Raw genomic sequence first — 281,531 nt, forward strand, 5'->3', positions numbered from 1 at the left:
TTTGTGTGTATAAGGAGTTCCTGTAAATCACGTGTCAAACTCCAGTCCTGGAGGGCCGCTGTCCTGCAACGTTTAGATGTGCCTCTGCTGCACCACCTGAATAGAATAATTAGGTCATTAGCAAGACTGGGAGAACTGATCTACACAAGGAGGAGGTAATTAAGCCATTTCCTTCCAGCGTTTCGTACCTGTGGCACATCTAAAAACTGCAGGACAGCGGCCCTTGAGGACTGGAGTTCGACACCCCTGCTGTAAATGGTGGCTCAAAATGTGCCTTTATAAAAACAGTCGTATAGAATTTTGTTTTACTTAAGAAGCCCACTGCAGACTTTGTAAAGCTACCACTGCTAGATACAGTCTTTGTTTTGAGTCAACAATAGGGGGGAAAGATGGACCGGCTTGACCAGTCAAAAATAAGCTCCCAGCCTTTCTAACTGTACTGGACGATGCTGACCTGCAGGGCCGTGCAAAGACCTTTGGGGGGGTAAGGGCTCAAAGTTAAAAATGGGCACATTGAACAGCACAAAGGGGTTAAATCTATATAATAGTTTGATTTTAGCACCTCTGAGATCTAGAATAATAAGACTGGGATATCAAGGCAAAGAAAACTCAGTAGCTGCTGGTAGGGGCCACTCAGGGACCCCTAGAAATGGTTTAATTGTAACACAGACCATAGATCTAAACCTGTAGCATCATTTATAGAGAATAACAATGTTATTACACTTTATTTAATGCATTCAGCTGAGAAAAATAAATAGTACATTTAGGATTTAATTAGGACGTTTACTTTGTAAAAGTTTAAAGAATCATCTTGATAGTTTGATTGTTGTGTTACCATGGCTACAATATGGTGTAATCTTTGTGTTTGAATTGGGTTTGTTCACAAATACATCACAGCAAATAACCAATAATCAGTGATTGATTTTAAACTCGGCCAATAAACCTGGTCTCCTTCTCACAGATTCACCTGATCTATATTTAAACATGTTATTAATGCTGAGGTTCTTAGTAGGACGGGTTCCAGAGGGAGGGGGGTTCTGTCTAAGGCCCCATATTACCTTGGGCCGGCCCTGGAGGAACAGCTGCTGCGATGCGCATCTCTAGAATCTACCTGGATTCACCTGGAATCTACCTGGAATCCCCCGGTGGTCCCCATCAGTCCCCCGATGCTTTGGAGACATTTTGATTCATTTCATTGTGGCATGTTTGGCTTTTTGCTGCGGTTCTAATTATTGCTGCAATATTTTCTCTGATGTTTATTTTGTGACTCTAATTGGGCCGAATCTTCCTTTAACACTTGAGGTTCTGCAATAACTTCTATTTACAGCCCAGAACAATTATGAAAATATAAATAGAAACAGTTTTTCTAACTTCAACCTCAGACCTACGTTTTTATTCACAAACCAGTGTGTGAAAAAATATTCTTGCCCATAATTTGATAGTTAAAGGACACAGATCCGCCTCCTCCTCACCATGGACCCGGAGTCTGAACAACATGGAGGCTCTGAGAGTCATTATTAGACTGAGGGCAGCCAGACTAGTTTATTCTGCTAAATTATTAGATTTAGCTAAATATTATTGCTGAGGGGCAAAAGCAGGCCTTCTGACATACAGATTAAAAATAAAAAATTGAAAAAAGAATTTTTGGAAAAAAGAAAAAACTCCAAAAGGGCACTAGGGGCATCAAGGGAGCTACAGCCTGCCTCCTCAATCAGCTGGCTGCCGTCCTTCCATTGGTGAAGTCTTTGTCATCCTCGTCACAGAAGTTATCCGGCAGGTTGGTCCAGTCGAATCTGTTCTTGCAGTTGCTGCATCTCTGGTCGACCACGACCTTCAGTCCGTAAACGCGTTTCGTGACCGTACAGTTGCGGCTGCACCGCCGGCAGCACCTGAAGAGCTCCAGCAAGGACCACTCGTCCACCACGAACTCAGACGAGCTGCGGGGTTTCAGAAAACACACACAGGTGAAATAAAGACGCGAGTAAATAAATACTAAGTAGAAGGACGCTGAAAGCTTTCAGTCTGAATCAACATCTACAGCAGCAAACCTTCCCAGATCCACCAGGTAGTGTCCGTCACCCACACTCAGCGAGGTGGAAACTTCCTCGTCGTCTTCAGCTGTACATGAACATATTTGTAATAATTGCAACTTCCCAGCATACATCAACGTCATTACTTAACTAAAAAAACAGATTAACGTTAACTCACCATTATTTTCTGACTCATCTTGACAAGATGCTGCCTCTGCTTTCGGCTCCTTGACATAACAGAAGGTTTAAGAGAAAAAAGGAGCGGATTTTGGAAATAAAGCAAATTCTAAATATGTTTTTAGGTCTAATTTGATGTAATAAAAAAAAAGAAAGAAAACAGCCATTATACTAAATATACTTAAAGTTGCAAAATTATAAAAACTGTTAAAAAAAAACCATTTGGTAACTCTTTATTTGAAGGGTGTTCATAAGACTGACATGACACTCATAAAGCGACATAACACCTGTCATGAACATGAAGGACTTTTTATGAATGTCTATGACTGTCGTGTCATTTGGTAAATAATGACACTTTTAATGCAAAGTTGGCACTTTTAAATGGCTTTCAATGCAACTTTTAGAGCAACTCATCGCATTGAAGTGTCATTATTTACCAAATGACACGACAGTCATAGACATTCATAAAAACTCCTTCATGTTCATGACAGTGTTATGTCACTTTATGAGTGTCATGTCAGTCTTATGCAAACCCCGTCATATAAAGTGTTACCATACAGGGTAAATCAGAAATAATATATTAAAATCTGTCCCACGTGAGAGAAACTCGCTGATCACAGATACAAGGAACAGATAATTAAATTATGGGATGCATAAACTGAACAGAATATCACCGTGTATGTATAGGAGGGTTCAGACAACAGAGTGATGTTTCAGAAGTAATGATCAGATTTACCTGTTCATGTTTTGAAGAAGATGCACTGATGTCCTGCTTGGCCTCATTTGAAGAACTCATCATGGATTCTTCTCCAGAACTCCCTGGAAAACAAACAAAAAAAGAATGAGTCAGTCTAATTCTGCTCGCTTTCTTAAATTTGGCATGATTAGTGAATTTATTACTAACCAGTACTGTTCTCCCACCGAGACTTAAGTTGAAGAAGTCATTTCTGCTTTGGCCTGAGGATACACATGAGGTAAGAGACTTAAGACATCAGTGGAATCCATCTTAACAGGTTTAAATTCAAAAGTGTCACAACTAGAGGAGTGGCTTTATTAAATGAACAGATTCTCATTAATTCCACAAATTATCAACATTTGTGTTACTAAAAGTATTTGCTCATCCGTCCAAATCATTCATTTTAGGTATTCCAGTAACATTCATGACCACATGTGTGTAAAAACAAACAAACAAAAAAAAAAACTAGGGCTCTACAAACATTTGTGAGCTAATGGGTAAAATAGAGGAATATCAACAACTTTCTGCAGTCTCCATAGCAACAGGATGAGCCTCAGACCAGCTAATGGCGGAATCCCGAGGTTCAACGACTATCTGCAACTTTTAGATGCGCTGCTGCTCTAAAACAGGACACATGTTGTTTCGGTCGACGGTCCTGATGATTCAACACCTTAAGCACACTGACTGAGGGGGGTTGGTGTTTTAAAATGATATAAAAACATGGACGTCATAAAGCCGCGTCTTTAGCTGGCGCACGTGTCGACAATAACAACAAAGATGGCGGGGTTTCTATCAACACTGCTGTGTTGCTCCGCATCCAGCGAACCTACAGCCTCATAAAACTTTTTTTTTTAAGTTTTATTTACCTGAAACGCTCCTACTCGGCAATGAAACAGAATCCCTCAGTTATTAGCTACCGGAAGATGAAACGCAGCAGACGCTAGGTTCTTGTTCCTCACTTCCGGCTCCATGTAGTAAAGGGTTACTTCTCTTTTTTTCTACTGTTTTAAAGAATACTCTGTGCTTGGCTAAGGCTTCTTTTTCTTAACTTTCTGAATCTGTGGAGCTTTATTTTTTTACCATTACGTTAAAAACAACTGTTTACTTACCTCCTCCTTCCTATGTATGTCAAAACAAACGCTGGAGCAACACCGCCATCTACTGAACGGAGAGTGAACTGAAACGTGACATTTAAAAGGGGGTTGGAAATTATTCTATATCTTTCAGAATAAACTGTTATTAAATAGTTACAAAAATTGGGAACCGTTGAGTTTTCTCTGTTGTACCTTTTTTTTTTTAACAGGGAAAAGGAAATTGAAAATCTCGACAAGTAAAAATTAAACTTGAGCATTTTTTGCTAGCTAACATGACATTTCAAATTCCAACATCTGAAGGTAAATGAAATGCACTGTATTGGCGAATTATGTAAATTCATAACGTTTTTGTTTCCTATGAAATATAAACATCCAGCTGTGCTACACACATAAGAAAAGGATTATTTTGAGTCAAATAAAAGGTTGGTTTATATTTATCTGCACCATCAGATTGGTTATTAACTTAAGGTGTCAGAGCTTTAACCTATATTCTATACTTTAGAACGATTCACCTTTCATATCTTAACTAGAATTTCATGATATAATACCTAGATAATTCAAACGAATCGCTTATGTTTCAGAGTGGAATGCTCGACTTGATTTCTAACTTTAGATTCAAAACAGTGAACGAAATCATCTATTTTTTTAGCTTCAGCACAAAAAAAGACAATAATGCACATTGTTCTATAAAACATACTGCTGTCGGGTTCAAACAGCATATTTTTTTTATTGCTCAGTGTTCTGCAAGGGTATAAGAAGTTTCTTACTTTGCGTCTTTATTGTCCTTATGTACAAGTGTAAGTTACAAACTCACAGAGCAGCTAATGTGGAAACTATGCACACATGTATACCGTTAAAATAAATATAAAAATCAAAGGAAATAAGCCGTAAAAATGTCTTAAAAAACAGTTTTGTTTTCTTTCTTTTTTTTTTTTTTTTTTGCTGAAATAAATCAAAATTCCTAAAACTCACACCAAGAAATAAAAAATAAAAATTTACACATACACTTTGATTAATCAATCCAGCCCTACTGGGCCCACACAGACATGCAGGTACACTATGTTGCATCCAGGTTTTATTCGTTTCCAACCACGGGGCGATGTGTGTCCTAAACATTCAACGACTTGCTGTGGTCTGGAACAGGTAAACTATCAATAAAAAAATTGAAAAAGTCTTAAAACAAAGGCTGCGTTTTAGTTGAGTTCTTGTATCAGGATGTACGGGTTTGTTGCTTTAAATGCTGCAAAATTCTGCACCGAGGGGGGAAAAAAAACAGACAAAACAATATTAAAAGGGCAGAAGTAGACAAACATACAACTGTGTGTGTGCAAATATGATTAGAATCCATTAAAAACAAAAAAACAGTCCAGTAACTATTCGGTAAATAGAAAGAAGTTTTAGATATTACATTTGAGCCTGCATATGGATACAAACAAACAAGAAGAAAAAAAGAAATTCTCTCAAACTGCACAAGAACGTTCTGAACTCATCTGATATGAAACCGTTTCATGGCTGCAAATAAATGTCTGCATATGAAATCCAAATTGGATGAGAGTATGTAAAAATCAGTAATCTGTAAAACATTAACTCAGACGTCCATCCGGTTAACAACTCAAGACTTGAACCAAGCTTGACGCATAAGAAAAAGAAAACGACCTACGCTGTTCAGATCTTTAGTTTGTGACCTACAGGTTAATATTTGGATCATGGCCGCCGACGAGGGAGAGAAGGGGCTCCTCAATTTTAGGTTCTTCACATATTAGTCTAATGTAATAATAATAATAATAATAACAATTTTAAAAAAGCTAACTTCACCTGAGAATGCAAAGAGGTCTGTGAAAGACATTAACATGCGTGCAATTAAAACCGAAAAAGAAAACAAGCAACAATATACAAAATAGCTATATCTTTGTACATTTATACTTAAAAATTACAGGTCTCTAGATACTTTCTAAATCTGCCTTTTAGCTAACGTGGCTGCACACACACACACACACACACACACACACACACACACACACATAAAAGGAAACATGATATACTTTAATCCAGACATGAAAGTGGCACTCCGGCCATCGCTGCGCATTTTGTAAAGTGCTCTGAAGTGTAAAGAGAGAGAGAGAATCCACAGTTATGTCATGGAGAAACAACAAAAAAAAAAAAGGATCGTTTTTAACTCGTGTCCCCGGCATGCACACTGCTGCAGAGAGACGGGGCGGGTTGTTTCATCAGCTCTGTGGTGAGATTCAACAAACTTAACACATCTGCCTGCACACCGACACACCGACACACACACACACACACACACACACACACACACACACACACACACACACACACACACATGCATGCAGGGCCTTGCAAAAGATGCCATAATGTCGTAACCTTTGAACTTTTCCCACATCTTGGCTTGGTTTAACTAGGGCTGGGTGATATTTCTTCAAAATAAAATCCCACTTTTCTTTTTTCTTTGTCATAACTGATCAATTTTTTTCCTGCGTTTTTTTTTTTCCTTAAAAAAAAAAAAAGGGGATGGAATATTTTCAAAAAGTGGCTTTTATTTCAGTCATGCCTTCTGAAAGTCGTACGGCGGCGCGTCAAGGCGATACGGGAATGTTTGTTTAATTTGAAGACTGCAGTCACTATATTAGAAGGATAAAGAGGCAATTTTACCAGAAGAATGTCTTAAAATTAATTTTTAAAAAAAGAAATGGATCATCACCCAGCACTTTATGCACTTCTTCACGTTTTATTGGGAATTTTGTGATCAACCAGAATAAATAAAATGGTACTAAATTGGAAAGTGAAAGCAAAATGGCTTTGCGAAGACAAAAATCTGGCATGCATGTGTGTTCACTGCAAGCCTCTCTAAACACGGCTGCCACTTTGACCGACAGCCGGGAGGCCTGTGGTGACTCTGGAGGAGATGCAGAGACCAGCAGGTCGGGTGGAACAATCCGTCGCCGGGGCAACCTGTATTTCTGAGCTAGACGAACTGAACGTTTCGGGCTACAGGCAAAACCCAGAACCCCTCTCAGCTACATGGTGAGACATGGTGGTGGCAGCCTCATGCTGCGGGGAGTCTTGGGCAGAAGAATTTTTGATGAATGAGATTATTTGAAATTATGAACAGGCAGGAATTTAAGCTGTGTGACCCAAAAACACATGCAGGTGTAACTTGATGTGAAATGGGGGATCGGTAAGGTTTTAGAGACGGACGAGGAGTGAATGTAAATGCACACCACATTTTACCGAGTTTTATCTAGAATAAGATAGGAATCATGTTTGACTTTACATGTTTATGTCTGTAAATCAACAAAACTGGAGAAAACCTAAGGGCTTTAGCAACGCAACGTCTATGCTTTACGAAAAAATGCGGCCGCCGGAACGTCTCAGAATTAAATCTGTTTTAATTTACAAAGCGACTGCTGGTGTGAAGAAACGAATCGCTGTCTTGAATTTAAAGATGGCATTTCAGTAACTTCAAATATGAACACTTTCCACTGAGGTAGGATGAATGGACGGTGCTCCAGCACCATCTCTGCAGCCATGAGGAAGGGGAGGGTTAGGAGGAACCACTCGGAAATACTTGATCTTTGTTCTTGTGTGTTTAAGGGAAAAAAAAATAATTAAAGCAATTTCCCGGTAACAAAGTTTCCTAATTGAATTTGATCTATGTTCTTTTTTTTTTTTTTTGTCTGAATGCAAAAACAAGAAGTCCAACCACGGCAACAACGACTGTGCTGCCTGAACAGATGATGATGATGATGATGGAAGAGAGAAGAGGAAGACTGTAGGCTGGATCCTCAGAGAGGGGCGACCCAGCCGGCACGTTGCAGCGCCGATGACGCTTCATCAGAGTCCTGTAGGTGCGAACCGACGCGGGCGCTCACTCCACCGCGAAGCCGCACGTCTCCTCGATCGCCGTCAGTAGCTTGTCGTACAGTTTGTCGTAGCTCTCGTAGGGAGGAATGTCGATCCGGTTGAAGCTGGAGAAGAACGGAGGGGAGAAGGCAGTCAGTGCGGCATGTTGCTGTCAAACTCTTCGAGGTCGAGAGTTTTCCATGTTTCCTGTTAGCGAGTTCAGTTTCAGGATGACGGATATTTTTCAAGACGGCCACCGTTTTTTGAGTCTTTTGGATCAATTGTTGCCGCAAAATGTTACCCACGTTCATGTGGTGGTGGGCGGCCTTTATGTCACTTCATGACTTTTTGACTTTGGTCATTCTCTTCATACAACGTTAAAGTATTAATATGTTCCAAAGTCAGATGCCAAAACTGAAACTGAGGACTTTGCAAAACTCAAACCAGTCGTCAAGAAGATGTGAGACGTAGGTTGAGATAGGCGAGTGTTAGCTTTCAAGAATTGGTGCTTAGCATTAGCTTCTACTAATTCTTTGGATGTTTAGTGGTTTAGTGTTACCTTATGCTATTTTTTTCAATATTTTAAGCAGGCTAGCATTAGCGTCCACTAATTCTTTGTGATTAGCAGTTTAGGATTAGCTTCCACTGGGTTTTTTTTTTTAGTGTGCTCAATTAGTGTTAGCATCTGGAAACATTTTACAATGTGTTGAGTGGTTTAGTGTTAGCATCTGCTAATTTTTAAAATGGTTTTGGCAGTGTACCGTTAGATACTTAAAGTTTTTTATGTGCTTAGTAGCATAGCGTTAGCTTATGCCATTACTTTTTATTTGTTTAATGGTTAATATTCTTGGTCAGTAAATTAGTGGTCAGTGAACTTAACCAAACATATTCTCCATTACCACCATGGTGGCCATTTTGAAAAATGTCCACCAGAAAAAAAGAAAGAAAACATAAAAGATTTCTATAGTTCAAATTATGTAGGCTGTGTTTTCACGCCAAACACATTCATTTAATTGCCAGTCTTAATTTTAATCACGGTGGCCATCTTGAACAAAATCAAAAAATTATCAGTAAATATGATTTCAAATTATGCATGATTGTACACAAAAGTGATCCGTTATTAAAAAAAAATTTAAATGAGGAAATTTTGCACATAAAATAAATTTTCCTTGATGACCATGGCGGCCATCTTGAACCTCTCAGTGGCTAGCATATTGTTTTCAAAACAGCAGGCCTCTGGGAACATCTGTGCCACATTAGGTTCTTGTATCCGCATGTGAAAGATTTTGTTAAAATATTCGATTATCTGCTCCACTAATTGGCATAAATACCTGAGCGACTAAACCCGACTAGAACATTTTTACTTCAATCATTTGAACAAGTCTCCTCTGTAATCATTTTTGATGCCTCTCACGTTTGAAGAAACAAAGTCGCTACTGATTGTACATGTTCAGTCATGACCAACTGTAAGAAAACTAACAGAGATATATTTTGGAATCATGAAACATAACCCCTGCGCCTCACCAGGTGTGCGCTTTGGGCAGGTTATTGGCGTTGGCATCAATCTGATGAATGGTGAAGAGTCTGGGTCCTGCTGCACCTGCAACGGAAACATACAGTAGGATCGATGAGTTGCAGTGCAGACTGCAACATGCACTATGTTCTGCACATATTGTTAAAAAAAATTTTTTTAAATAAATTTCTGTCTACACAAGGGATTGCTGCACAAATCAGTGCTCTACATCGATCAGATGGGCATCTTGAGATACTTACATCTAACCAGCTTTCAGTTACAGTTTTGGCTCAACCATATTAAAATTGCTCTGTGTGTAATCAGACCTGAATGTGACGTTATGCCTGGACTGATCTGAATTTAATTTGGATTCATTGCACATGTTTGTAAAGTTCCTCCAGATGGAATTTCTTGCAATTTGGCCGATAGTACAACAAACCCTACAATGGCTGTGTCTGGCCAGTAAGAGCTTGCGTTTTTCTCAACGCCTTTCAGTTTTTCTCATTTACCTTTTCAGTAAGTTATTAAAACATTTACTGAATTAATGTAGAAATCTCTTAAGGAGAAGCGGAACAAAAGCTAGCCAGGCGCTACGTGCGGCTCCTGGCTTTCTGAAGCGATCTGCTGAAGAGCGGTGAGTGACGTTACGCACCCTGTAAAGCCTTGAAGCCCTGCAGCGGGACTCTGGACGAGCCAGTAACGAACTGCAGCAGCCGGGCCCTCCTCTCCTCGTCGAACGACTCCACGGCTTTCCAGAACCACTTGACGATGTTGCTGTCTGGGGTGCAGTGCTTCAGCCGAGTGTTGGACTTCCAGTCGGCGATGTCGATCTTCCCCAGGCCGCACACGATCAGCTGAAAGCACAGACGTTTTGGTCACCGTGAAACGGAGCACGTTTAGACAAACTAAAACGATAAATAAGGAATGAGATGCTCTTGTGGATGCTGGTGTACCTCTAATTCCTTCTCGTCGAAGGACTTGAGCAGGTGCTGCGGGATGACCTCGTTGAAACCTTTCTGGAGAGCCAGAAACTGAGCCTCGATGCCATGGAGGAAACGCCAGTTCACGTAGAGCCTGCAGACGGGTCCGGAGGAAAACAGCGTTCACCACATTTCTCACACTGACACGGGGAAACTGAAGATGTGGAGCTTTGCGTGGCTGTTCTCTCCGCCAGTTGTTCTGTACCTGACATACTCCTTCTTGGTGTCCTCCGTCACCGGGATGCTCTTCCCGTTGGGCTTCAGCTCGTGTGGGATGATTTCTCCGTAAGCGTTGTGCTCCACGCAGAAGGTGTGGTCCAGGACCCCTGTGATGTCATTGTCCCTGAGGAGCAGAGAAAAACCAATGAAATTATAATCCCATTAAATTGGTGAGTCATCAATTCGACCGACAAACACTTTGTTGATCCCAAAGGGAAATTAAATGTAACTCAATTATTCATGTTTCTTCAGAGTTGCTGTAGATACTGAAAGCAGAGGGAAGGAATTATCTCCAGTAGCAGTCTGTATTACAGTGAATCTGAAGAAGCCTCTGACTGAAGACACTGTACAGTTGTATGCCAGGTTGTTGATTTTATGAAGAGTCATTCTTTGCACCATCGTCTCCAGTTGTTCTACAGCAGTACCCAGAACATAAAATAAGATATTTCATTATTTTACTATAATAATAAAATAATAGTAAAATAATAAAATATCTTAAACCCATTAAAACACATATTTAATAGGTCTAAAAATGGTTTTATTTATTTTAACCTCCTGAGACCCTGCATCCTCATATGAGGACATTACATTTTTGTAAACACAGATGTAAATAATAACATTGATTGAATGGTCTTATCGTCACACAGATAGACCCAATGTCCTCGTCTGAGGACATTGAGTTTTGAGATAACCACTTATTGTAGAAAGCTAAAATTTCATTTTTAGGCTAATTGGGTCCTTATGATCCCAAATGACAAGGAGAAAATGTATATGCAAAAACAGACGCATTGTCCTCATATGAGGGCATTGGTTTTGACATAGTTCAAGAGCACATAGAAAGCTAAAATTTAATTTAAACTAAAATTAGGTCATACTAATCCCAAATAGTAAGGAGACATAAAAAATGCACATCAAACAAAAGCCCGGGTCTCAAGAGGTTAAAGAAAAGAAAACAGATCTTACAAGATCAAACAAGATCTTATTCCCATTTGTAATATTTTGTTTTTATTATCTACTACTTTTATTTCATATCTTCAGGTAACTTGATACAATCATTACAAATATTGTTTAAACAATGTTTTCTTCAACTAGATACTTTTGGTGCCGTGTTGTTAACATTTTGTGTAGATGAGTCTAGATGAACAAAGTGTCGAATCCTGACATAGAGCATCCATCCTTAGCTTAAACTAGTCTGAGTTATTGTAAGAGTTAAGCTGCTGCATGTTTAAACTGACGGGCGATATTAAATGCTTTGCTCATCATATTTACTCTCTAAATGTCCATGTTTAGAGATGCTAATTACACCATAATCTCTCTGCTGTCCCTCAACCTCAACTAGATCCGGGATGATGGGAAACGACAGAAACATTTAACTTGGCTGCACTAAGCAGGTTTTAATTGGCTTTTTCAGTCTAAAAAAGTAACGTTTAAGTGAATTGGAATCCTTAGCTTAATTCAATTTGTATTTAAAATGGCTTTTTATTTGATCCAGATTAGATCTGAGTGGATAATTGTTGCGTTACATTAACAGCAATTTTCCCACCTGTTTGTCAGCCTATTTGTTTAATTGAAAACAATCTGCTGACATCGAGATCACCAGTTTGAATAATGGCACCAAATACATCAGTATTTACATAATAAAATAAATATTCATCTCGTGTCAAAATGTGACTAATGTGTCAAAAAGCTTTGCCTTTTTTTCCACTGCTGCCTTTCTCAGTGGAGAGGTTTCACTGACTCGGCACCAGAGGGCGCTACAGTTTCTTAACTGTAACAAAAAACACTGTTGATGTGTTTTTTTTGTTAACCATTTCTATTTTTTTCATTTAGATTTTTTTTTTAACAACAATGTTAGAGGATGTGGACATTGACAAACTAAAGCAGCAGGAAATCTAAATTAATAGAATTAAAATAAAACAAAACAAAACAAATGCTTTTAAAAGTAATGTCTGATCCTGGCAACAACATTAGGGTAGAAGTGACCACACTCTTGTGTCCAAGTACTTCATAAAGACTTTTCTTCTTCTACTTCTCTTCATGAAAGCTGAGTAATGAGACTTAAACATAAGAATTGAAAAGCTTCAAACGTCCACATGTCTAGCAGTTACGTTTTGACTATTGACGGATTAAGAAATACGTCTCTACTTACAAGATCCAAACGAGGCTGTTGTGGAGGTCGGGGTCGACAGACTCCATGTCGTCCAGCGTGATTGGTTTCCCAAGCAGCTGTTTGTAAAACGGCAACGTGAAGCCTCCGTCGATGTAGTGGCCGTGAAACACCGCCATGCCCATGATGCGGCCCACAAAGTGGAAGTACGACAGGTGTTCCTGCAGGTTACGAACAGCGTTTACCTGGATTCTGATCGCATTTGCTCAAATAATATCACAAACGATGACGAAATCGAACTCAAAAGTCTTGCAGTTTTGTATATTCAAATAAGCCAATACGTCGAGATTATCCTTACTGGGTTGACAGCAGAGTCTGGGTTAATCTGTAGAGTGTAGATGTCGTCTCTGGAGTACTGGAACAAGCCGTAATATGGGTTCAACATCTCGTGCGACAGCAGGTACAACCATTCCCTGAAACACCGTTTGAGTCAGCTCAAAGTCTTTACGTCAAATCTGTTAATCGTCAACATGCGTGGTCTCAAAGACGACTTACCGAGCAACTCCTCCATAGTCCAGTCCCTCTTCTCCTCTGAATTTTATCATCAGTCTTTTCCAGAGATCCTTCGGACGCATCTTCATCACTTGTCGATACGACTCCTGAGGGTCAAGACAGACAGCAGAACTGTACAGTCGACTTAGCAAAACTTGTGTTACAATCGAACAAGCTGAGTGAGACACAGGCTGACGTTGTAAAATCGCGCCATCGTCTGACCTGGTTAAATAAAAGGCTAAATGAAAGATTGTTATGGAAAAGATTGGCACAAATTAAAAAAATTAAAAAATAGGGCAAAAGTAACTCTTGGCCTATTTAAGGTCGCTACGTATTTTTGTACTTTTACAAACTTCATTGGCTAAGTTTGTGTGCATCATCAAGCAATTTGGCTCACATTGTATAAGCATTAAATGCATATGTAAAAACTTTAGAGGACATAAATCTTTCACAGTCCCAAAGCTTTCAGCTCCTTTTTTTAGCCCTTTGTGGCCAATTATGTTGAATTCTTAATGATAATAAGTTCTTTCAGTTTATTTTTTTTCTTCACGCATTTGGAATAAACTTAAGCTAGTTTGTAAAGCTAAATCTTAATTATCACAGTTGAAAATGTTGTGATCACTTTGGTAACTTTTAGACCGTCCCATTGATTAAGAAATAAAGATGACACCGGGTGGCGTGGTGGAGACGCTTTTTGTTTTGTTTTTCAAATGTCCGATGTGACGACAGGAGGGTTTTGAACTTGTAGGAATAGATTAAGTTAACTTTCATTTACGTCTACGTCTTAAGACATTATTAGTTATTATTTTGTCTGAATTGTGCTAGAAACATTTTTTAAACAATCAAGTCGGAAGTGTGTTTAACAAAAACTCCATGTTGTTGCTTTTTCTTGGAATAATTTTGGTTTTAGAAATTAAAAAGGCAGCGGCGGGGCCTTTTTAAGAAAAAATACAAATTTGAATGACTACATGTATGGACTGAAGTACCAAGAATGATAAAGGAAAGATGGACAAACATACCGAGAGATGAATAGACATGTGGATAGAAAACCAGATGGACCAGTACACGTGCAATGAACAAACCTTCAGACAGAGAAAGTCTGGAAATGCAAATATTTTTCATCATTCTTATTTAAAAAAAAAAAGAGAAAGAAAACACCTAATTTCCAGACCCTCATTAATAGAAAGTCACAAAGGCTGTAAGAAGCATCAATAGTGCTTATGACACCAGCATTTCATCCATGCTGGTGGAAACCTGCACCACTGGTTCCCGCTTGGAAACATCAGAAGAATCCGCAGAGCAGGTTCAGGAACTTCCTCCTTCCACGTCAAAACGGGATGAAGTCATCGTTTTCAGAGATCAGCTTGTAGTTAAGAACTTATGTTTGGCCATGAACGCTCGCCACTGCTGTCTTCACTCCGCCGCTCGCCCGGCGCCCCCTCCCCTCCGCCTCGCCCCCGTTACTTTAGCTGCTGAAATCACGCAGAAGGAATGCCTTTGCCTCAGCTGAACAAATGATTGGAAGAGCAAGAAAGAAAGCAGAGTTATGGCTGCGCAGTGTTGTGAGAATCGAGAGTTTTCTGCTCGGTTTTGGAAATCAAGAGGCAGGTCCTCACAAAAAGAAAATCTTAAAAATGCACAACACGGGAGTTTGTGCGATTTTCCCACGGTAAAATTTTACGTTTTCAAAGCAAGTTTACCTTGGAGATAAAAACAATACAAATGAACTAAAGAGGACAGTTTAAATTCACTACTATATATAATTTATTACTGTTATTAATAAGATATTGTGATAGTATTCTACACTCTGCAGCGCGGACAAGATAAACTAAAATGTAGCAACATTTTATGCTTTGAAGTGTCTCTCTCAGACAGCCTCTTCAACTGGTCTGGAAAAGTTACAAAAATTATTCCCGTTAAGTTTTCTGACATTAAGTAAATAGAAATAATTTTAGTAATTCTAACCGACTTAAAACAAATACAGTTTGATCTGATTTAACTTCAAACAGTAAGAGAAATAATGTACTTATTTGTAAAAATGTCTTTTAGGTCGGATCTTGTGATTGTGGAATTATGTTATTTATATGAATAATTTTCATTTTGGTCTTTCCACATAATTATTTTGGTCGGTCTGATTATGTAATCTTTGAATATTAACTCTCCTGTGGTCTTAAGATACAGGGTCATTTGGCCTTCTTCAGTTTTTTTACTCTGTAAAAACTGACCCCACGTCCGCTTTTATGCGTTTTGTTGTGGGTGGTTTCGGGAACTGACGGTCTGACAGGACTTCCCCACTTTCCCGCTGTCTGACCGTGACATTTGCTGCACTCTTCCTCAGTTAAATGACTGATATTTTGCTACTTGAGTAGCCTTTTTAACATTTTACTCCAAAGTAAAAAGTAATTTCTTGGATGGCTACTTTTCACTTTTACTCAAGTAAAGATATGTTGAAGTAGTGCTGCTCTCACTTGAGCACAACTTTTGGCTCCTCTACGCACCTAGGGGGACATGGAACCATTTTCAAGAATTTCAAGCACCCGTACGGTGATGCATAATGTAAAAATGCAGGTTGAATCACTTCTCCCTGGATATATTTATGTGTTTATTAAACAAATTTAGTTTTAAAGACCACTATTAAAGGTCAGACAAAGGCTGTAGCTGAAAATCAGCATTCCTAGGTGCTTAGTGTTTAAAAGACGTCCGTTTAGTCTTCTTTTTGTTGTTCTTCTTTTTACCTCGAAGATCTCCTCCCGGCTGACCTCGATGCGGCAGTGGCCGGCTTGCGGCTGCTGCTGCGAGAGCTCCTGCCGGAGAATCTTCAGCTTCTGCACCAGGTCTCTCTTGTACTTGGGCACCGTCAGACACTCCGCCTCTTCCGGCAGCTGAGCGGGAGACAGAGCCTGCGGAGGGACTCCGGGACCACCCTGGTCCTTTAGCTGTGGTGGATGACTGCAGGAGGAAATGAAGACAAATGAGGAAAGATAAGATTGTTTTTACTCTACAAGAAAAAAAAAATAAAAAGTTGAAACCAAAGCCATTTCTTCCAGTTGTGACATCAAAAGGTGAATGTAATTAGGAGGGCCCCGTTTTTTTCCTGTTTATCGCTCTAAATCCGGTGGATGTGATGGATTTGCGTGGACATGAAGAGAGGAGGGATGTGTAGTGCAGGGAATTCCCAGACCTCTTCCTCTCATGTGTGCTTCCAACCACAGACCGGTGGAGTTTTGTCAAAAATTCCCTCTCTACCCTCAAACTCATCGCCGGTGTTAAAACAACAGCCCTTTAAGCCCTGCAGAGAATCTGATCCCGGGTCTGTGTGAGCAGGCGAGGCGCGCTACCAGACGTTCGGTAAATAGAGCCACCAGAAAAGACGCAGAAAGGGAAATAAACCGAATAAGCAGAAACACACAAGCTCCCTCACAGCGGCCTGGCGCTCCTCGCCAACGCTACTTATAGGGTTGTGTTTTCTCAGCTCATCAGGATCCCGTATTTTTCTTCAAATTCAGCAACTGTTTTCCTTCTTATGTATAAAAAAGCCCTTTAAATCATTCTTCCAGCTGTTTCTGTCTCAACTCTATGTCAAATATTTCCCGTCTACTAGAAACTTTAAGGAAGAAAAAAAAAAAAGGGTTTTGGTCACAGCCGAATCCTTGAAGGTGATTTCAATGTCTTTGTTTTGCTTTAAGTAACAGAAAAAAGTGGTTTCAACAAAATATTTTGGATTCTTCAATTGGTTGGTGTTCCTTTTTCATGAATTTGTCAATTCAGAGTCACAAATGGCTCTTTGGACCTTTGCACAATTAAAATAAACATATTAAGAAAAAATAATAACAGTGCAGGACGAAGTAAAAGTACAATGGGCCTATATAAAGTCTCCCCACAGTCTGTATGACCTTCATAAATCTTAACAAAAAGACAAATTTGAAAAATGTTAATGTCATAAAAAGTATGAATCTGCAAATTCTTTAACAGAGTAAAGAACCAACTAATGTTTTTAAATATACCTGTAATAATAAGGCAGGTTTTAGCAGTATTTTCCAGAAATAATTGCACTGACTTTCCGCTACAGAATGATACTAAAAATTAGCAGCAATACTTTCTAAAACTAGTCTTCTTTTCATTAGGTGGGTACTTTCTTGAACATAATTTTTCAGAAATGTTAACGTCCTGTAAAAGACAATGCCAAAGTGTTTTTTCTTTATTTAAAAACCCAAAATATATAAATAAAATGGGGTTCCTTTAAAAATAACAAATTCAAAAATAATAAGTTGTCTTTTCTTTCCCCAAAAGGTAATTTGTGGCTCTGAAGGAGTTTTTCTTAGCTGGACCGAAGGTAAAAATGGCTCTTTGGACTGTAAAGGTTGCAGACCAGCTGGAAGTTAAACTAATTTTATACTTCAAACTTGTTCAGTTGTGTTTATTTGTTCAGTAACTCTTAACAACTAAAAGTACCCGTTTTGCTCATTTACTTGCAGACGGTGCAGTTTTAAAGTCCATTAAAATGGCAATAAAAATAATTGCGAGAAACCGGTCCAGGGAATCATACCATCAATATAACTGGCTGTAAAGTATTTATGCTGACATTCCTTAGTTAGTGATATCATCCATTTATCGATATCCAGGCAAACTGATCAATGTGTTATTGATTTTGGGCCGCATCGTCCAGCAACTATACTATTTTCAACTAAACCCTTAGCTGTTCTGAGGAGGGAGAGAAAAGGACAAAAGCATGTTGGACAAAAATAAATCATAATCCAGTTTGGGGATTTACAAAACTCAACGGGTTCAATTTCTTCTTCTTCTGTTGAGAGAGAATCAGATCAAGTCTGGACAAAGGTGAGCTCTCTAGTGTTGGCCTGCTCCAGCCCACACTGTGGTGTCTGTGGTGAAACGCCTGGGTGGGCTTCAGAAAAACATATTCTTTCCTCCAGCAGGACAGCAGCCCTCCTTCTCCTTTGAGAAGACGCTGAGCCAGCAGAGGACCTCTTCAGAAAAGGCTACTGTCCTCCGCCGGGAGGGGAGAATCAGAGCTGCAGTCGGCCAGACAACAGCCAGTGAACTAAGTTAGATCGATGATGGAGGAGAGGCCCGGTGAGGCGGGAGAAGACAGTCCTCCACCATCGCCAGCACTGGTGCACTTTGGGTCTCCAGCTCAGTGAGTTTAAAAGTAGCCTATGTATCTATTTGGGCTCCCTGGGCTATATGGCTGCAGTGTTTTCACTAGTGTATCCCCTGTATAATCAAGTCCACTGCTATTTATTTCTTTGGCAGGCGCCGGGGCTTCTCGCATGTTAAAGAAAGGGTAAGACTTCAGCGCAGCAGTCTTGAAAACCACTTTAGCAAAGCAAGGAAAGATGCCTTAAAACAAAGTAAAAGGACCTTGTGTTGATTATAAGACTCGGGAACCGTGTAATAAAACAAAACTTTAATGAATAGCTTATTTTGAGGGAATAGCATCAAAGTTCATCCTGTGTTACTTTCCAAATATGATGGTAAATGCAGAAAACACAAACCCAAAAAGCCAAGTCATGCTGCAAAAGTTACTTGAAACTGGGACTGCAACTAATGATTATTTTAGTAATCAATTATTCTGTCAGTTATTCTGATGATTAACTGGTTATTGTGACGATTAATCAGTTATTCTGATGATTAATCGGTTAAAAATTGGCACATTCTGCTGATTTTTATTTAGCCACTTATTTGTACAATATTAGATATACATTAAAAGATGTAAATAAGTATTTCAATATCTTGTTTAAATTAGAAAATAAGCAAAAAAAATAGGAGGAATAATTCATTGGATAGCAAAAGATGCCTAAATATAGATTTCATTATTTTTTATTTTTAAACAGAATTTGAATCAGATGAAACTAAAATTACAACTTGAGGAGTTCTGGGTAAGGCATATTTATTGACAAGCTTTTTTATTTGATCTTAAATGCAAATAAATACATTTTTTGTAAAGTTTTGGCTTAATTACTGTTCTGACCGTGTTGTTCTTTCATCAAATGGTACATTTTAGAATCTGTATACTCCAATTAGCGATTAATCAAATACTGAATTAGCTGATGATAATTTCAACAATTAATTAACAATGTCCTACCTGAAACATAAGAACACTGTTTTGAATTCAAAATGTTCCTGATTGACAGTTTTCAGCAACTGCTGGTTGAGACAGATGGAACAGGAAAAGAAGGAAAACATTGTGAAGATTCGCCTGAACTGAATGGCCTGCAGCTGAACCTGCAGAGTCGTGATATGCCTTGATCCTCTTAATTTATCTGCACTGCGTCTTTACTGCATGATAACGAGCGCTCATCTGCATGTGGCTCCTTTCACACATTCGTTGAAAAGTGCCATGATGACTGACTAACTATAGCGGTGTGAAAGCCACAGCAGCTGCACTCTAGAGACCAGAGAGTCAACGGGAGCCTTTAGGAGAACCTTCAGACTCTCACTTTTCTATCGTACAACAGAAAATACCCAGGAAATGCCTAAAACATGCCAATGAAAGACTGACCTCTAACATTCTTTCCAAACAGCAAATTTTTTCTGGCGTCAGAAATAAAAACAAGAGAAACTGCAGGACAGGAGAAGCAGACTTACGGTGATGAACAAAGTGTCTACTGAGTTCAACAGGTCTGCTGTGAGAACAGTGAGAAATGAAAAAAGGCTTGCAAATCAGTCAGTCATAGATACGACAGCACCTGCTGTAGGTCAACAGAAATCCAGTGGATATCATACTTTAAGCAACAAGAGCATGAGGAAACATTCAACGTCCAAGTGCTATAACTTCACATATGCAGCACTTTGCACTTTGTTTCAGTTATTTTATTGGATTTTTATGTAAAAGGTATGACTGTGAGGCTGATTTTTTTTTTCTCTACATGGTTTGTGAATTTATTTTTAGATACAAAGGGTGGTGTGCATCTATATTCACTCTTCCTGATTCAATCGTCTTTTCTTTACCAGCTTCACTCATCTATAGAGTGAAACTTTTGCCCATTCTTTTGTGGAAAACAGCTAAAGCCGATTTATTGTCTGGACTTTGACTGGGTTGCTCTAAAACATGACTTGATCAAAACTAGAGCTGCAACGATTCACAAATTTGGGCTGATATCGATATCCAATAATATTGTTGTTATGGCCAATAAATGATATTTACTGATATTGTGTATATATTTCACTTTTGACAAAAACGACCACACCGCTGACTTCCTGTTCTCTGCTTCAGTTAAACTCCCCACAATCCTGCGCTGCATGATTGTCACTGTGACATCACCAATCTCCTCCAGAAACCAATGGCAACAAGGTGGAAATAAATATCGGTCGTCAAAATCGGCCTAGTTTTATTTATCAGACCTATGTTGATTTGTTAAAAAATAATCAATATCGGCCAGTACCAATGTTTCATATCCCTAATCAAAACCAACCCATAGTAGCGCAGGCTTTGTCTGTATGTTTCTGTGAGCCTCGAGAACTCCACACACACTGTCTGCAGACGGATGAGATTTCATAGTCATCAACATTTCTTGTGACAAAGTCCTTAATTTCCCACAATCCAAATGGACGCTAGCAAGTTTGGTGAGCTTGTTGGCAACTAGCCTCGTTTGTTCTCCACCAGGGCAGCCACCGCACACCTGTTCGCCGCTGTGCGTCTTTACGATTGGTTGTAAAGCTTGGTGCTTGGTGTCCCAGCTTGGTGTCATTTACAAAGCAGTTTTATGTAAACACCGTCTCCCGTCGAGCACTTTAAGTGAGTACTACGAGTACGCGGTCGTAAAAACGTACTTAAGAGCGGGCGTTTCCAGCAGACGTCCGCCATGAGCCTCAAGCACGCGCGGACCTTTGTGGGTTCTGCCGTTTTTAGCATATTCTGTCCATTTTTGGATAAATGAGGGTTTGTGACATGTACAAAGATTGAGATAACAAAGGAGGCTAAATACAATGTGACAAAATGTGAGAAATGTAAAGATGTGTAGAGGGGCACTGTAAAAGTAGAATCCCTTTGTCACAGCAACAAAAAACCTGAATTTATCCGACTTTGTAGAGCTAATTTCCTGGTGTTTTCAGTCACAAGTCTTAGTTTTGTCAACCCAACAGTTGGTGTTTGCACTCGTCCTCCACAGGTTAAATCCACCACACACACACATTTTATAATATATATACTGAAACATACTCAACACTTCTTAAAACATCAGTGCAAATATTGATGTACATGTCACGAAGATTTACAGCTTGGTTGGGAAAACACCGAGCCACTGATGCCCATCTAAAAATACCCTCTCCAAACACTGATGTAATCTCCCAAGCAGACTTTTTCTGCCGGTGCAAAAGAAGGAAGCAGAGTATGTGAGAGACAGTGTGGTACACCACAGCCATGCAGATGTGTCTGACTGTCTGACAATTCAAGGCCTTCATCATCCCAGGTAAAAGGCAACAGTCGTAGTCAGATCTAGAGCAGCGGAGAGCCGAGGTGCAAAATGTGCAAAACGTCAGATCAGTTCGTAAATGCACAATCTGTTCATCTTGCAGACAAAACAAAAGCTTTCTGTTTGGAGGGGTGTATTAAAAAAAAAATAAAGGAAACTGTTACAAAACAAAAGCCAAGCAAAAATGTGTGGTATTTCAGCAATGGAAGGACATTTGATAGACTGAACTTCTGCGCAGTTTTTATGTCAAAGTGGAATAAAAAATATTTGAAAAACACAATAAAGTTATTTTCTCAGCTGCCATTTTATGAGTCTAGATTAAATAAATGGTCGTGAGAGAATCCAAAAATTATGGAAAGTGAAGTTATGAGAAAATTGAAAAGTTTTATTATTCTAAACAGGAAAATATTACATGTCTTCACACACACACAAAAAACATTTTTCAAAATGAGAGCTTGAGAATAGACAACAGCAACGGTGTTTAGGTATTTAAATAGGATTTAATTTTTTTTTGTTTGTTTAGCCAAAGCAACCCATATTCCTGTTATAGTACAATGTTAAAAGAATCTAAGTTTCCTTTTCAAACTACCACAGGATGACATTTTTATATAACCCTGTTAAAATTCAAGTATATTTCTCCAAAACTATTTAGTAAATTGTGCATGAAAACAAAACAAAAAAGCTTTAAGAAAAGAGTTTGTCTATAAAATAAAAACACTCAAAAGTAGCATTTGATGCAAAACTCAAACACATCTCTTCTGTTTGTGTGGGTCCTGTGTTTAGTGCCATGGCCTTTGTCTCTTAATCTGTAAATAATTTAACTGCATGGTGAACAGAAAGTCCAGGTGTAATGCATTTTGGAAAAGGAGAAAAAAAAGAGAAATACTGAATGTTTGAGTGATTGGGATCAGATTCTGTCCATTCAGAGGAAACAAACCCTCATTCACAGTTTAATCATTTGATCACAGCCTCTGAAAGGTGAAGTTGAATGAATGTCGACTGAAAGCTGTGAAGCAGAAACCAATGATGTAGTAACGACCAATAACTAATACCTGTCAATAATGTAGTACTTTAAAACTTTCACGTAACTTGTGTATGGGTATATGGATGTGTGTGCAATATATTTTGCATACACTCCCAGCTAAAGGAATAGCAAAAATAAGCAAAACCAAAAGAAAAATTGACTTTTACAATGTCAGTGATTTTTTATGCAAATGTTTTTGAAAAAAGCCCATTTAAAAGTAGGGCTTAAACGATTAATCGTTATGAATCAATTACTGAAATAATCATCGACTAGTTAATAAATTGTTATCTAGAGTACACAGACTAAAGAAAGACCATTTGCTAGACGAGTACCACCCTCAGAGCAGGAATTAAGTAAAAACTGTACAATGTTTTGCATTAAAAACATTTGTAAATATGTTCTATCCAGAACACCTAGTGTGTCCAGCTTCACCTAAAGGAATGACATGTTATTGCAGGCGATAAAATGTTTATTATTTTATTTAAAAAATGAATTGATTTGTTTACTAACATCTTTTAATGTATTTTCAATATTGTATAAAAAAGGTTAAATGAAAAATCTGCAGAATGTGCCAGTTTTTTTTTGTTCGATTAATCGTTTAATCATCAAAATAAACAACAGAATAATCGATTCCTAAATTATCGTTAGTCGCAGGCCTAGCAAAAAGTGACATTACAAATCCACATCGATTAATCCTGACCTGTCCAAACTTTTAAAAGTTTCATCTGGACTGAATCTGTCCTCTACCAGTAAGGAGTCAGACAAGCAACTAATTGTGGCGACAGGCAGCGAGGCCGAGCTCCAGCTCACAACTAGAGTCTTTTCAGACACATATGGATGTGATTTGACCAAATGACCAGATGCTGATTTCCCAAACATGTTTATCCTGCCAGACACAAAGCTCCAACAGAGATTCTGCACCAAAAGAGCAAAACTGGAAAAACCTCTGAGTCACAAAAGGCACAAGGGCCTCTCAGACAGCCAAAACACTTCCTCTAATTTAGTTTATCAGACATGGAAACCAAATATCCTTTTTCACATTTAACTCCACTGGAAGCTGTTGTGCTGACGAGCGTATTGCATTGGTCTGAGTGGATACTTGCTGAAGATATAAACTGACAGTTCTGGAAAACAATCATGTAGCCTTCGAGGCCATGTTGACCTTTGTACAGGTATATAATTTATTATCTACTTTAAGTAGCAAGAAGTCACATTTTTCAGAGTACAAATATGTGCCCATGTGTGCTTTAGTATTTCTCACCGTTTAAGGGACAAAAAAAACACTACAATGTGAGGACCGGCTGCTCCTCATGAGACCCAAAACCCCATAAGAAGAAGTGCTGCATTAGGGCTAAGACTAAAGATATTACTAAAAAATGAATGGAAGTCAATGCAAAGCCTTTGTAAAGATAGAAAGATGTAAAATGAGTGTATGCAGGTTACCTGAGGTTAGTGTTTTGGCTGTCCGGGGCCACGCGGGAACCATTTGAACTCGGGCTGCTGAAGAAAACAGGAGGACAGAAAGGGGGGGAAAAAAAGAAGAAAAACGAAGGAGGAGAGAAAGTTAAAAGGCACCAAAACACACGCAGGCGAACGACACGAGTGAAGAATAAGGATGGGTTTAAAAAGAACAAACAGAAAAACAGATGTGGCAAAGAGGAAAATGAATAAGGAGGGCAGGTTTAAAAAAAATAAACCAGAAAAAATATACAAGGAAGAAAAGAGACAAATGGGAAGATGAAAGCGGGTCAGAAGAAAACATGGACACGATGACATGGATAAAAAGATGGAAAGACAATCAGCAGGGAGATTTAAAGTTGGAGGAAAACAAAAACAATGAAATTAGATAAGAGCGAGGGAGCAATCAGTGCTAAAATCACATTATTTATGGCCGCTTGGTACGCCACATGATTCAAACTGGAAATTATTGTTTAAAAAAACTTTACAATCGGATTATATAAAATGTAACCAGGTCTCTTAAAGTGGCAATAAGACTTCCCTAAGAAAGGGAAATCATTGGTGTCAACAGTTGTTTACTGTGAATGCAAAAACAGACCAGATTGCTGAATAGACTCAGAAAGACTCGAATCAAAAACAGTCGGTTCAAATAATAAATGAAGAACTGAAAGTAGTTTGAGAAAAATCTGTTTTCAAATGCATCGAGACGCAGACATCAATGATTTTGACTAGATTAACATTTGTCACAACTCTATAGTAGTAATGCTAATTTACGACCTCATTCTGATTATTGCTGAAAAAGCAAAACCACTGGTCTAAAACCCAGGCCATTTGGAAGATGGGTGACACTGAGAGGAAATCTTTTAAAACAACAAACAAGAGGAACTATATTGGAGGTTTCGGCCAAAGTAAAACCGCTTGCCTTTCCTGCTGCCAAAACCAGAAGCCTAAGCTAACAAGCTTTAGCATTACTGGCTTGTTAAGTATTACTAACAAGCTAGTTGTTAATAATGCTAACAACTATCACTGCAAGTTGTGAGCAGCTAGTAATATTAACAACTAGTAATGCTAGTTAGCTAGTAGCGCTAACTAGCTTGTTAGTAATGCTAACAACTAGCATTACTTACAAGCTGGCAATGCTAAAGGCTTCTCCTAACTCTGAAAAGGGGGAAATAGCAAAACTAATTACGTCCAACTATTTCTGCAAAGGCAGTAAAGAATCATTGATAAGTTGTTCTTTAGTGCTATAGATGTACAGATTTTAACAATTGTCTAGGGTAAATGCAATATGCAGGGTTTCTGCATGTTTCACCACCTCAAATTTAAGACTTTTTAAGATCATTATGAATGAAATTTAAGATTTGTATAACAACAGAAATGTACTAAAGAAAATTTAATATTCTATATAGTAATGCCATGTTTTTTTTTAGAATAAATATAGTATCATACAGGTTGGGGAAAGAAGTGACCCAGTTTCAAAGTCAAATGCCGTCCAATGATGGATGCCAAAAAGCAAGCTAGCTGGAAAGGGCTTTGAAGGGGCTAGTTAGCAGTAGCCTCAACCGCCTAGAGTCACGGAACGCCCCAAAGATGTCTGCGCGCGACTCAAGGTTTAAACTACATAGAGTATACAAGATTAAATAGTCCCACCATGACAAAAGTTTAGAACCTGTGATTAACGCATTTAATGCCAACTTCCATATTTTCCAATAAATGTAAAATATTTTAAGGCTTTATTTCTACATGCATGAATTAAAGACTTTTTAAGGATGTGGAGACACCTTGATATAGGCAGGTCTCAAACTCTGAGCTGGGACTCTTGCACCAACCTCAAATGTTCTGTCATCTGAGCCTGACAAAGCTATGGCCGCACTCACTTGAGCACTAGATGCAGGTTGGCAGACAATCGTGGATCTGTGAACTGTGTTGTTCGATTGTTGTGGTCAACAAAGTAGACGCGGCCGGTGGCGGTGTTCCTGATCTCCCAGCCTGGAGGCAGTGGTCCCAGCTCCTCACAGTTCACATTGCTTAAGTCCCTAACAGAAAAAAACAGAAAGAAAGCATACAGGCTGACTTCTTGAAACCGCAAGGCAAATGTAAAAAGTATAAACTTCGTAAGACATATAAATAAGGTGCAATTGTCTTAAGTCTTTCTTCCTAATTCTTCCCACTCTCGTTCTGCTATTCATCCCTGAAACGCCAATCTGGGATAATAATGTAGATGTTGCCTTTGTGTGTGAAGTGAGGACACATTAGTCAGGAATGAAACACAGGTTTTCTTTCCCTCATCACAAATACCAAATCTTTTCAGCAGCTCCGTCTAAAATGACTGAACCCAGATGTTGTTGCTGTGGATTGGACGTCGTCCGCCTGCTCAGAAGCGGCCAAAAATGCAGAGAAACAGCCCGGCGTGTAATGTTTAGGGAATTGGGTAACGAACTCTAAAGTGTTAGCGAAACAGCATGACAGAATCCGCCGTCGAGTTCCACACCGATCCAAAAAAAAACCAACACGCTGATCCAACTTTAAACAATTGGCCTGGCTGACCGGGATTTGAGCCTAAAGTTTGACTAAAAGTCTGTTTCTGAAAGCAAAACAGCAAGAAGAGGCAAAAGTACACCTGCTCAAGCCAAAGAGTCTTACATTTTAAAGCCACAGAGGTCGGCTCTTTAGTCAAACATGTTTTTCAAAGTATCACAAGTTTGGCTGAATTTGACTGTATGATTGGACTCAATTGGAATGATCTGAATTAAGTTTGAATTTCTACTAGACTGGGTTTCATTCAGGTGGAGATGTATTGGCTCTGTTTGTTTTGTGTCGTCAGACGGTCCCTGGTGTTGGTGCAACACAAACAAAATGCTCTAAATTACACAAACAGAAATAAACGAGGCTGAAGGAGGTACCTGGGTACTCGGGGGTCGTGCCAGGTGCTGACTCCGGTCTGTGTGTGGAGGAAATACACCTGGCCCTGCTGGGTGGTTCTTTGTTCTGAAACAGAAATCAATTTGATTAGAATCTTAAAAAAAAAAGCCAAGAAACCCAAACAATAAGCAGAGCTTCAAGCAGCTACTATTTGGCCAAGGTTCTAATGGCCAAACATGGAAAAGGAAATTTGACTACTAACTAATATTATGACTTTATTCTCCTATTATTTAGACTTCATTCACATATGATTATGTACTCGTAATATTATGACTTTATTATCTCAATTTCACTATTATTTTTCATTTCCTTGGCCATAATGCTCCGTCATATTTTCTGTCATTAAAGTTTTACAACCTTTTCTCTGAGTTTTAACAGCACACAGAATATAAATGGCACTTTGAGTATGTCTTGCAACTAAATATGGCATTGCAGACAATCTTGAAATGATAACTGCGACTCAGTTTATTATGCAGCTCAGACCATTTTTATTTCTTCTCCTTTCGCAATTTAAGATAGAATCTTAAATGTTCAGATTTTCACTCAACATATTTTAAAGCATTTTGACAGTCTGTGATTAAAGAGAGCAATCAATTTAACTTAAATTTAAACTTACTAGGAATTGGTTGTCAATATGTTTGTGCGAATAATTTGCATAAAACATCTAAAAACTTAGAAATGATTAACAGGAAATCAGCATTAAACAGGTCAAAACTCCAGACAGATTCCTCCTTCTGTTCACTGGACAAAGCGAAGGAGTTTTGGCAGAAATGGTACCTGCTACCACCGCTGTACCCATACTCAAAAGCTAATCCATCACAACAAACCCCCAGCCCAGCTTCCTGCTGGCACTTCTCCTTTTCTTGCTGCCTCTCTCCTTTTCCCCTTCAACGCCTCTGTTTCTGTCTCGCCACTCCCAGCGAGCGGTTCAGAGAGTTCAGCCGAGGAAGAACCGCTCTGAAGCTGCCGGGCATCAGTGACTCACTTTGCCCAACCTCGACCAGCCTCGCTGGACACACGGGGACCTTTCAAAGGAGACACAGTGCCCAACAGTGTCATTCTGAGTCACTGACATGTAGAACGCAGGGGCTTTTTAAACAGTCTCTGAGGGCTTTGTGGTTTGGACTGTGGATGAATCCTAAATTTACTCTTTTTCTGACGACAAAAAACAAAAAAAAACTTTCAATGTTGCCAACTAAGTACACTTCACAGTATGGTAATTTTTCCAATGTACTTGCACTCTATCAGAAACGTATTGCTAAACAATGGGAAGCTTTGAATTTTTCCGCAGAGAAAGGAGAAACAGCCCAAGTTTAAACGTTGGTGAAAACGTCAAACTACTTTCTTTTACAGTATCGTTGAAATATCAGACCTTTCATGGCATTTCAGTCTGTATCTTCCTAGAACAGCTGTCTAAAAAGGCTAATGAGTCTTCTTGAACTTGAGTGGGCGTTTGGTGACTTTGTGTCAAATGAAGAACTTCCTTGCATTTATATTTATTTTAGGAGCCGGTGAAATCTGAGCTGGTACCTGGTCAGATTAAGAATGGATATATCATCAGATATCTCTGATGAAAGACTACACAAAATAAAAACCTAAAAAAAGGAAGCAAGAATTTATGATCTCCAAAATAAATGTTCCTGAACTCTGGTTTAAAGATTAAGTTAAGGTCTGTTGTCCTCTGTCAACCCACGCACCCGTCTGCCATGAATGTCATCACAAAACAAGGTTTGTGAAGATTTAATTTAAGCCCAGCGTAATGCTGGTAAGCAAAGTAACAAATCTTGATCTTAAGAAAAAGCAAATATTCCACTTAATCTCAGTGTACAGTGCAATAGCAGGAAGCCTTGTAGCGGTAAGGGAGGTGTTTGGATAAGTCCTAAATGAGTTTTGTAACAAGTTAGGAGCAATGTCGCAATGATTAAATATAGTTGGATTTAGTATTTAATCCTAAACCATCACAATGCAGACTTTACTTGTTTGTCATAGAAAGTAGGTCAGACACAGGATAGAATAAGAGACCATATGAAGCAGTCCACACCAACTTGCACAAAGGACAATAATTAGCAGACCCAGGTAATTGTCTCTATTCAGCTCCTACTCCACCAAAGGAGTAGGAGCTGTGAAATATGCCAATGTTCACGAAACAGAATACTTACGTATGACTTTTATATGTTTATTGTATTTCTTCAATATCGTGTGTTAATCTTCAAGTCCTATACCTGCAGCTTTACTAACTTATCAAAACAAAAAAGGATTTCAAACTGATCCAAAGCCTTCCAATTCTAATTAGGAATGTGGACGTACTTCAGCAAATCTACCAGTAATTCTGATTCGGCTGAAACCTAACCCAGTGGCGAACAGCGGACAGGTGTTCAGTGGAACGAGTCTGCTTCTCACCGTAGCCCTCAGGCAGATCGGGCGGCGTATGCAGGTGTGTTCGACTCATGTAGTTCCGATGCCGCTGCGATCGAACCCGTCGCTCCTGGACACGCTGTTCGCCCGGAGGTCCGCTGGCCACGGCCCCGTTAACAGGAGTCATCACCGGCGTGTTTTCGTCTACCACGCAGCTCAGCGGACGCCCGGATGGGCTGGAGTACTCCGACGCCGGCCTGGAAAACGAGCAGAGAGCGTGAGTGTTTCTGGACAGGGGGAAACAAGCGCGTGCTTAACATACTTCCTGAAACTTGTGAAGCCATTTTAGCAAATGCAGACAACACAAAGGTTTTAAAAGTATGGAGGGATTATCAGCGGACGTCACGCTGCGTCAGCAACCACTGTTCTGCGCATGTCGTCTGCAGACAGAAAGCAGGATTAGCCCAACTATTTAAACTATTTATAATTAGTCTAATAAAATAATTTACAACTCACACTGTTGCTACATGCCTATTTTCAATGTGCTACATGGTTTCCACGGAGGATTTTTGCTCATCATTGATCCACTCACCTGCATGAAACTTATGAGTCACTAAGACAAATCCCATTAAATAACGCCAATTTGGTAGCATAATTTATTTTTATGACGCTGTGATAAATGGTTGTTGACTGAATACTAACTAATGTTAAAAACTAATGTTACCACAGCAATACAATGGTGGGTAACCATGGCAACCGGTGACAGTTTAAAGGCAGGTTGGCACTTTCTGCAGACAGGTTGTGTGAGCCATCCATCGTGTTTACAAACAAATGATCCTTCCATAAATTACAGTCATAAGTGGCAGACTGATTTCTTTTATATTTTTAAAATACACATAAATCATAGTGAATTTATTAAACAACTTGGCTTTTTACTTTTCAATAAAAGTCACTTATATTTGATTTTTATTGCTCATAATTAACAAAAAGGAAATTTTATGTTCAGTTGAGACCTTTAAAAACTCTCAAAGTGGAACCCCTTTCTTTTAAAGTTCTTGGTCGACAATTTACACAATCTTTTCAACAATAACAAAAAAAAAAAATATTTTACTCGTTAAATTAAAGTATTGCAACTTGGTTTATAGTTGAGAAGGTTAAAAATAAGTCAGTATTTTGCTCTTTTTTGTTGATGTTTTTGGCTTTTGTGAAAATAGTTGTTTTAATTGTGGATTTTATTCTATTTGATCTATATAAACTAGATAAAATCCCCAAAAATATGATGGGTGTGTCTTTCTGGTATCATTTGTGGTCTTATTGTTGTCAAAGATGATAGATGTTAGGGGAAAAAAATCAACAACAAAAAGCCTTTGTGATCCAACAGCCTGCGCCAACATGTGTGTTACTTAAGAAAAGATATATGATAAGCAGACACAAACACAGTCCGACTTGCTGACAGTTTTTTTATGCGTCTGTGTGTGTGGGTGTGTGTGTGTGTAGCAGTGTCTAACCACCGTCTGGCCAGAGTTGCTGACGCCTTGGCTATCTAAAGCCTCGGACCCAGAAGTCTTTCACACACACTTTTCTCCCACCCATTTCCTCCCTTCACGGTTCTCGTTTCTCCCCACCTTTGCCTCCACTTTTCTTTATCCCATCTTCATTCGCCTGATTGTTGCAGTATCTTAGCAAATCTCTCCATCAAATATTTTAAAGTTCCAATAACGAACGTTTTTTTCACCCCCCGCCTGCTCACCACCTGTAATTTCCCTCACTTCACCCTTTGACCCCATTTCTCACCATTTCCTCTCTTTCTCTCAGAACTCGCGTTGCCGCTCAGAGCCGACTACAGATGTGTGGTAAAACTGGGTGAGAAGGTGCAGAGCTTTATTTGTTTACTCCCCTAATGGCTCCGCTGATATGCGCCAAGGAGGAAGGCGACAGTCGTTCTCGCAGCAAGTGAAGCCAGGCTGCCGGACTGACTGGCTAAGTTTATTTAGCTGTGCACATACACGGCTGCTTTGTCTTTGTGTGAGTGTGTGCGTGCATGAAACCCTGCTGGAGGAAACTGACAGCACTCATTACCAACAGACTGTTATTGTTGTGAGTTTAAGTGGAAGTGTTGTGTTCCCCCCACCCACCACCTTTCTAAGAAGGGAAGTGGGAGAAAGTACAACTAGCATCTCTGTACCACATTAACTAAGCCGTTATTATACTATGCACTGCATCATTTTGGTCGTTTCTGTTTTGTGCTGTCCCGCTCGGCGTACTGGTACCTGGTGGGTCTCTCCCATTGTGTGGTGCGGGTGATGTGGTTCAGGTACTGTATCCTCCCCGATGCTGTCCTCCTCTCTTCCCAGCTGTTGAATTAAAAGAAACCGGTAAATTTATTGGCGTCGCACAACACAAACTCACAATTCTGACTGCATAAATGCTCAGATTTCAACTTAAAAGTTTTATTTTTACCAACACACAAAGGTACTGACATTTAAAAACTCAGACTATAGTTAAATGCTCATTTTAAAAAAATGAAATGCTGACCCGTCGGGCAAATCGTTGTCAAACAGGCGGCTGCAGTCTACCACTGGTCCCCCGGATCCGATGCGATCTCTGGACTGAAGACTCACTGTTTTGTTGTTGTTTTTTTATTTTTTTTGTACAAAATATAAGAGGACAGTTAATTAGTGATATTTACAGACCACAAGGCTGAAGCAACGATATTAATACCATTATGTGTGAACTCTTCTTAGCATGATGATCTGCGACTGAGCAGTTATCAGCTGGTGAAATATTGGAAAAAACTGAATACATCCTTAGTTCTACAAATTTAAAAATTTCTTTTATTTTTGTCATTTAAGCTGTAACTGAATTTGTTTCAGAAAAATAAATGGTGAATTTAGGTAGAAAAGCAGTCTGACTGCCCTACCTTTTATTACATGCATCAAAACTAAAAAAAGTTTTTAAAATCTTTAATTTTAGTCACCAAACAAAACAAGTTCATTCATGCACTTTATTTTGAATTTCATAAAAGTCTGAAAAAAAGTTAGAGATGTGCAGAAATAAGGATACGTTTATAATTTATGATTTTCCAACATCAATTTAAAATGTTTCTTTATACAAAGTTAAAAAGAAAATAGGAGGAAAAAAGTGCTGCACAAAGAACGAAAAATATCGAATCAGCTAAATATGAGCAACAAAACAAAAACACATAACATAAAATAATTTTAAATAACAAAATTAGACATAACTTTGCACAAAAAAGAAAGCGTTCTCCTCAACTTGAACTAGAAGCCAATGAATAAAATTTTAGTTATAAAAGTGATCTATAATGATCTACAACAGCTCTTATGTGCAAAAACAAGTTTTTCCAGAAGTCAGATGGAATTTCTGAAAAGGTTATGTATAAGAGTTCTGTTGGATCCATTAAGGCCCTATAATACCTTTTTAACTGATGATAGTTACTAAAATAAAATCAACAAATAAAAGCAAAAATCAGAATAAGAAAATGAAAGTCTGGCTGGTGAATCTCTACCAGACAGCCATGCTGTTCAACCACAAAGGACTGTCATCACTGCAGATTTGCTCTAAGACACACAAACTGACCTTGAGATATGAGGCGACTTCAAGCACATGCCACTGAATCGGTGCGGTTCTTACCTACTATCTGTCCTCTTACGGTGTCGTTATCGTTGGGGCCCAGCCTATTCAGGTCCAGTCTCTGATCTGCAGAAACCAGACGGACACTAACTCAGACCCTCTATTTATAAATTTTATGTTTATTGCTTTTTACAAAGAGTTTTCAACGGACACTGAAAAAACAACAAATATCGATTTTATTTGTGTGCGACATTTTGAACAAACTTCCAGAGAACTGCAAAACCGTTTTGAACTTCTTTAAATCGAGGCTAAAAACCCGCCTGTTTAAAGTTCGATTCCTAACTGGAACATTGACCAGAATATTTGATGGTTGTTTCTTTAGTTTGCTTTGATGATGGCATTTGACAAAATTGAATGTTTATTGCTTGTTTCATAATTGGTTAATGTATTATTTTTTCTTGGTGTGAGGCACTTTGAACGGCATTTTTGTGTTTATTGACTGTAATAAAACGGGGTTGCTCCTGCAGCTGGCTGACATTTGTCCCTGCAGCACATGAAAGCAATCTGGAACTAAAACATTTAGTTTTATTGTCATGAAGAAATCTCCAAGACCAAAAGTCCATTTATCCAAGATTTTTGACAGCAAAACTTGAATTGATGATAAAATAAGATTATTTCCACTCACTGATTTTATATTATTTGAAACGTATAATTTCATGAAACATAACCTCCTCTCTGAGTATAAAAGTTATTCTTACTCTGCGTTCAAACTGCTTTAAGTACCAACATTTTACTTTGAGTATATGCTTATATAGTGAACCCTTCTCCTTTAGAAAGGTTGTAATGTCAAAATCCAAAAGTGCATAAAACCACGAGCCATAATATCACAAGAGCCCACTTAAAATATAATGGGTTTCCTTACTGTCACCAAATGAGAAGGACAAAAGTGGACACAAGACGGCGTGTGAGTGGGGTCAGTGTGGAAAGTAAGAGTGAGGGAAAGAAAAATAAAATGTTCTATAAAATCCAATAGTAAAACGAAAGTGATCGGACTTATTATGTAGTCGGTTCGCCACAAAAATGTAATATGCTTGGAAAAGGCTGTTTTTATCTATATCGAAATCCCAAACATTCCTATAGTTTCTGTGTGTGTGTGTGTATTTGTGTTGGGGTGTATGTTAGTGTGTTTATGTGTGCACAAATACATCTGCTCCGGATATGTGTCTAGACTAAACAGGGATGGTCTGAGCCCTACATGGCAGGAGCGGTAATGAGATTTTTTTCTGAAATTAGAGAGGAGGGAAAATAGAGAAAATGTACAGACCTTTAACCACAAGCATTCCCTGAACCGATTCGCCGTTGCTCCGAAAACTTTCTGCCGCTGCAGACTAAACTGAGCAACTGGAAATGTGGACCCCTGTGTAGATGAGCCAAATGAGCCATGTGCCTTATTTTTTTTTTTTTTTTTTTTGACAGTAGCTTTATTTAGCATATGTACATCACCTCACAAGATGAACGTTTTGGTACAGAACAACATTTGTAAGTTGGTGAATTTGCAGGCTTATAACTGAGAAAGCAAAAAAAAAAAAAAAAAGGAGCTGAACTAATTTTTTACCAACTGTGCAAAGTTCTTACACTTTGGTAAGAAAAAAAAGAAAAAGGGGAGGTATTGTGTGAGTTTGCATCAGATGACAATGCATAACGTGTGAATAATGGGTTTTGACAACCAAAGCAATTCCAGTAATGTCTTATTATATGTTTTTTTGTGTGTGTTGAGGCCACAGATTCATCTGTCTGCAGCACACAGGACAAGGACAAAGGGATAAATGCGCGGGCCGAGTCCCATCATCGAGCACGTCTCCTTGTCCACTTCCTGTGGTTGAGATAAAGTATAACTTCTGCTATGATGGCTTGTCTGGAGCCTGAACTGTCTGAGAGGAAAAACCTTGGGCAACAGCTTTGCTGCTGAGTTTCCTTTCTTTTCTGTTATAAGGGATGGTACAATTAATAAGCTGAAAACTAAACTTGAACAGGATCAGAAAAACTTTAACTGTCAACACCGTCTTCAGTGGAACAATCCAGGTGGGAGTTCAGATTAAAAGGACAATAATTATAATCATTTTAATTCATAATTAGATGTAATTACACTTAATCAGCCTTTATTATTATTATTATTATTATTATTTCAGTTTAAGTTATTAAAATGAGTAAAACATGCGACATGACATTGTCTCACTCATCTTAGGGCTGGCTTATGATAAATCAGGATCATGGTTTACATAAAAACATTACATTTCATAGAAGAGATAGTAACTTTACACCATTAACAAGCATAAATGTTTGCTTCAGCATTTAATAGCAACTCCTCCAGGCCAGTTGCCCCCTCTGACAATTCCTACTTCCATTTTGTACCCCTAAACAAGCCATAAATTGCACATGTATTGTATTGCACCATTTCATTACTGTTTAGTGCTCTTATTGTTGATGTGTTTTGATGGATACTGGAGAAAAATAATCACAAAAGTACTCAAAACTGCCATAGGATATGTATATTATTTTCTCTCTTTTGGAAGAAAGAGAAAATAATATACATTATTTTGAACATTGAAGCTTTATTGGTAAATACTTACACAATTATAGTTAAACTATTTGTTTTTGGATGTTATAATAGCTTATTTAGCAAATAAGCTATTATACAATTTGTTTACATTTTCTGCCATGCAAAAAACACACATTTTAAAATAAACAAATAAATGAAAAGCACTTGATTAAGGAAAATTTGTCATTTAAGTTCATAGTTTAAATGAAGAATTGTTTAAAAGATAGAGTGAACAAGAAAAGCAGTTAGCTGTTACAAAAAAGGCTCCTTTTTGTACTCTCAAACAGATGCACACTGGGAAGATTTTACTAGGAGTGGCCAAACCAGGCCAGTAAAAATTTTAGGGTGTCACAGTTTAAAAAGCAATTCATATTATTTTTAAATAAATTTAAAATTTTATATAAATTTATTTATTTTTACATTTATGTCTTGACTGAAGACTCTGAATTCCTATCTATGACCTCAACACTTTTTGCTGGGTAGGGCATTGGCCCCCCTGGGCCACCCATTGGGGGCGCCACTTCTCACAAACAAAACAAAACTGCAAAAGTGTGAAATAACCAGCACTCTATTTGACTGGCTGGTTGATTTAATCACAGCGCATTGCTTTGAAATTACTTGTATGGAACATCTGATGCAGAAAACGCAGCTTGAAGAAGTTCTGTGAGTTTATTATTGTAGCTAAAAATCACTAAATAACGTTGTCTGTTTTGTTGGAGACACTTGGTCTGACCAACAGGTCCGCCTTCTTGCGATGAGTAAAAGGTGGGATTTAGGAACAATGTTTAAAATAGCTCACCTAACCACATGATTGCTGCTTAATCATTTATTTGCTTTTACTCCAAGGAGCCTCCAACCAACTTTCCAACAGGTCTGACAAGTCTTTTAGAATAGAGGCCATGCCAAGCATGCAGAAAGGATACAAAGAGAGCAGACACCATTGACCTTATTTCAGCGAATGCTCAGTGACACAAAACGCAGACCGAAATACAAACAGGTACTTACAGCCCGTGTCTTTGAGTCTGTTGATGGCATTGGACAGGAGCCGGACGCAGCCGAGGAATCCCGCGCCCTGCTTTTTGTGGATCTTCTTGTGGTTCCAGACACTGATCGTAATGGAGTCCGACTTTCCGATGTAGCTATGAGACAGAAAAGGCGTTAAAACAAAACAAAAAAACTTAGATTTGATTCCTACTTTGCATATAGAAACTACAAAAGCGGTATTTATACTTATCTGAATACAAACCAAGACAAATTTGTGCAGTTCACGTCAAATTTAAACCATGCATTTGGATTTTTTTGTTTTATAAACCACTGACGAAAACAAAGCCTTAAATCCGTCTTGTACCTCTTCCTGCTTCGTTTAAAGATTTTACTAATTTGCGCGCGGAGCTTGCAAAGCCGAGGCCTGTCTGTCTCGTCGCGGTTGAAGAACAGAGGAAGTCCCTGCGATGTGCTCTACCACTGTCTGAGGCCTAGACAGCTCTCGCAGTAAACACACACTTCACACTACAGTCAGATGCACATTCACACTCTTGCTGACATGGATGTAATTACAGTCTAGCAGGATGCGAACTCTAGATTACCCTGAAAGTCAGTCTGAGGGAGAGGGGCTTTCCACGTAACACAGAAAAACATGCACATTAAAATACATGTACTGTATATGTATGTGTATGCATGATTGGATCTAAGTTGAAATTATCTTTCAAAATTGGGAGTATGCTAGGAAACATTTTTCAATCAATCAAGTCTATTTGTATCCCACATTTCAGCAACAAGGCAGTTTAAAGTGCTTTATATCACAACAACACAAAAACACAAAGTCATAAAATACTCCACACATTCAACAACTAACAATTTTTGTTCTATATACTTTTATAACATAACGTGACATTTTCTGCAGAAATGTGTCAGCCTATTTGTAAAAAAAATAACTTAAACTGAAGCCTACATGAAGAGCCAGCATGTTTCTCTTAGATTTATTATTCCTCCCCTGGTCTTGAGAGATTGGGTCACTTGGACCCCACAAGTTTTTAACTCTGTGCACGGTACGGCGGGGTCGCACTGACCCCACGAGTGCCTCTACGAGTCTCTGTGTGGTTTCAGGAACCGACGATCTGACATTACACACACACACACTCACACACACACACACTCATACACACACACGTTAAGCAACAAAAATTCCTGTAGGCATAACAATTCCAGATCACACAGCCAAAACTATTCCCTATTCCAAACATTGAGCTCACTGTTTGCTTTGTGTTGACATTCTCCCTCATGTCAAACTGCATGACAAGTAGCAAACAGGTTTGTCAATTCCAAGTAACACTTGGAGGTCGATCCAGAGGAAGTGCCGTCCACTGCTACTTCTGTAAACAGTGAGCTGTTGTGCAAAGTCTGACTGAGGTCGCATTTAATTTGTAGTATGAGTGGATGAGGAAAAAAAAAATTATTTAATCAAAAAATAAGTTAAAACACTGGAGCTGAACATCAACACCCACTATATGAACATAGACTAAACTGTCCTCCAAATGTCACAGACTTGTGAAACTTATCTTATTAAATTCCTTTTTGGCTAAACATTAAGTAAAAAGAGAGGAATAATTAGTTTCTATGCATCATAAATCTGAAACAAACTTCAAGAAAACTGCAAAAATGTGGAAACACTGACTTCTTTTCAATCAAGGCTAAACCCAACCCGTTTAGAGTTGCCTTTGACTAATAATAACTGCAACATTGATCAATATATTTGATGTGTATTTGCTTGATCATGGCATTTGATAAAATGTAATGTTTGTTTCATAATTGGTCACTGTATTATGTTTTCATGTTGTAAAGCACTTTGAACTGCCTTAATACTGAAACGTGCTATACAAATAAACTTCACCTGACTTTGAATAATGTTTTACTCATGATATTACTTCACAGAGCTTCAGTGGGTTTTTTTGTTTGTTACTTTTTAAAAGGCACTAAAGAAAACAAGAGATACTGTAAATACTTTTTTTTTTTTTTTGCAGAGTATTTATAATACAGCAAAGACCTCCATTCGATAACATTCGATAGACCTCCAGTATCCGTCGAATGCTGAAAAAGATTCCACCCCCAAAAGTTGGAGGTTGCTGATGGGGGTGTGGCGAGAAGGCAATCTGCCAAGCCCACACTTCCATCTGCTTTCTGTGGCATGTTAGCCATTTCCTGAACCAGAGGAAGAGGCCAAGGGTCGCTGTGTGGGGAAAACGAGAGGGTGAGGAGCCAAGAGGGGTGGACTGGGGGTCGGCAAGGGAGTGGGGGGGGGGGGGTAATTATGTAAAGAGGGTGGAGATCAGAGGCTGACTGAAGAATCTTTAAATTAAAGTGTGTGCTTTAAAGAAGAAAAAAAAACTTTTAAAACAAGCGAGCAACATCTTCAACAAATTAATGTAAGGTCATTAGCATGTGGCTATTTTGCATATTCACACATAACATTTTCTCCGGCACAGCAACAGTACTATCTCATCATATTCTCTTTTTTTTTTTTTTTCAAGGTGTAATTTCACGCATATTTTTAGCATTACATTCAATACTTCAGATGTCTACATTTCTTTCTGCAGTTTTTACAACATTCTTGTCATTTAAGTACAAAATATTAACCTTAAACAGGCTTACATAGTCAATGGGTCTTATCTTTGGGTTCCACAGTAATGAAAAAACACATTGCTAATATAGATTTTTAACTTTAGCAGTGTGGAAAGGGTCAATTTCAACGTTAAAAAAGAATAAGAAATAGAGTACACTAGACTAAACTACATTTTCTATGCTAGTTTGTGAACTGTGATGCCTGTATTTCTTTTGCAAAACTTTAAACCAGCAGATTTAAGTAAAATAATGCTGGTTTAACATAAACAAATGTGAATATTTCTACATTTATTAAGTATTATGAGGCTTTTGACCTTGTGAGACTATGAGTCCATGTTCCACTCCCATGGGTTTCCATATTTATCAATACTGGAATATGATAAAAGCAAATTCTTACTTTTACAAACTTTTCAAGATTGCACAGGAACACCGTTTGGTGGTCTTTCATTTGTAATGTCCTATCAACAGAAAAGTTGCCGTTTGTAAGACCAATAGCACAATGAAAATGTCTACAGCCAAATAATTTCTCAATCTAATCTCCATCAAAAGCGGGTGGAATCTGTTTTTGATTTTTTTTAAAAACCATACATACATGTTCAAGTTAGTTTCTCCTTTGAGAATACAATATGCCAGATCAGAGGTGTGGAATGTCTGAAATGTTCCTCTCCAAGATGTTCTTTTGTCACGTAAAACCGTTTATAGAAGGGTGTTTCTTTAACAGAGAGAGAAGGCATCTGACTCTTCATTCTTAGGACGTTGGTCACAGGAAGGGGAAAACAACGAGGATAAACCAGTGAACCAAATTTATTCGGAGACAAACCATCTGATACCACTTGTTTGTTGGCCGACACATGACCTCTTATACGGTATGAAAGTATTTTAAGTTTTGGATTAAATATTTCCTATCATCCAAATGCCTGCACAACACTACTTTATAAAAACCGATGTTCATCCGAGCAGCTTCTTTTAGTCAGGGGGGTAAAGTCTTTAGCAAATTACAGGAAGACTGAACGTACTGCAGCAACATAACCGTTTTTATTTCTTTGATACATTGGCTTTTAGAAATCTTACACTCAAATACTTTCCTTCAAGGCAATGCATGCAGAAATTCCTGTTTATTAATGCTAGCTGCAATAATCACCAATATAAGATGCTGAAGACAGTTTAAAACATCCTTCCCCTGATAATTTTGACTTTGTTTTGAAATTAAAGTGAACTATTTCATTTCCCAGCGGTGTAACGGAGACTGCTGTTGCTCTCTCTTCTTCTTCTTGCTTAGTTAGAATGAATGAATGATTTCCTAATTTATAAAAACACAGCTCTAAGTCAGATCTATAAAACAAAAAAAAACTATTGTTTAGTACATATATATCCATATACAGTCTGCTTTATAAAGATATTAACAACTTAATTGGACTCTATTTACAGAGAAAACACTGCTTCATAACCTGGACCGTTTCACTGTATTCACTGTTTTTTGTGTTGCAGTGTGAAAAATCCCAACTGCAGCCATTTTTCTCTAAACATTTTTCAGTCAGAACAAATGTGTGCCGGGTGCAGCATTAGGTTTTTAAACTCTGACAATGCTTAATATTACGGCCATGCTGATGAGCAACGAAGTGAACGAAAAAAATCAACAACAAAAAAACAAAGAATGAGATAAATTCAGAAAATTTGTATCCATAGTAGCCAAACTGTAACGCCTCATGGTACTTACAGATCATAATGTTGATTCCACTTTGGATCAAGAGTATTTCTCACAGTATCTGTTGAGTGGCATTGTCCAGAACCGTCCACTACCACTTTAGCAAAAGGATCCGGCAACCCTGCAAAGGTCAACAAAGCAGAATGAAATTGTTTTGATTAGCAAGCGAAAAACCCTGGTTGGATCACCTTTGAAGAAGGAAACAAACATGATCTGTAGTAAAACACTCAGATATATCACTGAGTCTGTCTGGTTCATACATAAAAACAATAAACATCTAAAGGATAAACATTGATATGGTTCATTATCTGTTTAGTTTTTGGTGGTAAAAGAAGTTGTATGCTTGTACGGCCTAGTTTCTAATTGCTCCAATTGTTTTAAATGTCATTGATCTGATGGTAGATATGGGCATGTTTAAGGCATGTTTATTTTCTTGGTGTTCTTTCCTTTCCTATAAAGACCAACACACACCTGCAGTATTTTTGCCGTAAAAGGTTTCTAGTTTCAGTTTTGACCAAGCCAGAGAACTGAAATATTCAAGAAGATGATTCAAACACTCTGGTTTTAGAAGAGCGTGTTCTCACATGCATTTTTTTTTTCTTTTTTTGGATGTGTAAAACATTTCCACAGCAAACACGGGTACTGAAAATACTACCATGTGTGGAAACGAATAACCTGTTTAGCTTGAAATATGATAGGACAGTCTCTTGGATTGTTTGATGATCCATGAGTGCTTAAGTAGCTTAGGGGGGGGAAGAAAGGCTCGATGCGCCTTTGTGCACAAGTACGTTTTGCATTTTAGATACTAAAAAATATGTACATATTCGGTTCTATGTGTATGGTTTTAGTTTTCAGGCAAATTCCTGATCTGGGTGACTCTTAATAAAATAAAAATTGGTTCAGCAATGAAAAAACCCTTTAATCCACATTAATCATAGTGAATACAACAATCATTTATACAAAATGTATTTCTGAACATTTCCAATAATCAAAATGCAATTGTTGACAATACCCAGGAGACTATGTATTTTTCTTACATCTTATTTTGATGCGCTCCTTCGATCAGAGTTCAAATCTTCATTCATATTTGCCTCCATCTTTAGTTTTTCCACCTCATTAAAGTCTTTAACAAGTCTCCTCTGAAGAATGAGCAAAAGAATGGGATTTTTTTTTAAAAAGCAACACAAAGTCTTTACTTACGAAAGAAGTCTTTCTTTGCCAGGTTTTTTGCACAGAGGACTAGAAAAAGAAAACAGAAAAACAAAGCAATGTAAATGTTAGAGGTAATAAAATAAAACCTCAAAGCAAAGCTTTAATTGAAAAAATTCATTTCTTTATACATTCCCGGGTATCATGTTAGAGTTCTTTTCCTTTTTTTTTGTTTTACAATGATTGACATCAGAGTTTCAGGTGAAACTTGTTGCCTAAAAGCATTTTGCCATCTGTTTGCCATCTAACACCTAGACTCTCTGATTTGGGGGATCAGTTAATACTTCTGGAAATATTGTGACACTTTAATTATTCTCTTTTTATACAGAAAAGTTTAGTGTCCACCAGCTGTTAATGTCACATTTTCTGAAATCACCTCAAAATAAGTACATTTTGAAGGGATGCACCGATTGCAGTTTTCTGACAAATCTGCTGATTCCAATACAAATGGCCAATGCAATTTTTTTTTCCCTGAAAAGTTGCTAAACATAGCAACAAAGACACCAAGCCGGCAACAGAGGAGTGACTATTGTTAACTGCGCACGTGGAGACGTGACCTGTTGGACTTGCCTGTGGCTCAGCGTTCTCTCACAGTAGATCAGATCGATGGATAAGATCGGTTTCTCAAGCAAGCATCGGCCAATCACCAATCTATCCAGATTAAGGAAATCGGTGCAGATTTATCGGTGCATTCCTACATTTTTTTCTTTCAGACAGCATTTTGATAGATGAGAAATAAAAAGGAAGTTCAGTTATCTGCCATGTTTTGCTTGTTTTTTTTTTTCCTCACTGGGAAACACAAAATGGATTTCGCTGAATAGTTCCTGCTGTGGCCTCCTAGTTGTAAGGTTTGGAAACCAGATAAGAGTTTCTTTGTTTTAAATTATTGATTGGACAAGTACTCTTTCCTGTATGAAGCAAGTCCACAGGGGTTTACAACACCGACAACATACAATAGCTTTTAACTAAGAGGGACAAATGGAGAGCAAAGCTGAGAGCAAGAGCCTGTTTTCTCACGTCTCCTTCAGACTATTGCAGTCTTTTTTTATTTTATTTCCTCCTTTAAATGCCCTCCGGTGTGTTATAAGGACTTGGCAACACTGGTGCTTTGATGGATGCTTGCTACAAAACTCAAACTTAAAGGAAGACAAATTAGGACAAGCATGGTGATTAAAAGAATCCAGTCCAGGTCCGACTTTCTCAAGTACTGCGGTTTTCGAGCAGGGACTCCATCCAAGGTGGCGCTGATGCCAAAAGAAAGAGCACTGTGTGTTCAGAAACAGAGCGAAGGCATCACGGATCAGAAACTGGGCGCTATTAAATCTTTGTTCACAGCAAGACTGTGCAGTGCAAGTCTGATAAGACTCAGTTATTTTGGAGACAATATCTGCTTACATGAGATTATTATGCTGTGTGGACTGAAATCTTAGCAGATTATTTGTGGAGAAAAATTCAGACAAGTTAATGAGCCAAGTTTTTAACTGGGTCAGCATCAAATCTTTCATACAGAGAAGTGAAAGAAAGCATAATATAATATAATATAATATAATATAATATAATATAATATAATATAATATAATATAATATAATATACACCAAAATGAAACTATGGTTTGATATTTCCAATATTAATATTGCCGTTATGGTCAAAAACTGATATTTACCGACATTATTATGCTGCATTAATATCACATGACCAAACAAATACTACATGATTAACCGTCTACAGAAACATAAACCTCAACAAAATGGAAATGAACATTAATATCGGCCCAGTTTTAGTTGTCGGACCGATGACCAAAACCGATGTTGATGCCAACATATTGTGCATCCCTAAATAACATACAATCCAAATCAACATAAATCTGGTAAAGACCTAATTTATTATTATTATTGGTTAGAATTCTGATCTATATATGATGTACTTTCTTTTTAACATAACTGCATCGTGTGTGCTAGTTGAAATATTTAAAGTTTTCCAAGTAAATTCAGTCAATATTCATTGAATAAAATTATGTTTAGGACAAAATAATGTGATTGGGAAAAAGCTTTGAATATTTTAGCAAGGAATGAGTGTGCCAAAGAATACGTTTAATTTCAAAACAAGAATATTTAAATATCAGCTCACTGAAGCCATGTAAAAAATAAATTATTGTCACATTATTTTTTTTCCAATAATCTGAGCCAAAACAATAAACTAACACTGTTATTAATTACCAAAGTAATGTTGGCTTGGAGGATTAATTCATCATAAAATATTAAAAAGGAACCCAATGAAGGCTTGAGAAAAAGTACAGCCCTGATATATTTCTCTATTTTTGACAGAATATTGATTTGCGGCGCATCTTTGCAAGAATCAAGCTCAGTTTGGCAGCGACCGGGTTGCACTGGTTGTACTTGGCTCTCTAGTTACCAAACTGTGCTAAGAAGAAGATTAAGGGATTAACTTCCACACTGCTCCTCTGTCTCGGCCACAGATACCACAGAAAGAAAACCCTCCTTCATTGTTAACAATGGACTTTCGCCAACTGAGCCCGCCAGGAGCGGCAAGCTACTGTTACTGATAATGATAAATAACTTCTTGAAGCATAATCAAACAATTAGGCAATAACGGAGCACAGCCGAAGGCTTAAAATGGCTTTTGGAGATACAAACAAAATCTGTGGAAATGAAGAAAGGTAATCTAATACTCTGTTTGGTTTAATTTTTTTATTTTTTTAAGTTAGTAAGTAAGTTTTAAATATAGCATTTGCACCAAGAGTAGAGTGAAAGTCGATGCAATTGCCAAGCAGTAAGTGTACAATCAATATTTCCACTTAAACAGCCAAAGCATAAATGCAGATAGATCCAATTCATTCTGCTTTTCTTTTTCTAGGATAAGCATAAAATTTAGAGCCATTCTTTCATCATTTGTAAACAAGTGACGCTTTCATCCCTTCCTCCATATTTTAGCAGAATTTCACCGCAGTGGCACCTGGGCTGGGATAATTAAACCCCAGGAAATGACTAATCTTGTCTGAGCTTCTTCAGAGTACCGCTGCGGCCTCTAGAACAAATCTGATATCGCTGTCGTGTAAAAGAAAAAAAGAAAAAACATCTTGCAGCAGCCTATTGACTGGATGCCACGTGAGCAGGCGAGCCGCTGTGATCCGGGGCTGGCAGAAAACCAGATGCACTGGGATTCTAGTGAGGAAAGCTGGGTCAACTGACAGTTCCCCACCGGAGAGCCCCGGGTGGTCTGGGTCACTGTTCCCACCGTCAACTCGCTCTGGACCAACAATACAGGGATTAGACTTACTCAACTCAATGAGAGCTGTTTTAATAGATATTTGTTCTGTCAATCAATTAGAAAACTGTAATCAGATCAAGCACACTCTATACCTGTGATCAATCCTGATTCATCGCTGTACTTAACTTTATAAGCTTGAAATGTAAATATGTGTGTTCTCAAAAAATGTTGAAGAAAATGTCTTATTGTCTCAAGCAAAGCATCCCTGAAGATTCTCAGTTTTTCAGGGTTTCATTTCAGGAAGGTTAAAAAGAAATAATTTTGTTTCAAACATTAACTTTATGATTTCAACTACGAACCGGTTATGCTTTGCTGGAAGGATAATTCATCATTGCAGTATGTACAGACAACCTTGATTTAATCCAAACTTTGTGTTTTTTAAAGTGAAATTTGCTGATTAACACACCAGTTTGACAATCCTCGTTCGTCTTTTCACTCACATTTGCGTCTCTGCATTGCTGACCGGAGTACAAGACCGTGTTATCGCGCTGCTATGGACTAGGTGTCCCTACGTGGGAGGGAGGCTTTTAGGTCAAAATGGGAAATGTGATTACCGTATTTTCCAGACTATAGAGCGCACCTCACTATAAGCCGCATCTACAACGTTTTTTTTTTTTAAATACTGGAAACGTACATACATGAGCTACATCGGGCTACAAGCCGCTGGTATCTCTGTCGCTCTCGGTTTTTCGCAGCCCTGCGTCTCCGACACCAAACCATGGCTTACATGCAGCACCTCCATTTCCCTCCTGTACTGCCAGATCGATAGCCTTCAACTTAAAAGCTGCATCTCTTTCCTCGTTTCCATGATGAGGGATATGAGTTTGAAGAAATTTCTCCGTCGTGCCTGCTGTTAGCATGTGCTTGTTTTAAATAAAAATTAGCGCTTTCTTCTTTGATTTCCAATTTTGACTTCCAATGACTCACTTCCTGCTAAAGCGCCCCCTGGTGGTTGAAGAAAAATCCACAGAAAAGCTGCACCGGGCTCTAAGCCGCATGGTTCAAACCGTGGAGAAAAAGTACCGGCTTATAGTCCAAAAAATACGGTAATGTGATTTTACATTAATCACATGTGTAACGGTTGGCAGCTCTAGTAGATGTGCATTACTATTCAAGTCAATAAATGGAAGGAAAAATGGTTAAGATTGAGTCATTCATTCTCTGGGGCGTTTAGTAATTAGCGTGGGGCTATGACATATTGCCCATAAAAACAACGTGATAAAGTGCCACATCACAACATCAACATGATGGTATCACAACACAAGTAGGTCAAACCTAGCATGAACACAACTCCGGTCCACAGCTCAGTGACCTTTATTTTTCCATTTTCCAGCCACCATTAAAACTCAGATTAACCCCAACAACGTCATCTTACCATTTACACATTAACTCGCATACCAGGACATTAAGCGAAAGCAACGTTTGCTCCTTAATGGGAACAGCTTGTCAAATATTACCCACACTGCAGATACTCCTAGCTAGAATCCAGCAACACCTACTGGAGGACAGACTGCCAACAAAGCACAGTATTGAGGAAAAGGCGCATGCCAAACAAACTGGTTTCACCACTTTGTGGAGAGAAAAAACAACACAGCAGAGTACAATGGGGAAATAAAGGCGTACAAAGACAAGAAGGGAGCAGCTGCACATGTGAAGTCTGAAGGTAGACTTGTGACGACAGTGTGTTGTATGTTTTCATTTAGGCTTTTAGTGTCCATCTGTTTTTAGATTTTACTATAAAGGTCCCAATTAGTGAAAAAAGCTGGCTGCCGACTATTACTTCAATACCAATCAGACATTTTTTTCAGGCAATTGGGGTCAAGGTCAAAAGAAAGTACACCCACTGTCCAGGGATTAATGTATTAACAATCTGGTATTTACCTCGCTCTACGATTATTGAAAGCAGTCTACAAAGTTATTTATTAATACAAAATAAAGACAAAAATTTAACAGCTTGTCAAAAAAATACTCCACAAAGACCAAAAGTAAACAGAACATTTGCTAAACCTTAAGATTTAAATTCGTCACCATGACTATCCTAATGTTTAATGACAGTGCATTCAACTTAAAACACTTTTTCTGATATTGCAATAACATGATATACAGAGTCAGTGTTTGCCTATTTATAAGTTGTTGTTTTTTTTGTCACACTTACAGTAAATGTTTCATGTCAAGCAATGTTATATCAGATGAAGATAACCTTTAAACCTTTAATCTCAATTTAGCTGAAAGAAAATGTATATTATTCCACCAATAATTACTGGTTTGCTAATCCAATCACAGGCCGACACTCTTGAGGCCAGAGAGTTTCTCCTCTACAACAGAGAAAGTCTATTTCTAAAGAAATCAATAATAATTACTGAAGCACACATTTGAAATTTCTGTGCACTTATAAAGTTATTTGGAAATATAATTAGCAGTGAAAATAAACATTAAAAAATTATAAAATTCGCCAGTCTCTCAGGGGGAATGAAACCATTTCATGGATGTGGAGAAACATCCAAAACAAAAAGTCTAACACAGGAAACAAAATCTTGAAGAAATAGGATTATTGTGTGGATAAATCCTGTGGAATCCATTTTTATTCATTACAAAGCCGAGACGGCGCGTGTTTCTGATAACAAAGAGGGGCCGTTACAACAGTTGGACCTTTCGGTGTCTCCATCTGTCTGAACACAGATCTGGCATAAGGTTGGTATTTGTTCTGGTCAATGGGTGAAAGGTCATGAACCGATCCTGGCCGAGGGACTTGACGGGGCATTCACACTTGTTTTCTCTAGGGAGACTCCTCCGGGTTAACATTTGCATTTATTGCCTCATATATTAAAGAAGCAGGATGAATTCAATTCTACAGGGCCAACCAGAAAGCCACAGTAGAAGAATATTAAATGTTAAAAGGACGCTTGACGATTCACTCTGTTGCTAATGCAACTTTTCCTACCACACTTTTGCCTTCCACTCACTTTTCTTAGAAAATGTCACAATCGTCTAATTTTCTGTTACACTAATTTCTGGGTTAGCTGTATACACCATCTAAATTGTAAGAACCAAATAGTTGAAATGTTTCACTATGTGTAAAGAATATATGTTTTAATTTTCTGAAATGAGTGACAGAAAATATTGAAATTATTCAAAACGTAAGTCGTAACATTAGGAGGACGAAGTAGTAATTTTATAACTCCAATCCAAAAATGTAAAAAACAAATAAATATAAATTATCCAGCTTTATTCTCTTAAATTTTATTTTTCTCGTAATTTTGAGACTTTCACCTGGTAAAATTTCATCTTTATCCTACTGATATAACTATATTCTGATAATTAAACAAAAATTGTCTTAGCCTGGCCTTGATACTCCATTGTACAACTCAAATAAGGGTTGATTGAAAACCTTATTTTATTTCATTTAATTTTTTTTAGAAAAGAAAGCCAAAAAAAAAGTGATTAAAATTGGATCTGGTATGAAAAAACTTCAGAGACATGTCACTACGCCCTATTTTTCTTTTTTTTTATCTTTATCAGTGAACAAACCAGAACGTATTGGTAGAAGTTTGCTCACACAAGTTTTGATGTTCGCTGTGGTCCTAAATATAAACAATTTGCAAGAATTGTTTATATCAGGTGCGATTTTTACATCTGCATCAACAAGTGGGAAAACCACTTGTTGATGCAGATCGGCCACAAAACTCAACTTGACGCACGCAACCTCTGTTGTGTTTCATAGTGGGCATTAAAGGTCAAAACTTTTTATCAGGTTCGAAGAAGAAAAAAAAAAAAGAGACAAACTGCGTCCCAAAAGATTTGTTAAAGACATTCGGATTATAAAGAGGGACCCACAACTTCCTCTAACGTCGCTCGGTGTCACTCCAGCAGCTCAGCAGACGACTTCCCCCTCTGCAACGCTGTTCACACTCTGTGTGGGGAAATATTGCAAACAACTTCTCTTTTATGTGCGTGACTAATTTTAGGTTTCTGTAGCAACCGTTCATTACAACAAAATAACGGCGCAGCAAGAAGCAGTTGTTTTTTTTTTTATCAAAGAAATGAGAAAAAAAATAAAGGAGTCTGATCTACATTATATTTCCTCTGTAAAGCAATTACTCAACTTCCCAGTCTGAGTCTCTCTCTCTCTCGCCAGTCAAGTGAATGTTCAGGATGCCAATTATGTCATTCAGCTGAGAGGCCAAACTCCACAGCTGACTCTCCCCCGCCCTCTCTGCTCCCCGAGGAGAAGCCAATAATCTAAGGATAGGAATCTGGAGTGAGCACAGAGTCTACGGGGAGAGAGCGGGGTGAGGGAGGTAAAAGACCAAATGTTTATCTGGAGAGAGGAATTTACAATGGGAGGATGAGGCCGAGGATCTCTGGCAGGGAGAATTCAAGAAATGAAATATCGCATTTGGCTCAATGACGTATAAGGATTTCCACCAGGCTAAAATAAAAATTTTAAAAATATGTATACCCATTGCAATTGCTAGAACATTTGAAATGTTGAGCACATATAAATCATAATTTCACTTTAAAATTATGCCTTTTCAGAGGTTTTTTATCAATATGATTTGGCTTTGGTCTTAAAAGTGTCATGTGGTGCGACCGTGATTTATCTTAAAATAAGATATATTCCATGCTGTATTAAACATTTGTTTTATAAGTTTCCATTTATTTAAGGTGTTTAGAAATAAAGTTTATAAATTTCTTTACTTTTTTCTGGAAATTATGACATTTTTTCCCCCCAAAAAACTGTAAAATTCCATTTATAACAGACTTGACCACTATTTTTCTTCACCATTTCATCAAACTGTGATAAAATATATATATATATATATATACCATTCACTTGAGAATACTGTCTTAGTGATTCATATTTCTGCTCCAGAAACTAGATATTATTTTTTAAATTTAATAGAGTTGCTTCGTTAAGTGGTCGCACCACATGATGTATGGTCGCACCAAATGACTCATATAATAAATGTAGACCAATAAACAGGTCAAAATCTTTTTATTGCATACAAATATAATAACATCCAGTAACAGTTACAAAAACAAGTTTTTTGTGTTCTTTTGTGTCTAAAATTGGTGTCTAAATTAAACACACCAATTTAATTTACATAAAAATACAGGCAGTAATAAACAACTTTGTAACATTTCAAACATTGCAAACATGCTTCTTTCAAATCTAAAAGATTTCAATGAACTTCAGACTATCATGTTACTGCTGGAGACTATAAAGTCTATTTGAACAAAGAGAAATGCTTATTTTCAAGCATTTGTAAACCTTTCCCAGTCTTGGATGTTCAACCTGGAACTCCGTGATGTTGCTGGCTCAGGTTCTGAAATGACAGCGTGTACATCTTTCTTGTAGTAAAAGATTACATCTGGAGTTCGTGGCCAGGTGAACATGTTCTTGCCATCAGACTGCTGCATGGTGCTCACTTGGACCTCTTCTCCTACATCTTGAAGTACCTGGCCCACATATGGTACCTCATCATAGCTCACAATCACAAACTTGCCACTTAAGTCTTGAAGACTGGCTTGTTCCTTTGATGGTTCAGGACTGCTTGGTGCAGGTTCAATGAAACACATAGTTTCTCTCAGGTTGACTTTTACTGGCTGGTAACAGAGGCATGTTTTCATTACTGCATGCTTGCAGAAGCATGACACTTCTCTGTGACTGATCTGGGCTGCGCATGAAGACAAAACCTGGTGTATCTTCAAGGTTCCTTTCACAGCAGTTAAATTTTCTGGGATCAGCTCATCATACTTCTGTATGCTTTCATCGTTAATCCAGTGGTAAGTAATATTTGACCCAGATTTTTTGGCTAGCATCCCATACAAGTCCAGGGGTGTCTGCAGCTCACCACCACGTCTAACGTAGAGATCAGCATCCCTCTTTACAGCGCCACCAATGCCATCTGGGGCACCCTTTCCATGACACTTTTCTGAGTAGTTCCATGTCACGTGCTTGAACCCAGTCAGGAAAGGCACAGTACTAAGGAGGTAAAAGTTTGATTTGTTTCTATACTGTGTAACAGGTCCATCACTGATAATATGAAGAACTGTAATTTGTGGACTGGTTTCGCGAAGCTCTTTCAGTATGGGCTCCAAATGTGCCCACACTGCTCGCTCATCATGACGGAGGCTGTTTGACACTGTAGCATAAGATCTGGTGCTGTGGGCTTTGTAGAGGACAGCGGTGTGAATTGTGGCCTGTTTTCGGCTGCCTCCAAAATGATAAGACTGTATTTCTGTGCTCATCTTGCATGAGTAATTTTCAGAAAAGTCAATATGTAGAACAGCTTCTGATTCAGTCAGATTTTGTTTTAGGTCACGGAACTGCTCCGTTTGGTGGACCCAGTTAAACTGATGAATGGCAAGTGCTTCAAGCTTTTTCTGAAATAGTTCTTTTAAGTCCTGGATTGTTCCTGTATAGGTTTTTTTTAAAACATTTGCAAAGGTTTTCTCACCAGTTGTTGACGTAACCCTCTCCCACTGTTCCCAAGAAATCTCAGTGCAGTCTGTGTCAGGGAATTCAATTTCATCAAAGCAGCACTTTACACATACACGATCCATGCATGCTTTGCTTTTGGGGTCACATACGATCATTTTCAATAACTCTGAAACACTGCTGGTCTTCAGCAGTCCTCTTTTAAATAGTTTGCTTACTAAAAGATTAATATTTTCATGTTCCATACAAGCGCAGGTATCTCTATCCCTGGTCTTTGGTTCAGTGATAAAGAATGGACGTTTTCTTAAAAATTGCCTGTATGACAGGGAAAGATGTGGCTCCACCTCTGTTTGATACTGTGCATGGAGTTCAATGAGTGGTTTTGTTAAAACTCTTCTCTGCATTTTTTGTTTATTTTTGGTGATGGTGTCTCTCTTCCCTGATAGAAGACGACTATTTTCATCTCTGGTCAGAAAGTTGACAACTGCTTGCTTTCTCTGTGTTGACAGTTTTTTGGATCCCCTTGGCTTGAATTTTTCACTTACATTTGCTTTTTGTTTTGCCATAATTCTCTTTACATTTTTTCTAAATTTATCATTTAGTTGTTTCATCTTAATCATTTGTTTCTTTAGATGGGTGAGCTGTTTTTTCAGTTCATGTTTCTGTTTCTGCAGTGTTGCACAATATTTTTTTTTGTGCTTTCTTTCTCTTTTTTGGAGTGGAGGACGTTGGTGGATTAAAACCTTGCTTAGTAAGGATGGGGTCTGTCACAGCTTGGTTGGCATTTTTGAGCTCTTGTGTTCTCTCAAAATCACCTAAGACAGGTGGAATATCCTCCATGGATGGCAGGGTTATATCTAAAACAGCATTTGCCATTTTCTTTCTTTTTCTGTACGTCTGGGATGCAGCCCTCCATTTCTCTCTTTGTTTCTTTCTCTCTGTTTGATGCATATCATCTGACTTTACATATATGATCTTTCCTTGTTGCTTTCTTCTTTGATAACTCTCTCTTCTCCTAGCTAGGTATTCCTCCCTTGCCACAGGGTCAGCATTAACACGCTGCCTATGACGAGCAGTTTTTGCTTGACTTGAGAGTGGCATCTAGTAAAATAGATGAAAACAAATGACAAAATACATGCTGTAAGTACCCCTGTCAAGTTATATGTTCCATTGTATTTTCATGATATTGTTCAAAATGATTAAAACCTATTCTGGAAATAATATTAAAAAAATAAAAGCACAAAAACTACCCTACAAAAGCATAAAAGTGTCATTACAAACACAATACAACGGTCGCACCACATGACACTACTTGGTCGCACCAAATGATATTTTCATGTTCAGTCAACATTAACAAGCAAATAATTAGCCTCCTTAAAAAACAAGCTAGCTTCCAACACAAGGCTAATATGAAATTAATATTTAAAATAGATATTTGTAGGAATATTTACTTATTAATAGTATTTTTGAGGTTACACTACATGATATCCAAATATGGACACTACATACCTACTGCTAAAACTGATACTTTTTATCAAATTTGAAAAAAGTAACAAACCTCTTTGCTGGCTCAGGGGGTTCTTGGCAGAATGTTGGCTGATGCAACTTCCTGTTTGTGGCTGGAATTCAAAATATAAGTCCAAAAATTGGAATTTCTTGACGGTCGCACCACATGACATTTTGCTAAATGGAGATTTTCGGACAAAGTTTGTTTAAATGTTATAATTGAATTATAACTAAAAATGCTCTGAAAATTTGTATAGGATGAAGAAAACACTTTGAAAATCATGCCAAATAGGAAAGAAAATATATTTGAACAGATTTAATGTTTTTTTAAGACATTTTTGAAACAGTAATGGAGTTCGGACAGTCGCACCATATGACATTTTGACACTTTAAAGACCAAAAAAATGGCCAAAAAGAATAGTTTTTGGAAGGTTAAAGTAGGTGTATATGCAGGAGGTATATTAAATATCTGTGGTTTATTTTTATGCGCTTAAACCTATTTTTAAGTGTTAAAAGTAGAACTGGACAAAATAAATGGGCGTCTTGTCATTGAGCCATTTGCAAACAAATAAATGCTGGCCGGTAATGTGTGTAGTCTGCTTGACTGGAGTTCCACGAAGAAATGGCCAAGAGACACCCCGAAAAATCCCAAGTAAGATTATTCAGGACAGGGAGCGTTAAACGAGTCATGTTTTTTATTTTTTTTATTTTAACACCCAGTTTAGAAAGAGGTAACCTTACATTTTTGTTCAAACTAGGGCTGAAACGATGAATCAGTCTAGTCGTGATTAATCGGCTTAATAGCGATTAATCTGCCTAATTGTGATTAATCGATTATTGAAATAACAGTTTAGTGATTGATTAATTGTTATACAGACAAAAAAAAAAGCATATTTGGTGAAAGAACATCAAAGTCACAGCAGTAATTAAGCCAAAACAATACAAAAAATGTAAATACATTACACTTAAGTAGGCCTGTCATGATAACAAATTTTGCTGAGCGATTAATTGTCTCAAAAATTATTGCGATAAACGACAATATTGTTTGAAGACCTTTGTACACTTATTTAATGGAAATGACGTAATAATGCATGTGATTTCTTGCCAAAAATAGATACACATTATTTTCAAAAGAACACTTAACACTGGAACTGATAAACACATCTTTTTATCCAATTAATTTTCAGAAATAATCCTTAGTTGCCCTGGTTCAAACTGATGGATGTTATACAAAAAATAACACTACATCAAGGTTGTTCAAAGCGCGGCCCGAGGGCCGTTTGCAGCCTCCGGACTGATTTTGTGTGGCAGTGATGACCTCAATTCAAGAACAAATTCAATAAATTAGAACAAAGTTACAACTTTTAAATTAAAATCTACTTGCAATAAATGCTAGGCGCAACACAAAGTGATAATCTTTCACAGGATTTCTGGGTTTCCTTCTCTTGTCATGGTAAATAGGACCACATCTATTCCTCGACTCATACTCTAACATACATCAAATCTGCTTTTAACTGCTGTATTAAAAGTTTTAATACAAAAGGAGACGGTGGCTAATTGTCAGACCTTTGTGATGTAAATAAGAACAGTTTCTCATGTAAATATTGTTCAATCTAAAAAAAATTAAGGACAACTCCACCAGTTATTGCGATAATCAACAAGAGTGTTGGAGTGAAGACCAGTTTAAGTAATATAAGGCTTCTAACAAACATTTAACACTGGAAGACATTTTAAATAACCAAAATAAATAAACAAAACACCAGAAACAACAAATCAAATTGATATTGAAGTCTGTAAAATAATGAGCTAGTTGATACCAATACTCCCAATACTCCAGACTGAAGCCCTTTGTCATCCAATCTTTGGTGGAAAGAGAGATACAAGAAAAAAAACAATCACTCAAATGTAAATATCAAGCTCGTTTCAATTTATCAAGCAATTAATTGCGACAAGCTTAGAAATCAGAGCTGATTTATTGGTGCACCCCTCGTTGGTCTGTATTGCCCCGTGGCGACCTGTCCAGGGTGCACCCCACCTCTTGACCTGTGACCTCTGGAGATACGCCCCAAAAAACTGCAGTGGTAGCCCTACAAAGCTTTGCCTTGTGGGTTTAAATTCAAATGTGAACCATGCTTTTTAGGTTTATGGGGGGGAGGAGAAACGTGAAAATCATGTATCATTTCCCATCCACTTCACATTACACACCATACAAGAATGCATACTTTTGGCAAGCACTGTAGATTAATGCTACCTCTAACCAAAAGGTGTGAACATAAGCTATGCTGCTTCTGAGAGAGCATAGCCACAGATTACCAACGTACCCAGGCTGACCCTTGCAAGGCAACAAAAGGCACCTACAATGGGACACAAGAGGATAAAAACCAGACCCCATAGCAATGGAAAGAGTGACTTAGTCTGATGAATCATGATGCTGAATTCTTGGTTAAAAGGAGAAAAAAAAAAAGAGGCAGGTCCCCATGTTTCACGGACCTGGTCCGGTGGCTTTTACATGAAGTTGTTAAAAGTTGTTGCTAGGCATATTTTGGGGGGACAGAAACACACAGACAAAAACAGAAATCAGACCATATTCTGGAGACTTTAAGGGATTTTCTGCTGGGTCAGACATGGAGTTGTGGTTGTTGCAGACCGCAGTACAGATAACAGTGTTGTTGTCGAACTGCATGCTTAACTTGAAAGAAGACAAAAAAAAACATCGACAAATTAAGATGTTTGGGATGCTGCTCCGTTATTATGAAAAATAGCTTAGTACCAAAGAGATGTACTGATTAATTGTGTTCAATCAGAGCTGTTTTTGGTTCCCGCATGGTAAAAAGTCATAATTAACTTTTGACGTTCTTTAATGGATGCAAAAAGTACCGTTGGCGGGAAGGGACCATTTCTTTCCTTTACGATCATCGTATTCAGTGACCACACTGTCGTTATTAGTCGAATAAGTTAACCATGTCGATGGCGAAGGGGGAAAAATAAGTGACTGCACCTTCTCTGTTTTTCCAGCTTAACTGAAATCACAGATCGTGAGGAGGATGCAATAAGAGAAGCAGTAAATGCGAGTGTGTGCATATGTGCCTTCATAGAGTGAACATGCTGAGTGGTCTACCAGACACACACACACACACACACAAGAAGGTGGGCAGTCTGACCTCAGAAACAGTAGCAGAAGACAGTGAGGGGGAGGAAAGTTGAATCCATAACGTCTAATCTTCTGTCTTACTCCAGTTACAATGAAAACACACACAAGCGCCTTTTGTTCACTTAGCAAAGCAGGGCTGGCTTGTTGGCTTTGAAATACATCCATGCAAATGACAATATAAGAGTTAAACAACAAATTTCACAACTTCCATGGATGTGTGCACCGGTTTTACTACTTAAAAGCGGGGATTTATCACGTTCCTGAAATCCTCTCAGAGAGACGACGCGAAGGTAAACAAACTGGAAGAGCGGCGGTGAAGGATCGCAACAGGAAATGTGTGCAAGTATGTGTGGCGCACATATCACCAGTTGAAAACAGATAAAGATTGAAAAAAAAGAGAGAGAGAGAGAAAAAAAAGAAAAAAAGATCGGCACACTGGAGCCGCACCGGCAGAGTCGTCTGACAGCTGTCTGGACTAGATCCGGGGGGTGAGCGGGGGAGAGGAAGGAAGAGAGAGAAATGACAGAGAGATGAGGGACATCCTGTTAGATGAAGAAAAAAAAAACAGAGTGAAACAACTCAAGAGAGAGAGAGAGAGAAGAAAAGTCAGCATCCAGAGTAACGATTCAACGGCCCCCAGTGCCACCGCAGTGGTTAAATGAAAATAAAACAAATAACAGTTTCAAAACTAAATGTGAAGTAGCTTCATTCCACTTAAATGGCAAAAACTTGAATTTGCTTTTGATTAAACAAAAATGGGGAATAGTTGCGCATTTTCAGGTGACATTAAGTGCCTGCATATTTTTCACAGACTCTTAAGTTTTAAATCAATAGGGCTGCAACTAATGATTATTTTATTTCGATTATTCTGATGATTAATCTGATTTTTTATTTTTTTTTCAATTGGCACATTTAACAGATTTTCCATTTAACACATCAGAAATACATTAATAAGAAAACATTTTACGGGGTGTGCTGTGGTGGCGCAGGGGTTAAGCTCAACCCATGTATAGAGGCCTCGACGTGGCCGTCGCAGGTTCGATCCCCGGCCTGGCGACCTTTGCTGCATGTCTTTCCCTCTCTCTCATAACCAATTAGCAATCAAATAAAGGCCACTAGAGCCAATAAAACATTTGAAAAGGAGACATTTTAGTACTTAAAATGCAACAAATATAGCATTCATTTAGTGAATTTTAACGAGGTAAAGCTAAAACTACGCTACTAGAGGAGCTTTGGGTAAAACGCATTTTCAGACATAGATGAAAAATGTATATTTAATTTGCTTAAAAACGGCTCTGAATAAGGTGTTTCTTTCAGCAAACAGCTGAAAGAAAAGTCTGTATACTCCAGCTAACAATTAATCAATAACTAAAGTAGTTGACGACTGTTTCAATAATCGATTAATCATGATAAATCCAATTTATCATGACTGTTTCAGCCCTATGAATCATAAAAATATAATAATTTGTCTACTTTTTTCCTCACCTACATTTCATACCAGGTCTCTATAAATTATCGAGCTAATAAGAGGATGTTGTCATCACGAAGTTGGGATATGTTGATTCATTTTACAAGATTTACAGCTGATGTGTTAAGACAGTAAACAGACCATCAGTCAGTTAACTGTAATATTCCAGAAAGTCGTACTAAAAACTAAATATTTTGGGTCAAATCCAGCTAAATAAGTGATCGTCTCGTTATCATCAGAAAAAAAAATCTAGAAAAATATCACAGAAGTATGAAACTTGTCAAGTTTAGGCTTAAATATTAGTGAAGACCAGCTTTTTCACATGCTCCAAATAGAAATTTGTAAAGACTCTTGGAAATACCACGCGCCATTCATGATGTGCCGGAAAATCCTCCTGAAGCACTTGGAAAGTTTAATGTATTCTGCATATTTAAAGCCACCCCCCCTCTCGGGTCTGAGGCTGTTATGCAAGTCCAAGGTGTTCAGTCTTTCCACTTCTCTGTTCAGAAGTACAATGATGCCACAGAGTTCAAAAGTAGCTGGAAAAAAAATTGGATCTGAGACGCAGCAGCAGAGGGTTTATGTTGGATCCTTCAGAGAGCGAGATCAGTGACAAATTGGTGAAAGTGTGACAGACGAAGGAGAGATTAGCACGTTTTTCTGCCGCTATCGGGCGTGCCACAAAGAAGACTCAATTTAATGAAAACAATTTTGTCGAGAACAAGGAAAAATGTGATTCCACACACTGGGAAAATGTAAATAACATGAAATTATGATGTAATTCATCATAACATTTAGCACGAGTTTGATTCACTGCTGCATAAGAGAAAAACAAAAAAACACAAAAATTATTGCACACAGCTGTGAGCTTCCAAAAAAGCACAGTAGGCAGCGCCGGCGGCCACGAGGTGTCATGCGCCAATCAATGTCAACGAGCCATAAAAAATGTTGCCTTGTTTTGTTGACAGAGTTGACTAATAAAAAGTTTATGGCCAGCCCAAAAATATCCAGATTAAAATAAAAAAAGACTATAGAAGCCCTGCCATCAGCGTTAAAACATCTGTGGGACAAACAGGACACGTTTTATAAGCACTGTGAGAACAGTGTGTCTAACTGCGAGCCACCGCTGACCCCAAAGTTGGAGCTCATCTACTTTCTTTAACAAGTGTGGATTTTTATTTGATTCGTCTCTGAGATTTAGACTAACATTCTGCACATAACTTTTCATCTTAGGTGAATGGAAGTTAAGTACGTCCAAATTTTCAACCGCATTCAATTGAATAGCTCACTCTAGTTTTTAAAACCCACTGTCTGTAAAGGCAATATTGATTTGAAAATGGCCAATTTGCTTTTTTTTTTTTTTACCCCTCCAGGGGGTCTTTTTGTGGGCTCTAGTGTCCCTTATGTGATAGTAGGCTGACAGGAAACGGGGAAGGAGAGGAGGAAGACATGCGGCAAATGTCGTCGGGTCCGGGAGTCGAACCCGCGACGGCCGCGTCGAGGACTCAAGGCCTCCAAATACGGGTCGCGCTAACCGCTACGCCACCACGGCGCGCCTGAATTTGCTTTTTTTTTTGAAGCAGAGTTGTACAAGACAGATGACATACTACAAACTGATTGAAGCGCTTCAATAAGTTAAAATTAAATGGATTGATTTTTCTTTAGTTTGGAAATTCATCATTGACCAGTAAGGCTGTAACAACGATATGATAACATCCCAATATTTCTCACTGGGCTATCTCGCTACGGTCAGCATGGCTCCGCCTGATGAAGCTGTCATAGCAGATGAAATCACATGTTTGGCAGCATTTAGGAACTATAAACAATGAAAGTAGCATCAGACAAGACTTGATCAATATGCAAGCAACTCCAAGTTGTTCGGACGTTGACAGAACTGCTATGACAACCAGCGTCTGGACGTCTAGGGTTACGTTCAGCTTCATCTCAGTCATTAGCAACTGGGAAATGTTTTACTGCAGACCATGCTAGTGGGAGAACTGTCCGAACACTTAAAGAGATAAAAAATAAATAAATTTAAATCAGAAAGACATGAGTTTGTGTGAAAATATCGTGTCCCGTCTTGTAGGTTGTAGATACCTTTGCACCGCTACTGAATAGATATTCTGTTAAACAATTGAAGTTTAGCAAATCTTTCTCCAAAAGAAGAAACACATTTTCCGGTGCTCATTTTTCAGCATTAAGACCATTTTACATGGATTATAACATCTTTAAAACTGCGATGGAAGAGACTTTTACACCTCGTTAAGAAGATCAGTTGTTAAAATGTCGTCCATGACGGCGCCAAATGCTCACTCAAATGTGAGACATGGTTTCTTTCTACGCTCTAGAAGCAGCGCTTCTAGTTTGTATGCGGTCCAACTTTGCAACAACTTTGCAACAATTCTGCCAGTTCCTCGTTGGGTAACGCAGAGATGAATATTGCACGTCTGTCACATCATAACTGTTATCACAGCAGTGGCATCTGAGCTAGTATTTGCATTTTGATTTTAGGGTTACATTATAATCTGACTACCTTTTCTCTGGAAAGCCAAGCAGCCAACAAAGAAAAACTGAGTAAAATAAACTGCAGAGGTTCAGTGGATATGGAGAACAAAGCATTAGTTCACTGTAAAAGACCATAAGCAAAGATATGTTTGTTACAAAGACTGCCAGACATAAATAACTGTGTGAAATGTTGTTTAACGTGAAGCAGACGAGATGAGATTAGACAATAATGTTATCTGTGATCACAGAGTGGAAAAACCTCTGGATACGTGTGAACTCTTTTTTTCCTCCATACTTTTAAGAACTTGCATTGACAGAAAAAAGAAATTACTTTTGAAAAATGTGGAAAATGTCATGAGAAAGAATAATAAGTTGGGTTATGTTTTTTTTTTTTTTTACTTTTTGGTAGTTTATCATGGAAGCAGATGAGTAAGGTGCCATTTGAGATTTGAAGAGGCTTCCTGTCTGTGTTATTTTTTTTTAAGTTTCTTCCAGAGTGACCGATAAAAGAACACAGATAAGAACGAACGTGAAATAAAGATCAACTCCGGCAAGAATATTTGCGCCCTAAACTGCATGCAAACGTTTTCCACACCAATACAAAAGCCATGTGAGCGCTAAACGGGTATAAGAAAACCTGCGGGGCACGTGTGGTCAATTCAAGTATACTGTAGTGATGCAGACTAAACAGAGCTGGAGGAAGTTTGGGTACAGACCTTGGTAGTGCGCTACAAAAATTTAACCACAACACAATGACCCCAAACGCTGCAGGCAAGATCAAGAGAGCACGGCTGAACACATAAAAGCTCTGAATTTTGTTTCTGGGAACCGGCAGCGCATGGAGCCCAATCTATAGCGCTAATTAAATTACTTATAGCACTCCTGAACATAAACAGATGGCTCAACCGAGACATTAGCTGAAAACGAGACTAAATCGGTTATTCTTTCCTAAAACCCAAGTTTAGCTCATTTCCACTGCACTGAAGAGAAAAGAAATATGAAAAGCTTTAATAAATCCTGCTTCGACCGAATGTTTCCCTGATCAGACTCATTGTTTAATGAACAGCGAGATTAAAAATGCATATATCCATCTAAGAACCATCAAAGGAGTTAATGGATTACCTGTGGGATTGACGGACAATATCAGCAGAAATTACACAGTGGCCCCTGTCTCTCCTGCTCTCCTGTCTTTAAAGCTCAGGGGAAAAGTTACAGAAAAATCAGGAAGGTAAACATACAAACAAACACAGACTCTCACACGTTCCTAATGCTCAAAAAAGAGAAGAAGAAAAAAAGGCGAGGTTCCCTGAGTCCGCAAAATGGGATCTTTCATTTGATGGATTCTGGTCAGACCAGACAGCAATAAAGTTGATAAACACATCGGTGTCTTAAAGGCAATTTGCTCAAGAATCAGCGAAGTTAATCGGTGGCCATTATTCGCCTAATTACTGGGATAAAGCGGACTTTTCTGCTAGAGCACTGCATGCTCCAGAAATATATATAATAGGTCAATGAATGAGTCATTAATAGTGCACCGATGAGTCAGAGGAACCAAATCTAGTCAAAGGCTAACCTGGTAAAGTATTTTTAAAGAGGGTAAAGGTCGCGTGGAAACTACTGCAACTTTTAGTGTCCTGATACGACGGAGTAAGAAAAACAAAAATGAGTAAAGTCAAACTATTTGGAAGAAAAGAATCATATGATAATAGACTCATGACACTGTGAGAAGAAAGTCATAGTGTTCTGAGAATAAACTCATTATGAGAATAAGGTTATAAGACATCAAGTCTAAATAATACGAGAATAAAGTCATTATGAGAGTAAAGTAGTAATCTTGGAATAATACAAGAACAAAGCCATATTATCAAAATAAAGTCATAACATTACGAGAATAAGGTAATACGACAGTAAGTTGAAATAATACAACAAAAAGCTGTAATAATGCAATCATGAATAAAAATCATAAATAGTACCTGAATAAATGTGGCAAAAAATTATTATAAGAATTTGTAACCAGAAGAGAAAAAGCTTGTAATGATATGAGAATAAAACTCGTTACCAGAATAAAGTCATAATGTTAGTATAATGAAGTAGTAATTGTATGATAACCCTCATTTATTTGTTATAATAAAAATAAATAAAATGAGGAATGTTGAGCATCTTGTGAAGTTATATTTTGGCAACAGTTTTACAAATAGGATCTACTTGATATTTTAAAACATTAGAATCAAATTATTATCGGAAGCAGAACTCTGAATCAATTGTGTTTCGAAGAAACGATGGCAGACCAGAGGCCTACGTCACATCAGATCTCGATAACCATCGCAGCTTTGGTTATCGACGTTTTGAATCATTTTAAGGTTTTCCTTTGGCAATATTGTCTTTATTCTGCTACTATGACTGTATTCTTCTTATTACTTTATCCTCGTAATTAAAAAAAATAATAATAATCTCTTCGTCCGGCCCTAATACTCCATCGTACTTAATGTGCGATTAAACCAGATATTTTTACAGGCTGAAAAGCAAAACAAACATCTTCCAAACAATCAGCAACAAAGGATTAAAACTTCATAAAAGATGGCATATTGACTGAAGAGAGGCTCTTTAATTTTTGGCTGCTGGAAACAAAATCGCTCATCGTAAAAACTTGGACTCGGTGTGTTGTTGTCAAGGCTGCCAGGTTTCAGGTTTACTTCAGAGCACAGCTAGCTATGAAGCATCTTTTGTGAAGATAGAAACATTAGCCCCACCTCCAGCATGACCTATAACCCAAAACGTGTTATAAAAAAACAACAAGAATGGCGGATTACATGTTGATGGTGGTGCCACCTCATTAAAGTTTCTGCAAAATCCTCCACTCATGTTCTCTTGTTGCGCTAACCGCTAACCTCGGGAGGAGGCTTTATCTACATGTCCCTCACGCCACGTTGAGCGCCACTTGCAGGCCTGGAGGAGTTAAAACATTTTTTTTTTCATTCTCCGCATTTCCGTGTGAATGAAAACATCCCGGTGGACGAGCCCTAGTAGCTCCTGGAACTCCTTTGCCAAAGTTTTGACCTTAACCGCTGAAAATCAGTGAATTATGACAAAAAAATGTCAAAAGTTGGATGGAGATTAATTCGATGCTTGTAAACCAATATGGCAAACATTTCAGCTACTGCGTGTAAGATTTACTTTGAATTTGAGTGCAACACTCTGCCTTTGCCGTCCATTTATTGACGAGAAAAACTTGACGCAAACCATTGAGTTCCACAAGCGGTCGATGTGGTCGTTTCTGATGCGTTTCTGCCCCGAAACTAAGGAAGGACTTTCATCTCAGTCATCAACTTCCTGCCTTTTCTCCTTTAACGCAGAAACTCTCATGAATCAGCAAGTCCACGTGTAACAGTAGAAGGAAAAACACAAGACACACAATGACACGGAGTGACAGTGGATGAAAAATGCACGTGAATTTCCTTGCCTGCGAGAGTGCAACACGCACAGAGAGCAGGAAGAACGGCGGCATGACTCTTTCAGTCGCATCACGCCAACAGGGGTCTGATGGGGAGAATGGATCGCACGTTTATCCTCATAGCTTTGTGTTGCCGAGCAGACAAAATGGAAGATACAATTCATCTAAATATTCTTCTCACGTATTTCAACTTTAAAAAAGAAAAAAAAGAAATCTTCCTCATTTGAAGAAACCCCAGTTTCTGTGCGAATCGTGCCAACTTACGCAGCAGACGAGGAGGGAGTGGAGGGAAAACATGATGCAGTGCAAGGATAATTAAATTCAATTCAATTCTAAAGTACTTTATTGATCCCAAAGGGAAGTTAAATAGAAAATAGACAGCACTCATGAAGCCACGGATTTCTCTTTTTTTTTTTTTAATTCAGCACATAAAGTCCACCACTAACATCACACAAGGAATGCTGTTCTTCATTTTCCTTTCTTTTTTAAATGACTAATATAATTTGAGCATAAAAAATGTTAATTGTCTGGGGGAAAGAATAGGAATTATTATGACGTTATTATCATTAATTTAGGCCCTTTAAAAGACATCTTTACTCTCTAGGTCTTGATTTCAGTGGAGATTCAATAATATTTATCGTTCCAGAAATTGGAAATAAAAATCTAGACTGGGTATCAGTGACAATGTGCCCAATCCATAAGGGCAGGTCTATTCAGTCTAATTCTGTGCTTTGTGCTCTGAGCATTATTTTTTATTTTACATTATATTTAAAAGTCCTAATTGCACTTTCGGACCCATTTGACAGAAGGTCTATTGTAGTTTATGTTTGCATGTTTGACCAAAGTAGTCAAAGTATTGTTTTCGTCAGTTTCAGTTTCTTTACTATCTATTTTACATTGACTGTTGTACTGCTAATTAAACACACACTTTTTTTTGTTTCATTTTAAAGCTTCCCCTTGATTCATTTGGCTACATTTGGAATAGATTAGACGCATCTAATTTAGAAATACGTTTTTGTCATACTTCAAACTTGAGACTAAACATGATTTTTGAATCGTATTAAATTTTGAAGAAATAAATTTTTTTTTTTTTTTTAAAAAGGCAACTGAATTGCTTCGTACTTACTTCGCCTTTCCTATATTCATTTTTCTACCTAGAGCCAGAAGACTGAACTTCTGGCTTTCAGCTTCTATGCACCACAAATCTGGAGCAAACTTCCAGAAAACTGCAAAGACGCTGAAACACTTAGTGTTTTTTTAATAAAGACTAAAGACTGCATAGAGTTGCCTTTGACTTCTAGTTACTGGAACATTGGTCAATATATTGAATTTATATCTGCTTGATAAAATGCACTGTTCATTGATTGTTAAATAATTGGTTACTGGTTTCTGGTCATTTCAACAAATTTTCTTTCCTCCGAGGGCGACACAGTTTTGGTCAGCTGGTTGATAACTGGACACGGTCGACACGGTGTTTTCACGAGAAACTCATCAAAACGTCTTTTGAAATGGAAAAAAGAGAATCGCCATTTAGGTTCTGGAACGGCACGCGGTTCCTCTGTTGTAACTTGCTGTCGGACGTTTATTCAAAAATTAAGGGATGTGTGCATGCAAACAGATTCCAAGGTTTGCGGCAAATTTTTTGTTTTTAGAAATCAATCAAGTTGTTTGTTGTACAATTATTAAAAGATTATGTCTTTGAAGGTCCAAAGTTCGTATGACATTCATTGTCTATTAACTTCTTCTCATCTATATCTGATAGAAAGCCACCACTTTATTGCAAACTGATTGGCTGAAGCTTTCACAACAGACACATCTGAGAAATTATTTTTAAAGGTTCATCACTAAAACCCAAAGTTTATTCAACATAATGACCAAAACTTAAAACAGCTGGAAGAATACTTACCACGCAACATAAACCATAATCTTTTCATTTTCTTTTGTCCAGACAAACCATTCTTTCAGACGTAGGAGGATGAGGGGAAACAACACATTGCAATTAAAGGACCACCACCGCATCGGCTGTGCATTTAGAACCAACACTGCATTCCAATCTGAAATCGCATTCGGCCACAACTGAATCCAAACGCAACGTCTGAGACGCAAACAACAAGCCCAATGAAGAACTCAAGTCACTGGAAATTGGGTCATCATTCTAAATGATGCGAGTAGCACTTTGAATGGGTTTCTGACCAGGAAAGGCTCTCTGAGGTTTCACATTCTTGGCATTCCGTTGAAGACCACTGCGGCACATTTAAAACTATCGTCCATATGGAGAGGAAGAGAGAGAGACCCCAGGCGGACCGGACCGGACCAGAACTGGATGTGTTTGAGTAACAATTTCTCTTCACGACACTACTTAGTCCTCAATAAGCCACAGTTCAGTCTACTGGAGTTAGAACCGGTATGGCTAGCTGCAGCATAGAAATGAAGCTCAGAAACTTAAGCAGGAAAATTTAAGGTACTCTACTACTGGTTACAACTTTTTAACATAAGCACTACTGCACTGAACTTAGACATGAAGATTTTAATGTTGGAAATGAAGTTTAAACCACGGAGGCTGAAGAAACGGCATATTACGATTAGAGGATCTGAGGCTGCCATTTTTGCTCCAAATACTTCGTTATACAACTTAGTCATTCATGTTTTGCTATGACAAAGCCATGGTTAATTTACCAGAAGGTGAAGACTTAAAAAAAGAAGAACCTGTCTGTAATTGTTTTCACCATTTACATAAACATAAATCTACTAATTTGGTATGTGAGCACTTTTTCTGGCCTAAGCAAGGATCAGATTCCATCAAAACCAGAAATAACTTACAGCAATATAAATTTACTGTGACGTTCACTTTTAAAAAGAGTCTAAACAGAATGTCTCTTTATTTCAAGATGGATATCATTTCTCAGTTTGATCGTGTCCTGAGAATCTATAAAAATATGATCCTTTTGTGTGGAAAGATCTTGAGAACACATTCAACTTGATTCAAATGAAAGCTGTTTTAGCAGAAGTTTAACTGTTTTTAATTAGGTTCTTAATTATACATTGATTATAATATATAATTATACGACGTCTTCAGTATTTTATATGTGATTATTGCATTTTTTAAGGCTTGTGTTTTCCATTCAGGGTATGTAGGACATTTTGTCCCTCGTCTTGACCATGATTCCATGCCAAAACAAGATAATATATCGGTTAAATACAATAAAAGATCATTTCCAGGACGTTTCATTGCAACATTTTAAAAGCGTCTTGAAAGAAAGCTATTTTCATATACTTTAAGCCTCAATGCAAACACTGATAAAGTACAGTGTTTTGAAATATTCTGCAAATTGAAAAAATATGCCTAGAAATATTATCCATAACCGCATTACACAGCACAGTGGTCGGTGCATAATTTAAAAGCAACTTCTGTGAAAAGTCAAGGTTACTGAAAGTAAACTGAGATGTGTTATTAATTTATGTATCGTTATCCCCCAAACTACTGCAGGTAGTTCAAGGAAAGACATAGATGCAACGTTTAGCAGCGAAGCTAACCAAACATAAACAGTGAAGTCAGCTAATGTTTGCTAACAAGGTAGGCTTATAAGCTGCACTTGTATATCTTTCAGTACATTTTTAAGTGTTATTCGCTTAAATGTGACGTTACTAATTCTCTCCAACTAGTCAGAATACCATGTATGTGTTTGACACAACAATTTCCCACAATACATGAGTTATTACACCCAGCAGACCTAGTAAAAACCGCTAGCATGCAGGCTAACAGTGTGCTAGCATAACTAAGTGGCGTAAGAAGGGGGGTTTAAATTTTGCTTACCTGTCAACCGCAGCTTTACTGGGCCATTTCTCCTTACTCCTTGGTTCGACATTCCCTTTTGATATTCCACTTTAATGAATATTAACAAGAAGTGTCTAATTCACACGTTAGCATGTAGCTTTGTCCAATAAAATGTATCTCCCAAAAACGATCCCTGGGCTAGCTCGGGGTTAGCTTCTTGTAGTATCACCATAGCAGATCACGCTGACTGTGCATGCAACGAAACGCTCTCACAATTAGATCCCTTCCAATACACTCCCTTCCACCGGAGCCCATTTTTTAACAGAAAAACACAGACGTAGAGGAAATACGCGTAGCTACATGCCCGACTGCGGGTCGTGTCAAGAGGAGCGACACGGATTAGGTGAGCGGTTTGTCCCCCATCCGGACAGGCGTCTCCACTGCCCGAGCTGCTAGAACTCAAGTTGGGGGAAATAGTTGTAAAGACTGCGCTGCTGCAGGCAAGCAGACGTACATCCGGTGTGGAGTCGAGGCGGCTCCCTTCCAAAGAGACTTGTTCGCTCCACCAAATGCATTTTTACACGGTGTATTACGGCGCTTCTGGCCAATGGTGCGTTCAAGTCAACTGAGGATTATCAGTGCTGAAATAATATGTCCAAACGTCAGTAAGACTTTATTTAGCACTTCATGACGAAAACATGAGGTGCTGCTGTCTGCTTTTTAAAAATTTTTTATTACTGATCATCACTGATAATGCAAAATCAGTGATAAAAGATAAACAAAAAATAAAATTAAGGTAATATTCTGAAATACAAATCGATATGTATGTAAATGTAGGTTTGTATGTTTTAGTTTCCTATTCTAAAAATTAAAAACCGCAATGCAGACAATGATAGACCAAGTACCGTCCTATTTTTGTCTAACTTCTTTCAGTTGATGGGTGTCTCTAATTAACGCAGTTGTTGTGAATTAACAAGCCAGAAACTTACAAAAGGCATCATCATCTGGGCTTTTCCCAAGACCTTTTAAAAGGAGTCATAATCCTCATATGCAAACTAGGTAAAGTAAACTTTTAATATTTTGGCATTTAATTGACGATCCTGAGAAAAGAGAAAAAGTTTAATTTGATTTAATATCAGTGAGAAAACAGTGCACATATTCATACAGAAAATGTGTAATTTGTACTATCTTAACCTATGCTTTATGTCTTGGTTAAGTAAAGGGAAAATGAATTATTAGTAAAATATAGATTATCCGATGCTCAGGATGTCTTTGAATGCACAATAGGCACTCTTACTGTAAAACACTGTTTAGAAGCGCAAAACCTCGACGGCAGAGCAGGAACCGCGTCTCGATACCGAAACTTTACTTGACAGAAACTGCCAACGGCGTTCAAAAAAAAATGTAGATACGTATAACAATTCAACCCAGTGTATTGTTCATACAGTCAAAGCAAAACCTAACTTAGTGACCTATGACATTTTGTACGTCGTTGCTTTATTTTGAAAGTTTCTCAAACATAATGTGACAGATGAATTTACTTGAACTTTCAGTTCACGACTAGACAATTGCTAAAAGTTAACTCAGCTGTTGGAACTAAAACATTTTACGCTATGAAGCCTTCTGATTGTCATTGTCAAGTGTGGCCATTATTTTAACATCTAAGATTAAACTGCCAATTTAATTATATGGACTAAAATGCAACTATTAATTGGTCTGAGACTGCATTACAATGGTTATAGATTCTGAAGTTATTTCTACACCTAAGAAGCTGAGCAATTCATCTAAATTAATATTTATTAATTTACCTCATTGAGTATTTGACAAACACCAAGCTGAATATTTCAAAAGTTGAACATGGTATAAAAATGTATTTAATTGTATTGTGGAAGTAGTTCTGCTCCTGCTTTCTTCTAACTAACCAACTCAATCATTTTCATAAACCATTAAATGCACCAAAAACATTCATTTTTCAAATCCGTTTGAAAATGCGACCGTAACCATTAGGAACGAGCACAGTGTCACCTGGTGGTGAGATGAGCACACTATTTTCACCCAAAAAAATGACTTTCCAACCTGTTCATGTCAGAAACAATCCATCCATGCACACTTGCTTCTCTGCGTAGGGTTGCAAGGAGAAACAAGAAACAATAATTCCATTAAAATACTTAAAAATTTATTTACAAATATTTTTCAAAAGATATTAGTCTAAAATGTCGAGCTAAGGATTTCCTCCACCCCTTTTTCTTTTTTAAATGTCAGAAATCAAAGTGAACAAGTTAAAACTGGAAAGTGTTTTTGTCGTCAGGAATGACGAAGGCATAGGAGTCCTGAGCAGCATCTGGAGCCGGAGGCTCGTCTGCATTCTGAAAGACAAAAAGAACAAGAGCCAAACGGTATTAATAAACTAAACACACAAACAATAGATTTTAGTATTGTGGAACCTTTATAGAAGACCCAGGGTTTCCCCCAGTGTATTATAAGCCTGGCGGGCCACCAGGCTTATAATGCCCCCCCACCAGGCTGGGCATTGCTTATTTATTGAAGTCTTTTTAAAATGGTTGCATTTTTTTAAGACTTTATAGTTGCTGTTCGGGTATTTATAATCTTTCAATAACACATGATTATCAAGTGATATTTTCAAATGTCATGTCAACTTTAAATAGTTTTTAACTCAAAAACACAACGGGCTGCTGGATGATTGACTGACTGCCCTAGAGCCCAACCACCGCGTTTAGCAAGTTTTCTGAGTGAAACCCTGAAGCCCATATTACTAAATTTATGGTCAATAAAACTGTTTTCAGTAGCTGTAAGCAAAAAAATAACTGTAATTAACAGGAAGTAATGTTTGAAAACTGTGTGTACTTCATTTATATACTGTTTTACTGAGTTGAATGAACTTTTCAATAACATTGTAATTTACTGAAAAGAAGTAATTTTAAGTCAACCATAAAAAAAAACAAAAATACATCTGTGGATCCATTACCTCAGATGAACAACATGTGATTTATGCATCAAAGTTGATATCTTTAATCTTTATTTGATGTCAGATTATATCATGGATCCTGTTGGTTAATGCATTTATAGACTGAAATCAGCTGAAATTCTCAGCTAAGATGCACTGTTTGGATCAGAAAAAATGCTTTTAAAAAGGATATTTTTCAGTACTGGATGGCTCTAATCTGTTATGAATTTCATAATTTCATTTTTTGCCTGGCTGATTAGCACATCAGCACATCATTCATTAGCTGGAATGAGTCGTCCGATTCATTTCAGCTCATCCTTTACTTTTGTGAAACACTTTGAAGTTCTCAACAAACTCCAACTGAGCTTTAATCGTTTTCACTTCCAATCATCTTTTTATAAAGTGATAGAATATTTTCAGAACACCCCTTTGGACTAAAGACTAAAAATCCAGATTCTTATTGATACAATTCCTAAAGTAGTTATTGACTGTTTATCCACCAGACTTTTTTTTTCAGTTTTAATGTAATTCTTAAAAAAAAAAAAAAAGAAACAGACATTTTCAAACCTAACAGAGAGTCTGAATAAAACTACCTCTTCTGATAAGAACTTTTCAATAATTTTCAGGGCCGACTTGTAGATGGCTTCGTTGTCGTGAGTCTGCAGGGTCTCGATCTTGTCCAGCCCGCCCAACTCCTCGATCATCAGGCAGAGCTTCTCCACCTCGCCGGTGCTCTGGGCCATCTGGACAGAAACGGTTCAAAACAACAACTAAAAATTCAAAAGTTCAGAGCTTCTCACTAAAATGAATAAACCTGCTTCATAAATACGTTCTTTATATCCAGACGGCTGAGACTTGTCACCTGTAGAATGTTGGAGACGGCCTCCAGGATCACCAGGATGGCCTTGCTGTCCTTCACGGTCAGCAGGTTGAGCAGAGGCTCCAGAATGTTGCAGTGGACCAGGTAGGCCACTTGGTCCACAGTTCCACCGCTGGTGTAATTGGTGACGGCCCACACCGCCTCATTCTGGGTCTTGTAATCTCCCTGAAAACATTTGCAGAAAAATGCAAATGAGATGCTGGACACAAGAGAGAAAAACATAGGGATGCACCGATTGCATTTTCGAAAAGCCTGACCTGCCCATTCCAATTTTGGCCAATACCAATTTTTTTGTTTGTTTGAAATGTTGCTAAATACAGCAAGAAAGTCGCTGAGTCAACAACAGTCAGGTGAGTGCAAACGTGCAGACATGACCTGGTGGACTGGTCAGTCAGAGAAACCTCTCTCACGGCAGAGCAGAAGAGGACAGTGGTTGATTTTTTCTGAGGTAGAAAAGATCGGCTTCACATGTCAAGTGTCGACAGATCACCGATGTACTGAAGTTAGGGAAATCGGTGCCAATAAATCTTGCCCGTAAATCACTCCACCGCTGGTAAAAACTTTATTTCATCGAGAAAAATCAAACAAATCTCATAAAATATATTCTCTTTCAGTGTACATTTTCAGTCTACGCAAGTGGGCTGAAAGTGAAGCAGAAGAGCTGTGACATTTACAACAAGAGACTGTGTTTTTCACATTGTAGTTTACAATAAAATACAATTAAAATATCAACGCAACATGAGATGTTGCGCTAAACTCCTGCGCCCTGACCTGCTGTAGGACCTCCACCAGTATGGGTATCAGTCCGGCATTAATGACCTCCTGGATCTGGCTGCTCTTGCCGGCGGTGATGTTGGACACGGTCCAGGCCGCCTCCTTCTGGACGCTGGGCTTGTGGTGTCTCAGCAGGGCCGGGAACATTGTCAGGGCACCTGCGTTCAGCACACACTGGGTCTGCTCATCGGTTCCGGTCACAATGTTGCCGATGGTTCTCAGAGCTGGAGTCTTAGCAGGGGGGAGGAGAGGGGAAAGAGTGAGGCAATTATTTCAGGAGCTGAAACTTGGCCAACGACCACGAGTCGACTGAGGAAGTTTCTGAGGATTCATTTGTGTTCAGAAAGAGGACAAGAGAGTGAAAGGGCAAAAAGTCACCACTACTGGATATATAGTTACTGTCTTCAGAGAGACAAATCTATTTGTAAGAACATTAATGGACGTGCTGGAACCAAACGTGCTTTTTTTTTCAGGGTTCCTACACGTGTTCATGTCAAGGAATGGATGGATGGATGGATCTTTTTGATAACAGAGTTTAAATTGCAAGAATTTTCCAACTTTAAGAAATTCTAGAGTGTACAGGAAACCCCTTCGTTTAAGTCTTCAAATTTAAGACTTTTAAAGACCATTATGACTTAAATTTACAACCTGTTTCATGACAGAGATGTGCAAACCAAAATAGTAAATTTAATTCAATAGTGCAAGGTTTTGTTGCGCAATGTACCATTGTATGAGTTGGCAATAGACTGGAGCCAGTGGAGAAGACAAACATTGTCCAGCAAACTGCAGATAAATTTATTTTTACCAACGATGGACACAAAAACAAGCTAGTCAGCAAGGCTAGTTAGCGGTAGCCTCAACCGTCTTGAGTCACAGTACGCAATGAAGATGTCTGCAAACATTTGGCTGGCAGGAAAGTCCAACAAGAAAAATAAACTACATTGAACTTATGGGATTAAGTAGTCCTGCTACCACAAAATTTTAGACCACATAACATATTTTTCTAACAAATTTAAGACATTTAAAGGCCTTAATTTTAGATGCACGAATTTAAGAATTTTTACAGATGCGTGGATCCTGCATCGGAGCAAGAACCATTTTGGGTCCTTAAATCCTGGACTTTCCTTCGTACAGTTAGCATACAGAACCTTCTGCGCCACAAGCTAATCTCATTCGGGTCTCGTCTAAACCCGTAAATGGAAGTCAAGCTCGACGCCACGCACCACAATGGAGAGCTCCCCGCAGGCGAGAAGCTGCACGAGACGAGGGACGGGCCCGGCCTTCACCACCACCTCTATCCTCTCGTTGGAGTCGTTGGTCAGATAGGACAGAGCCCAGCAGGTGTCGGCCAGCACCTCGCTGTTGTCGTGGTGGAGGAGCTTCACCAGAGCGGGGAGCATCTGCTGCACGGCCGCCAGGGGAGGGGCCGGGTTCTTGTGTCGACACAGGTTGGAGAGCGTCCAGGCCACGTTGAGCAGGTAGGCAGGCTGATGCAGGGGGTTAAGAACGGCGTAGTTGTTTTTATTATTATAATATATTCATGTCGTATACAGGACAGACTGTAAAACAATGACAGAGTGCTCTGCAAAAACACAACATCTTACCCAGTATTTGGTCGAGTTTCTAGTGTAAATATCTTAGTCCACTTAAAATAAGACAGAACTAACTTACAAGTAACTTTTCACCAAGAAACATGAGCTTGCTTTAACTCAATAATTCCTTAATATTTGTGAAACAGTACTTAATTAATTGGCAGATTTTTTCATATTTAGCAAACAAATTTCCATTTTATAAGTGAAATAATTTGCCATTGGAACAAGTAAGTTTTTATCAATATTAAAGAAATGACTTAAAACAAGCTCCTATATCTTTCTGAAAAGTTACTTGTCAGTTAGTTTTGTCTTATTTTAAGTCTACTAAAATATTTGCAATAGAAACTAGGCCAAAAATACTTGGTAAGATTTTGTGTGTTTGCAGTGTAACAGGAACAATTACAACAGCTGGTCGATTTTGTTCATTTTAGGTGATCTGCCAGGAAACTGCAATCGAATGCAAACAAATGAGAGCGACATACGGGCAACACGGACAGGTCAGAGGTCGTCACCAAGGCGAGGAGAGGGTGAAGGACGCCATGTTTGATGACCAAGTCTCTGCCATTGGGTCCGTCGCCTAAATTCAGCAAAGGTCACGTTAAATCAGGAGAGTTACGGAGCACAAACAACTTGATTAGAAAGCAGTAAGTTAGGGTACGTGTGTTGAGGGTTTCAGCAACACACTTTAAGTGAAACAACAATACATAATGTCTTGCAAAAGTATGCACGTGTCTTGAACTTTTATTTGTAACTTCACTTTTACTGTCATTCCTGCACTTTATATTTTATATTTATATTTATATTCATATTTTATACTGTATTTTATTTTATTCTGGAGTAACCTCACAACATTGAAAGCTCAAAACATTGTCCTGAGCCGTATGCAACGAAATTTCGTTCTGTATACACCCTGTGCATGCAAAATGACAATAAAGTCAGTCTAAGTCTAAGTCTAAGTCTAAGTCTAATATTTTTCACTGGTACTTTATGCATCGGAATGACAAAAATAGCGCATAAGCTTTAAGTGAGAGGAAAATGACAAATACAGATGTTCAATTCCCTTTAGTGTCATACTACTAAATGAAATCCTGTGCAGCAATTGTTTATGGATTTGTTTTTTTTATTAATCTGATGTAATATTCTAATTTTAAAAGTCACCTTTTCATTACCTGTCAGCAAAAAATTATAATCATTAACGGACATAAAGGCTTAAAAACAAGTCTGTTTGTAATTGTAAATGTACACGTTTCATTTACTGATATTTTACATCAATGAGTTTTCCCACCTGCAGGTGGCAGTATGTCTCACTTTTAAAGAAACAACAGCTCAAAATTCCTTGCAGATTTTTCAGTATTAGCCCCCACAAAAGTCTGTGATTTTGATGCAAAAAACAAAAAGAAAAAAAAATCCCAATAAAAAATGACAAAATTTCAACGGGACTGATCACTGTTACAAGATGTTCAATATTATTTAAATGTAAGAAGAACTTATAGAATGCAGAGACAGCTATTTTTTATGTTTTATCAATGCATTCTGGAGCAACCAGCCCTTTGAGAGCATTCATGAACCTGATGTGGCCCCAGATGAAAATGAGTTTAACGGCCCCTCCTCCAGCCTTTTCCAGTCCAGCGTACCTGCGATGTTGCCCAGGGCCCAGACGGCCTGCTCGCTGAGGTGCTTGTGAGGTGACGCGACCAGCCTGACGAAGGCCGGGATGGCCCCCGCCTCCACCACGGCGGCCGTCTGCTCCGACGTCCCCGAGGCGACGTTAGTCAGAGCCCAGGCCGCCTCGAACTGGATGTGGGGGAAGTCGAACTGAGCCAGGAAGCCTACGAGTCGCGGGATGAGGCCCGCGGCGATGACGCTGTCGACAGGCGGCTGCTTTTCTTTGGAGAGGAGTTTTCTGAAACGCAGCAGGAGACGGTGAGAGAGAAAAGTAGCTGGGAGCTAAAAAAGAAAGAAGGAGAAAAAAATACCCGCCGCTCTGTTTGGTTTCGCAAAAGTTAGAAAGTAGCTGGAAGGAATGAGTATCTAAAGAATCTGGGAGTGGAAACAAAGAGGAGAGACTTTAACTCGACTAAAACATTCTTTCTTTGTAAATATTTTTTGTTCAAAGAATGAAAAAGAAAAAAAAACACAACAAAAAAACTGGATCGAAATATAATTTGATCGTCTTCCTATTTCGTTTGGAACAAAAGTTGAGACACATCCTAACATTATTGGTTATTTAAATTGAAACCTTTGTGAAACAATTCGTTATATACGAGTAAGTGTCACTGGTATTGTTGCACATATGTTACATTTCTTGAGTTGCTTTTTTTTTGTCTTTCTGTGCATTTCTGTAGGTAAAAATATTATTTAATTTTCCTTTAGGATCAAAAAAGTGTTTTCAAATTGAATTCATAGACACTGCAGTTAAAACTAGGTAATAACTACAAATAACAATGAGAAGAAAAAATGTAAAAAATTAAATAAATAAGTGTGAAAAAAAAGATTTTCTTTCTCAAATACATGTAAAAAAAAAAAAAAAAGTTAAGTATTAGATTGGTTTCCAAACATAGCAATCCCTATGCTATATTTACACAAAAAAATGACTATTTTAGAAAGAGCTTTTAGTATTTGCACAAAAAAAATAAAACATGAAAAGATGATTTTACCTGACTGCCTGTGTAGCCAGAAGTTGATGCTCTGTATTCACACTGCTTACTCCTCCGATTATGTCCTCCAAAGACCAATCCTGAGTCGGCTTTGGAAACAGAAACCAAAAGGGATTAGTGTCCACGGAAGAGAAGTTAAAAATAACATTCCCCTGTAGCCAGATTGGAGAGGAACTGCACTGGACTTCTCTTAAAAACAGCCTCGGAAGCTGCGCTGCGAAATGAACAACAACGATCAAGCAGCTGTCATTTGAATGTTGATACTAAAGTTTGCACCAAGATTAAAAATGAACTTTGGTCAAGTTGTGCAGAAAAGTCACATCCTTGTTTGGAGTCGCTGGTCTCTCTCTTGAGTTCAGAGATGCTGGTATGTAGATTGTTACAGAACAGTGAAAGCAGGACCGAATGTTTTTGTTTCAATTAGCTGTGTTGCACATAGAAAGGAAAAAAACAAAACAAAAAATGATCAAATGAGCACGTGCATAACTTTTTGGACAACTTTGAAATTTTCGTGAACAAACGTCATTCTATTCAGAGGAATCATCAGAATGCGTTCTGTCACATCCGACTTTGCTTTCTGAAAGGTATGAAAGGTGCAAACATCACCACAGGCACCACATTCTGATCCTCTCTAAAGTTCTAAAACTTAATGTCACAACAAATATGATGAATTTACTTCATGCTGGGACCAGAATATTTAGCGGAAGAACGATCTACATGGACGTACGTTTCAGAAGATTCTTTTTTTATTTTTATTTATATATTTCTCAAACAATATTCCTTGGTCTTCACTTGCTAGATAATGGAGATTGCCAATTTGCGTGAATTTAAATCAACTAAGCAATAAATGTATGTTTCTTTTTTTATCTTACACTTTACTGGGGAGCCGAAACATGAACATAACTTTAAAGACTAAGCTTTTTACTTAGAAAGCACAAAAAGAGATCAGAAGTGATTAAGACAAACAAATCGTAGTTTGACAACCTTTTTTAAAAAGGCAAAAGAAAATATATTTAGTTACCTCTCTACATACTAAATAGTATTCTGCATTCAAGAAAACGCAAGCGAAAAAAACAAAACAACTAAGCACATGGTAATTTTTTGTTGGTATATCAGCAATACAAGAAAAATGTAAATGCATTTTAAATTATTATTATTACTCTAGTGCTCACTTTACTGCAACTTTTTGCGTAAAGGTAAGTATCTCAGCAGCCACGGAGCGCGTGAGGCCGGTGAACCGGGCGGCAGAGTGACTCACCTGGGCGTTGAGGGCCTTCAGGTGCAGCGGGGAGGTCGGATCCTCCGCGGAGCCTTGCGCGTTTCTCCTCTTCAATATCTGAACGTCTCTCTTCGCTTTCCGGAGCTCAACGTTGAATTCTGACCTCCTGCGCCTCAATTCCTAAAAAAGAAAAAAAAAGAAGAACAGAGAAATAAAAAGTTCACAGCAAAAAGTTCAGCCGTTAACTTTGTAATAACGCTGATATAGGCAGAACTTACATTCACGTCTTTCCCTTTGTTTTTGAACTGGAAGAGCCGAGCCCCGTTGTCCGTGTCAGCTGACATTGCTGCTGGCCGTTGAGCAACGCAAGCCGACTCGCTAATGTTACGCAAAACTGACGACTAACTGAAAACGGTCGCGCTAACCGTTTGTTGTTGTATTTTTTAATCAACCCGATTATTTCAGGCTAGCTCGCTAGCGGACGGTAAGCTAGTTAACGGCGCCTGTCTCTTTAAGTCAAGTGAACGTATTTGACTCCATGTGTTCCCACTGTACACACAAACGGCTTGGAGAAAAACTGTAAACTCAAATACTAAGCAAAGTAACAGAAAACGGATAAATAAACTTCTGGAAATTCGCTTAGTAACTTGACATGTGCAAAGTGCTTACCTTGAAGGGAAAGAAAACACTCCTGAAATGACGTCATATATACCCCTGGTGTTCTAAAATACGATTGGTCAGATTTGCAGAACGCTCCGCCCTATTACCCGGGCGGGAGGAGGGGGGGGAAAGAAGTTAGTATCCGATTCGTTGTTTTTTTTTTTTAACTATGACGTTTAAAGAAATATTTCAACGTATTTAATACACTTGCTTTACTTTTGATGTTTTACTTAACGCATCTCATATATAAAGCAGTTTCGAATTCAACATGACCCTTATTTAATTTCAGACTATTTCAAATAAAGGATTTTTTTTCCCTTTGGCTTTACGCTGCCGGTTTAACAGCGTTTGACAATGGCCAGACTCGAACAGAATTATTTTATACTGATGATAAAGTCTATAAAATACAGTTTGTGATTTGTCAAATCTTTATGCAATTTGTGAAAACTCTAAAAATGTACATTTAAGGTTTATTGAAGAGATCCATGTAAAAAATTTAAAAAAAAAAAACTACAGCATGGACACGTCAAACATTGACAGATTTTGTCTAAGCTAGGGTACTAGTTGCACAAAGATTTCATTATCCATAAACTGCACTTTATAGAGCCCTTTAAATCAGAAGCTTCGTTCCAGATGCTAACTTCAGCGGTTTGGCGCATTAAAAGGCGTTTATAAATGCAATAGTTTGCTGCGTAGTAACATTTTGAGAACAAAGCCTCGGTATTATCAAAGATGACCGCCACCGGGCAAAATGTACAAACGAAAAACGACATAGAACACGCCATGAAACTGACATGGCAACGACACAAAATGACGCTTCTAAGATTTTCCACGTAATGACCCAGTGGCCTAATGGATAAGGCATCAGCCTCCGGAGCTGGGGATTGTGGGTTCGAGTCCCATCTGGGTCGCATTTAGTTTCCTTTTAGTTGTGAAAGCACGCAATGCCATTGTTTATTAAGAGATAAACCAGCGATGAATGCTGTAACGCATTTGTCCTGTTGCTGCACTTTATGGATCAGTATTATGTCGAAACTACATTTTAATGACAATCCAAGAAATACTAACCGTAGCATTTGTTCATGTCAGAATTTTATTGCTGAATTCATTTATTTTAGTTTTTGAAATGAAAGAAAGAAAGATAGTCAAAATGTAATTCGTAACATTTTATTACGTATGGGGGATTCTATCATTCAATGTACATTTAGCATTTCGAGAGATAAAGGGGTAGAAACTGTGAATTTGCCATAAATTCTTGCGTTATTTTACTGAAAACATGTTAAACTTCGATAAATCTGTAATTGTCAAACTTTTGCTTCACATTAATTCTTACTTTCTTTCAGGCTAAACGTTTTTTAGTAGACCGAAATATGGACAACAAAGACATTGTGTGGGGAATAAACAGCAAGTTTTAACAGGCTAAAACAATTTTATTTCATCATATAAAGTATTCTAACACAAATACTTGTGTTTTTTTTTTTTAAAAAAATTACAAAAACATATTAATGAATCACAAAACTGTGTGCATTGGACCAAATATGTTTTTATTGAAACTCACTGAATGCCAACATTTTTTAGAAACAAAACTGCCTATAATTTAGGACAAATATCCCAACATTTATTTTCATTTTAGATATTTACTTACTGAACATAAACAGATCTGCGCTTAGTGCAAAGAATTGACAGAACCAGAACATTTTATTATATTTTCATTATTCCATTTAGGGGTCTCTAGGCCTTAATTTATAAAATAAACGACTTTTCGAATGCGTATAAGAAAACTGTAATAACTATCCAAATTACCACAACATTTATGCTGATATTCTTTTCTTCAACACTAGAGGGCGGTGAATACTCATCTTTTTAAAGTAATCATCTTCAAGCGGGTTAAATTGTGAATTTTATGCTAAATAGCCTCCTACTGGATGTAAAGGTTAAAAGTTTTATGTGTATAAAAATGAAGAAGCCAAGAATGGAATATTTAATCTGACACCAGATAATAAAGAAAGCTTATTTTTAATCAAATATTTGTGTGTGTGTGTGTATATTTCTTTCACACGGTGGGCTCTGTTGGTGTATTTTGAATTATGCTCAGATGGTAGGAGTGTCGTGTGAAAGTGTTTGTGTCCCTGTTTTGGGCCAGCCCACACCCTCCCTCTCTACCTCATCCCATCCGCTCCCTGAGCGCTCCTATAAAAATCCCAGGAATCCCAACTTGAGGACAAACAGTGCAGTGAGTCCAAAGCGGGCCCATCCAAGATGACAGGAATTACTCTGGTTCTTTTGTTTCTGGCGTTTCCTCTTTATGACACAGAGGAGCAGGTTGTCAACGGTGAGTTGATTTATGTTTGTTTGTTTTTTCTACTGACTCTAGTGTCGATTTTACAGCTTTAGGTATGACCAATACTAGTCACCGCCTGGCATTATTTGTGTCTGTAATTGGGTAAGGTTTATTTAAATACTGTATGCCATATAAGTAAGTTTATTTTTTTTTATGTATAAGATATTTAATACAGAAAAAGCCTGACTTCAAACAATTATTTTAAAAATTGTTTAAAAAAAAAAAACTACAAACAGTGATCCCGGGAAATTTGAGGTTTTTGTTTACATTTTGTTGTTATTGCTATTATTTTACCATCGTATATACAAGTAAATCCTATTGGCACACGGCGTCTCATTTTCAAACCTGCCTTAACATGCCAGGTATATTAATATAAATATACCTGGCAGTCAGTGTAGTCAATCTAGTGCATACAACTAATTAAATGAAGATACAAAATAAAACAAGTGGACCATATTCTGGATAGCATTGCTAATAAAATAACAAACAGCTTTTTCCAGTGCTTTTGACATTTGTTTGAAATCCTCACGGTCAATTACGCCGCGCTGCTTCTGATCCAGTTGTTGCTTGTTTCGAAGTAGACCTGTATACCTGTTCTACTAAATGAACACTAAATACTTTATGATAAAAGCCTGTGAGTGGAAGCTCTGGATGCTCTATTTAAGTGGTATAGAAAGTTTACTACCACTGATAGTAAATCCGGTATTGATTTATAAATTACATAAACTGTTACAGCAGCATGCATGTGGAAATCTAATGTACATGTGCACATTATTATGGTGGGTGAGATCCTGTGAGGAATCTCAGCGCCCAACATCTAGAAAAAGCTTGAATAGTCAACATTTTTTTTAAGTTAGCAGTATTCACTTAAATAATGACACCATGGTCAGTGTGAGGCACATAGGAGGCTCCAATTAGTGTTATTTTATTTTAAATAAAATACTGGGTGGATGTGGAAGGAACTATTCTGGGCTCAGACAGTAACCTTCTATTGTAAAACACATAATGACTCAATGTGTATAGGAACACAAGGTGTAAATTCTCTAAGGAGTGACTTATGCCATATACATTGAGAGTACCTGTCATGTTTTGTGGTAAGGCAGACGCAGTGGACCCAGGTCGAAGCGAAGGAAATTATGATTTAATGATAAACAAACAATAATCCAGGCAGCACAGATGAGTGGAAGGTTAATGGCTCAACACTGTTAGCAACTGGTTTAATCAACTGACAACAGACTTGACGTGACAAGACAGTAGCATAGACGAAAACCAGACAAGGAAACAAGGGACACAGGTGGGTTTAAATACACAGGGAGACAATCAGGGGAAACCAGGAACAGGTGTAACTAATCAAGGGGTAGACGGGACAACAGAGACTCCACAAAACACAGAAACCTAAATAAACACACAGAAAAACTCAAATCCTCACAATACCCTCCAGTCATTTCCCCAGAATTCTCTAGTCCCTAGTTGAACAACACAGCCAAACCTAGTGCACTTAGGCAGGATGTTGTCCTGAGCGACTTCAGACATTGATTTAGGACCATCAGTGAAGCCACGTGGCTCTGTGGGTGTAAGGGTATCTAAGTCAATGTGGGAGCCATGCCAAACAAACTGATTGGTTCAAATTTAGGCATGCTGTATTGAGGCGTTCTACAGAAAACCTCTCCTATCTGTTTGATTGTGAACCTGTGTCCACAATCAAATATGTGTCATCAGCCATTCCAAAGAGGTCCATGGTGCACAAAATCCAATGCACTGAGGATGACAGGAATGTAAAAGTACTCTTCAGCTCACAGAGAAGAGATGTTGAATGACATGGGGACTGGTGAGAAAACTTTAGCTTTATCAAAGAAAGTTGCCTGCTATGCAACAGGTGACCATCAGAATGTAGTGACGGGACGCAAAGTCTCTGCAGCGGTTGGCCATAAACCATCTCTAATGACAATAACTGTAGACCTGGCATAGCTGGAGTTTGCAGTCCAAGCATTAAATGTGGAAATTTGTTGACTCAACTATTGTCATTCAGACTAGCTGCTTTAGTGAAGCTGAGAAACCTCTCTCAGTCCATTACCTTGAGGTTGATAAGCAATGGTCCTATGAAACCTAACCACTGGACTCTCTGTGATGGCATTCCACCATTCAGAAGTGAACTGTGACTGTGTTTCAAAGAGAGGCCTGGTGGTATGCCAAAATGTATTGTTCACATACCAATTAAGGCACACACACCACCTCTGCTGTCAATGTTGATGACATTGGGACACCTTCAAGCCACCTGGTTTGTAATGCAATGCATCATATTGGACTCCCATGCAGGTGCCATGTCAGGTCCTCACACGTTTCTTAATCCTGTCAAACAAACTTGCCAGCTATCAGTCACAGGGCTGCATTAGTGTCTGGATGGGGAAGGCCATGAATAGTGTTGAAAATCCCACTTCTTAAATTGGCGTGAACTATGGAATGGGGTTGGCTTGTGGAGGTATCATACAGCAGAGTCACGCTGCTTTCACCAGAAACCACATTTGTCAGCATTAGCCCCATATGGGTCATTTGAGCTCCTGTACACACTGATCTGTTCTGTGAACAACAGTCATAAGGGCATAGTCTGGTCCCAGATGAACAACCCTTACCCTGGCCTGAGACAGTCTGCCACTGAATTAGCCTTGCTAGCAACATGTAAAATGTCTGAACTCTGAAATACAGGAGAATTGTCTCCAATGTACTTTCTTTTGCCACGCGGCAGTTGGCAACTAAAGATAGCTAGCAGTTTCCAGGTGTTATCCACCCATTACTAACACACTGCTTCCATGTCATACTCAGAACCGTCAGAGTAGATTGAAATGGGAGCATTGGCTAACGGATGAGTCAGTAGTGCTACGTTAACTAAAGCAGCCATAGTATCCACCAAAGTCCTGTCGCATTCTTCAGACAGATGACTCAATACAGTCACAGGATGTTTTGGATATTTGCTTTTTCTTCAGTTTTTTTGATGTTTCGAACTATTTTGAGGTGAAACAAATGATAAGTCTTCTTGCAGAAGATCAAACACAAGGCCAATGCTGTTTGCAGGTCAACAAACAACTGTGTCATCAGCATATACTGTAGAATGATAGACGGAGAAAGGCATCAATAATATTCTGGCACACATTATTATTAGACATTGCAAGAAGTGACGTTCCTAATACAAATCCCAGAGGGACACCTTATGTGACATTTAGGAAACAGGAAGAAAGGTCAAGACAAACAAAGGCCCACAGTGTTAATAGAGTGGGATCACTCTTTTAGCAAAGGGAAAACTGTTTTCCAGATATCAGTCATAGTGTCAGTTTGAATTGTGTCATTTTGTAGCTGAAGTGCTGTTTGCTTCTTTTCCAGAGTTGTACACCCTTATAGAGAAGGGTCCACAGGATCCTGCACCAAGCAACCAAACCAGACTAGTGGTCAAAGAGCCCACTCTGCCCATCAATGAGCTCTTGGAGAAAAGCAGCAAGTCTAGTGAGTCTAAGCTAAACTTCCACCCGATGCCATCCGCTGTGTGGCCAAAGCACAGCAACCTGGCCCCGGTCCTCCGTCACCACGGCCCCAACAATAAGAGCAAAAAGGGGCACAAGAGTGATCGTTTAACAGAGCACAACAGTGAGAAAAACAGGGGGGACGTTGCTGGTTTGCTTCCCAAAACCCAGCTGACAGGAGCCACAAGTGCTGGCTCCAATCGTACAACACAGAAAATCAGTCAGGACACCCAGGCCCACATCAGCCCTCCTCAGCAGAGTGAGCCGGAGGGACAGCCCAACTCCAAACCCAAGACCCCAGTGCAGACACAAACACCCATCCAGCCGCATCAAACAGCTTCTTCACCTCGCAGAGACTCCCCCAACCGACGCCAGGACCCAGAGGAGAACCGGCCTGGGAGGTCCGGCCTCTACCAGTCTGGAATCAGCTCCGCGGCCTGGAACAACAGCCGCCCGCCGGCGTTTTTCACCCGGCGGTCCTCCAGCCTGCTCTACCAGTTTGATGTCCTGAGGCGAGGTAGGAGAGGCCGGTGCCGTTTCCCTGATCTTGAAATCTGACCTGTGTGTTGTGACAGGGTGCTCCACATATCTTCTAACAGGGTCCCTGAACTAAATCTCCCACATGGGAATACCTTAATCAAAACAATTCCACTCTTAGAGCATTTATAGTTGAATATTCCAATACATATTAGAAGTTTCCTGCCCTAAACATAAGAAAAAACAGACAAATGAGACGTTTTAGAGGCAACATTTGAAAATGACAAAATGGAGTTGGAAGTTCAAAGTCAAAGACTCTTCCTCTCTTAAAAAGTCTAATGCGTTAGTGAGTGAATGTGTATTAATAGTTACAGCAGTCATGAGTCTTCCCTGCCATCTTCAGAAAGCAGCACAGACTCTTCTCAAACTGTCCTCTCAAGCTACCTTTCTCTTCTCCGCAGAGTCTGACTACACACACGATGCCTTCTGCATGAGCGAGTGCAGGAAGGAGAAGGATGAGAGGGAATATTACTGCTACAGTGAGTTTGGTATGTAATACAAAGACACGTAGAAGAAATGTAACCACATTTAGAATGCGTTTTGGTCTGTGTTGTTATGTCCTTGATGTTTCTCAGCAACTTAAAACAGATTTTAATGCTGTACTTGTTTGCTTGAATTACCTTCAACCCAATACAAAGAAGTATTCACCCTCTTACTGGTTTCTTCTGATTTTGCGTTTTTGTCAAGCTTCGTTGTTTCAGATCATCAAAGCAATTTTAAAATCAAAGATAGCCTGAGTAAATACACAAAATTGAGTTTTTCAAGCGATGCTTAATTTAGTAATTGGGGGGGGGGGAAACAGTTTGGTTCTGTGGGAAAAAGTAATTTCCCCCAAAAGTCTTAGCAGCAATCATACATTTCCGAGTGAACGAGTCATAAGGTTCTTACCCCGATGTGCAGGAAACAGGGTCAACGTTTCTTGCAGAATCGTTTTTATTCAGTCGTATTTACACATGAAAGAGCCCGTTTAAGATCGTTTCACAGCATTTCGATCTGATATAAAACTACACTTTGACTAGGCCACTTCTAAATCTTAGTCTTTCTGAGCCCTTGAGAGCTGGACCTGCTGACGTGCGGCAGGGTATTAGACGGCCGACTACTGTCCTGCTGTCTGACCCGGAGAGGGTTGGAGTGTAGAAAGAGAGAGAATTCATGGTTCTATCAATTCCTGCAAGTTATCAAGGTCCTGGAGAACACTACCATCTCCATGATGGCATAATGTTCTTTTTCATTAACGCTGGTAGGTTTACACCAGATGCCTTAGCAATCACTTTTGTTTTGTTTTGTTTGGAGGGGGCATGAGACACAGACAGGTTGCTTTTTGTTAGCAGTGATTTTCACATTAGAACTCTTCAACTGAAGCCATTTTTTTGCTCAGTCTGAATCTTTTTCCTATTGTTGAATTATGAACTCTGATCCTAACTAAAGCAAGTGCAGCCTGTAGTGCTTTCCTTGTTCTTTACCTCATGGAAGAGTCTTAGACACTCTCTTGGATACGTTTTGGTTGGTCAACCACGGTACATCATTCTGACAGGGAGTTTCTCTTAAAATGATTTACTGAGGTGTGAGTTGTAAAATTAAACTTGGCATTCCAGAGACCATTTTCACTTAGCACCTTGTTGCTTTGGATGTTTTTTTGTTTTTTTTTACAATTAATAAATAAAATAGGATTTCAGACTGCTTTTAGTGGTCTCAAATGAAAAGACGAAGGGAGTTAACTAAAGATTATTTTCTTGACGGGACACTACTTAAATCCTAAATCCAATGTACCCAAATAAATAAAACTTGAAAATCAAAGAATTGTTGTTTTTTTTTCTTTTGCCAGTTTGTTTCGCCTTGACTCATGTCATTACAGTAATATAAACTAACCAGCTTCACAGACGTTAAAAATGTGAGGTTTCTTCCTGGTGCATGACGGCTTTTCCAATCATGCATCTTACATTACCCTGGACACCGTAATGCCGTTTTCAAATCGTCTAACCAAACGCCTCTCGTCTTCTGGACAGCTGTCAATGGGATTGTCCATGACATCGATGTTTTGAGGAAAGGAGTCAGACTGATCACGTTGATGGTGAGCGCTGACGGCTTCTACAAGATGAGTCGTCTCTACGTGACCCCGGACAGCTTCTTCTTCAAGGTTCGCCTCCTGGTCTTGGACACCTTCAAGTGCAGCAAGCCCTGTCCTGATATCAAGCTTGGTGAGTTTAAGAAATTTGCTTTTGAGCTGAGCAGAAACAAATATGTCTGACATTTGTATTCGAAGCAGAACACGGAATCGTTTTTTTTTTTTTGCTGTGATTATGAATTTCGGGGTGTGTTTCTACTAGATTTTGGCCATTCTTCATTAAAAATATTTAATGTAGACTAACTCAACCTGCCACCTGCTTTGTCCCACAGGGGCCAGATACATTGTAATGGGTCAGATCTACCACCGGAGGCGCCACCTTCCCAGTGACCTCCTGACCCTGCTGGCTGGCAAACTGAAGCCCGGGGATGGCCTCCTGCGCAGCAGCAACTACGTCAAAAGGTTCAACAAACGGAGACACCAGAAAGCTCTGGAGGCCGTCCGCTCCAGGTGTAGGTGAACCACCGACGAGAACATCGCCCCCTGCTGCGGGGGAAGAGACTTCGCAGCCGATCTTACCCGACCCTATGGCACTGTGCAAGAGGGGAGGATGTCCAGAGGAAGTGGATGTGCTCTCATATGGACCGCTACCATGTATCATCATATCGGCTTTATCTATGAAGTTCCCAAAGAACTGAACTGAGCTGGGGCCTCTTTGATGCAAGCGGGACGCAGCGAAGTACTTTCTGAGGTGTACGCAGACATATTATAGGCACCCACTAGGGGGTTTTCAATGCACAAACAGCTGTCAAATACAGAAAATACCGACTAGAAATAATTATTCTGCCATTGTTTTTGGCGCCCAATCTAGCGCGGCGCCCCCTGGGCGTCGCATTTTAGTGCACACCCACTTTTTGCGCCAATGGATACAAGCAACTTTGACTAACTGGACTCCTCCTCGTGCTGGCTTGGGACTCAAGTGCTCCTCTCTCACGCTATCTCCTGAGCTCAACTCGAATTAAACTCTTCACGCATTCGTGGCTGGTACATGAAGTACCAGAGCTGAATTGGTATCACTTTTCTGAAGAGACACGAAGCTGCTCCGAAGCGTGGGACAAATGGCTTGTTTGTTGAATCTGCTTCAAAATTTGGCATTGGGAAAAGATTCCGTCTGTTTTCCACAATAATCAACACAGCATGGGATGTTGGGATGGTTTACGGTTTAGTAATGCTTCAATTTCCTAGACATTAAATCCAGGCAGCGAGGTTTAAAAATTGCTGCAAATTTTTTGGAATATCCTAATATTTTCTGTCATTACTCTTTTCAAACATGAAACCCATAACCCATGACTTCAAAGAAATGTACTGCGACTTAAAAAAAACCCGGGTCAATAGATTGTTGGATGGGAGGAAGCTAAGGTCCAGACAAATAAGAGGCAGCAAATCATAGCGGAGAGCGAAGAGGAGTATTCAGATGGCGAGAAATGAGGAACTTCAGCTGGCTCTGAGAGAGGTTCTGCTTTCTTTAACTTTAATTATGTGTCCACGGTGATAAATAGGCCCAACATCAAAAAGGTGGAGGCGGTGGGGGTCGTGGGTTTCGCTGGGACCGGGCCGTGAATCAAATCGCGGGAATCTGATCCTCCACACACCTGGGCGCTCAAAGAAGCACGTTCATCGCGGCTTATTTTCCGAGATGCTGCGTCTGCTCAGGAGGCCAATGCTCAGAGGGGGGATATTTGAGAAATGTGGAGGGAGCAGCACAGTGAGAGCGGGTGGATGAGCGACCTAAAATATATTTAACCAAGAGAGCCCGAGCGGCGTCGGGATTGTCGAATTAGCTTGAGAAAAAAATGTCACTTAAACTCTTGCTCTGTCTTTCTAAACTTAGCCTGAATGAAAACCATGTGCTTTCTAGGTGAGAAATGCATGTTATTAAGCACGGGGACGGCGCCGGAGGAAAGCGCACGACTCACACAGAGGTCACGGGTTCGAGTCCCGGCCCACTCCCACAGCCCACTTTCCTGTTTGGCTGCTGTCAAATAAAGGCAATTAGAACCCTCCCCACCCCTTTAAATATATATATATTATTTTTCGCATGATTACATGCAACTTTGTTATTCCCAGAAGTGCCGTCCCTCAAAACAGGGCGCAGAAATTAAAGTTTAACAGCCAAATTCTGCTGTGCTGAACCCCTCCTCCTCCTCCTCCTCCTCCTCTTCCTCCTCTTCCTCCTCCTTCTCCTCCTCCTACTCCTCCTCCTCGCGCCCCCCTCCACACTCCGCATGTCCGTCATCTCTGGTCAGTTCCCAGGCTCCACGCAGCCTCTATCAGCGATCAGTGCTGGAGGGAACAGGCGCATGTGGCGGGCAGGAAACGGGAGCCTGATAAAACACTGTGGCCACTATCGCAGCGGGAGGACATTCCTCATCACAGAGCATGTGAAGGAGGGGTGTGGGGCGGGTAGGTGGGAATATCTGGTAGATGCTTCCTGTGTGAAGACTGCGCAAAAAAAACAAACAAAACAAAAAAACAAAAAAAAAACTGTGGGCTTGTGGTCATCTGTGGCGCTCCCGGCGTCCATGAGAGCCTCTGGATCCATTTAGTGGTTTGAGTGGAGGAGATAAAGAGGTGGAGGTCAGGGAGAGGAGAGGGAGCTATGGGAGTCGGTGATGGCTGGATGTGTCATTCAGGATAACTTGATCACAGGAATGGTTGTAAACAGGTCGTGACCTCATCGTCCCCGGGGGCCCACTTCTCCGTTTGGCACCACGGATGAGTTAAGAAGAGGCTGAGTCAGACATACACACACACACACACACACACACACAGGCCTCGGACCTTCTGGTACAGCGGCCGACTAAAGTACTCACACCGCTTGAACCTTTTCTCCATTTTGTCATGTTACAACTTTATATGACTTTACTGAGCGTTTTGTTGTTGTTCAGGATTTTATGCAATATACTAGTATAGAATTGTGAAGTTGCGGGAATATAATAACATGGTTTTTGCAAACCTTTTACAAATAAAAGTCTGAAAAGATCTTTCATTTAACGTGTCTTACTATGAAACTCCTAACTTCCTCTACCAGATTAGTAAATTATTGTAGTCTTATGGGGAAACTAGCAGCTCACAAATCCTTGAAAACACCCTCCACACTCTGATACATGGCAGTGGCTGCATGGTCCTGTGGGGATAACATCCTTCAGCTGGGGCAAGCTGTTGAGACTTCCTAAAAAGTTAAGTCAGAAAATGGGCTATGGTTCCTTAAACAGGAGACTGACTTGGATTATAAACTGAGCTAGACCGTAGTGTTTCATAGGATTGACTTGGAATCATTAGCATTGAATATATTTGTTGTACTGAACCGATTTTTTCCTATTTCATATATATATTTCTGTTTATAAATCGCAACGTCTTAAGATGGCATTTGTTGTTGACTGATGCTATATACTGATAAGTCCCAAAACTATTCCAAAACCCTGGCAAATTTAAAGATTTTTTTTTTTTAGTCAAGTCAAACTTATTTGTACTGCGCATTTCATCAACAAGGCAGTACAAAGCGCTTTACATCACAGCAATGTAACAGTTACCAATCATGAAACAAGCAAACACTACATTTTGTCAAATGCTATCATCAAACCCATCGGCCAGAATGCACATCAGTTATACGGATCAATGTGCCAGTTAAGTAACTGTATAGGAAGCTCTGTACAGATACTTAGCCTTGATTTAAAGGAAGTCGTCGTTTTGGCTGTTTTGCAGTTTTCTGGAAGTTTCTTCCAGACATCTGTGGCACAAAAATTGATTGCTACTTCTACATGTTTGGTGATAAAAGCCTGACTTTGTAATGACCTTTATGTGCCTCTGAAGGTTCAGGTCTGAGTCCATTACCGCACCCAGATTTCGGGCCTTATCACTAGTTTCTGGCTGCGGTAACTGAAGTTGTGGAATTGACTTTTACTCAATCAGGACGTTTATTTCTGCAGTGAAATTTGATTGTAGTAAAATAAATATATATATTTAAAAAAAACCCACCAGAAATCATCAACGTCTTGGTTTCACGTGATATTTCAATTCCCTTGACGAACTAAATTTTGGATTTTCGTTAGCCTTAAGTTATAACTACCCCAAAGACCAGCAATAAATGGTATCCGGCTCTGTGAGCAATCAACCCGAGTTTCACTTGAACTTTTTTCTTTTCTACAAAGAAAGATCAAAGCATGTTTCACACAAAAAGACAGAAATATCTCGAAAAAAGTTTACTTTATTATTATCCAGGATGAAATGTCCTATCAAGTACAAAAGAGAGTCTCTTCAGAGTGGCCCGTCGGTTAAAAACATAGAGTGCTTTTTTATCTGCAGTTACGTTTCCTCGAGATACTACTTTTTTCTTTTTTTTTTTAAAAAAATGGATAACTTTTCCGTCAGTCTGAATAAATAAAACAAGAAATGCAACGTCAATATAGAAGTTATGCCGACTTTTTGTTTTACAAAAAAGAAGAAAAAAAAAAAATCTGTACAAGTTTATCGTGCCACTCGACTGGATCAGAACCGATATGCTCACAATGTGCAGCACTTCTTATACAAAGGGCAATTTCACCTTAAGAACCGAGTCCACTTCAAATAAAAGAGGAAAAAAAATACAGTTTAATTTACAGGAGATCTTGGTTGCTGGTTCAAATAGTCAAAAATAAAAGTTCTACTGCTCTAAAAATCTTTTCTCTCTACATATTTAGACAGCAATAATATACAATAGAGATTACAAACAGAAAATAAAGCACATCATCATCTTATAACAAAGTAACAAACATTCGGTTGAAAGACAAAGAGAAGGAGGCAGAAGCTACATCATCTCTCAACTCTGCTTCAAAAAATGTTGAGAGAAACCTCAGGGTTCAAAACAGAGGAAAAAAAAAAAGTTTCCGTCATTCTTTAACACATCTAAATCGAAAGACATCACTGCTCCCCAACTTTCTTCTCTTAAAAAACAAACAAACAAAAAAACGGACGAATCTCACACACAAAAAAAGTTCCCAGATACGCCTGAAAAAACGCAGCTATAAAATGTTCATACAAAGACTCCACAGTCGGTCGTCGTTTGAGGTTTGACTCCCAGTCGCGCTGCCGCAGACCGCGACATAACTGAGCTGATGCTGAGTGGGGAAGTTCATTATCCAATTACTTTAACCAGACACACACACACACACAGAGAGAGAGAGAGTTGAGAGATGCATGTGAGCCAACCTGTCAGCTTCAGACACACAGCGTTGATGAGACTCTGTAATGGAGGGAGCTACAGTACTTTCAGCCTTTCACACAATTCATTTTCTCTAAATGGCCTCCTCCTTTCAAACACAGACAGTTTTTGACTTGCATTTCAGAGCATCGCATGGAAAAAAGGTCAAAAAAAGAAGAAGAAGAAAAAACAGGCCGGATGCGGTGGGTGGGATGATCTGTCCGCTGTCGTTTCCCTCTGGACAGTAACATGAAAGCATTTCAGCCTTCTGACAAAAACACACACTCCGTCTATCAGACTGCTCTGATAGGGGCTGTGCTGTCAAACATTTGCATCGGGTTCATGCTTGATGCAAACCTGTGCCAACGTCAAACTAAAACACTTGAAGAAATAACAGTATAATCCTGTGTAGTTGTCAAACTACACAATGCCTTGCAACAGTATTTATACCCCCTTTTTTCAGCTTTTGTCACATTACAAAACCAAACCTCAGTGCGTTTTATCTGGATTTCTTTGAACAGATCAACTTGATAATTGTCATGCCCCTTTTTTTTTTTTTTTACCCAATTTACTTTGGGCCTCTCTCAACTGCTAATGGTTCATGAAAACGCTACGTGTGGAGAAAAAGAACTAAACTCTGCAGATACTCTGACCTAGGGCTCTGCAATGTGGCTTAAAAATGAAATAAACTTTTTCTTTTTAATACCAAATTCAATTTTGATCAAATTTGTTCCCTCTCGTGATCTTGACGCGGCGCTCAGGATGATGGCAGCAAATGTCACGGTCGGACAGCGTGGAGCTGGGCGGGTTGTCCCGTCAGACCGTCAGTTCCCAAAACCACACTGACGGTTTTCACACACACACAAAGAAAACCTTGTAAAGGCCTACATGGGGTGAGTGTGACCCCGCTGGACAGAGTAAATGACCCCACATCTTAAAGCTGGAGGTGGGTTAACATTTTCTTTTACAAATGACAGAAATAAAACAGTTTTCATTAAGATATTTTCTATCATTCAATCTGTTAAATGACCTGAATTCAAAGTCCAAGTAAATAGAATCTGTAAAGCAGGCTTGTAAAAAGAGATTGCAGTTCTTGGGTGGGCTTACATCACTCTGGAAACTCAAGGAGTGCATAGTTGGAATTAAAAATCAAACAAAAATAAAAAGATTAAATCTTCAAAAACGGAAACTTTCAGTTTACTGATAAAATCCATCGTCCTGTCCTACCATCCATATGACGACACACAGTGATGGCACCATTATGCTGTGGTCTTTATGGCTTTCTTTAGCAGGGACAGCCAAGTTAAAAAAGAACTGCAGAAAACTTTAGGGTGTTGAGGTTCACCTTGAGGTAGAACAAGAACTCTTAACATACAGCTAAGTGTGATTGCAGCCTAGTCAAAGTCCAGACCTAAAGCCAACAGAAAATCTGTGGGAAAACATGAAAACCTTTTCAGACAATTTTCATCCAATATAACAAAGCTGGATCTGCTTTGCCAGGACAAACTGGTAAAACAAAACTTCAAGTTATTCATACAGATGGCTTTTCAGATTATTATTTATTAAACCCAGAAGTTTATTTTGGAGAGGAAATGCAACCAGCATGAAAATGTAAATAAATGGAAAAAATATATAACATTTTTGTTTTTGTTCACTTTTTATTTGCAAAAAAAAAAATAATAATCTTCCCAGTTATCAGTGGAGCTCATTTTAATGGAATTAAAAATGAAGACACATATTATAATTGCTGACCAGGTTTTTGTACGTCTGAAGGTCTTTGGTGACGAAAACTGCTTTAAACCCAAAACTTTTATTTTTTAAAGGTTTTATTGGCTCTAGTGGCCTTTATTTGATAGTTAATTGACAGGAAAGTTGGTAATGAGAGAACGAAAAGACATGTGGCAAAGGTCGCCAGGCCGGGAATCGAACCTGCGACGACCACGTCAAGGACTAAGGCCTCCCATATATGGGTTGTGCTTAACCCCTGCGCCACCACAGCACACCCTTTAAACCCAAACCTACAAGGCGTGTGAATAACTTTTTCAACGGTTTGGTTTCCGGTCACGACGATGTGCTTCATTATGTTGGTCTGTTGCGTAAAATCCCAACAGAATCTGCAGACGTGACCAAACTCTCAAAAACGGGGGTAGAAATACTTTTGGTAGGCTCTGTTAAATGAACTCGAGTTAAAAGAATCGTGATCCGACACCGTGAACCCATCCGACCGACTGAGTCACCCAGAAGGAATCTGTGAGGTTAGGCGGCCATTCCGCATCCAATCATCTTAATTTCAGCCATCATCTTGTCTCCTTCATTCCCATCTTCCTTCTTGTACGCTGGAGGGAATGTGGATGTGTAAAGCGCCGTCAGGTGGCGGACGGCGGGGCCGGAGCGACACCGATAGGCGGGGGAGGGGTCCGCTGACAACACGTCCTAACCAATCAGAGATGCGACTTTTGACACTGGGATTTTAAGCAGAAGCTAAGATGCGGCTGACTGTAGCTTGTTGTTATGTGACCTGAAGAAACAGGAGGAAGAAAACGGTTGGAAAACTTCCTTCTTTTTGTTTTTTTTTTTTATTAAAAGCTTTACAATATATGACAAAATATGACTAGAGTAGGATACAAAAAAAAAAAACAAACAACAAAGTATCGGATGCCAGTGGGTCAGACATTTTGACAGACCAAGCAGCCATGTTGGTTAAAAGTCACTGAAATGTACGACAAGATGTCTGCCCAGCTTATTTATGTACAACTTATCTAACCCCCTCGCCGAGAACACCAAGCTGAGCTTATTCAGAATAGGAACGCTAACCTAGACTTTTCTCTGTCCTATTTTTTTTTTTTTTTTTACACTTTCTATCATTATTTTCATTAGAACATAAAAATAGTCCTTCACAAAACGATACATTATAAACATAAAATAATACATGAGAACAGCCAATAAAAAGAAACTAAGGGTGCATGCTTTTGTTTTCTTGTTGTTAAATGAGGTAAACATGTTCTGCTGACGTCAAATTAAAAATATAAATTATACGTCTGATTTCACAACCGAAACCTGAATTTTATTCTTCCAAGCATAAAGTAAGAGGAAAGAAAACGAAAGTGAGCTTTTACATTTTTGCCTCGTTTCCAGCTAAACATAATTTTTTTTAAAAAGTGAGTGTGTAAAAAAATACATTTTCCTTTGGAGGCTCTGTGCTACCAACATGGCTGCAGCTATTAAACCTTAGAAAAATTCTTACTTTCGCTTTTATTTACTTTGAAAATAAGAAAAAAAAAAACCCCACACACCTAATGTGTGGTTTATTATAAGCACTTTTTTAAAAAAAAAAACAAACAAAAACAACAAAACAACGTTTTAATGCCGTTTTAAACACGTAAAAACAGCAAAATCCAGGATAGAAAATGAAAATATTTTTGTTTAAGAGTGACCCCGGCACCCAGGAGTCTGACATCACAATCTGCAAAAAAGAGAGAGAAAGAATGGATGGGAGTCAATACATGCGGGTGAAGTACGTCAGCATTCAGAGCACAGAGAAGCTGAATGAAAACTGGCTTGAAAAAAAAATAAAAAAATAAAGAGACAAAACCCAAGTGATGTGAATGAAATGATGGTAGTATCTGCTGCTTTGAGTGGACAGGAGTTAAATGGACCCTCAAATGTGTTAGTGCACAGTGCGAGAGGAAAACTCTTTTGTACATACTTATAAAACGTCCAAATTCTGTCCTGGGTGTTAAGAAAATAATTGAGGAGATAAAAAAACAACACAAAACCCCTAAAGGTCACATATTTGATAAAATATCAAACTTAAGTATCATATTGGTATCGGCGATACTGGCCATGTATTTCCTTGGTATTGTATCGATACCAAATATCGCACATCTCCACTGACCCGTTTTTCTTTAGTCAAAGAAGCCGGCAGCGAGTTTTGAAAGGTGAAAACTGAGTGTTCACTTGCTTTGAGTTCCACAAAACAACATATAGAAGAAGAAAATGCAGCATCATTAGATAGTAAAAGTTGAAGGTTGTTAGGAGTAAGTAACAAAAATCTCACTGAAGCCTTAAAAAAAAAAAAGCTAATTGAGTGAAACCTGTTCTGGGTAAGAGACAAAGCAGATGGATTGAGCAGCACAAACTTATTATTCCTAAAAACTGAGGTGCGTTTTGGAGAACTGACACACAGGAATGTTCTGAGTGAGCATGCGCCTCCAGTGACGTCATAAACCAGGGGGAAATGAACAATTTTAAAGGAAAAGAAAAACAACAAAAGAGATGGTTTGAAGATATCAAGGAGAAGAGGTACGAGCTAAAATCGTTTCAGAAACAAAGTCATCCTTCTATCTGACATAACTCCACTGCCCTCATCAGACCTTCTTGCTGCCTCTTCACAGCCCGGCTTTTCTCACCTGCTGGCTTTGAAGCCTTTGAGCTTCTGGACGAAGAAGTTCTCCAGAACCTCGGCACACTGGTAAAACGGCGAGTCGCTGGGGTTGTAGTACCGGCAGTTGTCGAAGATTTTGGTCATGTCTGCTACGAACTCGGTCAGCTTGACGTACTCCCGCTTGTGTAACCTCTCCTCCATGGTGGACAGGTCTGAGGGGAAAGGTTTGACGGGACAGTTGAGACACTGAACTGCTCACGACAGGGAAGAGCTGTCACGTTGTAATTGGACGCAGCAGATTGATAGTCAGGTTTCGCAGTAAGTCGTGCTATGATTCGAATCCTCCGATTAGGCGGTGGATGAAGAATGCTAAACCTCTGCCAGAGCTGACCTCGAGCGTCTCCGGGGCGTCCAGATGAGTCGCTGACATATTACCTATTTATCATTCCTGAGGGGAGCGTCGTTTCTGCAGCAGACAACGTCAAAACCAAACCGCAGGAATGTTTGAAAACGCAGGAAGTTACCAGAGCTTCCACCGAAAAGAAGCTGTCAGTGTTGGGAAGCTTGTTTAATCAATTTATAGAGCGATAAGGAAGGAGAATAGAAAACAGAAGAGGCTTCAGGTAATCTGCTAGAGAAGGGTCCAAACAAACACATCTAACTTTTTCCCTAACTCCCCCTTCCATTCAGCTGACCACTGGCAACGTTTCAAAGACCTCCTTTTACTTCTTTTTCCCCCCTCCGTCGTCTGATTTCATGCTGAACCCCATCCATAAATTACCAACAGCTTCAGCCGCGGCGGCTACAAGATCGCTTTTATGTTGCATTTGTTTTGAAAGCAGCGGACGGACAGGAGTTTTCCAGGACCGGGCCGACACATAGCAGAGTGCGGTTCCGCGGGGAGGCCGCGGCGGGGCCCGGAGAGACGCTCATTAACAGTTTGTTTGGATGGAGGTTCAAAAAAAAAAAGCCCTCTTCCTCCCCCCTAAACCCTATGCCGTTGACGCAAGTCACCGTTTACATGGTCGGTTTGATCTGAGTTGGAGGGCTTCCTTCAGACGGCTGGCGCTCTGAAAGCTACAGATACAGAGCGTGGGTGTTGCTTCCAGAGATTACAGTAATTATGGAATAAAAACAGCAGAAACCGCCGCATCAAGCAACCCGCTCTCATAAACATGTAGTCGAAATTCGGTGGCGGCCGCTTTTTTCTTTCTGCAACACAAATGCACGACGCGCTTGCAAGTACAAAAAACCAGATCGCAGAGTCATGCAAAGACAAAACGTGGAAGCAGCTCGAGAATCTTAGGCGTGATGAACGTCTGCTCCCATATTCACGTCATAAAATACAAGAATTTCATCTATTCTAAAAAGGGGAGGGATTTATTTTTTAATTTTTTGGAGAAATTCAATACTGACTCATTTGTAAGATTTATTTTGCAGCGGGAAACTGCCACCATAGCTTTAATGACTTTACTTACAAACATATTCATTGAAGTTTAATTGAAGGATTCATTACAATTGTTAATAACAAATGGTTTTTATTGTGTCGCCTCACATTTCTTGATTAAAGCCACTGCAGTACTTTGCAGAAGTATTTGAATTGCCTGAATTTCTTTTCGCTACAACAACAAACTACCTGTATTGTCCATTTTATTGGTAAATGTGAAGCAGAAGGAAAATTATACATGGTTTTCAGTGAAAAACACGTTTTCTGAGGAGTTTGATGTACATCTATGTTCACTTGGCAGTGCACCAATTACAGTTTTTAGTTGACAACGATCTTTAAAAAGCCTAACTTGCCAATTCTGATTTTGGCTGATGCCAATTTGGGCTTAAACCAAAAAAGAAATGTTGAGTAATTTCAATTAAGTAGCACAAAACAATCTTAATCTGGACCAAATTTTCAACACTCACCCATTGGTTCCTTGATGACTTTGTAGTAGTCAGGGGCGTCATTGGTATCTACTGGTTCCAGGAAGGGCCAAGCCATTTTATGTGCCTGCAGAGGAACGAGAGACAAAAAAAACGAAGAGGGGAAGATGCTTGAGAAACTGAAACCAAAGAAAAACAAACGGCTCCGTGAAAATTGCACTGAAAGCAGGTGGGTCAACACAGATGTTCTACTCCAGCCTCTCTTTCTTTCTTTCTTTCCCCATTTCTCCTTCACAGAGAGACAAAAAGGAGAGCAGGCGGGGGAAAAAGGGACAAGAAGAAACGAAAACACAGAGGCTCGGCACATGTCCAAATAGGAGAGGCCGACCCTTCAGATAAGATGGACACCAAGGACTTTTGTTTTCTGCTCTGGGGCTTCGAGGAGCTGTCAGTGTAGGTCAGCTGATCGTTAAACTGCAGCTGATGTGTTTGTGCGTCGGTAATGTGGAGTAAATCTACTTTACCCAGCTAGACTACATCCAGACCAATCACCAACACCGGGCAGCAACTCTGTTCACCTGTAAGGAGCGCAGTATCCGTCGCAGGCCTTCATAGTCCTTGTCGGTCAGCGGGGTGAAGACCGTCATGGCGTCCTCGGTGGATTGACACTGCGGACACACGTACTCATCGATGTGGTTCGCCTCGCTCTGCAGGATGCCCACACAGCGACCGTGGTACCAGTTCTGACATCGGTCGCAGCCGATGTAAAACCTGGGAAGGTTAAAAAAAAAAAACTTGGTACTTAAGACATGTCTTCCTTCACAATTATGCATCACTTTGTGTGAATTTATATATATGTGTGTATACATATTCACGTTGAAATTTGTGGTTGTAACACAAGAAGACATGGAAAAGTTCAAAAGGTGCGAATACTTTTGTGAGCTACTGTCTATTATGACGTTATTCTTGAGAATGTTTCAGAGTGTAAACTTAAAGTTAATGTTTAAACTCTTTCCTAAATGACATGCATGTAGGGCTGAAACGATTGATTGATTGATTGTGATTAATTGACTAAATCAACTGATTTAGTTATCGATTAATCGTTAACTCAAGTAAACAAACTAAAAAAAAATTGTCATTTGCTGAAAAAAAAAATATTCAAAGCTGTAATTATATCAAAACTGTACAAAATAAAAATAATCTATTCTTGTCTGGAAATAAGTCCAAGTGACATAATTTTAGCTTCACTTGGATCAACTTCACTAAAAGATTACTGTTATTGATATAGCATTTTAAGTACTAAACTGTTTATTGTTTGATTCAAAAAAGGGTATTTGTTTGTGTATTTGCATCAATTAATGTATTTCTACAATTGTGTAAAAAGGTCTAAGTGGCTGAATGAAAAATCGTCAGAAAACAGCAATAAAAACAAAAGATCAGATTAAAATGATTAATCAGCAGTTATCAATTATTCGCCAGAGTGGTCGACTAATCGCCAGAATGATTGATTAATCGTCAGGATAATAGGCCCTTAAACATGTATATTTCTTCTGGTTGGTTATTTTCAAATACCAAAACCTGTGTCAACAGATGGCTCATGTTGATACACACACACACACACACACGTGTATGTATGCACACACTCCTCCTTACTGGGACTCATCGTAAGGCGTCTGACAGATGCAGTAGAGCTCCTCCGTGCTGCTCTCTTGGCCCCGCTTACACTCCACGCAGATGTAGTCGTCCATCTTTTTGGCCTCCTTCTCCGTGATGCCCACACAGTCACCGTGATACCAGTTGGTACAAAGGTCGCAGCCGATATAAAACCTGTGGAGAGAGGGGAGAACAATGATTTTAGAGTACTCCTCTAAAATATTTGCAGATTTAAAAGCTAACTACAACTAAATCTCAAGGCTGAAATTGTAAAGTAAGGTTGCATTTTGTAGCAAATAGATCTAATGCCGCGTAGATATTTATAATGCATTGAAATTAAATTACTTTAATCCTCACATCAGCACTTTATCATTTCAACTCAGTATTGTCACTAAATATTCAATAGGGCTGACATGGCTTAAAAGTAAACTTTTTCAAACCAGATCTGATTTCCGATTTTAATCAAATTTTTTCTAAAAAGGAAATTAAAAATGACAAATAATTTTATGAAACATTGGCTTTTATTTCAATGATCCCTTAAGTGAATGTACCACGGAGCACTAGGGCTACAGTACAAAACCTTTTGTTTAAGACAACAATCCAAATATTAACAAGATAAAGATAAATTTTAACAAAAGAAAGTCTTAAAATTTAAGAGAAAAAAGTCACTTTGAGAAAAGAGCTTCTAGAATAATCAAAATCTGACATGACCAGCTCAGTTCGTATCGTTCTTACTTCGAAAAGGACTCAGTCATTTGTTCAATAATTTTAAAGTCCTGCTACTGATAATAATAGGATGCCAATGTGTTAAAAGATGACATTATTCTTGCAGTAAAAAAAAAAAAATCTCAGTGTGGCCGCTAATATTCTGTCGTAGAGTTGACCTGAATTCAAAGCCCAAATGAACAGAAGCTGTAAAACATGCTTGTCAAACAAAATGGGCGTCCTGTCATCACTCTCAGCTATGGAAACCCAAGGTGTGAACTGGTGAAATAAAATCCAGATTTTCATCTTCAAAACCCCAAATCTCAATAACTGATCAAATCAATTAACCACCCAGCCCCAGTATTTGATAAACCCTTGCATACTTGGTCTCGTCGTAGGGCGTCTTGCAGATGCAGTAGAGCTTTGTATCCTTCTTGCTCTCCTTTGTGCTTGTAGTCGAGATCATTTTCTTCTTCTTGGACTTTGCCGCCGACACCATCTCCCTCTCCTCCTCCCGTTTCCTCTTGTGCGTCGAGGCGACGGCGGTGGTGAGGTGGTGCTGGGAGGAGACGCCGTGTTTGTGAACCGCAGCTTGCTGCTTCTGACTGTGGGCGGCGGCGGCTGCGGCGGCCTGGGCCGCCTGTTGGGCCGCAGCCTGAGCCTTTTCCTTCTCTCGCCGAATCCGCAGCAGATCCCTCTTTAGCTCCTCCTGACAATTCCAACGTAGGGAAATATGGAGTTTAAAAATCAGGCCTATTTCTGTCGAATTCGAAATGGTTTTTGTCAACGGAGTTCTCCGGAACGTCGACGCTTACCTGAGCCTCCAGCTGCAGCTCCTTGTCGAGAAGCGCTCGTTTTTTCAGGATCTCCATCTTGAGGCTCTCCTTGTGTCGGTAAAGGAGCGCGGAAAGCTTACTAGCATTAGCCATCCTCCTCTTGGCCTCCACGACCTCTTCCTTCTTTTTCCTCTTAGCTGCCTGTCTTTCATCTTTGTCTATCCGGTCCAGAATGAACTTCATCACCTGGTTGCAAACAATCATCCTGAATAGAGATGGAAGGAAAATAACAGACAGAGAAAGAAAGAGAAATGACTTGTGACAAATGTGACGGTAAAATTCAGAATGTCCATAAAAATCAACAGAATGGAAATTTAAAACCAGGGACAACTGAATGGTTGCCATGATGAGAGGGCTTCTCAAACATGCATGAAAGAATCAAAGCAAAACTGTTTTTGATGAGAGAATAACATTACAACATGATGTAAAGCTCAAATTCTGGCCCTTCAATGATTTTTAACACAAAAATACAGCGAGCTACAAATTTGCTGGGGGAAACCGTGCTGGTAACAACTGTGACTTTTTTGTGAGTTCTGTTTCAGGGTTAGGTTCTTTCTAAACATGTTAACATGTTTAAATGAGAGTCGAAAAGCTTCAACAACAAGAGAGTGTAGGCCTGCCTAAAGGGTAACAGTGAAGCAGAAAAAAAACAAAACAAAACAGGCGGTTTAAGTTTTTCTTATCTTCAAAGAGCCGCAAGTTTAAAAATATAACATTCAATAAATTTTAAAGAAAGAAAGGTTACGTGCAGGGCTACAAGGTTCATGGTGATTGATGCTTCTAATTAAATTATTCAAACAAATATTAGTGATGAATAAGTCAGAAATAAAGATCCACAGATAAAGTCTGCACTGTGAGCGATTCTAAAAGCAAAATGTGTCTTCATGACTGTAAATCCATGTTATCCATGGCCCTCAGTGTGTTCACTCGTGTTTGCTAGTGTTCACAACCGAGATCGAAAGTCTGTGCCTCGTTCTGAGTGGCATCTGTGTGAAAAACACACCAACGCAAACATGGCTGCCGAGGTCAGCGGTAGGCCAGCGTTGCTATGGTGAGCACGCGGAGGCGAACGAACAAATGCGGGCAGGCATGTAGAAGAAGCTAGACAGAAGTGTTTGAGATTGAGAGGTAGTCTGGATTCAGGTGTTTCAGGTGTATGTGAATGGGCAGTGTTGACACAATGTCTGCAGACATAAACGTATGGTTGTCAAGGTGAAATATTGGTCAGAGTTCAATCTCTAGGCAGGATGAAATCAGAAAAAAGCAACAAAGAGTTGTTTTTCGGGGCAGATCTCTGAAGGGGTTGGAATTGTGCTGCCAGATTAATTTTTTTTTGCGTGTGATTCTTATTAATAACTGAAGTTGCATTTTGTTCTTTGGTTTAGGATCACTGGAAGAACATACTGTTATTATAATTTAATGTTATGAAGTCTCAGAGGAGAAACTAGCACAGAAAACCCATGACAATACCAGAATAGCTTAAAACACAAACATGGATGAAATTTCAAACAAAAACAGATTTTTTTCTTCCCCCCAGATGGTTGACACATAATTTCTGTGTTGCTATAAGAATTGAATCCAAAACCTGCTGCTACCAACCAAAGAGCTGACTCACATTCCCAATGGGCCGCAACATAAACCTCTAACCTCCCCAGACGAAACTTTACTTACTAAATAAAACTCCCCAAAATCTTCACAGATGAAAACACAAAAAGAACACTGGACACACACACACCTCTGATTTTCTTCTCTTTCTGCAGGTGTCATGGTCTTCTTCTGCTTAAGGTGCTCGATCACAGCGTTTTGTTTCATAACCACCTGAAAAACATGTTGAATGATGTCAGCACAAACCATCTGCATGAGAAGTATCGTGCACAATGAGTCGCCACTGAAAAGGAGCTACGTAGCAATATTAAACATAAACAGGCTGCACTGAATGTAAAATACACACATTTATATATTGTGTACAGGGTTTCTGCAGGTTCCACCAACTTAAAAGTCATTTTTTAAGACCATTATGGACGAAATTTAAGATCTGTATTGCAACATTTGAAGACATGAATTACTGTCCATTCACTTTTTTTTAACCCTATTTGTCATAGCTGCATCTGTGGCTCTCTATTCTCTTTTGGTTCCATGCTCCATGTTCCTTTTCTCCCTTCTTCTTAGCTCAATTTCCCTCCACAATAACAACTTTGTGGGGAAGAAAATGTTCACTAGACTGGTGCTTGACTACCATGTTTAAAATGGACTAAACCTTCAACTTCAGAGTTTGTGAAGATAGTTTAGTGCAACGTTTGTGTCGCACCAAATGCTGTTCTTAGTAGCACTGACCATTTATGTTTCTGGGATCTTTGACTCTTTAGCAGCAGCATTGCGCTTCTCACACATCTGGCTCTCTAATGCCAGGCTGCAGAATTGTATGGGTTGGCATACCATACGATGCAAGTGTCAAAGACCAACGTTGTCCAGCTAACCGGCAACAGATTTGCAATGATAATAGAGGCAAAAATCTAGCTAGCTACGTAGCAAGATTAGAACAGAAAAGCCCCACGAATTACATGAATTGAAAACCTTTTTAAGGATGCTCCGACACCTGGTTGCTGTGTTCAGACTGAACATGATTTGAGCATCTGGTTTACATGCAAAGTTTATGTGGACGGGCGTCTATGGCGCGTCAAGAAGTCTTGTGGCTCATCTCGTTTTGAAGCGTGAGGCGCTTCCAATGCAGCCGACGCTACAGTAGGAAAATCTGAACCTTTGTTGCTGGACTCAGAGCGTCAACCACTCAGAAACTCCGCTCTGAGACGGTGTGGCCTGTAGTGGATGTCCTGCCAGCACATGCAGGCACCGATTATAGTTATCAAATCGTCAAACTTTGCCTGTTTAAGACGAAAATAGCACTGGTAGCAATCCTCCTCAGCTAGTCTGTGAAACTCACCAAAATCACAACACCTCTGAGTTATCTGGTGAATTCGAAGATGATGCTTTCAGTAAATAAAGTCAAGCTCTCTCAATATTTCATCTGCCATTGTACAAAGAGACAGGGAGAGAAAAAATAAAGGCAAGAGGCTCCTTCCAACGTGCGTCTAAAGCGATTCTGATGCTCGATATCAAGCGTCCAACTTGATTCCCTAACGTGTGAAACGCGTTCAGTTTGGTCGCAGCGTTACTGGTAGTTTTGGGACAGCAAGGCTCTCTAAACAGAGGCAGTAAAGTAAACACCATCTCAGAGGAGTTGTGGGTCGTGACTGGTTTTTAAGGACACTGACTGGGTGAAGACTTGGCTTCAGTGGTTTCCCTCCACAAACGCACCTGCTTCTGTATAATGTCGCTCTGGTTGGCCGCATTGAGGGCGAGCTCCCTCTTGGCGTCTGCCGCCTGCCTCTTCTTCTGCTGCTGCTGCTCTCTGAGCTGCTGGATTCTCTGCAGCTGCTCTTGGACCGAGGCCGTCTGGATGGTAACGACATTTCCAATCTGGGCAGAAATCAGTTTGTGTTTGAACTGAGTCATTTCAAATCAGTTTAGTTTCCATGCCGACAGGTAAATAATAGCGTGGTGTGGTTGGGTACGGTACCTGTCCTCCCTGGGCTGAGGTGGTCCCGCTCTGCTGTATCTGGATGGGAAGCTGCAGCTTGATGTGTTGAGGCAGAGAGCCTCCGCCCTGCTGGGCCTGGAGCTGTGCCAGAACCTAAAGATGACAAATATTCACATGATCAATGTAACATCCTCTAAAAGGGGTGAACTATTCCTGTCCCTGGAACTTGCCCAGTTTGTCACATTAAAACCACCAAATGTGGCATTTTATTGGGTTTTTTATTTATTTAATAATTAGTAGTACATTTATTGGAAGGTGGAAGGAAAAATATTTTTTCAAAATTATTTACAAATAAAAATATTAGGTGTGTATTTGTACCACTGAGTCGATGCTTTCATAACCCATCTTTCACAACTTTCAGTATCCTGTTGCAGTGTTTCTGGGTTAAAAGCTAGACTAAGCAATTTATCACCCAGTTCAAATTCTTCAAAAATGAAATCTCTAAAGCACTGACGGCTATCCAATTATTGTCCAAAACTGTATTACTGTACTGATGGTAACTCAAGCAGATAAGACTGAGCTTTTCAAATGTTGTTTTTTGCTGCAGATGCCATCTTTGCCACAAATAATCAAGCACTCACTACTTTAATGTTGCTTTTATTATTTTAGGCGATAACATTTTTATTTTCTCATGTAAACATATAATTTTGCTATTCATTTGAATCTTTTAATGTATTTCTAATATTGCATTAAAAGGCTTGAATAAAAAAAAAAGCAACAAAATCTACATTGTTTTTCTATCTGATTTATCGTCAGAATAACGGATAGAGTAATAAATAAATAAAATAAAAAAATAATCTTGTACACTTAATTTTTTCAGATTTCTTTTTTTAATGTTTAAAACATTTTGTTCCACTTTCTGGTTATGCTCCATAACAAATTCACCCAAAAAGCTCATTGATGACTTTTATGACGAGATGTGAAAAAATGTGAATGTCAGCTGTTCTGTGTTTTACTAAAAAATAAGAAAAGCAAAAAATTTAATAAAAGAAACACAGACACACAAAAACCCCACATGCCTATACCTGCTGTGGGAGTCCGGACACACTGATGAGCTGGGGCGTCTGCTGCAGCTGGAGCTGTGCGGTTCCCCCCTGACCTTTGACCTGCAGTGAAGTTGGGGACTGGACAGGCATGTGGGCCTGGGTCTGTGGGGGTAACTGGCCCTGATGGGTTGTGGACGAAGCGCCGCCAGCGGTGGTGGAGAGCGGGGTTGCCCCGACTTGGATCGGAGCGGCAGCCTGCTGCGCGGCTTGGGTTGCAGTTTTGCTCGACGTGGAGTTGGGCTGGCTGGGAGATGAAGTGGCTGGAAAGCAAAAAAACAGAGCGCGAGAATACAAGACGCCGGGATAAACTGAGTAATCTTACACTTTTTGAGTTGTGCTGCTGTCAAACCTGTGCTTGACGTGGGCGTGGCGGCGGAGGGTAGCGGGGTGAAGAGGAAGCGCTGCACCTGGCCGTTCGGCAGGGCTGCTTGCATGAGTTGCTGGCCGGGTCCTGGAATGACCGTGACCCCCTGGGGTATGACCTGCAGCTGGCCGGTGGTCTGACCCTGGCCCTGAACCATCACAGTCAGGGCCTGTGAACCAGCAACGCCAGCTGGTCGCTCCAAACCAGACCCAGCTTGTTGCTTCTGCGGTTAGCAAAGATCAAACAATTGTGCATTACAAAACTATTCAATCAAGATTAACAGCTTGATTGAATAGAACTAAGATTGGTTCCAACTTGTCTACCTAATTCATCAATATTGTGTTTAACTGACAAAAATTAAAAAAAAAATAATAATTTTTTTTAATTTAAAAAATCAATGTTTTCAGTTCAGTGACGTGCAATAGTACACAATTTATATGAACTTCTGGCGATTTCAATGTTATCGTTTCTGAATAACAAAAAGACATACAGCCTGTGTTTGGTAGCAAGTTGCCTTTGAGTGTATGAATGCATAAAATTCAGATACACATCAGTTTGGGTTGCTAAGTGACATTAGCCCAACTACTGATTTCAGCTGCTGGCAAATGATACCAATTTACTGTAAGGTTTTCCTTATCCCATATTGATGTCAGAAATCTGTAAAATATCAACCCAAAAAGCTATTATCAGATTATGTCGGCCTGCATCTAAAATCTGAGGTATAATCACTCCAACAGAACCAGATCGCTCCAGAATTTCTATACAGCAGTGCTTGAATCCTGCAAACAGAGCCATTGGTAAATTTAAATGTTTCTATTTTTGACTGAATGAATAATATCACTTGGTCAAGCCTATTCTAACATACCACTCTATAACGTAATTATTGTATTTTTCGGACTATAAGCCGCTACTTTTCCCCCACGGTTTGAACCATGCGGCTTTTAGCCCGGTGCAGCTTTTCTGTGGATATTTCTTCAACCACCAGGGGGCGCTTTAGCCGGAAGTGAATCATTGAAAGTCAAAATTTGAAATCAAAGAAGAAAGCGCCGATTTTCATATAGAACAAGCACATGCTAGCAGAGGACCCAATGGAGAAATTTATTCAAACTCATACCCCCTTGTCATGGAAACCACACGACGAAGTTCATATGATGACGCTTTTAAGTTGAAGGCTATCGATCTGCCAGAACAGGAGGGAAATAGAGCCGCTGCACTTATGCCATGGTTCGGTGTTGGAGACGCAGGGCTGCGTCCTTAATTGCAGATTTATTAATCTGCGGTTCTTGTGGAAATCCGAGTGCAGCGGAGATACCAGCGGTTTATATATGTACGTTTCCAGTTTTAAAAAACCTTTGTGGGTGCAGCTTATAGTGAGGTGCGCTCTATAGTCCGGAAAATACGGTAATAAAAGTATGTATGATTTGTGATGATGTCATATCAGTTCATTATTTGCATCGGCCAATACTCAAACATGCAATTTCGGTATCGTAAGCGAAAAAGATGTATTGCAACACATCTAGTTTACTGACCAGCTATAAGAAACGTTATGTAATTTCTTAGCTACTAGCCTGTAGGCAATCATCTTACTGCTAAAGTAATATTTAATGTGTTAAATTGTATAAACTTTGGTGTTTTTACAGAATAAATTGAAGAAATGAAAGCAATATGTGTCTTAGCGATATGCAGCTAAAAATACGTCCAAAAAAAGTCCAAATTAGAAATGATTTTTGCTATTTTGGTTGGCATTTTCAGACAATGGCTTAAATATAAAAACAAAACAAACTGATAAAAAGAGAAAAAGTCAATGGGTTACTGATTAAGATGTGTAAAAGATAAAAAGAAGTCACCTTCCTTGGTAGAAAAATAGAAATACTGTAGAAATAGTATTGCCCACTACTGTATGTTTTCATTTCTAGCTGACTAACAGATGGACACGCACACACACACACTTCCAATGTCAATTTGAGATCAGCAGACAACACAGGATGCTAACCTGTGTGAGCTGCGTGAGCTGGGCCATGGTGAGTTTAACCTGGCCCTGGCCTGGCGCCCGCGGGGTGCCGGGCGGTGTTTGGCCAGCTGCCTGTCCCGCGGCGCTGGGGCCGGTCACTCCCTGACCTGTTACCGCAGTGACAGCGCCGGCAGCCGATATTGCTGTGGAAACCGGCTGGCCACGGATGATCTGTGTCACTACCTGCTGTCCGCCCTGACCTGGAGGAAAAACAACGAGACACAATTAGAAACCGGGAGGCCGCTGTGAGTACACAGAGCGAGTCGCTGTTCCATCTGTGGTTTAGCTTAATAATACAAAAATATGCACATTTATTCTTGGAGTTCAAACAAGGGGTTCAGAATGACATTACCTTGCTGGAGCACAAGCGGTGTGCGGAGAATCGTCTTTCCAACAGCTCCAGACTGCTGGATTGGGGTTCGGATCATTGTCATCCCTGGACGGATCTGACCGCCACCACCTAGAACCTGAGGGGTGTTTATTCGATTAAATATTTTTAATATAGCACCCACTTTTCTCCACATTGTTCCAGATAAAAATTGGCAGAGCTATAAGAGAGCTTTTCACTCTTAAGGTATAAAAACCCAGGTTATGCCTGAAATACAGAATCTATCAGTACAGCTAAATATAACTCAATGTTACATAAACTGCTTTTATGAAAAGACAGCATAAAAATGGATAATAAATATCTACAATAGGAAATTTGCAGACACTTTTAAAAAGTCACCATTTCATTTCTGGTTTTTAGGTTTTAAAACTGAAAAAAAAAAAACAGTCATAGAAACAACACTGATACATTTTCTTCAGTGGAATTTTGATGTTTGTGAAAAAGGATTTAAACAAATAAACAAAAAAAAGTAGTTTCCTATGCATGTAATTCTGTGGTCAAATCTGCTGGCAGAATCTTTCCTGTAAGATTCTATCAATATCAATAATTTGCTATAAATAATGTAAATACAGCAAATTCAAAACATTTTCAAGTGTTTTAATGGACGGTGGGGACGAAAACCAGCAATGTGAATGTCCGTTAAACGTTTAAATTTAAAATGGCGTCTGGATAAAAATACAAACGAAAATAAACACAACAAGAAACGACAGTCCAAGTTGCGTTTGGGAGCGATAAGAGCCAGAGTTGTACCTGCTGGTGGGAGCCGGGGGTACTGGGCTTGATGTTGAGGGTGGTCGTGCGGGGCTGGAACGGGGTGAAGGTTTGGGCGCCGCCTGCTGTGCTGGACGGGATGATCCCCAGTACTTTCTGCTGAACCACACCTGCACAGAAAGCCAAGACGGATTACAAAAGCTCCTAATGCCTCGAAAACGTCGTTTTCAACTGGTGTAAGACAGTAAAGCAGTAGAGAAAGTGTGAGTAATGAAGACTTTCAAAGATGCGCTACGATAAGTAGTCAAAAAGAAGTTCGCTTTTGTAGAAATCATCAATTATGTTCACATTCTCCTGGCAGGTAGCAGCTTCAAAATATTCAGAAGCCCATGATTTAATCACTAACGCCACAAGTAAGCAGTTGCACAGTCGCCCTGCTGTAGCACAACTCAATCCGTTACTTGTGGGTGTCTCGCTTTGCTTAAGAGCCAACTTTTGATCACAATCTTTATAAATATTAGTCAAGGAGTTAAAGAAAAAAATAAAATCAAAGGCTCACTGAAAGCTTAGTTGGGTTTCCCCCAACATACCTGAGCTCCTTTATAAATTATGTATGGACCAGCAAAAACCCACTTCTTAGCTTAATCTGACAAAGAGCGCGTTTCATATTTGCTCTCGGCCTTCCTGAGCTGATGTGAAACTGCTGGAGGAACTGGAAACCACGAGTGTGACTTCTCTGCTGCCTTCTTTCTGTGGTTCTGCAACTCTAACCCGAGAGGTAAGCCCATACATCAAGGGCTTCCCTCTTCAAATAAAGATGTTTAAACCCTCCCCCGTAATGCTGGTAGCTGCCGCTCCGGCCGCACATCCAAAACACGCTTCTGTTGGGGGGGCGGAGGGGTGTATAAAAAAAGAAAGCTCGAGATGTCTGGGTTGCAGTGAGTGGAGAGGTAAACTCTTATTTAAAAACACGAAAGACGAGTGTGTGTGTGAAGGGGGAGGGGAGGAGTACAGATGTACTATAGAGGGCTACCTGTCTGGGAAGCAGACCTCAGGGTAAACTTGTTTCCCTGCCTTACTTCCTTAAGCCGTTCCAAAACAAACAGGGCACCAAGCAGTCACGCTGAATAAATACACACGTCTATTAAACGGCCACACTCCACCTGAGCTGACATTCCCTTTCACAGCGACTTCAAAAGTAAGAAATATCGCGTGCGCTGCATTACTCTTTTAACAGAATTCCCTTCAAACGTTAGTTGTGTTTTAATAAAGCAGATTTTAAGTCAATTCAAATAATCAAAAGTATTATTTTTCTTTTATTGCCCCATAATTTGATCCAAAGTTCTCTGAACAAAGCGTTTTCTGATTTCTTGCAAAAGTATTTAGGCACATTTTGTTGTAATAAAACTACAAGCTTAAATGTTTTGGATTTGATGTGACAAACAATTACATTACAGCGCAGAACTGCAAAGTGGAAGGAAATTAATGTACGGTCTTGACTGAGTCATTGCAAAAATGATTCACTGTGCACTAATTGCAGTTTTACAGTTGATCTTTAAAAAGCCGGACCTGCTGATTCTGATTTCGGCCGATACTGATGTTTTTGTCTGAGAAGTTGCTAAATATAGAGACAACGTCGGTGAGTTGGCAACAGAGTGGTGACAAATGTTTACTGAACACATGCAAATGTGATTTGGGGGGCGGGTCTGTCCGTCAGACAGAGCAGATACACAAAAATAAAAACCAGGGCTGATCTACCGATAACCTGCTACAAAGAGGAGTTAAGAAAATGTTTGAAACAATTTGCAGTTTTATTAGTTCATATATATGTGTATGTATATATATGCGTGTGTGTAATTAATTTTTTTGCATTTAAGTTAAAAACACCGTTGTTTGTAAACTCGTCATGTCGTATTTTTTTAGCTTCACTTGGTCCAAATTCACTAAAGGAATGCTATATTATGGCATTTGAGCAATAAAATGTTTCCTTTCTTACTTTAAAAAAAAACTGAATAATTGTTTATTTCTATCTTTTAATGCATTTCTAGTATTGTATAAAAAGGCTTTAGTGAATAAATGGAAAATCTGTAGAACGTGCCAAATTTTATATCCGACTAATCGATTAATCAATTATTCTGACTACAGAATAATTGATTACAAAAGCAATCGTGGGTTGCAATTTTATTGCGCACTGCTCTAATTCACTGAAGTTTGTGGCTGTAACATGGAAAAACGGTACATAAAAAGACGCTGTATATAAAGCGCTGTTACTTTAAAACCAAACTTTGAAAACTGTGCGACTAATGCTGAACATGTCTCTCCAGCAGTCCCAGCCTAATTTGAGTCTCAAAATATACCAGTCATTTGGGGTTAAAACTTTTTTTTTTTTTTTAAATACTATGTACTCTCTCACTGAAAGTGGCAACAAGCTAAAAAAATTTTAAGTTGCACCAAAAAATCTAGACTTCGAGGTTGGTGGCAACATCATCATTTAAAAAAAAAGAAGACCAGGTTGGCATTTTTATAGATCTGTGGCCTTTTCTGGCACACTGAGCTGTTTAAAGCAGCTGGCAGGTAATAAGGTGAACCTAACGAGCCGTCTGCGACACGTCCTAAACGTCTCAGGTGTGGGCCCGTAGCGAAGCAAAGAAAAACAAACACACGTGCGTCCGGAAGGAAGCCGTACCTCCCTGCGTCGTTGGCACGTTGACTGTGACGATTTTGCTGTTTGCGGGGAGCGGCAGCTTCGCCGTCACGACTTTTCCGCTGGCCGAGGTCCCTGTGATGTGTAAAGTATGCCCACTAGAAGTGGCGACAGGGGTCTCGCCGCCTGATCCTGAGAATTTAAAAACACACAAAGTGTTCAAACCGATTCAAGACCTTTATAAACAGAGAGTTTTTTTCCACCGAGTTACCTTGTGTGCTTTGACCCTGCTTGACCCAGGTGGCGAAGGACTGCTGGAAGTTTTTGTTCTGCTGGAATGTGACAGGACTGCCCATCTTGGTGGACAGCACCACCTTGGCAGTGGGGGTGCCCTGGCCGGAAATGGAGCCGACGATGACTTTGGGCGTGGCGGCGGGCGCAGCGGGAGTCCCGGCCGGTGTGGCTGTGACGGAGCCGGACTTCTGTTCGAGACGTTTCTGCGACGGGGAGACCAAACGCTCAGCAGGAGAAACACAAGAACGTATAGAAAAGAATATCTAGCGCGCAAATCAGAGATTTTAATCGGAGAATTATGTTTGGATCCCATCCGAAAACATATTTAGCCTTAAATGCCACCCACATGAGCCGTGCTTCAATTCATGGGTTTCTTTAATTAACTGATAAAAATCAACCAACATGCCAGCTGGGGAAACCGAACTGACCTTGGCTTGCTCTGCTGCCTGGGCCTTTTCTTTCTCCACCCTGTAAAATAAACATGTGTTCACAAACAATAAGCACTTCACAGAAGTTATTTCAGATTCAAAACACCTAAAAAGGAACATTTCCACTCAATCTTCTCATATAATGGGCATCATGAGCCCCTGATTCTGTTATTAAACAGAGTAATCGATTATTTAAATAATCGTGAACCAATTTAGTAGTCTGTTAATTGCTAACTGGAGCATTTGGACTCTAAAAAAGACTATTTGGTGAAAAATAAAACACATTCAGGGTCGTATTTAAACCAAAACTGTACAAAATACATATACAAATTTTGCATTTAAGACAAAATCGAATCTTTCAAATTTAGTATAGGAATGTTTTGCTATTGCATTTTAGGAAATAAAATGTTTATTTTCTTATTTTAAAAGAATATTGATTTATTTGCATTTTTAAAAAATCTTTTTCCATTATTGCATGTAAATGCTTAAGTGGAAAAATGTGCAGAATGCTCAGATTTCTTTTTAAATCCGATTAATCATTAGAACAAACAATCAGTATAGAGAGAATGAGAGATTTTTTCTAATATTTAATCACTGGCTGTCTAAATAAAAACATGAGGGCCTACAATGGCTGGCTAAGTGCAGTGAGTGATTTGATTTTCTGATTCAAATAATAGCAAAAACGCAGGGTTGCTCCTCCATTTGGAATCAAAATGACTCATTTTCCTGGAATAGCTCCAAAAAATGTAATTTTATCAACAGCTGCATCTCCAAAAGGAGAAGAAACGGTTTCGATTAAACCCTTTAAACCTCATTTAAAAGCACAGCAACACAACCTGGGGGCTACTCTGCTCACACAGCACTGGTTTTTGTTTTGCTGAAAGGATAATTGCCCCTTCCTGTCCCCCTGACCTTTCTGAAAAAGCCCTTATCTCCCAGAGGTCCAGCTCCTCCTCAGGCACCCATGTCTCGATCACCACTGGGCCGGTCTGCTTCGTGGGCTCGGGCTTCTTGGGACGCAAAGCACTGGAGCGCAGACCTTTCCTCTGAGGAGTGTGTGTTTCTGGAATGGTGGACAGGTAGGGAGGAAGAAAAAAAAAAAGATTATTGGAAGCAACTTTGTCAAATATGTGGACGTAAAGTCCATCTAAACATTCTCTCACACATATATTGTGACAGATCAGTTCTTCATTGGGGAATTTAGATTTTCCAAACATTTTTAACAAGCAAGTACTAACAGTTGGTATGACGTGTCACAAAACTAGCTAAGCCTGGTGGTAGGGAAGCTAGGGCGGTCATCCAGCAACTTTCCGTGTTTTTGAGTTAAAAACTGTTCAAAGTTTAGAGGAAATTTGAAAATATCACTAGGTAATTATGTGCTATTGGGAGACATTATCTACAATAACCAAGCATCAACTATAAAGTCTTAAAAACCCCTAAAATAAAACAAGCAAAGCTTAGCCTGGTGGGGTTGCAAGTAAAGTCTGGTGGCCCACCAGGCTTATAATACAAACTGGGGGAAACCCTGTCGTATCAGTGTATAGAAAGAATAAAAGACTCAAAAATGTAGTAGTAACTGAAAAATGCCTCCCATAATAAACTTAAAGTTAATTATGAGTGTACTAATGGGTTTCTGGTTATTAACTAAAGGCAAAATGTATGTCAGTAATTTGCTTATTATTAGGAAATGGGAGTGGAGTTCAATTGAAGCAAGGGAGGCTGAAGCATGGCAAAAGAAGACAATATTTTATAACTTTGTCACAGTAGTTGTACCATATTCCAGAAAATTTCTGACAGTTTGATATTTGTCTCAAGTCATCTTTGGTCAGATGACTTCAGAGCGAAGTCAGCGACTGGCAGGTCTGTCACTGAATGATCAGAGTACAGATTTTAATTCACAACCAGAAATTTTCTTTCAGACAAAAAAAACCTTCACTGGTTTTAGCCACAAATCACTTACATCTGCACAATATTTGCCCCGCTATCTGGGAAAAAAATCCCAAACTTGTTTATCAAAATACCAATCTCATCAACTCATGATCTTGCAAGACGACTGTGTAGGAATCGTGTAAATGACTAAAACAGAAAACGCAATTTACCCTTTGGCGTCTCGGGAACTCCGAGGGGGCAGATGATTTTGCGGATGCAATACTCTGAGCGGATGCCGTAGGGTCCCACATCACGCCGCTTTATGATCTCGGTGGTGGTGATTTCGGTATCCGAGGTCTCTGTTGCAATGAGTGGGGATAGGGCTTTGGTTGGTATGGTGATGAGGACGAGACCCCCGCGCCCAAAAAAAACAAACAAAAAATTGGAGGAAATCCTCTCATAGAAACAGTAACAGCCAAATGAATGTCTTCACTGGTTTTTAGGCGGCAGTAGGAATAAGTTGGAGAAATCAGGTACTTATTACATATATGAGAGGTAATTTCCAACAATTTACAATTCTCTACAAGTTTGTTTACTTTTTTATTTTCAAAAAACTGAGGACACATTCGAGGGTCTACCTGTACGCGTCGTGCCTACGGCGGCAGACGGTTTCACGGCCATGTCGTCCCACCTCAAACAGGCCCATAGGAGCCTCAGCATGAGGCTCACTCCAGCCAGGGACTTCACCGTCTGCAGCCGGTACCTGGATCCAGTGGCCAGAGGAAGTGTTAGTCACCCACAAATGCGAGAAAACATTTCCAGTTGCCCAATTGGCCAACGACAAAGTTTCCATTATATGCCGGTGTCGTAATGACTCCCCTCGGAGTGACAGAAAACAAGCTGCTGTACAATCACGTACGTAATTGGAAGATGCAGATAAAAAAAAAAAAGACTTCTGGGAATATAAACGCTGCCGTTTATATTTCTGCCAAACCAACAGCAGTGGCTTTCATTTTTAATAAATACTTTCAAGCTCTAGTTGAAGTTTAGGATGGCTGCTCACTAAAAACCGTATCAAAGAACACTTATTTCACACAGTTCGTTTAGTCACAGAAAATTTACGACAGGATGCCGTTCATCCACAGATGATGTCCAGAAGAAGGCATTAATCTTGCTTGGGCCATTATGGCCGGGAATTCTGTCCTTACAATGAATTTGGCTCTTGGACACTGTGATTAAAAACATCTTGAACATCTACAAAAACATGATTATCTCAGGGCTTTGAGTGCAGATGGGGTTTGGTAGGTCTGCACATTCCCATGTGTGACCGCCAGTGGAAAAGTATGCACAGGCTGCAGGGTTTGGTCGGTGCAGAAAGTGAACATGGTGACACCTCTCTGACCACTGGGTGATTCATGTCTGCTCCGAGACTCTGAAGCTTGGTCAAAACAACCAGAGGAGCCTGTGTGACACGAGACTGGGAGCCGCAGTAGGCTCTACGGGCCAAAACCACAAACGGCAGATGGGAGGGAGGAGACACAAATGATAAACCGACAGTGGATACACCTTTCTGACACGACACTTTTTTTACTGTATGTATAGCAGGTGATTTTAAGAGGGAGCCCTTTAAATGAGTGCATAAGTTTGTTATTTTTACATTACGAGGAGCCCTTTTTCTTTTTCTGATCTACACCTACGTAGAGTCTCTTTGGATCCTCAGGTTAAGCCTCAAACTAGGTTTATAGTTGACGAATTGAACTGGGTGCAAAGGGGCAACTATAGGGATCTCACCTGCGCACTGTTGAGATGTCTGGTTGTGCACTTCTGGATTTTTGTACAGCTGGCTAAGTTTTTAGTTGATGCATTTAATTGCAGCAAAGGGGCGTCCCTTTAGCGAATTTTAACTGGTAATAGCTAAAAACTATGACACTTGAGGAGTTTTGAGAAAAAAATATTTACAGACAAAGGTGTTATCTTAAATGCATATATTTAATATACATATATATATATTGTAAGGTATTAGGCCTTTCAAATAGTTTCTTTAGCTTGTATATCCCAGTTAGCGATTAATCATTGCTAAATTAACTAGGCTACTACGACCACCGGGTCATAGTGGTCGTAGTAGCCTACCTGTACTACTACTAGCTAAACGTAGACAACAACATCGGTAGCCTACAGGCTACTTGTTAGCAAACTTAACGTGTTGTATTGGTATTAGCTAGTCATCTTTTAGCTAACATTACCTGCATCCAACCGCGTTACTCAACTCAGTCGGTTAGTTTGTGGGGAAGCTGCGACGTTCTTTGCGTTTTGCTGGTTTGCGGCGTTATTCTAACACACACCTGACTAGCTCTGCGCAGCAGCAGCAGGTCTTCGTCCCTGCCGCACAGGTGTAAACCCAGCGCGAGCGTCTTAGCGCTCATGTTGCGTTTAAAGGCGGCTCGGAAAAACAGGTCACGGCGTGTTAACAACAATTAAACAGTTTTAACTGCTGAAAACAGTGACAGAGGACACAGATATGGAAAGTGCGGAAGCCCCTACTGTATAAAATTAATATAGGAATAACAGAAAGTTGGCCATTCTAAGGTAAAAACAACAAACAGCTTCCAGTCCAGAGGGGGCACAGCTGAATCTGTGGGCGGGCGATGCCCCCCAATGCCCGCCCATGCTGCCGGGCCTGGGTATTGCGTTTATCATTAATGCGCTAGTTGAAGCCATATTCCCATAAAATGAGCCTTCAAAGAGAGTTTATATAAATATCAGTACAACTGTACCTGGTCTGCAAGAGCACCTTTCAAATCGTACAGTTTGCGTTACGTCACTGGTGACTCCCACCAGTGACAGCTCGCGAAGCCGACCCCTGTGGGCGGAGCCATGTGCTCGGTTCAACTCGCCCACTATAAACGAAGCTTAAATGCCACACCCCGCGCGTTGCCTTCGCGCGCCTCAAGATTGTTGTATCTGGACGCGAATCGCGCGTGCCACCTTTCACGCAACGTGGAAGGTGTTCTTGCAGAGCAGGTCCCCCCCCCCACGTACCGGTTTTTATATAATCCCTCCTTGAGGGCTCGTTTCAAGAAAATATTGCACCGCCGTTAAACGTCACTGCGCCTGCTCGGTACATGCGCGCTCAACGCAAACTTTTAAAAGCGAATCGCGCGCGTTACTTTTAACTCTAACTTGACGATTTGGAGGAAGTACCCCTGCATTTGCATTGATACAATCCCTCTAAGACTGTTCATTGTTATATAGTGTGAACTATTAACGTCACACCGCTGGCTCGGTTCGGTCCAGTATAAACTCAGCCATTTATTACCAGTGAAGCCGGCCATGTTTAGGACAACCCGAGCTTTCAGAAATGAAAACGGCATCACATAGTCAAAGACGTCGAGGTAAACATGTTTTCTGAAATGCCGCAACCAACTAGCTGTCGTTTTTACATCACACCCTGTGATGTGAAGCCAGCTTAACCTTTCTTACCGCGTCTACGAAATACAACAATTGTGATACAGAAGTAATATAAACTGCGACATCACATTCATTACACTGTAGGACTCTCACATTGTTGGACAACTGTACAGACAATCTAACTACAACTGTCAAGGGTGGAGATCAAGTTGAGCTGAAATACAAAACGCTGAAGGTTTTCAGAGACAACCTGGCCTGGACTCAGTTGTATTGAACCTGAAAGTGTGCTCTAAGTGAGGTTAACCTGTTTTTAGTCCTGTGGTTCCACATCCATCTGTTTCCCATTTATACATGACAGCCTTTTTCTTAATGCTCTGCATTAAATTATTCTGACCATTAGGTTTTTCCTATTTTGTCATAGGAAACCACACACTTCAAAGTATTTTATAGGACTTTTTTTTTTTGGAAGTGACCAACACAAAGTAGTGCACACGTGTAAAGTGTGAGGAAAATGATACAAAAAACTTGACAACTGCAGAGTGCAAAATCATTCAATATCCCCAAACGAACACTTTACAGGACCACCTGTCACTGCAATTACAGATATGATTACCAGATTTGGAAAACGCATTCAATGCCCATTCTAGTTTGCAAAGTAGCACAAGCTCACTGAGATTGAACGGAGAGCATCTGTAAACGCACATTTTTCCAAATCTTGTCACAGATTCTTAGTTCAGTTCAGGTAACACTGAATGGGGTTCAATTACTCTTCATTTGGAGTCGGGCTGGATTTTATGTAAGGCGAGTCACAGTAAAGGGGGCTGAAAATAAAAATGTCAAAAAGCCTAAGGAAATAAATTAACGTTTGTGCTCGTTACATCACATGTGATGTGCTTTTCAACACACACATAAAGGGGTATCCTTCTATAAAGTACTGTATGTAATTACAAAGATATTATCTGCATGATTTAATCTTATAAAACAGTAAAACAATCATATTATTAATAAAATGTTCTGCATGAAAAAAATATACTACTGAAGTGTATGTTTTAAATGTATTTTCACAAGAAACGCATTGTGTGTGCAATGTGTCCCTTAACCTCACTGTAAAATGCCTTCAGAGTATGAAATGGACTTGGACGACAGGAAAACAAGCTAGCCCTAGTGTTTGTTCTTAGAGAACAGTAAGTGATTCTTGATCAACAAAGAGTAGCAGGTCTACCTCCAAGTGATTCCAAATGTAGGTCTGGGTGAAGGGTACGGCCAGATATCCTGGGCTGGCTTGGCGTTGTAACTGAACACCGGCACTTCGCGGAATCCTCCTCGCCTCGCCAGCACCTTCAAGTCGTCATGCGGCAGAACAAAGATACTCCTCCGGCTGCTCTTGGTGATGAACTTGCGGTAAGAAGGAAGAGCTGTGTCGGAGCGCGTTTTCTTCGTGCGGGAGAATTTGAGAAGGCGCACGCGTCCTTTCGTCGTCAAACACTCTTCGTGGCTCATGGAGACAGACAACATGGTAGATGTACCACCTGCGCCAGAATCCCGGGTGCACGACGAGTGCGTCGTTCTCTGCTCCTGCACCAGTGTTTTGCTCTGGCTGTCTTCAGACAGATCGTCGAGTCCAGAGCAGCAAACTTTGGTCACTGTCGTTTTGGTCATGCTGGAAAGGGTCGAAACTGCGCTGCTCTTCGTCGTCACCACAGACGCCGTGGATTCACCCGGGCTTTTTGCCGTTCTCGTCTCCGTGGAGACTACCGTCGTCGTGGTGGAGGTTGTGGTTACCTGAGTGATGATGGTCTTGAATGGATCCGCTGACCCACTGTTGCTGTTCTCCTCTGCAAAGTCGTCGCTCAGACTGGACTCCTCTGGTGAAGGAATGGGAGAAGGAGCCATTCTGATGATCTTCACGGCAGGAGCGCGTTTGGTCTCCTCGGGATAAAAAGTTGAGGTGCTGTCATTCTCCAGATTGCTCCCGGCGTTGCCTCCAAATTTGTCTGTACTGTTCTCAAGCTTTGCCATCTTTGGCGGAGGGCTGTAATTCTGGTCCAGTGTAGTTATCTTTCCCTCTGCCTCAGAATCCGAATGTGCCTCTTTTCCTTTCAAAATGACCGTAGCGTTTACCGAGGTCAAGTCTCCGTTCACTAAAGGCTTCTGCTGTGCGCCATCCTTCGGCGAGACCACCAGCCTTTGATCCTCGGCCTTCCCGATGCTGTTCATGTTGGGCTGGGGTCTGTCGGTGAGCACACCATTATTCAAGCTCGTTACAGAGTTACTCAGTACATTTTCGCTAACCAAACCGCCATTCCCGTTCACTTGAGGCACAGGCGAAACTGGCTTGGAAGTGTCTTCCCCTATGGTTCCGTTGTGTCCAAAGCCCTGCGAGTTTCCTTGGTTCTCCTCTGGCCCAAAGCCATTTTCCTCTGAGTGCGCAGAATCAAGAGAGTCTGAGGTTTTAACAGGAGATCCGTTTTCGCTGGTATTTTGGTCGACACGTGGAAGTGTTGTCACAGAGTTGGACTCTGCATATAAAGAATGTTCCGCCTTGATTACATCTGATGCAACACAGGCTGTTTGTTGCCCTAAAGAGCTATTAGACCCCCTCACTTTTTTCTCTTGCTCATCTGACAGCTTAATAGCTTCTTGTCCAGAACCTTCAGAACTGTATTCTTTATGCCCCATAGTCCTTTCCTCCAAGCTTTCCTGGAGCATGGAGGCAGTTTGACTTTGTGGTGAACTTTCACCTGTACCTGTATTGCAAGTGTTTTTGGGGCTGCGGTTTGACACAGAGGAAGGAGAAGGGTTAAAGAGTTCAGTCGCACGCTCTCCTTCCTCTTGTCCTCCGGCTTTTGTTGCCCCTAACGTTTGTGCCGTAGAAAGTTTCTCTTCCACTTTCACAGCTTCCTTGTTTACAAGTTGTGTCTGTGCGAGATTCTGCGGCTTGAGCGGCGACCGAGGCCGGATCGGAGTGCTTGGGATGGGGGCTGAACAGGGAGAAACCGGCGCTGGTGCCAGCGATCTGGATGCGGAAACCTGCTGTCTCTGCTTCTCTTCTATCGTGTGCTGCTTCACTCTGCGCTCCAGCAGGCTGTCCAGCTTGGAGGTCTTCACTTTCTTCTTGTAAGCAACGCGGGTGAGGAAGCCCTTGCTGACGTCTACGACGTCGTAGTTGAAGGGGCGCTGAGAAGGATCTGAAGGCTCCTCTTTTATGGCAGCTTTGTGCTCCTGAATACTGGATTCTGCAAGAGACAAATGCATTCACATTTCAGCTTAAGTTTTAGACTTGGTCCACACGTAGCTGGTTATCTGTTAAAACAAATACATTTTTATACGTTTTGGCCTTTCATCCACACCAAAACTCTGTTTAATATGGAAAAACGATTATTTATTAAACCTCAGACCAAAGTGGAAATTTAATTTAAAAAAAAACTCTTTATCTGTGTTTGCGTGTGTATATGAAAAAAAATGGAGATTTGAGGTTCCGCACATTACAGTCTACAAATAAACGCGCTAATATATCCACATACTTGCTTTGACACAATTCCCAATTGACATTGCCTTCTGTTTTATTAACTTTATATTCTAAATAGCTATTTAAATTAGTTCAACCCATCTGTCCACACAAATGAACCTCCTGGCGCCATGTTTATTCCCTAAGAGGAAGTCGGCGTTGTTTTGAAGCAATGCGATTGGTTTTAGCTTAGCGCTACTCTGCCCCCCGTCGGTTTGAGATGTTTAAAACAATGTTGGGGGGCAAATTTGTATGGGTTCATGTGGATGAAAACTTTTCTGAATCCCATTCGGTGTGTACAATATTACTATTGATTCTTAGAAAGACCTGGCTATGCGTGGAGAATATACAATAATAGACAATATCTTTTAAAGAAAAGGGAAATATAAAGTTTTTGTTTCATTTTTATCTCTCTAATTAACTAGTGTTTCAACTGATGGAGATAAGTATATTCTAATGCATATGAGAAACTCCATATGCTACCGTTGCTGCTGCTAGCATGCAGCTGTTTTAGTACTTGTCATTGCGGTAGTTTTGGAGAACTACACTATACTTTGTTCCGTTGATGCGGAGTCTGTGGGATCCCCTTCCGTCTTTACAGGTGAGCCTGTTGGCTTCTTTTCTTCTGGTTCTTCGTTCTCTTCTTGCTCCATCCTTTCCGTAGATTCTGCGTCTTCAGCAGGTTTTCTGGAGAGACCCGTGGACTCTTGATCCTTGGTTTCGCTGCTTGACGCGGGACCGTCGTGAGCTCTCAATGCAACTAAACTGGGTCGTCGGCTCAAGTCCAACAAGGTACATCTCTTGCCCAATTTAGCATCTATAGAAAAATATGAGATGAGAGATCATGTTTTTAGCAGCAGAGTCTATATGTTAATCGACTTAAACAAAACGTTTCAAAAATAAGTCGCAGGAGTTGTAACAAAACCAGACTTTGCCCTGCAGAAGCATCGATAGCCCTTGTGCCTTTCCACATATTGTCATACAACAACCACAAACTTTAAGGTGCTTTATTGGTATTGTGTCACACAATAAAGTAATAAAAAAATAAAAATAAAAAAATGCAGAAATAAAAAAATCTAAAAAATTAGAGAACAATAAAAAAAAAAAGACAGCAGGGGGAATGTTCTGGACTACTTTAAAGCAGGAATTGGTTATAGAACAATGTCCCAAGCTTGAAACATCACATAAAATCACAATGTAATACATTAAGTTTATAATATGACAAAAAGTGACAAGTCTAAGTGTGAATACTTTTGTAAACTAGAAAAGCAAGACTCCTTTGAAGTCTAATGGTCTCATGAAATAATTTTTAAAATAGACATAGATGAGGACCATTTTAATGTCTCTTTTGCTAATGATGCACATAGGCACCGAGAAAGAGTAAGAGTTTACATCCGAGCAACATATTCAACTAAAATAAGTGTTGACCATTTGTGCATAAACCAAAGACTCAAGGGTGAAAGGCTTATTTCAGACCTTCCAGTTCTTTGCGGTAGTTGGCGTTGGTGTTTCCAGGAAGCTTTGGGGAAAACCGAGGTACGTAGGTCTTACTGATAAAACTCCAACCTCCGTAGCCTGTAACACGATACTCCTCTCCCTTCTGCTTCCACACCTACATATGGGATGTAAAATGAGAAAAACATCAACAAAAAAAAGGAAGAACAAGAAGCTCAACTGATCAAGTGAAATGTAAGGAAAATTGTGAAGCGAGAAAAGCAAGCTTTCGTAGAAAAAGCTTAAATGTTCAGAGATTAGTGGTATATTTAGTCCAAATTGCTCAGGGAAATGACTCACAGAAGTGTTTGACCTTCTATATCAAAGAGCCCTTAATGGTCACATAAACCACATTACTTCTTACCAGACTGACTCATTCTGAAGTCATTTAACATATTAAGACTTCAAATTATTTTGACTCAGACAACAGATGAGATGACATGGGTGGAATATTTAATTGTACGAGTTTTGGTCTGATTTCATCGCTGATAAAAGAGTAAATAGAGAGCACAGAATCTTTACAAGCATTAAGATTATTAAGGATTCAAACAACTACCAGTACACCTTAAATTAACCCAATGTTAACTACCTGGTGCTTGATTGGAAAGGTGTACTTGACCCAGGTTGCTTGTTGCATTGTCTCCTCATCCTCCAGCTTCTTTTCTCTCTTCTTCACCTTCTCTTTCTCTTCACGCTCCATGGACGTCATGCGGTTCAACCTGGAAGTATTTCACATTTTACTTAAGAAATGTTCATGCTTTCAATTCATAAAAGACAAGTACGTGAAAGTTGAAATATGAGATTTGTCATTGTGGTGCACTGCACAAACAGCTGCACACACTTTAATTTGAACAATTTAAGTTCCAGAGGCCCCAGTCCTGTACACTGATTCTAACATACAATAACATTTACTCTATGAAGTTTGAGCAGAATCAAAACCTCAGAAGTGACATAGGACAAAGAGAGTGAAAGGAGGAAGGACACAATGAAGAAAATAGGACAGTAAACAAGGACAGAAGGAAGAACAATGTCAAGTAACATAATGAAGGACAGAATGGAAGACAAAAGAAAATGAAAGGAGAGGGAGGAAGGAAGTGATGTAGAGCACAAGGAAGAATGTGGCATAGGACACAACGAGGGAAGGAAAGAATGACAAGACAAGAAGGAAAACAAGGAAGAAAAAGGAAGCAATGAAGGATACAAGGAATAAAAGAAAGAAGGACAAAAAAACAAAAGGAAGGAAACAAGAAAAATGAAAGAAAGGAAATGTAGACAAAGGACTAGGGAATGAAGTCAGAAGAAGAAATACAAATCATTTCCCATACATTTATTTTCCCTACTTATTCAAACACTCTAGCGTCATTCTAGACTGCGTTTTTAACCCTCTTCAACTCAGACTATGAGTTTGACTTTCATTTAAAATGAGAACCTGGTCTTCTGTTTAAAATCCCTTTTATGAAATGCAGTTTTTCTCACTATTATCTCGATAATCAGTGTTGCGATGTATAAACACATCCCGATCCCAACCCTGTGAGACCCTGGACAATCACCTCTATGAAAGGGCCCTATGTCGCAGGAGGCGTAGAGGCAGAGTTGGGTGGTGCTGGTCGTGGACGTGCAATCAAAATATTATGCCTCACAGCTAGGGTGGGCCGTTCGAGCAGATCTGGTTACCGTCGACTTTGCCCGCTAAACTCAGTGAACATCCCCTGTGTACATGCACTGAATGCTTACTTAGGCTTCTGAAGGTCTGGTCAGCTAGTTTAAGAAATAGTTGGGACTTCAGTGATGAGGAGAAATGTTCTTGTTACGAGGATGTCTTCCTAAATTAGGCTTTTCATAAACTCAGACGATGCAAAAATAAAATATTGTTTTCTACAGGTTCAGCTGCTGTCCTTGCGTAGTTTTGTGTCGGTACATAGTTTTATGATAGATTTACACACGTCCCGAACACATACAGTGCTGTCCTTACTGGTGACGAAGCATACTCAAACTTGAAAGTTATTTAAAAACCAGAAACATTTTGTATTAATTAAGATGTCAGAAAATTGAAAATACAGGTGAGCACTGCAAGTCAGCTGGATGAAAGAGGGCACTACGTTTCCTCCTCACTTACAAAAAAACAAACTATCTGAGCAGGTAGCCACACTGATTAATTAGTTGATATCAACCTGTTTCGTTTACATTGCATTATAAAAAGTGAAAAGGTGCAATATTCTGTGTAGGGTTGAAACGATTAATCACGATTAATCGATTATTGAAACAATCGTCAAATGACTTAGTAATCGATTAATCGTCAACTGGAGTATTCAGACTAAAAAAACAACAACAAAAAACCCCGCACTGCTGAAAAATTCACTGAAACTGTGGTACTTTTAGCTCCATTCCAGGCAGATTCTATGCGCAGTATTTCTTTACCTGGTGTGACCCAGTGAGTCTTTCCAGACAGGCAGCATTGCCACGGGTTTGATGGCACACTCCAGAATGGCCATGGCCAGTGCAAACTCTCTGGCCTTACTGCACATCTGGACTGCTTTGATCCAGTTGGTCCTACGAAAAGTAACAAAGAAGATCAATTACATGATCCTAAATTCTAAGAGACGTTATAATTAAATTTTAATTTGGCTATAAACACCCAGGTTTTGATTTTGCCTCTATTTGTACCTTACTTGTAAAGTAAAGGACCAGATTGATAGTCACAAAGCCTCTTGTTTTGTTAAAAAAGGAAAGAAAGAAAAGTTATCTTTTTCCAGGTTTTACCTGTGTGAAGCCCAGTTTGGATGCATGAAAGGAGACGGAACGTTGTTCTCAAGCTGGATGATGGTGAGTCTTAACGTGGAGATAGTCAGAACCTTAGAACCATGAATGGACCCGTTCCACTTGAACTCTCCTGCTGGCGTCATACAAAACTTATGGGAAAGATGTCGCCTCTTGTCATGGTCCTGTCCAGATTGGTTTTTCAAAAGTTAAATTAGAGATGCACTAATCAATTGGACACAAATAAATGACGAAAACGCTATTTGCCTCTCTATGCTGGTGCTTGTTGAGGGCCAAGGCATTGGCGCTGTACTGGTTATGATAGACGCGGTACTTCCCCTCCTGACCCAGCTTGAAGAACTGGCTGATGGTTCCCTTCATCACCACCTCCTTGCTGCTCCGCGTGCTGACCCGGGTGATGTCGCCCTGGGCGTTCACCACTAACACCTGCAGAAACAACCGCAACCTTAAAAACGCTAACACAACAACTGTAACTCACAACTTTCATGAATCTAAACAAGATTTTTTTTCCCCCCCGTGATATCCTACTTCGACAACATTCTACATAAAATATGTCGAGTGATATTGCTCCCGTGTTTGAGTCTGACCTCCTTGCCCTCCTTAAAGCCCCTGTTTGCCTCGTGAACAGCAGCTGCGACCTGTTGACTCTTCAGCTGACTCAGTTTGCTGTCTGGGTTCCTCAGGCGCGTCACCATGCGCGTCGCTGAAGACCTCTTGTTGTTGCCGCCGCCCGCCGTCTCGCTGTTGGTCGAGTCTTTGCTGTCCCCTAGAAATGCAGTGAGCAGTTTTAGTCAAAGAAATAAGAAGGTCAATGTAGTAAAACAGGCCGTTTTGTATTGTGAATACATAAATTCAGACTGTAACAAGCTTGCATCGCAATTTTTTGTCAGTTATTATGTATGGATGAAACGATTAATTGGATTAATCGATAATTGAAATAATTATCAACTAATTTAGTTATCAATTAATCATTACCTGAGTATATGGAGTGAAAAACAAAGTTATTTATAGCAATAATTAAGCAAAAATGGTACAAAATATATACACGTTTTAATTAAGATAAAAACACCTTCATCTGTAAATATGTTTTACCCAAAACTCCTCGAGTGGCGTAGGTTTAGCTTTACACTCTTCAATTTTATTAAAAAATTACTACTTAAAAAAGAACTGCATTTTTTATTTGCATCTTTTAGCGTATTTGTAATATTGTGTAAGTAGGTCTAAGTGGTTAAATAAAACAATCAGCAGAACGTGCCAATATTTTGTATCCGATGAATCGGCAGAATAATTGATTGCTAAAATAACTGTTAGTTGCAGCCCTCTTATTAAGCATTATGCTTTGTATGACTTTATAAGTGATGGACCTGCGTCATCGAGGCTCGCCAGCGATGACTGGGATGACCTATCAGCCAAGTCTGGGGGCTCCGGGCCCCTGGCAGCGACGCCGGCAACGCTGCTGTTGCTGTTGTCTTCACAGGGTTGGGAGGGCTGACTCAGGCTGGGGACGCCGTCACCACTGACAGGCACGGAGTCAGATGCTGGGTTTCCTTCACGCAGTAGGAAGGGGAAAAAAAATGCTGTTAGCACTGACAGATAAATGGTTTGCATGTTTAAACAGGTAGCAGATTCGATTTGATTTTTCTCAGTTTACCCAGAATAATATCTAATTCTGCACTGGCATTGTTGCAGTGCACATTTTAATAATAATTACATATATAAGTAATTTCTTTCATTTTATTTCTTTAGGTGAAATATCACAGCTTCTTTCTTAACAAAAAAACATTTTTATACATGGTTTATAGCTTTTAGTTATAGTTTAGATTCTTTTTCATTGTGATTTGATTCTTTTTTTATTGCTCATTGCTGCTGTGACACATCAATGTCTTCATGTCAGGATAAATAGAGTGCGTCTATCCATCTATTTAAGAAGAGAATCAACACATTAAAAATGCAATAAAAGTAAACGAGGAAGGAATATATTGTCAGTGAAAAAAGAAACTTTCACATGCCAGTAAAAATTAAGTTAGGCTTTGGCTCCCTCTGCTGAAACCTTTTGAGTATTGCATCAAACAAAATAAGAGGGAAGAAGAGGATTGAGTAACAAAGTTTACGAAATTTGAATTTGAGCTCTTCCTTGTGATACTGACTGTGGAAGTCAAACATTTTCCAGAAAAGCTCAAAATTAATTTTATTTGTTTTAGCAATATTACAGCTAAAACAAGCTGTTGTTGCTAGGAGCAACAACAGCAAAGAAATACTCTCAAAGATGATTAAAAAAATAAAAGAAGATAGCCAAGAGTTAATTTCCTTTGCAGCCTTCCGGATACACTAAGACAAATAGTCCTACTTAAACTTAAACTGTACCTTCAGTTTTGTTAGACCCCGACTCGAAGACGCATCGTTCTAGCCGAACCTCCACAGTGGAGGACAGGCCGCCGCTCCCAGTGGAGGTTTGTGAAGGAGAAGCAGTCGACGGGATCGATGGTACATCCCCGACACTGCTGCCGCCGCCGCCGCCGCCGTCTTCTTGGCTAGAGGGCGGAGCTCCACTTACTGTAGAAGCAGAAATAGTGTGAAATGTGAATGTTTCATGAGGGCAATGAAATACAAAACTGCCAATGGAGGGAGAATAATACGGCCAAATTACCTCTAAGAGGAAAAACACAACATTAGATTAAGCTATAGTACCCACTACTACTCCATTATCAGACAGCTACTAAAACAAATTTGTTCCTACAAGCGTTTTCTTTTTTTTTTTCTAAAACACCTACCACTGCTCTTCTCTCCATCGTTTTTTTCCTGTGCGGCCTCCTCTTTTGTTGATTCGTCTTCCGCTGACCGCTCTTTGGCCTCGCCATCCTCCTGTTCTTCATCCTTCGGCTTGGCCTCCTCTTCTCCCTTCTCCAAATCTTGCTCCTTCTTCTGCTTCTCCAGCCGCGCCCTCTGGGCCTCTTCGGCAGCCCGTCTCTTCACCTCCTCCAGCTCTTCCTCCTTCTTAGCTCGCAGTCGCTCCAAGATTTCCTCTGAGTGGAAACAGAGAAGGGAAATAATGTTAAGACATGGTCAAATTGAAAGTCCAGAAAGGAAAATTTGCTAAAAAGGTGAAGACTAGTATTTTTTTTCTTTTTTAAATCAGCTGCTTAAGGGAACTGCTTCCATGCTAACGCCAGCAGGAAAAGTGATCTGCAGTTATTGTTATAATATCAGTTTGCAGTAATAAAGCGTTGCTTGGGACAAAGGGAATTGTTTTGTGTGTGTGTTGTTGTTTTTTTTTAATTTAGTGCAGAAATATTGCTGACAAGCCAGAGGCAATAAAGTGTTCAATTATTGTTTTCTTTAGTCAAAATAAAGCCATGTCTGTGGTGAGGTGGACACAGGAAGTTACACCTCTTGGAAATATAGGTTAAGGAAAAAGGGAAAAAAAGGCAAAAGAAAAAGTGAAAGAAAAAAAGGTTTTCTGTGCATCATAAGGGACAGAAAGACTGAGATCTGATTTAAACCTGAAAATAATTTGAAAAGATGAATACAATTGATCATTTGCACTCATTTGATAGCAATGAGAGAACATACCATAAATTAATAAAAAAAAAAAAAAAAAAAGACAAGAATCATCATAAAGTCCACCAGCTTAAGGAATTTTCCGTTCTGTACCGTTGGCAGCGGTGAGGAAGCACTTGTTGTTGCCGCGAGCCTTGTTGGTGAGGTCTTCGGTGATGTCCATGTGAGTGTGCACCTCGTCCCTTATCTCCTCGAGGGCTGCGTACAGATCGGCCTCCCAGTACTCTTTATCCAGCCGGTCTATCACCTCGGCCAGCTGGACCTGACAAACGCAGAGTGTGGGAGACTTAAGCATGATGGCAAAAACAAATTTAAAAACAAATATGAACTTCTTTACGAGGGGAAAAACCCGAATCTCTACCTTTGTGCTGTAGTACCAGATGGCTTTGTCTTCTTGCTCACCGTCCTCCTCACTGGAGACGACAGTTCGATTAAAACAATAGTATTCTTTCATTTATATTTGTTTATGGGTTTATAGAATGGTGAAACGGTAAATGGTCTGTACTTGTCTAGAGCTTTATCAAGTCCAGAGGATCCCCAATGCAATTCATGCAACATTCAGTCATCAACCTGCATCTAAAATCTCCAACATAAGCTGACAGAAACATTCAACTGCAGCGTTTAGTCCTCTCTGCACGGAGACCTACTGTTTAGTAATAAATGGGTCAGTTGTTCTCATACCTGTTGTTGTTGCTGACTATTGTTCTCTGAGTAAAATCACTTGATCGAGCCTTTTTTGTAGCATTCCACATTACAAAATAAGTCATAGTAGCATGTATGATTTGTTCGGATATCGTATCGGGTCAACATTGGCATCGGCCAATTCTAAAAGCTGCAATAACAGTATCGTATCGGAAGTGAAAAAGTTGCATCGGAGCTGCACTCTTACAGCAATTATTAAGGAATACATTAGCTTCATTTAATCAGCCAAATACAACACTACAGCTGCCAACTAAGTACTGAGTTTCTCCTTTCCAGCACTGGAAACATTTTCTACTTTGCTTGTAAGAAATATTTTACAAGTAATGTAACAGACTGTTTTGTGTACTGTATATTTTGGGGTATTGTAATGCAATTAAGGGACTTTGTCATGTTTTCATGTCATATAAACAGAAGCTATCTCCGTCAACTGAACAGACATCTATCTGTAGGTGTTGCTTTGGCTCCAGACTGTTGACTGCTTCTAGAAAAGATGTCAAAATGCCACTGCTGTATTTAACACCTGAGGCTGTTTTTTTTTCTTTGAATTATCCGGCACTGGTGGCTCACTGAACATCATTAATAGTTTATCTTTGTAAGGAAGCTTGTTTACCTGTTTCTAAATGAAACAACGTATATTGTTCCCAAATTTTACAAATTGTACATCCTTTTGTTAATGCCTCAGAAGATGGGGTCAGACTAACACTGTTGTGAGAAGAGGTCAGAATGAGATGATTTTCCATTTATTAGCCCTTATTGGCCAAATACTGAAAAAGCTGAAATTTTGTTATTTAGTGCATATATTCTAACACGAAGAACTCTCACTTCCATTTGTCGATTGAAGCATCAACCAACAGAAACATTTGTTTTAGTTAGGAATCTTTACTTCAATGTCTAAAGTGGGTTATATTTGTCGTTCATGTTTTGTTGGATTCGAAACTACAGAGTCCACCAATGAACTGGCAGCAAAATGTCGTCTAATTTCCTTGTTGGAGCCCTTTGGTATTGGTGTCGGTCAGAAGAGGCCTGATTAGTGCATCTCTAGTTGTTATGATCAATGGAGGAATAGTACATAAATACTTAATATTAAAAAAAAGAAGTTTATTTTGGTGTCCTGCTTTTTCCAACTTTAACAAAAAGCAGAAAAGGGTTACTATGTTTCGATGTACAGAAGGTAACTGTTTTCTGTTTGTTTAAAGCTAAGAACCTGCAGTAGATTATTTCTAATTGGTCAACCATCCCTGAAAATCTCGGAATGGAAAAATCCGACCTTAAGGAAAACCGGATGTCCTATTAGCCAGAAAATTATGGGAGCCACTGAAAGTTTTGGAGACTCTTGCCTTGCACACATCTGCTCCAATCTCAATTTTCATGAATTTTAGGCAGCTGGATGCAGCAAAACAAAAACATAACCTGAACATTAGTCATACCGCTGGCAGATTTAGGTTGAAAGTATTTAATTTTTCCAACATGTTCTGGCGTGAGTGGTTCATTGGAATGGCTCAGTCAAAGGGTTGAGTTAAACCAGATCATATCCAATAATTTTTGAGGTGGTATTTTAAAAATTAAATGTGAATGATCTTTTTTTTTTCTCAATATTGGTCGTCCTTTTGCTGTCGTTTTGACAGAAATCCATTAAATTTCCTGTCAAAAATAACGTTTCTGGTAAAATGAAAGTAATCTTAAATCAAAATTTAAAATTACATGTTATTTGTCCGTGCCTTTCTTGGCACTCAAGGTCACCTCAACATCAAAAATCTGCTAGGAGTACGAATAATTTTGAGATTAGCTGTACAGTTGTGTGTTTTCAATGTTTTTGTTACCAAATTTATTTCTGCAAGTAGTACTAATAACTTTCATGTGCTTTGATACATTCTACAGTGTGCAACACTGAAATCATTGACTCTTCTGGATCCTACTTGAATTTAGAAAACAGGTCGCTGCTTATGAACACTGTGAACTTACACAACAATCCGGCGATTCAAGAACCAGTATTTACGATGGTGCCGGTCAAAGCCAACCGGTAGCTGACGAAGAAAGGGCTTGGTCTTTTGTAATTCAGGCACGCAGTCCACCACGCCAGGCACCTTGTGCGCCACGCAGACCTCGCACTGCCACTCGTCCTCCGGCACTTCCTGCAAGGGAGGCTTCACGCACTCCAAGTGATAAACAGCCGAGCACGTCTCGCAGCACAGCAGATCGCCGAGCCGATGGCACACCCTGCAGTGGTCGTCGTACGCAACCACGCCTTCCGACATCAGCTCCTCGCGGGCGATGTTGGTCGCCAAGAAATGGTCCACCAAAAACTGGAGGACTTTCACTTTGCTCTCCAGGGTCTCGTACGGGTAATCCTCGTTCTCCAGGAGGGGCAGGATGTGGCGGTATTCCGAGTCACTCTCGCAGTACGCCCGCACCACCTCCGGCCAGGTCATGCCGTCCACGAAATACAGCGTGGAGTTAACCGAGTCCTTGACGTCAGCGGGACCGAACGTGGTGTTGGACGTGTCCTCTTCTCTGAGGATCGCTTTGAGCAAAGAGATGTGGGTCTCAGCCAGCAGCGTGCACTGCTCCTGGCTGGACAACGCCGTGCAGAAGTCCTCGAAGCGGAACGGGGAGAGACGCAGCACCGTGCCGAAGTTGCGTAGCACCTCGTAGACGGCGGACACGTTGAGGAGCTGCGAGGTAGAAACCAGGAGGTCCTCGGAGGACTTGGGAAGCTCCAAAGGGGGAATGTCCTTCGCCTCGAGAGGCGGAGAGCGAGGCCGCAGAGCACGACTCCTTTTACGACCTGCAAAGAGTAAAAAGAGTCTCGTCAGGAGAGAGAAGGGTAGGATGCAATACCAAAGGTAACCTTCTTATACCTTTGCAATTCTCATCCAATACCTGAATGCTAACAGCCTCTTCAGACATACAGCAAAATCCATGAGTGATTGCAGCTGCCTTAGTTACATTTTAATAAACAAGTAGATGCTGAAAGAAGAAAGCCTTTCACAATAAGGAATAACTAAATTAGCCGCATGACAAATTAAAATGAACTCAAAAATTTTCATTTGGATGATTAATATTTTTTGAAAGGCAATTTTGTTAACAGAGATCAATTCTTCTTTTGGTTGGACTGTAATGTTTGTTCTCTGTGCACTAATTGGTGAATAAATAAATAGACTTCATAATCCATTTAATTTATGTTTTTTTGTTTATTTATTTTGAATATTTAATAAATCTTCCAGATTCAGTGCTAAGTGTTCTTTACAAAATTAAAGCATGTTGATATTTGCGAGGGCGTACTTGCATTATTATGACATTATTATTGTATTGCTTGAAAATGGTCTCAAAACAACAATATTATCATTTATCGCAATCATCTCTGGGACAATTTGTCATCCAGCAAAATTTGTTATCACGACAGGCCTAAAAAAAATAAACAACATCATTGTTATTAAAAATAATTTTAAAAAGAACTAATATATTTCGGTACTTTCCAAGTCAGAGCCCTGATCAACTGTGTTACCAAACAGTTGAGATGAGTTTAACACCTAAATTTATTTATCAGCTAAGTATGAGCTGGGCTAAAAATACCCCCCCACCTGGCACTGAGTGTTTTAGGGTTTTATGGATGAGAACAGAAAAGGTGATATGCTGCAGGTGAGACTTCACAGAAAACAGGAACATTTATGCCAAACAAGCTGGAGCAAAACAATCATTTTCTATGTCACATCTTCTCTGCAATTTCCAGAAGTAAAATGTGTCTCAAAAAAAACCCCAAAAAGGTTTGATTAGTCACCTGGAGTTTTATAAATATGCATGATAAAGCAAACACCTGATTTAGAGTGATCACCAAGTTAATCCTTCACTCGCATAAATGTGGAGCTGTAATTTTTTTAGAAAATAAAAAGGCAAGTCGATTGGGCGTGCCGTGGTGGTTAGCGCGACCCGTATTTGGAGGCCTTGAGTCCTTGACACGGCCATCGCGGGTTCGACTCCCGGACCCGACGACATTTGCCACATGTCTTCCCCCCTCTCCTTCCCCGTTTCCTGTCAGCCTACTGTCATATAAGGGACACTAGAGCCCACAAAAAAAAGACCCCCTGTAGGGGTAAAAAAAAAAAAGGCAAGTCGATTGTTATTTTTTTGTTGCTGTTAGACAACATAGCTGAATTATCAATAAAACTTGCAGCAGCAACATGGTTTATCAGCCTGCCTTTGTTTCTAATTCTAGACACAGTCACGGCCAATAGATAATAGCAGTTAGGTTCTGAATTATTCTTAATTTTGGAAGAATTTAATTAAAAAGTTATTTTCCAAAAAAAAAGTATAATAATAATGTACAAAGGTACAATGGTTCCATGTTTTTATTTATGTTCAAAATATGGCGTAAAGAGAAAACATAGTATTCTTCTTAATAATGGTTGGAAAAGCAAATTACTAATAAGACTGTTGCCTGTCTCCACTTATACTTTTGATTCTTCATAACAAAAATTTCAGTCAAAGGAAATATGCCAGTCAAAATAAAACATTACTTCAAATCTGAATCTACCAGGTGTATGAATACTTTAAGCCCGCCTGTCAATATGCCCTTCATTAGATATTTGAATGTAGCAAAAAAAAAAAAAAGTGGGCACAGCCAACCTTTGTGGCCTCACTGCTGACGAAAGGTAATTCCTTTTCAATAACCATTGTGGTTTAAATAATATTCTCATAAAGCCATGATACTTGAGTATGACAAGACCTGTCACGATAAACAATAAATCAATTAATCACTTGCTAAATTAAAGCGAGCTCAATAATTTCCATTTGCATGATTTATCGTTTCTCTTTCTACTAAAAACCGGATGATAAAGGTTTTCAGTCTGGTGCTTTGGTCTCATATAGCCCTTTCTTTTGAAGGACAATTTTGTTTATAGAGACTTCAAATTTCATTTTATTTGTTGTTTCTGTTCTTTTGTTTACTTATTTTGGATATTTTAAATGTTTTCCATTTAACATATTTTAAATGTTTAACAATGTTTAATATTTTAAACCTTTAACAATATGTTCTTGCATTTTTATGCTATTACCGTTTACATTATTTGAAAATGGTCCCAAACAACAATATTATCGTTTATCGCAATAACGTCTGGGACAATTTATCGTCCAGCAAAATTTGTTATTCTGACAGGCCTTTGACAACTGTATTTACATACATAAACAAACATATTTATATATATATATATATATATATATATATATATATATATATATATACACAAATATATATACAAACATCCTGGTCACGCTGGAACGGGAGAGAAATGTGTGTAATCCCCGAACCATTTCATCTAAGCCTGTGGTGAAGTGTGACATAAAGAAAACAGAAATCACGTGTGTCGCTGAAAAATAATAATAAAAAAAGATTTAGGTCACAGAAAACTCGTGTGTAATTACTTGCCGTAGTCGCATTAGTAAATACCATATTACGTAAAAATAATCTGAATTGAGCTGCGCCTTCATCAACGTAAGTGTCCATAACTGTCCACGTGAAAAAGGAAAGCTTTCACACCGTCACTATGGTTACGGTGCGCCGCTTTATAAATTAGAGGTTGCCACATGTGGGGGGGGGAAAAAGATGTCCTGCTTTAAATATCATGTATAGAATCAAGTAGTCGGTAAAAATGAATAATGGAATCTAAAACAGAGTTCGTAACAGCGTGCAGTTTGACGTATTGTGAAAATAAAATGATGGCGAAAAATTGCTCTACCTGTAACACCTGTTTTGCGAAGAGTAATTAAGTTTGATTAAGAACCTTAAATGCATTTAAAGCTGTAAGCTACACCTAGAAACAACGCCCAGAGAATTACTACGGTGCAAAAAATAGAAATTTCAATGAATAAATGAATAATATTTACTGTACATAACTCTATGGAATTCATATAAAGTGTACGAGGGAGTTCATACATCCTGTCCCTCCGCGCTTATGTAAACAAATTACAGACGAGGCGCGAGCGAACGCGAAGTAAAATCAGCAGGAGCACGTTCACTTCCAAAACAAAAACAAAACGTGTGCTGGTCTGACAAAAGTTAAAAACGCCGAAGCCCGTCGGAGCGCGGGGTCAGACCTGTAGGATAGCGGACCGTGGAGCACACGGTAAACAAAGGCCCGTTTCTGAGTGCCAGCTCCATTTTGAACAATGCGGCTTCGTTTCTGTTTTGAGCTAAAAATAAAATTTGCACTTGAAGTGCTGCAAACGTGCCCTGCTTAACTGCGTGCACTTGCAGACCGACGTACCTGGGGTGCTTCCGAGCGTGCTGTGGCTCCTGAAACTACTCTCGGTACAGTAGCTGGCATCCTCATCATCTGGTAGGTCCTCCAGATAGTCAGACTCGTTTCCCAAGGCCTCCTCATCTTCTAGATCCGACGACGGATTGTCGTTCAATTCGTCTTCGTCCGAACGGTAGCTTAAATTATCGTCCTCCTCGTCGCTGTTGTCGTCGTAGACCACCTTGGTTTGAGGTCGCCTCACTCCGCCTCTACTGCCGCGGCCACCTCTGGACCCCCTACCCCTTCCTCTGCCCCGCGATGCCGCTGCAGCCGCTGCTATGGAGGCTCCAACTTTCCTACGGCCCCGCGACGAATGAAAGTTCTCTCGGCCGGAGATATCCGTATCCACCTCCACGGAACCGATGCTGCAAACACCGCCACTTCCTCCTCGTCCCCGGCCCCGTCCTCTGCCTCTTCCCCGTCCACGCATCCCTCTGGTCCTGCCACCCCGAGAGCCCCGGACTGGCCCCGGTGAGCTTTCCCGCATCGCGGCTGCTTGTTTGGGCGGCCTTCCTCTTCTCCCCCTCATTGTAGGAGAGAAGCTACGTTCCGCTTCAATCTCGGTGCTCGGAAGAGGCGCACACTCCGGAGAAAAACGGGGAGGACGACAATAGCGGGTCCGGCGACGGTTCTCAATGGGTCCCCACAGAGCCCGGGTCTCGGTTTGAAGGAGGAAAGCTTAAACTGAATGGCCGGTGTCCCGCTCCGAGTCGCCTGCAGACGCCATTTTTCTTCTCGACTCTCCCTCCGTTGAAAACACAGCAGGCCTCAAAGCTGCGTAAAGTTACACTCAGGCAGTAACGTTGAAACCGGAAGTGAGCCTCCTTCCCATTAGCGTTTAGGAGCTGATAATAGTCGTGAAAATAGCACAGTAAGGTAAGAACCATTAACTGAATGAATTTGAACAACTTATTACGCCTCCTACAAATTAAAATCAATATAGGGAGAAGTCTGAAACTATGAAGTTTTAACATGTTTACTGGAGCTCTTCCGGAGAAGTGACGGTCACCTCCAGCTTGACGCTGCCAAACCTGAGTTAATTCGCGGTCACGTGACTCTATTCTACAACAGACGCAATAGCCGTAGTTCATAAAATTACTTATCCATGCTAACGCTAAGTGCACTTAACTAGCCGCTTACCGCGTGTATGAACAGATGCAAACACAGGTGGGCCAGATATATCGTTGATTATGTACTGCAATAACCTCTTATAGTATGTTTTCAGCCCCGACGCCATTATCGTCACATACGGCGCAGCGAACGACACTGAGCTGGACTTAAAGAACTTATTAAAGTTTGTCCCACTCACACTTTCACATATCAAAGTTAATTTTTTTTCTTTACACAGTTGCATTATCCCTTTTTATTTTCTACCGAATTTACATAGATAAATTACATTTTGACAATGTGTTTCTTATCCTTTCTAAATAGCAGCTCAACAGACAAGCTAACTAAAGATTGCTTTCTGACGCAGCCTAATATCAATAACGCTGTTTTTACATATGAATAAATCCAGTCAATAGGAAGATTAAACACGTGGTACCATCTGGATTATTACGGCATATTTGATGACGTATGATAACAGTTGTCGTGGCCGAGTGGTTAAGGCGATGGACTAGAAATCCATTGGGGTCTCCCCGCGCAGGTTCGAATCCTGCCGACAACGACATTTTTTCCTTTCATTATCACAGCCAATAAAGAAATCTACTTGTTTTGCCCAAAATTATACCATATTATGCCACTATGCTTCTCAAACAACTTCAATTTATATACAGCGTGTTAGAATCCAATTCTAAATTCATTAAAATCCAATCAAGTCAAACATTTACAGTCACACCCAATGTAATACAGTTGAATACTTTGGACCTTCAACAGTGGCTCGTTACTTTGGCTAAAAATGAAAAACAGATAACAAATCTGAACCGGTAAAACAAGTGCAGCCTCCGCATATGGTGCGCCTGCTCTCCAACTGAGCCATGTGGCGCCCGTTTTCAGTCTCTTGATTCTGTGTCGTCCCTCTGTTGTGCCTGGAAGCTCTACGTCATTAATTCACTGGAATGTCAGCAGGATTTTCTGCTGCCACCGTCCTCTGTGTCCCCTCTCTCCTCACTGGCCCAGTGCCGCTGTCTTGTCTCAGTCAAGTCAATTTATGATGATACACACTTATTTCACAACTTGATTTTCTTATCTTCCTCCATCTTGTCTAGTGGTGTTTAAAACTATAAGAATAAAAAGCCCAAGGACTTTTAACTCAATGTGTTGAGTTATTTTTTCTCTTCCTAAGCCTGGCGAGGCGTGGCACCCAAGCAGACGACCCTAAACAACACTTTCTTTCTTTGGCTGATGAGTTACAAATTGATATTCTTAAACGATAAACATTCATTATAAATCTTAATAAATCTAATAATCTTAAAAAAGTTATTAAATGCATTAACTTGAGATTTTTAACAGTACACTTTCAAAAAATCTATCTACATGTAACAAATATTTGTGCATATAATTTTGTAGAAGGAAAAGAAAACATCAAATCAATCAAATAAATTAATATTTGTCTCCCTAATTTACAAAAATTATGTAAAGCATACACACCAACATCATATTTGCCAAACAAATTGCAGCTAAAAGCAAAACATGCAGGTGTCTGGCTAAAATTAATCCAACCTCTCTCTGTACCCACACCAGTCTCTTCTAACACTACACTGCCCTCTTGTGTGCAAGTAATCTAACTACCAACTGCAATCGAAAATGAAAGAAAACTACAATTATTTTCCTGTGCAACATAAAAATCTGACAAGTTATAATATAATAATATAAAATAATATATAAGGATAACATAATTTATATCGCTATTTTCACCCTGTGGTTTGTACTATGAAGTACCTATTTTTCATTTGGCTTAACCAATTCTGATTATTTTTTCTTCAAAATCGCTGAATCTTCGCATTTTCGCATTCAAATGCTCAGAAGCGAAGCCGGTGAGGCAGCAGTGAGCTGAGCCTCACCTGGAATTGATCAACCTCTCGCTAACTGCACTGGCTGCCATTTTATGTGAGCTTGCTCCTCCTGTCTGTACGTCACCAATAAAATGATTAAAAAACATTTAATGTATGAACTAATTGCCATAATTTAGCTTATGTATATAATGTAAAGTGTTTTATGTCACCAACTGTGTGTAACGTGTATCGTGTGCTGAGAAGCGATCAGAAACAGCAGAGAACAGATTCGAGGTGAGGCAGGCAGTTCTCTTGCCTCATGGCAGGGGGCGCTCATGATCCCAGACATTGTGACTCCACAACTGCAGAGTAAGAGACAGTAACAGCGAGCTAGCCATACATTCAAGTGCAGCTATATATTTATGGTTTTCTCCTTTTACCACAGCAATCACTTATGAATAATCGCAAAATAAACATTAATACACACGACTGCAACAGGCTGAATGTTCTGCTCTTTGCACAATGTAGTGGTAAACATATTCTGACTTTTTTTTGGTCAGTTGAGCAGGAAATTAGAAGGAGGCAGAAGAGAATGACATGCAGCAGATTGCCCAGGACATGGAATTGAACCCAGGGAAACTGTGTTGAGGTCTACAGCCTCTGCAGATGTTAAACAAAACATAACTTGCAGTCTTATTGTAAAGTTGATTAACGCCAAAAATAACTGAATCAGGCGTTCCTTAGCCCCTTGTTCTTCTCTTTTATACCAGCAGACAACACATAAGCTCAACAAAGCAACATAACAACATAAGCTTTATATTTATAGCAAGGAATTAATTTAATAGTCAACTTTTTTCCTGTATTAGTAATGATTTCTGGTTACGTTTTAGTACTTTCATGGATTGTATTTTTTTGCCTTTTCTACTCAGATTTTCATGTTAAGTTGCACTTTATTTTGTTAAGTTTGTTATACTATCTTGAATCTGTTATTTTAAATAAAGACTAACAGAAAGATCACACAGTTCCTTTCATTCTTGATAAAACCTGTTTTTTCTTCTTATAACAAACAAACCAGACATAACAAGTTTGGGCTTCTTCAGGGAACAAAGTATTAAATTATGATTACAATTATCATCTAATATTATGTACAGATGTAATTCTAATATTAATTTAACGCCTGGGACCCTGGAGAAGTCCAAACTTGTTAAATCAGCTTTTTTATGTTTGGTATAAAAAACAACACAGAATTTATCAAAAAAAGAAAAGATAAATGGACTGAACTTGTGTAGTGCCTTGTTAATCCTTTAGACCACTCAAAGCGCTTCACACTACAGTCACATTCACCCACACACACATTTACACCGACATGCAGATTGGTGGGTAACTTGGGGTTGAGTGCCTTGCCCAGGGGCACCTCAACATGTGGCAGGAGGAAGCTGAAATCAAACTTACAACCTTCTGATCACAAGACGATCACTCTACCCTCAGAACCACAGCAAAAAAATAAATAAAAAATCCACTTTATGATCCTTTTGTTCATCTTTTTTTAAAACAATATAATGAGCCACATTTCACTACAAAAAAGTGCAATTTAACATTAAAAGTGAGAAATTGTTACTATTATAAGAAGAATTTAAATTCTTAAATTAATATGTTGCTATGAATATTGAGCTGTGTGTTGTTGCGCCATCTACCATTCAAAAGGCAAAGGGCTGTTTTTAATTTTTTCAAGCAATTCCGGCAATTTCTTGAACCCTTTTGGGGGTAATTTACATCGACCAATTGACCTAACCCACATGTTTTAGGAGATGTGAGGCATAACCGGAGCACCCTGAGAAAACCCACACAAGCACTGGGAGAACACGCAAACTGCACACAGCAAAGATCTGACACATCCTCTCTGTGAGCTGCAGTGTTAACCACTTTTTTTTCATTTCAAATCCATCTTAACGTTTGAATGCTTTATTGAATTGGGTCAGGAAGGGATCTGTTTCTAGTTGGTTAATGGGGGCTGGAGGGGGATGAGGGGAACTTGCCTTTTTAAAATTTCTCGATGGTGAAAGCGAGCTTCCCGTGTACAGAGTCTTCTTACCGCTGTGTGACCAACACAAGTGTGGTTCCTCTGTTGCAGGTCTTCCACCTTCTCCAAAATGTGCGGATTTTTGCTGGAGATCTTCCTTCTCAGCTCTGAGTGTCGGCAGGCTGCATATCATAATTAGCTCTTTCCAAATGAACACTTTTCTCACAACTCATCTGCTGCTGGTATTTTTCTACTTGTTCTTTTAGTGCAGCAACATCGGTTTCGTACCTGCAGTTTAACTCCTGGTATAAACCTTTAATCCTCTCCAGCTCGACCTGTGCATCCCTTTCCTTCTCTTGCAGGCGTTTGATCTTTTTACCCATACTTTCTCGGAGGGCGGCATTCATAGCTCTGGCGTTGTTGAGAAGCGCCATGTCCTCCTTTGACTTCTCCAGGTGAGTTTTTTTCTCCTGAGTGACATGCAGCTGAAGATGTTCCACCTTCTGCTGCAGAGAAGACATTTTAAATGTTTCGCCAACCCACGGAATTTCTCCAGCAGCGTCTCAAACTCTTTTGACATTTCGTCAAAGAGACAATCCTTCTCAGCTCTCAGTTCGCCAATTTGCTGGAGGTCCTGCTTTGCTCTTTCTGAATTGGCTTTTCTTTCCTGGTCCAAGATGTTCTGATACGTTTCCACCTCTTGTTTCAGCCCAGAAACATCTTTTTCATACTTGCAGTTCAGCTCTTTGTATGAAAGCTGTTCCTGCAAACTTTTCCTCAACAGTATCTAGGCCTGTTTAGGCCCTAAAACTGTATCTCAGCACCCCTGAATCAGGTTGCCACCCTTCCCGTAAAATACGGAGTCGTCTCATATTTGGCCGTTAAATGTGCGTCCCGTATTTAACCGATACATATCTGTCCGATAGAAACGCCTATCATACACACGTCAACACTAAGTTTAACAATAATGACCAAAATAAAACACAGGAAATATTAAGGTCAGCTAAATTGTCGTGGCGGGAGACTAAAGGACCCCGAACGCTACGGACCGACGCTGAACGTCACCGTTGCCTAGAGACGGACACTACGCAGCCGCGGTGAGCTGCTATCAACCTGCGTCTTTTTAAAACGTCCTCGACTCGATTCCATGTCCTTTGAAGCAAAAACGCTTTTAAAATACAGACGTGAGTGAAAAGACGCGCATTATAAGCTGAATAATTTAAGAGAGGATGGATACTGTGGACATCGAAAGACAAAAAAAAAGTGTCCGTCGTGGCGCAGTGTGCTGCTGGATGTCAGACCCATCAGAACCTTAAGAACCAGAAATCAGCGTCTCTTCATCCTCAATCATCTCCTGAGGCTGATATGGTACAAAACATTTAGTTATTATTGATTAAGTTTCTTATTGTGATTGTTCTCGAAACATTGAGCAAACAGAAAATGTCCAAGGTAATAAAATACACATATTATCCTACTTCACCATACTGTAACTTGCCAGTCTTATGGACGCACACTCTCATAAAACCACAAAACTACCTACGAACACAACTCCTGCTGACCTGCACTGCTTCTTGAACAGCGTTTTGATCAAAATATTACTCACAAACCGGTCGCGCCACCTAGTGGCGAAACTAAGAACTACAATACAGCCTTCAGAGTATTTTATTCTATTCAAAATAGTCTGTGATTCACTTGTTTTTATCCCATATACGATCATCTCTTGTGAACGTTTTTCAGTGTCTATGCATTGGCACTGAAATTTTGCTTGTTTAGCCAAACATTTATTTTATTGCTCTTGTGTCACCAAACATAGTACGTCTTGGAAAAAGAGAGTGGGAAAGAAAATTTGGAAGAAATAGATGAGGCCTGGAAAGTTTGTTTCTTTTATCAAACATTTATTGCTTTCCTAGTCCTTTTTTTGCTTTGTATACAGATGTGGGAACTGGTAACAATATGCTAAGTTGATGCCATAAGTGGAACCTTTAGGTTTGGTACCTGGCACTGTTAAAGTTGCATCGTCACATTTCTATTTACAGCATACACATTCTTCCTGTACGTTTGTTTGCTTTCACGGTATTCTGCGGCTTCCTGCCGCAGCCTAAAACAGCGCAAAATTGGTTAACCATAAACCTCACACTGTCTTGTATTATTAGACTTGCTGGTTTCTGTGTAGGCCAGTGTGTTTCCACCCCAAGTAGTCTCCTTATGCTAAGCAGCCAGCAGGGGGCGCTAACTCCTCATTAACTTCACATGCATAAAAACAGAAGTAAACTCAAGTAGCAACTGACAGACCAGCTACAGTTTTTCATCTGGTGCTTGCGCTCCTCTTCCTCTGTTGTCACCCCAGGCAACTGCCAATTTGCGAGAGATGGCACAAGGGAGCAAAGAGGAGTAAAACATAATAGGACAACAGAAAACATAAGTGAAATACAGGTCAAGGAATAAATAATAGACATAATCAAACTAAAAACAACTAGACTGAACTAAATCAAAACCGAAACAAGGCTTACATGATCAAAAAATAACGACTGGCTAAGACAAACGCAGAACAAATAATCAAAACTATGAAACAAAACAACCCAAAGTCCTGACAGAAATGACCGTCAGCGCTGAAAGAGCCCTTAAAACAAAGATGTGCATAGAAATCCAGTGTCCGGAGCTTCAAATTTGATTGTCTACAGAGACTTTCTGCGTATTTGTCTTAGCATGCAAATAAAATGACGTTTTAATTTGGCTGTCACAACAATTTTTCTTTCTTAGAATTAAAAAAAAAAGCCCAAAACCATGTTTACTTTATATTAATGTGTTAATTACCGGTAGAATTTAGATTGACTTTCATTGTTTTGTTGCAAGAATAATAAAAGATAGTGGAATTTATAAATATATATATATATATATATATATATATATATATATATATATATATATATATATATATATATATATATATATAAAGCAATGACAAGCCCCAAAGTACAAATATTGTGTTAATATAAAAAAAATAATTAGGATAATTAGTAACTGTCGCATATAGCTGCTGAACAACAGATGTGAGAGGAAAAAGTAGACATTAATTGCTGATCTTTTCAGTGGGATGTGTAAGTTTGAGATGCAGTAACTATGACGCAGCTTTCGAAATAAAAGCTATTTATATTTTCTGATCATTTAATAACCCGCTGGTGAACGAACTAACAAGATTTCACTAAAATCGAAAGCTTTACTTGATGTTACAGTGGTCCTATCCATCATCATTGCTTACTCCATCATTATTTACAGCATTCACCAAAAAATAAAATCATTGCTCTCACGCGATCGCCTTTCACTTTCAGAACAATGTTTTGCATAAATCAAACGACGCCCTGCTTTCAATCCAAAACCCAACAGGCTCTTTTTCCAAATGATTAGAACCGTGACTCCGGCTTCCCATTTCCTGGTTACAAGTTAAGACTTCAGGTCCGTCTGAACTTCCCTCGACTTGGTTCGGTTTTATTTACGGAGCCACCGCTTTCTCACAGATCCAGTAGTTTTCGTCTCCACACGGTATGTCGTTCCAGCTGTTTTCCAGCTCAAAGAACCTTATCTCCACACAGTTTTCCATTTTGCCTTCGAAACCGTTTGGCTCTCCAGGCCCCCAGTAGCTGAAACCAAAAGAAGACAAAACAGGACAACGTCAATGGCAAGAAAATATGTTTTAGTAAAAAAGTACAAACTGACATGTTAGTATGCATCCTATTTTTATTCACGTTAATTATTGAGGTGTAATCATCACTTTCTACATCTTTTTATGCTTCACAAAACAGAAAAATGGTAAAACCAAACAACAACAACAACACCTTTTGGTCAGCGGAGTCCCATCCACCCATGTCCAGTTCCCCGTCTTGGTCTTATTATGAAGTCCGAGCCAAGTGAGTCTGTTAAACTGTCTTGTGAAGTCCTTACGCAGAAAATGCAACCATAAGAAATGCACATATTTACTTAAAATAATTACCCAATTATTTCATTTTGAATGAAGACACGCTTACCTGTTCTTCTTTGGTGTTGATGATCACCAGGTCAGCGCCTTGCTGCAGACAGAACCGTCTGCTCTGCTGCCACGTGTTCCTGTTGGAAGAAATATAATACACACTGGAATGGAAACGCACCCATCCCCGCTGGATGTACCGCTCTGTGGAGGGGAGAAAAACTCTTCAGACTCTTTCCACTTACCCTGTGTTTGCATCAAAATTTGTTTTAGAAAAGCTTTAGAGGTTTTAATCAAAAGACGAACTAATGCGGTGTAACAATGTAAAGTCTAAATTAAATGGTCACACTTTATTTGAAGGTGTGTACGTAAGACTGACTTGCCACTGTCAGAAACATGACACAACACCTGTCATGAAGATGAAGGAGCCTTTGAGAATGTTTACGACTGCTGTCATGAAGTGTGACTTGGTACATAATTACATTTTTAATGCAAAGGTCACCATTTTAATGGACTTTTGACACAAGATTTAGTGTAATTTTCTATCACAAGTGTCATTATCTACCGAAAGGCACTTCACGACAACAATCGTAAATGTCCATAAAGACTCCTTCATGTTCCTGACAGGCGTTGTGTCATGCTTATGACGGTGTCATGTCAGTCTTATGAACACCCCGTCAAATAAAAGTGTTACCACCTAAACTTCTCATCTGTGTCAGTTTGTCTTAGAGTTGCATTGATCCAAAGTTATGAGTAATTATTGAGGTTCTTTCAGATGCTTAAACAATGTGTCTTTTATCTGCATTTTATCTGTTTGGAGATCCGAGCAAAGTCATTTGCAGGATGAAAGAGAATTTAGCCAATTTAAATTAATCGTGCTAATGATTATAATTAATCGTGCTAATGATTATAATTAATCGTGCTAATGATTGTGAGAGATAAATAGCAGAAAATACTATGAAGATTTAGCCTCAATATTTATTTTACATGCTGTTTGTGTTACCATTGTTGAACTCAGTAGATGTATGTTTTCCCCATGATGAGTTTCATCATCAACATCATCATCATCATCAACATCATCATCATCATCATCATCATCATCATCATCATCATCATCATCATCATCATCATCATCATCATCATCATCATCATCATCATCATCATCATCATCACACTTACCGATCAGTTGTTCCTGCTTGACAGTTTCATTACTGCAAGCGGGTCCTGTTGGTGATGTCTGACCGTCAGATTTGACTGAAAGAGAAGAGAATTAATCAACATTGTGAAAACAAGACCTTCGTCGTGCTGTCATGTGATTAGAAAAAGCAAGTGAGCTCATGTTAATGTGGGAGTCTGTAGTTCATTTTAAGGACAAAACAGTGAAGCATTAGCCAAGTGGAAAGCCCCCATCCTTTGGTTCCCCTCTGTCAGTCTGCGTAGTACCTCTGACTTTTCACAGGTTTCACAACAGTTCGTGATTCTTATCGTCCTGAAATGGATAGAAATGTGTTCATGTTCCCTTCGCCAAGTATGACAATGTGAACGATCCATGTTCACACTATTTAACACTGAAGTCAATTTGATGCCCATAGGCTCTCCATAAAAGACACATTTCAGGATTTTTTTTTTTGGTCACTTTAACACCTACATTTTACATTCTTTAACAAAAGAAATAATATAAAAAAAGTGATTTCCAATTAAATCAAACCCTTGTGAGACGACACAGATGACTTCACAGGAGGAAAATTGTGAAATGCACTTCCTCAAAATTTGCCATCTAGGACATAACGAATGCCAACGTGGTGGTTGCTATAGTAACGGTGTGAATTCCTCGACCCCGCGGCGACAAACCTTCACTGAGAAACTGTTGCTATTTTATCATAACTTTCTTCCATTCTGAACCACAAAACAAACATTTTTGTACCTGCAGGAGCCAAAGCTAAATGTTATAAAGATTATATGCATAACTGGTACTGTTTGCTGATTTACCTTTTTGTTCCTTCTTCTGATTTTTATTGTTTTGAAATTGAAAGAAATATGCACCAATTTCAAAGGGATGAAAGGCTGGTTCGAATACTCCTTGAATAAATGATCAGGTGTTTAGTTTTGTCAGATGATGATGACAGTCATTTGACCTCTTTCTCTTTCATTACTGACACGTGGTTACATCAGTTTTTCCATTTCCTCTTTATTTTTAATTTTGTTTTTTGGTCAAAATGTTTCAGTTTTTTAGTAAACACACAGACTCACACACACCATCTTTGAGGATAGTTAAAGTTTTTTGGATTAGAATTATGTCTTAGGTAATTACAATTTGAGAATTGTAATTCACATTGCACATTCACATTACAATTTCAGAATATTACTTAAGCTTCGCTCATTCAGGATCTGCAGTATCAATGTAGTTAATTGTTGCATATTCTCTTGGCATTTTGGTATTTTTTGGTATATCTGAAATGAGTAGATAAATATTTTCTGAAAGGCCTTAAAAATCATACAAAATATTTTTATGTACTATTTTCTGGAGACCTTGCATTACACCCAAATTCCATTTATTTTCGCTCCAATCACCCTTCAGGTCTATTTGCTCCCACAAAACATGACCCGTTATGACCTCTGATTAAACAAAATCTACCTTGAAAGACAAATTAATCCGTAACAACATGTCCTTACAGGGAACCAGGAGAAGATATTGGAAAATTATTTCAATCTTTGGTTGTTAAAGTTGGGAACAAATCGCAGACCGACTCAGTACAAAACGTCCTGCCAGACGACCCTTTATTTGTAACAAAAAGGAGACAGGAAATGACTATAGCTGAAAAGGCACGAAACAGCAAACGGACAAAATGTCCACGCTTCCTCTCTCAACTTAAGCATTATTTCCAGCAGCTGCTCTTCACATGCATTACAATCTGAGGATATTATTAAATTTGGCTTATAGTCTCTCTGCTAAATGGGGCCTGATAAAACAAATTTATTATTTGTTTCTTTGGTGAATGCTGTTTTTTGCCTTTAATCAGCAATTGATGCCATTTTGGAAACATGTTTTTACCCTTCTCTAGTTTGTTTCCTTAATCCAGATAAAACGTATTGCTCACAAAGCACAAAGCTTAGCTGTCACGCTGACAAACGGTGTAAAACTCACACAGTGTCAGGCGGAGAGACACGTTGACAGCAACTTGTAGGAAGCAAAGGAGTCCAAAGCTAACTCCAACCAGCCTCAATAGCTTTGTCCCTGGATATAGAAACAGGGTCACAATAACAGAGAAATTCTTCTGTTGCATCTTTTGTCAAACGTTTGTGTGTGTGCACGCGTGTGTGTGTGTGTGTGTGTGTGTGTGTGTGTGTGTGTGTGTGTGTGTGTGTGTGTGTGTGTGTTCCTACGCTAAGCCTGACACACCAATGTAAGTCAAACACAAACATAAGTTTCATCCAGTCATTTAATAAGACCAGTGAAGAAATATTATTAAGATAAATTGTGCTTGGGGCTATTCTTAATATTACAGTAATTGCTAAATGATGGGGGGGGGGGATGTGTATTTAAAATGAAATCTAAAATAGTAAAGCACACTTTTGAACGGAGTTTTTTTCTTACCTGGTGCAGAACGACTCCCCTCGTCTCTTCCTCCAGCAGCCGTTGTAACTGAAGGCTCAGGCAGATTCACATAGTCCATGCCGAACTCTGCTGGCTCTCTGCGCACAGCTCTTGCCATCTTACCTTCAGAGCACCGTCGTGTGACAACGGGCAACAAACTGCTTTTCTTGCATGACACTAGAAAGCAACGCACTTCTTCTTCTGTTCGTTTTGCAACAAAAACAAGACTTGCTTTTTCTTCCTCTTTCGGGCACCTTATCTCATTTCTCCCCTCATGAGTAAAAGGTCAGAAAACCCCCGGCTCCCCCTAAAAAACATTACTTCATCTAAACCACTGATTTGCCGTACTTAAGAAATACATGCGTCATGATGACGATGTGTTCATGTCCGCCACCGACATATCTGAACATTTTAGTGACCTCTAACAGAGAACTGTTGGTTTATTCTCTAATCTAATCGACAAAACAACCTGATCAATGAAAGCATTAAGACAACGTTGAGTTTGAAGCTTCTTTATTCTTCATAAAAAAGCAATAAATAAATAAATACAAAAAACATGGAATAAGATAAATTGGAACATTTTAATAGTAGAAAGAAAAGAGAAGAAGAGCAACATGAGCCTCAGGATTTCCTCACTTCCTTTGTCGCTCTCATCTTCCATAATTCAAAGCAGAACTTTCATGAAGTAACCTCTTCAAAAAGGGAGTTTTTCTTTGTTTTTTTAAAATTACATTTCTCAAATACTTTAATTTCTCCTAAAACAGCTCGTGGATTCGTTTTCCGCATTCCCGCTCGGCGACAACATGCAACACGTTTGTGGTTGCATGTTGTGCAACTTGAAGGATGCAAACTGCATCCTTCAACACGTTTGTGGAGTTGAAGGATGCAATTTGCCAAAAAAAAAAAAAAAAAAAAGCAAGTAGAGGTGAAAACATTCACGGATGTGAAATCGTGGGTAAAAATGCTGAATTCTTTGAGCCGCAGATTCAACAAGGTGGTCAAAAGACATTCGCCAGAGATGTTTGGTTGCCATTGGCATCGTCACGCGATGGCTGCAGATTTGAGAATCCTCCCTTCTGCTGCCTCACTGTGACCGTTTCATTGTGCACTTGATGATTTTTAAAAATGCAAGTTGCTTTCAAAGACGTGTGAGGTCGGTACCAGTCACGGTCTGGGAGAGTTTGAAAATGGCCGTTTTCTGTTTTGTTTTTAATATCATAAACTGCAGTAGTTAAAGCCTCAAAGACAAATAATAAGTACTGAAGTTGACTCAGACACTTTCCTACAGCGGGTTGTTTTCTGCATGGTCATTTCAATTTTATGCATTCTCAAAGTCAACATTTGGTCTGTGAAAAAAGGGGATCAACAGCTTCTCACAGTGAAGAAATCTTTTTTGTTTTTGGTTTGTGCAACAACAGGTTTGCTTTGAATAGCCATAAATAGCAATACTAACTTTGTTCAAAGGAAATGAACAAAGTTAGTAATTTGGCTCAAAATCAACAAGTCGGGGGCCCCGCCTGATTATCAGAAAATAATTGTTAAGTATTATTAATTTGTGATTACCTTCCTGGGTGAGGTTTGGTATTAAATATCACTGAATAAACAGACAACCTGTCTTCAAGTTTTTAAGAGAAATTATTAAAAATATACAACTAAGAAGAATGCCAGTTTTGCTGCCCGAATCATTTTTGCATTGCTGCAGGAAAACGTCTGCCTTGGAATTATGTCACCAAGAGACCAAAAGTTGGGAAAAAAAAAAGAAACAGATCCTTTCACTTGCATGTATAAATTATCCACTGAATCTACAGCAGATCAGTTTGATATTCCCAACAAACGATGGCAAACAAACAAATAAATCAACAACAACAACAAAAACGGATCTGCAACGAGCTTAGAAAAAAAAAGTCTTGCTACACAAGAGTTAAAGAAATCCCAACAACGAGAAGCTAATTTATTTGAAAAAGTGTTTTTGGACTGGTGTTAACTTGCTGTCCATTTACTACTGCCTGTGTGCGCCACCTGCTGGACTGAACTGTTAATTCTGCTTTTTAAGAAAGCAGAAGTCATTCTACAAGACTAAAACCTAAAGCTTTAGTTGACACGGAAATAACTGATTTCTTCGGTGGAATTTCTTTTATTGATGGTTTAGCAATATAAATTACACTGCCTGTTTCCTGAAATGTGCTATACAAATAAACATGGCTGATGGATTGATTGATAGAAATGAACAGAAATGATCAGAGCGATGGCTTTCATTTTAAAAATACATTTAAAAATCAAAATACGCCATGCTTATACTGCCAACAGAAAATCCACCAGAAAATCAGCCTTTTATAAAATCCTGATTCATTTTCCAAGTTTTGGTTTGTTTGTTTGTTTTCTGGTGTTGTTCAAAGAGCTGCTTCTTTTTCACACATCCAAAAGTTCTCAGTGGTGCAGGATATGTCATTCCAGCTGTTTTCCGTATCGAAGAACCTCATCTCCACACATATTGGATTTCCTTTTACCAGCCTGTTTGGCTCGTCAGGGCCCCAGTAGCTTGAAACGAACAAGACAAAAACGGGACAACATCAGAGACACAACGATGAAAACTGTCGCAGGTAAAGAGAACAGAGCGACGCAGCAACTCTTCAAAAGTGATCAGATTTCATCACGTTCACTGTTAACAGATTTTTGACCGCCAGTAGATTGAACACATGCGGCTTAAGATTAAGGAGCTGCTGCATGATGGTGCAAGTTCTTGGAAGAAAGTGGTGGTACACACCGTTAATGGATGTTTCTAGGTAGTTTTTTAAATTTTTTTTAATGTTTAAAAAAAGTAAAAACCTCTCCGTCAGCGGAGCTCCATCCACCCATATCCACCGTTCTGTCCCAGATAACTCGTGCAGTCCGATCCAGGTCAACCTGTCCCTGCTTAACTGCGTGATAAAGTTCTTACGCAGAAAATAAAAATAATAACAACAAATGCAGAAATCAGTCAAAATGAAGATTATTGCTATTTTGCATGTTCTGCTTATTTGTTTTGCCTAATAATGATTTTTCGCTCACGGTAACAGAAGCCTACCTGTTCCTCTCTGCTGTTTATGATCAGCAGGTCGGCGTCCTCCCGCAGGCAGTACTTCCGGCTCTCGTCCCAAGTCTTCTTGATGGACGACATGTAATAAAAACTGTCGCGGAAATACAGCCATCCTTTCTGGAGATACTGCCCTGTTGAGGTGTTAAAACGTCTTATGAGCTTAATGTTTCCCTCATACTGAAGCCTGAATTGCAATTCAAGAAAAGCACAAATTTTTCCTTTTAAATCGGTTTATGCAAATGGAGACTTTTTTTATTTATTTTTTATTTTTTACATTTAATATGGGCAATGTTATTATTAACAACTTTAAATAGTATTACATTCATCTTTAGGTACAACGCACCAGGGCCGTGCAGAGACCTTTGGAGGGCTCAAAGTTAAAAAGGGCACATTGAACAAGATCTTAAAAACATCCTACAACAACACAGCAACGACCCATATTAACCAAGAACCTAATTGGATCCTACTATATCATTGCCATCATGCGGGGAAATGCAAAGCAAATATAGTCTATATTTTCCCCAACAGGTATAAAGTATCTGTTTCTGCTGCTGACAGTCCTGGAGGGCTGAGCTGATCTAACAGACCAGAGGAGAGAAGGTCAAAGGTTATAAAGTTATGAAATAAGCAAATTTGCTGCCATTTTACTAATGAAGCCCTAATAATATCTATTTAACCTCTAGAATAACCTGGCTGCAGACTGATTTATAGATCCAAAAAGCTCGAAGGGGTTAAATCTATATAATAGTTTGATTTTAAACCTCTAGATCTAGAATTATAAGACTGGGATATCAAGGCAAAGAAAACTCAGTAGCTGCTGGTAGGGGCCATTCAGGGGCCTCCAGACATTCAGGGGCCCCTAGAAATGGTTTAATTGTAACACAGACCATAGATCTAAACCTGTAGCATCATTTATAGAAAATGACAATGTTATTAAATTTTATTTAACGCATTCAGCTGAGAAAAAAATATTTACATTTAGGATTTAATTAGGAAGTTTACTTTGTAAAAGTTTAAAGCATCATCTTGATAGTTTGATTCAGGGTCGGTTCTAGCCATGGATACATGAGGGGGACAATAAGGCAGCGTCATAATACTGTAATGACGCCAACACCGCAGATGTCGTCCCGCAGAATAGGGTTTATTAGAATAAGTACAAGCTGCTATTCCTGAGGCTGCAGATCACGCCTCTAACAAACTGGTACACTCAACAGATAGCGTCACTGCTAACCCAACTCTGAACTCTCTCCGCTTCCGGTCCTGGTATCAGGTTTCAGCGCCAAAAGACGCAAACATTTCCCACACAAAGGACAGAATATTCAGTCCGTAACAGTTTCTTTTCTGGCATGACGTTTATTTTGCGATTACTACAAATGAACACAGTGCGATTGATTAGCTAACGTGAAAACCTGCTGGACTGATAATGTGTCAGAGTTGGTGTGAGGGTTGGTTTATTTTAACTGGACCGAAACGCAGCGAGCTGCGCAGCACAACATGCTAAGGTTGTTAAAGTCAAGGGAACATAAATGAGCTACTTCCAACTCCCTTGATATATTTTAAAAAAAAAATTGAAACTTTAACTCTGGGGCTTGTTTTGGACCTGTAGTGTTAGCAAAGCATTGTGTTCCTTTAGTGTACATTTAAGATTTAGACAACTTGGCAGATAAAGTCGCCATCGCTGGCATCTAGCCAGTTTGCTGCCCGCTACCAGGGCGTGAGGCTGGTTTGAATACTGAATGCTGATTGGCTTTTTACCAGAGGCTGAGGGGTTTCAGCTGCAGGCTGACCACAGACAGACGGGAGAAGATCGTCTGGTGCGCAGCAGAACCTCAGATAACGGAGATGTTTCGTTAATTGTGGCAAGTTTCATTTGAGGGGGCAAGACGTTTGTTTGAGGGGGGGACTGCTCCCTTTTGCCCCAGCGTATAGCCGGCCCTGTTTGATTGTTGTGTTACCATGGCTACAATATGGTGTAATCTTTGTGTTTGAAATGGGTTTGTTCACAAATACATCACAGCAAACAACCAATAATCAGTGATTGATTTTAAACTCGGCCAATAAACCTGGTCTCCCCTGGTGTCTTACTTTTAATAATGAAAATGTCCAAAACTTTTTTCAGTTTTGGATTTACAAAATAATTGACATTCCCAACAACAACAAAACACTGTATCTACTGTATTAGTTTGAAATATTACATCTTATTTATTGCTGAGCAAATTAAAAAAAAATTTAATTTCATTTTGGCCCACAAGCATTTTTAAGTTAGAGATTTTGGCCCATGCAGCAAAAGGCTTGGACACCACTGATCTAGTGCTTTCCACATATGAATTGTCACATAATCTCTTATGGGTCATTTCATAATCTTCGCACTTACTGGTCTCTTGCTTCAGCTTGCACATGTCCTGAGTCTCGTTACCGCAAAACACCTCATCTGGCGTGGGCTGAGGTACGTCTGAAAGAGTAGGACAAGTTGGCCATGATTTAAAAGAAAATCTCTCATTGCGGTTTCATGGAAGTGTTAAGTGTAAAGATATAGTATCCATAAAGAAATTATGGAGGCGTCGAGTAGCTTTGTAGATTAAATGGAAAAAATAAGACAAAAAAACTAAACAAAAGAAAACATGGGAGCGCAGAGAGCCAGAGGAGAACCAAAACAGAAATCCAGTAAAAGTTGAAGACAGGATACACAAGGAAGAAAAATGATTTAATGGGAGGAGCCAGCAAGGAGTGACTGAGAAAGAGTTGTATTTACACTGGGAGCTTGACTCCTGAACAAGGACCAGATGGCTGATTAGAAATGGGTTGGAAGTGTGAGGGAGAGAGAGAGAAAAAATGGCACAGGGAGCGAGTTACACAAACTGGGTAACTGGGAAAACGAATCTATAATAAATAAATAGATATAAGGAACCTAATTAAACTAAGGTAACTAGAGGACTGAAGTAAGGTGAAACAAAAACAAAGCTATTCAAGTTGAAGAAAGAGATAAGGAACATAGAATAATAACAAAACTAGGATCAAACTCCAAAACAACCCAAAAAAACTGCAAAAGTTTGAAAAATGACTTCCAGCTAAATTTCTCTATCAACTGGAGCAAAATTAACAGCATGTTTTTTTCAGGATTGTTCATAGCTGTGTTTATTGTTGCAGTTTTCCATTCTATAAATGCAGTTTGTAAAGCAAAAATGCAATAAAAAGAACTACAAGGTTTTGCTAAAGCCTCAAACTATTAATTGCTGTCTTTCATCGCTCAACTTACATACTTGAAAAAAAACAACAAACTGAATTTCAAAGTTGGATTCCTGAAAGTCTCCAGATCCACCTCCTGGGCTCTGATTGATCTTTAGAAAAAGTGTCCGGTCTCACAACAAAGGTTAAAAAGACAAAACACAAAACCAACTCACTGAGAGCCAGACGAAGGGAAACGTTGAGAGCAACTTGTAGGATGCAAAGAACTCCGAAGATAACAGCGACCACTCTGAGCGACTTAATCCCTTAGGGAAAAAACAAAAAAGCACATTGACAGTTAAATGCTTGTGTTGCTGTTTAAAACAAATCGTTTTTCTTTTTCATGCAAACCAATTAGTGGAGATATTCTTCTTAAAATCACGTAAAAGTAAGAGCAGCGAGTTTCAATCAGTTTCTCAAAATTTGTCAAGTTAAGAAGAAACATTCTTTAAGGCAATGATGTTTCAAGGCTATTTGGGTCTTACCCGACTCGGCGTCATTTCCCCCGGTCTCTAACTCGGGACGCCCATTAGTGGACGGATGGGGCTGATTCACATAATCGATCTCGGCTGCGTTTCGGTTAACAGCTCGCGCCATCTGACCCTGACGGTCAGCAACACTGACGATGGGCGACAAATCTATGTTGAGAATGATGCTGGAGCCCAACGCCGTTCTGCTTTTGCTCGTTTCTCAACATGGCAACACCTTCTTTTTCTTCTCCTTTCAGACGTCCTAAAAAGCCTTTAGTTCCCCAGTAGGAAAAAAAGTGAAGAAAGAAACACTATTTCAACAAAACCTTTGCTCCGAATCGGAATGATTGAAGGGCGCAGGTTTCACAATCTGAAACATAGTCATCTTTTAAAAAATGATTTAAAATCAATTTTCTTCCTCTGGTCATGATTGTGTTAGCTACAAACTGCACACTTTTATGGTTATATATATGTATTTTAAAAGGTGTGTTTTGTTTTACGTCTGCTGGGATTCTTGTTTAAACTCTTTGGATCAGGTCTAAGAAGAAACTTCACAACATTAAATGAACGTAAATATATTGAGCTAGGACAACAAGAGAATGATGATCTCATCATATGTTGTCATTTTTGAGAATTGGATAGAGATGTTTTAAAATGTGAAGGTAAAGCTGCCAACTGTTAACTGTTAAAGCTGTTAACCTAAAGACAACTTTAGCTGCCACTAAAGGCAAAGGTTTACCTTAAAGAAGCCTGAAAATTGTCATTAAATCTCGACCATGGCAACACCAGCGTTTTGTGATTTGCTCATTTCCTGTGTGGCACTTCTTTTGCAAATCAAGATATTTCAAACAGAACTACCTGTCAGAGAAGTAACCACTTTTAAGGATTTTGAAAACATCCTTTCTTAACTTGTTCAACTAGTTCCTCACATTTGTTTTTCTCTGTGATGAATCTTCCACATTTTGAACCACAATTTCTGCTTCTGATTTTTTTTCCCTCTTACCCAACTTGCTCAAAACAAGGAAGATATTTGTGAAAGGAAAGGAGACGAACAGAACGAAGGCAGAGAATTACTGTGCTGAAAGTAGGAGAATCGATGCTTGGCTGGGGTACACACTGGAAAGATATACGGAAATTTCAGGTTTAAAGGACACTCCGGGATTTGGACTGTTATTCTTTTCTTTTTTTACATTTGCAATTTAAGATCCAGTTCAGTTCCAGAATCACTCTGGTAAGATTAAAAGAACTGCTTCATTCACATTCCTCAGACAGTTCGGTCCATATCGACATTTTGAATTGCTGCCTTTACAGTCATGGTGTAAGTCTGCCGTCCAGCCACATCCCACTGGTAAGAAGCTATAGAAGCCATCATTTGGCTGAGATTCTATTAGCGCAGACCTTTAGCTTAGACACTTTGTCCAACACATTTCCGGGGGCCATAGCCCACTCAATCTGAGACCACCACATGGTCAAGAAACATTTTTCAAAAGAGGTATTGTCCAATTTTGTTGAGCCTGGGTAGATCATAGCATCAGTTTCCTGTCCTCTACTGGAGGAACTATCAGGTGGTGCGGTCTCTTTCTGCTGTAGCTCATCCGCTTCAGGACTGGAAATGCTCTACGTTTAGAGCATTGTTATGCCCATATTTGGTCATTTTACTTGGCCTGCCCACTCTCCTCTCCTCTGCAGGCTTTTCAGTTCTCTGCCAATCACAGGAAATGACTTAAAATATCAACAGTTACCAAAAGTCAGAGGCCAGCCACTCTGGGGCCAAAAAAAACATTTCATGTTCAAAGTCGCATAAATCCTCTTGCTTCTCCAGTCTGATGATGGGTTTGATCTTCAGTCGTCTTTATCATGTTCAGATCCCTAAATGCCTGATGCTCTTGACTGGCCAAGTCACTGTTTCTGTTACGACTGAATAGGTCTAGGCATTGAATTTATTTATTTCAGCTGCACAGGTAATAAATAAACAATGTTTCTCGTGAATGCGCGTCATCCCTTTGTGATAGTATATCTATATGTCTGTGTGTACACATACCGTTCCTGGGGAAATGTACTCCCTATGATTTACATTTTGTCATGTCACAGCCGCACATTCAAAGGAGGCCATTGAATTTTTATGACACACAGATACAAAATGAATCATCATTCCGGAAAATTACACTTTTGTTCAGCCTAGATTGTGATATAAATGCATCTATCTGTGTATCTGTCTGTGACCGATGACAAGTGATGTGGTTTATCTTTTTTTTTTTTAAAGCTTGTTTCTTCCTCTTTTTGTTACCACTTCTAATTTTGTCTTTCCTCGTTCTTTAAGAATGCACCAGAAGCAGGAGGATGACATCACTCAGTGTCTAGCTGCCGATGAAGTCGGGACAATGCCCAGACGGGGGATGAGCGACTATGTTAATGAGCGGCCATATGGGGAAACAAATTTGCCAGGTAACACAAAATATTACAAACATCTTCATTTTAGCTTATCAATTTAAATACATGTTTTCCTTTGACTTGCAGAGAGAAGACGCTATCGTCTGCTTTTCCTCAGCATCGGCGCGCTGTGTATCATACAAGCCATTCTCAATTTGTCGCTTCGTCTTACATGTGAGTGTCTCTTCTTTGTCTCATAGAGTGTAGGTAAAACAACAAAAAACAGCCATAACAGTTTGTTTTTTCTCGTTTTATTCACAGTGTACTCAAACAAGATTGCACCCTCCTCAGCTTGCAACATATCCGTGTTTGGTGATGAAAACCACAAGATGGAGGAAGAAACAATGTGTGAGCAAATTAAGCCTGGTCAGTGCAGAAAGTTCCTGGAAGTCGCCTGTGCCTTGAAGAGAGACAGAGGCACACTTGAAGAAACTATCAGCAGACTCACGAAGGAAAAAAAGATGGTAGAGGAGGAGAGAGACCGGCTGAAAATGAATCTCTGCCTCCCTTTGGAGGCGCCATAAGCAAACTAAGCAGCCGGTAAGGGCCCCGGGGCCGCTAGGGGGCCCCCTAAGTGGAACCTTTTTTTTTCTTTTTAGTAATAATTTCTACGTGATTAGATTAACAAAAACACACACATTCATTATGAAGTTGTGATTATTTTACAATAGCATATATTTGATAATGTATTGTAGAAATCTTTCTTATATGGGCAAGAAGAAAAAAAAAATTGAATTGTTCATGGGGGTCCCCTGGTGGCCGCGGTAGGTACCGCACCGCACGATACTATAAGCTGCTGTGCAGAACAACCCAAACCTCCAAATCACCGGTGGAGGATGAGTTAGCAAAAAAAGGACTTATCCTTCAGGGAGAGAGAAAAGAAAGAGGAAGAATAGAGAAAAGGTCAGGATAAAGGTATGTTTTAATGTGTCTCGGTAACGTAATGTTTATCAGAAAGATTTGTGGAGCTGCTAATAGAAAATTAGCTTGATAGCAACCTTGAACGGTCCAATTCAACAACCAAACATTTGCGCTACATTGTTTGTATTTGTGTGAAACTGAGATTTGACTTTAAATGAGTTGGTTCTCCCGGTTGGCCCTGAATGTTTCGAAGTGTTGTTTGACTTCAAAGCAACGTGTTTGATAACATTTGACAACAATAATTAGCTTCTCAATGTTTGTTGCTTAGCAAAATGCTTCTCCATCAGGCTACCTGGCTACTGCATTAATATGTCCATGAGCTGCTCTAAGCTGTAGTTGGATATATGTTGTTTGTTGCTGAGCGTGATAATTTATGTATCTAAAACAACCATTTTTTTTTTACATCAACTTCTAAGTTTATTGAAACTTCTGCAGTTAAAAATTATTTGAAGGTTCAGACTCAGCCTGGTACCGGTATAAAAAACTCCCAGGTGATTTGTGAAGTACGTAGTTGTTTCTGCCTCGTTACTCCAACCTGTTCTATCCTGTTTACAGGTTAGAAGTGGTCCAATACAGTGGTCTTACTCTCAGTACGTCTCACAACGTAACCTTTTGAAGAACCTATTTAGTCTTGTTAAGGAAGTTTTTATAGAGTCTTTTAGAGTTTGGTTTACCGCTGTCATAGCAACTGATCTAACAGGCGCTGGGAGGAAGAAGAGCGACTGCCGTCTTAGTCAGCTGAGGTTTTATGTACACATTGTTTACTTTACGTCAGTTGTCATTTATTAAATAAAACGGCTCTGGATATTGTTGGAAAGTAATATGCAAATGTTGTTTAGATATTTCAAATATGTTACCTGTGATCTGTTTAGCCATATGTCTTTCTGTGAGCATGTTCATGTGTAGAAAAAAGAAAGGCTTGGGCCGGCCCTGTCTGCGTGGTCGGAGAATAAAAATGGCATTCTAGAGATGTTCCTCAGTGCTGAGTCATTGGTTACATGTCAGAGACATTTACTTGATGTTGCATAAGGGGACGCTATTTAAAAAAATCCCCAACATCACACATTTGCTAATTATTTTCTGAATGTAGCTTTGTAGTTTTTAAAGCTAAGCAAAAATAAATTGTATGCTGTTGTCTTGTTCATGAGCACTGGCTCGATGAAATGAGACATGAAGACATAGCTTGGGTTTTCGTAATAAAGAAATTGCTTAAGGGTGTTTTCACACCTGATTGTCTGGTAGACTCAGTTCGATTGAGGACCAAAATTGCAACATTTGTTACATTTTCAGCTGGTGTCACTGTGTCAAACAAACCAAACTCTTTGAGGAAACTATTTACCCCCCTAGCGCTGCACCAAGAACCACCTAGAACTACCTAAACAAATTAAACTTTCCAGACAAATTGACTGAATCGGACTAGACAGTTCTGGTCTGGTCCGATCATCCGGTAGACTCTGTTTGATTGGAGACCAAAACCCACAACATTGCAACTTGGGTCAGGGTTGCATTCCAAAGTGAGCATTTTTCAATTAATAAATGAGCTGTGAATAATTTTCAGCCTTTAACGTGAAATCAGGCAGAAATAGAGGTTTGACCATTTGTTCATCTACACATTACTGTGCTCTGTGAGAGAATCAATGTCCTCATAGGATACTCTGCAGTATAAACATTTGGCTTTGTCTGCAACAAGTCACTTAAATTAGCCTTTGACAAATTTTGGACCCTTTACCAAGAATGTTCTATATGAGACCAGTTTCTGTAGTGTAATGGATATCACGTTTGCTTTACACGCAAAAAGTATCTGGTTCAAGACCAGACAGAAACATTTTCTCCAGGTTATGTTTATCATAGGGTGTTGTCAGTCAACAGAAGGGTGTCATTTGTGTGATCTGGCACTTGCCAAGTCACTTCTGTGAGGCGTCCTTGAAATCAAGGCTCATTCAAGCACATTTAATCACTTATGGTTTTACACCCTGGATTCTGAATCGTGGTATCTGAGTTCCAGGTACAGTAGGAACTTCTGGCATTGCACCTAAAATGTTGCACAAAGCAACTTTTTCAATACAGTAAGTGTTCTCAGGCTTCATTTATGGACTCTAAGTAACGCAAAAGTTCACTTGACCCAAAATCAAGTGAACTGGAACCCAAAGAAGCAACAAAATCTAGCAAACCAACATGATTTCAATATACTTTATTAAAACATGGTAAATAATTTAGAAATCAGTAACAGTTTGTATTATAATACAGTACTTTAGTTAAAAAGGATTGGACATTGCAAACACAAAGGCCACAGGAAGCTGTAGCCCAATATTGACAATGTGCAACTTTCCCATCCCTAATGCTCCAAGAATCAACCCTGCCACCGTCCCCACAGTTCCCAGCCATGAGGACCACCTTGTAGCTGCCGCCGATGTTGCACCAACTGACATCCCCGCTGCTCCAACCACTCCCAGCAGGGCACCCGCCATCTCTCCGTCACTCAGAACTGGAGCTAAAGCGTCCATCCCTGTGAGTAGGACTCCTGCGACCGAAGCTGCCCCTACAATAACCTTTACCTCGCCAGCTGCTCTGCGAACTAATGCCCCTCCCACTGTGGCCCCCAGGCCCAGCTGACATAGTTTTGCCCCAAAAAAGGATGTGGTCACAGCCTCCAGGGAAGACTGAAGGTTCATTCGAGTGCTGATGGATTCTGCGGACTGATTGTGCCCCGCCTGGCTCATCCTCGTAGCAGCTGTAACAGCCTCCTGCTTGGCATGCAGCGTGAGCATGGCAATGATGAAGGTTGCAAACATTCCCATGCACCCCACCAACATCCAGAACTTAAAGTCAGAGGACTGCATAAGAACAAAGGCAATGAGGACAACTAAAGCCAGAAGCACTATAAGCACAACCTGATGGCTCCCATAGCCAAACAATCCTAATACTGATGTGACAAAGGAAACCACTGCCATTGGTATTCCCGTGAAAGCCAAGAAATCGACTTGTTTGACCAAAACGGTATTGATCCAGTCGTGGATGGTTCTTTGCTCCATTTCAGCCTCTTTTTTCTCGATTTTCCTCTTGTCTATCGCCTCCCTTTCTCTTTTTTCAGTGATCCATCTCGCCCTGTCATCCACTGCGTTACCGCCCTTCTCTACGGACAATATCCTCTCCTCTATTTGCAGAGCCACCCTTTGTCTCTGCTGCCACTCAATAATCTCAATGTCTTCCCTCTCTCTGGACATGACATCAACTCCTAGAGTGCAACAAGTCTCTCCCTGGGTCCATGCCAGCTGGAATAAAACACTAAGAGGCGGTTTAAGCACAGTGAACAGGCCTAAAGCCCACAGAAGTCCCACCATGCCATAGGTCCTCACAATCCATTCGATTGCCTTCCCAAACGTTGCTCCGCTGAGTGTGATCCCTAGAATGCCAGCACATCCTGCTGATGCCCACAAGCCAGCAGAGTCTGCGTAGGAGGTGCTGCACCTCCTCATTCTTACAAACACCGAGGCTACCGCCGCCGCCAAAATAACTCCTGCTATGACGGATGTCATTGCTGTTGTCAGTGCTGTTGCTCCCATAAGCGTGCCCAGTCCCAGGGGACCCATCACCCTGACCTCCTCCATCACTGGTTTCAGTGGACCGCTTGCAGTCATGGCAGACGCGATCCTATCCACCGGGTCCTCCGTAGCGCCCAGTATGCACCCTCCCACAGCTCCCAGGGCAAATCCCAGAGCTGCCTCCATCAACTGGCTCTTGTTTCCTGAAAGAGAAAGAAGGCACAAATCGTTTTACCACTTTGGCTTTTTTTATTCCTACTATTTCAGGAGCAAACAAATAGTTCTGTACCACCAGAACTACTGGACATCATATAATTTGAAACTACATTTCTGAAATCTCCACATTATCAAATGTTGTCATCACGTTTGAAATATGTAATCCCAACAAATAATTTCTACGAGGTGAAAGTTGGTTTACTATTTCGACTTGATAGGCAGTCATAATTTCTTTTGATACTTTTGGATCAGAACCACAATCAATGGAAATATGGTGCTATATGAAGTCTTCAGAAAACAGTAAGGTGTATGTGTTTTTATGCTTCATAATTATGTCTTATTTCAGTTTTTAGGGTTTCAAACATGTTCAGAAGAAGATTCTCTGCCAAACTGAACAAGTTCCACAAGAAAAAATCTACACTAACCGCATTGCACATGAAACTACGCATTTTTCAGCCGAAGCAGTCAAACGGTGGTTACATTTTTGTAATTTTAGTTTCAGATTTTTTTCTGTCAATATCTGTCACTACTTTATCTCAAGAGCACAATGTTGCCCCGTGGCAATGGACAATGTACCTACAGTCGGAACAGACAGACACCTTTGACAAACAGGTTTTTCAGGTTCGACCCGGAGAAGCGATCTCTATCTGTGCCTGGCTACATGTGACTTTAATCAAGCTAGCAAAGATGGAAGCTATAAACAATAAAAAACCTGGCGTGAACACTTTAACCTACAAAAGTTAGCATGAATCATTTGTGTAGTTAGCCAATGATGAAAGCACTTGCAGTCCTGTCCGGTGGATGTTTTACTTCAGCTCAGTTTACAAGAACAAAGGAGCAAACCACACTCAAACACTGGGTTATCAACAAACTTGTGAATGAAACTGTTGATTTAGGTATTAGATGTAGCCTTACTCAGTTTATTCCGTGCCATGTTGTCCAGAGATAAGGAAATCCTCTTTCCCAGAAATGCTTCTCTCCTCGTTTGTGTGCTCACAAGACTCGTAGTAAAACTTGTCTAAGATAGTTTCCTTTTTTCTACCCCCCATAGTAAAGGAGCCTTCAGGGGACACGCCCTCTTTTCCAACTCACTTCTCTGAATCATCTTTCCTGGAGATCTACAGGATCTCTGCACTATGCAGCTCAATGTGTTTGTCAGCGGGATTCAAAGGAGTAACAATGCAGCAACTTCCATCTGTGGTTTTGGTTAATGTAAAAAAAAAAAAAAACTACAAACGTTTGAAATAAATGCGTCCTTTATTGCAAAAGCATGAAAGACAACAAAAAAATACTTCTTTATATTTATTTAGCATGGAAAAAACATGTAGTTAATTATGTAATATTGCTTTTTTAACAATAAGGAATTTGATACACTGCCAAGTCTGAGATAATCTTCATCAATGGTGAAAGATGCAATCTTGAAAAAAAATCAGAAAAATGACATTGTGCTATCTTTAATTTGCATTTTATTGCATAAAAAACATTTTATATGATAGAAAAATGACACTTAACATAAGGAAAAGATGTTTACAATTACAGAGATTAGATTTGTTCTGTAATTCTTGACCAGGATTTCAATTACTGCAGTAGAGATTTTATCCCACTCCTCCATACAGATATTCTCAAAATCTTTCAGGTAGTAAATGAAAATCTAGAAACTTAAATAAATAAAAAAAAAACCTCAGGAAATAACAGATATTTGTGTCTTGCAATAAATTACAACCTGGCCAATGTTTTCAAAAGAGAAGTGTTTATAGAAAAACTCTTTCATAACATCAAACAGTACAAATTAAATTTTATGTTGATTAGATCACAAAGACTAAATTTCCGTTTAGACAAACACAGAGGTGATATTCATGAGATTCTTTATGAACATTTTGATTAAAAATAAATTCTTGGCACCGTCCAAATGACATTATTTCATCCTCGTGAGTTATCTATAGAACATGTTTGATTATTGACTTTGATTTTTCCACCAGTTATAAAAAATAATGGCTTAATCTAAACCTTCATCTTGTATGTTGGATCTGATCTCAGTCATTTAAAGAAATGTTGCCTTTGATTCCTGTTTCCATTGTAGACAAAAAATCTAACGCTTTTATAGTAGCTGTAATTAAACCTATATTTAGAAATATTCCCTCAATCAAGAGGATTTAATAAATTATCTAATCTCCATTTATTATCTAGAATCCTTGAGAAAATACTTGTCTTGTTAGATCTCAGAGCTTCTTTGATCAGTCGATCACAATAATCTTAGAAATGTCTAAACATGCTGCAGGGATCAAGGGAAAAAGCCCTGAGCAAGTTTAAATCTTATTCATTCATAACTTCTTGTTGACTCTGAACACAACAAGAAGACATTTGATCACACAATCAGTCTTTTTTTAACACAAGCGCATGTATTTGGGCTTCAATGATGTGGCTATCAACACATTAATACAGCTGCAGCTAGCATACACAGTACAGTTCATTTTATTATGATAGTAGTTTTTGTTACTTCAAGCAAACTGTACACATGTAACGGAAGTTAAAATGATTATTTATGTACAACCTGTTGTTCATTTGGCATCAGTAAGTCATCACTTATTTTTATGAATAAAAAACACATATTGCTGATAAAACAATGAATTTTCTCCCCCATTAGTTTCAAAAACAGACCTGTGGTCACCTTAAAACTCCCGCGGTATTAAGACATTTGGACCCCACAAGTCTTATACTTTGTGCACGGTCCGACAGGGCAAGTTTGTGTGTGTGTGTGTGTGTGTGTGTGTGTGTGGTTTCAGGAGCTGACGGTCTGACATTTGTCACTGTCCTCTCGAGCATCACACTAACGCTATCAGTACAGATAGTGTACTGATAGCGTTAATGGTGTGACTTTTGACTGTTGACTTCTAGAGCTGGTGCAATGCTCTTACTCTCAAACCTGTTGTTGTTACAGGCAGGATTCATCATACAGCTGAGGTGTTATGCAGAAATAACTGTGAAATGGTTCTGGGGGAAAAAGGAATTTGCAACAGAAAGACTGTTTCTGTGGGTGAGGCGAATCCATCCACTTCCTGTCATTGCCTCGTATCTCTCACCAACGTTTCCTCCTTTTTGGGAAAGTTTGAGAATTCACTCATTAATATATTTTTTTCATCCAGTTCCCAATTGAAAGGTCTTTTTTTGTCAAAACAATTTGTTTCCTGTTTCCAGTTGTGATGCAGTTCCAGATGATGTCTTCTCTATATATATGATGTTACACTTTTTGTTTCATTTGAAACATTTGTTGAATTGTCCTCTTTCCCAGCAATAATAATAATAATAATAATGACAATATGTGTAAAAGGGAAGTTCAAAGCAGAAAGTCCATTCTCTGGGCATTTTGGTCCATCCTAATGTTTACCTGGAGGCTGATTGATAAGCTGCAGGTAATTATAATGAAAAAAGAACAACCTTATGACCACAAGTATGTTTGTACAGCAATAAATATTATTTACCCGGTTTACGTTTATTTACTACGCTGTATAAAGCATTTGAATCATCTTCGGGTTCTGGGTTTTCAGTTCTGAAAAGGAAAAAGAAATGAAAATGCAACATGAAATGCTTTGGCAGAGTAATTTGTGAATACTTGTTTTTCTTTTTCTTGGTAAAGCAAGTCTGTAGAACAAATCCAAAAGAGAAACCCTCCATAATCAGGCTACTCTAAAAGATATATTTCACAAATGTTTTCTCTACACAACACTTTGGCAGCTTAAGGAATCATTGTCTTCTATAATAATTTAAATGTGCTGTTTCTTAATGTTCACCAAGCACGATGTTAACGAGAGCTACTTACCTCTGGCCAAACTTGACAGTAGCGTACTCTACGTTCTGCTCGCCCTCTTCCTCCAGATCAGCTGTGCCGGTTTTACCAGGTTGAAAGTTTTCATACACAGGAGCTCTCTGCTTCCTCAGGAACCGGATGCTGGCGTACTGAAGGTCTTCCTGCGACTTCGACAGGCTGTTTTGGTTCTGCAGGACCAAATGCATTTCACAATCAGTTATAGATTCGCTTGTCAAATGAAGCCGTGCTTCAAACAGTTTACTGTCCACAGAAAACTGTTACTGTTCTAACGTTTCAATGACTAAGATGGCTGCAGCGCCTGTCACTTTAAAAGATACAGCAGGGGAAAATAAGTATTGAGAACATCAACGTCTTACTCAGTTATATCTATAATGAAGCAATGACCCAGCTAATCCACAGACAAACAACAACAAATTAATCCAGAAATAATGTGTAGCAAAGCAAAATGATGCAGGAACATTCTTACTGAAATTTATTAGTTTGTCTGCGGTCCAGTGGGATCGCACTGACCCCGTGTGCGCTGTTACATTTTTTATTTTTTGTGTAGTTTCAGGAACTGACGGTCTGATGGATCAACCTTCCCTGCTGTCTGACTGTGACATTTGCTGCTAAGACCACGAGAGGGTTCATGGACTTGTTTACTTTTATATCTTTGAACATATCGACTCGGTTTGTTACCACCATATTGGTCGATTTTCATTAGAGAAGTACAACTAGAAACAGAGATATAATGTTGATGGCACTAATCTCTTAAAGAAAACCAAGAGGCACTGACTAAATATCAGTTTTTTTTTCATGACATATTCATTGTCACTGCCCCACCAGCCCTGGTGCTTTGCTCCTGGCTCCACTCAGAACTTGCTGACTGTTTTACTGCGTTATTAACAGAAGTCAGGATGTGAAGAGGGGATTATACCAGCCTCTTATTTCCCATCTGACCTGCTCAATGTTGTTGGGGTTTCCTCCAGGCTTAGGCGGTGGTGTTGATGTTCTCCACTTTCTAGTTATTAGAAAAAATAGTTAGTGGTCATTTATTGTTCCTAAAATGACCGCATGGCAACAGTGTCTGTAAAAAGTATTCACCCCCTTTGATATGTTACTCTGATATTGATTTTAAAAATTAATTAAGATCAACAAAATGTTTTTTTTGACAATATATGCCAAATACCTTCCATTATTTATAATGGGTTTAATTCAGGGGTGTCAAACTCCAGTCCTGGAGGGCCGCTGTCCTGCAACTTTTAGATGAGCCTCTGCTGCACCACACCTGAATAGAATAATTAGGTCATTAGCAAGGCTGGGAGAACTGATCTACACAAGGAGGAGGTAATTAAGCCATTTCATTCCAGCGGTTTGTACCTGTGGCACATCTAAAAACTGCAGGACAGGAAACTTGAGGACTGGAGTTTGACACCTGTGGTTTAATTAAACTCCAGGGGATGTTCAGTGCCTTAGAGATTCTTTTTGTATGCATCTCCTGACTTATACTTTCCAATAATTGGAGTGTTCTTTTGTCTTCATGCTGCAACCATTCGAGACACAATCACTCTTTGTGAGACTGCTAGCCCCAATTGGCTGGACCTCTGTTGAATTAAGTCTGTCACTTTAACAGGGTGAATATTAACACAATTGCATTTTGTTTCATGTTTTTAATTTATTGTCATTACTTTCTAGAGATCAGTTTTCACTTTGACATTTAAGGGGTTTGTTTTGTTTTATTTGTGGAAAAAACAACATTTGTTGACCATGATTGATTTGTGCAAGTGTTAAAAAGTTAAAACAACCAGAAGGGTGAATGCATTTTATGGGCACTTTAAATGTAAGAAATGTGAAGATTAAAAAGATTAACTTACCTCGATATTAAGAAGACAAGGAGAAAAATCATGATCAGCAAAATAGAAGCAACAGTCCCAAAGACTATTATCTTTGATTGCCCTGAAAAGAAAACACATTTAGACCTACCAAACTGAAATGTTTAGAGTGATTCTACAATTTAAAATTCTATTCTAGTTTTTGTTCGGGTTAGCCCACAGTTTGCACGATAACTATGCCTAAAAAAGTCATTGGGTGATTTAAACTATAAATATTTACCTGGCACAACAGTCACAGATACAGAGGTGTTATGATGTCCTATCTTGTTCTGGACTTTACAGTAATAGTTCCCACTGTGTTCATTTTGTATGTTGGTGATGGTGAAGTTTTCTCCTGAAGCTTTTTGTGCCTTCTCTCCCTCCTTGTACCAATTAGTACCAATGACCAACAATTAGTTGACTGTTTAATCCTAAAGTAAAGGAGTCAACTTTACCTTTGACTGAGCCAAGAAAACACTGGATTACTGGAAATAATAAAAATACTTAATCTTGTATCTTGTTTCATCAATAACATCTAATAGTTAAATTTGTTCAGGCAACGTACAGAATTAATTAATGTAACTAAATGCAAAGATAGAAGGGTCAGTAGAAAAAACAATATTTATATATATATTTATATATATATATATATATATATATATATATAGATATATATATATACAGTACAGACCAAAAGTTTGGACACACCTTTTAATTCAATGGGTTTTCTTTATTTTCATGACTATTTATAAGGCAATAAATCCCACTTATTAACCTGACAGGGCAGGTTGACCTATGAAGTGAAAACCATTTCAGGTGACGACCTCTTGAAGCTCATCAAGAAAATGCAGAGTGTGTGCAAAGCAGTAATCACAGCAAAAGGTTGCTACTTTGAAGAAACTAGAATATAAGGGGTATTTTCAGTTGTTTTACACTTTTTTGTTTAGTGCATATTTCCACATGTGTTATTCATAGTTTTGATGCCTTCAGTGTGAATCTACAATGTCAATAGTCATGAAAATAAAGGAAACTCATTGAATTAAAAGGTGTGTCCAAACCTTTGGTCTGTACTGTATGTATATATATATATATATATATATATATATATATATATATATATATATACACTGCTCAAAAAATAAAGGTAACACTTAAACAACACAATATAACTCCAAGTAAATCAAACTTCTGTGAAATCAAACTGTCCACTTAGGAAGCAACACTGATTGACAATCAATTTCACCTGCTGTTGTGCAAATGAAATAGACAACAGGTGGAAATTATTGGCAATTAGCAAGACACACTCAATAAAGGAGTGGTTCTGCAGTTGGGACCACAGACCACTTCTCAGTACCTATGCTGTCTGGCTGATGCTTTGGTCAGTTTTGAATGTTGGTAGTGCTTTCACACTTGTGGTAGCATGAGACGGACTCCACAACCCACACAAGTGGCTCAGGTAGTGCAGCTCATCCAGGATGGCACATCAATGCGAGCTGTGGCAAGAAGGTTTGCTGTGTCTGTCAGCGTAGTGTCCAGAGGCTGGAGGCGCTACCAGGAGACAGACCAATACACCAGGAGACGTGGAGGAGGCCGTAGGAGGGCAACAACCCAGCAGCAGGACCGCTACCTCCACCTTTGTGCAAGAAGGAACAGGAGGAGCACTGCCAGAGCCCTGCAAAATGACCTCCAGCAGGCCACAAATGTGCATGTGTCTGCACAAACGGTTAGAAACCGACTCCATGAGGATGGTATGAGGACCCGACGTCCACAGATGGGGGTTGTGCTCACAGCCCAACACCGTGCAGGACGCTTGGCATTTGCCAGAGAACACCAGGATTGGCAAATTCGCCACTGCGCCTTGTGCTCTTCACAGATGAAAGCAGGTTCACACTGAGCACATGTGACAGACGTGACAGAGTCTGGAGACGCTGTGGAGAGCGGTCTGCTGCCTGCAACATCCTTCAGCATGACCAGTTTGGCAGTGGGTCAGTAATGGTGTGGGGTGGCTTTTCTTTGGAGGGCCGCACAGCCCTCCATGTGTTCACCAGAGGTAGCCTGACTGCCATTAGGTACCGAGATGAGATCCTCAGACCCCTTGTGAGACCATATGCTGGTGCGGTTGGCCCTGGGTTCCTCCTAATGCAGAACAATGCTAGACCTCATGTGGCTGGAGTGTGTCAGCAGTTCCTGCAAGATGAAGGCATTGAAGCCATGGACTGGCCAGCCCGTTCCCCAGACCTGAATCCGATTGAGCACATCTGGGACATCATGTCTCGCTCCATCCACCAACGTCACGTTGCACCACAGACTGTCCAGGAGTTGGCGAATGCTTTAGTCCAGGTCTGGGAGAAGATCCCTCAGGAGACCATCCGCCACCTCATCAGGAGCATGCCCAGGCGTTGTAGGGAGGCCACACACAATACTGAGCCTCATTTTGACTTGTTTTAAGGACATTACATTAAAGTTGGATCAGCGTGTAGTGTTATTTCACTTTAATTTTGTGTGTGGCTCCAAATCCAGGCCTCCATTGGTTAATAAATTTGATTTCCATTGATGATTTTTGTGTGATTTTGTTGTCAGCACATTCAACTTTGTACAGAACAAAGTATTCAATGAGAATATTTCTTTCATTCAGATCTAGGATGTGTTATTTGAGTGTTCCCTTTATTTTTTTGAGCAGTGTGTATATATATATAGGAGAAATATTTACCTGCCACAACAGTCACAGATACAGAGGTGTTATGATGTCCTATCTTGTTCTGGACTTTACAGTAATAGTTCCCTCTGTGTTCATTTTGTATGTTGGTGATGGTGAAGTGTTCTCCTGAAGCTTTTTGTGCCTTCTCTCCCTCCTTGTACCAGGTGTAGTTAGCTGCTGGGTTAGCATCACTGCTACATGTCAGAGTCACGGAGCTACCCACCACGATGTCACCAGACGGACTCTGAGACACTGAAGGAGATCTGGGAGCATCTGCAAGAAAAAGTAGGAGTTGTGTTTGTTACTTTTATAATAATGTCAAAATATAAAGTTAATAAGTGGAAGACATTCTTTAATGTGCGACTGCGTACATTTAACATCAACATTGACTATTGAGTTGTTTTGTCCCATCTTGTTTATGGCTGTACAGTAATATTGCCCAGAATCCATCGACTTGATGGAGTCAAAGATAAGATTTTTATTTGATTCCAGGAGTTTGTTGTCTTTTTCCTTGTACCAGGTGTAGTTAGCTGCTGGGTTAGCATCACTGCTGCAGGTCAGAGTCACTGGGTTTCCCTCCTTGATCTCTCCTGAAGGAGTTATGGACACAGAGACGTTTGGGGCATCTGACAAAAACAATAAGTAGACATTTACTAAGCATGAATGAAATGGAAATACATCCTGATATAAAAATAAAAGAAGAAAACTTACAGAGAACATCAAGAAACCGAGATGAAGAGTTACATTCTCCATGCAGGTTCTGAGCCTTGCAAGAGTAGCTTCCTCTGTGCTCAGAGCCGACAGCGAGGACATGAAAAACCTCAGACCCATTAGCAATGATTTTATTCTCCTTGTACCAGGTGTAGTTAGCTGCTGGGTTAGCATCACTAGTACAGGTCAGAGTCACTGGGTTTCCCTCCTCTACTGCTCCAGAGGGTTTCACCGACACAGAACAGTTCTTTGGACCGTCTGAGTGAGGAAACAAAATGATAGACTGAGGTTTGGTTTGAATGTTTCAAACTATATTATAGGATCTATTAAAAGTCTATATCTGATTTTCTAAACTGGTTACCCAGTAAATGAAAGAATAAAACTTAGTCTGACTGTCTAATCGACAGACAGACAATTTTCTGTTTTAATCTGAAAATTAAAAAATCAGACAGGAAAATCTGAGGGCCACACTTGAAACCTAAAAACATTTTCAACTTCCTGTCATGACTTTCTGATTATTCAAGCTAGGATAATTACATCTGAAAGAATTAATTCTTGCAAAATAATTCTTGACAAATCTTTTGTGAAAAAGTAAAAAAAAAATTGAACCTTCAAACGGTTCAACCTTTGCTTCTACAGAACCAACAGTAAGTCTCTATTGTATTCTACTCACATTTCACATTAATATCGATACTTGGAGACGTCCGGCTCCCAAGGTCATTTCCAGCTGCACAGTAATACCTCCCAGAATCAGAGACCTGGATGGAGCTGAAGACTGGTTGTATTTCTGTGCTGACAAGTTGACCATGTTGATCTTCATTCACCCTGTAAATGTTGTATTTAGCTGCTGGATTAGCATCACTGCTGCAGGTCAGAGTCACTTTAGAGCCTTCAACAGTTTCTGAGGGGGTCACTGACAGAACGGTGGTCTGTGGAGCATCTGGAGAAAACGTGAGAATAAAACTTCAGATGAAGCTCATGACTTTGCAACTTGAAGCTCAGAATCCCAAATATCAATAAATTTACAAAAATGTAGAGATAAATGGACTAAACTTGTGGCGTCGCATTCAAAATTTAGCAACAACTGTGAGCATTTATGTAAATGTAATTTATTGGTTTCTTAAGTTCAAAGCTTTTTTACATATTATTGTAATGAGATATTTATGTGCAGCATTTTGAGGAAAGAGATTATTGTAATTTGAAATGTGACTGTAACATTGCAAAATTTATAAAAAGTGAATCACTGTGAATAAATACTTTCAGGCTGCACTGAGAATCTGATGGAAAATATGTGGAAAGAGCAACAGATTAGGGTGATGGGAAAGAGGCTTTTTTTCCCAACAGAAATTGCAAAAATTTACAATGTTTTGAACTTTTGAGAGATGCCTGTCAAATCAGTAACCATGACACATTTCTAGGTTGAATTAAAATATTTTTAGATCTAAACCTGCCAGGTGAATTAATAATTTTTGTTGAACTAAATACATTAAATATTTTCATCAGACAAATACAGAGATACAAACTTACACACTGCAAGAGATGGAACATCCTCATGTCCTCTTATTGCACACTGATATCTGTGTGTGGTATTAAATGAGGACAGGACCAAATTATTGTTATTTTCTTTGTTTGCTTTCCCATCCTCCAACCAGACGTAGGAAACTGAAGGATCCAGCCGACAGTCAATGTGACATGTCAGCTGGATCCTGATTGGATCATTTAATCTGTTTACCTTCACCTGTAGATCTATGTGGACAAAAAAGTTATAATTTTATGAAAATCACACAAGCAGATTTATTTAGAGGTTAAACTGTAATATTTGCAACATCTTAAAACCAAATGACTTAAATTGCAACTGTTACCTCTGACGAATAAAGAGACTCCAGGTGAACCCGTGTATTTTCCACCTTGTTGGTTTGTTATGAACCTGAACCTGTACTCTTTTGAGTCAGTTTGTCTCACATTAAAGATCTTCAGAGAGCAGAAAGTCTTAATGCAACTGTATTCCACACGACCTGAATAATCGGAGTTGTTTTTCAGATCCACATCATCTCCATTAATCACTTTTGTAAACCAAAATGTTTTCACTATAACAATATATTTGTTGCCGTATATGACTGGGTAAATATATTTGCAGCTCATTTCCACCTTTGATCCTTTTAGGGCACAAATGGAAGAACGACTATAAGTCACTCCCCAAATATTCTGACCACAAACATCTGGAAGAAAAAAGACATTAAATAAACATTAAGTAGACTGTTTATGTAAACATATTTTAATGAATCTGAAATACATTTTCAAAATGATAATATCTATCAACTAAAAGCTTTTAACACTTGAAGAATCCCGAGTCTCGTCTACAAAGTGTGAAACACAAAACATTTATGTGCTCTTGACTTTCCACACAAAGTTCAAATCAATAATCAAAGTTAATATCAATAATAAACTAACAGTGAATGTTTATGAAACCATAAGGCGATTCTTTCTGCACCTTTCAACTTGTTGCTGCCACCTAGAAAGAAAACTGGAAAACTTTTTATATTGTAAAAACAACGACTGTACTCTGCATGATGAACAATTAATGTATCAATATATTGTAATATCATCAGTGCTTATTAACAATAATCATCTGGGGCCAGTCCAAGGTTTCATGGGCCTAAAGCAGAATTGACCTTGTGGCCCCTCGTCCTGTGAAGAACATCACCATCATTAACAGGATTCAGTTCAGATCTGGTGGAGAGAGTCGAGTTTAACTGGCTGAATATAAAAGCAATCACAGATTATTGGTTATTAATTGACGAGATGATTAGTGAACAAACTGAACTCAAAGACAAAAAATGTTTAAAACTTCAAGCCTCAAATTGTAACTCCCTGTAACTCCTTGAAATCTTATGTTAAATGGTACACTATATTAAACTGGTTAATCTAATAATGTAGAAAGTATAGAAAACATCTTAATGGTGATTCTTAACCTCAATAAACTAATAGAACAATTTTAGATCCATTGTTTATGTTTTGGCCTCTATTTTAGCCTCAGATTGTCTCTGGCATCATCCATGTGGTGTAGAATAATAACAGCAGCTTTATCATTATAATTATCAATATTATTATAGATGCATCAATGTAAAGCTGAAGAAAGTCTGATGAGGTGATTTACAGTCAGTGGTTCAGTTCTGTGTCTGGAGCTGCAGACGGTGTTTCGACATGATGAGTCTCTTGTTGCTGTTTTCTTTCAAGATCTGACCACAAAGTGACTGTCAGATTAATCCAGGCTGAACAAGTAAACAACATGCTGGCTGTTCAGGATTTAATATCCAATCATATTTTGTTGATCCCAACAAAATGTGAATGGGAGCCAAATTGATCAGATTACCTAAAGATTCAGTTGAACTGGTCCAAAGTTGAAGCCAGTTTGCAGTGAACTCTTTCCACCAAGATCCTGACTGAGTTTACAGCAGTGATGTGAAGAAACAGGCTGCTGTCATTCTGTCTCTGGAGCCTGTTTAGATTTATTTACTGGAGTTTCTTCTTATAAATGTTTTTCTTGTAAACTCTGTGTTTTCATATCCCTCATTTAGACATTTGTCTAAAACTTCCCTCCCAGTAAAAGTTCCTCTTCTACTCTGAAGGAAACCACACGACTTATTTCTTTCTCTGTGTGAACCGAGGAGTCTGTTCTTCCATTAGCTCTGTTATGATGTTCAGAGTAAATGTGTTCACTCCTGTGCACATTATCACTTCGTCTTGCTTTGTTTTTGGATTTAAACATTCATTATGATTTAGTAGGAAATCCTTGCAAGTTTTTGCAAAAGTACAAAAGTGAAGCATCAGGTTCTAAAATGATCTTACTCTGGCCTCAAGGGGAAGAAAACACATAATGTATATTGCATTAGATTGACAGACAACACCAGCTCACAGACACGCAATAATAATTTGGCACCAGCACAGCCTGTGTTGTACAGGGGAAAATCCAATTGTTTTTTTTACTTTTGTTGTGCTTTGCATGTTTAGATCGTTTTTGGGTTTGTTGTTTCTGTTTGTTTTTTTCCCTTTAACAATCCAAGCGCACTGGACTGAAGGTGGTTCTCTAAGGAGGCGGAGCGCACTAATTGGCCGCACATACAGGTGTCAGCAGAGGCTGATTGAGGCCGGAATAAAAGGAGCCTGGATGGAAGAGGAAGAGAGGACTGATTCTGTAGGCTACGGAGACTGGCACGCTGCAGAGTGAGGGGCAGACGGAACCCGTACGTCAGGCACAGAACACCGGGAGTTGAACAGACGGTCCAGTACAGAGGACCTCTGCCCTGATCCTGTAAGTAGTGTAGTGCCCAATGTCGATCAGAGAGTATTGGCAGGAAATATGTCTTCCGGCGGAGATTTGGAGCGGGATGCTGACGCTTTCCTGCTCTTTCTGTTAGTTGGATTGGGCCGAAGAGTGGAGCGGTGCTGGAGCGTCACGCAGTCAGCTGTGGATCGGCAAAAGAGAGCGCTGCAGACGGATCGTCTCTACCAGGAGCAGCATAAGAAGCGGAACCCAACCCGTGGCCTCTAATTGGTGACTTTTGTTTAAGGACAATTATTGATTCCTGGATTTTATGGAGGAAAAAGGGGATGGTTTTAATGTGTCACTATTAGAGTGACTTTCTTCTAATAAAATACGTTGCGCTTGATTGCTTTGCTATTTTGTTATTGAGTTGTTTGCTTCCGCTTGTATCAAAGACAGAGTTTGGGGGCCATATTGGCCACACCAGCATGCAGTGTCACACGTTCACACCACTGCATGCTGCACCGCTGTTGCCTGGGCGGTTACTTTTACACATGTACACTAGCATAAGAACACAGACACCCACGCTTCACTTGGTGTACTTGTCATCTCTATATTTGTCAAACTAAGATGAACATTTCTTATTTATCTTGAATGTACATGTAACACTGACTTTAACTTTTGACTTATTCATGTTCTTCAAAAAGCATTAAATGATTTACTTTTTCCAAAAGAATTCAACAACATTAATAATTTTAGCTGAAAATGTTTTCATCGTGTCGTTTCTTCATTAAGCTCCTTGCAACACGACAAAGATCTAATCTAAAATGTGAAACGTTTAGAGGAAGCTCATGCAGTGAATTTTAAAGGTGTTTGACTTTAATCATCCATCCAGTCAGAGCTTTTAAAATATTAGCAAAGACGACTGACATAAATAAAATCTATCTTTGGAATTGTCTAAAAATATATATATATATAAAAATCTCTCAGGACTTTTTAAAGATTTAAAAAAGTATTTTCATATTATTCATAACCTTTATTCATTCTTAACTTTACAAAACACACATTAATAAATATATCGTAAGCAATACATATTTTTCCCCTTAAATCATTTTGTCTAGACGCTTTAAATTCTGATTTCTTTCCTACTTCATAAAACCTGAAATCCAAATGCAGGCTGTTTGAGGTGGAAGATAAAGTTTCCTGCTCATTACCTGCTGCCATGAGAAGGACGATAACTCCACGGATCGCTGCTGAGAAACTCATAGCTGCTCCTTTCTTCTCTTTAAATGAACTAAAAAGGCAGAAACTCTACTTTAGTCTGCAGAGCAAAGTAACAGGCAGTTTTTTTCCCACAGAACTTTATGAAAATGGCATAAAGAAGTTGTTATGAGTTCAGTTTCCTTCCTCTTATCATCTGAAGGTGTGAGCAGCTAATGACAGAACATGATGGCAGCAGATGAGCTGTTGATAAACAGGAACACTAAAAATATTCTGCTGTGTAATTCAACATTGATGTAGAGAAAACAAGAAATGCCTTAAGTTCAGTTTTTATAGTTGAACAATGTTTTTTGTTTTTACATGGATTTCTCTAAAATCATTCTTTATGTGGCCCAAATTGTGTAGAATTTTAAAAGCAGAAATCTTATCAATGGAAAGTTGAAAATAGAAAATAAAACACGGTTCAGCAGAGAAACATTTTGGATAAAGCATGATGCAGCTGAAATAGTTTTGCTCTGACTTGACGTGGATAAAAGTTTGTTTGAGTTGTAGCACAAGGAAATAGGAAGCTGTGGATCCAGGAAGTTCCTAAGAAGAGCGTCAGAAGGCAGGAGAAACATCAGACGATCACTAACTGCTCTGATATCAGTATTTCTATTAATGATACAGTTTGTAAAAAGTGTGAGGGAAAAAAACGATGTTGCAGATATTGATGTCCTTTTACTCACTGAATTTTATTTAAATATAATTTGGTCTGGATGGCAACTAAATATTACACCGTTTTCCCCGTCAGTCAATGTTGCTCTTTGCACCTGCCGCGCTGACGTCACAACCGCATGCGCAAATGCGGCTCTCTTTTTTCCGCTTTGAGTTACCATGACAGCTAGAAAAGACAAAGTCTTATTTCAGACGCAAATAAAACAATACTATGAACATTGCTGTCTTCCTAATATAATGGGCTTTAAAGTTTTCATGGATTTCCAAACGATCCTGAATTAAGAAGATGGTGGCTTGTAAATATTCGTCGCTATCAGTTAAAGCTAACACAGCAAAGTTTACAGCCTTCACTTCACTCCGGATCAACTTCTTCAGCCTAAAGCAGAAGGTAAAGGAGCCTCCTGTGTTATTTCCATGGAATCACTTCTGTATTCAGCCTGAATGATCGAGATTATGGGATCGAGAGAGCAGACCAGAGCCAGACAGCTGAGCTACTGATCTGCCTGTACACACTGCTGGAAACACCGTCCTGCTTCACAAGAAGCATGCAAAACTAATAAAGCTAAATAACACGGAGACCTTAAGGAACACGGCCATATTTTTCTAAAAGCAACAACTTTGAACCTGAACAGTCAGCTGAACTAGAACCCCGACACCAGAGCTGCTCTACTGTTAAGCTATGGGCTTGTTGTTCCTCAGGCTTCAGGAGCAAAACGTCTGAACCGTAAAATCCCCGTTACTTGGTCTCTGACACTAACGACAATAAACCACGTAATATACTTGAAAACAAGGTAAAAACATTGTCCGTTAGAATGGATGAAAAATGTTTAGATACTTAAATAGCACATTTTTACAAGACAAATGTCTAGCATAAGCTAAAGCTAATGTTAGCCACAAAGTTTAAAGAAAGTAAAACTTACCTTCGTATCTGTGTATAACGAGGCGAACATCTTAAAATCTTTCTCCAGCTTATTGTCGGGGCTTCGGATCGATGTTCATCATTAATTGTTACCTTGGACAAGCCCTGCAAATACCCAGTGTAAAGAGCCTTTTTCAATAGATGGGAAAAGATTGAGCCGCTTTTCCCTGAAAGCGGAAGCTGAGGTGCAAAGAGCCAGTTACAGTTTAACATGCTCTGTTGAGAAATACTCTAAAAAGTGAAAGACCCAGATTGAAAAGGTCACGTCACACAGGAAACAGGATTCCTCCATTGCCATAGAGGCGCTATAGAGACAGAGAATGTAATGCCTTAGACAGCACCGGATGCCACCACCAAGGAGGAAAACACACTGGAAAATCCCAGCTGCAGAGAAAATACAGAAAACAAATGTTAGAAATGACGATTCCTATCTCTGCTCCCACAAATCCCCAAATCTGAGCCATTAGACCAACCAGCCACGGATATGGCAGGCAGTTTTAAGATGTAATCAGTTTCCTCTGACTATCTGGAATGTGACTACAAATATCCAAGGATGAGTTTTAGACACAACTGTATTTTATACCTGGCATTTTAAGATATCTACATTCATATTCTGACTAGGAAGAAAAATGAAAGATGTTTTGACAAAACAAAATGCCTTTCAAAATATCTTCCATGACGTCACCAGGTTTATTTGAAGGGTCCGACATCCGTAATCACTATTTATGTTGATCGTAACTGTTACTGGTCAAAATGGCATTTTTACATAGCTGTGGTGACGTCACCAAGCTGTCCAAACAGCTGCCTGAAGAATTTTGGAGGTCCTGCAAAAAACTGTCAGAAAATGCCACAAAAAAAAAATACAAAGAGCTGTTAACGTGAACTTCATAAACTTAAAGACTTTCAGAAATCTGCCAAGAGTTTCCAACTTAAAACGGCTTTGAAGAACCAAAGGTTCTACTGCCGCCCCATTCCCAAGCTAAAACTGGAGCATTTCCAAAATGCTTTGCCATTGAGATTTTTAAATTCTAAGTAAACTTGGGATGTTTTGTCTAGACAGAATAATTATTCAAAATATCTGAAATAGAAAAGCCACCTAGATTAAAAAGCGTTCCAGACATCTCCAAATCATTCAGACATAATTTAATTTTCAATAGTTGAATCTTATGTCTCCTATATACAAATTCATTTAATATATGTTGAATTCTGGTGTCATTTAAGATGTACTTAATCAGAATTATCAGAACAAAAAAGTGAGATTTCTTGAATTTACATCTTAATGGTAATTCTGATATCATTTATACAAGTCAGAATATAATTAGAAATATCTCAAATACGCATTTTATCTAGTCAATATATAATCAGAGATATCTTAATTGTTATATCCGGTGATAAACTAATTTGAAATCTGGAATGTGAGTGTGATGATGCAGATTTTATGTTAAGACGGCCTGCCGCACAAAGCATGCCTGAACAGTTCTTTCCCGCCAAACCTGCAGAGGCAAGAAGGACAGAGCACAAAGAGCTTGATTAAAAAAAAATAAATAAATAATAGCAGCTTTCCTGCAGCCAGCAGACTCGCTTCTCCGGTTGCTTAATAAAAACTAACCAGATCCAAACTCCCGGTGATACATAAAACAAATATTAGCAGAGCTAGTTTCTGTAGCAGAGCTAGTTTCTGTAGCAGAGCTAGTTTCTGTAGCAGAGCGTTTAGCAGACGTTACAAACCGATCAGGCGATAAACGCAGAACAGAGACAGACGGCGTCCAGCTCAACCTGCTGCCGTCTGATTACCTGCAACAAAACAAAGCAACTTTATGGAAACATGGAAGGAGAATCAAAGTCAAGAAGTTGGGTCACATACCAGCTCCGGTCCAGATGAAGACACAGGAAGAGAAACACGACAGGATGACCAATAAAAGTTTATCTATTCTAAATGAAGGCTTCAGAGAAACTGGAATGAGACTGGAGCCTGTAGTAGAGGGAGGTGAACGGGGCGGGAAGGGAAGGCTCAGGTTTCCACTTCTTGGAGTTTTTGGTGGGTGGCATCAATCTGCTGTGCAAGTGGACTCTGACCCGGGTCTGTTTTATGGATCTGTAAGAAGTGAACGTACAGCCGGATCGGAACCGGTCCAGAATCAGTTTGCTGTCTGACCATGAGTCCATTCTGCTAATGGAGGATAACTGCCTCGTTAGCAAGCCTGTGTTATGGTGAGTTATATGCAGGACCTTAACTAGGTTTTTGGATCAAAGAATGTATTTATTTCTGGTGACTAATGTTGAATTTGAAGGCTATAAGAGGCTTCTGGACAAAACAGTGATTTGTTGCAGAGTGTGCAGAGCATTGTAAGAGTATCGGGTTGAGAAACAGGAAAAAAATAAATTAATACTCCCCCTATTTTTGAATCAGAATTGATCTTGTCTTTTGTCTTCGTTTTTTTCTTTTTTTCCCTCTTATGTATATAGACGTGTTTGTTGTGATCATGTATCTTCTCGCCAGTGTGGGCGCTCTCGTGTCTCTGTGGGTCTAACAGGGAGAACGAGTTTCCTGGCTCTGCGCATGCGCGGCTCAGAATAAACGAGCTCTTGCCAGAGTAACGTTGCATCAACTTGTTTCCTCTGTGATCCACAGATTCTTCTGCCTGTGCATCACTGGCTCAGATTCTCCTAGATCTGGTGCCGGTAACATAAGCAAACAAAGATGTAAAAAAACAAAGAGCTCTCAGTATCTGAGACTCGAGAACTACTGTTCATGATAAAGAGATGTTCAAGAGAATCGGACTGTTCGTGAACGTCACATATTTTCATTAGAAAACAGCTTATTCCAGTTTTCCCAGACTGGTTCCCTTTAAGTCAGCCCTACTTTGTACCACTATGGGTCCCACAGTGACTCCAGGAGGGGCTTTAACTAAACCACTTCTAAACCTCAGCATGTGCTTTTAAATAATTACAAGTTTCAGGAATCAGAAACTTGTATTATAAACTGAAGGAGGCTGACCAAACAAAAACTCCCAGATATAACTGATTGATTATGAAAAGAAAAATGAAGATTTATTAAAAGCAAAATGCAGATATAAAAACAGCAACACTTCAAAACAAACTTTAATTAAAGCAACAACCAACAAAACCATATTTTTATCAACGTTCTAAGCTTTAATATGAGCAGATAAACATGACCAACATATAATTAGGGATTAGATATGAAGATATTAAAATACAGTAGGAGAGTACAGTCTCTGCAGGTGTTGATGCTGCGCTCTGTTACAACCTTATATGGACTTCCTCTCTGCTTCTTCTGGTTTCACTCCAACCGTCTCCTTGGTTACGGGTCGTGGTAAACTGGGTTCATGACTCCTCTATGGTTGACCTTGACTGGTTCCAGGTGAATCTTCTCTGTGACCTCTGCTGGACGTGAACTGAAGCAGCTGCATCCAAATAGTCTGAAGGACAGAGGGCTGACCTCTGACCTTTCAGCTTCTTTATGCAGCACAAGCTGGTATTGTTGTGATTCTTTAACATTTCATAACAGTTTACAATTCTTCTCACTACCTGCAGTCTTTATAACTCAGAGACTCAATATGTACAAACAGTATTTATTTTGTGTTATTTTTATGGTTATATTTTTGCAAATAAATTTTTTACCTTCATTTTGGTGAAATGCAGCATTGGATATTTTTAGTTTTTCTGTCCGACTCTTTTTTTTATGTACAGTAATTGAATGACAACAATGCACCAAAAGCAGATTGGTTAATTACAGATCAATGCATTGATCAATGATCGATCAATCCATACTCACTCTGTGATCTCAATAGCATTTCTCATCTCCATCATTTCTACAGGATCAGATAGTTTTGTGTTTTTTTTCATAGTTTTCAGGGTTCTGGATAAAAAACAAAAAATACAAAAACAAAAGTTTCAAAATGCAGAAAATCAAGAAGAACATAAACATTTGACCCAACTGATGAAATGTTCCTACAGATTTACCTTCTAAAAGTAATCAGGACAAGCATAGAAATCAGGATCAATAGAGCCAACCTGCAGGTGATCGTTGACATTGGTTGACCTAAAATATTAGAAGAAACAAGAATATTAATATTGATCTGATATTGATCCAACAAATGAGTCTTCCTGGAAGACAAGTCTTCATGATTTCCTTAACAAAGTTCATTGTTCAAATTATTATTATTGCTTTGTTTGTTTAGTTTCTTGCAAGCTAATCCAGTCATTTGAATTCTTGCTATGAAATGTGATAAATTAGTTAATTTCTAATCATTAATTTCTGGCTTCCTCTCTATTGATATTAGAGAAAAAATATGTTTTTCTATTGTTTGTTTTTTGAATGATTTGCGGTTTCACCTCTAAAAGTACTTCAGAGACAGAAGACGAGATTATGTAGACTTCAGGCTTAAATAAAGTAAAATCAAAACAATTAGTTGACTGTTTTATCCTAAAGTAAAGGAGTCAACTTTACCTTTGACTGAGCCAAGAAAACACTGGATTACTGGAAATAATAAAAATACTTAATCTTGTATCTTGTTTCACCAATAACATGTGATAGTTAAATTTGCTCAGGCAACGTACAGAATTAATTAATGTAACTAAATGCAAAGATAGAAGGGTCAGTAGAAAAAACAATATTTTCAATAAATGATATATACAGTATATATATATATATATATATATATATATATATATATATATATATATATATATATATATATATATATATATATATATATATATATATATATACTGTACACAGATACACACATATAGGAGAAATATTTACCTGGCACAACAGTCACAGATACAGAGGTGTTATGATGTCCTATCTTGTTCTGGACTTTACAGTAATAGTTCCCTCTGTGTTCATTTTGTATGTTGGTGATGGTGAAGTGTTCTCCTGAAGCTTTTTGTGCCTTCTCTCCCTCCTTGTACCAGGTGTAGTTAGCTGCTGGGTTAGCATCACTGCTACATGTCAGAGTCACGGAGCTACCCACCACGATGTCACCAGACGGACTCTGAGACACTGAAGGAGATCTGGGAGCATCTGCAAGAAAAAGTAGGAGTTGTGTTTGTTACTTTTATAATAATGTCAAAATATAAAGTTAATAAGTGGAAGACATTCTTTAATGTGCGACTGCGTACATTTAACATCAACATTGACTGTTGAGTTGTTTTGTCCCATCTTGTTTATGGCTGTACAGTAATATTGCCCAGAATCCATCGACTTGATGGAGTCGAAGGTCAGATTTTTATTTGATTCCAGGAGTTTGTGGTTTTTTTCCCTGTACCAGGTGTAGTTAGCTGCTTGGTTAGCATTACTAGTACAGGTCAGAGTCCAGATGTCCAGAGTCAACTTCCTGTCATGACTTTCTGATTAGTCAAGCTAGGATAATTACATCTGCAAGAATTAATTCTTGCAAAAATAATTCTTGACAAATCTTTTGTGAAAAAGTTAAAGAAAATGTTGAACCTTCAAACGGTTCAACCTTTGCTTCTACAGAACCAACAGTAAGTCTCTATTGTATTCTACTCACATTTCACATTAATATCGATACTTGGAGACGTCCGGCTCCCAAGGTCATTTCCAGCTGCACAGTAATACCTCCCAGAATCAGAGACCTGGATGGAGCTGAAGACTGGTTGTATTTCTGTGCTGACAAGTTGACCATGTTGATCTTCATTCACCCTGTAAATGTTGTATTTAGCTGCTGGATTAGCATCACTGCTGCAGGTCAGAGTCACTTTAGAGCCTTCAACAGTTTCTGAGGGGGTCACTGACAGAACGGTGGTCTGTGGAGCATCTGGAGAAAACGTGAGAATAAAACTTCAGATGAAGCTCATGACTTTGCAACTTGAAGCTCAGAATCCCAAATATGAATAAATTTACAAAAATGTAGAGATAAATGGACTAAACTTGTGGCGTCGCATTCGAAATTTAGCAACAACTGTGAGCATTTATGTAAATGTAATTTATTGGTTTCTTAATTTCAAAGCTTTTTTACATATTATTGTAATGAGATATTTATGTGCAGCATTTTGAGGAAAGAGATTATTGTAATTTGAAATGTGACTGTAACGTTGCAACATTTAGAAAAAGTGAATCACTGTGAATAAATACTTTCAGGCTGCACTGAGAATCTGATGGAAAATATGTGGAAAGAGCAACAGATTAGGGTGATGGGAAAGAGGCTTTTTTTCCCAACAGAAATTGCAAAAATTTACAATGTTTTGAACTTTTGAGAGATGCCTGTCAAATCAGTAACCATGACACATTTCTAGGTTGAATTAAAAATATTTTCAGATCTAAACCTGCCAGGTGAATTAATTATTTTTCTGTTGAACTAAATACTTTAAATATTTTCATGAGACAAATACAGAGATACAAACTTACACACTGCAGGAGATGGAACATCCTCATGTCCTCTTATTGCACACTGATATCTGTGTGTGGTATTAAATGAGGACAGGACCAAATTATTGTTATTTTCTTTGTTTGCTTTCCCATCCTCCAACCAGACGTAGGAAACTGAAGGATCCAGCTGACAGTCAGTGTGACATGTCAGCTGGATCCTGATTGGATCATTTAATCTGTTTACCTTCACCTGTAGATCTATGTGGACAAAAAAGTTATAATTTTATGAAAATCACACAAATAGATTTATTTAGAGGTTAAACTGTAATATTTGCAACATCTTAAAACCAAATGACTTAAATTTCAACTGTTACCTCTGACAGATAAAGAGACTCCAGGTGAACCCATGTATTTTCCACCTTGTTGGTTTGTTATGAAGCTGAACCTGTACTCTTTTGAGTCAGTTTGACTCACATTAAAGATCTTCAGAGAGCAGAAAGTGTTAATGCAACTGTATCCCACACGACCTGAATAATCTGTGTCGTCTTTCAGATCCACAAAATCTCCATTAATCACTTTTGTAAACCAAACTGTTTTCACTATAACAATATTTATGTTGTTGTATTTGGCTGGGTAAATATATTTGCAGCTCATTTCCACCTTTGATCCTTTTAGGGCACAAATGGAAGAACGACTATAAGTCACTCCCCAAATATTCTGACCACAAACATCTGGAAGAAAAAAGACATTAAATAAACATTAAGTAGACTGTTTATGTAAACATATTTTAATGATTCTGAAATACATTTTCAAAATGATAATATCTATCAACTAAAAGCTTTTAACACTTGAAGAATCCCGAGTCTCGTCTACAAAGTGTGAAACACAAAACATTTATGTGCTCTTGACTTTCCACACAAAGTTCAAATCAATAATCAAAGTTAATATCAATAATAAACTAACAGTGAATGTTTATGAAACCATAAGGCGATTCTTTCTGCACCTTTCAACTTGTTGCTGCCACCTAGAAAGAAAACTGGAAAACTTTTTATATTGTAAAAACAACGACTGTACTCTGCATGATGAACAATTAATGTATCAATATATTGTAATATCATCAGTGCTTATTAACAATAATCATCTAGGGCCAGTCCAAGGTTTCATGGGCCTAAAGCAGAATTGACCTTGTGGCCCCTCGTCCTGTGAAGAACATCACCATCATTAACAAGATTCAGTTCAGATCTGGTGGAGAGAGTCGAGTTTAACTGGCTGAATATAAAAGCAATCACAGATTATTGGTTATTAATTGACAAGATGATTAGTGAACAAACTGAACTCAAAGACAAAAAATGTTTAAAACTTCAAACCTCAAATTGTAACTCCCTGTAATTCCTTGAAATCTTATGTTAAATGGTACACTATATTAAATTGGTTAATCTAATAATGTAGAAAGTATAGAAAACATCTTAATGGTGATTCTTAACCTCAATAAACTAATAGAACAATTTTAGATCCATTGTTTATGTTTTGGCCTCTATTTTAGCCTCAGATTGTCTCTGGCATCATCCATGTGGTGTAAAATAATAACAGCAGCTTTATCATTATAATTATCAATATTATTATAGATGCATCAATGTAAAGCTGAAGAAAGTCTGATGAGGTGATTTACAGTCAGTGGTTCAGTTCTGTGTCTGGAGCTGCAGACGGTGTTTCGACATGATGAGTCTCTTGTTGCTGTTTTCTTTCAAGATCTGACCACAAAGTGACTGTCAGATTAATCCAGGCTGAACAAGTAAACAACATGCTGCACTGTTAGACCTTTTATTGTAATTTTACAGTAACTTACTGGCAACACTGTTGCCAGCAAGTTACTGTAATTACCATTCTACAGTACCTTTACTGTTATGATATTTCACAGTTAATTTTTACTGTGAGTGTGCTTTACAGTTATGACTGCTTTACTGTAAATGTATTTTATAGGAAAGCTGGTCTACTGTAAACTTGTTTCACAACATAATGTCAGAGTTTTACTGTAAATTAAAGTTTACATTTCTTTAAGATAAGAATATTTTACCATAAACCGAAAAATTTCATAAAAGAAATTTTAGTCCAAGTACTGTGAATAACAGGTATTTATTTTCAGCAGATTTGTAGAAATAAAATCCATTTACATATTTGCAATGTCATAAAAAAACAATGTCACAATACAATATAATGTGCTGTAAAACAACAAAACCATAGAACACATTTCCTACACCTGAAGATCTTTTATTCCATTTGTCAAACAAAATCAGTGGGATCCATCTTGTGGAAGCTGAACTGTAAAGAATAAGACAGACAATGTGGGAGGTCATGAGATGGTCAGGAAGTTATCTACGTTTTCAAATCGACAGGAAGTTGACAAATTAAGCTGAAGTGACAATGTTCACATGCATAAAATCTTTGTCATAAAGCAGCATTAAGTTGATAATTTGTTTTAAAAAAAATCAATTGGACTGAAGTGATAATAGAAGCTGCATAAAGAATGAGCAGGACTGGCTTCACTTCAGGTTTTTGGATTGTTTATGGCAAAAGCAGTCAGTCAGTCAGTCTTCAGTAATTCAAAAGATTGCGTACTACAAATGTCCCCAAGGGGACGATGAAGTACAACAATCTTTTTAGTCATTTTGTTGGTGCTGATGGATTACTGCAAAGGTGTGCCTAATAAACTGAAAACTGCATAGTATAAAAATACACCACACTTAAACGACTACACACTTATACATTTCTGTGATTTATTAAGAGATGCAGCGACATCCACTTTTTACCACGGACACAGAAAAGATGCAGGCTACTCTAAAGGGCTATTGTGTAGGAATCACATGGCATTTATAAATAATCATTAAAATCAGATTAAAAAGGCTAAAGTAAAGTCAGAGCATGCAAGATAGGAGGAAAAGACAACAAAATAATAAACATTTACATTTGGTAAAATACTTACCTAGTTGGAAGTCCTCCATTCAAATTCAGCAAGTTGTTGGAAGAAGGTGGTGATCTGGGAGTTGACACTGACTACTTTCCTCTTGACAAGACTTCCCGTCTTGCAGCTTGTATCGACTTTGGCTGTGCATTTGGTACCAACATCTGGATTGATCCTCACAAAGAATCTTTTAACAGAAATAAAATATATTAATTGTATTTTTTAATGAAGACGTACAATACAGCAATCAGCTATGGTTCTTCACCATCAGTCAAACTGTCATAAATTTAATTCATAAATGGCTTGGTGTAGAGTACTTGCCATTGTATCATCTCCAGCGTGGTGGATGCTGACTCCTGATACTCCAGATTGAAGACAGAATATGACCCAAGAAAGACAGCAAGGACGCTGGCAAAGTCATGTAGTTGCTCAGGCTGGAAAAATACCTTCTCCTCCATACTGACCATCCACCGGGTTGCAGACATCAAGCTATTTCCTAAAATAGACAAACCCTTGTCAGGCTAACGCTAGTGAGTAAAAGTACAGACTACCATAACAATTACATACATTGCTACAAAAAAATTATAGTGATAGAAAATATTCCTCTTACCAAGCATGATTACCCTTGGTGTAGTGGGTAAGGTCATTTCCATTTCAACAGACATCTTGGTGGAAGATACCTTTAAAACATAAAAGGAAAACTCTCTTAAATATGAATTACTGGTAGTAATTTATATTTAAAGGGCCAGTTCACCCAGATTACAACAGGTTTTTGAGAACCTCATCCCGGAGACTAGACTAGACTTTACCCCTACATCCTGCTACCACTCTGAAACAGCGGATGTGAATGACAGTTTGTGGGGCTAAATGCATTTTTTAAAGCATTACATTCCACAAGTGTTCAGTCTGACTTCTGCAATGGCGGTGACTCCTGTTTATGTGGGACCTGAATGCAGAAAATGTTCTGAAGGAAGCAGGACATTGCTCTATTCCACATGCAAACCGATAATTAGCTGTGTGTTGATGTTTCTTCACATGACCACAAAATTCTGTAAATTCTGAAGTACAAATGCTGCAGAATTTACACCTGTACATAGTTGCACCTGTTAGTACTGACTTAACTGTAAATTTACAGGAGCATGGTTTAAACATGTGAACAGTCCTTATATGTAACCAGGGTTGGAAATTAACTTTTTTGTCCACCTGCCACTGTGGCTGAACAAACTCAAAAAATAACAGAAACTACTTTAATTTTTTTCACCTTTGTCCTCATTTACAAACTCTTATACACTATGTTGGAGATGTAATGGTACTTTAGCAGGCTAACCAGCTGTAGCAAGCTCAAAGTTATAGATTAGGTTAGCTGCTCCTCTACATTTCCAGACTATTTTGTGGCTTCAAATATGTTTGAAGAGCTTTTTACCTGTTGTCTTGTCTTTTGAAGAGATGAAGCTATGTTAGCAGTCAGCAGGACAGAACTGCACAGCCACTTGGAGGGAAAAAGCTTGGGAGTTTAAAAAAAAAGGTCATCTGAAGAAAAGAAAAAAAAAGAACAAAGTTAGAAATTCATCCTTGCTGACCTACTGTAGCTAATCTGCACTTTTAACATTTGCAAGATCATGGTTTAAACAAATGAACAGTCATTACATGTAAAAAAAAAAAAAAAAGAGAAGGGGGGATCAATTATCAGTTAAGGTTATATTGTTCCACAAAGGATGTAGCAACAATGCTAACAGACACTCAGCACTGAGCTCATCTCAACCTAAAGCCGCCCGAGGAAGATTAAGCGGCAAAAGTCAAGCTAAAACCTTCAACGGTAAAATTAGCACCTTAGCTAACGTTAATTCCGAACCAGCTCAAAAAATAACCATCATATTTTCCTTTCTTTCACCTCATTTACAGACACGTAACTTATAAGGTTGCAATATGCCAGTTATATAAAACACCAGAGTTAGTAACGTAAAGGTAGTTATGTTACCAGGCTAACCAGCACAAACGAGCTCATGCTAAAATGCTAAGTTATAGCATTATAGCATGATGCTATAAGTTACGTTAACTCCATCTAAAATGTACATTTCCAGACTAGGTTTTGGCTTCAAACAGTTTTCTAAGAAGTGTTTTTTTTACCTGTCTTGAAGAGCTGAAGCAGTGTGAGCCCACAGCACGGAGACAGAGCTGCACTTGCACTTGGAGGGAAAAAGCTGGTTGGAAGCGAAGCCACGCTTGATGACGTAGCTAGATAAACTGCATGTTAATGTTAGCTAGGATGTGAAAAAAACAAAAGTACAAGCTCTCTTTCTGCCTTAACCCTCTGGTGCATAGCGGTCACTACAGTGGACAGCTGTTTAGAAGTCATTGTCTCCTAAATGCAGTGGCTTCTACGGTGGTATTGCATATCAGTCCTTAGAATGCTCTCTACTGCTCCCCTCCACTGAGGTTAATTCAGTGGCAAGTTGTTGTGACTACAAGTTAATGTCATCGGAGTCCAAGATGGCCGGCAGACAGACACAGTCAATGACCACTCCTGGAATATCCTCTCAATCCTTCTATTCTCGGAGAATTCTAGAGGTAAAAAAATATGCTGACATGCAGGAGCATCTAGGTAACAATATTATTAACTTAGTTTGGAAAAATTTATTTCATGTAAGTAGGAAATTGCGATTAACCATGTGTCCACCACAGTGGACATCATGCATTGCTGACTATATTTTTAACATGAGTCATGTAGTTGATTTATCTTTCATTATAACTGTTTTGCTTGCAATTAAATTCATTTTGAGTATATCTATGTTAGTTTTAAAAATATAATTTTTTATTCAGATCTTTTGTAGTTTGTGTTAGTAAAATTATAATTTTCTCATACTTTTAGACCACAAGTGCAGCAAAGAATAAGGAACACTATAGAATAGTCGAGGAAATTCCCTCTGACTCCTCTGATGATGAGTATAGTGACAGCAGTCATGAGGAATGGCTGCCAAAGAACACTAGAAATATTGGAGATACGGATGATGAAGGAGATGCAGACAGTCTGGATGCTGAAAGTCAAGATGATGAGGGCCAGGATGATGAAGGACAGGATGCAGATGGAGGTCAGCAAGATGAGGGAGCTGAGGAAAATGTCCACATGGTACCTGCTCAGAGAAATGTTCACAAGGGCCATACCTGCACTCAACCCCGCAAATATGTCTGGAAAGTCCAAGACAATAACTTTGATGGAGACTTTCCACCTTTTCTAGGAGAAAGGAGAGTAAATGTTGATGGAAGAGAACCAATTGATTTCTTTGGGTATTTGTTTCCCTTAGATCTCATTGATGTGATAGTGCATTACACCAACATGTATGCACTGCAGAAAGGGAAAGAAAATCTGGCAGTGACAAGCGAAGAAATGCAAAGTTTTCTAGGGATCAACATGGTCATGGGGTACATTCGGTATCCTAGGACACGGATGTACTGGTCAAGCCTTATCTTCAAAGCTTCTGTGGCCCGTGCACTGATCAATTCTGGCTCTGGTCAGCAAAAAAGAAAAGGAAGACCCAGTGGAGCCCCACCTCCAGCAAAGTGCAGAGCAGTGACCAAAGTACCCAGGGAGGTCAGGTTCAGCGCAGGAAATCACTGGCCTTAGCTCACTCAAGTCAAAAATGCAAACAGATGCCACGATGCTGCATGCACAAGGAAGACCAAATACATCTGCATGCAGTGCCATGTGGCACTGTGCCCTGGATGCTTTGCCAATTTTCATGTAGCCTAGGAGTTAGGAAAATGAGTTAGGAGAGAAGTTAGAAGAGGAGTTGTTTGATGAAGATTGTTCTCTTGGTTTGGATTAACAGAAGGGCTATAGAATGTTAGAGTGTATGAAAGTATGTTCAAGTGCTTTTCAAAGCCCACAATGGAATATGAGGTCATGGATTTATGATCAAACTCAGATGAAATTATTCTTCAGTTAAGTTCATACTGTTCTATGTTGAGTCTTGAAGTGCATGTAATCCACTGTAGTGGACATTTCTGTAACTTCCTGGAAAAATAACATTTTTGAAAAAAAAAGTTTATATTTGTTTTTTTATGCCCTAAGAAGAGTAAAAACACATTTAAAAAAAATCTTGACTCAGGGATTCATAATTCATGCATCAGAGGGTTAAAAATATGTTAACCACTAAAGGAGTAAAAATACAGAAACAGGGAACCACGATGAAGCAGCTATGATGACCGTTGGAAATCAAATATAATTCTTATATTATAAGTACAGAACCACTACTGTAATGTGTAAACAGTAAATTACTGCAAATTCAAAACATACAGTAAGTTACTGTAATACTATGTACTATACCCATAATGCAATGCAAATTACAGTAACTACTTGTAAAGATGTCTTATGGTAGTTTTACTGGGCATTTTGTGGTATTTAACTGTAAAAAATACAGCAAAGGCTAACAGTGCTGTTTAGATTTATTTACTGGTATTTCTTCTTAGAAATGTTTTTCTTGTAAACTCTGTGTTTTCATATCCCTCATTTAGACATTTGTCTAAAACTTCCCTCCCAGTAAAAGTTCCTCTTCTACTCTGAAGGAAACCACACGACTTATTTCTCTCTGTGTGAACCGAGGAGTCTGTTCTTCCATTAGCTCTGTTACGATGTTCAGAGTAAATGTGTTCACTCCTGTGCACATTATCACTTCGTCTTGCTTTGTTTTTGGATTTAAACATTCATCACGATTTAGTAGGAAATCCTTGCAAGTTTTTGCAAAAGTACAAAAGTGAAGCATCAGTTTCTAAAATGATCTTAGTCTGGCCTCAAGGGGTAGAAAACACATAATGTATATTGCATTAGATTGATAGACAACACCAGCTCACAGACACACAATAATAATTCAGCACCAGCACAGCCTGCATGCAGTGTCACACGTTCACACCACTGCATGCTGCACCGCTGTTGCATGGGCAGCTACTTTTACACATGTATACTAGCATACGAACACAGACACCCACGCTTCACTTGGTGTACTCGTCATCTCTATATTTGTCAAACTAAGATGAACATTTCTTATTTATCTTGAATGTACATGTAACACTGACTTTTACTTGTGACTTATTCATGTTCTTCAAAAAGAATTAAATGATTTACTTTTCCCAAAAGAATTCAACAAAATTCATCATTTTAGCTGAAAATGTTTTCATCGTGTCGTTTCTTCATTAAGCTCCTTGCAACACGACAAAGATCTAATCTAAAATGTGAAACGTTTAGAGGAAGCTCATGCAGTGAATTTTAAAGGTGTTTGACTTTAATCATCCATCCAGTCAGAGCTTTAAAAATATTAACAAAGACGACTGACATAAATAAAATCTATCTTTGGAATTGTCTAAAAATATATATATATAAAAATCTCTCAGGACTTTTTAAAGATTAAAATAAAAATCTATCCAGATTATTCATAACCTTTATTCAGTCTTATCTTTACAAAACACACATTAATAAATATATTGTAAGCAGTACATATTTTTCCCCTTAAATCATTTTGTCTAGACGCTTTAAATTCTGATTTCTTTCCTACTTCATAAAACCTGAAATCCAAATGCAGGCTGTTTGAGGTGGAAGATAAAGTTTCCTGCTCATTACCTGCTGCCATGAGAAGGACGATAACTCCACGGATCGCTGCTGAGAAACTCATAGCTGCTCCTTTCTTCTCTTTAAATGAACTAAAAAGGCAGAAACTCTACTTTAGTCTGCAGAGCAAAGTAACAGGAAGTTATTTTCCCCAAATAACTTTATGCAAATGGCATAAATAAGTTGAGAATGAGCTCAGTTTCCTTCCTCTTTTCATCATCTGAATATCATCAATGCTTATTAACAATAATCATCTAGGGCCAGTCCAAGGTTTCATGGGCCTAAAGCAGAATTGACCTTGTGGCCCCTCGTCCTGTGAAGAACATCACCATCATTAACAAGATTCAGTTCAGATCTGGTGGAGAGAGTCGAGTCTAACTGGCTGAATATAAGAGCAATCACATGTGAGGGTCATGTGACCGAGATCCGGGATGGCAGCACAGTGAACAAATCCGAGGACAGTGTTGGAAATTGTTTTTTAAAACCTGGAAGAAAGAAATTGCAAATTCGCTCAGACTGGAAAAACTAACATAACACATCGCCAAGGGTAAACAGCGAGACTTTGAGAACCTCTGGGAGCCATATATGAGCATGGTAGGGACTGAAGGCGGAGCTTATTAATGGGTGTTTTAAATGGATGTCTTGACTACAGTTTCTATTTACATACTGTCTTGTTATTTTCCTCTGTCTTTATCTAAAGAGTTTTGTATATTTTTAGAACAAATGCAGATTTGAATGGTGAGTGCGTGAGTGAATGCAAGTACTTGTTTACAATGTTAAGTTTGTTGTGTCCTAAAAGAGAAAATTCAGTAAAATATGTTGGAAAATAAAGCAATCACAAAAAATGTTTAAAACTTCAAGTCTCAAATTGTAACTCCCTGTAATTCCTTGAAATCTTATGTTAAATGGTACACTATATTAAATTGGTTAATCTAATAATGTTGAAAGTATAGAAAACATATTAATGGTGATTCTTAACCTCAATAAACTAATAGAACAATTTTAGATCCATTGTTTATGTTTTGGCCTCTATTTTAGCCTCAGATTGTCTCTGGCATCATCCATGTGGTGTAGAATAATAACAGCAGCTTTATCATTATAATTACAATATCAATATTATAGAATGGCAGAACATGATGGTAGCAGATGAGCTGCTGAAAAACAGAAATACTTTTAAAATATTCTGCTGTGTAATTCAAGTCTGATGTAGAGAAAACAAGAAATGCCTTAAGTTCAGTTTTTATAGTTAAAGAATAATATTTATATATTTTGTTAATTGTTTAACGGATCTCCCAAATTACACAAACTAATAAAGAAAGATGCACAAATAAATAGTTTTAATATCTTTATGACACACAATCAAAATCAGAGCCCAGACTTGTCATGAGGTGTGGGGTGTGGTGGTGAGGCAGACGCTGTAGACCCAGGTACGTAGTAAAATTAGTGGTTTTAATGCACAAAGCTACAAACAAAAATCCAAAACAGTCCAAAAACCAAGCCAGCACTGCTGAGCGGAATCCAGGGCTCAACGCAGGTAGGAACAAGGCACATGAATGGACTAGACGACAGACTGTAGAACGTCAGACGCCAAATGAGACGAGGACCCGACCAAGACACAGACACACAGGTGACACTAAATACACAGGGGTTAATCAGGGAACAAGAAACACCTGGGAACTAATCAAAGGGAGACAGGACAACACGGAGACACAAATACACAGGAAACTCAAAATAATAATTGAATCCACATTGTCCAATTTGCTTGACAGCACCACACCGTGCTACTTCACTTGCCTCTAGATCGCAGGCTGTTTGCCCTTCAGCCATTACCAGAGATTTAAATGTGTTAAACAGTAATTAAAATGTCTAAATATACAGTACAGACCAAAAGTTTGGACACATCTTCCAATTCAATGGGTTTTCTTTATTTTCATGACTATTTATAAGGCAATAAATCCCACTTATTAACCTGACAGGGCAGGTTGACCTATGAAGTGAAAACCATTTCAGGTGACGACCTCTTGAAGCTCATCAAGAAAATGCAGAGTGTGTGCAAAGCAGTAATCACAGCAAAAGGTTGCTACTTTGAAGAAACTAGAATATAAGGGGTATTTTCAGTTGTTTTACACTTTTTTGTTTAGTGCATATTTCCACATGTGTTATTCATAGTTTTGATGCCTTCAGTGTGAATCTACAATGTCAGTAGTCATGAAAATAAAGGAAACTCATTGAATTAAAAGGTGTGTCCAAACTTTTGGTCTGTACTGTAATTAGGTATTAAGTAATTGGAAGGTACACCACTATTAAACTAGTAACTTGACTTTACCCAGCTACGTTTACAAAGTAGCCAACACAAGGCATAAAATATAAAAATATAGCCACTGTTTGAAAATGTTTATTTCTGCCACCAGATGTCATCGTTTTGGTTAAGATCTCATTCCTGTCCATCTACCCATAAAGTCGTAACTTCACTTGGTTTCACGTTGGGTTGGTTTGCTTCTCTCCTCCTCCTGCGATGCAACAAAGGCTCTCAAGGTCGAGATGTTCTCATATTCATTACACAAGTCCAGCTGTTATAGGGGATCAAATGGTGAGAATTAAAACGGTTTATTAAAATTTAGCGGTTTATGCTGTCATCAGAGGTATTGCATTAGCTCCCATCGTGCTACTTTAAGTTTTTATCCCTCATGGCATTTGGACGTCTTTTCTCGTTTCTTAAATATGTTTCATCTCTCGTGCAAAAGGTGTCTTCATTTCTAAACATGGTTGGACGCAACAAGCTTAGAAGTTGCAGGTCAGGAAATGATGCCAAAAGATGCGCAAGCTAACGAGACCAGGAGGACAGAATGGCTTTTTTTCCCTTTATTGCTCTGAATATTTATGAGCCTCTTAACTTCCAACCATCTTCAGGACTGAAGAAGCAAAAGAAAAAGTCCAGTTGCCTTCACCTGAGCACTCATGATGATCATCGCTGAATGACAGAGTCTCTACCAGCAGTGCAGCAAGTTTATATCTTTATATTACATATAAATAGTTTTTATTTAACCGAATGGATGTCTTACCTCTATGTTCTCGACATGTTCCTTCGATTCAGTTGGTTTCTTCTTCCTGAGTCAAGCAAATCCAGTATTTCAACAACAAACGGACGAAAGTACATCCTTAGAGGATATAGATATGAATTAAGCAGTGGAGCTAAACGTGTTTGCTGATATTACCTCGTACAAAGAGAAGAAGCAAACAGAAGAATCAGCAGCAGCAGTGCAGCTACAGCCAACTTTATGATGTTCATTATCTTGAACATCATGTTTCTGTACCCTAAAAAAATTAAGACCAAGCAATATTTTAATGGAAAATAGGAATATAAACGCAACATGTGAACAGAAATGGACATATCATCAGCATAGATGGATAACAAAAGAAATGGATGCCTTTGCTGACTTACTTGCAGCAACAGTAAGATGTATGGCAGATTTGTGACTCCCTCTGCTGTTGTGAGCTTCGCAGTAGTAAAGGCCACTATGCTGTCGGCCAATATTTGTGATGGTGAGATTTTGTCCTGAACTTTGTGGCGTTTTCTCATTTTCTTTGAACCAGGTGTAATTAGCGGCGGGGTTTGAATCACTGATGCAGGTGAGCGTCAGTGAAATGCCCTCCATGACCTCACCAGACGGACTCAACGAGACCAAGGGAAGCTTTGGAGCATCTGGATAAAGATGAGAGTACATGTCAGTTTTTTAATGAAAATGTACTCCTCCTTTTCTTCCCTCCATCTCCAATGGCCCTGATATGCCATTGTGTGGTCTGGGTCACAATGCTTTGGCAAAAACTGTTTTCTGTTTGTTTAATTAAAGCATTTTAAAACATTTAGACATTTTAGAAACGGTGTGTATGATCATTTTTTGCCATCTTTTTGAGACAGCAAGAAGTTTCATGCATAAAAAAACAGTATATCTGAAGTATCTTATTTAAAGGAAATAAGATTTTTCTTACATTCCACGTCAATCAAGAAGCCGTCCGAAGTCGTCCTGTTGAGAACGTTCTCAGCCGTGCAGAAATATTTTCCAGAATCAGACAACTGAACAGACTTGAAAACAAGTTTTGGGCCTTTGCTGAGAGGATTGGCTTCGTGCTCCTTGTGCCACGTGTAAGTAGCTCCTGGATTAGCATCAGCGCTACAAGTCAAAGTCACCGAGTTTCCCTCCACTACTTCACCTGGGAAACTATGTGAAACAACGGGGAAGCTCGGTGGATCTAAAAGAGAACAAAAGAATAGCATTTTAGCATTTGGATAACCTCTGTGTCAATCTTTTTTTATTTTTATTAGCTTACGCTAGAGTATGAGTGTTTGGAAACATGGTAATGGTTTTCCAATTGTGTGAAAAAACAACAACCTAACTACTCCTAAAAAATCTGCTTATTTCTTGCTTAAGTTCCACAAATGTATACTTTTAGCACAACAACTTTACTGTTTGAAGTTTCTAAATGTTTGTAAAGTTACGGTCTGAGGAGACGTGTGATCATCACATTTCACTTGCAAGCTGTGAAAGCCAATTCTGCCCCTTTTGCAGTTTAAGTTGGTCACTTTGAACGTTATTTTTCAGTCACTTACATTTCACATCAATAAGCACGCCTTCAGATGTCGCTTTGCTCAGCATATTCTCTGATGTGCAGTAGTACTCTCCAGAGTCAGATGACTGGATAGACTCAAAGACGAGTTGTGTGTCGTTGCTCAGAGGCTCAGGATTGTTCTTCTTGTACCAGATGTGCTTAGCTGTTGGATTAGCATCACTGCTACAAATCAGGTCCACTGAGGTTCCCCTCACTACTTCACCAGAGGGTCTTAATGCCACAGAAAGAAGCCTTGGCCCGTCTGGAAGGAAAAGCATGAAGACTTTGGAAACTTAACTTAAGGAGATTTCTGATGATGGTTTTCGAGCAAAACTAAACAATCATTTGTTCATAAGTGACTATGGGATCAGTTGTACAGAAGGGCTGTACCCTGGTCACTAAAGCTCCACCAAACTGATGTGTTGCTAACTGGGAGCATTTTGGGAACCAAGTTGTAATTCTTTTTTGTCTTAACGATCCTTTCTCAGCTTTCTATAACTCCCTCCAGGTTGAAAAACGGACGCAATGCGTTCTTGATGTTAACTGACTTTTAATTAGACACAGGTGTCTTTAATGAACTGTACAAAAAAAGCACATCAAATAATTTTTTATACAGAAAGACATTCTCATAGAGAACAGACAAATAATAACAGCAAAGCATTCACGTTACAGAGGTTTGACTTAAAAAAAAAAATAGACGCATTCTGTCACACGTGGCTAACAGAAACTCAACAAATTCTTCACAAATAAACATTCAACTTCCACATAAACACGTAAAATACAAATTATTTACCTCACTGGCCGCTTTATCCTGAAGGGGTTAAAAAAAGAACCTCTCAGCGTCCATCTTCTTTTAACTTCTAGAAATTTCTCTAGCAACCAGAAAAAGAAAGCACACTGCCCTCTACTGAGTGCGGCGTGCAACTGAAAACAGATCCAAACCAAACACTGGTTCCACTCAGGAAACACCCTGCATTATTTACTCTAACTCAAAACCACCAAATCAACTCAAACTGCTCAAATGCCACCGATGGCAGCCACACTTACAGTATTTGCAATCTTTTTAGATTTTTCTCCAAAATCCTCCTTGATGCTACTTGCTTTAACAGTTTGTTGGTGAACTGAAGTTCAACTTAGCAGCTTTTTCCACTGCTGCCTCCAGAAACAACGAAAACGTTTACAAGTGGCAGCTGAAGCGCTTTAGGTGACAAAGAAGACATAGGAAGTCGGGTGGCTGGTGTCAAAACAGAAATACATTTAGTTCAGCAGAGTCGCTCAAACATGAGCCAATAAAGTGTGAAAAACTTGAAGAAAGGTGTGAAAACCTTTCTCTAGGTCAGCTTGGTTCGTTTGGGGACCACAATTGCAAGGTTTGTTATATTTTCAGCTGCTGCGTCTCGCTGTCATGCTGCACTACGTCAAACGATCCAACCTGATTGAACAACCTGTTCTTGCGCCGCGCCAAGAACTACGCAGGCGACTGTCTCGAAAACCTCCAAAGAAGACCAGTGCAACTTCCTTCTTCACAAACTGTAACCAGAAATGGAATTGCGTACAATTTTAGAGGTTGTAGGACTTCTCATCTGTCTGTGGGTAAAAAAACAACAAAAAAAAGCCACAAGCCATTTCTCCCTGTAGTGCTAAACTTGTGCATTTAATTTGACTCTATTGACCCAGAATGCTTTGAGCTATAGTTCGCTTCCTGCTTTCAGAGCGTTCTCTTGTCCACCTGCGTTCACATATGAACCGCAACAGAGCTCACTTTGATTTGAACCGAGACCTTAGATTTTAGGCATTTTTGGTTCCCATTAGAGCTCGATTACATGTTCACACCTTCCCGCATAAACCGGACTGGTGTGAATGCACCCTAAGTCAACACTCTAAGAGTAAGTTGAGGCAACCTCCACAAGCCCCCAAAAATAATTTACTTTACTTACATTTTACGTCGATAAAGACGACTTTAGATGTCCTTATTCTCAGCACGTTCTCAGCTTTACAGTAATACTCTCCAGAGTCAGAGGACTGGATAGACTTGAAGACGAGTTGTGAGTCTTTGCTGAGAGGACCAGAAGCGTCCTTCTTGTACCAGCTGTATGTAGCTACTGGATTAGCATCACTGGAACAAGTTAGAGTTGTTGGGTCGCCCTCCACAATGTGACCAGAGGAACTCAGCGACACCGAGGGAAGATTTGGCATGTCTGGAATAGAAAACACAAACCGCTATAGTGCTTTGCAACGCCAAACATATAATTTCTGGTACTAGTTTTTATTGAACAACATTAAAATGTTCATTTGTATTGAATCAATAGAGTCGTTTAATGACATGCACTGAACAACACATTACATCACCAACATGAATCTTCAAAGCAACGTGTAAAACTCAACTGACACACTGCCGGAGACGGGAACTGTCTGTGTCCTGCCGCGGCGCACGAAACGCGGTCCGCGAAAGAAAACGTGTGTGAAAAAGGCGAGGAGGTCTGCGTCAAAACGTTCTGCCCGTTCTTGATCCAGATGTAAGGATGTCGGTCAGGCAGACATTTGCTTTTGCACGTCATCTCTGCCAGAGTCCCGCTCGGTCTGCGCTCCCATTTGACCACCTGCAGCTCGACGGCTGAATTCAAGACAACACAACAGAAACTAAAACCATGTGATCATTTAACAGTAAAATCAACAAAGTAAGATTAAAACTGACAATATTACCAGAGACTGACAAAGTGACCCCTGGCAAGCCGGTGTGTTTTCCACTTGGGTGATTGGTTATGAACCTGAACTTGTAGACAGCAGCGTCACTCTCTCGTACGTCCCTGATAGCCACGGCGCAGCCATTTTTATACTCTATACGACCTGCGTAGTCTGGGTCAGCTTTCAGATCCACAGGAGCAGCAAGTTGTTCTTTGGTGAACCATATTCGGTTTGTAACTTCTATGACCGTATCCCCCTCTCTGTCTGGATGTGTGTAGTTGCATTGCAAATCCACCGTTGAGCCTTTTATGGCGCAGATCTGTGAGGGAAGGTAGGTCACGCTCCAGCCGTTCTGACCCCTGACCCCTGCAACGCATCAGCAACAGAAGAATCAGAATGAGGTGAACAAACAGGACAAAAATGCATAACCCAGGAAGAATATTGATTAATAGATTTGGGTTTATTTTTGTTCTTGCTGATAGGAGTCACTTGTGTTTGTGTTTGAATGTTAGTGCCTGGAACCAAGTGGATGGAAATACTTTCTCAGGAGTGATCTGTTTTAGTGGTTTAGACGTTTGGCGCTGCCTCACATCGTGTCGCTTTACATGTGCTGCATCGGACGCAGACACAGTGAGAGGTCATCCAGGTCCAGATCGGGGCAGATATTGTCTTATGAAACTGTGACTTCATTAAACTCTTGCACTGTGCCATCAAACAAATGAGCCCTGAAAATAGCCGGGTGACGGCCTTTGGTACTCTGTACTGAAAAAATCAAATATTTTGGAAAAAACCCCAACAGAATTTGATTTGTATACTTTGATCAGCTTTCCAATGAATTTAATATACATTGAACTTGTGATGCTATTCACATCTCTAATATTTCAGAGCATTGTGAATACATGCAAGACACTTTTTCATGTTTCAACATTTGAATTCACAATAAAGACCAGTAATTAAAATCACACAGTGTTTGTGTTTCCAAAGATTTCTGAGGTTGTGCAATACAAAAAAAATTACGAGGCATTTTGCAGACAACTGCGCGTCTTCAGGAGAATTTTCTTCCCAAATGAAAAACAAAACAAAAACATGCATTTTTCTGTGTAAGCAAACCGACTCTAACCAGGCCATTTCTGTCAGCAGCCTGCTATACATGACGTACTCCACACGTCCCCCTATAGCTCTGCTTTATTTAATGGACAGATAAAGGAGTAAAACACACACAGTACCTGTCACGGAGAGAAATGCAATAAGTAACGCGTCCACTGCAGTCCAGCGCATGGCTTCCCCCTCCGTCTCTTTCTGTGATGTCTTCACGTCTTCATGAGGTGATAAATGTTGACCTTAAATCATTCTACCTATGATGGTCGCTGATAGCAAAGTCACATGTCCTCAGTGGTTTGTGGTTTGTACAGAGCAGCTCAAATAGCCCACTTAGTTTCACACCATCTGAATTCGACCAAAGAAATTAACAAGGTTGTGCATCTGCTGGTAACTGGGTTGTCCTGTAGTTCACTTTTTTAAAAGGCTGCAATGAATTCCTACAAAATGAGATTTAAAGTAATCTAAGATTGCATTAATATGGTGGTGTTGTTCTTTTTAATGCGATTGAAATTAATGCCAGCAACAAACCAAGTTCTTATTCATTTCCGTGCAAAGATTGTGCTCACTGCTGCTCTTCACAGGTTGAAAAGAAATGTTTTTATTGCCACAGTAGAAAGAGGAAAGTTACGGAGGAGACGACATCAGACCAGGAAGCTGGAACTTCCTGAGAAAAACCAGGCAGGGTTTTTACAGATATCACTCTCACTCATTGTGTAATAGTTAACATAAGAAGCACGCTATTTCCCTTGCAAATAGATTACATCTCACACACCACTGTGTAATTTTGGATTTAAAAAAACAACTTCTAGTTCCTTATATTTCTACAATTTATGACCTGACGTTTATGCAGATTTGAGCAGAATTACTCAGCTAGAATTTTCTGGTGAATCGTTCACACTTACATGTGACTGTTTCTGTCATTGTTGTTTATTTTGTATTAATAAACATGTTTTTTTCATTTGAAATGTTAAACATGTATTTATTTTAAGTTAAAAAGCCCCCCATGCCCTTCTCTTGAAGAAGATGACTGTGTGGTTTTTGTGAAGTTCTTTATTAAAGGAAGTGATTTTGTTCTATGTGAAAAAAGGAGGAGGGGGGGCGCTAGTGTGCTGTAATGGAGTAGACATGTTTTGCAGAGCTCCGTGTCACTGCCTTCATTTAAAACTTATTCACTGCACCAAAGATATTATTTTTTTCACCGAGTGAGTAGCTAGCACCCGTCTCTTCAGTTTATTTTAGTTTTGGCATTTCACATCATGCCTAGGAAAGACGAAGCCCAGAAGTCGACTGCTCAGGCGGGCTCCGCTGTTAGCAACGAGACTGTACTAGCCGCCGTCAATAGCCACAAAGATGATCTTTCTAAAGTCTACACACTCGTGGATACTCTCAAGAAATCACTGGAAGGACGTCTGGACTCAATTGAAGCTCGTTTAACAACCCTGCAGACAGAGCACAGTGAGGTCCGGCACCGTTTGGATGACATTGACTCGGCTCTAACCTCTACCGATGCCCGTGTTTCGGCCCTGGAGTCATCATGTAGCGAGCTAGCGGCGGCTAACGGCCTTCTTAAGAAAAAGGTTGACGACTTGGAGGGACGCTCGCGCAGACAAAACATTCGGATTGTTGGCCTCGAGGAAGGTGTAGAGGGGGCTCGACCTGCAGAATTTGTCTCAAAATTTATCTCTGAGCTGCTGGGACAGGACAGCTTCCCCAAGCCCGTTAAAATTGACAGGGCGCATCGTGCCCTGAGACCAAAGCCACTTCCTAATGAACGTCCTCGGATCATCATCGCCAGGGTCCACAATGACCGCGACGTGATGAATATTCTGCGGTTGAGTCGACAGCAAGCCCCTCTGATGTACCACGGCCAGAAAGTTTTCATATTCCCAGACTACACAGCAGAGGTTTCAGCGCAGCGCCAGGCTTTCAACACCGTGAGGAAGAGGCTGGTGGAGGCCGGAGCCACATGTTCCCTGCGTTTTCCTGCCAAGCTGCAAGTGTCTTTAAATGACACTGTGAAATCCTTCACTTCACCGACTGATGCAGAGCGGTTTGCCAATTCATTGTCTCATATTAAATGACTTTGTTAATCATTCTGTGCTAGTTAGTCTGCTAGTTCGATTAAGCTTTGGTGCATATTAACATCTATACAATTTCTGGAGGTAAACACGGCGTGTTGTGTTTAGATTACCCACTTGTGACTTTTTTTTTTTTTGCTCTGTTACCCGGCAGCCTCCACTCTAGATTTTGGGATATGCCGCTTTGTTCATGTTGCGGCAAGGGTGAGTTTTGGGGTTTTTGTTTCTGCGTTGTTGCTGTTAAATTGCCTGTGTTTTGTTTTGTTTACCCTGTCAGCTGCTTTTTTTACGTTGTGATAAATGCAGGATAATAGCACTTTTAAGTCGAGCATGAGTCCTATTAATTTTGTTTCCTGGAACTGTAGAGGCCTTGGTAAGGCACTTAAAAGAGCGAAGGTGTTTTCACATCTAAAATCACTTTCATCTGATATTATCTTTCTGCAGGAGACTCATATTCATCCAACTGAGCAGAGACGGTTGAGATCTTCATGGGTGTCTCAGGTTTACCAGGCTAATTTTTCTTCCAAGGCTAGAGGGGTTGCAATCCTTATCCGCAAGTCTATTCCATTTATTTTTAACTCCATGTCTGCAGATCCGGGGGGGAGATATGTGCTTGTCACTGGCGAAATTAATTCCATCCCTGTTGCCCTTTTGAATATTTATGCCCCAAATTGTGACTGCCCCGACTTTTTCTGCAAGATATTTGATATTATTGCACAATTTAATAATAGGGACATGATTATAGGAGGTGACTTCAACTGTTATCTCGATCCAGTGTTGGATAGGTCCTCCAATAAGGTTGCCTCTTCTTTGAAATCAGTGTCTGTTTTAAATAACCTCATTAAGTCACTAAACTTAGTGGATATCTGGAGGCTTCAGCATCCTTCCGATCGCAAATACTCATTTTTTTTCCCCCTCCCATGGTAGTTTTACCAGAATTGACCACTTTTTAATTGATTCTAAATTGATTTCACATACAGTCAGTTCTCTCTATCACGGGATCTTAATTTCAGATCACGCCCCTCTCTTACTTCAGATCCACTTTAATCTTCATGCTCCATCGTTCAACTGGAAGTTTATCCCCCCCATCAATTCGGATCAAGCACTTAAGGACTTCATTTCAGCTAAAATCTCAGATTTCCTTCTTTTTAATGACAAAGGTGATGTGTCTGATTCAGTCTTGTGGGAGACATTTAAGGTGGTTCTGAGGGGCAACATTATTTCTTATCAGTCTTCGGTCAAAAGGGCCAGATCTCAGCGTTTTGCAGATATTCAGGCTGAATTGGCTGTTTTGGAGGACAGGTACCAGAACTCAAATGATGAAAATATACTTAATGCCATTTTGAAGATAAAATCTGAATATAACCACATGCTTGGGGAACAAGTTGGTAATTGCATTCGCAAACTTAAACAAAAGCATTTTGAACTGGCGGACAAACCTGATAGATTGCTTTCTAGACAAATAAAAGGCACACTGGCAGATAGAGCTATTCATAAAGTTACTTCTCCTTCTGGCCAACTGTTAACTGATCCTAAACTCATTAATGATGCCTTTTTCAATTATTACAGTGATTTATACACCTCCAAGAGTAGTGCTACCAGCACGGATATTAAAGTCTTTCTAAACAATTTAAATGTACCTGTCCTGGATGAATCCGCCAGGGCACACCTGGACTCTAGTTTTACTATTGAAGAAATTAAATCCGCGATACACTCTTTATCTCCTGGTAAGGCTTGTGGTCCGGATGGGTTTGGAATAGATTTCTATAAATGTTATTTGGATCTGGTTGCCCCTCTTCTTCTGCGTATGGTGAACTCTTCTGTGGTGGAGGGAGTGTTTCCCCAGAGTTTGTATGATGCTCATATCTGTCTTCTCCTGAAGAAGGGCAGGGATTGCTCTAATGTTGCCTCATACCGTCCTTTAAGCTTACTAAATGGTGACCAAAAAATAGTAGCCAAAGTACTAGCTACTCGTTTAAATAAATGCATAGCTCATCTGATCCATCCCAACCAGACTGGCTTTATCCCCAACAGGTATTCCTTTTCAAACACTCGTCGACTCTTAAGTGTTATGTACCAGTCCAACCTTCCTGCCTCCGCAGTTATTTCATTAGATGCTCAACAGGCATTCGACCAAATTGAATGGGACTTTTTGTTTTTGGTTCTCCAAAAATTTGGCTTTGGCGATAAATTTATGACTTTACTAAAAATGCTTTACGCTCAGCCAAGATCCTCAGTTCTGACTAATCACGACAGGTCTGCTTCTTTTTTATTGCACCGCGGAACCAGACAGGGGTGTTGTCTTTCTCCGTTGCTATTTGCATTGGCCATGGAACCCCTTGCTATTTCCATCAGGAACCATCCATCGATCACTGGCATTTCAGACTATGCTACAGATAGTCCCATTGGCCTGTATGCAGACGATGTTATCCTGACCCTTTCAGACGTTACAGTCTCTCTTTCTCCACTTCTTACACTTATAAATAAATTTGGCAAGCTTTCCGGTTTTACTATTAATTGGGATAAAAGTCTTTTTATGCCTCTTTCAAATGGTCTGAACGCTGCTTTTCTTAGCAATCTGCCATTCAAAGTTTCCACTAGTCATTTCGAGTACCTGGGGATAAATATCACAAGAGACCCTAAACTCCTTTTTAAATATAATTTTTTGGATTTAATCAACAAAATTAAATCCATGGCTGACATGTGGAGGCACCTTCCTCTTTCATTGATTGGTCGCATCAATGTTGTCAAGATGGTGCTCCTTCCGAAATTTACCTATCTTTTTCAAAATATACCCATTTATCTCACTGCTTCCTTTTTTAAGATGATAGACTCTATTATAATCCCTTTTGTCTGGGCTGGTAAGCACCCTCGAATATCAAAGTCTCACCTACAGAAACCTACTGCGGAGGGGGGCCTAGGCCTTCCTGTTTTTCGATACTATTACTGGGCGTGTAATGCCAGATCCTGGGTTTTCTGGACTCAGTTCTGTTCGAGGGGTGAGGTGGTGGACTCGCTACTACCCAAATGGCCATTGAACGAAAACCTTGCGTTATTAGAGCTTACTTCTTCTTCCTCAGCTGCAGTATTGTTTTCCAATCCTTCTTTGTCCTTGCAGTTGCTGAAGGATAATTTTATACTAAGAAATTCACTCAGGATTCTGAAGCAGTTAAAGAATGTATTGAATCTCCCTGGCTTGTCCATCTATGCGCCGATTTGTCAGAATTCAGCATTTAAGCCAGGTAATATGGATGTAGTTTTTAAGCACTGGTTAAATAAGGGGATAGTTGCTGTTAAGGATTTATACATTAATAATCACTTTGCTTCCTTCACGCAACTACAAGCAAAATTTGGTCTTCCTTCTAGCCATTTTTTCAGGTACTTGCAAGCTCGGAACTTTGTAAAACAGCACCTCCCCCACTATGAAACCTTACCGGCACAGCATAGTTTCTACGAGCTTATAAGAAAGCCCTCTACCTCTAAAAACCTAATTTCTCAGTTTGTTAATCTTTTCAGTTCATCCCCATCTACTAGGCATATAAAAGAGGCCTGGGCTTCTGATCTACTTGGTGAGATTTCGGATGAGCAATGGGATTTGTCTCTTTCAAGAATCAAGACCTGCTCCATTAACTCTAGACTGCAACTTATTCAATTCAAAGTTATCCATCGGCTGCACTTTTCTAAAACTAAACTCAATAGGCTATTCCCCTGCGTCTCACCAGAATGCGACAAATGTAAATTAGATGATGGGACTCTGGGTCACATGTTTTGCTCCTGTCCTAAACTAATGGACTTCTGGTGCAAGATTTTTGAATTTTATAGCAATGCTTATGGCAAGCCTCTGTGTCCGGATAGGCATTTGATCATTTTGGGTTGCTCTAAATCCTCTCTTGCTCTTCCCATGTCCCTACAACAGTCTCTAATGTTTGGTTTAGTGGTAGCAAAGCGGGTTATTCTACGGGAATGGAAATCCTCTACCCCGCCTTGTTTTAAGAAATGGCTTAATGATATGGTATCCTGTATCTATCTTGAGGAGATTCGATACTCTTTGTCTGACAATCATCAGAAGTTCCTGGATGTGTGGGGTCCTTTCAATAGATACATACAAAATAATAGGCTAAAATAACTGTCGTTTACATCTGGACCTGTATTTTCTAATAATTTATTTTACTCATTTACCGTTTCGTCATGTTTATTGTGATTATAACTTGTGTTCATCTTTTCTTGTTATTCCATATTCCATGGTGGGCTGTTTGTTTCAATGTCCTCAGAAATGTCTCTTACTCGCTTGGACTCTGTCTCATGCTCGATAACACTCTACAATCTGATGTGCATTTTATCCTCTTATCAGACCCTTTGTTAGCTGACAGTGTTTTGTTCTGTTCTGTGGATTTTTGTTTTGATGATTCTGGTTAGTTTTTTTTTTTTTTTTTATCCTTGTTGTTTTGTCCTCTAATTTGCCTGTTTATTCTTGAAAATCATAAATAAATATTAAAAAAAAAAAAAAAAAAAAGGAGAAGTGGGCTGGACATGAACCCACTATTATACTACTAATAATAATAATTAATAATAAAAAGTTGAGACTCAAAGAAAAAATGTTCATCTGGTTTTCAAGAACAGGTTGGACCAGAACACAGACATTTTAGGAGATAAAAGTCTCAAGTTGAGAAATATTTTAATGTTCAATTATCTAGTGACTCAATTGGCAACATGAAGGAAAACATAAACATAAATATGTCTAAAGGAGGAAAGTTTCCCAGCTGAAAAGTAATTTAGAGGTTATGAATCTTCCAGAGGAAAAAAACACACAGAGTGTTGTAATTAAGAATACATGTATATTTCTGAAATGATTTAATAGTTGAATGCAGATTATGGGTTAACATGATCCATAAACGAAGTAAGAAAAACCTCACAGGAGTGAATCACTCTGAAGGTTAGAGGTAAGTGGCTCTTAAAAGAGCCTTTGTGGGTCTGAGGTCCAGCAGTGTTGACGGCCAGCAGCTCTACTTGGCCTTGGCGGCCTTCTCGGTCTTCTTGGGCAGCAGCACCGCCTGGATGTTGGGCAGCACTCCACCCTGAGCGATGGTGACTCCACCCAGCAGCTTGTTGAGCTCCTCGTCGTTGCGGACGGCCAGCTGCAGGTGACGGGGGATGATGCGGGTCTTCTTGTTGTCGCGGGCAGCGTTTCCAGCCAGCTCCAGGATCTCAGCGGTCAGATACTCCAGGACGGCCGCCAGGTAGACGGGGGCTCCGGCACCAACACGCTCCGCGTAGTTGCCTTTGCGCAGCAGCCTGTGGACACGGCCCACGGGGAACTGCAGTCCTGCGCGGGAGGAGCGAGTCTTGGCCTTGGCTCTGGCCTTTCCTCCGGTCTTGCCTCTTCCGCTCATTCTGAAGTTTCTTCTGTCTGGAGATGAAACTGGAGGAAAATGTCAAGCAGCGGCTGAAACCTTGTCTTATATGAGTGCAGAGAGAGCGGGAGTCTCTGAAACAACCAACCAGAAAAGCTTCCAGCAGAGCGGGACAATGAGCAGCGAGGACTGAGCCGGGGGTCGGAGCTCTCCAGGCGGAGCTGAGCTCCAGGAGGAGCCGCTCACCAATCAGGAGCCCAACATGTCCAGCAGCGTCGCCTCCTCCCAGCTGCTCCCACACTTTACCAGCAGCGGCTCTCCGCTCCCTCTGACATATTTCTCCGTGTTTCGGTAGAGAAAGCAGCAGACATGGCGAGAACCAAGCAGACCGCCCGTAAATCTACCGGAGGCAAAGCTCCCAGGAAGCAGCTGGCCACCAAGGCGGCCCGGAAGAGCGCCCCGGCTACCGGCGGCGTCAAGAAGCCTCACCGCTACAGGCCCGGTACCGTGGCTCTGCGGGAGATCCGTCGCTACCAGAAGTCCACGGAGCTGCTGATCCGCAAGCTGCCCTTCCAGCGCCTGGTCCGAGAGATCGCTCAGGACTTCAAGACCGACCTGCGCTTCCAGAGCTCCGCCGTCATGGCTCTGCAGGAGGCCAGCGAGGCCTACCTGGTGGGTCTGTTCGAGGACACCAACCTGTGCGCCATCCACGCCAAGAGGGTCACCATCATGCCCAAAGACATCCAGCTGGCCCGCCGCATCCGTGGAGAGAGAGCTTAAGCTGCTGAACACACACACACACACAGACACACACACACACACACACACACACACACACACACACACACACACACACACACACACACACACACACACACACACACACACACACACACACACCAGGCCTCAAGCCACAAAGGCTCTTTTCAGAGCCACACACAATTAATCAAGAGCTTGTTCCTATCATTGTTCTCCGATAAAGAACAAACACACAAGTCGTTCAAAAGGACACCAAGTATTATACGAAGATTTATTTCCAATAGAATGTTTGCCAAATAGCACAAAACACAGGTCATCAGATGTCCAATTAAAAATTAGCAAAGCATCTTCATCAAAAGAGACGTCACGTTGATGCCATTTGTTGTTCTAGGTTATTTCAACATCTAGACAGTATGGCTGGAATGTGATCTATATTCATGTCACTTAATGTTTGATTAAGCTTGTTTATATTAAAAACTGGACAAGTTTAGGGCCACTGTTGAAAACTGGAGATAGTTTAGACAGTTATTTCTCAGCCATACGAGACAAAAGTAAAGGATCGTTGCTCTTCAGTGTGTTTGTGGCTCTTAAAAGAGCCTTTGTGTTGTTGTGACCGAGCAGCAGCAGCAGCAGCAGGTTTACTTGGAGCTGGTGTACTTGGTGACCGCCTTGGTTCCCTCGGACACGGCGTGCTTGGCCAGCTCACCGGGCAGCAGGAGGCGCACGGCGGTCTGGATCTCCCTGGAGCTGATGGTGGAGCGCTTGTTGTAGTGAGCCAGACGGGAAGCCTCGGAGGCGATGCGCTCAAAGATGTCGTTGACGAAGGAGTTCATGATGCTCATGGCCTTGGAGGAGATGCCGGTGTCGGGATGGACCTGCTTCAGCACCTTGTACACGTAGATGGCGTAGCTCTCCTTCCTGGTCCTTCTCTTCTTCTTGCCTCCTTTGCCGGCGGTTTTGGTGACCGCTTTCTTGGAGCCCTTCTTGGGCGCAGACTTGGCGGGTTCGGGCATCTTTCCTCTCTGAGTTTACAGCACAGAGTTAGCAGCAGCGGATGGAACCTGCTCTTATATAGAGTGACAGGGAATCCTCCAGCCCCGCCTACTGATCGTGATTGGCTGAGCCCCAGCCCCGCCCCTGACTGTGATTGGCTGAGCCAGCAAGCAGGGAGGAGCTGAGTTCAACAGGAAGATGATTCGTTTCAAATGTTGCGCCAAATTTAACTGAACAAAAAAAAACAAACACGGCGGTAGAAGAAACTGAAGGTTTTCACGTTCAGAGCTTCTATAATGTATGAAGGTTTATAGATATAAATAAAACGGAGCAGAACTAGAACGCTGCAGAAGAGCCGAGTATTAACTACACCTTTACATACATTTATCAGGATTTCTTTATTCTTAACCAGTAATTTTAATTGAAACCAACCAACTGCTGTACAGGCGAGTTAATGAAACAAACATGTTTCATATGAAAACGGTATTGTAAAAAAACAAAGTAACTGCGGTAGTGATTCCCAGTCCGGATCCTTGAGGCACACTGCTCTACAAGTTTTACATTTATCAATCATTGATAGCTAATTAAGAGGCTTTTATTGGGTGACTAAAACCATGTAACATGTAAAACATACTTTCTTGCAGAGCCTGTTAGCATAATGTCCTTTAAACCTGAATGTTCAAACAAACAAATTGCTACATGCTTCACATTGCTTTCATATGTAAAGTCAACCCCAAATTTAACTGAAGAACAAAAAAAAAAACGAGGCGGAAGAGAGGACTGTACATTTTTGAATTCCAGAACGAACAAGCTGCAGAATAGCAGAGTGTTTTCTCCACTTTTAAGTTTATGACACACAGGAGTCGTTTCATAGTGTCACCTTAATAAAAACTAGGCTGTCATTTTTTTTTTTCTGTATGTTCTGAACCAAACCCAAACCCAGACTGGGTTAAATTCAGACCTGCAGCTGTTTCTGTGTGGAGTTTTTATGTTTCTCTGTGTTTCCCTGCTGTGCTTCCTGGTTGCTTAATGTTCCGGAGTTCAATAAAACTTTTCTACCTGTTTATCAAGGGTTGGGCTCCCTGCCGGTGTTACAGATTAACTGGTGGCAGCTGGAATCTGTTTCTGTGCTCCACGCGCACGGAAACGTGTTTCAATTGGGATTTTGACCCATTTACCGAAATATAACCTAAGCCCATATTAACGCAACTATTAAGGTCTTAAGTATAACTGACTAGAAATTCATTTTATTGCTGTAATATTGCATAATAAGTCCCAAAAAAAAATTGGCTGTATGAAAATTAAAATAAAATCTACACACAGGTTGTCTAACAAAACAAATACATTTAGTGGTGGTTTATTTTTCTCCCCTCTCTCGGAATAATAAAGAAATAATTAAAGCATCTTAAATATAGAGAGAATAAATTTGGTCATTCTTTGTAGAAGTGCGAAATGCCGAAGCTGCCGTTTCCAAACGTCTTAAACGCGTCGGGATTATGGGTCGGTGCCGCATTTTAAAGTAGCACAATGAACAATTAAAAGCAGTAGTTTGGCTGAGTTCACTCGTCATCTGGTTACACCTAGACTCTTCAAACCTGGACGAGATGATTCTCAACTGAAGCAGAATATTTAAAAACCGCTCTTTGGATTTGTGCAACATTTATCTGATTTGTGAAACTTCCATAAAGGGCGATTTCAGCACTTTTTTTTGTTTTGCATCTGGATCACATGAGCACTGACTTCCTCTTCCTCTGAAATTTGGCTTATTTTGCTGTTTTCCACATTAACTCTCCGTTTTCCCTCATTTTGTTTTTTTATCTTCACGGGAGCCAGATTTGGCCTGGTGCTGTTTTTATTTCCAATTAACATCAAACGTGTCACATTTCAGTTTAACCTTCCGGCTGGTCCCACTTATCAAACGGCACCGTGAGCTCAGTTCAATGTTCAAAGTAGTTTCTTTTTAAGGAACTTCAGCAGATTTACTTGACTTGCAGCATTCGCTCCTCCTGGACCAGCAGGTAGTCGCGGCACAAAATGGCATTTATTTATGAACAACAAAACAGAGTAAAGTCAGAAAAAAATCTGCAGGAAGGTGGAACAAACTGAGCAAAATGGAGGAGAGGTAAGAGAATCAAAACGACTGAAGCAGTGAGAGCATCCAAGCATAATGATGTATAAAAGCAGAAAAATAATTCAAGTGAGTTAAAACTGAATCTCTTTTTTTTTTTTTTTTTTTTTTTTGCAGTGCCAGAGAAGAGTTTTTCATACGAGTATGAGCAGAAATAGAGAGATGTTCAAATCAAAGAACAGCAGTGAAATAAAAATGTTTACAAGTTTGAAGTTTGCATGGTTTTAACTAGGACTTGTCTTACTAACGCACGCTAGCTTATTTTGACTTTTCTTTTTCACTCCTCTAAAATTGCTGAGCCGGTTCGATAGAATAATCTTGTTCGCCTTCACAGAGTCGAGGTGTCGCAGCTGGAGAAGCTGATCCAGAACAGCTGAATCTGCCTTCATTTGATTTGATCATGACGTTGGTTGAAAGGTTCTGCTAGTAGAGCAGAATAATCCAGTCCAGGTGTGAAGAGTTTCGGTGTTGTAGGATTTTAACTGCAGTAGATGAAAGATGCTGAAGGTGGAGTCATTTTAACACCTGCTGAGGCCAGATATTTATTTTAATCAACTCTTCCTAAATAATCCCATTGAATGTTCATTTTCTCTCTTGGATTCTTGCAGCTCACTAACTCTTTGTTTCGGTTTAGAACATTTTAATCCTGTTTATGTTCTTATGTTTCATTTGCGGCGGTATATTTCCCAGAATTCCCTCTGAGCTCCGTTGACATCATGGCGTCCACGTCCGTTACCACTGTGGGTGGAGTCGTGATCGTAACACAGGTCATCCCCAAAGACGACCTCTCCATTCCTCTCGGCACTCCTGCCAGCCCAAAGGTCCAGGCCCCGCGGCCCGTCGTAAAGACCCTGCCGGGCCCCTCCAAGGAGGACGCCAAGGAGAGCGTCTTCCTGCGGGGGGAACCGCTGGGCCTCGGGGTGAGAGTCTGACGCTGCAGGGACGTTGAATGAACTCCAAAGACAACGACTGATCCCCTTGTGTTTTGTCAAATTTCTTCTCCAGGTGGTTCAGATCTTCATCGGCACGCTGTGTGCTCTCGTCAGTCTGTTGGTTTTATTCTCCGGGGCTCTGGTGATCTTCGCTCCGTTTGCCCTCTGCGTTTTGGTACGTAAAACTGAGGATAGTCCAAGATCAGATCCAAATCGCCATCAACGTTCCCGTTCTATACTCCCGAACCAGATCTCGTCTCTTCTGGTTTTCCTGCCACTTATCCCAAAGTTTCCTGTAATCCTCTAAAATGCTCCAATTCTAAATTTTATTTCCTAAAAGGCCTTCCTGAGATTTTTTCGTGAATCACGCTGACCTCCTTCCTTTCTTTCCTTCCCAATTTGCTGCCTCCTGCTGGTCAGGATTCAGTACAGCCTGCTCTTATAGTTTGATAAATACCTTCTCGTAATTATCTGAATCTGTGTTGAATATTACGGCAGATGATGCCTTGCTAAACTGCAGAGGGAGTTTGTTTGTGGTCTTTTCCAAAGGGAAATCCGATAACCTATTAAAATCTGCAGCCCCTCCATTTTTGCTTACATTTTGAGAAGGAAGACTTCTTCAGAGGTTTTGTGTTTGTTTCATTCAGTGGTTCTTGTTGCAGCGCCACCACAGGCGAAGGGAGGAATAGCTGTTTGTTTTTTTTTCAAAGGGTTTAGTTTGTTTGACAGACTGGTAAAGCAAACCGTCTGAAAATGTAACAACTGTTACAATTTTTGTCCCCAGCCAGAGTCCATACCAAACTATCAGGTGTGAAAGCAGCTTAAGTCACTTTTGTCTCCAGCGCTTCTAATTTCTTTTAATATTTCACAAAATATGAAAACATAACAAAATGAATCTTTTGGTGAATAACAATGCAATAATGAATAAAAGTTTAATGATCCAGTTTGTAAATCCCGGTGTTTCTCAGTTCGTGCTGTCCGGCTCTCTGGCTCTGGCGGCAGGAAGACGCACTTCAGTCGCACTGGTGAGGTTTTGCCTTTTTAAAACGTTGCAGGTTTTGTGTTCAGATGAAGTTGCAGCAGTCGGCGTGTCCGGATCAGTCTGTGTCTTAAGTCGCCGCCCGTCTCTTCAGGTCTGGGCGTCTCTGGTGTCCAACGGGTTCAGCGTCCTGCTCGGCCTGGCCGGGGCGAGCTACACCTGCTTCCTGCTGGCCACCGGACCCCCCTCACGGGTCTTCTGCGACTTCCAGACCTCCAACGTCGACTTTCAAACCCGGAACATCAACAGCAGAACGGTGGACAAGTGGGATCAGAGATGCTTGAGCGAACTGTGGCGACTGGACGTAAGTCTGAGATGAACGGACGAGACGAGCGTGTCGAGCCGGTCGCTCTGACCCGGCGTTGTCCGAACCGTCAGATTCAGCCTGCTGAAGCCTGAGAGGATCAGCGTCCAGCGTTTCTTATTCCTCTCCTGTCTTGATGGTTTTGTCGTTGCGTCTTTTAGGAGCTTCTTTACGGACTCCAGGGCGTCATCCTGGTCCTGCTCGTCCTGCAGGTTTGCGTCTCCGTCGCCGTGTGTGTTCTCTCTGGAAAAGTCATCCGAAGCGCCAGGCGTTACTCCCCTGTGGTGGTAAGAGAGCATCATTCCAAACATGCCACTCCAAACAAGATATGTACTGTATGTGTATGAAGAATATTCATCCTCTTGATGGTTTCACCCTCTTATAAACAATTATTTATTTGTTTAAACACACAAATAAATAATTGTGCGTTTAAAGAAAAACACAATGAACAAAATTTGGCTTCTTTTAACCAAAAGTGTGACAGAAAATGTTAATGAAATGATAAATACAAATATTTAACCCCTTCAAATCAGTATTCAGTAAAAAAAAAACTTTTGACAGCAATCACAGCGTTTTATTGGGATTCAGTTTTTTTAGGCATTTTTTATTTATTATTTTATTTTAAAAAAGCACACTAACAACTGTGGTGCGCATTTGTGTCCGGCACCCCGAAGTGAAAACATCGTAGAGCCGCATTTGGATGCAATTAGAGCTGGTATGTCTCTTAACTATTTACTGATCTCAACCTGCTTTCCTTTTGCAAAATATCTCAAGCTCTGTCTGTCGTACTGAGCTGCCGGAATCCTGTGTTATATTGAATCCTGTGTATATATATATACACACACACACACACACACAGCAGGCCTCAAACCACAAAGGCTCTTTTCAGAGCCACACACACATTTTCTCTAAAGAGCTTTTTTTCTTTCACGGTTTCAGAATAAAAATGTTTGGAAACACGATGAATGAAACTAGTAAATAAAAATCTAAAAACTTTTTTTAAAAAGTTTTTTTTTTAACAGGAGATATGTGTGATTCTTCATGAACATTTTGATTAAAAATAAATTCTTGGCACCGTCAAAATGACATTATTTCATCCTCGTGAGTTATCTATACAACATGTTTGATTATTAACTTTGATTTTTTCCCCCAGTTATAAAAAATAATGGCTTAATCTAAACCTTCATCTTGTATGTTGGATCTGATCTCAGTCATTTAAAGAAATGTTGCCTTTGATTCCTGTTTCCATTGTAGACAAAAAATCTAATGCTTTTATAGTAGCTGTAATTAAACCTATATTTAGAAATATTCCCTCAATCAAGAGGATTTAATAAATTATCTAATCTCCATTTATTATCTAGAATCCTTGAGAAAATACTTGTCTTGTTAGATCTCAGAGCTTCTTTGAACAGTCGATCACAATAATCTTAGAAATGTCTAAACATGCTGCAGGGATCAAGGGAAAAAGCCCTGAGCAAGTTTAAATCTTATTCATTCAGCATCATGTTTTACATTTATTATATATATTATATATCTAATATTCTATCAGACATTAAAGCATCTTAATTTATAATCTTTCTAACGGCCTCTATCCACATGATGTTATATAATCAACAGTCCTTATTTAACTTGATCATATTTCAATGAAGGTTTCACAGCCTCAAATTCAGAGGCATTATTTTCCCTCCTGATGTTGGTCGGTAGGTGGCGCCAAAGGGAAGGTCCAGACCGAGTAGGCCAAGGTAAACCCCCTGTCTTCTAACACGTCCGGAGGACTGCTACAAACCCTGCAGAACCAGCTGTGGACTCATTACTCCACAGAACCACCGTAGTGTCACAATGAGCGGACGAGGCAAAGGAGGGAAAGGTTTGGGCAAAGGAGGCGCCAAGCGCCACCGTAAAGTCCTCCGCGATAACATCCAGGGAATCACCAAGCCGGCAATCCGCCGTCTGGCTCGCCGCGGGGGAGTCAAGCGAATCTCCGGCCTCATCTACGAGGAGACCCGCGGGGTGCTGAAGGTGTTCCTGGAGAACGTGATCCGTGACGCCGTTACGTACACCGAGCACGCAAAGAGGAAGACCGTCACCGCCATGGATGTGGTGTACGCTCTGAAGAGGCAGGGCCGCACTCTGTACGGCTTCGGAGGTTAAACTCAGCCCGGTGATTACAGCGAACCAAAGGCCCTTTTCAGGGCCGAACCACCACTGCTGCTTCTGGGGCAAAGATGCTTGATTCAGTCACCAAAGTCTTGAGCTTTTTCAGTTAAATACATTGAAATTAATCTAAACGTGTTTGCTGAAAACCTTAAGAGTTTGATTTAGATAAGTGACGTTATGTATGAAAGTTAATGTATATATTTATAAATAGTAGTTAAAATCTGGCAGGGAAAATCACCTGGTATGTGGAGACCAGTTCAAGTAGCTGAACATTCATGTTAAAAGGACTTTATACTTTTTTGCAGTTACTCTAAATTCTGTCTTTATGTTTCACTTTTTTATACCTAAAGACACTAAAGTTTTCATATGAAACATGTTTGTTTCATTAACTCGCCTGTACAGCAGTTGGTTGGTTTCAGTTAAAATTACTGGTTAAGAATAAAGAAATCCTGATAAATGTATGTAAAGGTGTAGTTAATACTCGGCTCTTCTGCAGCGTTCTAGTTCTGCTCCGTTTTATTTATATCTATAAACCTTCATACATTATAGAAGCTCTGAACGTGAAAACCTTCAGTTTCTTCTACCGCCGTGTTTGTTTTTTTTGTTCAGTTAAATTTGGCGCAACATTTGAAACGAATCATCTTCCTGTTGAACTCAGCTCCTCCCTGCTTGCTGGCTCAGCCAATCACAGTCAGGGGCGGGGCTGGGGCTCAGCCAATCACGATCAGTAGGCGGGGCTGGAGGATTCCCTGTCACTCTATATAAGAGCAGGTTCCATCCGCTGCTGCTAACTCTGTGCTGTAAACTCAGAGAGGAAAGATGCCCGAACCCGCCAAGTCTGCGCCCAAGAAGGGCTCCAAGAAAGCGGTCACCAAAACCGCCGGCAAAGGAGGCAAGAAGAAGAGAAGGACCAGGAAGGAGAGCTACGCCATCTACGTGTACAAGGTGCTGAAGCAGGTCCATCCCGACACCGGCATCTCCTCCAAGGCCATGAGCATCATGAACTCCTTCGTCAACGACATCTTTGAGCGCATCGCCTCCGAGGCTTCCCGTCTGGCTCACTACAACAAGCGCTCCACCATCAGCTCCAGGGAGATCCAGACCGCCGTGCGCCTCCTGCTGCCCGGTGAGCTGGCCAAGCACGCCGTGTCCGAGGGAACCAAGGCGGTCACCAAGTACACCAGCTCCAAGTAAACCTGCTGCTGCTGCTGCTGCTCGGTCACAACAACACAAAGGCTCTTTTAAGAGCCACAAACACACTGAAGAGCAACGATCCTTTACTGAATGTGTCCAGTTTTAATACTGAACTGATTTTAGTTTTAGCTTATAAACAGTGATGGGATTTTCGGCTCCTTTTCGAGATGCGGCTCTAATGGCTCTTCTTATTGTGGAGAGCCGGCTCTTTCGGCTCCCAAACGGCTTCCCATATATATTTTTGACATTATTAATTAATAGCTTAAACCTAATTTTATAATATTTTGTTTCATTATTGACATTGTTAACCACTTATGATGAGTAAAAATGCCGCATAACAATGCTATAGCAATACCGATGCGTGTGATGTCCGCATGTGCAGGTTGTTTGTCGAGCCTGCACGATAGGAAATGCTGACTTTACACAGTCTGCACTCTGCCCTGGAGCTTGATGTAGCATTAAAATGAGTCCAAATCTTGCTCCGTTTTCTGTCACTCTTTTATTTTCACCTATTCAGTTCTCACACTGACTCCCCTTCTTTCTGTGCTTCTTGACCGCTGAGTGAGCGTCTGTACATAAACACCTGCCGACGAACGCTATACAGCTTGGCCAACTGCCTGCCGTTTCCACAAAAAAAGTGGAGATACACTTTTTTTTCAGTGTTTTCCCGCCACATTAATTGAAACTATGTGTGATTGGTCAGATGTGTGCAGCACACGCTTGACATGAGGGCAGTGGACCGACCGAGGGAAAAAAACTCTCTGCTTTGGCACTGGCTGAAGAGCAAAACACGCAAGGAGAGGGAGAAGGAGGGGAGAGAGACAGCGATATACTGTAGAAAAAAACCCGGCTCCCAAATAGGATCATTAAACGGCTCCCATTGTGGAGCCGGTTCCAATCGTTCACTTCAAAGAGCCGGCTCTTAGAGCCGGATCGTTAGCGACCGACACATCACTAATGCATACTGATCAGTTTGCTCCAGTTCTACTTTTTATATTCATTATTCCATCTAAAAATTGACTAATTTGTGTTTTTTAAACAATTTGTGGATTTAAATAAATCTAAATATCTCAACATTTAAAACAGTGATTGACCCTGTAGTTGAAATTTGTGTCAATTCCAAAAACAAATTGAACTGTAGTTTCTGTACATGAATATAAATTCCTGAGTATTTGCTGAATCATGTCTTCAATATGAAACTCAAAATTAGGTTGTAGAAATATTTGCAGCAAAGGAAATGACTCTGTTGAAACTTCCTGTCTGGATCAGGTCTGTTCTGGCTTTTATTTTGGCGATCATGATGATCTGTGTGTATAAAGTTGTGTATCTATTAGTTACCAACCTGCAACACACACATCATCTGAAAGCTGAATTAAGGTTGAATTTTATTCAAATAAAATTTGTTTTAGCTGCACATTATGAACAAACAGTTTATTTATTTATCAAATTAAATTATTTATGCTGGAATAAACTGGAGTATAATAATAATAATAATACAAATGAAATAAAAACTTTGTTGCCTTTGTGTGTTTTTTTAAGTACCAACATCTAGAATGAAGATGATTTCTCATTGCTTCTGATTTGTATTTTCACAAAACGTCATTTTATTGATATAGAACATTTTCATCAAGTCAATTCAAAGGTTTTTACATGAATTAGAGGAAATGCAAACAAATAACAGAAAAGCAAGAGAGAAACAAAAAGTGCTTTATAATTTCTGCACCAGCAGGAGTTTCTCTGGATAAACTGATGGAGAATCAAAGTAAAAGTCATTTAGAAACCAGCAGGAGTTTCTCTGCTGTTCTTTCCTGGTTTGTTGACTTTGCTGTACAAGGCAGCTGGATCCTCCACACTGTCCTGCTGTTCAGACTCGGTTCTGCAGGAATTGTTTTCATGTTGATAGAGATTTTACACAGAACAAGAAAATATCAGGTCAGATTTTATGTTTTTTATATATAGAGCGTCTCACCTTGCATCAGTCCTGGTTCTGCCACAGTTAACAGAGACATACTCCACCGTCTCTTCTTCCTTCCTCTTCTTGTGTCTCTTGGGCCGAGTTGGACCAAGTTGGACCGTGTTGCAGTAAAGAGGCTCTTCCTGTTTCGTTGCTAAGTGGACAACAGAGTAGACAACACTTTCCTCTGCTGAGTTCACCTGTGGACACCAGTCACATTAACCAGTAGGGGGCGCTCTGAGAGCTTTAGGGTAATGTTACTCAGGAAGACACCAAATACAGCAGAACCCAATCAGAAACTAAAAGGAAAGGAAATCATTTTGGTTTAACTTTATGAAAGGAAAAGAGTGACTGAAGATTTACTTGATTTTATCCTAAAGCAGAAACCAACCAACTGTCTCTTGAAGATCCAAAGGTTTTTAAACAGCAGCTTGAGAAAAAAGTCGTGCAAATGCAGAAAGACTCCAGGACATCAGATCAGAGTTCAATAACATTAATAATAATAATAATAATTCACCCGAGTTTTTAAAGAATGAAGAATTCAGTTAATTAAGAAAAACGTTGAAATAGCAGAAATAAGTCATTTTCTCCTCTAACCTGTTCACTGGGAACTGGTCCTGCTCCAGGTCTGGACTGCTGCTTCCACACTTTGGGTTTTCTGCTGGAAAGAAATTATTTCACAAGGTGATGATGAGGAGCTAAACAAAATCAAGACTTTGTTAAAAAAAATAAAATGAATCTTCAAAGTAACAGAACTGCTCACATGAGCCACACAAGGAGGCAGATGAGGATGAGAATCAGAAGAACAGCAGAAACTGCAGCAGCAGCAGCGACTCGGTTCCTTGGTGCTAAACAGATCAATGACAGTTAATGTACAACATGCAGCAATTATTCCTATTAATTACTATTATTACAGGCAGTTTCTCCTCAACACTGAGCCGCTATAAAGAATGATTTCTCTTCAGAAAAACACTCAGCCATCAGGATCTCCAGCTTCTGAACATGAGATTCATCTTCCATGGTTTCACGTCTCCAGTCTGTTCTGCTGATTATCAACCTGTTTTCTCCTTCCTGCCTGTTTCTCTGCTGCTTTTTTCTCGTGGCTCCAGCCGGTTCTGTTTCCAGAGATTATTCTGATTCCAGTGGATCCAGTGGATCTGGACCGGTTCTGACTCTTTGACTCTTCTTAGATTGATTTGGAAATGTGGGATCTCTTTCAACAAGATTATATTGATGTGAATGATGTTGTGCTATTGTGGCACAATAAAGTGAATTAACTTGAAGTTTCTGCTCTCTGGAAACAGGCGGAGCTGCAAAAATGGGCCAATCGCAGCCAAGAGGCAGCTGTGCTACCGATCTGCTAAGACCTTTAGCGGTTTGGCTTCTCCTGAGGTTTCTCATAAAAATGAAAAATTATTTTTTCAAAAGTTCAGCTGAGCTTTTCAGTCTTACTGAGTGGAAACTGAAGCCCCCAGTATCTAGTTGTAACTGTGGCCTCGGTCTGATTTACCTGCCACAACGTTCACGGTCACAGTGGAGTTACAGCGCCCTCTGCTGTTCTGAGCTTCACAGTAATAGTTTCCTCTCTGCTTGAACAAAATGTTAGTGATGGTGAAGTTTTGTCCTGAAGCTTTTGGCGCCTCCTCTCCCTCCTTGTACCAGCTATAGTTAGCTGCTGGGTTAGCATCACTGCTGCAGCTCAGAGTCACCAGGCTGCCCTCCATGATTTCACCAGAGGGAGTCACTGACACAGAGGGAGGCCTGGGAGCATCTGGAGGAGAGGCCAGAAAGGTCAAAGGTAAACTGAGAGGAAGATGGGAATATATTAATCTTTGAAAGGGGAAGAAAATTAAATCTATCAGGGCTCATTTCCTGGCGCCTCAGTAAAACACCAGAACATGTTTGTAGTTAAACCAGATTGACTCACATGTGACCTGGACAGAGACGAGTCCAGATGTTTTCTCTCCCAGCTGGTTCTGAGCTGTGCAGTAATACTGTCCAGAGTCTGAGGACAGGATGGAGCTGAGGATAAACTGTTGGTCTTTACTGACAACTGATTGGTTGTTCTTCTTCCTCCAGGTGTATTTAGCTGCTGGGTTAGCATCACTGCTGCAGTTCAGAGTCACCAGGCTGCCCTCCATGATTTCACCAGAGGGAGTCACTGACACAGAGGGAGGCCTGGGAGCATCTGGAGGGAAAAATACAAAACTCAGTATAATTATCATCTGGATATTTTACTGATTGCCAGAGGAGAGAAGGCAAGAATATAAGAGTTTCTGTCACAGCCTTCTAGGTTCCAACACCAAAGATTTCCAACAAAGGCTGTGGGCGACAACAGGTGGTTTGGTTCTTGAACGCACTTCCAACTTGTTTGAAAAATATATATATGTTTTATTTCTTGAACAAATGGAGCCTTGGTGAAAATTCAAACTGGGAGACTCGACCAGCTTCACCACATCATCTAATCACCACGCCCGACCGCAGCCAATCCGGACCGGAGCTTCACGCCGCTCCAGCCAATCGTCGTCCAAAGACACCTTCAAACGTCCGAGCTACCCTGGGGTCTTCCTGCTCGTCAGCCATGCTTCGAACCTACGTGAACGCTTCTCCTACCTCTCCGACATTCAGTCAACAGGTTTCAGCTGCCTTCCGTCCGCCCAGATCCAGGGAGTATCCCTCACCGGCCGGCTGCGCTCCTGTCGACTCCCCGCTACTCCTCACCAATCTAACCGCCCTCATCACGCCTTCCTTCGGCCTCCATCGGCGACGACGAGCCGGATTTTCCGTCCTCCCCTCGTTGACTTCGCAGTCCTCCGCTATCTGCCGGGTTCCCCGCTCCAGCTCACCATAGGCTGCTGCGGCTCATTGGCGCTGTCCCCCGCAGCAAGCGCTGGTTGTCTCCACGATCCGCCGTGGCCCCACCGACGCACGTCGGCTCTTCCTGCTCGTCCCACCATGGACTCGATCCGTTGCCCGATCGTCTCTCCCAGTTCACCTCCGAGAGAACGTCGCATCAGACCGCTACGCTCACCTCCACCTATCTCGGCTCGCAGCTGGCTCTTCAGTCTCATCAACTCGCAGCTTCATTTGCGCCCATTGGGCGTCGTCAAGGTAAGACATACCTGCTCCTGACTCGTTCATTTTCCCTTTGCTTCATGTATCTGTCAGCGCACCAGTTCCTTTAACTCATGTTTACCACGCCTCCTATCGCCGGTCAGTCTTGGCATTTCCAGGGTCGTGATTAGCTCATTCTGTTAGTTCCCCGCTCAGGCCGCCGTAGCCCTCTCTTCCCTCTGTTGCTAAGATCGCTCCAAATTCTGTCAGTAGTTCCAGTTTGCATTTCAGCTCATTCTGGCCTCCGCCCCAGCTGCCGCTGGTCTCCTATTCGCAGCACCATTTTCTTTAAGCTTTTCTATTTAACAAAAAGGCTGTGCTTGCCCACCCCTTCTACTCCAGATCCATTCAAGCAGCCCATCCACACAGACGGCAGAGCGTCTGAGCGCTGAAGCTCCAAAAATGTGCAGTCATCAGGTGTCTGAAAGAGAAAATACCTTAACAATGGACCCAGCAGGTAGATTACCCGAGAGCAGAGACGCAGCCTACCTAGATCGGCGCTTATCATCTGGTGGACCAGGTGGAAGCGTAACAACGCTGCAGGAACACACGAATGGCTTATTAGTAGGTCCAGCATCCACAACAACCGCAATCCCAGCCATTGACCGTAGATGGCTTGACGATCTCAGTTGAGCAATCAGGAACACAAGCCACCCAGGCAGCCGACATACACGGGGAGAAACAGTCACGCACACACACCTTAGCAGCTCCATCAATCACGGGGCCGCTCCTGGTGCACAAAGCGGGGAGGATGGTTCTCCTTCCCCCTCAGTCGGGCCAATGTCGCACCCCGAGTAGTCTGATCATCAGAAGCCGCTCGTAGGCTCTCTAATTTTGCAGCTTCATTGCAGCCAGCAGACCGGATCTCATCTGCGTACTTTCCAGTCGCCAATCTTAACCTCCACCCTCGAACAGTCAGCTTCACCTGCACAGCGATACAAACTTCACGAGTCCTCTTTCAAGTGATTTATAGTTCACAACGCTGCTCGCCCTGACAGCTTCCTTTCCTCGTCATCCATTGGTTCCGACTCATATCAAGGAGGCATACACACAGTTAGTACCAGACATGCGCGCTAGGTGGTCAGCGTCATCTGTACAGCCGTCAGTTCGATACACGCGACGGGATGAAACCAGCCTACGTTCTTCTGGTAAATGAATGGTCAGTAATTACCGCTGGAGCTGGTCGTAGCCGACCACAAAGCTCACTCGCATAAAACAAGCCTCCCGTTCCCCGATAATCCGACTGCTTTCCACCAAGTCGGTCCGTCGCTTGCAATACGGCTTACGACGATCTAACTTCCCAGTCATGTGACCGATTACCTAAAAACGTTTTCGGTAATCCCTTTCTGTCGGTCGCTACCAGCCGTTGGAGCAGGACGTATGGCGATCTTCATTGGCGGGAAGCTAAACTCCAGGCCCCGATGTCGACTCTCGGTCTCGTGTACGTGCTCTAGTCTACTGCTCAGCAGGAATCCCGACTTGTTCTACCCTTTTTCTTGCGTTCTCTAAAGAGCTTTTGGGGGATTTACAGGCCCCTATTATCTAGCAATCCAACTTCGTCTCATTTCCCCCAGCATAAGATAAAAACACTCCAGGATTTCAGGAATTACAACCATGCATTCATCCGTAGTTGCATTAATTAATTAATTAATTAGTTAAGCAGGATTCGTATATCCGTACAACTTAATCATATTACAGCAGTTTAAAGTCTTAAAATTTCGATAATGTGGTTCGTGGATTATTTGCAGCCTTTTGCTGCCATCTGCATGTCAAATTCGATATAGCTGCTTTTAGAGAGTGAGAATAATCGTCTTCATTTATTCTGCCTTTATTTTGTAGACCACTCGCAGCTCTATTAAGAACTAGGACCTCAATCTCTCCTCTCATCCTTTATGGGATGCTAGTGGTGGCTATTCCATTTAAGGAAGTAGCATTAAATAAAGGAAGCACATCATCTACGTTCCTCTCTGCCGAAGTCACCACAGCTCTGCTCGATCCTTAAATTCTTGTATTAGGAATCCAAGACGTTTTGGCTTTCCCTCTGGCATCTCCAGATCACAGGCAGCCAGTCTGCCCCTCCAGGTCCAGTCATAACTCCCACATCTGCCTCCGTGCAAAGCATTCCTACAGCTTCCCTTCCGCAGTCTGCTCGTGGGAATCAGTTTTCACGCTAATCTTCAGCAACCTAGCACATCATCTAGTCTTTTCTCGAACCCCGCTGTGAATTCCTTCTCAAGGGATTTCTAAGCATAGCTCCTCTAATCCCGATAGCTGGAAACCCATCTCATTCCCATTACTTGGAAATCTCATCACTGTGCTCCAATTCGGTGCCTTCGCCCCCTACATCAAAGAGCTCCACTCATGCACTTCATCCTAGCCTTCTATGGATTACTGATACTGAGTGAGTTCACATCTGCATCTAAAGTATTCAATCCGTTAGAGACTATCTAACTCCAATCCTAACTTCTTCTCTGACCACTACAACCGCCGACTGGTTCATCCGCCACCTCAGGCCGACTCTAGCAGCTTGAGATCTTCCCCCTTGCCTCTTCTCGGGCCATTCTTTTAGAATAGGCGTTGCCACATCGCTGTCGTTCAGTCATCCCTTCAGCTTCTCTCCTTCAACTCGGCCGCTGGTCATCCTCGGCCCTCTCATCCTATATCAGACCAGATCTTTCAGCTGTGCTTGAAGCTCAACGTACAATGTCTGCAGGTGAGCATCTCTTCAAATAACTGGTGGTGGAGCCCTAGTCATTTCTAACATTTATTTCATACCTAGGGAATCCAGCAGGGCCTAACAGGCCCTCAGCCCTGCCGGCTTGGCCTCACAGTCCATCACGCTACTTCGCCTATCAGTCTCGCCAGTTTGCGGGCCTTATTGCCTATCGGTCTTGTCTGACTGCAGGCCTGACCGATGCCCATCAGTCCCGTCAGATTGCAGGCCATGACCGACGCCCATCAGTCTCGCTGAGTTGCAGCCACAACCGCCGCCTATCAGTTTCGTCAGACTGCAAGCCCGACCAACATGGTGCGCCTATCAGTCATCTGACTGCAGGTCAGCCAGGCCTTGGCCTGGCTCCCTCTTTTGGAGGGAAGACTATCCCGAGCTCGCCGAGCAGACCGCCTGCTCACGGCGATCCTCGGCTCACAGTCTTCTGCTGGGTCCGAGCACCAAAGAAATTATACCATTAAATCTTTTTAACTGCTATTTTATTCTCTGTGTGAGTCTCTCCAGATTGAAATATAGATACAGCAATTACTAAAAATATCTTACAACTTAAATGAAAACGAAAATTAACTGAATCTGACGTTTGAAGTTCGAAAAGTGGCCAAAATAATAATTTTATAAAAGCCTCCAGTCGTCACAGAGGAAATTAGCCAAACAATTGACCTTAATTACTTAAATTAATAGGAGGGTCTGCAGGTTAACAAAGTAATCTAAACAATTGCAAAGATAAAAACTAATTATAAATTTGTTTTCTAAGCAAAGGTAAACATGTTCTAACTGCCCAAAGAAGAAAACTAGATTGATAGAAATTACAATGTACAAAATATCAACATAAATGGCCACAAAAGCAGCATTACTTTTTATATTTTGACTCAAAAAGAAGCCGTTAAAAAACAATTACTCAGTAAAATGGCTGCTCAAAAACATAGTGAATGTTTAATAAACTGACAAAACAAAATATATGCAAAAGTAAAAATTCTTTATCTTATAAATAAATGTGTGTAAATTGATTTGTGAAGGATTAAGAGTTTATTCTAGGGTTCATGTAGAAATATTGGTAGAATAAAATGTTGATATGATGAGGAGTGAACTTACACACAGAGGGAGAGCGGAGATCGTCGTGTCCTTTAACAGAACAGGAATATCTGCCTCCATCTCTGACTGAGACGACTATAGAAGAAGTCTGTTGCTTCATTTTCTTCTCTTTGTTGAACCAAACATATGAAGGAGGTTTGATTTGATCACAGCTGCTTTCACACTTCAGCTCCGTCTGCGTCTCTGATCTTCTGACCTGAACTCTGAGGTCTGGATCTTAGAAGGAACAAGAACATCTGATTTTAAAATGAATCTGGAAAGATGCAAACAGAAACACAAAGATTCTCAACAAATACACAGATCTGTTACCTAGAACAGTCAAGGTGACTCCAGGTGATCCAGTAAATTCTCCATCTGGTTGGTTAGTTATGAACCTGAACTTGTACTCGGCTGAGTCTCTTTGTTTCAGATCTTTGATTGTCAGAAAGCTGCTGCTCTTTGTAACGTCATAAGTTATTCGATCTTTATAGTCAGAGTCCTTCTTCAGATCCACAGGGACTCGATTATTTTTAGTGAACCAGAACCTTGTTTTAACTTCTGTTTCTTTTTTTCCTCTTTTAGATGGATATTTATAGGAGCATTTTATCGTCACTGTTGATCCTATAAAGGCACAGATCTGAGATGGATCATATTTAACTGACCAGGCAGGTTCATCTTTTCCCACTGCAACACAGAAAACATCAAAAATATTGATCTCATTCACAATAATTTCCAACTACACCTCCCACAATGCTTCACTGGGACATTTTAAATGATTATTACTTCAGTTAGTTTGATTCATCTCAAATATTCTAGATTCTCTGTCAACTCAAGTTGACCAGCGTGTTTCAGTACCTGTCACAGAAAGGAACAGGACAACAAACCCAGTTGCTGCTGCTGCAGAAAAACTCATCGCTGCTTCTCTCTTTAACTGTTTGGCTTCAGCAAAACGAAAATCAAACAGAAGGTTTTATGTTTTCAGATTTTGCTATAATTGTTAATCATTACATTCTTTCAACATTAAAAGTCTCTAATTAGCTGTAATTTGTTAAAAAACAAATAAATGTTCAGGCTGCTCACCTCAGGAGAAGCTGCTGTCTTGCAATGAAACCTGCAGAGAATCGACTCTGAGGGTGGAAGTGACGCAGAGGAGTTTAGTTTCCTTCCTATTTTTATTTCTAGCAACCCGGAAAATTTGCGAACTTTAATTTATCTCTGCCTCATTTTCAGTGCTGTGTTTTTATTGTCATCACCGTTGAAATGTTAAATTTTGTCACAAATGGTGCTTCAGTGATCAGCATTATTATGAAAAGTTATAAGTTATAAAAGTTATAAGTTATAAAAGTGTTCTCTGTGTGAGAGTTTGCATTACAATAACATTTGTTACTTATGAAGTTTTTAAATCACATTTTTGGTTTTTACTGCTGTGGAGTGAAACTAATGGTGTAAAAATATGTTGAAGCAAAAAACTGAAGTTCCTGCTTTGCTGCATCTGCATGTGGTTATTAGAGACTTTTCCTGTTTTTGTAAATGAATGTCTCTAAATACATAACTTGTTAGATATTTCCGGTATATTAAACAGTATGTACAGAAATGAAAAGAAGAACAATGAGTCAACAGGAAATGCCAACCAAAAGAACTGGTCTCTTGTGGTCAAATCATGGTTAGAGTCAAAGGAGGAGCTTTAACTAAACCACTTTAAAACATCACCACATGCTCTTTAATAATTCCTAATTAATCATTCCTTTAAGATATTAGAAACTTGTATTATAAACTGAAGGAGGCTTACCAAACAAAAACTCCCAGATATAACTGATTGATTATGAAAAGAAAAATGAAGGTTTATTAAAAGTAAAATGCAGATATAAAACAGCAACACTTCAAAACAAACTTTAATTAAAGCAACAACCAACAAAACCATATTTTTATCAACGTTCTAAGCTTTAATATGAGCAGATAAACATGACCAACATATAATTAGGGATTAGATATGAAGATATTAAAATACAGTAGGAGAGTACAGTCTCTGCAGGTGTTGATGCTGCGCTCTGTTGCAACCTTATATGGACTTCCTCTCTGCTTCTTCTGGTTTCACTCCAACCGTCTCCTTGGTTACGGGTCGTGGTAAACTGGGTTCGTGACTCCTCCATGGTTGACCTTGACTGGTTCCAGGTGAATCTTTTCTGTGACCTCTGCTGGACGTGAACTGAAGCAGCTGCATCCAAATAGTCTGAAGGACAGAGGGCTGACCTCTGACCTTTCAGCTTCTTTATGCAGCACAAGCTGGTATTGTTATGATTCTTTAACATTTCATAACAGTTTACAATTCTTCTCACTACCTGCAGTCTTTATAACTCAGAGACTCAGTATGTACAAACAGTATTCAGTTCGTTGTTTGTTGATTTTATATTTGCCTGTTTCTACTTTTTATTTTGTTGAAATCCAGCACTGCACATTCACAGTTTTGTTTTAAACCTGTTGTTTTTTCTAAAATATGCATTTACAGTACCTGAATAACAACAATGAACCAAAAACAGAAACATGTCATCATGTAATCCTGGGCTGATTGGTTAAATTCAGATCAATGAATAGTCACTATGTGACCTCACTAGTCCTTCTCACCTCCATTTCTATTGGTTCAGTTAGTTTTCTGTTCATTTTCATAGTGTTCAGTGTTCTGGATAAAAGACAATGCAAATATGTGTCAAAATGCAGAATAACAGGAAGAACATGATGAATTTTCTCATTGATTTACCTTAAAGAAATAATCAGGACAAGCAGAGAAATCAGGATGAATAGAGTCAGCTTGATGATGATCGTCGTTGACATTAATTGACCTAATTTATCAGAACAAAGAAGAAAACTGTGTTACTAGACTGATGATAACCCACATCTGGTCATTAATTAAAGCTGAGTCCTCATGATTTCACCAGAGGGAGTCACTGACACAGAGGGAGGCCTGGGAGCATCTGGAGGAGAGGCCAGAAAGGTCAAAGGTAAACTGAGAGGAAGATGGGAATATATTAATCTTTAAAAGAGGAAGAAAATTAAATCTATCCGGGCTCATTTCCTGGCGCCTCAGTAAAACACCAGAACATGTTTGTAGTTAAACCAGATTGACTCACATGTGACCTGGACAGAGACGAGTCCAGATGTTTTCTCTCCCAGCTGGTTCTGAGCTGTGCAGTAATACTGTCCAGAGTCTGAGGACAGGATGGAGCTGAGGATAAACTGTTGGTCTTTACTGACAACTGATTGGTTGTTGTTCTTCCTCCAGGTGTATTCAGCTGCTGGGTTAGCATCACTGCTGCAGCTCAGAGTCACTGAACGTCCCTCAGTTATCTGACCAGAGGACATCAGTTTAGCAGAGAGAGACTCTGGAGCATCTGGAGGGAAAAATACAAAACTCAGTATAATTATCATCTGGATATTTTACTGATTGCCAGAGGAGAGAAGGCAAGAATATAAGAGTTTCTGTCACAGCCTTCTAGGTTCCAACACCAAAGATTTCCAACAAAGGCTGTGGGCGACAACAGGTGGTTTGGTTCTTCAACGCACTTCCAACTTGTTTGAAACAATATATATGTTTTATTTCTTGAAAAAATATAGATACAACAATTACTAAAAATATCTTACAACTTCAATGAAAACAAAAATTAACTGAATCTGACGTTTGAAGTTCAAAAAGTGGCCAAAATAATAATTTTATAAAAGCCTCCAGTCGTCACAGAGGAAATTAGCCAAATAATTGAGCTTAATTACTTAAATTAATAGGAGGGTCTGCAGGTTAACAAAGTAATCTAAACAATTGCAAAGATAAAAACTAATAATTTGTTTTCTAAGTAAAGTTAAACATGTTTTAACTGCCCAAAGAAGAAAACTAGATTGATAGAAATTACAATGTACAAAATATCAACATAAATGGCCACAAAAGCAACATTACTTTTTATATTTTGACTCAAAAAGAAGCCGTTAAAAAACAATTACTCAGTAAAATGGCTGCTCAAAAACATAGTGAATGTTTAATAAACTGACAAAACAAAATATATGCAAAAGTAAAAATTCTGTATTTTATAAATAAATGTGTGTAAATTGATCTGTGAAGGATTAAGAGTTTATTCTAGGGTTCATGTAGAAATATTGGTAGAATAAAATGTTGATATGATGAGGAGTGAACTTACACACAGAGGGAGAGCGGAGATCGTCGTGTCCTTTAACAGAACAGGAATATCTGCCTCCATCTCTGACTGAGACGACTATAGCAGAAGTCTGTTGCTCCATTTTCTTCTCTTTGTTGAACCAAACATATGAAGGAGGTTTGATTTGATCACAGCTGCTTTCACACTTCAGCTCCGTCTGCGTCTCTGATCTTCTGACCTGAACTCTGAGGTCTGGATCTTAGAAGGAACAAGAACATCTGATTTTAAAATGAATCTGGAAAGATGCAAACAGAAACACAAAGATTCTCAACAAATACACAGATCTGTTACCTAGAACAGTCAAGGTGACTCCAGGTGATCCAGTAAATTCTCCACCTGGTCGGTTTGTTATGAACCTGAACTTGTACTCGGCTGAGTCTCTTTGTTTCAGATCTTTGATTGTCAGAAAGCTGCTGCTGCTGCTGCTTTCTGTAAAGTTATAAGTTATTCGACCTTTATAGTCAGAGTCCTTCATCAGATTCACAGGGACTCGATTATTTAGTTTAGTGAACCAGAACCTTTTTTTAACTTCTGTTTTTATTCCATGTATTATAGATGGATATTTATAGGAGCATTTTATCGTCACTGTTGATCCTATAAAGGCACAGATCTGAGATGGATCATATTTAACTGACCAGGCAGGTTCATCTTTTCCCACTGCAACACAGAAAACATCAAAAATATTGATCTCATTCACAATAATATACAACTACACCTCCCACAATGCTTCACTGGGACATTTTAAATGATTATTACTTCAGTTAATTTGATTCATCTCAAATATTCTAGATTCTCTGTCAACTCAAGTTGATCAGCGTGTTTCAGTACCTGTCACAGAAAGGAACAGGACAACAAACCCAGTTGCTGCTGCTGCAGAAAAACTCATCGCTGCTTCTCTCTTTAACTGTTTGGCTTCAGCAAAACGAAAATCAAACAGAAGGTTTTATGTTTTCAGATTTTGCTATAATTGTTAATCATTACATTCTTTCAACATTAAAAGTCTCTAATTAGCTGTAATTTGTTAAAAAACAAATAAATGTTCAGGCTGCTCACCTCAGGAGAAGCTGCTGTCTTGCAATGAAACCTGCAGAGAATCGACTCTGAGGGTGGAAGTGACGCAGAGGAGTTTAGTTTCCTTCCTATTTTTATTTCTAGCAACCCGGAAAATTTGCGAACTTTAATTTATCTCTGCCTCATTTTCAGTGCTGTGTTTTTATTGTCATCACCGTTGAAATGTTAAATTTTGTCACAAATGGTGCTTCAGTGATCAGCATTATTATGAAAAGTTATAAGTTATAAAAGTTATAAGTTATAAAAGTGTTCTCTGTGTGAGAGTTTGCATTACAATAACATTTGTTACTTATGAAGTTTTTAAATCTCATTTTTGGTTTTTACTGCTGTGGAGTGAAACTAATGGTGTAAAAATATGTTGAAGCAAAAAACTGAAGTTCCTGCTTTGCTGCATCTGCATGTGGTTATTAGAGACTTTTCCTGTTTTTGTAAATGAATGTCTCTAAATACATAACTTGTTAGATATTTCCGGTATATTAAACAGTATGTACAGAAATGAAAAGAAGAACAATGAGTCAACAGGAAATGCCAACCAAAAGAACTGGTCTCTTGTGGTCAAATCATGGTTAGAGTCAAAGGAGGAGCTTTAACTAAACCACTTTAAAACATCACCACATGCTCTTTAATAATTCCTAATTAATCATTCCTTTAAGATATTAGAAACTTGTATTATAAACTGAAGGAGGCTTACCAAATAAAAACTCCCAGATATAACTGTTTGATTATGAAAAGAAAAATGAAGATTTATTAAAAGCAAAATGCAGATATAAAAACAGCAACACTTCAAAACAAACTTTAATTAAAGCAACAACCAACAAAACCATATTTTTATCAACGTTCTAAGCTTTAATATGAGCAGATAAACATGACCAACATATAATTAGGGATTAGATATGAAGATATTAAAATACAGTAGGAGAGTACAGTCTCTGCAGGTGTTGATGCTGCGCTCTGTTGCAACCTTATATGGACTTCCTCTCTGCTTCTTCTGGTTTCACTCCAACCGTCTCCTTGGTTACGGGTCGTGGTAAACTGGGTTCATGACTCCTCCATGGTTGACCTTGACTGGTTCCAGGTGAATCTTCTCTGTGACCTCTGCTGGACGTGAACTGAAGCAGCTGCATCCAAATAGTCTGAAGGACCTCAGTTTTGTTTTTACCACCTTTTACTGCCAAGAGATGTTTCAGGCAAAAAATGACAGCCTAGTTTTTATTAAGGTGACACTATGAAACGACTCCTGTGTGTCATAAACTTAAAAGTGGAGAAAACACTCTGCTATTCTGCAGCTTGTTCGTTCTGGAATTCAAAAATGTACAGTCCTCTCTTCCGCCTTGTTTTTTTTTTTGTTCTTCAGTTAAATTTGGGGTTGACTTTACATATGAAAGCAATGTGAAGCATGTAGCAATTTGTTTGTTTGAACATTCAGGTTTAAAGGACATTATGCTAACAGGCTCTGCAAGAAAGTATGTTTTACATGTTACATGGTTTTAGTCACCCAATAAAAGCCTCTTAATTAGCTATCAATGATTGATAAATGTAAAACTTGTAGAGCAGTGTGCCTCGAGGATCCGGACTGGGAATCACTACCGCAGTTACTTTGTTTTTTTACAATACCGTTTTCATATGAAACATGTTTGTTTCATTAACTTGCCTGTACAGCAGTTGGTTGGTTTCAATTAAAATTACTGGTTAAGAATAAAGAAATCCTGATAAATGTATGTAAAGGTGTAGTTAATACTCGGCTCTTCTGCAGCGTTCTAGTTCTGCTCCGTTTTATTTATATCTATAAACCTTCATACATTATAGAAGCTCTGAACGTGAAAACCTTCAGTTTCTTCTACCGCCGTGTTTGTTTTTTTTGTTCAGTTAAATTTGGCGCAACATTTGAAACGAATCATCTTCCTGTTGAACTCAGCTCCTCCCTGCTTGCTGGCTCAGCCAATCACAGTCAGGGGCGGGGCTGGGGCTCAGCCAATCACAGTCAGGGGGCGGGGCTGGGGCTCAGCCAATCACGATCAGTAGGCGGGGCTGGAGGATTCCCTCTCACTCTATATAAGAACAGGTTCCCTCCGCTGCTGCTAACTCTGTGCTGTAAACTCAGAGAGGAAAAATGCCCGAACCCGCCAAGTCTGCGCCCAAGAAGGGCTCCAAGAAAGCGGTCACCAAAACCGCCGGCAAAGGAGGCAAGAAGAAGAGAAGGACCAGGAAGGAGAGCTACGCCATCTACGTGTACAAGGTGCTGAAGCAGGTCCATCCCGACACCGGCATCTCCTCCAAGGCCATGAGCATCATGAACTCCTTCGTCAACGACATCTTTGAGCGCATCGCCTCCGAGGCTTCCCGTCTGGCTCACTACAACAAGCGCTCCACCATCAGCTCCAGGGAGATCCAGACCGCCGTGCGCCTCCTGCTGCCCGGTGAGCTGGCCAAGCACGCCGTGTCCGAGGGAACCAAGGCGGTCACCAAGTACACCAGCTCCAAGTAAACCTGCTGCTGCTGCTGCTGCTCGGTCACAACAACACAAAGGCTCTTTTAAGAGCCACAAACACACTGAAGAGCAACGATCCTTTACTTTTGTCTCGTATGGCTGAGAAATAACTGTCTAAACTATCTCCAGTTTTCAACAGTGGCCCTAAACTTGTCCAGTTTTTAATATAAACAAGCTTAATCAAACATTAAGTGACATGAATATAGATCACATTCCAGCCATACTGTCTAGATGTTGAAATAACCTAGAACAACAAATGGCATCAACGTGACGTCTCTTTTGATGAAGATGCTTTGCTAATTTTTAATTGGACATCTGATGACCTGTGTTTTGTGCTATTTGGCAAACATTCTATTGGAAATAAATCTTCGTATAATACTTGGTGTCCTTTTGAACGACTTGTGTGTTTGTTCTTTATCGGAGAACAATGATAGGAACAAGCTCTTGATTAATTGTGTGTGGCTCTGAAAAGAGCCTTTGTGGCTTGAGGCCTGGTGTGTGTGTGTGTGTGTGTGTGTGTGTGTGTGTGTGTGTGTGTGTGTGTGTGTGTGTGTCTGTGTGTGTGTGTGTGTTCAGCAGCTTAAGCTCTCTCTCCACGGATGCGGCGGGCCAGCTGGATGTCTTTGGGCATGATGGTGACCCTCTTGGCGTGGATGGCGCACAGGTTGGTGTCCTCGAACAGACCCACCAGGTAGGCCTCGCTGGCCTCCTGCAGAGCCATGACGGCGGAGCTCTGGAAGCGCAGGTCGGTCTTGAAGTCCTGAGCGATCTCTCGGACCAGGCGCTGGAAGGGCAGCTTGCGGATCAGCAGCTCCGTGGACTTCTGGTAGCGACGGATCTCCCGCAGAGCCACGGTACCGGGCCTGTAGCGGTGAGGCTTCTTGACGCCGCCGGTAGCCGGGGCGCTCTTCCGGGCCGCCTTGGTGGCCAGCTGCTTCCTGGGAGCTTTGCCTCCGGTAGATTTACGGGCGGTCTGCTTGGTTCTCGCCATGTCTGCTGCTTTCTCTACCGAAACACGGAGAAATATGTCAGAGGGAGCGGAGAGCCGCTGCTGGTAAAGTGTGGGAGCAGCTGGGAGGAGGCGACGCTGCTGGACATGTTGGGCTCCTGATTGGTGAGCGGCTCCTCCTGGAGCTCAGCTCCGCCTGGAGAGCTCCGACCCCCGGCTCAGTCCTCGCTGCTCATTGTCCCGCTCTGCTGGAAGCTTTTCTGGTTGGTTGTTTCAGAGACTCCCGCTCTCTCTGCACTCATATAAGACAAGGTTTCAGCCGCTGCTTGACATTTTCCTCCAGTTTCATCTCCAGACAGAAGAAACTTCAGAATGAGCGGAAGAGGCAAGACCGGAGGAAAGGCCAGAGCCAAGGCCAAGACTCGCTCCTCCCGAGCAGGACTGCAGTTCCCCGTGGGCCGTGTCCACAGGCTGCTGCGCAAAGGCAACTACGCGGAGCGTGTTGGTGCCGGAGCCCCCGTCTACCTGGCGGCCGTCCTGGAGTATCTGACCGCTGAGATCCTGGAGCTGGCTGGAAACGCTGCCCGCGACAACAAGAAGACCCGCATCATCCCCCGTCACCTGCAGCTGGCCGTCCGCAACGACGAGGAGCTCAACAAGCTGCTGGGTGGAGTCACCATCGCTCAGGGTGGAGTGCTGCCCAACATCCAGGCGGTGCTGCTGCCCAAGAAGACCGAGAAGGCCGCCAAGGCCAAGTAGAGCTGCTGGCCGTCAACACTGCTGGACCTCAGACCCACAAAGGCTCTTTTAAGAGCCACTCACCTCTAACCTTCAGAGTGATTCACTCCTGTGATTTTAATTTAATTTTAAGGTTTGCAATAAGATACTGCATATTATGGTATGATCTAATGGTGTTAAAAAAGATCGGTATGGATAGCGATACTTTTAATTTTGTAGCATCAAACCTCCGACCTCAAGGTTTTTCTTTTTCCTTTGGATTAATCTATTCAAACTTAAGATGGAATTTCAACAAAATTTATAGGAGTCAACCAAATTCATCTTAAGTTGCAACAATTTACCATTTGAGAGGAAATTAAAATATTCAACATATCAAATTGTTGCAGATCATCTCTGATCGATGTGCCCACATAAAACAAACTTTAATAAACCTTAAAAAGCACAATGTTGAAAATGTTTTATTTTTTGACTGGACAATTTAAGCTCAGACTTCTCAAATTTAACTATTTAATGCATATTAATTTTCCATGTTTTTCAGGAAACTTTGTAAAAGCTCACAAAGACGCAGGTAAAACATGCAACATGAAAATTCAAATGCAACAAGCAGAAACACATAGAAATACAAGTTAGATGTGTAATTCTTTAAAAAACAAGTTTGTATTCAAAAATAGCATAATGCATACCTCCTTATTAAGCATCAATCATTTATTTATTCCAGTCAAACTCAACTTCATTTGCCAAACCACTAGTTTGTTGAAGCAAAGTGAGCCAATGTGATTTTTCAACACCTTTATTCATTTATTCAGAAATGATATTGGAAAGAAAATGATCTTACATGTTGCATATCTAACATTCAAGCTAATCTGACTTAAAATCACATTTCTGTTCATGAACACTGGAAATGTATAAGTGGGGAGATTTGAAGACGTGGTTTTTATAGCATTCACTACTTTTCCTCGACTCAACAGAACATGTGGGACAATTCCTGACGTGGGTTGGAGCGCTAGAGTTCCTGGAACCATTCGTTTATTGATTTTATAGCAGGACAGGATGGAGTCGGCTCAAAATTAACTTACCTGGATGTTTTATTAGAACAAATCCTTAAATCAGAGCCAAAGCGGCTTTACTTCCCAACTCAAAGAGAAACGTGGATCATGTTTCTGGTGTAAATCTGAGCCAGCAAAATAGTGAACGTACAAAAAAAAGAAAAATCACAAAAGATGAAGGCAGGTAATGTTAGAGGAGTGGTTCCGCTTCAGTTTGATGCCGTTATCTGAAACGACGTAGACAGTTTCCTCCTCCGGCGGTTTATGTTCGCAGGTTGGTCTCGCTGCCGTTATCGCTGTCGTCCTGCTGGACAAAATCCAACACGTTAAAATTAAATCTAAATCCCGTGGAGAGCATTTAAGTTTCTGTATTTATTACTTGTTTTAGCTAGGAGGGATTAACTATTAGCATACAAACGTGACATGAAAAAGTCTAATAGTTCTGATCAGTATAAGATTTGGTGAAAATCAAGGATGAAGAAACATATTGGGTCAAAAACGTAGCAAAAACAGAGACGGGTGGAAACGTCTGGATGAAGCAGGCGGGTCATTCAGAGGTCAGTGGGCTGGACTAGCCTGGCCTGTCAGTGTCTAAAATGACAGAGTTGATGTGAATCCTGCACGTCTCAACTGAGCCCAAGTCCAAACAGTCCAAAGAACAAAACAGAAGAAAAGGTTTCTGAAAGTTCGGCTGTGATCCGTTCCTCTCTCTGTCTCCTCACCAGTTCTCCTATTTCTTCTTTTTTTTTCCACTTCTCATTTTCTCTTTAAGTTACCTCTGCTCTCAAAACATTTGGCAAGAAGATTCTCCGCCTGGCGCCTGCAACACGGCCAGAGCTGCGACAGACTGATTTATATCAAAGCATGTTCATGTTGTCACAATGCTGCAATCAACATCCAGAACCAAATTCAACCGGGAATCAGGGGCAGGAACATCTGCAGTTACACAATCCTGTGTGACTGCAGGATAACACAGGATTCCTGCAGCTCAGTACGACAGACAGAGCTTGAGATATTTTGCAAAAGGAAAGCAGGTTGAGATCAGTAAATAGTTAAGAGACATACCAGCTCTAATTGCATCCAAATGCGGCTCTACGATGTTTTCACTTCGGGGTGCCGGACACAAATGCGCACCACAGTTGTTAGTGTGCTTTTTTAAAATAAAATAATAAATAAAAAATGCCTAAAAAAACTGAATCCCAATAAAACGCTGTGATTGCTGTCAAAAGTTTTTTTTTTACTGAATACTGATTTGAAGGGGTTAAATATTTTTATTTATCATTTCATTAACATTTTCTGTCACACTTTTGGTTAAAAGAAGCCAAATTTTGTTCATTGTGTTTTTCTTTAAACGCACAATTATTTATTTGTGTGTTTAAACAAATAAATAATTGTTTATAAGAGGGTGAAACCATCAAGAGGATGAATATTCTTCATACACATACAGTACATATCTTGTTTGGAGTGGCATGTTTGGAATGATGCTCTCTTACCACCACAGGGGAGTAACGCCTGGCGCTTCGGATGACTTTTCCAGAGAGAACACACACGGCGACGGAGACGCAAACCTGCAGGACGAGCAGGACCAGGATGACGCCCTGGAGTCCGTAAAGAAGCTCCTAAAAGACGCAACGACAAAACCATCAAGACAGGAGAGGAATAAGAAACGCTGGACGCTGATCCTCTCAGGCTTCAGCAGGCTGAATCTGACGGTTCGGACAACGCCGGGTCAGAGCGACCGGCTCGACACGCTCGTCTCGTCCGTTCATCTCAGACTTACGTCCAGTCGCCACAGTTCGCTCAAGCATCTCTGATCCCACTTGTCCACCGTTCTGCTGTTGATGTTCCGGGTTTGAAAGTCGACGTTGGAGGTCTGGAAGTCGCAGAAGACCCGTGAGGGGGGTCCGGTGGCCAGCAGGAAGCAGGTGTAGCTCGCCCCGGCCAGGCCGAGCAGGACGCTGAACCCGTTGGACACCAGAGACGCCCAGACCTGAAGAGACGGGCGGCGACTTAAGACACAGACTGATCCGGACACGCCGACTGCTGCAACTTCATCTGAACACAAAACCTGCAACGTTTTAAAAAGGCAAAACCTCACCAGTGCGACTGAAGTGCGTCTTCCTGCCGCCAGAGCCAGAGAGCCGGACAGCACGAACTGAGAAACACCGGGATTTACAAACTGGATCATTAAACTTTTATTCATTATTGCATTGTTATTCACCAAAAGATTCATTTTGTTATGTTTTCATATTTTGTGAAATATTAAAAGAAATTAGAAGCGCTGGAGACAAAAGTGACTTAAGCTGCTTTCACACCTGATAGTTTGGTATGGACTCTGGCTGGGGACAAAAATTGTAACAGTTGTTACATTTTCAGACGGTTTGCTTTACCAGTCTGTCAAACAAACTAAACCCTTTGAAAAAAAAACAAACAGCTATTCCTCCCTTCGCCTGTGGTGGCGCTGCAACAAGAACCACTGAATGAAACAAACACAAAACCTCTGAAGAAGTCTTCCTTCTCAAAATGTAAGCAAAAATGGAGGGGCTGCAGATTTTAATAGGTTATCGGATTTCCCTTTGGAAAAGACCACAAACAAACTCCCTCTGCAGTTTAGCAAGGCATCATCTGCCGTAATATTCAACACAGATTCAGATAATTACGAGAAGGTATTTATCAAACTATAAGAGCAGGCTGTACTGAATCCTGACCAGCAGGAGGCAGCAAATTGGGAAGGAAAGAAAGGAAGGAGGTCAGCGTGATTCACGAAAAAATCTCAGGAAGGCCTTTTAGGAAATAAAATTTAGAATTGGAGCATTTTAGAGGATTACAGGAAACTTTGGGATAAGTGGCAGGAAAACCAGAAGAGACGAGATCTGGTTCGGGAGTATAGAACGGGAACGTTGATGGCGATTTGGATCTGATCTTGGACTATCCTCAGTTTTACGTACCAAAACGCAGAGGGCAAACGGAGCGAAGATCACCAGAGCCCCGGAGAATAAAACCAACAGACTGACGAGAGCACACAGCGTGCCGATGAAGATCTGAACCACCTGGAGAAGAAATTTGACAAAACACAAGGGGATCAGTCGTTGTCTTTGGAGTTCATTCAACGTCCCTGCAGCGTCAGACTCTCACCCCGAGGCCCAGCGGTTCCCCCCGCAGGAAGACGCTCTCCTTGGCGTCCTCCTTGGAGGGGCCCGGCAGGGTCTTTACGACGGGCCGCGGGGCCTGGACCTTTGGGCTGGCAGGAGTGCCGAGAGGAATGGAGAGGTCGTCTTTGGGGATGACCTGTGTTACGATCACGACTCCACCCACAGTGGTAACGGACGTGGACGCCATGATGTCAACGGAGCTCAGAGGGAATTCTGGGAAATATACCGCCGCAAATGAAACATAAGAACATAAACAGGATTAAAATGTTCTAAACCGAAACAAAGAGTTAGTGAGCTGCAAGAATCCAAGAGAGAAAATGAACATTCAATGGGATTATTTAGGAAGAGTTGATTAAAATAAATATCTGGCCTCAGCAGGTGTTAAAATGACTCCACCTTCAGCATCTTTCATCTACTGCAGTTAAAATCCTACAACACCGAAACTCTTCACACCTGGACTGGATTATTCTGCTCTACTAGCAGAACCTTTCAACCAACGTCATGATCAAATCAAATGAAGGCAGATTCAGCTGTTCTGGATCAGCTTCTCCAGCTGCGACACCTCGACTCTGTGAAGGCGAACAAGATTATTCTATCGAACCGGCTCAGCAATTTTAGAGGAGTGAAAAAGAAAAGTCAAAATAAGCTAGCGTGCGTTAGTAAGACAAGTCCTAGTTAAAACCATGCAAACTTCAAACTTGTAAACATTTTTATTTCACTGCTGTTCTTTGATTTGAACATCTCTCTATTTCTGCTCATACTCGTATGAAAAACTCTTCTCTGGCACTGCAAAAAAAAAAAAAAAAAAAAAAAAGAGATTCAGTTTTAACTCACTTGAATTATTTTTCTGCTTTTATACATCATTATGCTTGGATGCTCTCACTGCTTCAGTCGTTTTGATTCTCTTACCTCTCCTCCATTTTGCTCAGTTTGTTCCACCTTCCTGCAGATTTTTTTCTGACTTTACTCTGTTTTGTTGTTCATAAATAAATGCCATTTTGTGCCGCGACTACCTGCTGGTCCAGGAGGAGCGAATGCTGCAAGTCAAGTAAATCTGCTGAAGTTCCTTAAAAAGAAACTACTTTGAACATTGAACTGAGCTCACGGTGCCGTTTGATAAGTGGGACCAGCCGGAAGGTTAAACTGAAATGTGACACGTTTGATGTTAATTGGAAATAAAAACAGCACCAGGCCAAATCTGGCTCCCGTGAAGATAAAAAAACAAAATGAGGGAAAACGGAGAGTTAATGTGGAAAACAGCAAAATAAGCCAAATTTCAGAGGAAGAGGAAGTCAGTGCTCATGTGATCCAGATGCAAAACAAAAAAAAGTGCTGAAATCGCCCTTTATGGAAGTTTCACAAATCAGATAAATGTTGCACAAATCCAAAGAGCGGTTTTTAAATATTCTGCTTCAGTTGAGAATCATCTCGTCCAGGTTTGAAGAGTCTAGGTGTAACCAGATGACGAGTGAACTCAGCCAAACTACTGCTTTTAATTGTTCATTGTGCTACTTTAAAATGCGGCACCGACCCATAATCCCGACGCGTTTAAGACGTTTGGAAACGGCAGCTTCGGCATTTCGCACTTCTACAAAGAATGACCAAATTTATTCTCTCTATATTTAAGATGCTTTAATTATTTCTTTATTATTCCGAGAGAGGGGAGAAAAATAAACCACCACTAAATGTATTTGTTTTGTTAGACAACCTGTGTGTAGATTTTATTTTAATTTTCATACAGCCAATTTTTTTTTGGGACTTATTATGCAATATTACAGCAATAAAATGAATTTCTAGTCAGTTATACTTAAGACCTTAATAGTTGCGTTAATATGGGCTTAGGTTATATTTCGGTAAATGGGTCAAAATCCCAATTGAAACACGTTTCCGTGCGCGTGGAGCACAGAAACAGATTCCAGCTGCCACCAGTTAATCTGTAACACCGGCAGGGAGCCCAACCCTTGATAAACAGGTAGAAAAGTTTTATTGAACTCCGGAACATTAAGCAACCAGGAAGCACAGCAGGGAAACACAGAGAAACATAAAAACTCCACACAGAAACAGCTGCAGGTCTGAATTTAACCCAGTCTGGGTTTGGGTTTGGTTCAGAACATACAGAAAAAAAAAAAAAAAACATTTTGTCTGAACTACAACGACGTGTCTCTCATTCTTGCGTTTTAAGATTTCAAAACTCAATGATAAACAATATATAACATCCCAGGGGGGCTACTAAAGTAAATGTAACAACATATGTTTGTTGCCTGCTTCACTACTGGTGACTGCATTGTGTTTTTACGACATAAAGCGCTTTGAGCTGCTTTGTTCCTGAAATGTGCCCATTAGGATAAACCTGACTTGACTAAATTGTAAAACGGGAAATATGCGACGCTGTTAACTTTATTAAAATAAAGCAAACAGCTTTATTAGCGCAATAAAAGAACCAAAACAAAGCCTGATATAACCTCATAACGCAATAATATACCCGAGAAGAATAAAACTGTTTACCTGTTTAAAATCTGTCGCTTTTCACCCAGACTCGCAGCGTGCAGCTGTTAGGATGTGAACTTTCCTAATCGAGGTCGGAGTGCCTTCAGGTGTCCTTTGGGAAACGGAAATCTCGCACTTCACTTCCTGCACTGTACAACTGGGTCTGCGGTAAGAACAAGATGAACACGGAGCAGAGAAAACAAATGTATGCATTAAGATGTCAGTAAAGACATTTTTCAAAGCAGCTGAATACAATGGGGATAAAACGTTGAGTTGCCTATTACACACATTAAGTTTACTTCTAGAGATTTTACAAAATATCTGCGTAAATTCCGATTATTTTTAATTATTGCTATAAATGATAATCAAGATGGTCAGCATTTATTTTCCACCTCATATGCAGCTTTATTCTGCTGATTTGCTTTGGGGCGGAGTGTTTCGGGAGAAATTCATAATCCCCACCGTCCGTGAAGGCAGCACGAAGAAACTCCGGAGCGTCACTGCTGGGAATATGAATGTTTATTGACAAAAAGTCAAACAGCATAAATTACATAAAGCGCCGAACACGAAGCTGAAAATGGTGTGTAAATAGAAAAAAGATGTGAATTAAGAATAAAATAAAAAATGTAGAGCGAGTCTGACCGGCACCGGCCACTTTATTACTGTCTGTCTTGTTTTAAGATTTAATGCCAGATTTATTGGCTGCACATCCACGATTACCCTCTAGAGGCGTCCTAATACTGCTCTGTTGTGTTTGCGATATGTGGACGTACGCTGAGTTTATTGTCATGTTTAATAAACCAGGTTTTAATGGTTTACTCTTTGTGACATTATTGTGCTGGAGGTAAAGTCGCCAGGAAATGGGTGCAAAGCGCCACAGGTTCTCCGTTAACTCGCAAAAATAACACCGGAGGTTTTCCCTTCTCGTTTTTCTTTTCTCCACATGAATTTAGCAGACAAATCTGCGGTTGCAGGTGGGAGGAAAATCAGACCGACAGAGACGGCCGGCTGTTTCACTAACCCTCTTGTCTCCTTAAGAGGACGACTGAGGGGGAACTGTAATGTTTACAACCTGAAATAAAAATGATTAGTTTCTTAATGCTTTAAGAGGAGCAGTTATTAAGGTTTGGTGTTTCATGGTGTAACTGGGATTTCAGCCTCTGCTCAGGTTCTGGTACCGAGTCACTGCTGCTGCAGGTCGTGTTGTTTTCCTGCTGTGATGGGAAAAATGTTCAGAAGTGAACATCTGCTGGTTATGTCATGTGAAATGCTTGTGAACTCTCACAAAAACAACCTGTTTGGTTGCAAGTTGTTTTCCTGCAGCTGCGTGGAAACCAGACTGAGTCTCTCATGTTCTGGATCCTCGGTGGAAAAACGCACGCGTGGATTCTGCCTGGTGGAGCTTCTCATTCTGAACTGTTTTTAAAGTGAATTAGGACTACTTTGCATGGCGGAGTCAGAAAATGACGTCCATTTCGCTCAGCCAGGTCAGGTTTCTATTCTAATTTCATTTAGAGCAGGGGTGTCAAACTCCAGTCCTCGAGGGTCGCTGTCCTCCAACTTTTAGATGTGCCTCTGCTGCACCACACCTGAATAGAATAATTAGGTCATTAGCAAGGCTGGGAGAACTGATCTACACAAGGAGGAGGTAATTAAGCCATTTCATTCCAGTGTTTTGTACCTGTGGCACATCTAAAGGCTGTAGGACAGTGACCCTTGAGGACTGGAGTTCGACACCTGTGATTTAGAGGAATCTGATCTTCTGACTGGATTGATGACATTTTGGTATTATCAGTTTTTTTCAGTTAATATTTCTCATCCAATAAAGGTCTTAGGAGGGGGAAAAATCCAACAGAGTGTATTAATTAAATGTTACAAACTTGGATTTCTGTAAATTGAATAATAGATTGTAAATTGATGAGGGTAAATACATGTGAATTGAACGTTTCGTCTTTATTGTGTAACATTCTCTTTTCTGTAATAATGGAGTCTCTCCTCCTGCTCATCACTCAGGAAACTGTTGAAGAAATTGTATATATTATTATCAAACATTTGCTATTTTATACTTCATATTACTTTGATTGTTTCCTTTAGCATAAACATTAATGACGTTGTTGTGTTTGAATTGCTTTAATTCTGTTTCTGAGCATATATATTTCAAGGAGGCCACTGAAAGGAGAAGTGGAGATGAGTCCATCGCAGCAGGTGGTTCCGGCCGGGAGCAACAGACAAACACGTGGCTGGAACTTCCTGTCCTCCTTCTGCAAGGCCGAAGAAGTGTGAAGTGAAGATCGTGTAGCTCGTTTAGATGATTTGTGACCCTGACTCACACTGCAACTGTGTGTTTCATTTGCTTCTTCTCCTTCAGAGTTGCAGCGTTCATGTAACCTAGGGAATGTGGGAAATTAAAAGAGAGGCTGCGGCAGAATGTGTTTTCAGCGCGGGTAGAGATTGTAAATGAAACACATCTCTGTCCGTTCTCCTCGCGAGTAAAAATAATCTAACTCTCTCTCTTTTTTTTTTTTTTTTTACCCCTCCAGGGGGTCTTTTTGTGGGCTCTAGTGTCACTTAAATGACAGTAGGCTGACAGGAAATGGGGAAGGACAGGGGGGAAGACATGCGGCAAATGTCGTCGGCCGCATCGAGGACTCAAGGCCTCCAAATACGGGTCGCGCTAACCGCTACGCCACCACGGCACGCCCCTAACTCTCTTTTGTCTTTCCTGTGTCTTGTATTTTGATGTTCTGGGTGATTCAAACCCGACGAAACCGATCCAGATGTGAGAACAAGTCATGCTTTTTGATGCTCATGTTGCTCCACAGGTCAGAAAGTTGACCAGACTCAGTAAAACCAGTGTGATTTTTGGATTCAGCACAACGAAATGACCCTAAAACAGTTGACTGTTGACCAGTGTCATTGATGGTCTTACGAACCCTCTGAATAACATTAAACTTGATGGAGTGATGTAATCTAACATCCATCCATCCATCCATCCATCCATCCATCCATCCATCCATCCATCCATCCATCCATCCATCCATCCATCCATCCACCCATCCATCTTCTTCCACTTATCCGGAGTCGGGTTGCAGGGGTAGCAGCTTCAGAAGGGAGGCCCAGACTTCCCTCTCCCCGGCCACTTCTTCTAGCTCTTCCGGGGGAATCCCGAGGCGTTCCCAGGCCAGCCGAGAGACATCGTCCCTCCAGCGTGTCCTGGGTCTTCCCCGGGGCCTCCTCCCGGTGGGACGTGCCCGGAACACCTCACCAGGGAGGCGTCCAGGAGGCATCCTGACCAGATGCCTGAGCCACCTCAACTGGCTCCTCTGGATGTGAAGGAGCAGCGGCTCTACTCTGAGTCCCTCCCAGATGACTGAGCTTCTCACCCTATCTCTAAGGGAGAGCCCAGCCACTCTACGGAGAAAACCCATTTCGGCCGCTTGTATCCGCGATCTCGTTCTTTCGGTCATGACCCAAAGCTCATGACCATAGATGAGGGTGGGAACGTACATCGACGGGTAAATCGAGAGCTTCGCTTTTAGGCTCAGCTCTCTCTTCACCACGACGGACCGGTACAGCGCCCGCTTAACAGCAGACGCTGCGCCAATCCGCCTGTCGATCTCCTGCTCCCTTCTTCCCCCATTCGTGAACAAGATCCCGAGATACTTAAACTCCTCCACTTGGGGCAGGACAAACCCCCTGACCCGGAGAAGGCACTCTACCCTTTTCCGGCTCAAGACCATGGCCTCGGATTTGGTGGCGCTGATCCCCATCCCGGCCACTTCGCACTCGGCTGCGAACCGCTCCAGCGAGAGCTGCAGATCACGACCTGATGAAGCCAAAAGGACCACATCGTCTGCAAAAAGCAGAGATGAGATCCTAAGGCCACCAAAACGGATCCCCTCAACACCTTGGCTGCGCCTAGAAATTCTGTCCATGAAAGTGATGAACAAAATCGGTGACAAAGGGCAGCCCTGGCGGAGTCCAACTCTCACCGGAAACGAGCCCGACTTACTGCCGGCAATGCGGACCAGACTATGACACCGGTCATACAGGGACCTGACAGCCCGTATCAAAGGGCCCGGTACCCCATACTCCCGGAGAACCCCCCACAGGGCTCCCCAAGGGACACGGTCGAACGCCTTCTCCAAGTCCACAAAACACATGTAGACTGGTTGGGCGAACTCCCATGCACCCTCCAGGACCCTGCCGAGGGTGTAGAGCTGGTCCAGTGTTCCACGACCAGGACGAAAACCACACTGCTCTTCCTGAATCCGAGGTTCGACTATCTGACAGACCCTCCTCTCCAGGACCCCCGAATAGACCTTGCCAGGGAGGCTTAAGAGTGTGACACCCCTATAATTGGAGCACACCCTCCGGTCCCCCTTTTTGAACAGGGGGACCACCACCCCAGTCTGCCAATCCAGGGGAACTGCCCCCGATGTCCATGCAATATTGCAGAGTCGCGTCAACCAACACAACCCTACAACATCCAGAGCCTTAAGGAACTCCAGGCGGATCTCATCCACCCCCGGGGCCCTGCCACCGAGGAGCTTTTAAACCACCTCGGCGACCTCGCCCCAGAGATTGGAGAGCCCAACCCAGAGTCCCCAGGCTCCGCTTCCTCAATGGAAGGCATGTTGGTGGGATTGAGGAGGTCTTCGAAGTATTCTGCCCACTGGCCCACAACGTCCTGAGTAGAGGTCAGCAGCAGACCATCCCCACTATAAACAGTGTTGGTGCTGCACCACTTCCCCCCCCGAGACGCCGGATGCTGGACCAGAATTGCCTCGAAGCCGTATGGAAGTCTTTCTCCATGGCCTCTCCAAACTCTTCCCACGCCCGAGTTTTTGCCTCAGCAACCACCCGAGCCGCATGCCGCTTCGCCTGCCGGTACCCATCAGCTGCTTCCGGAGTCCCACAGGCCAAAAAGGCCCAATAGGACTCCTTCTTCAGCCTGACGGCATCCCTCACCGAAGGTGTCCACCAACGGGTTCGAGGGTTGCCGCCGCGACAGGCACCGACAACCTTGCGGCCACAGCTCCGATCGGCCGCCTCGACAATGGAGGCACGGAACACGGTCCACTCAGACTCCATGTCCCCCACATCCCCCGGGATGTGTTCGAAGTTTTGCCGGAGATGGGAGTTAAAGCTCCGTCTCACAGGGGATTCTGCCAGACGTTCCCAGCAGACCCTCACAACACGTTTGGGCCTGCCAGGCCTGACCGGTTTCCTCCCCCACCACCGGAGCCAACTCACCACCAGGTAGTGGTCAGTGGACAGCTCCGCACCTCTCTTCACCCGAGTGTCCAAGACATACGGCCGCAGATCCGATGACAAAGTCGATCATCGAACTGCGGCCTAGGGTGTCCTGGTGCCAAGTGCACATATGGACACCCTTATGCTTGAACATGGTGTTCGTTATGGACAATCCATGACGAGCACAGAAGTCCAGCAACAGAACACCGCTCGAGTTCAGGTCGGGCGGGCCGTTCCTCCCAACCACGCCCCTCCAGGTCTCACTGTCATTGCCCACGTGAGCGTTGAAGTCCCCCAGCAGAACAAGGGAGTCCCCAGGAGGAGCACTCTCCAGTACCCCCTCTAAGGACTCCAAAAAGGGTGGGTAATCTGAACTGTCGTTCGGCCCGTAAGCACAAACGACAGTCAGAACCAGTCCCCCCACCCGTAGGCGGAGGGAGGCTACCCTCTCGTTCACCGGAGTAAACCCCAACGTACAGGCGCCGAGATGGGGAGCAACAAGTATGCCCACTCCTGCCCAACGTCTCTCACCTTGGGCAACTCCAGAGTGGAAGTATGTCCAGCCCCTCTCAAGGAGACTGGTTCCAGAACCAGAGCCATGCGTCGAGGTGAGACCGACTATTTCTAGCCGGAACCTCTTGACCTCACACACTAGCTCCGGCTCCTTCCCCACCAGAGAGGTGACATTCCACGTCCCAAGAGCCAGCTTCTGCAACCGAGGATCAGACCGCCAGGGTCCCCTCCCTTGGCCGCCACCCATCACACAGTGCACCCGACCCCTTTGGCCCCTCCCACAGGTGGTGGGCCCATGGGAGGGGGGGGCCCATGTTTCCTCTTCGGGCTGAGCCCGGCCGGGCTCCATGGGTAAAAGCCCGGCCACCAGGCGCTCGCCATCGTGCCCCCCCTCTAGGCCTGGCTCCAGAGTGGGGCCCCGGTGACCCGCGTGTGGCCGAGGGAACACCAAGTCCAAGGTTTTCCTTCATCATTGGGGTCTTCGGGCTGCGCTTTGTCTGGTCCCTCACCTAGGACCTGTCTGCCTTGGGTGACCCTACCAGGGGCATGAAGCCTCAGACAGCATAGCTCCTAGGATCATTGGGGCACTCAAACCCCTCCACCACGATAAGGTGGCAGCCCAACGAGGAGTTCATCTAACAGTGCTTGGTAATTCAATTTTTCCACAACTCCGGTTCTCGTACTCATTTGCCTCTTTTTGTGGATCATGTGAATATTTCGATCACATTGAAAAGTTTTTTGATAAGAACGGATGTGGTTTAACTCTTGAGCGCCACCTAGAAAACTGATCATCTACATCCAGGGAACCACCAAGCCGGCCAATAACCAGACGGCGGCTTGGTGGTTCCCTGGATGTTATCACGGAGGACTTTACGGTGGCGCTCGGCGCCTCCTTTGCCTTATAACATGTTACAAAAACAGTTTGTTTTTTTTTAAATCGCTATTGTTTCTGTGGATATCTAATTGAAATATTATGCAATATGAGGGAGATGTGAAAAACAACATAGCCAGTCGATCTTTTCAAACATTTTGTTTTTAATACCATGGCTCTTCAACGTTTATGTCGGCTTTCGGGAATCGTTCTTTGCTTTGAGAACTGTTTACGGAACCTCGAGAACTATGTCGATCTTCCTTTTGAGGAGTTTCAACCTCTGAAGCAACACATAAGTCAGGACAAGTTCTGCGTAGTTTACATGTTTTTGCAGGTTAATTTAAAAAAAAAAAGAGGCAACTTTCAATATTAGACCAATAAAAGTCTTTCTAATTAGTTATTCTTGATATCTTAATGAGTGTATTACGGAATCTGATAGTATTTTTGCTAGTACTTTAAGCTTATCGCATTGTTTATTGTTTATTTCCTGGTATAAAAGCTTAGAACACAGATTAAAATGGATGGTTTTGTTGGTGTTGCTGGAATTGAAGATTGTTGGAAGTGTTGCAGTGTTGCAAAAACCTTCGAACTAAAAACCACAAGTTGACTGCAAGAGACCAGTCCTTTAAGGTGGGATTTCCTGTTGACTGCTTGTTCTTCTTTTCATTTCTCTACATACTGCTTGAAATACCAGAAATTCGTTTACAAGAACATGAGAAGCTTCTAACAACCACATGCAAAGCAGGAAATTCAGTTTTTTTTTTACCCCATTAGTTTCAGTCCACAGCAGTAAACGAAAAAAGGATCTGAGTGGATTTAAAAACTTTAAAAGTACCAAATGTTACTGTAATACAGACAACACAGAGAAGACTTTTATGATAATAACGCAAATGACTGAAGCACCGTTTCTGACCAACATTTGCATAATTTGTGACAAAAAATTGCACATCAAAATAATAATGATGATGATAAAAGCACAGCACTGGAAATTAAGCAGAGATCAAAATGAGTTTGCAAATTTTCCGGGTTGCTAGAAATAGGAAGAAAAACTAACAAACTCCTCTACGTCACTTCCACCCTCAGAGTCGATTCTCTGCAGGTTTCATTGCAACACAGCAGCTTCTCCTGAGGTGAGCAGCCTGAACATTTATTTGTTTTATAACAAATTACAGCTAATTAGAGACTTTTAATGTTGAAAGACTGTAATGATTAACAATTATAGCAAAATCTGAAAACATAAAACCTTCTGTTTGATTTTCGTTTTGCTGAAGCCAAACAGTTAAAGAGAGAAGCAGCGATGAGTTTTTCTGCAGCAGCAGCAACTGGGTTTGTTGTCCTGTTCCTCTCTGTGACAGGTACTGAAACACGCTGATCAACTTGAGTTGACAGAGAATCTAGAATATTTGAGATGAATCAAACTAATGGAAGTAATAATCATTTAAAATGTCCCAGTGAAGCATTGTGGGAGGTGTAGTTGTATATTATTGTGAATGAGATCAATATTTTTGATGTTTTCTGTGTTGCAGTGGGAAAAGATGAACCTGCCTGGTCAGTTAAATATGATCCATCTCAGATCTGTGCCTTTAGAGGATCAACAGTGACGATAAAATGCTCCTATAAATATCCATCTATAATAGATGGAAGAACAACAGAAGTTAAAAATAAAATCTGGTTCACTAAAGTAAATAATCGAGTCCCTGTGGATCTGATGAAGGACTCTGACTATAAAGATCGAATAACTTATAACTTTACAGAAAGCAGCAGCAGCAGCAGCTTTCTGACAATCAAAGATCTGAAACAAAGAGACTCAGCAAAGTACAAGTTCAGGTTCATAACAAACCGACCAGGTGGAGAATTTACTGGATCACCTGGAGTCACCTTGACTGTTCTAGGTAACAGATCTGTGTATTTGTTGAGAATCTTTGTGTTTCTGTTTGCATCTTTCCAGATTCATTTTAAAATCAGATGTTCTTGTTCCTTCTACCATCCAGACCTCAGAGTTCAGGTCAGAAGATCAGAGACGCAGACGGAGCTGAAGTGTGAAAGCAGCTGTGATCAAATCAAACCTCCTTCATATGTTTGGTTCAACAAAGAGGAGAAAATGGAGAAACAGACTTCTTCTATAGTCGTCTCAGTCAGAGATGGAGGCAGATATTCCTGTTCTGTTAAAGGACACGACGATCTCCGCTCTCCCTCTGTGTGTAAGTTCACTCCTCATCATATCAACATTTTATTCTACCAATATTTCTACATGAACCCTAGAATAAACTCTTAATCCTTCACAGATCAATTTACACACATTTATTTATAAAATACAGAATTTTTACTTTTGCATATATTTTGTTTTGTCAGTTTATTAAACATTCACTATGTTTTTGAGCAGCCATTTTACTGAGTAATTGTTTTTTAACGGCTTCTTTTTGAGTCAAAATATTAAAAAGTAATGCTGCTTTTGTGGCCATTTATGTTGATATTTTGTACATTGTAATTTCTATCAATCTAGTTTTCTTCTTTGGGCATTTAGAACATGTTTACCTTTACTTAGAAAACAAATTATTAATTTTTATCTTTGCAATTGTTTAGATTACTTTGTTAACCTGCAGACCCTCCTATTAATTTAAGTAATTAAGCTCAATTATTTGGCTAATTTCCTCTGTGACGACTGGAGGCTTTTATAAAATTATTATTTTGGCCACTTTTTGAACTTCAAACGTCAGATTCAGTTAATTTTTGTTTTCATTTAAGTTGTAAGATATTTTTAGTAATTGTTGTATCTATATTTTTTCAAGAAATAAAACATATTCATTTTTTCAAACAAGTTGGAAGTGCGTTCAAGAACCAAACCACCTGTTGTCGCCCACAGCCTTTGTTGGAAATCTTTGGTGTTGGAACCTAGAAGGCTGTGACAGAAACTCTTATATTCTTGCCTTCTCTCCTCTGGCAATCAGTAAAATATCCAGATGATAATTATACTGAGTTTTGTATTTTTCCCTCCAGATGCTCCAGAGTCTCTCTCTGCTAAACTGATGTCCTCTGGTCAGATAACTGAGGGACGTTCAGTGACTCTGAGCTGCAGCAGTGATGCTAACCCAGCAGCTGAATACACCTGGAGGAAGAAGAACAACCAATCAGTTGTCAGTAAAGACCAACAGTTTATCCTCAGCTCCATCCTGTCCTCAGACTCTGGACAGTATTACTGCACAGCTCAGAACCAGCTGGGAGAGAAAACATCTGGACTCGTCTCTGTCAAGGTCACATGTGAGTCAATCTGGTTTAACTACAAACATGTTCTGGTGTTTTACTGAGGCGCCAGGAAATAAGCCCGGATAGATTTAATTTTCTTCCCCTTTCAAAGATTAATATATTCCCATCTTCCTCTCAGTTTACCTTTGACCTTTCTGGCCTCTCCTCCAGATGCTCCCAGGCCTCCCTCTGTGTCAGTGACTCCCTCTGGTGAAATCATGGAGGGCAGCCTGGTGACTCTGAGCTGCAGCAGTGATGCTAACCCAGCAGCTAACTATAGCTGGTACAAGGAGGGAGAGGAGGCGCCAAAAGCTTCAGGACAAAACTTCACCATCACTAACATTTTGTTCAAGCAGAGAGGAAACTATTACTGTGAAGCTCAGAACAGCAGAGGGCGCTGTAACTCCACTGTGACCGTGAACGTTGTGGCAGGTAAATCAGACCGAGGCCACAGTTACAACTAGATACTGGGGGCTTCAGTTTCCACTCAGTAAGACTGAAAAGCTCAGCTGAACCTTTGAAAAAATAATTTTTCATTCTTATGAGAAACCTCAGGAGAAGCCAAACCGCTAAAGGTCTTTAGCAGATCGGTAGCACAGCTGCCTCTTGGCTGCGATTGGCCCATTTTTGCAGCTCCGCCTGTTTCCAGAGAGCAGAAACTTCAAGTTAATTCACTTTATTGTGCCACAATAGCACAACATCATTCACATCAATATAATCTTGTTGAAAGAGATCCCACGTTTCCAAATCAATCTAAGAAGAGTCAAAGAGTCAGAACCGGTCCAGATCCACTGGATCCACTGGAATCAGAATAATCTCTGGAAACAGAACCGGCTGGAGCCACGAGAAAAAAGCAGCAGAGAAACAGGCAGGAAGGAGAAAACAGGTTGATAATCAGCAGAACAGACTGGAGACGTGAAACCATGGAAGATGAATCTCATGTTCAGAAGCTGGAGATCCTGATGGCTGAGTGTTTTTCTGAAGAGAAATCATTCTTTATAGCGGCTCAGTGTTGAGGAGAAACTGCCTGTAATAATAGTAATTAATAGGAATAATTGCTGCATGTTGTACATTAACTGTCATTGATCTGTTTAGCACCAAGGAACCGAGTCGCTGCTGCTGCTGCAGTTTCTGCTGTTCTGATTCTCATCCTCATCTGCCTCCTTGTGTGGCTCATGTGAGCAGTTCTGTTACCGTGAAGATTTATTTATTTATTTTTTTAACAAAGTCTTGATTTTGTTTAGCTCCTCATCATCACCTTGTGAAATAATTTCTTTCCAGCAGAAAACCCAAAGTGTGGAAGCAGCAGTCCAGACCTGGAGCAGGACCAGTTCCCAGTGAACAGGTTAGAGGAGAAAATGACTTATTTCTGCTATTTCAACGTTTTTCTTAATTAACTGGATTCTTCATTCTTTAAAAACTCGGGTGAATTATTATTATTATTAATGTTATTGAACTCTGATCTGATGTCCTGGAGTCTTTCTGCATTTGCACGACTTTTTTCTCAAGCTGCTGTTTAAAAACCTTTGGATCTTCAAGAGACAGTTGGTTGGTTTCTGCTTTAGGATAAAATCAAGTAAATCTTCAGTCACTCTTTTCCTTTCATAAAGTTAAACCAAAATGATTTCCTTTCCTTTTAGTTTCTGATTGGGTTCTGCTGTATTTGGTGTCTTCCTGAGTAACATTACCCTAAAGCTCTCAGAGCGCCCCCTACTGGTTAATGTGACTGGTGTCCACAGGTGAACCCAGCAGAGGAAAGTGTTGTCTACTCTGTTGTCCACTTAGCAACGAAACAGGAAGAGCCTCTTTACTGCAACACGGTCCAACTTGGTCCAACTCGGCCCAAGAGACACAAGAAGAGGAAGGAAGAAGAGACGGTGGAGTATGTCTCTGTTAACTGTGGCAGAACCAGGACTGATGCAAGGTGAGACGCTCTATATATAAAAAACATAAAATCTGACCTGATATTTTCTTGTTCTGTGTAAAATCTCTATCAACATGAAAACAATTCCTGCAGAACCGAGTCTGAACAGCAGGACAGTGTGGAGGATCCAGCTGCCTTGTACAGCAAAGTCAACAAACCAGGAAAGAACAGCAGAGAAACTCCTGCTGGTTTCTAAATGACTTTTACTTTGATTCTCCATCAGTTTATCCAGAGAAACTCCTGCTGGTGCAGAAATTATAAAGCACTTTTTGTTTCTCTCTTGCTTTTCTGTTATTTGTTTGCATTTCCTCTAATTCATGTAAAAACCTTTGAATTGACTTGATGAAAATGTTCTATATCAATAAAATGACGTTTTGTGAAAATACAAATCAGAAGCAATGAGAAATCATCTTCATTCTAGATGTTGGTACTTAAAAAAACACACAAAGGCAACAAAGTTTTTATTTCATTTGTATTATTATTATTAGTATTATTATTATTATTATACTCCAGTTTATTCCAGCATAAATAATTTAATTTGATAAATAAATAAACTCTTTGGTCATAATGTGCAGCTAAAACAAATTTTATTTGAATAAAATTCAACCTTAATTCAGCTTTCAGATGATGTGTGTGTTGCAGGTTGGTAACTAATAGATACACAACTTTATACACACAGATCATCATGATCGCCAAAATAAAAGCCAGAACAGACCTGATCCAGACAGGAAGTTTCAACAGAGTCATTTCCTTTGCTGCAAATATTTCTACAACCTAATTTTGAGTTTCATATTGAAGACATGATTCAGCAAATACTCAGGAATTTATATTCATGTACAGAAACTACAGTTCAATTTGTTTTTGGAATTGACACAAATTACAACTACAGGGTCAATCACTGTTTTAAATGTTGAGATATTTAGATTTATTTAAATCCACAAATTGTTTAAAAAAGTCAAATTAGTCCATTTTTAGATGGAATAATGAATATAAAAAGTAGAACTGGAGCAAACTGATCAGTATGCATTAGTGATGTGTCGGTCGCTAACGATCCGGCTCTAAGAGCCGGCTCTTTGAAGTGAACGATTGGAACCGGCTCCACAATGGGAGCCGTTTAATGATCCTATTTGGGAGCCGGGTTTTTTTCTACAGTATATCGCTGTCTCTCTCCCCTCCTTCTCCCTCTCCTTGCGCGTTTTGCTCTTCTGCCAGTGCCAAAGCGGAGAGTTTTTTCCCTCGGTCGGTCCACTGCCCTCATGTCAAGCGTGTGCTGCACACATCTGACCAATCACACATAGTTTCAATTAATGTGGCGGGAAAACACTGAAAAAAAAGTGTATCTCCACTTTTTTTGTGGAAACGGCAGGCAGTTGGCCAAGCTGTATAGCGTTCGTCGGCAGGTGTTTATGTACAGACGCTCACTCAGCGGTCAAGAAGCACAGAAAGAAGGGGAGTCAGTGTGAGAACTGAATAGGTGAAAATAAAAGAGTGACAGAAAACGGAGCAAGATTTGGACTCATTTTAATGCTACATCAAGCTCCAGGGCAGAGTGCAGACTGTGTAAAGTCAGCATTTCCTATCGTGCAGGCTCGACAAACAACCTGCACATGCGGACATCACACGCATCGGTATTGCTATAGCATTGTTATGCGGCATTTTTACTCATCATAAGTGGTTAACAATGTCAATAATGAAACAAAATATTATAAAATTAGGTTTAAGCCATTAATTAATAATGTCAAAAATATATATGGGAAGCCGTTTGGGAGCCGAAAGAGCCGGCTCTCCACAATAAGAAGAGCCATTAGAGCCGCATCTCGAAAAGGAGCCGAAAATCCCATCACTGTTTATAAGCTAAAACTAAAATCAGTTCAGTATTAAAACTGGACACATTCAGTAAAGGATCGTTGCTCTTCAGTGTGTTTGTGGCTCTTAAAAGAGCCTTTGTGTTGTTGTGACCGAGCAGCAGCAGCAGCAGCAGGTTTACTTGGAGCTGGTGTACTTGGTGACCGCCTTGGTTCCCTCGGACACGGCGTGCTTGGCCAGCTCACCGGGCAGCAGGAGGCGCACGGCGGTCTGGATCTCCCTGGAGCTGATGGTGGAGCGCTTGTTGTAGTGAGCCAGACGGGAAGCCTCGGAGGCGATGCGCTCAAAGATGTCGTTGACGAAGGAGTTCATGATGCTCATGGCCTTGGAGGAGATGCCGGTGTCGGGATGGACCTGCTTCAGCACCTTGTACACGTAGATGGCGTAGCTCTCCTTCCTGGTCCTTCTCTTCTTCTTGCCTCCTTTGCCGGCGGTTTTGGTGACCGCTTTCTTGGAGCCCTTCTTGGGCGCAGACTTGGCGGGTTCGGGCATCTTTCCTCTCTGAGTTTACAGCACAGAGTTAGCAGCAGCGGAGGGAACCTGCTCTTATATAGAGTGACAGGGAATCCTCCAGCCCCGCCTACTGACTCTGATTGGCTGAGCCCCAGCCCCGCCCCCTGACTGTGATTGGCTGAGCCCCAGCCCCGCCCCTGACTGTGATTGGCTGAGCCAGCAAGCAGGGAGGAGCTGAGTTCAACAGGAAGATGATTCGTTTCAAATGTTGCGCCAAATTTAACTGAACAAAAAAAAAAAACACGGCGGTAGAAGAAACTGAAGGTTTTCACGTTCAGAGCTTCTATAATGTATGAGGCTTTATAGATATAAATAAAACGGAGCAGAACTAGAACGCTGCAGAAGAGCCGAGTATTAACTACACCTTTACATACATTTATCAGGATTTCTTTATTCTTAACCAGTAATTTTAATTGAAACCAACCAACTGCTGTACAGGCGAGTTAATGAAACAAACATGTTTCATATGAAAACTTTAGTGTCTTTAGGTCTAAAAAAGTGAAACATAAAGACAGAATTTAGAGTAACTGCAAAAAAGTATAAAGTCCTTTTAACATGAATGTTCAGCTACTTGAACTGGTCTCCACATACCAGGTGATTTTCCAGATTTTAACTATTATTTATAAATATATACATTAACTTTCATACATAATATGTATCTAAATCAAACTCTTAAGGTTTTCAGCAAACACGTTTAGATTAATTTCAATGTATTTAACTGAAAAAGCTCAAGACTTTGGTGACTGAATCAAGCATCTTTGCCCCAGAAGCAGCAGTGGTGGTTCGGCCCTGAAAAGGGCCTTTGGTTCGCTGTAATCACCGGGCTGAGTTTAACCTCCGAAGCCGTACAGAGTGCGGCCCTGCCTCTTCAGAGCGTACACCACATCCATGGCGGTGACGGTCTTCCTCTTTGCGTGCTCGGTGTACGTAACGGCGTCACGGATCACGTTCTCCAGGAACACCTTCAGCACCCCGCGGGTCTCCTCGTAGATGAGGCCGGAGATTCGCTTGACTCCCCCGCGGCGAGCCAGACGGCGGATTGCCGGCTTGGTGATTCCCTGGATGTTATCGCGGAGGACTTTACGGTGGCGCTTGGCGCCTCCTTTGCCCAAACCTTTTCCTCCTTTGCCTCGTCCGCTCATCGTGACACTACGGTGGTTCTGTGGAGTAATGAGTCCACAGCTGGTTCTGCAGGGTTTGTAGCAGTCCTCCGGACGTGTTAGAAGACAGGGGGTTTACCTTGGCCTACTCGGTCTGGACCTTCCCTTTGGCGCCACCTACCGACCAACATCAGGAGGGAAAATAATGCCTCTGAATTTGAGGCTGTGAAACGTTCATTGAAATATGATCAAGTTAAATAAGGACTGTTGATTATATAACATCATGTGGATAGAGGCCGTTAGAAAGATTATAAATTAAGATGCTTTAATGTGTGATAGAATATTAGATATATAATATATATAATAAATGTAAAACACGATGCTGAATGAATAAGATTTAAACTTGCTCAGGGCTTTTTCCCTTGATCCCTGCAGCATGTTTAGACATTTCTAAGATTATTGTGATCGACTGTTCAAAGAAGCTCTGAGATCTAACAAGACAAGTATTTTCTCAAGGATTCTAGATAATAAATGGAGATTAGATAATTTATTAAATCCTCTTGATTGAGGGAATATTTCTAAATATAGGTTTAATTACAGCTACTATAAAAGCATTAGATTTTTGGTCTACAATGGAAACAGGAATCAAAGGCAACATTTCTTTAAATGACTGAGATCAGATCCAACATACAAGATGAAGGTTTAGATTAAGCCAATATTTTTTATAACTGGTGGAAAAATCATCATCAATAATCAAACAAGTTCTATAGATAACTCACGAGGATGAAATAATGTCATTTTGACGGTGCCAAGAATTTATTTTTAATCAAAATGTTCATGAAGAATCACACATATCTCCTGTTAAAAAAAAAACTTTTTAAAAAAAGTTTTTAGATTTTTATTTACTAGTTTCATTCATCGTGTTTCCAAACATTTTTATTCTGAAACCGTGAAAGAAAAAAAGCTCTTTAGAGAAAATGTGTGTGTGGCTCTGAAAAGAGCCTTTGTGGTTTGAGGCCTGCTGTGTGTGTGTGTGTGTGTGTGTGTGTGTGTGTGTGTGTGTGTGTGTGTGTGTGTGTGTGTGTGTGTGTGTGTGTGTGTGTGGGTGCGTGGGTGTCTGTGTGTGTGTGTGTGTGTGTGTGTGGTCAGCAGCTTAAGCTCTCTCTCCACGGATGCGGCGGGCCAGCTGGATGTCTTTGGGCATGATGGTGACCCTCTTGGCGTGGATGGCGCACAGGTTGGTGTCCTCGAACAGACCCACCAGGTAGGCCTCGCTGGCCTCCTGCAGAGCCATGACGGCGGAGCTCTGGAAGCGCAGGTCGGTCTTGAAGTCCTGAGCGATCTCTCGGACCAGGCGCTGGAAGGGCAGCTTGCGGATCAGCAGCTCCGTGGACTTCTGGTAGCGACGGATCTCCCGCAGAGCCACGGTACCGGGCCTGTAGCGGTGAGGCTTCTTGACGCCGCCGGTAGCCGGGGCGCTCTTCCGGGCCGCCTTGGTGGCCAGCTGCTTCCTGGGAGCTTTGCCTCCGGTAGATTTACGGGCGGTCTGCTTGGTTCTCGCCATGTCTGCTGCTTTCTCTACCGAAACACGGAGAAATATGTCAGAGGGAGCGGAGAGCCGCTGCTGGTAAAGTGTGGGAGCAGCTGGGAGGAGGCGACGCTGCTGGACATGTTGGGCTCCTGATTGGTGAGCGGCTCCTCCTGGAGCTCAGCTCCGCCTGGAGAGCTCCGACCCCCGGCTCAGTCCTCGCTGCTCATTGGAGGAAACTCGCTTGAAAAAGTCCGATCAAAGTCACGAGTGTCCCGCTCTGCTGGAAGCTTTTCTGGTTGGTTGTTTCAGAGACTCCCGCTCTCTCTGCACTCATATAAGACAAGGTTTCAGCCGCTGCTTGACATTTTCCTCCAGTTTCATCTCCAGACAGAAGAAACTTCAGAATGAGCGGAAGAGGCAAGACCGGAGGAAAGGCCAGAGCCAAGGCCAAGACTCGCTCCTCCCGCGCAGGACTGCAGTTCCCCGTGGGCCGTGTCCACAGGCTGCTGCGCAAAGGCAACTACGCGGAGCGTGTTGGTGCCGGAGCCCCCGTCTACCTGGCGGCCGTCCTGGAGTATCTGACCGCTGAGATCCTGGAGCTGGCTGGAAACGCTGCCCGCGACAACAAGAAGACCCGCATCATCCCCCGTCACCTGCAGCTGGCCGTCCGCAACGACGAGGAGCTCAACAAGCTGCTGGGTGGAGTCACCATCGCTCAGGGTGGAGTGCTGCCCAACATCCAGGCGGTGCTGCTGCCCAAGAAGACCGAGAAGGCCGCCAAGGCCAAGTAGAGCTGCTGGCCGTCAACACTGCTGGACCTCAGACCCACAAAGGCTCTTTTAAGAGCCACTCACCTCTAACCTTCAGAGTGATTCACTCCTGTGAGGTTTTTCTTACTTCGTTTATGGATCATGTTAACCCATAATCTGCATTCAACTATTAAATCATTTCAGAAATATACATGTATTCTTAATCACAAACACTCTGTGTGTTTTTTCCTCTGGAAGATTCATAACCTCTAAATTACTTTTCAGCTGGGAAACTTTCCTCCTTTAGACATATTTATGTTTATGTTTTCCTTCATGTTGCCAATTGAGTCACTAGATAATTGAACATTAAAATATTTCTCAACTTGAGACTTTTATCTCCTAAAATGTCTGTGTTCTGGTCCAACCTGTTCTTGAAAACCAGATGAACATTTTTTCTCTGAGTCTCAACTTTTTATTATTAATTATTATTATTAGTAGTATAATAGTGGGTTCATGTCCAGCCCACTTCTCCTTTTTTTTTTTTTTTTTTTTAATATTTATTTATGATTTTCAAGAATAAACAGGCAAATTAGAGGACAAAACAACAAGGATAAAAAAAACAAAAAAAAACTAACCAGAATCATCAAAACAAAAATCCACAGAACAGAACAAAACACTGTCAGCTAACAAAGGGTCTGATAAGAGGATAAAATGCACATCAGATTGTAGAGTGTTATCGAGCATGAGACAGAGTCCAAGCGAGTAAGAGACATTTCTGAGGACATTGAAACAAACAGCCCACCATGGAATATGGAATAACAAGAAAAGATGAACACAAGTTATAATCACAATAAACATGACGAAACGGTAAATGAGTAAAATAAATTATTAGAAAATACAGGTCCAGATGTAAACGACAGTTATTTTAGCCTATTATTTTGTATGTATCTATTGAAAGGACCCCACACATCCAGGAACTTCTGATGATTGTCAGACAAAGAGTATCGAATCTCCTCAAGATAGATACAGGACACCATATCATTAAGCCATTTCTTAAAACAAGGCGGGGTAGAGGATTTCCATTCCCGTAGAATAACCCGCTTTGCTACCACTAAACCAAACATTAGAGACTGTTGTAGGGACATGGGAAGAGCAAGAGAGGATTTAGAGCAACCCAAAATGATCAAATGCCTATCCGGACACAGAGGCTTGCCATAAGCATTGCTATAAAATTCAAAAATCTTGCACCAGAAGTCCATTAGTTTAGGACAGGAGCAAAACATGTGACCCAGAGTCCCATCATCTAATTTACATTTGTCGCATTCTGGTGAGACGCAGGGGAATAGCCTATTGAGTTTAGTTTTAGAAAAGTGCAGCCGATGGATAACTTTGAATTGAATAAGTTGCAGTCTAGAGTTAATGGAGCAGGTCTTGATTCTTGAAAGAGACAAATCCCATTGCTCATCCGAAATCTCACCAAGTAGATCAGAAGCCCAGGCCTCTTTTATATGCCTAGTAGATGGGGATGAACTGAAAAGATTAACAAACTGAGAAATTAGGTTTTTAGAGGTAGAGGGCTTTCTTATAAGCTCGTAGAAACTATGCTGTGCCGGTAAGGTTTCATAGTGGGGGAGGTGCTGTTTTACAAAGTTCCGAGCTTGCAAGTACCTGAAAAAATGGCTAGAAGGAAGAGCAAATTTTGCTTGTAGTTGCGTGAAGGAAGCAAAGTGATTATTAATGTATAAATCCTTAACAGCAACTATCCCCTTATTTAACCAGTGCTTAAAAACTACATCCATATTACCTGGCTTAAATGCTGAATTCTGACAAATCGGCGCATAGATGGACAAGCCAGGGAGATTCAATACATTCTTTAACTGCTTCAGAATCCTGAGTGAATTTCTTAGTATAAAATTATCCTTCAGCAACTGCAAGGACAAAGAAGGATTGGAAAACAATACTGCAGCTGAGGAAGAAGAAGTAAGCTCTAATAACGCAAGGTTTTCGTTCAATGGCCATTTGGGTAGTAGCGAGTCCACCACCTCACCCCTCGAACAGAACTGAGTCCAGAAAACCCAGGATCTGGCATTACACGCCCAGTAATAGTATCGAAAAACAGGAAGGCCTAGGCCCCCCTCCGCAGTAGGTTTCTGTAGGTGAGACTTTGATATTCGAGGGTGCTTACCAGCCCAGACAAAAGGGATTATAATAGAGTCTATCATCTTAAAAAAGGAAGCAGTGAGATAAATGGGTATATTTTGAAAAAGATAGGTAAATTTCGGAAGGAGCACCATCTTGACAACATTGATGCGACCAATCAATGAAAGAGGAAGGTGCCTCCACATGTCAGCCATGGATTTAATTTTGTTGATTAAATCCAAAAAATTATATTTAAAAAGGAGTTTAGGGTCTCTTGTGATATTTATCCCCAGGTACTCGAAATGACTAGTGGAAACTTTGAATGGCAGATTGCTAAGAAAAGCAGCGTTCAGACCATTTGAAAGAGGCATAAAAAGACTTTTATCCCAATTAATAGTAAAACCGGAAAGCTTGCCAAATTTATTTATAAGTGTAAGAAGTGGAGAAAGAGAGACTGTAACGTCTGAAAGGGTCAGGATAACATCGTCTGCATACAGGCCAATGGGACTATCTGTAGCATAGTCTGAAATGCCAGTGATCGATGGATGGTTCCTGATGGAAATAGCAAGGGGTTCCATGGCCAATGCAAATAGCAACGGAGAAAGACAACACCCCTGTCTGGTTCCGCGGTGCAATAAAAAAGAAGCAGACCTGTCGTGATTAGTCAGAACTGAGGATCTTGGCTGAGCGTAAAGCATTTTTAGTAAAGTCATAAATTTATCGCCAAAGCCAAATTTTTGGAGAACCAAAAACAAATAGTCCCATTCAATTTGGTCGAATGCCTGTTGAGCATCTAATGAAATAACTGCGGAGGCAGGAAGGTTGGACTGGTACATAACACTTAAGAGTCGACGAGTGTTTGAAAAGGAATACCTGTTGGGGATAAAGCCAGTCTGGTTGGGATGGATCAGATGAGCTATGCATTTATTTAAACGAGTAGCTAGTACTTTGGCTACTATTTTTTGGTCACCATTTAGTAAGCTTAAAGGACGGTATGAGGCAACATTAGAGCAATCCCTGCCCTTCTTCAGGAGAAGACAGATATGAGCATCATACAAACTCTGGGGAAACACTCCCTCCACCACAGAAAAGTTCACCATACGCAGAAGAAGAGGGGCAACCAGATCCAAATAACATTTATAGAAATCTATTCCAAACCCATCCGGACCACAAGCCTTACCAGGAGATAAAGAGTGTATCGCGGATTTAATTTCTTCAATAGTAAAACTAGAGTCCAGGTGTGCCCTGGCGGATTCATCCAGGACAGGTACATTTAAATTGTTTAGAAAGACTTTAATATCCGTGCTGGTAGCACTACTCTTGGAGGTGTATAAATCACTGTAATAATTGAAAAAGGCATCATTAATGAGTTTAGGATCAGTTAACAGTTGGCCAGAAGGAGAAGTAACTTTATGAATAGCTCTATCTGCCAGTGTGCCTTTTATTTGTCTAGAAAGCAATCTATCAGGTTTGTCCGCCAGTTCAAAATGCTTTTGTTTAAGTTTGCGAATGCAATTACCAACTTGTTCCCCAAGCATGTGGTTATATTCAGATTTTATCTTCAAAATGGCATTAAGTATATTTTCATCATTTGAGTTCTGGTACCTGTCCTCCAAAACAGCCAATTCAGCCTGAATATCTGCAAAACGCTGAGATCTGGCCCTTTTGACCGAAGACTGATAAGAAATAATGTTGCCCCTCAGAACCACCTTAAATGTCTCCCACAAGACTGAATCAGACACATCACCTTTGTCATTAAAAAGAAGGAAATCTGAGATTTTAGCTGAAATGAAGTCCTTAAGTGCTTGATCCGAATTGATGGGGGGGATAAACTTCCAGTTGAACGATGGAGCATGAAGATTAAAGTGGATCTGAAGTAAGAGAGGGGCGTGATCTGAAATTAAGATCCCGTGATAGAGAGAACTGACTGTATGTGAAATCAATTTAGAATCAATTAAAAAGTGGTCAATTCTGGTAAAACTACCATGGGAGGGGGAAAAAAAATGAGTATTTGCGATCGGAAGGATGCTGAAGCCTCCAGATATCCACTAAGTTTAGTGACTTAATGAGGTTATTTAAAACAGACACTGATTTCAAAGAAGAGGCAACCTTATTGGAGGACCTATCCAACACTGGATCGAGATAACAGTTGAAGTCACCTCCTATAATCATGTCCCTATTATTAAATTGTGCAATAATATCAAATATCTTGCAGAAAAAGTCGGGGCAGTCACAATTTGGGGCATAAATATTCAAAAGGGCAACAGGGATGGAATTAATTTCGCCAGTGACAAGCACATATCTCCCCCCCGGATCTCCAGACATGGAGTTAAAGATAAATGGAATAGACTTGCGGATAAGGATTGCAACCCCTCTAGCCTTGGAAGAAAAATTAGCCTGGTAAACCTGAGACACCCATGAAGATCTCAACCGTCTCTGCTCAGTTGGATGAATATGAGTCTCCTGCAGAAAGATAATATCAGATGAAAGTGATTTTAGATGTGAAAACACCTTCGCTCTTTTAAGTGCCTTACCAAGGCCTCTACAGTTCCAGGAAACAAAATTAATAGGACTCATGCTCGACTTAAAAGTGCTATTATCCTGCATTTATCACAACGTAAAAAAAGCAGCTGACAGGGTAAACAAAACAAAACACAGGCAATTTAACAGCAACAACGCAGAAACAAAAACCCCAAAACTCACCCTTGCCGCAACATGAACAAAGCGGCATATCCCAAAATCTAGAGTGGAGGCTGCCGGGTAACAGAGCAAAAAAAAAAAAAGTCACAAGTGGGTAATCTAAACACAACACGCCGTGTTTACCTCCAGAAATTGTATAGATGTTAATATGCACCAAAGCTTAATCGAACTAGCAGACTAACTAGCACAGAATGATTAACAAAGTCATTTAATATGAGACAATGAATTGGCAAACCGCTCTGCATCAGTCGGTGAAGTGAAGGATTTCACAGTGTCATTTAAAGACACTTGCAGCTTGGCAGGAAAACGCAGGGAACATGTGGCTCCGGCCTCCACCAGCCTCTTCCTCACGGTGTTGAAAGCCTGGCGCTGCGCTGAAACCTCTGCTGTGTAGTCTGGGAATATGAAAACTTTCTGGCCGTGGTACATCAGAGGGGCTTGCTGTCGACTCAACCGCAGAATATTCATCACGTCGCGGTCATTGTGGACCCTGGCGATGATGATCCGAGGACGTTCATTAGGAAGTGGCTTTGGTCTCAGGGCACGATGCGCCCTGTCAATTTTAACGGGCTTGGGGAAGCTGTCCTGTCCCAGCAGCTCAGAGATAAATTTTGAGACAAATTCTGCAGGTCGAGCCCCCTCTACACCTTCCTCGAGGCCAACAATCCGAATGTTTTGTCTGCGCGAGCGTCCCTCCAAGTCGTCAACCTTTTTCTTAAGAAGGCCGTTAGCCGCCGCTAGCTCGCTACATGATGACTCCAGGGCCGAAACACGGGCATCGGTAGAGGTTAGAGCCGAGTCAATGTCATCCAAACGGTGCCGGACCTCACTGTGCTCTGTCTGCAGGGTTGTTAAACGAGCTTCAATTGAGTCCAGACGTCCTTCCAGTGATTTCTTGAGAGTATCCACGAGTGTGTAGACTTTAGAAAGATCATCTTTGTGGCTATTGACGGCGGCTAGTACAGTCTCGTTGCTAACAGCGGAGCCCGCCTGAGCAGTCGACTTCTGGGCTTCGTCTTTCCTAGGCATGATGTGAAATGCCAAAACTAAAATAAACTGAAGAGACGGGTGCTAGCTACTCACTCGGTGAAAAAAATAATATCTTTGGTGCAGTGAATAAGTTTTAAATGAAGGCAGTGACACGGAGCTCTGCAAAACATGTCTACTCCATTACAGCACACTAGCGCCCCCCCTCCTCCTTTTTTCACATAGAACAAAATCACTTCCTTTAATAAATAACTTCACAAAAACCACACAGTCATCTTCTTCAAGAGAAGGGCATGGGGGGCTTTTTAACTTAAAATAAATACATGTTTAACATTTCAAATGAAAAAAACATGTTTATTAATACAAAATAAACAACAATGACAGAAACAGTCACATGTAAGTGTGAACGATTCACCAGAAAATTCTAGCTGAGTAATTCTGCTCAAATCTGCATAAACGTCAGGTCATAAATTGTAGAAATATAAGGAACTAGAAGTTGTTTTTTTTTAATCCAAAATTACACAGTGGTGTGTGAGATGTAATCTATTTGCAAGGGAAATAGCGTGCTTCTTATGTTAACTATTACACAATGAGTGAGAGTGATATCTGTAAAAACCCTGCCTGGTTTTTCTCAGTAAGTTCCAGCTTCCTGGTCTGATGTCGTCTCCTCCGTAACTTTCCTCTTTCTACTGTGGCAATAAAAACATTTCTTTTCAACCTGTGAAGAGCAGCAGTGAGCACAATCTTTGCACAGAAACGAATAAGAACTTGGTTTGTTGCTGGCATTAATTTCAATCGCATTAAAAAGAACAACACCACCATATTAATGCAATCTTAGATTACTTTAAATCTCATTTTGTAGGAATTCATTGCAGCCTTTTAAAAAAGTGAACTACAGGACAACCCAGTTACCAGCAGATGCACAACCTTGTTAATTTCTTTGGTCGAATTCAGATGGTGTGAAACTAAGTGGGCTATTTGAGCTGCTCTGTACAAACCACAAACCACTGAGGACATGTGACTTTGCTATCAGCGACCATCATAGGTAGAATGATTTAAGGTCAACATTTATCACCTCATGAAGACGTGAAGACATCACAGAAAGAGACGGAGGGGGAAGCCATGCGCTGGACTGCAGTGGACGCGTTACTTATTGCATTTCTCTCCGTGACAGGTACTGTGTGTGTTTTACTCCTTTATCTGTCCATTAAATAAAGCAGAGCTATAGGGGGACGTGTGGAGTACGTCATGTATAGCAGGCTGCTGACAGAAATGGCCTGGTTAGAGTCGGTTTGCTTACACAGAAAAATGCATGTTTTTGTTTTGTTTTTCATTTGGGAAGAAAATTCTCCTGAAGACGCGCAGTTGTCTGCAAAATGCCTCGTAATTTTTTTTGTATTGCACAACCTCAGAAATCTTTGGAAACACAAACACTGTGTGATTTTAATTACTGGTCTTTATTGTGAATTCAAATGTTGAAACATGAAAAAGTGTCTTGCATGTATTCACAATGCTCTGAAATATTAGAGATGTGAATAGCATCACAAGTTCAATGTATATTAAATTCATTGGAAAGCTGATCAAAGTATACAAATCAAATTCTGTTGGGTTTTTTTCCAAAATATTTGATTTTTTCAGTACAGAGTACCAAAGGCCGTCACCCGGCTATTTTCAGGGCTCATTTGTTTGATGGCACAGAGCAAGAGTTTAATGAAGTCACAGTTTCATAAGACAATATCTGCCCCGATCTGGACCTGGATGACCTCTCACTGTGTCTGCGTCCGATGCAGCACATGTAAAGCGACACGATGTGAGGCAGCGCCAAACGTCTAAACCACTAAAACAGATCACTCCTGAGAAAGTATTTCCATCCACTTGGTTCCAGGCACTAACATTCAAACACAAACACAAGTGACTCCTATCAGCAAGAACAAAAATAAACCCAAATCTATTAATCAATATTCTTCCTGGGTTATGCATTTTTGTCCTGTTTGTTCACCTCATTCTGATTCTTCTGTTGCTGATGCGTTGCAGGGGTCAGGGGTCAGAACGGCTGGAGCGTGACCTACCTTCCCTCACAGATCTGCGCCATAAAAGGCTCAACGGTGGATTTGCAATGCAACTACACACATCCAGACAGAGAGGGGGATACGGTCATAGAAGTTACAAACCGAATATGGTTCACCAAAGAACAACTTGCTGCTCCTGTGGATCTGAAAGCTGACCCAGACTACGCAGGTCGTATAGAGTATAAAAATGGCTGCGCCGTGGCTATCAGGGATGTACGAGAGAGTGACGCTGCTGTCTACAAGTTCAGGTTCATAACCAATCACCCAAGTGGAAAACACACCGGCTTGCCAGGGGTCACTTTGTCAGTCTCTGGTAATATTGTCAGTTTTAATCTTACTTTGTTGATTTTACTGTTAAATGATCACATGGTTTTAGTTTCTGTTGTGTTGTCTTGAATTCAGCCGTCGAGCTGCAGGTGGTCAAACGGGAGCGCAGACCGAGCGGGACTCTGGCAGAGATGACGTGCAAAAGCAAATGTCTGCCTGACCGACATCCTTACATCTGGATCAAGAACGGGCAGAACGTTTTGACGCAGACCTCCTCGCCTTTTTCACACACGTTTTCTTCCGCGGACCGCGTTTCGTGCGCCGCGGCAGGACACAGACAGTTCCCGTCTCCGGCAGTGTGTCAGTTGAGTTTTACACGTTGCTTTGAAGATTCATGTTGGTGATGTAATGTGTTGTTCAGTGCATGTCATTAAACGACTCTATTGATTCAATACAAATGAACATTTTAATGTTGTTCAATAAAAACTAGTACCAGAAATTATATGTTTGGCGTTGCAAAGCACTATAGCGGTTTGTGTTTTCTATTCCAGACATGCCAAATCTTCCCTCGGTGTCGCTGAGTTCCTCTGGTCACATTGTGGAGGGCGACCCAACAACTCTAACTTGTTCCAGTGATGCTAATCCAGTAGCTACATACAGCTGGTACAAGAAGGACGCTTCTGATCCTCTCAGCAAAGACTCACAACTCGTCTTCAAGTCTATCCAGTCCTCTGACTCTGGAGAGTATTACTGTAAAGCTGAGAACGTGCTGAAAATAAGGACATCTAAAGTCGTCTTTATCGACGTAAAATGTAAGTAAAGTAAATTATTTTTGGGGGCTTGTGGAGGTTGCCTCAACTTACTCTTAGAGTGTTGACTTAGGGTGCATTCACACCAGTCCGGTTTATGCGGGAAGGTGTGAACATGTAATCGAGCTCTAATGGGAACCAAAAATGCCTAAAATCTTAGGTCTCGGTTCAAATCAAAGTGAGCTCTGTTGCGGTTCATATGTGAACGCAGGTGGACAAGAGAACGCTCTGAAAGCAGGAAGTGAACTATAGCTCAAAGCATTCTGGGTCAATAGAGTCAAATTAAATGCACAAGTTTAGCACTACAGGGAGAAATGGCTCGTGGCTTTTTTTGTTGTTTTTTTACCCACAGACAGATGAGAAGTCCTACAACCTCTAAAATTGTACGCAACTCCATTTCTGGTTACAGTTTGTGAAGAAGGAAGTTGCACTGGTCTTCTTTGGAGGTTTTCGAGACAGTCGCCTGCGTAGTTCTTGGCGCGGCGCAAGAACAGGTTGTTCAATCAGGTTGGATCGTTTGACGTAGTGCAGCATGACAGCGAGACGCAGCAGCTGAAAATATAACAAACCTTGCAATTGTGGTCCCCAAACGAACCAAGCTGACCTAGAGAAAGGTTTTCACGCCTTTCTTCAAGTTTTTCACACTTTATTGGCTCATGTTTGAGCGACTCTGCTGAACTAAATGTATTTCTGTTTTGACACCAGCCACCCGACTTCCTATGTCTTCTTTGTCACCTAAAGCGCTTCAGCTGCCACTTGCAAACGTTTTTGTTGTTTCTGGAGGCAGCAGTGGAAAAAGCTGCTAAGTTGAACTTCAGTTCACCAACAAACTGTTAAAGCAAGTAGCATCAAGGAGGATTTTGGAGAAAAATCTAAAAAGATTGCAAATACTGTAAGTGTGGCTGCCATCGGTGGCATTTGAGCAGTTTGAGTTGATTTGGTGGTTTTGAGTTAGAGTAAATAATGCAGGGTGTTTCCTGAGTGGAACCAGTGTTTGGTTTGGATCTGTTTTCAGTTGCACGCCGCACTCAGTAGAGGGCAGTGTGCTTTCTTTTTCTGGTTGCTAGAGAAATTTCTAGAAGTTAAAAGAAGATGGACGCTGAGAGGTTCTTTTTTTAACCCCTTCAGGATAAAGCGGCCAGTGAGGTAAATAATTTGTATTTTATGTGTTTATGTGGAAGTTGAATGTTTATTTGTGAAGAATTTGTTGAGTTTCTGTTAGCCACGTGTGACAGAATGCGTCTATTTTTTTTTTTAAGTCCAACCTCTGTAACGTGAATGCTTTGCTGTTATTATTTGTCTGTTCTCTATGAGAATGTCTTTCTGTATAATAAATTATTTGATGTGCTTTTTTTTGTACAGTTCATTAAAGACACCTGTGTCTAATTAAAAGTCAGTTAACATCAAGAACGCATTGCGTCCGTTTTTCAACCTGGAGGGAGTTATAGAAAGCTGAGAAAGGATCGTTAAGACAAAAAAGAATTACAACTTGGTTCCCAAAATGCTCCAAGTTAGCAACACATCAGTTTGGTGGAGCTTTAGTGACCAGGGTACAGCCCTTCTGTACAACTGCTCCCATAGTCACTTATGAACAAATGATTGTTTAGTTTTGCTCGAAAACCATCATCAGAAATCTTCTTAAGTTAAGTTTCCAAAGTCTTCATGCTTTTCCTTCCAGACGGGCCAAGGCTTCTTTCTGTGGCATTAAGACCCTCTGGTGAAGTAGTGAGGGGAACCTCAGTGGACCTGATTTGTAGCAGTGATGCTAATCCGACAGCTAAGCACATCTGGTACAAGAAGAACAATCCTGAGCCTCTCATTTAGAAACTTCAAACAGTAAAGTTGTTGTGCTAAAAGTATAAATTTGTGGAACTTAAGCAAGAAATAAGCAGATTTTTTAGGAGTAGTTAGGTTGTTTTTTTTTCACACAATTGGAAAACCATTACCATGTTTCCAAACACTCATACTCTAACATAAGCTAATAAAAAAAAAGATTGACACAGAGGTTATCCAAATGCTAAAATGCTATTCTTTTTTTCTCTTTTACATCCACCGAGCTTCCCCGTTGTTTCACATAGTTTTCCAGGTGAAGTAGTGGAGGGAAACTCGGTGACTTTGACTTGTAGCGCTGATGCTAATCCAGGAGCTACTTACACGTGGCACAAGGAGCACGAAGCCAATCCTCTCAGCAAAGGCCCAAAACTTGTTTTCAAGTCTGTTCAGTCGTCTGATTCTGGAAAATATTTCTGCACGGCTGAGAACGTTCTCAACAGGACGACTTCAGACGGCTTCTTGATTGACGTGGAATGTAAGAAAAATCTTATTTCCTTTAAATAAGATACTTCAGATATACTGTTTTTTTATGCATGAAACTTCTTGCTGTCTCAAAAAGATGGCAAAAAATGATCATACACACCGTTTCTAAAATGTCTAAATGTTTTAAAATGCTTTAATTAAACAAACAGAAAACAGTTTTTGCCAAAGCATTGTGACCAAGACCACACAATGGCATATCAGGGCCATTGGAGATGGAGGGAAGAAAAGGAGGAGTACATTTTCATTAAAAAACTGACATGTACTCTCATCTTTATCCAGATGCTCCAAAGCTTCCCTTGGTCTCGTTGAGTCCGTCTGGTGAGGTCATGGAGGGCATTTCACTGACGCTCACCTGCATCAGTGATTCAAACCCCGCCGCTAATTACACCTGGTTCAAAGAAAATGAGAAAACGCCACAAAGTTCAGGACAAAATCTCACCATCACAAATATTGGCCGACAGCATAGTGGCCTTTACTACTGCGAAGCTCACAACAGCAGAGGGAGTCACAAATCTGCCATACATCTTACTGTTGCTGCAAGTAAGTCAGCAAAGGCATCCATTTCTTTTGTTATCCATCTATGCTGATGATATGTCCATTTCTGTTCACATGTTGCGTTTATATTCCTATTTTCCTTTAAAATATTGCTTGGTCTTAATTTTTTTAGGGTACAGAAACATGATGTTCAAGATAATGAACATCATAAGGTTGGCTGTAGCTGCACTGCTGCTGCTGATTCTTCTGTTTGCTTCTTCTCTTTGTACGAGGTAATATCAGCAAACACGTTTAGCTCCACTGCTTTATTCATATCTATATCCTCTAAGGATATACTTTTGTCCGTTTGTTGTTGAAATACTGGATTTGCTTGACTCAGGAAGAAGAAACCAACTGAATCGAAGGAACATGTCGAGAACATAGAGGTAAGACATCCATTCGGTTAAATAAAAACTATTTATATGTAATATAAAGATATAAACTTGCTGCACTGCTGGTAGAGACTCTGTCATTCAGCGATGATCATCATAAGTGCTCAGGTGAAGGCAACTGGACTTTTTCTTTTGCTTCTTCAGTCCTGAAGATGGTTGGAAGTTAAGAGGCTCATAAATATTCAGAGCAATAAAGGAAAAAAAAGCCATTCTGTCCTCCTGGTCTCGTTAGCTTGCGCATCTTTTGGCATCATTTCCTGACCTGCAACTTCTAAGCTTGTTGCGTCCAACCATGTTTAGAAATGAAGACGCCTTTTGCATGAGAGATGAAACATATTTAAGAAACGAGAAAAGACGTCCAAATGCCATGAGGGATAAAAACTTAAAGTAGCACGATAGGAGCTAATGCAATACCTCTGATGACAGCATAAACCGCTAAATTTTAATAAACCGTTTTAATTCTCACCATTTGATCCCCTATAACAGCTGGACTTGTGTAATGAATATGAGAACATCTCGACCTTGAGAGCCTTTGTTGCATCGCAGGAGGAGGAGAGAAGCAAACCAACCCAACGTGAAACCAAGTGAAGTTACGACTTTATGGGTAGATGGACAGGAATGAGATCTTAACCAAAACGATGACATCTGGTGGCAGAAATAAACATTTTCAAACAGTGGCTATATTTTTATATTTTATGCCTTGTGTTGGCTACTTTGTAAACGTAGCTGGGTAAAGTCAAGTTACTAGTTTAATAGTGGTGTACCTTCCAATTACTCAATACCTAATTATATTTAGACATTTTAATTACTGTTTAACACATTTAAATGTCTGGTAACGGCTGAAGGGCAAACGGCCTGCGATCTAGAGGCAAGTGAAGTAACACGGTGTGGTGCCGTCAAGCAAATTGGACAATGTGGATTCAATGCTTTCAAAAAGTAATTTCATTTTTGCGTTGTGATGTTTCATCCTCTACATAAAATGTTTTTCTCCTAAATACATTTCATGTAGTACATGGCCACCCAATGTGAGTGCTGCATAAGAACAATGAAACAAAATCTGTAAATAAATACAGATTGTGACACTGTGGAGGTGAGACCACATGTAGAAATGTTCAGATGTTTATAGCAGGTGTCCTAACAAAAATATCCATGTCGATCCGTCCTGCCTGAAACATGCAGACTGGAGTTACGTCATTTTGAGAATCAGCTGGTCCAGCTGTTCTTCCTGTATAAGTTTCCTGTTTCTGTGTTTAAAGTGCCGTATTTTACGGACTATAGAGCGCACCTCACTATAAACCGCACCCACAAAGTTCTTTAAAGAAAACTGGAAACGTACATATATAAGCCGCACCGGGCTATAAGCCGCTGGTATCGCCGCCGCTCTCGGTTTTCCACCTTAATAAATCTGCTATTTAGGATCCAGACCACCGTCTCCAACGCTGAACCATGGATTCGTTCACGCCGAGCTTAGCGGCTATCGATCAGTTCTGCCAGATAGATCGCTTTCAACTTAAAAGTTGAATCATATTCTTCGTGTCGTTTCCATGATGAGTTTGAAAACATTTCTCCGTCGTACCCGCTGCTAGCATGTGCTTGTTCTAAATGAAAATCAGCGCTTTCTTCTTTGATTTCCAATGTTGACTTCCAATGATTCACTTCCTGCTAAAGCGCCCCCTGGTGGTTGAAGAAAAGACGCACTGGGCTTTAAGCCACATGGTTCAAAGCGAGGGAAACAAGTAGCGGCTCATGAAAATACGGTAAAAGTTGCCTGAGCTGGATCTGTAGTTTATAACATAATGACTGTTAGCTGCACAAGCTACACTGCTCTACTGTGAACAAGAGAGAAATGTTGTTCAGTAGATCCATTTCCACTGACCAAATAATGACGAGATTTGACGTTTTGAAAATACATTTGCTCAAAGGAAACACGGCAATTTTGAAAAAATGACTCTTGTTTTAAGATCAAAGGTTTTGGCACCTAGGATGAGTTGTTTTTTTTTTTCTTCAACATTGGTTTATTTCACAAAAATGCAATGGAAACTTTTTCTTTTGCAACAAAACAGTCACATGATCAACAGCCACTGGAGCAAATGACAAAGAAGAAGACAACAGGAAGTGGTAGGAGGATGATGGTTTTTAACTCGTGACCAAACTTATTCACACGTGATTTGAATTGCGTTTCTTATTTGATGGAAACATCGCAGTTACAAAGTTGTGTTTTTTTGACATTAGTAGAATATTGTCATTTTGTGTCCATTTGCAGCTGGTGTCTGACATGCATCATGATGTTTTGTCCATCTAATGTTGCAGCATTTGTGAACAATCAGGATTTTATATGTGAATGTTGATGGGTGTGTTCACTGACAAACTTGATTTACCATATTTGGTCATTTATTTTGTGTTGTAACTGCAGTCTGGGCTCTGATTTTGATTGTGTGTCATAAAGATATTAAAACTATTTATTTGTGCATGTTTCTTTATTAGTTTGTGTAATTTGGGAGATCCGTTAAACAATTAACAAAATATATAAGAATTATTCTTTAACTATAAAAACTGAACTTAAGGCATTTCTTGTTTTCTCTACATCAATGTTGAATTACACAGCAGAATATTTTTAGTGTTCCTGTTTATCAACAGCTCATCTGCTGCCATCATGTTCTGTCATTAGCTGCTCACACCTTCAGATGATAAGAGGAAGGAAACTGAGCTCATCGTCAACAACTTCTTTATGCCATTTGCATCAAGTTCTGTGGAAAAATAACTGCCTGTAACTTTGCTCTGCAGACTAAAGTAGAGTTTCTACCTTTTTAGTTCATTTAAAGAGAAGAAAGGAGCAGCTATGAGTTTCTCAGCAGCGATCCGTGGAGTTATCGTCCTTCTCATGGCAGCAGGTAATGTGCAGGAAACTTTATCTTCCACCTCAAACAGCCTGCATTTGGATTTCAGGTTTTATGAAGTAGGAAAGAAATCAGAATTTAAAGCGTCTAGACAAAATGATTTAAGGGGAAAAATATGTATTGCTTACAATATATTTATTAATGTGTGTTTTGTAAAGATAAGCATGAATAAAGGTTATGAATAATATGAAAATACTTTTTTAAATCTTTAAAAAGTCCTGAGAGATTTTTATATATATATATTTTAGACAATTCCAAAGATAGATTTTATTTATGTCAGTCGTCTTTGCTAATATTTTAAAAGCTCTGACTGGATGGATGATTAAAGTCAAACACCTTTAAAATTCACTGCATGAGCTTCCTCTAAACGTTTCACATTTTAGATTAGATCTTTGTCGTGTTGCAAGGAGCTTAATGAAGAAACGACACGATGAAAACATTTTCAGCTAAAATTATTAATGTTGTTGAATTCTTTTGGGAAAAGTAAATCATCATAAAGCACTCTTATTCATGTGCTTTTTGAAGCACATGAATAAGTCATAAGTAAAAGTCAGTGTTACATGTACATTCAAGATAAATAAGAAATGTTCATCTTAGTTTGACAAATATACAGATGGGGTAATATATGTTATGTTTTTGTCCCCTTGAGGCCAGACTAAGATCATTTTAGAACCGTAGAAAAGGAACTTTTACTGGGAGGGAAGTTTTAGACAAATGTCTAAATAAGGGATATGAAAACAGAGTTTACAAGAAAAACATTTCTAAGAAGAAATGCCAGTAAATAAATCTAAACAGGCTCCAGAGACAGAATGACAGCAGCCTGTTTCTTCACATCACTGCTGTAAACTCAGTCAGGATCTTGGTGGAAAGAGTTCACTGCAAACTGGCTTCAACTTTGGACCAGTTCAACTGAATCTTTAGGTAATCTGATCAATTTGGCTCCCATTCACATGACTGTAAATCACCTCATCAGACTTTCTTCAGCTTTACATTGATGCATCTATAATAATATTGATAATTATAATGATAAAGCTGCTGTTATTATTCTACACCACATGGATGATGCCAGAGACAATCTGAGGCTAAAATAGAGGCCAAAACATAAACAATGGATCTAAAATTGTTCTATTAGTTTATTGAGGTTAAGAATCACCATTAAGATGTTTTCTATACTTTCAACATTATTAGATTAACCAGTTTAATATAGTGTACCATTTAACATAAGATTTCAAGGAGTTACAGGGAGTTACAATTTGAGGCTTGAAGTTTTAAACATTTTTTGTCTTTGAGTTCAGTTTGTTCACTAATCATCTCGTCAATTAATAACCAATAATCTGTGATTGCTTTTATATTCAGCCAGTTAAACTCGACTCTCTCCACCAGATCTGAACTGAATCTTGTTAATGATGGTGATGTTCTTCACAGGACGAGGGGCCACAAGGTCAATTCTGCTTTAGGCCCATGAAACCTTGGACTGGCCCTAGATGATTATTGTTAATAAGCACTGATGATATTACAATATATTGATACATTAATTGTTCATCATGCAGAGTACAGTCATTGTTTTTACAATATAAAAAGTTTTCCAGTTTTCTTTCTAGGTGGCAGCAACAAGTTGAAAGGTGCAGAAAGAATCGCCTTATGGTTTCATAAACATTCACTGTTAGTTTATTATTGATATTAACTTTGATTATTGATTTGAACTTGGTGTGGAAAGTCAAGAGCACATAAATGTTTTGTGTTTCACACTTTGTAGACGAGACTCGGGATTCTTCAAGTGTTAAAAGCTTTTAGTTGACAGATATTATCATTTTGAAAATGTATTTCAGATTCATTAAAATATGTTTACATAAACAGTCTACTTAATGTTTATTTAATGTCTTTTTTCTTCCAGATGTTTGTGGTCAGAATGTTTGGGGAGTGACTTATAGTCGTTCTTCCATTTGTGCCCTAAAAGGATCAACGGTGGAAATGAGCTGCAACTATATTTACCCAGCCAAATACAACAACAAATATATTGTTATAGTGAAAACAGTTTGGTTTACAAAAGTGATTAATGGAGATTATGTGGATCTGAAAAACAACTCCGATTATTCAGGTCGGGTGGAATACAGTTGCATTAACACTTTCTGCTCTCTGAAGATCTTTAATGTGAGACAAACTGACTCAAAAGAGTACAGGTTCAGCTTCATAACAAACCAACAAGGTGGAAAATACATGGGTTCACCTGGAGTCTCTTTATCTGTCACAGGTAACAGTTGCAATTTAAGTCATTTGGTTTTAAGATGTTGCAAATATTACAGTTAAACCTCTAAATAAATCTGCTTGTATGATTTTCATAAAATTATAACTTTTTTGTCCACATAGATCTACAGGTGAAGGTAAACAGATTAAATGATCCAATCAGGATCCAGCTGACATGTCACACTGACTGTCAGCTGGATCCTTCAGTTTCCTACGTCTGGTTGGAGGATGGGAAAGCAAACAAAGAAAATAACAATAATTTGGTCCTGTCCTCATTTAATACCACACACAGATATCAGTGTGCAATAAGAGGACATGAGGATGTTCCATCTCCTGCAGTGTGTAAGTTTGTATCTCTGTATTTGTCTGATGAAAATATTTAATGTATTTAGTTCAACAAAAAATTATTAATTCACCTGGCAGGTTTAGATCTAAAAATATTTTAATTCAACCTAGAAATGTGTCATGGTTACTGATTTGACAGGCATCTCTCAAAAGTTCAAAACATTGTAAATTTTTGCAATTTCTGTTGGGAAAAAAAGCCTCTTTCCCATCACCCTAATCTGTTGCTCTTTCCACATATTTTCCATCAGATTCTCAGTGCAGCCTGAAAGTATTTATTCACAGTGATTCACTTTTTATAAATTTTGCAATGTTACAGTCACATTTCAAATTACAATAATCTCTTTCCTCAAAATGCTGCACATAAATATCTCATTACAATAATGTGTAAAAAAGCTTTGAAATTAAGAAACCAATAAATTACATTTACATAAATGCTCACAGTTGTTGCTAAATTTTGAATGCGACGCCACAAGTTTAGTCCATTTATCTCTACATTTTTGTAAATTTATTGATATTTGGGATTCTGAGCTTCAAGTTGCAAAGTCATGAGCTTCATCTGAAGTTTTATTCTCACGTTTTCTCCAGATGCTCCACAGACCACCGTTCTGTCAGTGACCCCCTCAGAAACTGTTGAAGGCTCTAAAGTGACTCTGACCTGCAGCAGTGATGCTAATCCAGCAGCTAAATACAACATTTACAGGGTGAATGAAGATCAACATGGTCAACTTGTCAGCACAGAAATACAACCAGTCTTCAGCTCCATCCAGGTCTCTGATTCTGGGAGGTATTACTGTGCAGCTGGAAATGACCTTGGGAGCCGGACGTCTCCAAGTATCGATATTAATGTGAAATGTGAGTAGAATACAATAGAGACTTACTGTTGGTTCTGTAGAAGCAAAGGTTGAACCGTTTGAAGGTTCAATTTTTTTTTTAACTTTTTCACAAAAGATTTGTCAAAAGGTAATTTTGCAAGAATTAATTCTTGCAGATGTAATTATCCTAGCTTGAATAATAATCAGAAAGTCATGACAGGAAGTTGACTCTGGACATCTGGACTCTGACCTGCAGCAGTGATGCTAACCCAGCAGCTAACTACACCTGGTACAAGGAAAAAGACAACAAACTCCTGGAATCAAATAAAAATCTTATCTTTGACTCCATCAAGTCGATGGATTCTGGGCAATATTACTGTACAGCCATAAACAAGATGGGACAAAACAACTCAATAGTCAATGTTGATGTTAAATGTACGCAGTCGCACATTAAAGAATGTCTTCCACTTATTAACTTTATATTTTGACATTATTATAAAAGTAACAAACACAACTCCTACTTTTTCTTGCAGATGCTCCCAGATCTCCTTCAGTGTCTCAGAGTCCATCTGGTGACATCGTGGTGGGTAGCTCCGTGACTCTGACATGTAGCAGTGATGCTAACCCAGCAGCTAACTACACCTGGTACAAGGAGGGAGAGAAGGCACAAAAAGCTTCAGGAGAACGCTTCAACATCACCAACATACAAAATGAACACAGTGGGAACTATTACTGTAAAGTCCAGAACAAGATAGGACATCATAACACCTCTGTATCTGTGACTGTTGTGCCAGGTAAATATTTCTCATATATGTGTGTATCAGTATATACACTATATACAGTATATATATATATAT

The 281,531-nt window shown here is 40.1% G+C and overlaps 27 protein-coding genes and 3 non-coding genes across 48 annotated transcripts in view; 14 read left to right on the forward strand and 16 right to left on the reverse strand.

Moving 5' to 3' along the window:
• Positions 1–4,719: 4,719 nt before the first annotated feature.
• On the reverse strand, positions 4,720–68,306 carry LOC102234869 (E3 ubiquitin-protein ligase SMURF2-like). Of its 2 annotated transcripts, none has more exons than XM_023333816.1 (20): positions 67,812–68,306; positions 42,177–42,215; positions 40,989–41,097; positions 36,659–36,792; positions 33,115–33,180; positions 31,999–32,083; positions 31,734–31,817; positions 29,509–29,720; positions 27,090–27,174; positions 26,064–26,222; positions 24,172–24,225; positions 16,008–16,221; positions 13,276–13,379; positions 13,079–13,193; positions 12,763–12,941; positions 10,600–10,737; positions 10,368–10,488; positions 10,067–10,268; positions 9,426–9,501; positions 4,720–8,026 (listed from the first exon to the last, which is right to left on the reverse strand). In XM_023333816.1, exons 1-20 carry the CDS (start codon positions 67,861–67,863, stop codon positions 7,927–7,929), a joined length of 2,328 nt encoding a protein of 775 aa, XP_023189584.1. In that variant the 5' UTR covers positions 67,864–68,306; the 3' UTR covers positions 4,720–7,926. The 2 variants fall into 2 exon arrangements, with proteins under 2 accessions (XP_023189584.1, XP_023189583.1); XM_023333815.1 differs by having other exon boundaries at positions 24,172–24,228.
• A 1,620-nt stretch (positions 68,307–69,926) lies between these two features.
• Positions 69,927–78,555, reverse strand: LOC102235300 (importin subunit alpha-1-like). Its single transcript, XM_014469282.2, has 10 exons — positions 78,138–78,555; positions 77,899–78,039; positions 76,641–76,729; positions 75,618–75,886; positions 74,466–74,560; positions 73,615–73,878; positions 72,389–72,622; positions 71,600–71,782; positions 71,331–71,480; positions 69,927–70,138 (listed from the first exon to the last, which is right to left on the reverse strand). The coding sequence occupies exons 1-10, from the start codon at positions 78,201–78,203 to the stop codon at positions 70,052–70,054; spliced, it is 1,578 nt and encodes a 525-aa protein (XP_014324768.1). The 5' UTR covers positions 78,204–78,555; the 3' UTR covers positions 69,927–70,051.
• An 802-nt stretch (positions 78,556–79,357) lies between these two features.
• trnar-ccg lies at positions 79,358–79,430 on the forward strand. Its single transcript has one exon. It is a non-coding gene; the product is annotated as a tRNA-Arg (tRNA).
• A 1,318-nt stretch (positions 79,431–80,748) lies between these two features.
• c5h17orf58 (chromosome 5 C17orf58 homolog) lies at positions 80,749–90,127 on the forward strand. Its single transcript, XM_005800466.2, has 5 exons — positions 80,749–80,851; positions 84,236–84,889; positions 85,311–85,397; positions 86,916–87,107; positions 87,307–90,127. Exons 1-5 carry the CDS (start codon positions 80,779–80,781, stop codon positions 87,492–87,494), a joined length of 1,194 nt encoding a protein of 397 aa, XP_005800523.2. The 5' UTR covers positions 80,749–80,778; the 3' UTR covers positions 87,495–90,127.
• A 1,098-nt stretch (positions 90,128–91,225) lies between these two features.
• bptf (bromodomain PHD finger transcription factor) lies at positions 91,226–139,006 on the reverse strand. 3 transcript variants are annotated; one of them, XM_014469274.2, is made up of 36 exons: positions 136,725–139,006; positions 132,427–133,249; positions 130,124–130,175; positions 129,856–130,024; positions 128,976–129,227; positions 128,569–128,757; positions 127,569–127,751; positions 126,792–126,970; positions 126,451–126,630; positions 126,187–126,368; positions 125,845–125,976; positions 124,016–124,145; positions 123,409–123,544; positions 122,486–122,749; positions 119,647–121,660; positions 115,655–115,779; positions 115,247–115,399; positions 114,060–114,210; positions 113,148–113,187; positions 112,697–112,922; positions 112,468–112,617; positions 109,821–109,951; positions 109,035–109,149; positions 108,665–108,882; positions 106,657–106,894; positions 106,287–106,567; positions 105,241–105,354; positions 104,979–105,140; positions 103,399–103,481; positions 101,643–101,868; positions 101,211–101,536; positions 100,123–100,296; positions 99,048–99,240; positions 98,512–98,596; positions 96,623–96,809; positions 91,226–94,731 (listed from the first exon to the last, which is right to left on the reverse strand). In XM_014469274.2, exons 1-36 carry the CDS (start codon positions 137,284–137,286, stop codon positions 94,695–94,697), a joined length of 8,862 nt encoding a protein of 2,953 aa, XP_014324760.1. In that variant the 5' UTR covers positions 137,287–139,006; the 3' UTR covers positions 91,226–94,694. The 3 variants fall into 3 exon arrangements, with proteins under 3 accessions (XP_014324760.1, XP_023190274.1, XP_023190275.1); XM_023334506.1 differs by having other exon boundaries at positions 115,247–115,375; positions 136,725–139,005; XM_023334507.1 differs by lacking the exon at positions 91,226–94,731 and adding an exon at positions 95,048–95,676 and having other exon boundaries at positions 136,725–139,005.
• trnas-aga lies at positions 138,342–138,423 on the forward strand. The gene has a single exon. It is a non-coding gene; the product is annotated as a tRNA-Ser (tRNA).
• Positions 139,007–144,661: 5,655 nt separating the features above from the next.
• On the reverse strand, positions 144,662–149,533 carry LOC102218592 (CD209 antigen-like protein E). The gene is made up of 6 exons (XM_023334508.1): positions 149,267–149,533; positions 148,817–148,906; positions 146,851–146,925; positions 145,733–145,875; positions 145,544–145,644; positions 144,662–145,348 (listed from the first exon to the last, which is right to left on the reverse strand). Exons 1-6 carry the CDS (start codon positions 149,382–149,384, stop codon positions 145,201–145,203), a joined length of 675 nt encoding a protein of 224 aa, XP_023190276.1. The 5' UTR covers positions 149,385–149,533; the 3' UTR covers positions 144,662–145,200.
• A 642-nt stretch (positions 149,534–150,175) lies between these two features.
• LOC111608568 (CD209 antigen-like protein C) lies at positions 150,176–156,219 on the reverse strand. Its single transcript, XM_023333456.1, has 6 exons — positions 156,053–156,219; positions 155,744–155,833; positions 154,717–154,794; positions 152,331–152,473; positions 152,093–152,199; positions 150,176–151,804 (listed from the first exon to the last, which is right to left on the reverse strand). The coding sequence occupies exons 1-6, from the start codon at positions 156,162–156,164 to the stop codon at positions 151,657–151,659; spliced, it is 678 nt and encodes a 225-aa protein (XP_023189224.1). The 5' UTR covers positions 156,165–156,219; the 3' UTR covers positions 150,176–151,656.
• Positions 156,220–161,140: 4,921 nt separating this feature from the next.
• trnav-uac lies at positions 161,141–161,213 on the forward strand. The gene has a single exon. It is a non-coding gene; the product is annotated as a tRNA-Val (tRNA).
• A 370-nt stretch (positions 161,214–161,583) lies between these two features.
• Positions 161,584–164,206, reverse strand: LOC111608679. Its single transcript, XM_023334366.1, has 2 exons — positions 164,062–164,206; positions 161,584–163,133 (listed from the first exon to the last, which is right to left on the reverse strand). The coding sequence occupies exons 1-2, from the start codon at positions 164,078–164,080 to the stop codon at positions 161,644–161,646; spliced, it is 1,509 nt and encodes a 502-aa protein (XP_023190134.1). The 5' UTR covers positions 164,081–164,206; the 3' UTR covers positions 161,584–161,643.
• A 1,247-nt stretch (positions 164,207–165,453) lies between these two features.
• On the reverse strand, positions 165,454–179,383 carry LOC111608725 (B-cell receptor CD22-like). Its single transcript, XM_023334658.1, has 12 exons — positions 179,354–179,383; positions 177,710–177,789; positions 174,094–174,450; positions 173,759–173,977; positions 172,905–173,171; positions 172,232–172,489; positions 171,892–172,146; positions 171,533–171,793; positions 168,826–168,907; positions 167,912–167,972; positions 166,964–167,139; positions 165,454–166,693 (listed from the first exon to the last, which is right to left on the reverse strand). The coding sequence occupies exons 2-12, from the start codon at positions 177,759–177,761 to the stop codon at positions 166,618–166,620; spliced, it is 2,064 nt and encodes a 687-aa protein (XP_023190426.1). The 5' UTR covers positions 177,762–177,789; positions 179,354–179,383; the 3' UTR covers positions 165,454–166,617.
• Positions 179,384–183,045: 3,662 nt separating this feature from the next.
• LOC111608683 (B-cell receptor CD22-like) lies at positions 183,046–186,118 on the reverse strand. Its single transcript, XM_023334402.1, has 6 exons — positions 186,085–186,118; positions 185,750–185,968; positions 184,893–185,159; positions 184,142–184,402; positions 183,337–183,415; positions 183,046–183,232 (listed from the first exon to the last, which is right to left on the reverse strand). Exons 1-6 carry the CDS (start codon positions 186,116–186,118, stop codon positions 183,145–183,147), a joined length of 948 nt encoding a protein of 315 aa, XP_023190170.1. The 3' UTR covers positions 183,046–183,144.
• A 10,405-nt stretch (positions 186,119–196,523) lies between these two features.
• Positions 196,524–202,847, reverse strand: LOC111608726 (B-cell receptor CD22-like). Its single transcript, XM_023334659.1, has 10 exons — positions 202,788–202,847; positions 201,580–201,927; positions 201,266–201,490; positions 200,814–201,074; positions 198,878–199,138; positions 198,259–198,519; positions 197,711–197,971; positions 197,484–197,583; positions 197,331–197,376; positions 196,524–196,838 (listed from the first exon to the last, which is right to left on the reverse strand). The coding sequence occupies exons 1-10, from the start codon at positions 202,837–202,839 to the stop codon at positions 196,737–196,739; spliced, it is 1,917 nt and encodes a 638-aa protein (XP_023190427.1). The 5' UTR covers positions 202,840–202,847; the 3' UTR covers positions 196,524–196,736.
• Positions 202,848–209,717: 6,870 nt separating this feature from the next.
• LOC111608635 (histone H2A) lies at positions 209,718–210,143 on the reverse strand. The gene has a single exon (XM_023333978.1). The coding sequence runs from the start codon at positions 210,128–210,130 to the stop codon at positions 209,744–209,746; it is 387 nt and encodes a 128-aa protein (XP_023189746.1). The 5' UTR covers positions 210,131–210,143; the 3' UTR covers positions 209,718–209,743.
• Positions 210,144–210,446: 303 nt separating this feature from the next.
• LOC102218919 (histone H3) lies at positions 210,447–218,971 on the forward strand. The gene is made up of 3 exons (XM_023333979.1): positions 210,447–210,789; positions 211,445–211,453; positions 218,079–218,971. The coding sequence occupies exons 1-3, from the start codon at positions 210,461–210,463 to the stop codon at positions 218,395–218,397; spliced, it is 657 nt and encodes a 218-aa protein (XP_023189747.1). The 5' UTR covers positions 210,447–210,460; the 3' UTR covers positions 218,398–218,971.
• LOC102223183 (histone H2B 1/2-like) lies at positions 211,131–211,926 on the reverse strand. Its single transcript, XM_005817652.2, has one exon. The coding sequence runs from the start codon at positions 211,861–211,863 to the stop codon at positions 211,489–211,491; it is 375 nt and encodes a 124-aa protein (XP_005817709.1). The 5' UTR covers positions 211,864–211,926; the 3' UTR covers positions 211,131–211,488.
• Positions 214,178–216,676, forward strand: LOC111608634 (membrane-spanning 4-domains subfamily A member 4A-like). Its single transcript, XM_023333977.1, has 5 exons — positions 214,178–214,891; positions 214,977–215,078; positions 215,872–215,928; positions 216,037–216,246; positions 216,408–216,676. Exons 1-5 carry the CDS (start codon positions 214,688–214,690, stop codon positions 216,591–216,593), a joined length of 759 nt encoding a protein of 252 aa, XP_023189745.1. The 5' UTR covers positions 214,178–214,687; the 3' UTR covers positions 216,594–216,676.
• Positions 218,972–219,159: 188 nt separating the features above from the next.
• LOC111608674 (histone H2B 1/2-like) lies at positions 219,160–219,806 on the forward strand. The gene has a single exon (XM_023334347.1). The coding sequence runs from the start codon at positions 219,223–219,225 to the stop codon at positions 219,595–219,597; it is 375 nt and encodes a 124-aa protein (XP_023190115.1). The 5' UTR covers positions 219,160–219,222; the 3' UTR covers positions 219,598–219,806.
• A 1,435-nt stretch (positions 219,807–221,241) lies between these two features.
• Positions 221,242–233,765, reverse strand: LOC111608518 (B-cell receptor CD22-like). 9 transcript variants are annotated; one of them, XM_023333225.1, is made up of 11 exons: positions 233,720–233,765; positions 233,495–233,578; positions 233,060–233,323; positions 228,798–228,899; positions 228,489–228,698; positions 223,479–223,739; positions 223,062–223,322; positions 222,315–222,399; positions 222,149–222,212; positions 221,567–221,751; positions 221,242–221,473 (listed from the first exon to the last, which is right to left on the reverse strand). In XM_023333225.1, the coding sequence occupies exons 2-11, from the start codon at positions 233,550–233,552 to the stop codon at positions 221,371–221,373; spliced, it is 1,593 nt and encodes a 530-aa protein (XP_023188993.1). In that variant the 5' UTR covers positions 233,553–233,578; positions 233,720–233,765; the 3' UTR covers positions 221,242–221,370. The 9 variants fall into 9 exon arrangements, with proteins under 9 accessions (XP_023188993.1, XP_023188992.1, XP_023188989.1 ...); XM_023333224.1 differs by having other exon boundaries at positions 228,489–228,704; XM_023333221.1 differs by lacking the exons at positions 228,489–228,698; positions 228,798–228,899 and adding exons at positions 231,593–231,853; positions 232,649–232,858 and having other exon boundaries at positions 232,958–233,323.
• A 2,026-nt stretch (positions 233,766–235,791) lies between these two features.
• On the forward strand, positions 235,792–236,580 carry LOC111608584 (histone H2B 1/2-like). The gene has a single exon (XM_023333505.1). It carries the CDS (start codon positions 235,848–235,850, stop codon positions 236,220–236,222), a length of 375 nt encoding a protein of 124 aa, XP_023189273.1. The 5' UTR covers positions 235,792–235,847; the 3' UTR covers positions 236,223–236,580.
• A 224-nt stretch (positions 236,581–236,804) lies between these two features.
• On the reverse strand, positions 236,805–237,319 carry LOC111608581 (histone H3). Its single transcript, XM_023333502.1, has one exon. The coding sequence runs from the start codon at positions 237,214–237,216 to the stop codon at positions 236,806–236,808; it is 411 nt and encodes a 136-aa protein (XP_023189270.1). The 5' UTR covers positions 237,217–237,319; the 3' UTR covers position 236,805.
• A 134-nt stretch (positions 237,320–237,453) lies between these two features.
• Positions 237,454–238,243, forward strand: LOC111608582 (histone H2A). The gene has a single exon (XM_023333503.1). The coding sequence runs from the start codon at positions 237,547–237,549 to the stop codon at positions 237,931–237,933; it is 387 nt and encodes a 128-aa protein (XP_023189271.1). The 5' UTR covers positions 237,454–237,546; the 3' UTR covers positions 237,934–238,243.
• A 443-nt stretch (positions 238,244–238,686) lies between these two features.
• LOC102218654 (membrane-spanning 4-domains subfamily A member 4A-like) lies at positions 238,687–244,724 on the reverse strand. Of its 2 annotated transcripts, none has more exons than XM_023333501.1 (7): positions 244,616–244,724; positions 242,094–242,323; positions 241,907–242,008; positions 241,057–241,113; positions 240,739–240,948; positions 240,452–240,577; positions 238,687–239,262 (listed from the first exon to the last, which is right to left on the reverse strand). In XM_023333501.1, exons 2-7 carry the CDS (start codon positions 242,295–242,297, stop codon positions 239,221–239,223), a joined length of 741 nt encoding a protein of 246 aa, XP_023189269.1. In that variant the 5' UTR covers positions 242,298–242,323; positions 244,616–244,724; the 3' UTR covers positions 238,687–239,220. The 2 variants fall into 2 exon arrangements, with proteins under 2 accessions (XP_023189269.1, XP_023189268.1); XM_023333500.1 differs by having other exon boundaries at positions 238,687–239,265.
• A 7,517-nt stretch (positions 244,725–252,241) lies between these two features.
• On the forward strand, positions 252,242–256,729 carry LOC111608577 (B-cell receptor CD22-like). 7 transcript variants are annotated; one of them, XM_023333490.1, is made up of 10 exons: positions 252,303–252,367; positions 252,509–252,592; positions 252,764–253,129; positions 253,229–253,438; positions 254,235–254,495; positions 254,652–254,912; positions 255,576–255,657; positions 255,762–255,825; positions 256,220–256,404; positions 256,498–256,729. In XM_023333490.1, exons 2-10 carry the CDS (start codon positions 252,535–252,537, stop codon positions 256,598–256,600), a joined length of 1,590 nt encoding a protein of 529 aa, XP_023189258.1. In that variant the 5' UTR covers positions 252,303–252,367; positions 252,509–252,534; the 3' UTR covers positions 256,601–256,729. The 7 variants fall into 7 exon arrangements, with proteins under 7 accessions (XP_023189262.1, XP_023189263.1, XP_023189258.1 ...); XM_023333493.1 differs by having other exon boundaries at positions 256,266–256,404; XM_023333492.1 differs by having other exon boundaries at positions 255,765–255,825.
• Positions 256,730–258,177: 1,448 nt separating this feature from the next.
• LOC111608585 (histone H2B 1/2-like) lies at positions 258,178–258,805 on the reverse strand. The gene has a single exon (XM_023333507.1). It carries the CDS (start codon positions 258,760–258,762, stop codon positions 258,388–258,390), a length of 375 nt encoding a protein of 124 aa, XP_023189275.1. The 5' UTR covers positions 258,763–258,805; the 3' UTR covers positions 258,178–258,387.
• Positions 258,806–259,168: 363 nt separating this feature from the next.
• LOC111608586 (histone H3-like) lies at positions 259,169–261,662 on the reverse strand. Its single transcript, XM_023333508.1, has 2 exons — positions 261,119–261,662; positions 259,169–259,932 (listed from the first exon to the last, which is right to left on the reverse strand). Exons 1-2 carry the CDS (start codon positions 261,445–261,447, stop codon positions 259,614–259,616), a joined length of 648 nt encoding a protein of 215 aa, XP_023189276.1. The 5' UTR covers positions 261,448–261,662; the 3' UTR covers positions 259,169–259,613.
• A 7-nt stretch (positions 261,663–261,669) lies between these two features.
• On the forward strand, positions 261,670–262,295 carry LOC111608583 (histone H2A). The gene has a single exon (XM_023333504.1). The coding sequence runs from the start codon at positions 261,819–261,821 to the stop codon at positions 262,203–262,205; it is 387 nt and encodes a 128-aa protein (XP_023189272.1). The 5' UTR covers positions 261,670–261,818; the 3' UTR covers positions 262,206–262,295.
• A 6,808-nt stretch (positions 262,296–269,103) lies between these two features.
• Positions 269,104–272,980, forward strand: LOC111608579 (B-cell receptor CD22-like). Its single transcript, XM_023333498.1, has 5 exons — positions 269,104–269,163; positions 270,024–270,371; positions 270,461–270,685; positions 270,877–271,137; positions 272,813–272,980. Exons 1-5 carry the CDS (start codon positions 269,112–269,114, stop codon positions 272,956–272,958), a joined length of 1,032 nt encoding a protein of 343 aa, XP_023189266.1. The 5' UTR covers positions 269,104–269,111; the 3' UTR covers positions 272,959–272,980.
• On the forward strand, positions 272,961–275,670 carry LOC111608580 (B-cell receptor CD22-like). Its single transcript, XM_023333499.1, has 5 exons — positions 272,961–273,442; positions 273,730–273,990; positions 274,118–274,217; positions 274,325–274,370; positions 274,863–275,670. The coding sequence occupies exons 1-5, from the start codon at positions 273,157–273,159 to the stop codon at positions 274,962–274,964; spliced, it is 795 nt and encodes a 264-aa protein (XP_023189267.1). The 5' UTR covers positions 272,961–273,156; the 3' UTR covers positions 274,965–275,670.
• A 1,462-nt stretch (positions 275,671–277,132) lies between these two features.
• Positions 277,133–281,531, forward strand: part of LOC111608578 (B-cell receptor CD22-like) — a 6,217-nt gene continuing 1,818 nt past the window's right edge. The window contains exons 1-5 of the mRNA XM_023333497.1: positions 277,133–277,267; positions 279,168–279,524; positions 279,641–279,859; positions 280,448–280,714; positions 281,208–281,468. Coding sequence (XP_023189265.1) covers positions 277,216–277,267; positions 279,168–279,524; positions 279,641–279,859; positions 280,448–280,714; positions 281,208–281,468 — 1,156 coding nt within the window. The 5' untranslated portion in view covers positions 277,133–277,215. The remainder of the gene's footprint in view (positions 277,268–279,167; positions 279,525–279,640; positions 279,860–280,447; positions 280,715–281,207; positions 281,469–281,531) is intronic.

The sequence above is a fragment of the Xiphophorus maculatus genome, chromosome 5, assembly GCF_002775205.1.
Source record: "Xiphophorus maculatus strain JP 163 A chromosome 5, X_maculatus-5.0-male, whole genome shotgun sequence".
Lineage (NCBI taxonomy): Eukaryota > Metazoa > Chordata > Actinopteri > Cyprinodontiformes > Poeciliidae > Xiphophorus > Xiphophorus maculatus.

What these genes read in the sequence shown, in the direction of transcription:
- LOC102234869 (XM_023333815.1), bottom strand. Translation starts at nt 67,863, where the DNA reads ATGTCGAACCAAGGAGTAAGGAGAAATGGCCCAGTAAAGCTGCGGTTG. An exon ending in AGTAAAGCTGCGGTTGACAG is followed by an intron (nt 42,216 to 67,811) that starts GTAAGCAAAATT and finishes TTCTTTTTCTAG; the next exon opens with TCCTCTGTGCAAAAAACCTG. An exon ending in CAGACTCTGCTGTCAACCCA is followed by an intron (nt 12,942 to 13,078) that starts GTAAGGATAATC and finishes CGTAACCTGCAG; the next exon opens with GAACACCTGTCGTACTTCCA.
- LOC102235300 (XM_014469282.2), bottom strand. Translation starts at nt 78,203, where the DNA reads ATGTCAGCTGACACGGACAACGGGGCTCGGCTCTTCCAGTTCAAAAAC. An exon ending in ACAAAGGGAAAGACGTGAAT is followed by an intron (nt 78,040 to 78,137) that starts GTAAGTTCTGCC and finishes TTTCTTTTTTAG; the next exon opens with GAATTGAGGCGCAGGAGGTC. An exon ending in TGAAGGCCCTCAACGCCCAG is followed by an intron (nt 76,730 to 77,898) that starts GTGAGTCACTCT and finishes CTGTTTCCAAAG; the next exon opens with CCGACTCAGGATTGGTCTTT.
- c5h17orf58 (XM_005800466.2), top strand. Translation starts at nt 80,779, where the DNA reads ATGACAGGAATTACTCTGGTTCTTTTGTTTCTGGCGTTTCCTCTTTAT. An exon ending in AGAGGAGCAGGTTGTCAACG is followed by an intron (nt 80,852 to 84,235) that starts GTGAGTTGATTT and finishes CTTCTTTTCCAG; the next exon opens with AGTTGTACACCCTTATAGAG. An exon ending in CTGTCCTGATATCAAGCTTG is followed by an intron (nt 87,108 to 87,306) that starts GTGAGTTTAAGA and finishes TTTGTCCCACAG; the next exon opens with GGGCCAGATACATTGTAATG.
- bptf (XM_014469274.2), bottom strand. Translation starts at nt 137,286, where the DNA reads ATGAGGGGGAGAAGAGGAAGGCCGCCCAAACAAGCAGCCGCGATGCGG. An exon ending in GCTTTAAGGAGGGCAAGGAG is followed by an intron (nt 126,631 to 126,791) that starts GTCAGACTCAAA and finishes TTGTTTCTGCAG; the next exon opens with GTGTTAGTGGTGAACGCCCA. An exon ending in GCGACATTATACAGAAGCAG is followed by an intron (nt 103,482 to 104,978) that starts GTGCGTTTGTGG and finishes CATGTTTTTCAG; the next exon opens with GTGGTTATGAAACAAAACGC.
- LOC102218592 (XM_023334508.1), bottom strand. Translation starts at nt 149,384, where the DNA reads ATGGCAAGAGCTGTGCGCAGAGAGCCAGCAGAGTTCGGCATGGACTAT. An exon ending in GTCTCTCCGCCTGACACTGT is followed by an intron (nt 146,926 to 148,816) that starts GTGAGTTTTACA and finishes CTTCTCTTTCAG; the next exon opens with TCAAATCTGACGGTCAGACA. An exon ending in CAAGCAGGAACAACTGATCG is followed by an intron (nt 145,876 to 146,850) that starts GTAAGTGTGATG and finishes TCCCCTCCACAG; the next exon opens with AGCGGTACATCCAGCGGGGA.
- LOC111608568 (XM_023333456.1), bottom strand. Translation starts at nt 156,164, where the DNA reads ATGGCGCGAGCTGTTAACCGAAACGCAGCCGAGATCGATTATGTGAAT. An exon ending in TAAACAGCAGAGAGGAACAG is followed by an intron (nt 152,200 to 152,330) that starts GTAGGCTTCTGT and finishes TTTCTGCGTAAG; the next exon opens with AACTTTATCACGCAGTTAAG. An exon ending in GGAGCTCCGCTGACGGAGAG is followed by an intron (nt 151,805 to 152,092) that starts GTTTTTACTTTT and finishes GTTCGTTTCAAG; the next exon opens with CTACTGGGGCCCTGACGAGC.
- LOC111608725 (XM_023334658.1), bottom strand. Translation starts at nt 177,761, where the DNA reads ATGAGTTTCTCAGCAGCGATCCGTGGAGTTATCGTCCTTCTCATGGCA. An exon ending in CGTCCTTCTCATGGCAGCAG is followed by an intron (nt 174,451 to 177,709) that starts GTAATGAGCAGG and finishes TTTTTCTTCCAG; the next exon opens with ATGTTTGTGGTCAGAATATT. An exon ending in ATCTGTGACTGTTGTGGCAG is followed by an intron (nt 168,908 to 171,532) that starts GTAAATATTTCT and finishes TTTTCTTTTCAG; the next exon opens with GGCAATCAAAGATAATAGTC.
- LOC111608683 (XM_023334402.1), bottom strand. Translation starts at nt 186,118, where the DNA reads ATGGGTTCACCTGGAGTCTCTTTATCTGTCAGAG. An exon ending in TGTTCCATCTCCTGCAGTGT is followed by an intron (nt 185,160 to 185,749) that starts GTAAGTTTGTAT and finishes CGTTTTCTCCAG; the next exon opens with ATGCTCCACAGACCACCGTT. An exon ending in ATCTGTGACTGTTGTGCCAG is followed by an intron (nt 183,416 to 184,141) that starts GTAAATATTTCT and finishes CTAATATTTTAG; the next exon opens with GTCAACCAATGTCAACGATC.
- LOC111608726 (XM_023334659.1), bottom strand. Translation starts at nt 202,839, where the DNA reads ATGCGCTGGACTGCAGTGGACGCGTTACTTATTGCATTTCTCTCCGTG. An exon ending in CGTGCTTATTGATGTGAAAT is followed by an intron (nt 198,520 to 198,877) that starts GTAAGTGACTGA and finishes GTTCTCTTTTAG; the next exon opens with ATCCACCGAGCTTCCCCGTT. An exon ending in CTTCTTGATTGACGTGGAAT is followed by an intron (nt 197,972 to 198,258) that starts GTAAGAAAAATC and finishes ATCTTTATCCAG; the next exon opens with ATGCTCCAAAGCTTCCCTTG.
- LOC111608635 (XM_023333978.1), bottom strand. Translation starts at nt 210,130, where the DNA reads ATGAGCGGAAGAGGCAAGACCGGAGGAAAGGCCAGAGCCAAGGCCAAG.
- LOC102218919 (XM_023333979.1), top strand. Translation starts at nt 210,461, where the DNA reads ATGGCGAGAACCAAGCAGACCGCCCGTAAATCTACCGGAGGCAAAGCT.
- LOC102223183 (XM_005817652.2), bottom strand. Translation starts at nt 211,863, where the DNA reads ATGCCCGAACCCGCCAAGTCTGCGCCCAAGAAGGGCTCCAAGAAAGCG.
- LOC111608634 (XM_023333977.1), top strand. Translation starts at nt 214,688, where the DNA reads ATGGCGTCCACGTCCGTTACCACTGTGGGTGGAGTCGTGATCGTAACA. An exon ending in GGGAACCGCTGGGCCTCGGG is followed by an intron (nt 214,892 to 214,976) that starts GTGAGAGTCTGA and finishes TTTCTTCTCCAG; the next exon opens with GTGGTTCAGATCTTCATCGG. An exon ending in GACGCACTTCAGTCGCACTG is followed by an intron (nt 215,929 to 216,036) that starts GTGAGGTTTTGC and finishes CCGTCTCTTCAG; the next exon opens with GTCTGGGCGTCTCTGGTGTC.
- LOC111608674 (XM_023334347.1), top strand. Translation starts at nt 219,223, where the DNA reads ATGCCCGAACCCGCCAAGTCTGCGCCCAAGAAGGGCTCCAAGAAAGCG.
- LOC111608518 (XM_023333218.1), bottom strand. Translation starts at nt 233,552, where the DNA reads ATGAGTTTTTCTGCAGCAGCAGCAACTGGGTTTGTTGTCCTGTTCCTT. An exon ending in CCTGTTCCTTTCTGTGACAG is followed by an intron (nt 233,324 to 233,494) that starts GTACTGAAACAC and finishes TCTGTGTTGCAG; the next exon opens with TGGGAAAAGATGAACCTGCC. An exon ending in GACCAGTTCCCAGTGAACAG is followed by an intron (nt 221,752 to 222,148) that starts GTTAGAGGAGAA and finishes TGGTGTCCACAG; the next exon opens with GTGAACTCAGCAGAGGAAAG.
- LOC111608584 (XM_023333505.1), top strand. Translation starts at nt 235,848, where the DNA reads ATGCCCGAACCCGCCAAGTCTGCGCCCAAGAAGGGCTCCAAGAAAGCG.
- LOC111608581 (XM_023333502.1), bottom strand. Translation starts at nt 237,216, where the DNA reads ATGGCGAGAACCAAGCAGACCGCCCGTAAATCTACCGGAGGCAAAGCT.
- LOC111608582 (XM_023333503.1), top strand. Translation starts at nt 237,547, where the DNA reads ATGAGCGGAAGAGGCAAGACCGGAGGAAAGGCCAGAGCCAAGGCCAAG.
- LOC102218654 (XM_023333500.1), bottom strand. Translation starts at nt 242,297, where the DNA reads ATGGCGTCCACGTCCGTTACCACTGTGGGTGGAGTCGTGATCGTAACA. An exon ending in GACGCACTTCAGTCGCACTG is followed by an intron (nt 240,949 to 241,056) that starts GTGAGGTTTTGC and finishes CCGTCTCTTCAG; the next exon opens with GTCTGGGCGTCTCTGGTGTC. An exon ending in GCGAACTGTGGCGACTGGAC is followed by an intron (nt 240,578 to 240,738) that starts GTAAGTCTGAGA and finishes TGCGTCTTTTAG; the next exon opens with GAGCTTCTTTACGGACTCCA.
- LOC111608577 (XM_023333490.1), top strand. Translation starts at nt 252,535, where the DNA reads ATGAGTTTTTCTGCAGCAGCAGCAACTGGGTTTGTTGTCCTGTTCCTC. An exon ending in AGTCACCTTGACTGTTCTAG is followed by an intron (nt 253,130 to 253,228) that starts GTAACAGATCTG and finishes TCTACCATCCAG; the next exon opens with ACCTCAGAGTTCAGGTCAGA. An exon ending in AGAACCAGGACTGATGCAAG is followed by an intron (nt 256,405 to 256,497) that starts GTGAGACGCTCT and finishes CAATTCCTGCAG; the next exon opens with AACCGAGTCTGAACAGCAGG.
- LOC111608585 (XM_023333507.1), bottom strand. Translation starts at nt 258,762, where the DNA reads ATGCCCGAACCCGCCAAGTCTGCGCCCAAGAAGGGCTCCAAGAAAGCG.
- LOC111608586 (XM_023333508.1), bottom strand. Translation starts at nt 261,447, where the DNA reads ATGGCGAGAACCAAGCAGACCGCCCGTAAATCTACCGGAGGCAAAGCT. An exon ending in CTGTTCGAGGACACCAACCT is followed by an intron (nt 259,933 to 261,118) that starts GTGCGCCATCCA and finishes GAACCACCGTAG; the next exon opens with TGTCACGATGAGCGGACGAG.
- LOC111608583 (XM_023333504.1), top strand. Translation starts at nt 261,819, where the DNA reads ATGAGCGGAAGAGGCAAGACCGGAGGAAAGGCCAGAGCCAAGGCCAAG.
- LOC111608579 (XM_023333498.1), top strand. Translation starts at nt 269,112, where the DNA reads ATGCGCTGGACTGCAGTGGACGCGTTACTTATTGCATTTCTCTCCGTG. An exon ending in GGTCACTTTGTCAGTCTCTG is followed by an intron (nt 270,372 to 270,460) that starts GTAATATTGTCA and finishes TCTTGAATTCAG; the next exon opens with CCGTCGAGCTGCAGGTGGTC. An exon ending in CGTCTTTATCGACGTAAAAT is followed by an intron (nt 271,138 to 272,812) that starts GTAAGTAAAGTA and finishes TTTTCCTTCCAG; the next exon opens with ACGGGCCAAGGCTTCTTTCT.
- LOC111608580 (XM_023333499.1), top strand. Translation starts at nt 273,157, where the DNA reads ATGCTATTCTTTTTTTCTCTTTTACATCCACCGAGCTTCCCCGTTGTT. An exon ending in CTTCTTGATTGACGTGGAAT is followed by an intron (nt 273,443 to 273,729) that starts GTAAGAAAAATC and finishes ATCTTTATCCAG; the next exon opens with ATGCTCCAAAGCTTCCCTTG. An exon ending in AACATGTCGAGAACATAGAG is followed by an intron (nt 274,371 to 274,862) that starts GTAAGACATCCA and finishes CCCCTATAACAG; the next exon opens with CTGGACTTGTGTAATGAATA.